The sequence below is a fragment of the Cuculus canorus genome, chromosome 16 (genome assembly GCF_017976375.1).
Source record: "Cuculus canorus isolate bCucCan1 chromosome 16, bCucCan1.pri, whole genome shotgun sequence".
Lineage (NCBI taxonomy): Eukaryota > Metazoa > Chordata > Aves > Cuculiformes > Cuculidae > Cuculus > Cuculus canorus.
In genome coordinates, this window is record NC_071416.1 from 10,429,225 (window position 1) to 10,715,534 (window position 286,310).

General features: G+C 43.8%; 9 protein-coding genes and 1 long non-coding RNA gene across 19 annotated transcripts; 4 read left to right on the plus strand and 6 right to left on the minus strand.

Annotated features, from left to right (window-relative positions):
* Positions 1–10,783: 10,783 nt before the first annotated feature.
* On the minus strand, positions 10,784–31,596 carry SLC17A9 (solute carrier family 17 member 9). Of its 3 annotated transcripts, none has more exons than XM_054081854.1 (13): positions 31,452–31,596; positions 22,134–22,331; positions 20,434–20,573; positions 19,683–19,782; positions 18,763–18,893; positions 17,843–17,939; positions 16,833–16,929; positions 14,656–14,743; positions 14,305–14,339; positions 13,619–13,734; positions 13,066–13,121; positions 12,671–12,700; positions 10,784–12,571 (listed from the first exon to the last, which is right to left on the minus strand). In XM_054081854.1, exons 1-13 carry the CDS (start codon positions 31,508–31,510, stop codon positions 12,408–12,410), a joined length of 1,311 nt encoding a protein of 436 aa, XP_053937829.1. In that variant the 5' UTR covers positions 31,511–31,596; the 3' UTR covers positions 10,784–12,407. The 3 variants fall into 3 exon arrangements, with proteins under 3 accessions (XP_053937829.1, XP_053937830.1, XP_053937831.1); XM_054081855.1 differs by lacking the exon at positions 31,452–31,596 and adding an exon at positions 28,576–29,034; XM_054081856.1 differs by lacking the exon at positions 31,452–31,596 and adding an exon at positions 27,524–27,694.
* A 3,304-nt stretch (positions 31,597–34,900) lies between these two features.
* Positions 34,901–42,946, minus strand: GID8 (GID complex subunit 8 homolog). Its single transcript, XM_054081781.1, has 5 exons — positions 42,819–42,946; positions 41,614–41,743; positions 40,259–40,455; positions 39,561–39,758; positions 34,901–38,739 (listed from the first exon to the last, which is right to left on the minus strand). Exons 2-5 carry the CDS (start codon positions 41,729–41,731, stop codon positions 38,566–38,568), a joined length of 687 nt encoding a protein of 228 aa, XP_053937756.1. The 5' UTR covers positions 41,732–41,743; positions 42,819–42,946; the 3' UTR covers positions 34,901–38,565.
* Positions 42,947–48,127: 5,181 nt separating this feature from the next.
* Positions 48,128–62,569, plus strand: LOC128853855 (uncharacterized). The gene is made up of 3 exons (XM_054081853.1): positions 48,128–48,264; positions 48,473–49,121; positions 62,447–62,569. The coding sequence occupies exons 1-3, from the start codon at positions 48,128–48,130 to the stop codon at positions 62,567–62,569; spliced, it is 909 nt and encodes a 302-aa protein (XP_053937828.1).
* Positions 48,358–100,074, plus strand: DIDO1 (death inducer-obliterator 1). 2 transcript variants are annotated; one of them, XM_054081953.1, is made up of 17 exons: positions 48,358–48,463; positions 62,661–62,868; positions 64,989–65,099; positions 65,406–66,336; positions 66,651–66,969; positions 69,825–70,037; positions 70,799–71,024; positions 83,164–83,626; positions 84,461–84,620; positions 85,322–85,438; positions 85,654–85,761; positions 86,200–86,335; positions 86,456–87,002; positions 87,871–88,024; positions 88,850–88,939; positions 89,618–89,813; positions 95,751–100,074. In XM_054081953.1, exons 2-17 carry the CDS (start codon positions 62,772–62,774, stop codon positions 99,140–99,142), a joined length of 7,260 nt encoding a protein of 2,419 aa, XP_053937928.1. In that variant the 5' UTR covers positions 48,358–48,463; positions 62,661–62,771; the 3' UTR covers positions 99,143–100,074. The 2 variants fall into 2 exon arrangements, with proteins under 2 accessions (XP_053937928.1, XP_053937930.1); XM_054081955.1 differs by lacking the exon at positions 48,358–48,463 and having other exon boundaries at positions 62,852–62,987.
* A 2,304-nt stretch (positions 100,075–102,378) lies between these two features.
* TCFL5 (transcription factor like 5) lies at positions 102,379–108,446 on the plus strand. Of its 6 annotated transcripts, none has more exons than XM_054081259.1 (7): positions 102,379–102,456; positions 103,205–103,986; positions 104,669–104,855; positions 105,363–105,522; positions 106,124–106,367; positions 106,781–106,922; positions 107,648–108,446. In XM_054081259.1, the coding sequence occupies exons 2-7, from the start codon at positions 103,262–103,264 to the stop codon at positions 107,765–107,767; spliced, it is 1,578 nt and encodes a 525-aa protein (XP_053937234.1). In that variant the 5' UTR covers positions 102,379–102,456; positions 103,205–103,261; the 3' UTR covers positions 107,768–108,446. The 6 variants fall into 6 exon arrangements, with proteins under 6 accessions (XP_053937234.1, XP_053937235.1, XP_053937233.1 ...); XM_054081260.1 differs by having other exon boundaries at positions 102,426–102,551; positions 103,260–103,986; XM_054081258.1 differs by having other exon boundaries at positions 102,434–102,551.
* A 266-nt stretch (positions 108,447–108,712) lies between these two features.
* COL9A3 (collagen type IX alpha 3 chain) lies at positions 108,713–146,184 on the minus strand. The gene is made up of 32 exons (XM_054081263.1): positions 145,621–146,184; positions 144,303–144,371; positions 139,863–139,898; positions 139,184–139,255; positions 138,284–138,337; positions 134,806–134,841; positions 134,063–134,086; positions 133,571–133,624; positions 132,854–132,907; positions 132,067–132,108; positions 130,650–130,706; positions 129,465–129,518; positions 128,936–128,989; positions 128,344–128,397; positions 127,942–127,995; positions 126,787–126,840; positions 126,330–126,383; positions 125,980–126,033; positions 125,343–125,396; positions 124,583–124,627; positions 123,594–123,647; positions 123,112–123,165; positions 120,381–120,434; positions 119,609–119,680; positions 116,101–116,136; positions 114,641–114,685; positions 114,054–114,086; positions 113,506–113,652; positions 112,822–112,876; positions 111,807–111,989; positions 111,464–111,541; positions 108,713–109,747 (listed from the first exon to the last, which is right to left on the minus strand). Exons 1-32 carry the CDS (start codon positions 145,684–145,686, stop codon positions 109,572–109,574), a joined length of 2,028 nt encoding a protein of 675 aa, XP_053937238.1. The 5' UTR covers positions 145,687–146,184; the 3' UTR covers positions 108,713–109,571.
* Positions 146,185–147,203: 1,019 nt separating this feature from the next.
* Positions 147,204–160,337, minus strand: OGFR (opioid growth factor receptor). Of its 2 annotated transcripts, XM_054081256.1 has the most exons (9): positions 160,025–160,337; positions 157,783–157,836; positions 155,145–155,189; positions 154,398–154,460; positions 154,015–154,099; positions 153,565–153,643; positions 152,702–152,768; positions 152,249–152,397; positions 147,204–151,236 (listed from the first exon to the last, which is right to left on the minus strand). In XM_054081256.1, exons 1-9 carry the CDS (start codon positions 160,235–160,237, stop codon positions 149,868–149,870), a joined length of 2,124 nt encoding a protein of 707 aa, XP_053937231.1. In that variant the 5' UTR covers positions 160,238–160,337; the 3' UTR covers positions 147,204–149,867. The 2 variants fall into 2 exon arrangements, with proteins under 2 accessions (XP_053937231.1, XP_053937232.1); XM_054081257.1 differs by lacking the exon at positions 157,783–157,836 and having other exon boundaries at positions 147,423–151,236.
* A 1,180-nt stretch (positions 160,338–161,517) lies between these two features.
* MRGBP (MRG domain binding protein) lies at positions 161,518–166,657 on the minus strand. The gene is made up of 5 exons (XM_009563085.2): positions 166,464–166,657; positions 165,105–165,226; positions 164,475–164,556; positions 163,975–164,049; positions 161,518–162,924 (listed from the first exon to the last, which is right to left on the minus strand). Exons 1-5 carry the CDS (start codon positions 166,633–166,635, stop codon positions 162,734–162,736), a joined length of 642 nt encoding a protein of 213 aa, XP_009561380.2. The 5' UTR covers positions 166,636–166,657; the 3' UTR covers positions 161,518–162,733.
* A 7,029-nt stretch (positions 166,658–173,686) lies between these two features.
* Positions 173,687–178,794, plus strand: LOC128853838 (uncharacterized). Its single transcript, XR_008452646.1, has 3 exons — positions 173,687–173,964; positions 174,135–174,242; positions 178,693–178,794. It is a non-coding gene; the product is annotated as an uncharacterized LOC128853838 (long non-coding RNA).
* A 43,491-nt stretch (positions 178,795–222,285) lies between these two features.
* On the minus strand, positions 222,286–282,018 carry NTSR1 (neurotensin receptor 1). The gene is made up of 4 exons (XM_009563066.2): positions 280,556–282,018; positions 239,785–239,986; positions 228,373–228,463; positions 222,286–226,092 (listed from the first exon to the last, which is right to left on the minus strand). The coding sequence occupies exons 1-4, from the start codon at positions 281,213–281,215 to the stop codon at positions 225,843–225,845; spliced, it is 1,203 nt and encodes a 400-aa protein (XP_009561361.1). The 5' UTR covers positions 281,216–282,018; the 3' UTR covers positions 222,286–225,842.
* Between the last annotated feature and the right edge of the window lie 4,292 nt (positions 282,019–286,310).

Genomic DNA, 286,310 nt, shown 5'->3' on the forward strand with positions numbered 1-286,310 from the left:
GGTGAAACTGTTGGCTTTTATGACTAAGTTTTAGCACAATTTCTTCTGTAGCCCATAAATTGAGACAACGTCAGATCTGCTCAAGGGAAACAGCATCTTCACCACGTGATGGACAGAAGAATCAGCCCCTGGTGGGGAAGGCCATCCCCGTGACACACTGGCAATGTCACGGCAAGGTAAAGGATGCTTCAGCCACAACCTTCTGGAAAAAGTCAGGTGGGGAGGCACAACACTTAGTTCATTATTATATGAATTTCTGGGGTTGGTTAAAGACAAGATTACACTGTTGATACTTCAGCAGCAAAGGGCAAAGCAGTGACTTTCCAACACGCATCATAATCCAGGAGCAGCAGATGTGGTCCCCAAAACCTACAATGGCCCAAACGAGACTCCAGCTGCCTTCAGAAAGACACGCAGCTACTTCTTCCCCTTCCCACCTTCTCTCTGGGCACTCCCAGCAGCAGCGACAGCCTCTGCCTTTTCCAATTCTCCAGGCAGGAGCCCTCCTGGGTGGGTACTTCAATATCAGACTGGAGCCACCTTTGATGTGCCATTGTCTCTTTGAAATGCAATATCTCACTCATCTAATCGTCGTCACATCTGGGAAGCTTCTCTTCAGTCTTTCAGATCACGATGTCATGGGAGTAGAGTTTATTTTTGAAAGGGACTGGTTTGAAGTTTTTTGTTTTTAAAACATAAGTGATTTTTGATTAAAAATATAAAGTCACCCTTTTTGTGGTTGTTTCTTGTTGGATTGGGTTGAGATCTCATTGTTTGTGGAGTCTGAGGGTTTTTTGCTTGAGACTGTAAATAGCTCTCAGGCACCTTGGATCTGTTTTCCTAAACTTTCCCTTGATGGTCATTGTATAGTCCATATATTTCAAACCACCAAACTGCCTTTCCAAGCGTATGTGTGGGATCACTCCAGAAAAAGCTGTGTTCCAGCCAACAGAAACCAACACTGTGCCCACTCTGGTCCCAGGGAGGAAATCCTAACCAGCAGAATATACAAAGACCAAAATCTGTTGTAATATATTCTCTTTGGCTCATGGAAATGATCCCCTCCCACTGCCATGCCCATCCCAGGAGTGATGGGAACTTCCTCCCCAAGGAATCGCCACAAAGCATGAGAACTGTGCTCCAGCTGCTCCAAAATCCCCCAAAACTGTATTTTCTCTTGATGAGACACGAATGGGTCCATAGGACAGGGTGGCTTCCAGCAACACCTTGAGTGTAAAGACTTGGTTTGCTTGGACCCGGCTTTACACACCGATCCTACAAACACAGCAGCTGCTCCTCACCCAGCCAGGAGCCGAGAGCCACACTCTGGGCACCGCAGCGGTGGGGGTTTAACTTTGAAATGACTTGTACTCAGCCTGTTTTTCCCCACACTAACCTTTCCTCCTCCCCATCTTGAAAGTTAGAAACATCTTTTGTATTCCAGAGGCCAAAGGGCCAAACTTGCCTTTAATTAAAATGCATATTCTTTAATTAAAGGCCCCATAACACATGAAGGGCATTCATTGAAATACGATGTGTGACATAGTCATTACCCTGCTGTTAATTACTAATTAATGAAGCTATTTCAATTAATAGCTTCCCCACTGTCACTCTGGCTTTGACAGGGCTCCGTGCTGAGAAGCTGTAGTGGAATCACAGGCGATCGTAACTCCTGGAACAGCACCAAAAGGCATCAGCTGAATATTCATGTCGGGCGACATTAACACTTTTCAATTAAACATAATAAAGTAAAAGCTCCGTCAAAAGTGTATATCAAACATGCATCAGCCTTTCCCTCTCGCCCTGTCCTCTTCCAGCTTGTCAAATATAACTAGAAAGAAGTAGAGAAAAAAAAAAAGTGGGGTTTTTTTTTTCTTTCCTTTTGACACCTCAGGCTGGAGCATCATTTATCAAGCAAGTGGTGCTGCTGCACAGGGGGAAGATTTACAACAAGCCCAGGCTGCAGTTTGAGAACACACACTCCCAAGCGGCTCTTTTCTCTCTGAGGGCCGAGCATTGCATCACTCTCCTGTTTTCTCTCCCTTTCCTACACTAATACCACGGAGGGGACACGTTGTTGGGTGCCTTCATGGTCAAGTGCAAGTGTTTGGCAGCTCAGGAGCAACACCTTTTATTTCCCCAGTTAAGGGAATTGCTTCCCAAGTGCAGTTTTTAATTACTGAGCTGTGTCACCAAAGAAGCTGCCTTAAGGGACAGAGTGAAAGATGCGGTTTTGCAGTTGACGATAAGTTATATCAATCCTACAAATGCAAAGCTGCGATGGACTCTCTCGGGTGCCATCTGCTTGAAGTTGTCCATTCGAAATACTTGGAAAACGAAACCCAGAGAAATTCCTGTGGAGTAAATCCATATTGAACCCCAAATGTTTTATTTTAAGAGCTGTTTTTTTCAGGCAGACCTCAGGAAGGAGGGAGGAATCTTTTAGAGAGAAAACATTGTTTACAGAAAATAAGAAATGGAGAGAAAAGGAAGATATTGTCCAACTGTCCTTGTTATTTATGTACAGAGAGGTACACAGAGGTCTCATATTATCTGTCATAGAAAGCATAAAAGATGGTGAGCTGGTGTGGGATGCTTCTGGTACAGGGAGGGGAAATGGAGATTCCTGTGAATCCTTGGGGGAAAAGGAGGAAAGCAAGAGGGATCACAAGGGGAGGTTTCAAACCATGTCTCAACTTGGAGTTTCTATCTGAAGCCAAGGAAGACAATATCATTATGTTGCCTGTTGGTAACACATTGCTGAGGCATGAGCTAACAGCACATTGTGTGATGAGACTAATAAATAAATCATGTGGTTTGTGTTTATTCTTTGTGTCAGGTCATACTTCTGCATTTCAGTGTCTCAAACAGAGCTGTAGTACACGGGGTAGTGTCCTTACTGCCTTGTGCTGAGCATCAGCTGGAAAAATTATTCCTCTAAATTCCTGGTAGCTCTAAGAAAATGCAAATACTTTCATTACATATGTGGTCTGGCAATGGTAATGAAGCAGAAGTGTTTGAGACCAGGTAGTTTATCAGCCATAGTTAGAGGGATCCATGATTTTGCTGATGATATTTCGAAGGGCTGTCCCTCAGCCGTGAATGCCGCCTCTGGGATGCTGCTGCTCAGGAGATGCGCAAACATCAAAAAAAATATTTTGCCCTTGCACTTTAAATTCTCATTTTGCTCTCTCTGGACTATCTAAAGGGCTGGTGTCACCTGTACAAATGTGCCCAAAGGCCCCGGGTAGAAAACTCTGCTTGATAAAGATCATCCTTGAGAGCCAGACGAAAGGAGGGAGGTAAATACATTGCAAGGAGGGGTAAAATATAGTCTCCACTGCGACTCTTCTACACCATTCCAGGGATGGGTAGGCAGCCCTTCTGAATGCCTTCTTTTGCTCCCCTGCTAAAAATCTGACTTTTTTGTTCCTTTCTCTTTTCCTTATGGCCATTACCAGACTGAGTCCTGCTAACGCCAGGTGCAAGGGGAGCCCAGCAGATCCGTGCGAGCACAACTGAGGAGCAATCATGTTTTGTCCAGCTGGTTGACATCTAAAAGCTGGTCTCGGAGGTCTCAATTAGGGTTCAGAGCTAACTCTCCTCCACCTCTCCTGGGAAGAGATTTTTGCCTCTTCTGCTCAATTATACACGGTGTCTCCTCCACGTGCAAGACAGACCAGGAGGCAGGGAGCTTTGACTCTACTTCAGTTGTTAACCTCTGAAGTGTAATTCAGAGCCACGCGTTGCTATAAAGGCTTCACAGATTGCTCTTAGAACCTAATAGGCCCTTGATCTACCATGTTTCTGCAGGGTGCGAGGGCCGAATTAATTAATTGTTCAGGTCCCTATTTTGTTTGAATGCTGCATCTATTTCTCAGACGGTGCTGTTGGTGGCAAGTGATTCTACGCAGGGATTTGTACCGATTTCCCTGGTGCTGGCAATGGCTTCTGTGTCTGTCCCATATGGCATGGAATCATAAAATGGTTTGGGTTGGAAGGGACCTTAAAGATCATCCAGTCCCACCCCTGCCATGGGCAGGGACACCTCCCACTGGATCGGAGGCTCCAAGCCCCATCCAACCTGGCCTTGAACACCTCCAGGATGGGGCAGCCCCCACTGCTCTGGGCAACCTGGGCCAGGGCCTCCCGACCCTCACAGCAAAACATTTCTCCCTAAGATCTCATCTCAATCTCCCCTCTTTCAGCTTAAAACCATTCCCCCTCATCCTATCCCTGCCCTCCCTGATCCAGAGCCCCTCCCCAGCTTTCCTGGAGCCCCTTTCAAAGGTCTCTCTGGAGCCTTCTCCAGGCTGAACAACCCCAACTCTCTGGGTTGGCTCTGTGTGTCTGGGCTTAGTTGTTATTATCAGTACAGTAAATAAAAGGCAGAATTCAGACTAAACACCGTATGCTTACATGGGAACTACTGGTGTTACAAAAGATACTGATCTCAAACTCCAGTGCTGTGAACTTCTGCTCTCTGTCTTTTGCCATTGCAGACGCTCCTCCTTGCCTGCAAATGCAAAAAGTGTTTTAGGATACGTTGAGAGAAGTATTGGCTGAGATCAGGGATACCCTTCCCTAGAAATATTAATCTGCCAAACACGGATGAATCTCCTGGAATAATCCTCTCTAATGCACGTTCAGGAAATCAATTCTGTGCTTTATTCTTTAATCCAGAAATCTCCAAGGAGGAGGAGGGAAAGGACGAACAGACACCATCAGAAGAGGATAAAAATTGGCATTGTACTGAAGGAAAAGAGAGAAAACGGCGTCTTTACTGAGAGCAGTGACACATTCTTACCAGCCTAGTGGTAAGGATTCACCTACACACACCAAAGCCCTAAGTAAAGCTAAAAGTGCCATTTCTTACTCATGATACAGGTTTTGGCTCTGCAAAAAAAAAGGATAGGTGCTAAAGTGAAGCCCCTCTTGGTTTCAAACAATCTGGATCCAGTACATTAAGGGGGTTACAAGAAAGCAGGGGAGGGGATTTTTGTAAAGGCATGGAGTGACAGGACAACAGAAAATGGCTTTAAATTGGAGAGGGGCAGAGTTAGACTAGACATAAGGAGGAAATTCTTGACAATGAGGGTGCTGAGGCCCTGGCCCAGGTTGCCCAGGGAAGCTGTGGCTGCCCCATCCCTGGAGGGGTTCAAGGCCCGGTTGGATGGGGCTTGGAGCAACCTGGTCCAGTGGGAGGTGTCCCTGCCCATGGCAGGGGATTGGAACTAGATGATATTTAAGGTCCCTTCCAACTCAAACCATTCTATGATTCTATGGTTCTATGACCGGGGACACTCCTGGAGGCAGATGCCCTATTTGACCTGCCACCCTCAGCCCCCCCTCAATCCAAACAGCAAAAACTACCAGTGATACCTCAAAAGTGCACTACGTTGGTGCTACATTTGCAAACCAGATTTTCATGTGCCTACTCTGTGTGTGTTTTAACTGCAACAGTGCATGCAGATGCAACCCATGCAGGCAGGTCTCAGCCAGGCTAACTACCATGACAAATTCCGTGTATAATTGCATGTATATTAGCATATCTGGCTTGGAAACCTCAGTGAATTTCGTTCATTTTCCATCCTGAACGTCTTTATCTACAACTTTTAAACCTGTGGGCAACACATCTTAATGATGCTCTTTCAAAAACAGTTTCTATCCTAAACCTTTTAAAATACAGCTGCTTCAGGAGTGTTTATCTTTTAGCTCTCCCAAATAAACATTTCCCATTTTTCAACTCCAAGCTATTATGAAAGATTTCCAGAACTTGCCAGGAAGAGTTCATCCATCTCAAGTCCCTGTCTCTGTGTCTGGATTTCAGTAATTTTATCCTAACTCGAATCGAAATTACACAATGCATTTCTGACAATATTGACATGACGCTGACAGAGCTCTCTTGGTATTTGACAGAGCTCAGAGGACAAAGAGCTGCGTCCAGGGTTTGGTGACGTAAAGGCTAAAGCTTTTCACTTAACTCATCGTAGAGGCAGGAAAAAAAAAATCTGATGTGGAGGTGAATGAAAATTTCCCCATAATTTATAATCCCCCAAAATGCATCGTTTAAGTAAGAAATGAGTTAAATTTGATTTTTTTTGTACTCCTAACTGACTCTGGGTGCAAAATCTCCAGAACATAGGTACCTTCTGAAAGGGTTTGTCGTGGTCCCTGGATCCAAATGCTTTTGTCCAGGTGCAGAACAGTCCGTCTCCTGCCGGCGTTGGCTCTCCCTGAGGACAGCTCAGGGCTGTGCAAACATTTCTTGGGTCACCCACTTTGTTGCACTGCGTGTCCTACTTATGGGTTTCTGTAAGATGAAATTGGAAGGATGGAGTTTTTACACTGAGCTCTTGCTGGTCCAGGTGGCTCCTGTGGTGGGAACTGCAGGCTCCAGAGCTTTTCAAAGGGCGGTTGTGCCCCAGATAGGCTGAAATAAAAAGAAATGAAGCAGATCACGATAAATTACTGATCTGAAGACTGCCTGTCTGATATCTGGTTATGCTTTTGCTGATAACATTATTTGTTTAGAGGAGTTATTTTGCTAAACAACCAGTAAATAACCAGGGCATGGAAGAAGAGGGCACATGGTCCCTCTTGTGAGCCTGGGGATGCTCAGGGACCTTGTCTGCTCCCCCAAACCTGCTAAATGGGCTTGTGGGGAGCGTCTGGGAGAAGGCAGGACCACAGGATGGAGAGGGTGGAGGGAAGAGGCAGAGCAGAGCTGAATGCACTGAGGAGCAGATTGGTTGAAGCAGCAAAACCACACGAAGGAGACTGCCACCAGGAAATTTGTGACACCAGGTTTATGGTCACAAGCCATCACTTGTCTCATTTGGGGCAAAATAAGAAGAAAAGCATAGGAAGGCACCCATGACTAGCTGAGGTTCAGACCAGCTCGGGGCATCTGAAGGGCTGAGGATGAGTCTCATGGAAGTGTTCACCTCCCTCATAACTCAGGAAGGTACAGCGGAGAGGTTGTAAATGAGTGGGTTTGTATGAGATTGAGTTGGAAAGCAGAAAAAAAACCCAACATGAAAGGAATTTAACAGCTGCAATGAGCCTAAATGGTTGCACAGGAAAATCCCCTGTCAACCACAAATGCTTTGCCTTTAATGAGAACACAGGCCATGCGCGAGTAGCTTGCTAATTCTTTGTGTAAAACCCTAGCAATAATTGCTACACGTGTAGCTTTCCATTGTCTTCCATGGAAGTGAGAGCTTTACTTTCTTTTCCTTCGGAGCTGAAATTACAAACAAATAATGCCAAAGTGCCAGGAGTCGCACCCAGATCCACGTTTGGAAGAACACGAGCGAGTCCCCAGTAAACTGGTAGTTGTGCAGAGCAGGGGAAAGGAATTTGGGAAGGGATTCAAGGCATCAGCTGAAGCTTGTCCGCCAGCCACTTCCTCAGTCAAATCATTAATTAATCCTTTTCAAAAATCTGGTGATTTGGGAACAAAATTTTCCAAGTATTTCAGACCTGCTTTAGGAGGCCAAATCCTATTACTGGATAATGGGACTTTGGCATCCCAGGAGCAGAGATGCTTTGGAACGTGTGGGTTTATACAGGTTTTTCTTCTCTTTTCGTTACTGGATTGAAACCTACCCCACTCTTAATCCTGCACCAGGAACCGTGTAAACAGGGAGCTGTAGCAGTCTAGAAACCAACTGGAGCATAAAACCCCCGTTACCGTTCCTGTAGCCAACGGTCACGCTGTCCTTTTTGGGTTATTCCTGTGAATCTTTGCTGATGAAACCCTGCTGTCCTGGTGCACAGCTTGTCTCTGTGCTGCTGTGGGGCTGTTGGGTGGGGCAGCCTGGCTCACGGTGACGCCCCAGGGATCTCCCTGTCCAGAGACACTCCAAAAACTGCAGCTCAAGAGCATCAGTAGAGGGGAAAAATCTCTTTTTTAAACCCAAGTTGTACTTACGGGGGCTAAGATTGGCTTTCATGCGTTTTTCAGGCCAGCTTCCCCGAGGACAGTTACAAAGAAACCCAGGAAAATTATTTCAAAGAAAGAAATAAAACAAAGTAATATTAGGGAAAACACTTAAAACTGCCAGCAGGATTTTGACGCCTTGCATTGCAACTCCCAGACATTGCTCCCCCATGCCCTCCCCCCCCCCATATTTAATTACAAGCAGTCAAACTGTAAAGACCTTAATGGACGTCTTAATTATTGCATTAAAGTTTGAAATGGAAAATTCCTCATTACATGCTATACAGTAGGTCACAGCTGCAATAAATGGTGATATTTTGCTTGTTACGGTGCTGGGTGCCCTTTGCAGAGCGGTGATGTCTTTGGGGCATGTCCCAGCCCCAGGGGAGCTGGCAGGTGGATGTTAGAGCAGGTCTCTGCTGTGAGAGCATCTGCTTCTGTTTTCAAGGCGAAAGTATCAGCGAGAAGTGCTCTTTGCTATTTTTCTCCATCAAATAGTGCTATTTTTCTCCTCTGTTTTGCTTTCCATCTGCTTGAATGTGTTTATTGATTTAGTGTTATGCAAACTGCAATAAAGCAGTATCCTTCCAATGCTGTAGAGCCAGCTACGGAATGTGCCCCAGACAATTTAAATATAAAACAACACAATCCCAGCCCACAGCAACAATTCAATGTACCTGCAATTAATCAGCCTTTAAGCCCCGTCCCAGGCAATCCCTCTCACACTGTACCCATCCCTGCTTGCTCAGGGCAGCCTGGAAAGCTGGGATGCAGCCTGGCAGATGGGGCAACCCTGGGACCTGGGCAGTTTTAAGGACTTGGCAGAGGTCGTTCTTTTCCCTTGGCCTTTACACAGTTGCAGGATGCCATGAAAAAGAACGGGGAACACTCTAAATTGGGTCTGTGGCTTCTTAGAGCTTTTCAGGTCAAAATAATGCTAGTGTTTATGTTGGAGGTTGTCTATACCTTTAGAAGAGGCGCAAAAGGACAGGAAAAGTTGAGGATAAGTGGTATTCTGCTTGACTATCTTCAGCTTCGTTTTCATATCACAAAGGTTCGTGTTGGGTTTTTTCTGAAAACATTGAGGACACGGTCCTCAAAGATTTTTCTTGATTACGTGCCCCTACAGATGAGATTTAAATATCCCTTTTGTGGCTGTTTCTCCTTTTAAAATGCACTCCCAAACTTTTGCTCCCCCCATCCCAACTACACAATTGCCAAAGGAAGAGGAAGAGCCAGTGCTGGGAGAGCAGGTCCTGGGACACTGGACACGGGCTCGAGCAGTGACAGCCACCAGCCAGGGCTGTTCCTCGTTGGGTCAGGCTCTGCTCGCTGCCCAGCTGTGCCAGCTGTGCCAACTCTGCCAGCCAAACCAGCCCTAACAACCGCGCCAGCTGTGCCAGCTGTGCCAACCAGACCAGCCCTGGCAGCCAAACCAGCTGTGCCAGCTGTGCCAGGGCCAGCTCAGCAGCTCTGACAGGAGCTGCCACATCCCAAATCTAACAGCTCCCTCTGTTGGCTCAAACCTAGCAGCCAGGATGCAAAACAGTTCACAATGTACATTTTTTCGCCCAGTTTCCAGGTGGAAGGCGATGTTCCTGCAGGGGTGACCGGGGACGTGTTTCCTTTGTGTAATTACTCAAATTAACTGTTGCTGGATCCCATCTCCTGATGCTGTAGTGACCACAGCTCTGCTGAAAACAGCTTTTCAGTCATTTTTCCAAATTAAGTGGGAAGATGTAGCTGGAAGTACCGCGAGGTCTGATGTACGAGTGCACCCAAGGATGCTGTGAAAATCTGCCAGCTCAGATATTCTCCCAGCACAGACTCCCCATCCTCTTTCACCGGCCCTAAGGAGTTAATCACACCAAATGTACTTGAACTCCGCCTGTCCCTCACTGACCACTCAAATTAGCACCTCTGCGTTCAAAAGAAAACCAGACCGTGTGCAAATGATCACTGCCTTTATTTTTCCAGGTCCTTTTGTAACAAAAACTCTGGGAGAGCAAGCTTTGGCAAGGCTGCTTACACAAATAATAGCTACGTGAAATTGTTTCAATACTTCACCAAATAGGTACAAATATAATGAAACCCAGGCCTCAAATGGACTTTGAATATTTAACTTATTATCCAGTTTACAGAGACAGATAATCCAGACAAGCCACCGAAGCGTTAGCTGGATTTACATCGGGCACAGCCAGCAACGCTGACTTTCCTCGGGGGGTCTCGGTTCCAGATTTCCCAGCTTGCCGAGCCAAGAGGTGGGAATGCTGCGTGGTTCGAATGGGAGTGATTGAAACAGATGAATTCTTCCACAAGAAACGGTGCAACCAGCAGAGAGAACCAGACTTCACTCCCTGTGCTCCTGACGCTGAACGGCCAGGGAAGATGTTAAATAGAACCTCAAACCCACTTCTTTTCCTGTGTCTCTATAGACAAAGCCATGCAAACAATCTGCTTGGACTGGATGAGGGGCAAGGCTGGCAGAGATATCTGCATGGTCTTGGGTCTCTTTGGCAAGTCTGGTTTTGCTGTATGTGCCCTCCTCATTTTACCCACTGATTTTAAGAGGCTTCCCAGCCACGTTGCTATGTCCCAGCTCTGCAGCACCTCAGATACAGTTGTACCTATGGTGGCAATCAGCCTTTTAGGGAAGAGAAAAAACACTTTCTTTTCTCTCTGGCCCCCTTTCAGGCCACCCTGATCCCATAGTCTCTTGCAAAGACATCAGACAGTTACATCTTTATCTCTTAATACCCCCAATAAGCAGCTCAGCTTAGTTTGGTGTCTTCACAATTAAAAAGCTGTCAGAATTTTCACTATTAACCCAAGCATTCAGAAACTTAACAGAGCTCCAACATACCTTCCAAGAAGAAATTTGGCCAAAAAAAAAAAAAAGGAGAAACAGGGAATAATTATTTTTTTTTTAAGGACAACGAATCTGAATCAATAATTCTCCTGCACTGTGTGGTCCCTTGGGAAATCTGCTCCCAAGTCTCAGCTGAAGCTTTCTGGTAAGCACTAGAGAAATCAAAAAGAACCTTTCAGACTGCAAGTAAGGGGTGGGAGGAAAAGCAATAAATTGCTTCAATATGAAATGTCACATTTAAAATAGATTCTACAAAACCAGAAACCCTAGGCTGGTAAATCCTTCCCGTCTAGAAATAGTGTGGGTTCTGGTGGGAGTACCACTCAACATAAGCATGCAGAATCAGGCCTCAAGTACATAAAATATAGAATTTGGTACTTAAATTTAAAGATATTTATAAATAACTTAAGACATTCAGTCTCAGAGGCGTGGACAGCCAAGTGTTTCCCTCTGACATGGGGAACAGCAAAAATCCACATCCAATACTATGGATACCCAATGCAGAAATTAGCTTTATGCTTAAAGTAGAAACAAAACCCAACCTGCCCACTGCAGGCTCTTTGGAAAGTTCTCCCATGCTCCTTTGAGAGCACACGGAGAACATGTCTAATCAAGCAGAAAGCATGTGAGAGTATAGATCCACAGCACAGAACATGACCTGTTCTTCCTATACATTCACAGCACATGGCAAAACAGCTCCCAGGGGATTCCTCGGCTGCACCTGCACGGCGAGGTCAGCCCAGCTAAGCCTGGTGACTGCAAGTTTCCCTCTGCTCTCATGCTAGAGGTGGTCTGTCTTTGCTCAGGGCTGGAGTGAAGTGAGCCCGGAGAGGAGGGAGCCTTGAGCTCGACTCTTGAGCAACAAGGGGCTCTCAGCTGGTTTGAGCAGTCTGCTCTGCAGCCTCCTGGCTCAGCTCCGGCATGGTGAAAGCAGTATTGATGCAACCTCATGCCCTTGGGTTCATAGTTGACATCCATCCAGAAGACTTTCCCTGAAGGGAAGCCTTGAACTCATCTCACAACGCGTCCTCTTGCACACCTGGCTTCTACCTGTAGAGCAGACCGCAAAATGAAGGCACATGAGGGAGGGTTAAGGTCAGAGGTACGTTCATTCAGGTGGTTCCTTTCATGTAGTTCAAAGGAGGTGTGTCGCATGGCAGCCTGAGAGCCGGCTGCCTTCACTGTGGTCACAGGACAGCAGAGCATGGAGGGACCTGCTCCTGGCACGGCGAAGCAGCTCCCGTCAGCAAGTGACTGCTCCAGGGCACAGCACACAAACCGTGGCTCCCTTTGGAGGCAAGCTGGGTGAGACGCTTTAGCCACGTGGATATTTGTCCACTAGACAAACCCATTGTGGACTGTACCCTCACTGGAGATGTTGAGCTGGATGGCTCTACACCATCAGCTACACCCTGAGCAAAAAACAAACTCTAGATATCTTTTCTCCCATGGGTTTCGTTCAGACCCATTATGTACTTAGTCTCAGTACTTTTTTCCCTGTCAAACCTTTAAAAAAACTTCTTTGGCACTTGTGCAACAATGACACGTAGACGTGACACTCTCCTGTCCTTCCGCTGCTCGCTGGCCTTGTCTCTACAGGTCCACATATGCAGAGTCTGTATCCACCCTCTGGGCCGCACCAAACATGAGGAATGCACAGAGGCCAATGCCGTTAACAGCAGCCACCAGGTTGAAAACAGAAATCCAGGAGCCAGTTGTCTCAATCAGGTAGCCAGCCAAGTACACGCAAATGACACCTGCGAAGAGAAAGAGATGCAAAGGCTGTGGGGTCAGATCCTCCCTGCCCACAAAGAGAGGACTCCCAGAAAAGGAAGAGCTGCAGGAGGGTGCCTTACCTAGAAGGGCTCCACCTGTATTCCCAACACCTGTAAAGAAAATAAAGGAATTGTGTATTCAGAACCCACAGACAGGAGTGGCTTCATCTGGGCTCCCACCTCACCCCTGGTCTGCGTGCACAGTGAAATAAATGCCTTGCTGATGGTGGGGACAACCACCGCTCAGCCTCATCCGCACCCCTCGGTGCAGGTAAGCATTTGGCAAACGGAGAGGCAGGTTGGTGCTGTCACCTGCCCCCAGCAACGGCAGGAATGTCACAGAAGGAAGCTGAGGCTGCAGATATGGAGTAGACATTGCACACAGCTACTCCTGCTCAAACCTTAATGCTGATGACCGTGTGTCCCCCATGCACATCGCCTCTCCAGCGCAACCACAACCCCGCAGCAATCCTTACCGAACAGTAAGCCAGCACACGAGGGGGCCAGATCCTGAACGTTTACTGAAATCCCACTGGTGAGAAACAGAGAGAGAGGAAACGGCTGTTTTAATGGAGCGCGACTGCTTTTTCACCGTTTACACAGAGTTTAGTTTGTCAAAAACCAAAAAAATGGAAGGGATCCTAAAGGATAAACGGTGCTGTTGGGAGAAAGGAGGAAAGAGACTGAGAGTGAAGCAGCACAGGAGAGTATCAGGAGGAAAAGGATTCAACTCAAAGCCTTCAGAGGGGCCAAAATGCAATTCCCCTCCTGCTTCATCTCCCTAAGACCTGCCTGCTCCAACGTACCCTCCAGTACACACAGCCCTTCCCCACGCTAGAGGTGTGCTGGATCAATTCCAACCCAGTGGAAAAACTGCCCTGGCCTCACAAGGACCAACACACGATGCTCAGACAGGCGCCAGTTCTTGCTCTGACAGTCGCAACGGAGGCAGCCTCCCCTGAGACCCCGAAATGTTGGCATGGGATAAGAGCTAAGGGCCACAGCTACTGTTGTTATCACTCTCGTTACCTGTGGTTAAAGGTCTGAAGTCCAACAGAGGCAGAGGCAAACACTATTGCTTTGCAAAAACTGGATGTCTGGCCCAGACACAAAGCAAAAATGCTTGAGATGCCGGAGCCAATGACCTGGAAGAGAGGGAAAATTAAACACCACAGGACATCTTCTGTAAGGAAGAATACAACTACTTTCATGGACAAACTGTTCCCTTTTACAATAGCAAGAGCTCATATGCACTAGGTGCTTCTCAAGCCTGTTTCTTCCCCGCTGAACTGCTTTTCTGTGACAGAGGTCTGTCCAGAGGGATGCGATGCTGCAGAGCAGAGAGCATACGCCGTGCTCTCACCCAGCGTTTTTATTTTGCTCATCCTTCTGTTGCTATTTCCTCGGTATCTAAGGGGTCATTTGGATTGGCAGCGTGCGGTTGGCCTTTGCCTGTGAAAGAAAACCTCTTCAGAGCACTCACAAAATCTCTGTGCTCAACGTTACTGCTGAGCTACGCTCTGTTCCTCAGTCAGGGCTTCCCTCAGGATTTCATATCCCATATGCACTGATCACAAATCTATCTGCAAAGCTAGAAAACCTTTTCTCTTTCCACCTATAACCACCAACCCAGCTCCATAAGAGGTCTCATCTGCCGTGCAAGCAGAGCTCAGCAGGCAGCTCAAGTGTCACTCCTGTGGCTTCAGCTCTCTTACCTGCATAAACTTACGAATGGTGATGGTTCTGTACCCTGGAAGAGAAAGGAGAGTTGCAGTTAAACACAGCTCACCAAGTCTCCTTGTTCAGATGGCCAGAAGACCACAGGGTAAGTGGTTTTCAGACGGCCAGATTTCATCTCCAGGAGGATATTGTGGCTGAGATCAAAGAGAGCCTGAAATACATGGATGGGATTTGGACCCTGCAGTATTTATCCTGCTTTCATATCAGAACTTCACATTGTCTGTTTGTTGGGTCTTCTCCCTACCAACAAGCCCACCTCCTTCCACCAAGATCCTCTTTCCCATCACATAAAATAAGAGCTGAAGAAAAGCCAAAAGAGCTCTTACCCTGGTTGATTAAATGATCAGACAGAAATCCGCTGAACAAGCTTGTTGGAATTGCAACCAGCCAGGGGACCACATTAAACACCCATCCCTGAAAGGGAGGAAAAATCAAGAGAGGTTTGCTGTCAGAAATGGGTTTGTTTTCAGGTATATATTGTGATATCTGTAGAAAGGAAAAACCAAAGAAGCAATCAGGACTTCTTGCAGGATCTCTAATTGCGTTGCACAGCAAGCTCTCAGCTACACCCTGCATCACTCCAAAGTCTGCAGGGTGGCAGGCACACCACCGGGCTGTAGCATTTGCGGGTTTGTTGTCTTTTCTTCTGCCCCAGTGACCCTGCATCCATGGGAGAGGCAGAAAGCTCTGTCCGCTTTGGGAAAGAGGGATTAAACGTGGCAAAGTTTACTGTTCAGCAAGGTGATGTGGCAGAGAGCCACAGAGCCCTGGAAAGCAAGCTGTAGATTTTACTCCGCCCTGTGGGTCGTCAGAAAAGCTGTTGGCAAAATTTCTGACATCAGCTTCAACCTCATTAGCAGTGTTACTGCGAAGCCGAGGGAACACAGCTGGATTTTCTAATGCCAGGATTAGGTAACATTATGGGTAGCAACATACTTTGGTCTATTTTCAATTAAGCGAGCTTGCTGCAGTTTTAATCACAGATGATTACTGGTCATCTGGATTACAACTGCTCAGAGGCATTTTAGTGCCCAGATCCCAGGAGGAGCTGAAATCAGTGCAGGCTGGGCTGGGTTTCATCTCAGCTGGGTGAATCTACTCATCCATCCACCGCCCCCACTTCTATCCCTTTGCTCAGAGCCCATCTCCCCATGAAGGCTTCCCTCCCTCCCTCACCATAACAGGACGCCTGCCTTCACGATGCTCAGGAGGGATGAAGAATTTTGGGTTTGAACAATCCTGTTTCAGCTGCTCCTGGAAATTGTACCAGGGCCCATCTGCATCCTTTAGAGCCTTTGAAAGTTTGTGTCTTGGTCACTTTTGAAAATGTTACCCCATAGGGCTAGTGGGACAACATCTCCGGTGTTGCTCCGCAAGTCAATCCCAACACATCGCACCACCTTTGTCACAGCCCTACAGCCCAGTGCCCTGAGCAGCACGAGCCGAACCCCTCCATCACCTCCATCCAGCTGGACTGGAGGCACCGGTGAAGGCAGCTCATCTGCAGAAAGGGACTTTGACCAGTAGGTGACAGGTTTCCTACGTTAAGGATTATCATCCATCCTTTAAAACCAAGCATCTTCCAGCCCTGTTTTATGGAAATGTATGAAGCGATTATCAGATGCAGCAACTCCATACAGAGCATCTTACATAAGGGCACCGTGATATAATGCTGAACAGATGGTGAATTACTGCTGCACAAGCACATTATTGGAGGTGCACAGATCTTGTCACAACAATATGTTTGCTGGTTTAATACATGATTTTAATATAAATATCAAGAATGCCATAAAGCGCCTTACACACATAATATGGAAAAGCGTTTGTAAGCAGCTCTGGAAATTATAAAAAAAAAACAAACAAAGCCATCATGGAAAAGATTGAGTTTCTAAGAACAAGACAATCAAAATCCCAGCTCTCATCCCAGATGAGTATTGCCTAGGTTTCTGAAAGACGGGAACATCACTTGTGCTAAGAGGGAAGCTTTTATAGTATTTTTTAAGTACACATTATTAATGGTAATTATCGGTTTTGCAGCCAGCTCTGAGCCGTGCAATGTGAGTGCAGTTAAAAGCCCCGTGAAAACTCAGGAGTGAATGGGTTGATGGTCATCTGCAACAGCATGACAGCATGAGCCCTGTGCCATTTGAAAACCGTCCTGCCTGCGAAAGAAAAGTGGTTTAAAACCCAAATATAACACTCTCTTCCCTGTCTGGAAGGTGCCTCAGCTCTGCCTCACTTCAGCATCCCTAAACAAGCACCTAAAAAATCGCCTTTGCTTGCCTGGAGGGAGGATGCTTGCTTGCATCTCCGAATATACGTGCAGGGGGTTAGCAGCTCCTAACCCTGCAGGGAAGCCTCCCAGCCTCTACTGCCTCCCAGCCGGCTCTCACCAAGTCCCCCCACCATCGCCTTCCTCCTCACCCTACCCATTTGGGCTGGCTCTCAGCATGACTTCATTTGCACGGAGAGCAGCGATGCCTGTGTCTCAGAGCCAACTTACCTTTGACTCGGGGAAAGTTTCCTTAAAGAAAGTTGGCAGCCAGGAAAGGAGAGTGAAAAACGTGCTGGCCGTAGAAAGCTGAGCGATGATGACAGCCCTGGAAATACACAGCGGGGAGGAAATAATCAGGAGTGACAGGTCACACTGGGTGGGAAACAGGCACTCGAGCAAGCCAGTATTTCACTTCCTGGTCTCTAAATAAATCCCTCAAAGCGCTGCAATTGCTTCCTGAGATTTTTTTCATAGCTAACTACTCCTTTTGGCTCGCCACTCACAGCATCGCTCCTTCCTTCACTGCCCTTCGCTACCCAGGGCGGGTGCCTGACGTCAGCCCCCGGGTTCAGGCAAGGATAGTGGCAGCAGCAATTGTGCAAGTGCAATTCCCACCAGTCCTTTTGAGCACCGCAGGAGCTCTCCTGCTCCAAGAGGTGTTGTTTGGGCTTTCCTAGGGATTTGTTATTAGCAGATGCTCCATGTTTCTCTAAGGCAGGAATGGGCTTGCTGCCCCGCAGCCCCATTGCCCTCCTCCTCTACTTTAAACTGCACTTGGGAACACGATTGGATGAGTTCCAGTGCCAAATGCAGCATCCCAAAGAACAAATGGCTATTCAAATGATGTTTTGCCAGCAATAAGAACACAGCCTGTGCCATCCAGTGTCCCTGAGCAGCACTTCTTAGGAGCACATTACAAGCAGCGTTTCTAACAAGACCGGTAGAAAATATCCCTCCAGAGGAGCACACGACCCACACAGGGAACAGAGAGCAAAGGAGGAAGATTTGCCAGTAATAAAGTCTGACATCCCTCCAGACAGAATATAAACTGCCTTTTGTCAAGCTTACCCTTTGAGTTTATACAGAAGAAATCAGAAAAACTGGTAATATTTCCCAAATACATAAAGTGGACAAAATACAGGTAGGCAGAAGAAATAATCACAGAAAGGAGAAAAAGCCTCCGGAAGCATGATGCTCTCCCAGCCCTGGCAGGGCTTGAATCCACCACAGCTGCTTACCATATCGGTGCCTTCTTAAATAGCTGCTTCCAGGGAACTTTGGTCTGCTTGGATATGGAGAGGCCTCTCATTAAATAATCTATGGGGATGATGAGTTCTGCAGGAAAGAAAACATATAAAGGAAAACTCTGATCAGTAATTTCTATGCAGCTGGAGGGAGCCTTGAGAGGCTGCTATACAACTACCTTTAATATCTTTCTAACTCTTTTTATGGCAATACCCACACTGGATGCTCATGAACACACCTTGTTAGGTTGGCCAAAATTCTTCCCCTTCATCCACACATTTCCCTACCCAGCCACTTTCATTTGTTATATCTCTTGCTATAATTAAACAGAAATCTCTTTAGGCAAGGACCAAGTCTGGATTTTGTGCAGCAGCAGGCAGGCACCAGGCTCCTGATGAGTTGGGCTCTTACACACCACTCTCACACTAACAATGCTGTAGCCAGGTGTAATGGATTGCCCATGTGTGGAATTACTCCCAGGCAGTTATTTGGGAAGAGATACTCTGGATTAACTGGTTTTTAAAAGCTCTATGTGTAGATACTCTTAGTTTGGAATAAGTATCTTGCCCTGCTTTAGCTTAATCCACTTTGAAGATCATGCTTTGTTTGGTGTTTTCACTGGTGCTTAAGAGTACGGAGGAGTCGGATCAGGCTCTCGACAGCAACATAATCCAGTGTGGGACCTAAAACAGGGAATCAGCAATGCAAGAGCTCAAAACTTTGTCTCTGGGTTTAGCATCTTGAGTGAGACACAGCATGTGTTATATTATAGAAGACCTTTGAACAAAAGGTCATTGTGTAAAACCAGGCACGTTCTTGGAAACACAGGGGATTTGCAGACAATAAGCAGGAGGTTGGGTGCTACAGCCTCAGGAGTGCTGGCAGCCCGCGGGGTGCAGGCAGCTGGACTCACCTCTCTCACTCAGGAGGTATTTGCAGGTGCAGTAAACCCAGAGCAACGTGAGCAAACCAGAGAAGTAGAAAACACTCTCCCAGCCGTACCAGTCCAGGAGGAGAGATCCTGCACCACCAATCACCAGCGTCCTGCAAGGGAAACCACACTCGGACTTACACGTTTCGCTAGGAGCATTCAGGATGCACACATCAACGGGAGATGCTTCTTGGGGTGGACACTGCAGGTCACTATGTACACTTGAAACAGTCACCAGTCACTGCATGTGTAGGCACTGCCCGGTCACCCTGTGCCTCTGCAACCTGTCCTGTTCCCCGATGGCATCTCAGGCTGGACCCTCGGCTGGGCAGGAGAAACCACTATGGGACCCCTCGCTCACCTGCCTCACACTGAAACTCACTCTTTGGGGAAAGAAAATGAGGTTGCTGCTGTGCAGAAAGTATCTCAGAGAACACAAATCAGCACAAGAAAATAATGAGTGCACTGGAAAACTAAGTGATTAAATTATCGGTAATATTTCTATTTGGCTTTTAAGAAAGTCTGCCATTTAGAAAGGAAATTCTCATGGAGATTAGCAGAGATGGGGAAGTTATATTATCCCCATCTATCAGTGAGGACAGGTGACCAATCTCAGGCCGACCCTTGCTCTTCCTACTGCATCAGGCTGTTCCCCATGGTAATTAAATGTTGCAAACACTCTTCAAAGTCTGGCTTGAAAGGAAAGAAAACAAACCCCATAAATCCTTGACACACACAACAGCAACTGCCTGAGGCTTCCTCAGCTGCAGCCGCTATCCTCAAGGACCCAGGAATCCACACATACTTTGGGCTGTGAGTTTTGCCTCCAACTATTTAATGGCATTTCATCACATATGATGTCCAGAGACTGTCACTCGCTGCTCAAAGCCTTTTGAACTTACCCAAACTGTGAGCCAGTCCCCACTGTGCTGTAGGTGAAGGCTCGCTCGCTCTCTCGGACCTTCTGGGACAGCAGGCTGGCCAGAGATGGGAAATACACCCCTGTGAGCAAGGGAAGCAAAGCAGGGAGCAGTCAGGCTCCTGTGCCCTTGTGTGCAAATCAAAAGCAAATTTAAAAGATCCAGCAGGAGCTAAACACTGAGACAAAGCAACAAGGCTTTTTGTGAATTCAAAACAGGGATATCAAGTGCAATAAGTGAATCCATCACCATGAAAGGTTTGCGCCTTCTCTGTAATCCCCTGTTTCATCATCACTGCTGCTGCTGTAAATCCATCAATGCCAACACACTTATCCCAGTGGTTCCGCAGTGCCGCAGCTCAGCAAGAGGGAAGGGAAATCATCCCAAATTATCCAAAAGTTTTGGCAAGGGCCAATTTTACCCGAGTGCTTTGAAAGAGTTCTAAAATGTGGAAAATCAAGCAGGAACAGTCATGATTTCAGAAGCCACAAGAGAGATTTCTACAGGGGAATAATTTGTCAGCGACTTTAGAAACATCACTTCTTTTTTGCTATAGAAGTTCAGGATGTGGAGGCAGTTTGGAGGCAGAGGATTGCTCAAACAGGAGAAGGATTCATGCACTGCAAACCACATAACGTGTATCTATCTGAATTTACTGCACATTTAACCTCCATGCAAGGAAGCCACGTGGCAGACAGACACTCGAGACACTCGCTCAGGACAGGCGTCTCACCTTGCAGCAACCCCATGAGGAACCTGGAGGAGGTCATAAAAACAAGATGGGCAGAAGTGATGTGGGTGAGCAGTGGGGTGAGGACCGTGAGGAACCCCCAGGCTGATGCTGAGAGAAGGAGGACTTTCTCACCTCCTATTCTGGAAAACAGAAAACACATTGTCAAAAATGAGGGGAGGGCAAAAGGGTAAAGCTCCCAATCAAGACTCCAGTGTTCTTCACAGTTTAGGCTGTTATTAAGGGCAACCTTTCAGCCAAACCTGTTCTTTTACAAATGTCTTTAGCCCTTGGTGAGCAGATCTGACCTCCTCCCTTCCCACCTCCACCTCTGGAGCAGGCAGCTCGCAGCTGGCTGCCAGCATTGCTCTCACCAAGACACTGTCCATCCAACTCCAGCACACACCAGCCTCAGAGACACCACGCACTGATGCACTCCAGTCTCTGACAGAGGGGAAGCTCAAGCTGCTGCCACCATTCTGCTTTTCTTAACCAGTGACGGTGTTTTCCCTTCTATCTGCTCTGCCTCTTAAAATCTGGGTTTTTTTCAGGCATTTGCTTGCAGACTATTAAGGAATATAATTAAATTATAACACACTGCATGGGTAAGGTAGTTCTTCCAGGCATGTGTTCCACACAGATTATTTCACAGGAAAGTCCTCCTCACTAAGAAAAGGGTGGTTAGGGAAAGGAACTCAAGCAGGTAATTACTTAGCTCTTTCCTTACAGCTAACTGGGGAAGCTGGTTTTCAATTGATACGATAAAATGGAAACGCTTGGTTTTCCCAAACACGATGGAAACTGTGATGGGGCCTCGCTTGTGAGAAGACTGCATGAGAATATAGGGTGGAAAAAATGGAGATGCTGAACTGAAAACAAAGATAGACTATGCAGTTCAAATAGAAAAAAAAAAATAAATCTGTATTCCTTGCAAAAAGGAAATATTTTCTTGTCGCGGTTAGGGATTGCAGCAATAAATCCTTCCAAGTGGCTATCGGGCACCACTGGGATTAAGCTGGTTGTTAATGGACAAGTAACACTCGCGGTGAGCAGCAGCTATGAGCTCTGCAGGAGCATCAGCATTTAGCACTTCTCTAAAACAAAGTCCGCTTTACACCCACCGTTTCTTCCACCAGCTTAACGTCTAAGCTTGTGGGTTTGCTTTTTTTATTGCAATTACTCAACCAGTGCTAAAAGCAACCTCCACCAGAAAAATGCTGCTGGTATAAAAGTGCTCTTCACTGTTTCCAGGTGGAAAAAACCTATGTTGGTCTGGGTGTCCATTAACATGCCTGTAGATCTCTCCTAGGATCTGCTCCGCAGGAATGATTGTGTCAGTGCTTCCCGTGTTTGCAGGGGATTTTGCCTGTGCAAAGTCCTTCAGTGCACGCTGCCCTAGAAGCACAGCAGCAATTTCAAAACCCAGGAATCTAACGGGACAGCCAAAACTACACGTGTCCTTTCTGAATCAGACCTACCCACCCTGAGTGAGGCTGACAGAGAAGACCTCAACTGCTTTCAGAGTGACCTGCAGTGCCCCATAAAGCTTCTCCCTGTGGACACACTCCACCTTCCCGTCCCATCACTGTCCCAGGGGGAAAACCTCACAGCCACTGTCACAACTTGTACTGAGAGGTCAAAACCAAGCCAAGTGTCATCGAAAGAGCCCGAGCGGAGGAAAACCCAAGAATAATTTCCAGTACTGGTCACTGATATGTCCTCCGATAATCTGTGTCAAGCAGTAGCCCCAGAAGAAGCTGCTGAGCACAATGCCAGACTGCTTCTTGTCCCAGTCAAAGTGGGTGCTCAGCGCGACGGCGCAGATGGGCACGGTGACGCGGGCGCAGTACAGCAGACACGTCCCCAGCAGCAACATCACTGTCCAGATGCGGGATTCGGGCCTGCAAGGACAGAGAGGAACATGGAGAAAGGGCAGTTGGAATGGTCTACCTGGTAGGTCCACGCACACCAAGGATTTAGAGGTCAGATTGGTTGGCTTGCAAGCCATAACGAGTATGTCTTCGTAAAATACAGGTCAGTGCAAACCCGCTGTGGCACGGGGTTTCTGACACAGAGCTATCACATCTGGTGACATTCGTGAACGATGCTAACTTCCACCCCAAACATTGTTTGACTCCAGCAGCAACACAACGCTGTGTCCATAGGCTGCAAAGTGGAACAGGCTGCTGGGACACTGTTGACAGCAGGTTAAGGCAAAGGCAGCGGGAAAGCCGGGTTTGCTTGCCCCCTCCCCAATTCCCGGTCTGAATAAAGGCTTTAGAAACTCTTCTTTAAATGATAAGGATAACCAAGGAAAGGTCAGTGCAGGCTGGAACCATCTGCATGAGACACACCGTTCTAGTAGCGAGGTGCTGAGCGGCATGGTTTAGGGATTGTTAGGAATGGTTGGACTCGATGATCCAGTGGGTCCTTTCCAACTTGGTGATTCTATGATTCTATGATTTGTTATTTGTCATTCCTACCCATTTCCCAGGGGAGGCGGCTGCGTGTTACCCTTTCTAAATGCAAGGGAGACAGAGGAATGCTTTAGTGCGAGACAAAACACAGCAGGGCTGCACAGCCCGGAGAGAGGAGCAAGATAATCCAGCCTGGCCTGATAACAACTTCAAGACGAAATTATTAATCATTTGTTAACAGAATGCGTCCAGTTTAGGTACATGAATACTCAGCCCCAAGAAAAGTTCTCCTGCAGAAGATGCAGGCTGGAAATAAGTGAGAAGGCAATTTTCTCTTGCCACAAGTCAGCGATTCTGGAGCCAAGACCCACATTTTGGTGCAAACATCAGGCCCCAGGCGCAAGTGAAATCCTCTGCCTTCCCACAGCCCCACTAATGTCAGTCTGGGTCCCCCCCCTTGCCTTCACAGGGGTTAAAAGCTTAGTGAGGACACCTGCTATTTGTATTAGTGGTATTTGGTTATTTTTATGCCCAGAGGCCAGAGCACAAAGCACCGAGCAAACAGACTTCTCTCTGCTCCAGAGACGACCGGGGAATTCACCGTACCGGGGCATTAACCTCTGTGCTTTCCACCCTACTAAACACGCCTGCCTTCTGCGCGGGAAATAACCTGGGTCACTGTTTATATTGAACTGAGCATTTATTTCTCTGTACTGGAATTATGATAAATGTAGGTTAATCCCACACTGCACAAAACCATTTATAAATGTGTCAAATGGTCCGTCACGGAGGGAGGCAAAGGAACAATGAGAAGTAAAACACGCCAGGCAGTTGGACCCGCTGGAGGTGAATTTATCGCTGTTTTCTGACGAGGCAGATAAGGAGTCCAGTGCCAACCCCTGGCAGGAGAAACTAGAAGCGTTTCAGTTGGGGCTTTGAAGGCTGGAACCATCCTTACTGTGCACACGTACAGGTTGTGGAGAGGAGGGAGCTGGGCTTTTCTCCCAAGTGACAGAGGACAGGACAAGGGGAATGGCCTCAAGCTCCACCAGGGGAGGTTCGGGCTGGACATCAGGAAAAAATTTTTCCTGGAAAGGGTCATTGGACACTGGAACAGGTGCCCAGGGAGGTGGTGGAGTCACCTTCCCTGAAGGTGTTCAAAGGATGGGTGGATGAGGTGCTGAGGGGCATAGTTTAGGGATTGTTAAGAACGGTTGGATTCGATGATCCAGTGGGTCCTTTCCAACCTGGTGATTCTATGAGTCTATGATTCCAAGCAACTGACCCACGCCTGTCCAACCAGTGCTTCTGCACCCACAGAAACGGGCTGTTGCCACTCTGGAGCCACAATCTCTCCTGTTACCTACAGTGACACGGTCCTGATTAATTTGAGCTATTGATCCTGCAACAATTGAGGCAACAAAATAAAAGGCAGCAGCCTGCGATGTGTGTCGGTATTTCCTATTGTTTAGCCACCAAGGTAGTTTGCTAAATTGTGCTTTTTCCCCTGAAGCAAAGGGAGACCTTTAGGAGTTTCCTTGCTGTCTGGAGCAGGGCTGAGCTCTGCTTCTTCTCCCAGCAGTTATTCCAATGAGTTCTGCAGCATTTTAATGGGATTTTAGAGCAATGCTTCTTCCTTGGCCCTAACTCCCTGTATGGCTGCACAAGCTGTAAGTTGGAGAGAAAAAGACCTGTGCAGCTCAACTAGTCTTTACTCTGCTTCTATGGACAATATGACCGAGGCCTGTTCTCTCCAGCGAGTATTTGCAGATAGGAAAAGCAAAACCCACACGCAGCAATGTTGGTGCCTGAAGAAGGTGCAGGTGAGGGGAGCAGAGCTCAGTGCTAACGGATTGAACCCAGGAGCTGGCTGAGAGCAGCCCTGGTTTCAGGGCAGAGGGGCAGAAGGGGATGCTGTGAGCCCCCAGCCTTTTCTCTCGCCCTGAAGAGGCGGGCAGAGTCCCTCCAGCCCCAGCACCAGGGGTTACACGAGGAGGTTGGAGGTGTCAGAGGGGGAGGCAGCCAGGCCAGCAGCTTGAGAGCACCTTGAGAGCAGGGCACAAAGTGCCACGTGGCTCCTTGCAAGAGCAAGACACCGCTCAAAGCGCAGCTCAGACACAGCCGTGGGAAGGGACTGCCAAGCCGAGACGTTCTCCCGACAAGCCTCCTCCCCAGCTGAAGTTTTGGCAAAACTCCAGTGAATTATTTTCTCTTGACTTCTATTCTTTTTCAAAACCACTAAATAGGTCACTGGGTATACGACATGGTCGCAGTGCTCCCTTGGATTACTACTCCACTCGATACATTTATATTCTTTTCCTCTATGTTTAAATGCATCAGTAGAGGATTATGCTCCAAACAAGTGGGGAATATAAAGACAGCTTCAGACAACCACTTGCTCCGTAGGCAGCATATCCAGCTAGGAAAATCCACTCAAACGAGCGTCAAATGTAATCACTAGCTGCCCACACCCACCTGAGAGCATGGCAAGAAGTATTTCTCTGCAAGGACAATGATGTGCTTGCATCAGAGGAAAGAGCTTTGTAAATGCATTTTCTCCTAATTATAGTTATCACAGAGGCTGCCGATGAGTCAATGTTCCGCTCAGCGCAAAACAACAACAGCAAAGCTTACAGGAGAAACCTCGACTAGCACAAAGGGGAAAAACTAAAGCTCTCCTTCAAAAACTAAGGAATAATGACAAATCGAATACTTTTGCAGGTAAGACCTACAGAAGCAGAGCTTTGCCAGTGTTAACAAATTAAATCTAATGGCTTCACTGATGAGGGAAGTAGAGATAATCTGTGCTGGAGATAACCAGACTGAGTCAGAGTCAGAGTAAAGCACATCGAAGCCTAAGGAAGTCACAGCCATTGGTGTCATTGGTGTCACCGTTCCCGTGGACAGACTGAGCACCTCCCCACAACCCTCTGTTGGTCCTGGCCGACCCCTGGCTACATGGGGCAAAAACCTCCATGAAAAAGGACAGCCACCTCCAAACCATCAGCAAGGGAATCACTGAGGCTTGTCAAGAGCCACCTAATTGCCTTAATTGGCTGTCACATGAGGGTGGCAGCTCCTCGCTGCCCAGCCTGTGCTCTCCTGACCTGTCATGCCTTTCTGCTTACAGGAAACAGGCACTGCAGGTGCATCCTCTTCTGCATCTCACCGAGAACCTCCTTACTGAGCAAAGCAGCCATGCAGCTAGAAGACACTTCCTACTTCATAAATATCCAACCACCACCCAGACAGACTATAACTAGTTCAAGCCCTAATGACTCTTCTGGGTGGCTTCCTCTAGGGCAGCAGCCCTGTATTTGAGTGGCCCTGTCTGGTGTCCCTTGGTTCTCCTCCTCCAAACACAGCCCCAAGCGCTGGGTGGTCACAGCTTTGCCATCCAGTGATTCCCTTGTGACCCCACTCCTACCGATAAAACAGGTGCCCTGCCTCGAGCACGGTGGATAAGATTGATTTCCCAGGGGGAACGGGTATAAACTGGAGAGGGGCAGATTTAGACTGGACATTAGGAAGAATTTCTTCACCATGAGAGTGGTGAGGCCCTGGCCCAGGTTGCCCAGGGAAGCTGTGGCTGCCCCATCCCTGGAGGTGTTCAAGGCCAGGTTGGATGGTCCTTGGGCAGCCTGAGCCAGTGGGAGGTGTCCCTGCCCATGGCAGGGGGGTTGGAACTGGATGGGCTTTAAGGTCCCTCAAAACCCTCACTATACTATGATACTCTGATTTTAAAGGATGCCTGAGAGCCCCAAAGAGGCAAAACCAAGCTGAGCTGTCCTGCGGCCGAAAGAGAACCAGCAGCATAGGGTATCTTTATTTGCAGTGTGTTTTCCTGCTAGAGGAATTTCTCCGGTAGATGCCACAGAGCAAATATTTATTCAACTTTATTTCTCTTGACTTGACTCCCTCCTTTCCCCCTCTCCGCAGGTCTGTCTGTGGGCAGACACTGCAGGTCACTGTTAAAATGGCCTTGCTGCAGTTTAGGCTATCAATCGGATCACAGTTTATCACCCCCCTCAAGGCATGAGTCTGGACCATCAGGTATTTTCAGATGAGCTGCCTTAGACAGAATGACTGCAAACAGCCCATTCCAGCAACAGCTCTTGGCCAGAAGCTGTCTCCAAGGTTTGTGGGTGTTCTCCATAACTGGAATTGGAAGTGGGAGCTGCAGCGCCTGAGCTGCGTCAGAGCTGTGCCATGGCCAGTGTGGGTGCAGGTACTGGCAGCGGGGCACGCCGCCGGTGCCCACAGCACCTCTACTTCAGTTCTCTTCTATAAAGAGACCAAAACTAGCTCTGTGGGAGATGCACGGGGGAAGCTCAGCTGGAGCCACCTCCAGTGCCCCCAGCCCACTCGCTTGCCCTGGCTGCCAGCAGCAGACACTGCCCCATCACTGCTCGAGCCCCAGAGCAGGATAGGGACGAGCCCCCGCCGTGGGGCTGAACTCCCAGCGTGCTGGAGAGCCACCAGCTCCGAGCCAAGGGCTACAGCAGCCCAGGCTCAGGGCCACAACCCAGGGGAACGTCCCCAGCACGGCAGCTGGTGCCTGCAGTCCCCACCGTGCCTACCTGCCACACCGCTGCCCGCTGACGTTCTTCTCCCCACGACCCATTCCCAAGCCCATTGGGAGCATCCCCCTTCAAAAAACCTCTTTTCCAGCTTACCTGCCTATGGCTTTAATTTACAGTCATCTCCAACACCACCACGGCCTGACTGACGTGGCATAAACACAGCAGCCGCGCTGCCATTCCCCTGCGAGGAGATGATACCCAGGTAGTTATTTTTAACCAGGTTTGACAGTCCTCTCACTTGCCTCTTTGTTTTTCTCAACAACGATTTCCCTTTCCCTTGAAAATCTAACACGCTCGTCAAGAGAGAGAAGTTTTTCCCCACCTCGAGTTGATTTGGTCTTGCTGCAGACTGGCTCCAAGCTAATGATTTGTCGCTGTCAGAAGTAGCTTTGGGGTTTAGAGGAGGGTTTGGTGGTTTTTTTTTTCCCAATCCACCAGCTAACAGCCAACGAGAGCAGCTCGGAGGACACAGGGCTTTTTTTCCTGGGAAAGCTGCTGGTTTCCTGTCAGCCTCCTGTGCACAAACTCCTTCCACAGAGCCACAGATGGCAACAAAGTGGTGTTCAGCAAGCGTGGCTCTGAGTTTATTCCCTCTCTTCATTTCTTGCTTTCGGCAAAAGCAAAGATGAAATTAGATTTCAGCAGCTCGTATGAGCTGGAAATAGTTATTAAGTCCAGGCAGAGGCAATGGGAAAACATAATAACAAAGCACACGCGTGCTTTGCACACTGATCTAAGGGCACATATGGATCAGCCAGGAATGAAACACGTTTTGCTTACATTTTCCGTGTAAAAAAAAATCTTATCAAGAGCATGATTAAAACAAGGGTAAAGAACTTCTACAGTAAAAAAACTCAACCATCCCCCAAAAAAATAATGCAGCTAAAGCTGTAACATTGTGTTGACAAAGGATCAGGGCACAGAGCTCAGAAAAATAATGTGACCGTTGGCTCAGGGCAAAGAGTGCAGCCAGAGGAGTGGAGACCAACTTGTGGCCAGCAGAGCAACTCCTTTTATCTCTGGAGCTTAAAGAAACTGCTGTAATCACCCCTTGTCTTCAGGCGTAGCCAGAGGCTGGGAGATGCAGCGAGGTTTCAGGGGTCATTCACTTCCCAGGACACACTTTTCCATGTTGTATTTCTCACCTGCAACCATCATCCAAAATGTGATTTCCACGTCTACTGCCGGACCTGCCCGTGGCTTTGCGTACAACTTTTGGCAATGGATTTCTCTTCTCAGGGCTTCAGTCTTCCCCCAGTTAAACCGGAGGTGCTGACACACATCTGCTGCCTGAGGGATGCTGCTTTGGCGTGTGAACATCTCCATTAAAAAGTTCTACCTAAATGTCCAGATGCGCTACATGAACAGGAGGGCTTTTTCAAAGCCCAAACAGAAATCCCCGAGTGTTGTTCTTGGAAAAGCAAGACATGTGTGATAACAGAGCCATTGGAAACCTGCAGAAAAGTTAGGGAAAGGCAGCTGGAGAGGCAAGGGCAAGAACAGTGGAAAAGGAAGGAAAAGCCAGCTGAAAAAAGAGAGGACAAAAGAAGAAGCGGCATGAACAAGGATGGAAAAATAAACCTGCCGAGAAAACTGTTTATCTTTCCTTGCACTGATAGTGCAGACAGATCTTGGAAGCCTGCCTGGCATGTCTTTTGTTGGAGCATGAATGGAGAACCCATGTCACTTCCCTCACCTGATGAAACAAACCTTGCCTCCACGGCAATAACTCATTACTTGGAAATGGCGAGAGCTATTTATTTGCATAAACTGTCCACCCAATTGATTTGAAACCACTCAAGAACATGTTTTATACAACTCTACCAACCTGCTTGCATGATCTGGTGGATCACTCCCCTTCCCTGTTCCCACCCTCCACCACCCAGTTTATTTAGACCATAAAGCTTCCATAAAGTCTCTGCAAACAAGGGCTGTGGCCACGTGTGGGCATCTACACCAAACAGGGAGAGGATCTCTGCTTTTGTGAATTACTGCAATAGAGATAACGATCTGATTGGAGTCATGGTCATCCTGCCTTGGGATTAACCAGATTCCTGCAATTACCAGCAGCACTTAGGATGGTCAGAATCCCTTCAAATATGTCTGTCTTGATAAATAAATGACCTCTTTTGTTTTGGAAAGTGTTATCCATCGTTTGCATTTTATGAAGAGAGCTGGGAAATTCGAAGGTTGCTTCTGGCTAAATGTATTTATCTTTTTTTAGAAGAAAAGCATCTAAACGGAAACTTTGTATAATGAAACTTTGGGGCGGGTTTCTTCCTCTCCCGCCACTGCCATTCCACACAGACTCAGGGAAAAGTCGGAAGGGGGGAGACAGAAAGAAGGAATTTTCCTAACTTGGAGAGAGAATCTTCAAATTTTAAGCAATCCTAAGTGCCAAAGGTCTGCTTTGGAGACCTTCCCCCTCCACTCTTCAGATAAGCATGGGTTTGATTAGACTTCCAGGTCTCTGATGGCAGGAAAAGCCTCTCTTGGGATGGCAGTTTGAAGTCAGCTACCAGCCTGCTGCCACTGCAGGAAGAGACTGACGATAAAGCTCAACTTATCCAGCAGCTAATTGCTAATTGTTCCTGGACAAGGCAATTCTTCCCTCTCGGCTACGTGTCCCTGTGCGTTGGCACCAATGTCACCTGCTCTGTGGCTGCTCCTCCCGGGACAAGCTCGCCCCGGGTCACGCTGGCCCGAAGGCGATAGGACCCATGGGCAGGACACGGTGGAGACAGCCAGACCTCAGCGCCTTTTTGTGGCAACGTTAAACCCAACCAAATTTCAAAAGCATGTGGAAAACACAGCAGAGCCCAAGGGCTCCCAGTGAGGAAAATGCCTCTGCCCGTGGCTGCAGGGTGCCACATGGCACTTGTGATTCACCATGTCACCTTGCCTGGGCTGGGAGAAGAGGCACATCCCAAGGTGCCAGAGGGCTTTCCCAGGGTGGCAGAGAGGAGTAGGGCTGCTCCACGTCCCCCAGCTCAGTCCTGGGTCCGTAGCCTCTGCTCCAAACGCGAGCCCAGCCTGGAGCCAGGCTGTTCCAAGCGCACAGCTTGGGCTTTACAGTGCTGTTAACTATTTTATTACTTAACTTCCATAACAGTTGGTGCCTCCCAGCTGCTGCCCAGCTACTATCTGATACTTTATCTTAATTAATTACTATCACCCATACAAAAGTCCTGCTGGAACACTGTGATAGGAACCACATACTGGTTTTAATGACACGTTTAAATGACTGATTGCAGGCCAGAAATCAGCTCAAGAGGCTATTCCCTCCCTGTGTTTTACAGTAATTCTGTATCTTCCCACTTTTCTCTGTTGGAGCCAGGCGGAGCGGGATGGGGGGCGGTGGGACAGCATCCTCCGGTACCCGGAGAGGTCCCGGACCAGCAGCATCCCGACACCTCCCAAAACCACCTCCTCGGTACCGATTTGGGCTGCCTGACCCCCTCCATCCCGACACTGCACCTCCTCCGGGAAGGGGCCTCCGGCTGAGCTGGCCCGAGGATGCGGGGGATGCCGGAGGGACCGGACCGGGGGTGCAGGGAGTGGGGTATGCGGGGGTACCGGGAGATGCTGGGATACGGGGGATGCAGGGAGAGAGGGTCCCAGGGCATGCGGGATGCAGGATGCGGGGGTACCGGGAGATGCAGGGAGCGAGGGTCCCAGAGGATGCGGAGCTCCCAGGGCCGGGAGAGAGGGAGCGGCCGGGGGATGCGGGGAACGAAGGTCCCGGGGGTGCAGGATGCGGGGGTCCCGGAGCCGGGTGGGAGGGACCGGCCGGGGGATGCGGGAAGCGGGGCCGGGAGATGCAGGAGCGGGGGTCCCGGGTGATGCAGGAGACAAGGTCCTGGGACATGCGAGATGCGGGGCTCCCGGGGCTGGGTGGAAGGGACCGGCGAGGGGATGCGGGATACGGAGGTGCCGGGGGATGCGGGAATCCCGAAGGATGCGGCCGGTCCCCGCCGAGCGCCGCGGGCGGGGAGGAGCGGCTCTCCCGGAGCAGCCCTACCTGGACCAGTAGGGGTCCGCGCTGCCGTCTCTCCGCATGCCGCCGCCCCCCGCGGCCATGCGGGCAGCGCCTTCCGCCTCCGCCACCGCTCACATCGCGGCGGCCGCGCTCCCTCCCCGCCCAGCCACGTGTCAGCGCCGCCCGCCGCTCCCGGGCAGCCTCGAACCCGCGGCCCCCGCGCACGGAGAGCCGCTGCCTCCATCCCTCGGGGGCGGGAGGGTGGGGTGGCACGGGGTGGGTGGGAAGAACCTCAAAGCCCATCCAGTCCCACCCCCTGCCATGGGCAGGGACACCTCCCACTGGATCAGGGGCTCCAAGCCCCATTCAACCTGGCCTGGAACCCTTCCAGGGATGGGGCAGCCACCACTGCTCTGGGCAGCCTGGGCCAGGGCCTCCCCACCCTCAGAGGAAAACATTTCTGCCTAAAATCTCATCTCAATCTCCCCTCTTTCAGCTGAAAACCATCCCCCCTCATCCTCTCCCTGCCATCTTTGATCAAGAGCCCCTCCCCCGCTTTCCTGGAGCCCCTTTCAGCACTGGAAGCTGCTCTAAGGTCTCCCCACAGCCTTCTCTTCTCCAGGCTGAGCAACCCCAACTCTCTCAGCCTGTCCTTCTACAGCCCTTGGATCATCTTCATGGACTTGCTCCAACAGATCCATGTCCTTCCTATGTCAGAATGTTTCTCTATTTCTATGGAAATAGATAATTCAATATGTAGCTAAAATATCATAGAATCATAGAATGGTTTGGGTTGGAAGGGACCTTAAAGAGCATCCCGTTCCAACCCCCCTGCCATGGGCAGGGATCTCCCACTGGATCAAGCTGTCCAAGACCCCATCCAACCTGGCCTTGAACACCACCAGGGATGATGTAGATAAAATAGAATCATACTTATGATATAATTATAGATAAATATATAATTAAATGTGTAGACAACCAAGATTACGGTTATCTCAGTCCAAAACAAGAAGACTTGTGACTCACTCCAGGAACATGAGCAGGCGGAGGAGCTCGGTTCAGGTGATCCTGAGCCCAATAGCAGCTTGGATGCAGGCACAGCACACCATCAGGTCAGCATAGCACAAAGGAGCTGCCGCACAGCCTGACCAAGGTCATAAGTGGCCCTGGGGAAAGGTATCGGAGCTTCTGGGCTCTGCCAGAAAGCACGAGGCGCAGGTGCAGGGCAGGCATCTCCCATCTGCTGCTCCTGCAACCACCGGCCTCTAACTGTTCATTAAAATTAAGCCTGTAGCAGACTAACGTTTAGCTAACACACCGATTCTTCTCCCCCAGGAATACTTTGCAGGTCCCTGAAGAGGGACCAGCTACTTAAATCAAGATGGGTAACTATTATTGTGCTAAACCTTAGAGAGGGAAGTAGCAAAAGGTTCCTCACACACTGCAGAGACAACTCCAGGAGGAGGAGGTCACCAGGGCTGACAAAAGCAAAAAAAAAGAAACATAAAATCATATTTTGTCCTTAGCTTCAGCACCTCTTCCTCAGAGGAAAGAGATGTCCTGCAACAGGCCTGTGCTGTCACAGTCACACACGGGCACACAGACCTGTGCTACGACAGCAAGCTTGGGTATGAGTGGAAACAGAGGGGAACCACATGTAGTAACCACAGGGCTTACCCTCCATCCAGCTGTGGGCTTTCCTCCCTCTATTTGGGCAGGAAACGAGAAACTAGAAAGTTATTTATATTCACTCTGCTACTGTGCCCGTTTCCAGAAGAGGGAGCCAAGTCATGGTAAAATGCAGCCAAAAATCAGAACCACTGTTCAATTGTGCACGGTGTATTTCACATCTTTTTTACTGTTAAGTTTCTTTTAAATGGTGTATATATTTAGAGTTCTGTTACTTCTAGGCAAGAGGAGATGAGCGCTGATGTAACTACAAAAGTGAAATGCATGTAGTAAGCTCAGAAAAGAACCAAAGAAGCTATGGGCATGGTACAGTAATCATAGATGGAGAAAACTTATTAACTGATACCCACGATTGCCTTAATAGCATATTAATTTTCATTGCAAGGGGATGCAAGCACCTTCAACACAGACACTGCAACGCTGGCCACTAACTTGCTAAAATTGTGATTGAAGCATGTCACAGTTTTCTTTATTTATTGTACCCTCCAGGTCCTTTCCTTGTCCTGCTCAGCACCATCTCCTCAATGAAGAGCTGCTTTGACTAATGTACTTCTCAGGTAAGGAGCTGGTTTCACTGTCAAAAATAGCTGCAGTTAAAAACAGTGTTTGAGCAGAACATCCATTACACGCACATAAATAAGTTTAAAATGTAAAAACACAGACATCATTCCATTTACCGCTGGATAATTTTCTAGAAGCAAACTCCCACCAAGCTGATTAAGCAAATGGAATCTGTTCAGAAGATAGGTGCTGACTAAAGAAAACAACCTTATGCAAGAACAGTCTCCTCTTGTTTTTCCTGTGTTCAGCTTAATTTGTCAAAAGATTAGACCAAACAAAAGATTATTGGGTTAGTATTCATGTTGATATTTAGAATCATGGACGTTTACTCAGACAATGGTTGTATTATTTGAGGATTTGATAAAGTTAAACACAGATCAAGACCAAATCCTGAAGAGGTGTGAAAGGAGAAACAGGTGGACACATTCCATAAAGGACAACTGTCTCCTGCAAGGACAGTACAGCTGTAGCTGGAAAGCTCCCTACTAACTACAAGTATTTTCAATGTGACTTGTCCATAGCGTGAAGGAAATGCACATATTTTCTAGTGCTAAATAATGCAACTTTGCAAAACTGCTGTGGACAGCAATATGCTGAAAAATAAGCAAATTATCAGAGAAGTTGTCAAATGGAGATTGCTTTTGAGTGAGCAGCAGCTCCCATGCAGAAATTAATCCACACGGGTATAAGGTAGCAGCATATTAGTGGAATCCCTGTTTAACATGAAGAGGACATCAGAGAATGCATGGGGCTTCCTGCTTCCGAGATGCCTGATCGTACCAACCTGCAGCCCACTGGTACTTTGACCACTCTTGTCCTTGATGTAATCATATGAAGGTAGGAGGGGAGACGAAAACAATAAAACCAGTTTTTAGCACCTAGAGTTGTCCATCGAGAAATACAAATCCTTTTTGAGGATGCTATTCACAAGCTCTGCGTTTTGTCTCTGCACAGCTGAGCACATGAAGCAAACCAGCAGGGCTGGGGGCACTTGCTCACGCAACAGCTATCAACCCTATTCATCCCTTTTCATTAAGAACATTAGAGCAGAAACAATCGCTGACCGGTGACATTGCTTCTGGATGGAAGAGATCGGCAGTGCAGGGCAGAACCCTTCTCTGTAGCCTAAAGGAAGATTTAGGGCAGAACAACTCTATATCCTTTTACATTCTTTGAAGTAACCGTCTCGAGGATGCTTTCCGCTGCTGTTGACAGCAGGAGGCCCCATTACCCGTGAAGATAAGACACACAGGGATCACGCTCCAACTCAATTTAATAAGCTTTGTAACAAACTTGGACAGAAAGTGGTTTGAAATAAGGCGAGCAACACTCATCTACTAGTCAAGGATTTTTTTTTAAGTAATGCTTTTAAGCGTATACTCCAGCATACAAAGCGTAAATCTTACAAATTAAAAACAATAAAATCATCCTAGGATAATGTCATGGCTTCCCCATATGTACAAGGAGTGGAGAGGAGATAGAATTCTTTCCAGGTAACTTCACACACCTTAAATGCTATGTAATTAATTAATTTCAATTTTCCTTTAAATGCAGGTGGAAGGAGCTGAAAGCATTTTGATGAAATAATCTCAGAGAGAGAGAAAGGTACTTCATCTGGATTCAAACTGGATGTTTGCCCCTTCAAAAGTCTCAAGAGGAAAGGCTTTACTTAAAATTCTGCTGCCTGTTTCTGCACAGCAGCCACTGCTTTTCCAGCTACATAAAATTAAAACAGTTGGGTTAAGTATTTCTCAGAAGATTCTACCAGTGCCCCATCTTCATGGAAACCCCGTGATTCCCCACCCTTACCAAACGACTCCGTTGTACAACAGAAGCAACTACTGTTTAGCTTAGACTTGACAGGCAGAAGAGAGACATGGTAACAGTGGAGACAACAGTTATGAGGGAGGTGACAGGTTTTGGAGAAGGGGAGAGATTTGTCGCCTAATCAAAACACACCTGATACACAGCCTTTCTGCAGAGGCATATAAGACAGGATATTTTACAACTCAACTTCTTCGTGTCCATAGTATTAATGAAAAAATGCTTATTTGCTATCAACAAAGGAACAGCTGGGGGAGGAATGAGTGTAGTGTACCATGTTTAATCACCAGATTTGTTTGCCACCGCTGAGTTTGGAACAGATCTTCTTACAAAAGTTATTTTCATATTGTTCTAAATTAAGTAGAACAAAATATGGATTTCTTTTACACTAAAGCAAACTGATCAAAGTGGCATTTAATAATATTTGTTAAAGTGGTTATCTAACAAAAATGGGTTAACAAAATCCCATTCATTAGTAGTCACCAAATAAGACATTTCTCATGCATATGACAAAAGTTCATTCGTATACTAAGAGGTCTGTTTACTGTGCACAATATTTCCATAAATTATGTTTCACAGCCCCTACCATTCAATATTTCAAACAGATTATATATTATATTTGTATATGCAAACTATTTTATATACACTAATATAAAGATCCTTAGAAGTACCATTATCACTACCTTTATGCTTTCTCTAAAATGCATAGCTTTCGAATATTTTCTTGCAGTTACCAAAAACTTTACAGATTAAAGCTGCTTATCAATGTGGCATGTTCATAAAAACAAAGTGAAATAGTTCTATACTAATTTTATATTAAACCCCTTAAAAAACATGTTTATTTTTTAATGGAAAAAAAACCAAACAAGCTAGTGAAAATTCAAGTAATCTATGCTGAATCTCTGCCCAAATACTACAGGAAATTAATGTAGCGTTCTAGAAGTAGAGTGAACTTCTCAACCAGGACTGTAAATACAGCATTTCTCATGGAGAAAAATGCCAGTCGTGCCACAAAACCGCACCACTTTGCACTTCATCTGGGAGAAGCTTTAGATGAGATTTAACAACACAAGTGTAAAACCAGAGGAAAAGCTGAACAGTTACATATGAAGAAATAGAGCTATTCCAGTTTTGTTTCTGCAGTTTGTTATTAAACAAAGTTATATTAACCATACAGTTTCTCACAAACTAAAAGTTATACATGGTTTTCAGACATCAACCGACTGGAAAAAAAAAAAAACAACACAAAACAAAAAAATCAACCAAAAAAATCCCAAACCAAAACTCCCACAACTGTTAAAAGTTTGGTGTTAGAATAACCAGCCTGGTGAAGGAAAGCCGCTGTTGTAGTCGCGGGGATACTGATAGCTTTTGTGATGCATAAACTTTAAAACTTCCATACCACAAATGCCTCAAAGTGGAAAACAGAACAATCAGTAACACATGGGAACAAATCATTTTGTTATATCCATTATTTAGCTTAACCTTGGCGCGCTGCATCCCTAATAGCTGCTTAACAAACAATGGTTTCCCCCACAAAAAATAGCTACACAAGTAAACGGTGTTCACAGTAATGCAATCAGTAACAGGTTTTGTTAGTTCCCGTAAGTCAGGTGTATCTGCAAAGCTTTATACAGTTTAATGCGTAAGTATTCCAGTAAAATTAAGTGAAAACTAAGTTTCATTCTACAGGGTAATATTTACCTTACAAGACTAGATTATGTACAGTATGGGACTGGTGTGACAACTGCCAGTGTCTCATGATGTTAAGCTATTTCACCTATCGGCTCGGTCTTTGATCAGCGGGTCTGTAATAACATGATATACAGACCTAAAAATCTACAGATCAATTTGGCAAGATTAGTGCCCACTACCACTGGATTCACACCAGTGCACAATGCTGCAAAATCAGGTCGACCAGAACATCCCATACCCAGAAGATTACAATTTGTTGACTTGAAAGTCTGGACTTCACATGTAAAACATTAGAACTACAATCCTAACTGGAGTGAGGACAGTCATTAAACAAATACAGGTGAAGATGAACTGCATCTCTTCAGAAAGGTATGGAAGAATTGAGGGAACGGAAGTTTCTGGGGTTAGACAGCCCTGCTCTGCTAAGCTCAAGGCAGAAAAAGAGCCCAAGTAGCTCTAAAACTACGATTCAGCAAGCACAAAGGCAGATCCTGCACAAAGTGATGCATCAGAGGCTTCAACAAGCACCTCTCCCCCACACTTAATTCCCTAACACAAGTATTATCTCCCAGCTTCCAAACATCCAGCAGCCTCCAAAACTTTAGCAGCCCACTGGAATCACTGCAGTGTCTACAGCTGCAAATTAAGCATAGAGGGGAAAGGCCTCTGTTAATAAAAATCCTCAAATGCCTTTGGGGGCCGTTTTGGTCATTCGTGAAAATTAAGGAAAAACAACCTATTTCCAACAATACTCGTCCTGAAAAGATGGGTCACTGATCCATTATGAACATAGCTCTCACCATATAAAGCACCAAAAAGTCAGAAACAAGGAAAAAAAACCAAAGTCCTTAAATTAAGATTTACAAGTTTGTACACTATTTCCTAAGCAAAAGGTTGACCTTACTGCAAAGTTTATAGATGAAAACTTGACCATTTACTTTTAAGGGGAATGTATATCCGGCTATAACTTAAAGGTAGAAAATATTCACTGTTCTATATACACATTTCAAACAGGAGACAGTTAAACTTAACTGAATAGTTGCCAATATAACTCCATGTTAACTCACTGGCCACTAAACTAGGCATCAGTAGCCAATTAGAAAGCTTGAGTTCTGTACTTTTAAAAATGCTATCTTTCCTGTCCTGTTTAATTGATTTTTTTAAAAATGTATTATAGTGCATAGCCTAAGTCAGACTTTCAAAGAGATACAGCGCCTTTCAATGCAGTTTTTGCAGCATTTAAAAGGGACTTTTCTCCCTTCAAATTAGATGTTCATTGAAAAATCTGAATTGAGTGCTGTACTGTAGTAAAAATATTTCAGTCACAGACTGATATAAATGTATACTGTGCAGTACTAAGATTGTTTGATGTCCATCTGCACACATTTTACTTAGGTTCTTCAATCGTCCCCTTGCTGAGGTCTGTCATTTTGGGATATTTCACTTTCTTCTGGTCCAGCTCATTCTGAGCCCACAGTAGTAATTTCAGTAATTTTGCCAACTTGGGTGTTGATTCACGATTTTCATAGTCTAGAACAGCTTGATTAACCTCACTCCATACCTGGAAAAGAAATACTAGAGTTCAGTAATAGTCTTCCTATGATTAACATGGCTAATGTCACACTGACATTGAAAAAAATCACGCCTAGTGTGCCAATTCCTCAGAAAATGGTCAGGACAAAGCTTCACAGACCATGAGCCTGGAGAAAACAATAAACAGAGCCAAGCAGTTGAACATTTAATTCCATTTTTTAGAACCTTGCTTAAGAAATCACAGAATCACAGAATAGCTGGGGTTGGAAGGGATCTTAAAGGCCACTCAGTTCCAATCCCCCTGCCATGGGGAGGGGCACCTCCCACTGGACCAGGTTGCTCAAGGCCCCATCCAACCTGGCCTTGAACACCTCCAGGGATGGGGCAGCCACAGCTTCCCTGGGCAACCTGGGCCAAGGCCTCACCACCCTCATCATGAAGAAATTCTTCCCAAGGTCTAATCTAAATCTTCCCCCTTTCAATTTAAAGCCATTTCCCTTCATCCTATCACTGCAGCCCCTTATAAAAAGTCCCTCCCCAGCTTTCCTAGAGCCCCTTTCAGTACTGGAAGCTGCTCTAAGTTCTCCTCAGAGCCTTCTCTTCTCCAGGCTGAACAACCCCAACTCTCTCAGCCTGTCCTCATATCAGAGGTGCTCCAGCCCTTGGGTCATCTATCATGGCCTCCTCTGGACTCATTCCAACAGCTCCATACCCTTCTTATGTTCGGGATACTTCTGTTCTTTTGGATACCACTGTATACATTTTTTCATGAACATTTAAAAAACATTCAGCCATCATTTTCACCACATACAAACAAAAGACATCAATTTCCTTTTGAGAAAGGACTACCTTCTGTCGCTGCATCATGTTCAGCAAGTCTCCGAACGGTGATTCTTCGGGATTATCAAAGGCAAGCAAAGCCAGCGTACGCTCCATTTCTGTCAGGCATTCCCTGCTCTCCTCGCCTTGTTCTGCTAATTGGGTCTGAGCAAATTCCAGAGCTGCTTCTGTCTCACGCTGCCGAATCAGTTCAATCAAATGCTGCTGCTACAAACGAAAGACAGAGCAATATTAGCTAAACAAATTAACAAATCTTCGGTATTTCAGGACTGTAATCTTCAGGCATTAGTGTGTAATCTGAGACAAACACTAATCCATAATTTGACAGTTTGAGGTCAGTTCTTCTCAATGTGTGAGACAAGGAGCAGCAGACTTGTCTGCAAAACCTACTGGAAAAGGTTTCAAGTAACAAGTTTGGACAAGATCTGTTACTAAAGGATCTACTAGAAATTCGGACTAACAGTTATCGGAAGTTGGTAAGTCACACACACTGCTGCTGTTACAAGTTTTCACATTATTAATTGTACAGGATGGTTCCTGCACCACACCACAAAGTTTCTCGTTGCTGCAAAACAATGCCAAGAACCAACACCTGAAATCGCATCCATGTTCAAACGCAAACCTCCGAACATTCATAAAATCTGCACCACTTTCTGATTCTCTCAGCAACCTCTTAAACAACAATAAAGTTTGCCACCTGTCCTTACCTGCAAATGAAAGTAAAGGTATCTGTTGGTATCTAACAATTCTGGATGGAGGCTGTTTATTAATGCAATGGCTTCTTGAATCTGTCCTTTCAATATCATTTCTCGAATTTTTATTCTTTCATCGAGAGTCTCTAAATCAACACTGGGTTCAATTCCAGACTCCATCCGAAATTTCTCTGCTGCTTCTTTAAAGCCCTCTGAAACAGAAACATTTTACCTATAAAATATACGCCATGAAACACTTCAAAGGAAAAACAGCTTAAATAAAAAGATTTGAGCACTGCTTGACATTTTAGGGGTTTAAAGATTAAGTCTGAACTCCTGAAAAATTTTATCTATTTAAATAGGCATTTATCCAACAAGATTCTAAGAGCACAGGCTTAATTCATTCTTAGCTCAAGCACCTTCATTCTCTAAGGATGCATGCGACTTGTAATCCAATATCTCTTAACCTGAAAGCTTGTTTTATGCTTAAACAGAGCAGTGCACTTATTCCAAAATGGGATTTTCAAAATCACATTTTCAAAATCTTGCTGGGTTTGACTTCTCCCTTCTGCCCCCAAATCTGTTTACACAGACCCAGCAGTTTTACTGAGAAGAAAGAGAAGATTAATTTTGCTTTCTCATACTATTTTTCTTTTAAAGTTGCAACAGCTATGTTAAATCCTAAGTCATGCTTCCATGATTTACGCGACTAACACGCTCTTCCTTCACTCCAGAGGCTTCACCTCCACGCCAGTGTAAACAGGGGTGTAGATCAGATGCAAACGCCTCCACCCCTGCACAGCGTACTGTGATGGCATGCACCATAATTGCTAGGGACAACTTCCAAGGGGTTTTGGTTGTTCTAACTATAAAGTTCAGCTGTCTGCTGAAGGAGTTAATATTTTTGGTTTCAAACCATTCTGACAAGCAATGTTTGAGAGATTATCTTTCCACCCAGTTAAAACTTGCTGCCAATCATTGTAGCTAGCAGCTTTCAGAAAGCTATCTAACAACTGCAACATATCTTGAACTCTGTTTGATCTGCACAAAAAAGGACATCGTAGAGAAGCGGGTCATGCTCATTAACAGCATTTCAGAAAACGCTTTATTTTCTATATCTTTTAACAGAAGAGTTAATAAATATCACTTCCACTGCATGATAACTGCTCAGTTGGTTCCTGAATCTTACTCAGGTTCTGCTGAAACAAGAAAGAGAGCACAAGAGCAGTTGTCCATTGCTAAGGGAAGCCAACAGCAATCACAAACTCCTCAAAGTCCTTCGTTTCACTCCATCTAGCCCAAACCGGCTGTCTTGGCAAAATAAGTGTCACGCATTTAAGATCCTCTTAGCATTACTACTCGTTGTTTACCTGTAACAAGGTAGTTCATGATAAGGCGGTTCATGTCTGCTCTCTGGATATGCAAGTTATTAAGTTTTTCCATCCATTCATCTTTCGTAATTTCATCAGGTTTTTCTGCATAACTCATCCTGGACTCTCACTACAAGAAAAGAAAAGCATCACATTTAACGTGGTTCAAGAAGAAATAAGTTTTAACTTGTATCAGCACCGTGTTGCTACCATCTTTATAGAAAACCTTTTTTATGGGATCTTTTAAATTAACAGTCCAAAAGAAATACTTTTATCTCAAACAAATTTACATTTTCTTCATCTTGTTCCTGCATGTTTCATAGAATCACAGAATCACAGAACAGTTTGGGTTAGAAAGGACCTTAAGGATCATCCAGTTCCAACCCCTGCGATGGGCAGGGACACCTCCCACTGGATCAGGCTGCCCGAGGTCCCATCCAACCTGGTTCGCAACAGTTCTCCGGTCTCAAAGCTACTTTCATTGATCGTCAGAATACAAAAGCTAAATACCACCTTCTCGTTCTCGCTCTTCAATCCACCCCATGTTTACAAGTTACAGAGGTCACATCACAGCGTGAAACAAGCGACTCAAAGAGTTTGACATCTACGCAGAAAAGCTGTAACAAACCTTTAAAGCACGGCCTGGGTAAACAATATTTGCTTTAAAGTTTTCACCGGACAGCAACAAAACCCATACGTTATCCAAACTACCCCTAAAGATCCGCACTACCTCAGCTTCGCTGCCCGCCAAAGTCCTCCTGTCAACTCTAAGATAACTCTTTGTATTTTTCTCGGCAGATCTTTCCAGATCTGGAAGCAAAGCGCGCTAATGTTTAACCCGGTTTTTAACCATTTTCCACCTTCAAGCCGCGATCAAGGCACCGCGGGAGGGGGCCGAAGCGCCGCCAGCACCAGGCACGGCCCCCTCTCTGGCACAGACATGACCAGCCCCGCTCTCGCCATACGTTTTCCCTCCCTCCCTCCAGCCGCCGCCACCGCCCGGGGGAGTAGGATCCGCCGGGGCCGCGAGGCGCCGGGCCTCGCGCTCAGGCCGCTCGCAGCCAGGCGGAGCCGCAGGGCTCGCACCAGGCGGCCGGGCCGTCCCCCCGCGGACACCGAGCCGCCCGGTCGCCGCTCGCCACAGGCCCCGGCGCTGGGGGTAGGGGGGTGGGGGGCAGGGCAGGGCCCCGGCGGCGCCATCTTACCGCGCCGGCTCCACGCACCAACGCGGGCGCCTCCGCCGCCTCCGCCGGCCGCACGCGCGGGTCTCGCGAGAGCTGCGGCAGCGGCCAATCGGCGCGGCGAGAGCGGCGCGATCAGCGCGACCAGCGAGACGGCTCGGTGGGACAGAGAGTACGCGGGCGTGAGCCCTGCGGTGCGGAGGCGCGACCATAGAGACGGGAGGCGGAGGGGGCGCTGCGGGCTGTGGTGGTGTAGGGTCTGGGACAGCGCGGCGGGAGGATGTGCGCGGTTCCACCTGTGTCTAGTCCCAGTCGTGCCTAGTCCTGCCCATGTGCAGTCCCACTGGCGCCCGGTCCCACTCGTGCCCAGTCCCACTGGTGTCCAGTCCCGCCCACCCACAGTCCCAGTCCCACTGGTGCCCAGTCTCAACTATTGCCTGTCCCACTGGTATCCAGTTTCACCTGTGCCCAGTCTCACTGGTGCCCAGTCCCACCCGTGTCCAGTCCCACTCATGCGCAGTCCCACTGGTGTCCAGTCCCGCGTGTGACGTCCTACTGGTGTCTGTTCCCACTGGTGTCCGGTTCCACTGGTGTCCAGTCCTGCATGTGCCCAGTCCCACTGGCGTCCGGTCTCACTGGTGTCCAGTTCCACTGGTGTCCAGTCCCACCCGTGCCTGGTCCCATTAGTTGTTAGCCATTGTGATAATTAATTGATAAGTTTTGCTGCAGCTGGTTTCTATGTCGGATTAGCTTGTAATAGAAATCTGTCTTGTATCGAGATAATATGCAGACAGTCTCCAGACACAGATAAATAACCTGAAAGAATAAACACTTTCTTAGAGTTGCAAGAATTTATTGACGTGCTTAATTGCCTTATAAGATGTAGCTGTCTTGGATCAGGAGATAACCTGAACGAATTCTCCAGACATGGTTGGATAACCTAAAAAAATAAACATTCTTTGAGAACTTACACAGTTCTTTGTCTAAAACTAGTGTATCTATCTACTGCTTTTGTAAGAAGGTATGCCTTTTTTTCAGAAGGGCATCCAATTCAGTGCTGAATTGTAAAATAAAAGTATTATTGCCTTTGCTTTGATGACTTTGTCCTTTTCAATATTTTACCAGTGAATAAGTGTTTCTCACACCATTAGTACCCCTGCTGATTGGATTGCTCTTCCTCAGGCTTTAAAAACTGATCGCAATGAATCTGACCCATTGGAAAATACAAAGTAGAGGCCATTTTTTAACTAAATCTCCCTTTGGTTTAGTTGTCCAGGCCAGCTCCTCCCTAAAAGGTGGGAGTTTTTGGGGAGGCTCCCATAAAAAGGGAGAGAAGAGCGAGCTGCCTTGCTCTGGGAGGGTTTCCCCAACTTCTCTGCAGAGAGAAGAGCATTCTGAGCAGAGAAGAGCCCCCAGAGCATGATTCACACCACGGCTGCTGTTTGCAGGTAATGAGTAGGTGTAACTGCTTTCTCATAATTAGACTAATGTGTTAAATAAGTCAGGTGAAGATGTGTGAGCTGCTGTGTGGCAATGTGCTTGACTGTGGTGGTGACACCTGATTTTTCACAGGTTGGGGTGTTCAACAAACTGCAACAGAAATTCCCCTCTACTGCTTTACTGTCCCTGAGCTAAAAAAATAAACAAGTAAAAATGAGCTAAAACCAGCTCCTGAGTTGCAGTTTTGCTTGTCAGGAAAATAATTTGGGTTGTTTTTATTTTAAGATATTTTGGGGTGGCGGCTATAATGTTAACAAAAAAGACACTTGTAATCTTTCTGTGCAGAATCATAGAAGCATAGAATAGTTAGGGTTGGAAGGGACCCTAAAGATCATCCAGTTCCAACCCCCTGCCAGAGGCAGGGACATCCCACTGAAACAAGGCTGCCTAGCAGAGACGCTATAGCACAACAAGTATTTGCCATAGCTTAGGAAAGAATATACAACTGCAGGTTCAGTTTTAAATAGATGTATCTAAGGGCTAGGAAACTGTTAAGTTTTCCAAATTATATCATGGCCAGCTGCATTCTCCTCTTTTTTTTTTTTTTTTTATTTTTCTTTTCCTCCTCTTCCCAGCTTTTTGATGTTGCTGGGATGGTCAGATTCCCAGAAACCCAGCTTTCATTTGAGAGAAGAGCTTTTGTAACCATCTTAGTTGCAACAAACACACTTTGAGTGTTACTACTGAAGCATTTTCTTACTGAGCTTGAAACCAAAGCAACTTCCTAATACATGAATTGATTTTATTTGGTTAAATAATAGTAAATAGTGACACTTTTTTTTTTGATGGCAGTGTTAGTCCAATGAGATACAATCAAAGTATAAAAATATCTTGTAAAACTATCGTTCCTTTGTCTTGATACAGGCCTTTTTTTCCCCCACAAATGTTCTGTGTGTAATGAAAACTCTGTATATTTCACAGATATGTTGGTGTTGGACTGGATGGTCTTGGATGTCTTTTCCAACCTTAATGATTCTTGATTGAGCTGTCTCTTGAGTAATAAATGACACTTATTTTATACTAATTCTTTCCTGACGAAAAGCTGCTTAGTGACCCTCTGTATTCCCCTCTTTTTAACTTGTATCTCACTTAATAAATGTTTAATCATCCCACATATAATAGAATACTTGCAGCTGCCCTTAGTGAAAAGGAGCACTTATCTTCCCTCTGCTTCATAGCCTGGAATACTCAAGGACTTGGAAATATTAAACTTTTATGACTTTTCTTTGTGAAACCTCACACAAATAAGAAGGGAGTAGGAAGATTAAGGGAAACTAGGCTCTAACAAAAAAATATAGGGAAGGGAACAAGGCAGGGAAAGAACTGAGGTGCTGAGGTTTAAGTGAAGGTGACAGAGGTGTTCAGTTGACAGAGGGAAGTACTAGGATTCCAGCTTTCACACAGAGGCGGGTTTTTGTGGGTTGAAGGTGTCATGTGCTTTACACAGTGTTCACTGGGTGTGCAGAGTGAATCAGTCTCGTGTTGAGATGGTATAAGCCACTTACCAAATGACTGTAAGAGGGATTTAATACCTGTTTCACTGCTAGATCCCTGTTGCAGGCAACCCTTGTTCACTGTTAGTGTGCAACTCCTTGTTTTGCATGTTCCCTTTCCCTTGGTGCATAATTCCTGGGTTTAAGCACTCCCCAGATGCTAAATTTATCCATTAACATGTAATTAATTAGCTCTTCCCAGGGCATAAATCACAGTGCAGCTTGATCTACCAAATAATAAGGTATTTCCTCTCCACGTGCTTTTCATTTATTGTAGCTCTTTAGCTACAAACACAAATTAAACTTCTGCTTGCCTTTAATAATGGTGTCTTGTACTTTTGTACAGGAATCTGTTGGGGTTTTTTACCTCTTGGTGTTCCCCTGTGAAGTAAGTATTTGTACTGCTCAGTTTTTACAGGTTGAGAAGGAGGCTGACTGTGCTATCAGGCAAAAAAATAGTTGCAGCTTTTACCAACATTAACCTGAGCTTTTACTCCCAGAACTCTCGTGTATAGTGTGCTCTGGACTGTAGAGTTCTAAAAGATGTAATCAAATTATGATAGAATCCTGTAATACTATAGAATTAATGTTAATATGTTTGTTTCCTCATGTTTTCATTCCTTAATCTATCTTGGAAAACGCTGCACTGGAATCCAATTGAAATCAATTTTATCAATCCATGAGGAAGAATGTGTGGATCAGGGTGAATCAAAGATACAAACATCACACTTCCAACTGCCAGAAAGGCTTTGCAGGTGTCCAGGAGTGTTTGCATTGCCCCACGGATCCCCCTGTAAACCTGGGGGCCTTCAGTGACTTTGAGATGTAGGTGCACTGGTCGCCAATGCCAAAAAATGCTAGCAGTAGGAACAAAACGTGAAAAAGGAGTTAACTCTATTTATAGCAGCTTGGATCTGGAGTTTTTAGAGTAGCCTAGCCATTTCTAAGGAGTGTTAACAGAGAAGCCTCCATGCAGTAGATGTGCTGATGCAGTGGATGCTTCCACAGTGCTCTGTAACCTGGACCCAGGGGAAAGCATTACAGCAGCAATTAGTGTTTGATTTTTCTAAACCAGATGGAGTAGAACAGAAAAAAAAACAATCCAAAACTACAGTGGAATAAGCACAGGTGGGGAGCATTGCTGAAGTGAAGCAGAGGAGCTCTTCTGCCATGTGAATCCTGTGACACAGCCATACCTCTCCTGTGAGAGAAGCCACTGTAAGCAAAAATGTATTTAGCACTGCTACAGTGCAGTTTGGCTTTGGCACTTGCAGCCTCCTGAATAATGAATAAAACTGCAGTTACTATGAGGTAAGATCATATAATCATACAACGGGTTGGGTTGGAAGGGTTTAGTGTTTGATAGGAATGTTTGGACTCGATGATCCAGGAGGTCTTTTCCAACTTAGTGATTCTGTGACCTTAAAACCCATCCAGTCCCACCCCCTGCCATGGGGAGGGACACCTCCCACTGGATCAGGGGCTCAAAGCCCCATCCAACCTGGCCTTGAACCCCTCCAGGGATGGGGTAGCCACCACGACTCTGGGCAAACTGTCCCAGGCCCGCCCCCCCCCCCCCCCCCCCCCATAGTGAAGAATTTCTTCCTAATATCTAATCTAAATCTTTCCTCCTCCAATTTAAGGCCCTCATCCTGTCACTACATGCCCTTGTAAAAACATTACACCCTATTTTTGGTAAAGAAAACCAGAAGCAGCGTTGTTGATCCCACAGAGCTGTCCTGCAGAGGATGGCCTGAGATGACCAGGGTGGTTTGCCTCCCTTTTTCTGCATCTTGGATACTGTGATCAGTTTTTGTTCTGTGGGTACAAGAAACACATTGAGGGGCTTCAGTGCATGCAGAGAAGGGAACAGAGCTGGTGAAGGGGCCGGAGAACAAGCGTTATGAGAGGCAACTGAGGGACCTGGGGTTGTTTAACCTGGAGAAAAGGAGGCTCAGGACAGACCTCATCACTGTCTGGAAGTGACTGAAACGAGGTTGTGGTGAGGTGGTTGTCGGTCTCTCAAGCGACAGGACGAGAGGGAATGGCCTGAAGTTGCACGAAGGCAGGTTTAGATTGGAAATTAGGAGAAGTTTCTTCACTGAAAGGGTTCTCAGCCCTGGCAGAGGCTCGCGGGGAGGCTTTGGAGTCCCCATCCCTGGAAGGGATTCAAAGATGGGCGGATGAGGCGCTTGGGAATGGGTCAGGAGTGGGCACGGGTACGCTCGAAATCGATCTCAAAGGTCTTTTCCTATCAAGTGTGAGCCTATAGGGAACAGGGACTCCGCAGCAACTGCTTCAGGAACCGCGGGGACGCGACTACAGCGGCCCAGGCCGAGGATGCGGAGAACCCGCGCCCTACCCGCCCGGGGGCGGAGTCAGCGCCACGCGGAGTCCGCCGAGGTGCCGCGCGCAAAGCGCTGTGGGCCCTCTAGGCTGCCATTTGTGCTCTCAGTGGGCGCGCAGAGTCCTCCAAGGTGCCGCGCGCAAAGCGCTGTGGCCCCTCTAGGCAGCCATTTGTGCTCTCAGTGGGCGCTCTAGGCAGCCGCGCGGGCCGTGTCTATGGTCTCGTGGGCGGAGCGTCCCCGCCCCGCGCTCCGGAGCGGTTGCGAGGAGGAAATGGCGGCCGCGCTCGGCTGAGACCCGCAGTGAGATTTCTCCATCCCCCTCCCCGCGGTGAGTGAGGGAGGCGGCCGGAGAAACACCGACCCGGCAGGAGGAAGGGAACGGCGCCGCCGTGGCGGCGGAGGGGTCGCGGGGAAAGGGGCAGGGGCGGGCGGGCGGGCGCCTCGCGCGGCCTGGGCACCTCTGGGCTGGGCTAGAAAATGGAGGCGGGCGGGGAGGGCGCGGCGCGGCCTGTTTGCAGCGGTACCGGCGGCGCGGAGGCCTGGCCCGCGTCCCCCACGAGAACGGAGAAGCCCGGAGGAAACAAAAAAAAACCAAAAAAACCCCAAAAGCGCAGCCCGGTGCGGTTGGAGAGGAGCGGAGCGGGCTGAAGGCGGTTGGGGGGAGAGGAGAGGACGGGTGCGCTCGGAGGCGATCGATGTCATATCCAAGGAAGCTTCTCCGTCACGACGACTGTTCACGGCCGCTCTCGTTCTGTTCGCACCTTTGCCCCGGACGAGGGGATCCCGGTGGGCGGCTGCGCGCGAGGCAGCGCCCGCAGTTGGGGCTCCGCAAAGCCGGCCGTGCTCCCGTCCGGGAGCTTCTCGGAGGGTGGGACTGGTGCTCCCCCTGCTCCCAGGGCACCGTCGCTGTCCCCGGGCGGCCGGGGGCACCTCTCGGCGGAGAGCGACACAGGAAGAGCCGGACCGCGGCGGCGCCTGGAGAGTTGGTAGGGGAAGGTGGAGGGGTTGGGTTTTCAGGCAGCCGTAATTGTTGGCTGGCCTTACATGCTCAATAAATTCCCTGTCAGTAGTTATTCCCCACCCCTTGCGCTAGCGTGCTCACATGCTGCCTCTCTTGGAGGGGTTGGTGCTTTGAAGCTGCCTACTTGGCTCCACAAAGCCGTTCTTTGGTGACCAAATATTTTTTTCATACGGTTTGTAGAATCATACAAGGGTTTGGGTTAGAAAGGGATCTTAAAGATCACTTGGTTCCAGACCCCCTGCCATGAGCAAAGACATCTTCCACTGCATCGCTTTGCTCAAAGCATCATCCATTCTGGCCTTGAACACCTCCAAGGATGGGGCAGCCATGACTTCCCTGGGCAACCTTACCCCCCCCCCCCCTCATTGTAAAGAATTTCTTCCTGATGTCTAATCTAATTCTCCTCATCCTGTCACTCCATGCCCTTGTAAAAAAGTCCCTCCCCAGCTTTCCTGTAGCCCCTTCAGGTATGGGAAAGCTGCTCTAAGGTCTCCATGGAGCCTTCTCTTCTACAGGCTGAACAAATCCAACTTTCTCAGCCTGGCCTCATAGCAGAGGTGCTCCAGCCCTCAGATCATCTTCATGGCCTCCTCTGGACCCGTTCCAACAGTTCCATATCCTTATTTTGTTTGGGGTTCTAGAACTGGACACAGTGATAGCTACATTTTAGTAATAGGTTAAGAAAGTTAAGTTGTAATTTTTAGCTGGGAAGGAACATTGAGATCTTTTTAAGATGTTACAAAATGAATGCTTGTTACACTCTCCCTTCCTGTTTGTATGTTCAGTAATTTGAAATGTAACATGCTGTTTTTCTTGCATGGGCTTTCATGTTTTCTGTCTAGGAAATTCAGGGAGACTGAAAATGCCAGTTTCTTTTATTTAACTCAAAATTATGTATATGGCATTCACAGCATCCCTGGTGTGGTTTTTTTTTTTTTTTTCTCCTGGATAATCAGACATTTTCTTGAATAAGCAGCTCTTTTGAATACTTAATCATCACAGCCTTGTTTAAGTAAATTCTTTGGCAGCTGATGTTCAACTATATTTTGCTTTATTTTATGAGAACTTTTTCACTGTTTGCTTTTTTGTCTTTCTATTTTACACAGTTTTTGTAAGCAGTAATTTGAATTTATTTAGCTTCAACTGTCTGGTTGCTGCTTCTGCAAACAAAATTTACTAGTTTTTAAAGCAATATAATTGCTGGTCAATGAAAAATGATAATGTGTAGTTACTGTATAAGTGTAGCATATATTGTGTTAATTGTAGTCGTTATTTTGGGGTTTGCTCTACTTTTATGTATGCCAGCTGCTTGCTATCATTTTTTGACGTTTGAAACTTTTTATAGGAATAAATATAGAAGTCAGCTCAAAATAGCTGTGCAGTTAGGCCTTTAATTTTTCTCCCTTGATGGCTCCAGAAACGTACTGCACATACAAGATTTTTAATGTACTTTGTGGCAAGAATGAAGGCTCATGTTTCCCTTTAGCATACTTTGAAACCACGTGACTGCAGTGATTTGCAAATCGAGTAGTTGTTGATTTCAAGACTGGCATTTAAATATTTTTTTAAGCAAAGTTTCTGTGTTATTTCAGGGTTTTTTTAAGGAATATTTTAGTTCGTTTCTGTTGGTGTGCACATGAAGCTTTTGCTGTGCTGCAAATTTCTGCACACTACAAAAAAAAATGTAAAACTGTTCACATATAATACATTCACTGGGTCCTTCAGAGGGTACTTTTCATATAACTAAGATGTCTTTTGAATTAAAAAAAAAAAATACCTACCCCCAAGACAATACTAATAGAATTGTATAAGTCCAAAATAGTAAATAAAATTGAATACGTATTTTCAGTGTCCAGTGGACTCATCAGAAGGCAGTGCTTAATCCTGCTTCAGTATTCAGATTTTCTGGCAGTAGATTATTTGCTTCTGCATAAAGTTATTGTCTTTATAGTTGTGACTTACAGGTGTGGGGTTCTGTATAGCCTGGAGCTTCAGCTGGAACTATTAAGTGGAGAGAGGAAGGGCAAGGATTTAGGGGTTAGGCTGAGAGTTTATCAAATCTGACAGATAAAACAGAAGAAGCAGGGACTGCACTTATCATGAGTGAGATTAGGTAGGGCTTAGTTGGCGGAAGTGTTTCTCTGCACTGGTTTTAGTTACTGGTGCAGTTTTTTCTGCCCTGTGTTTCTTAGTGCTGCAACTGGTAGGACAGTGGTAGGAGATTTAAGGAGAGGATTTAAATATAAGTAAGATTTATCTGGGTAACGCAGGAACGGGTTGATCTTTCTTATGTGCTGGCAAGTCGCTCTCCTTACTAGGAGAATCTTTAGTTACCTGTCAGTTAATGCGCTGGGGGTTGTATTACTATTAATTTTTTATCTAATACAGATTCCGAAACAAGTGAGTTCTTCTTGGTTACTAATGGAGGTGGTCTCAAGACCACTGGTAGACTTTGAGGTTAAGAAAAATTGCCTTTCCAGTCAGGGAGCTAATGCACAAAGATTAAATATGCATTATGTGTGTTTTCACAATAAATCCTAATCAAAATTGGGAATGGAACTGTATTTATGCATTTTTAATAACATCATCAGTATGCTGTAATTACTATGTTTCACTAAATTTTGAAGGATTTTTTTTCTGTTTTACTTAATTTAACAAAGTCTTTTTGATGAAATAAGAGTGGAAATTACAACTTGTTTCAGATGTTACATTTTATCTCACTTTTTCTTAATGAAGTAAAGTGTAAGAATGGGATTTTTTTTTTTTTTCTTTTTTAAGGGCTATGCTGATAGGGTCAGAAATTATAATCCTGCAGTTGTTTTGAGTCCATTTCTGTATTTAGAGTTCTATCGACAGTGATAACTAGACATGACATAGGATTCAGATAGTTTAATTATAACAAAAAAGCTATGCGTCCCAAATTCTATGTAAAAGGAGGTTATCTGGTTTATGTACTCTAATAATGCCAGCTTGACAAAAAGGCTGTACAGCTTTACTGGTTTGTATAAGTCTGTTTGTGAAGAGGGAATTTTAAGTACAGTGTAAGTATTCAAGCTGAAATTTGACAGTTGTAGAAATAAACAAGCTGTGAGAAGTTGAAGAGTTAAACTGCGAGGTTCTCGGACTTAGCCCTGTAACTGTTGCTGTTCAGATAACAGCCATGATAAAGAACTGATTTCTCCAATACTTCAGCCGAGGAACACCAGGCTGTGGGGTCACCTTTCCAAAGCACATTGTTTCCTGTGCATTTGCTGAAAATACGTTTTTAGTGCTGCTGGAGAGGTCACATTCAGTAGCAGAAATAGAATGTTAGACAAATTTAAGTAGCATATATTTGTAAAATGTTTTCATTCAAGATGATGGAAAAGGGATGGTAAAGATACTGTATATTGAGAGCTCCCCAATCACAATGCAAGTTTGTGGTGGATATTTCTGTTGCTTAAACGTCAAACCACGTCTGTAAAATTTGTTGTATTGGGGCCTTTCAAAGTTTTCTTGTACAGAGATGGTTATGTTTGGGTCTTTAGTTTAAGTTTTTGACTACAGAAAGCTGCGTTTTTTCTCCTTAACCTATGGAAAAGGGAAAAAGAAAATAGCAGAGCTATCTGTGCTGCTTGTGATTCTGCTCACAGCTTTTTCTAATGAGTAAAATCTATTTGCTCTCTCTTATTTTGCCCATACTGCTCAGACCCTGAGAGCAGAAGTAAACCTCACCAAAAAATGTAGTTTTATTTTGTTGTCTTTGGGTAAATTATCATTGTTAGGACAGATATGGGATTAGCTTACTTAGAAGAACATGGATAAAGGCTTGAAAAGGTACTATAGCAGCTGTGAAAAAGCCCAGTGTTAGTCAGTAAGCTAGCAGAGTGGTTTTGCCCAGTCTTTTCAACAACCATAATGCTCTGGACTAGAAAATATCAGTGGCATGTATATAATGCTTTTCTTTCCTCATTAAATTAGTTAATGTTTCCTCAAATGCAGAAAACACTGATCTGAATATGAGTTTTTGTTTATCCAACACAATTATGGGCCTGTGGGTTGGAAGAAGTGCATCATGCAAGTGCCCTGTGTTAAGGTTTGTCCGTCCCTGAAGTTCCCTTGGTACAGTCGTCAGTCCCGGTTCTCTCCCCTGCTGCTGACACAGAGCTGTGCTGGCCGAAGCTTTTACGCATGCCCAAGTGTTGTAGAATTTGCTTGCTCACGGAAGGAATTTGAGTGAACTTCCCAAGTCTTGCTTCCTCCTGAGATAAACTCATTCCCTACTTGGAAGAGCCTGCGCTATCGTGTTGATTGTGCTTTCTTGTTATGTGTGCAGCCACACTGATAAGACTTGGCTGCACCAGGATGGTGCACACCTGCTGCCCCACCCTGCAAGCAGAGCAAGTCATAAAGGTAAAAATAGATTTGCAGGTATATTTCCACCCACAAGGGGTGCTTACGCCAGCCCAGCTCTGTTGATGAGGGATTGTACCTCTTAACGTTTTTGATTTGTGCAATTGTGACAGTCAATAAATATCTGTAGTGCAGATCTGATCACAGGCTTGTCTTTTATTAAATAAAATATTGTTTGCCAGATTTCTGGCCTGCTGCAAAAGTACCTTGAGTGTTGCTATGAGCAATTGCTATTTAGCTATGAGAGCTGCACCCTGGTTCAAAGAAACACTTTATGCTGTTTACCCAGAATAAAACACGCTTGTAATACCTGATGCTATTCTTATTCTGCTGCACTACTGACTGAGTGGTACATCTGTTTTAATTTACGTTTTTCTGACTGTTCTGATCCTGTTTGATGCAAAGTGAAATAAGTTTTTTTTTTTAAAAAAAAACCAAAAACGTTTACTTGAGGAGGTTTTTTAGCCTGATGGTCGTCAAAATAAACTTCAGTGTGTGTATACTTTGTTTTGTGTAAACCAGAGAGCTGCTGCATGGGTTTTTACTTGGAGTAATTATGTCATGCTGTGGAGTTGCTCAGTGTCTTCTGTCTCGCTGTTGCTGTGCGCTAGAGCCTGCTCTGTGATAGTGTGATTCTGTGCACACACGTTGAATGCCACACTTCCAGGACATCCCATATTCACTGTAAATGGGCAGGTTTGCTGCCCTATATGTGCACAGTTATCCATCGTGTGAGGCAGTGGCCTTCTTATTAGGCTTATGTAAGGTAAGTGAGAAGCCTGACAGAAATCATGAGAAGAATATGGGGGTGCATGTTGTTTCCAGATGTACAGTAGGGAGGGTTTATAATAGTGAGTGAATCGTGACATTTTAATTTAGAAAGGTTCATTTCTTTATTATTCAAGCACAGAGACTAAGTGAATGTAGTGTTGTTTTTAAGAGAGGCTGTTTCTTCTTGGAATGATTAAATGTGCATAATTATTTTAAAAAGTAAGCTGTCAAGTTCGTTTGCTGTAAAATTTATTGTCAACTTAGAATATTTCTTCAATACCTCTCAAGTAGAAAAAAAGATCTTGTGAAACTTGTAAGTGTAGAGTTTCATTTTTCACAAGAGAAAAATCTGGAAGAAAACTTGGCACATGTTTGTGTCTTTGGAAATAAAAACAAGTAGTAGTTAATGTTTACATTTAAAATCTCATCAGTTAATTGGCATCAGCATTGTGTATTGGTAGTTCTCTGTACCACGTAAATGTGCATTTCATGGTCTCTCCTGTACTCATACAGAACAAGTGTTTTGCACTGTGCCCTGGAGAGTTGCAGTAACTTTTCAACACCAAACAAAAGCAGCTGCATTCAAAGTCAGAAAGTCTGCAAACCACAAAACTTCACTATAATGGTCTGTCTGATGGTAGAGATGTGGTAGTGAAGGACGCTACTGAAATGTTTGTGATAACACTTCATTACACCACAAGGTCTTACAGTGTGTTCAAGGACTTCTTGATAAAATGTTGGCGAAGCTGTGGAAGGGGATCTCAACAGAGGGGCAGAAGCCTTGGAATTAATTTTTTTTCCCCTCCTCTATCCTCCCCAGCCCCGTGATATCTGAGAGCGGTGTATGCTAAGGTGTCCCTGGGAAGCTTCTCCCTCACACTGGAGACTCACACACTTCCTGCTGTCTTTATAAAGATTCTCTGTCCCGTGGTCCAGCCATTTCTGTCCTGGGGCAGCCTGATCTCTCCCATGCTAGTCAAGTCAGTTCTTTTCCATTACTTTTGGTAGGGAGCCAGATTGGGGGGACTGCCTGACACTGCAAAATGAGGTTTTACGAGTACTAGAACCTCCTTGTAAAAAAGGATATGGGGAGGAGAGAGGAGAAGCAGCAAGTCTGAGTGGAAAGGTGTGATGCAAGACTGTTGAAGATGTAGGTGGTTCCATCCCTAACAAATTAATACCATGTATTGCATACATGGTATTAGAATACTGTTCTGATACAAGCTACCTTAAAACTAGGTCTTGGCAGTGCTTTGTCCTCATTTAGCTGCATAGCACTGTTCTTATTTGTCTAGAATTATTCCTCCTTCATGCAGTATGTATGGAGAGTACACGTTTCTTAAATTAGGATGGGGTGTTTCTGAGGAACGTGGCTGTATTACTAAATCTACATCATGCAAATTCAAAAGGATGTCAATGTGTTAATTTTTTAAATGGGAATAATGTGTTGGCTCTGGAATAGGAAGGATTTAACTATGCTTTTAAAGTTGTTAGAATTGTGGGTATATGAGGTGGTAGGTTTGTTTCCACTCTTGGAATTAATTTAGTGTGTTTAATGATAGTGAGCAAAGCATTTACAGTTAAGTGTTATGGGTTTTGTAGCATCATTTCTGTTTGGTTTTATTCTTCTAGGTCTAACTATAAGCATTGACATACTTTGATTTTATAAAAATTTTATTTTTAATATGATCTTTCAAGTGTAAACTTCTTCTGGCATAAAATTTTGCATTTACTTAGGATGTCTGAACTTTTGGCCTCGGAACTGTAGCTCGTCCATAGCAGTCAAGTAATGAGATAGTAAATTATTTGCAGGGCAGGGAAGGAGTTGAGGATCACAACAATTTTATGTCTCCCCATATCAAGATTTGAGCCCTAACGACTGCTGTTTCTCACTCTTCAGCTCTCATTGCTTCTCTTGCCACAACATTCCCGTTTCACAGCTCTTTGAAAAGTGTTTTCCTTCTTTCATAAGCAAGATACTTAAATCAGTAAGCAGTGGATATATTCATAGGAAAATAAAAGACCATGTAGTAGTTCTACTTGGTCATCTCATTTTCTCTTGCTTCTCATGTAAGTAGTCTGCTCTTGCATCTTTAGTGGATGAGCAGATAGAAGGAACAGCACCACAGCCCTATGCGTAGGTGGCTTTTGCCAGTGTAGAACTTTTTTCCTGCTGTTCTTGGGGTTCAGTGGATTGTATGCTTTGTCCGTGGCCTGAATGGAGCTGCTCATTTATGTGCAAAGGAGGTTCTGATTTCCTTTGGGCTGCTTTTGTAGTGCTTGTTGATGCAAGGGATTAATTTTGATAGTGCTTAGTAGGAAGAGTGCAGGTTTCCTAGATATCATCTTTGACAAATTTTCAATGGGATCAGTGTTTTGAGTGGGAGCGTCATCAGTAGCAACAGTTCTTTTATTTGTATCAGAAATTGTGTCCTTATGTGAGTTCTCAGAAGATAAGTTTTTTTCTCATGTGATAATATATTTTCTCATTAGGGATTTTTTAACACCTAGAGGAGGCATGGGCCAAGCCCAGTGCTGCTTTTACAGGGAACAGAACGAGCAAACAGTGTGAACTGCATTTGGAATTGCTGCTACGCTATTCTGGAATGCATGCTTTCTGTTCACATAATCCTGCAGTTTTATTAATATATAAGAAACCCATCCTGGATACTTTGGTTCTAGCCAAATACCTTACATGTCAGTCCTTCTAATTCTGAAGAAACTCACATTAAAATACAGCTAAAGGCCAGGTCCAAGCCATTCTAATTGCAGCTATCCTGGCACAGTCTGAATTTGTGCCAGGGTGGAGATGAAACTGGTCACTGATGAATTATGCCTGCTTTTAAAAACTGGAAGGTATAAGACTTAATTTCTTTGCAGATTCAAAGTGTGTTCTGTCTTCTCACTAATCCTGGCTTTCAGGAAGTTGCTGAACTTCATGATGGTTTGAGATTTCTGTCCCGTCCTTGAGCCCTGGCCATTGTATTATGATGCATCTAAAACGTTAACAGGAACTGCAGGGTGAAGACTTGGGCCTCTTTGTTTCTTTGTTGCCATGGATACAAGGATTTGTTAGGTAACGGTCACACTGAAACAGCTCCTGCAAGTACTAAGGTGTGTCACAGGTCTGAAATACGAGGTGAACCTCCACATCCTTCTGTGGAGTTCTCTAGCGAATAAGAGAATTAATCAGATATTAATCAATTGGACTAAAGTATTTTTGCAGGATGCTTGTATAACCTCTAAATAATGAGATGCCAGAACTCGTGCAGATTACAGCAAATTGGCTGAGCATTGAAGAGCGCTGAGATCCAAGAATGTGGAGTAAGGTACAGGCTATTTTGTTATCTAGCTGTTGATGATGAGGATTAAAATTAGTGAGAGGATAAGGATCACTAGTCTTTCATATAGATGACTCAGAAAAGTAAATAAAATAGCTAGTAAGCAAAAACTGAAGAATTTACCATGAACTTTTACATAGAATTTTTTCTTTTTTTAATACAAGTCCTCAGATAAGGGAGAAATAAAATAATTTCTTTTGGTTGTTTTTAGTTCATGTTAAAATTTTTATTACTAAGCTGTCCTTCAAGATCCTTTTTTAGAGAGAAGTTTTCCAGTTAAGTGAGGCAGGGAATTCTTAATACAATTGAAACACTGAGTTCTAGAACAGACAAAGTCTTGATGCAGCCAATGACCCATTGAATGTTTTATTAAGTCTTTGGGAAATGAGAGGAAAAATGAAAACAGATACTGATCTGAATGTATATTTGCTGGTAGTTTCTCAAATTGGCCTCAGTCTAAAAATATAACCACAAAGACGGGAAAATGTTGATGTTCTTTAAAAGCCACGAGATTAAGGTGTTATGTTGGGCCATCTTGAAAAGGACTTAATGAAGTCAGCATCAGCAGGTCCAGGTGTCTCCAAGCTGCCTGTCCTGCACTTAACATCTCTAGGCTCTGTGCTGCTGGTGTAGGTAATCTTATCTGTGCCGGAGGTTTGTGGGTTACAAAGACAGCAGTACGCAGCAGTCTGCTTTTCTTGGGCCTTTGGGGTTTTATCTGAATGCGAGAGTGAGAATGTATTTACAAAAAGTGGAGTGAGATTACAAGTCTTCTCTCTTTTTAATTGTTGCTTAGTAAAGGTGTGATGGAGGATAGGGAGGGGTTTTAGTGTGTTATGTGGTTGTGAACAGGTGGTGTTTCAGTAGCAGGATTTGGAATTTGTGAATATACATATTTTTGCGGTAGTTGGAGAATCCACAGCGTTGCTGAATGTGAGTGAGTGGGCAGTCCTCTGGTTTTGGGTTTTTGCTGCTTGAGAATAGTCAACCAAATTGCAATCAGAAGCTTGTGGCAGTTTTATGATTTTACTTGGAAAGGATACTTTTGTGCTTCAGTTGCTTTTGGAATTTAGGGCCAGAATGAATTCAAGTGCCTAACTTGTTTTAGGGAAACTGGAACACTTTTACCTACAAGCTAGTGGGGGAGGAAGAACCTAAATAAATGTTTTCTTGGCTGAATATTCTTATGATATCGTGTATGAGCTTTATGCTCCACTTTTAGGGAACTGACTGTTCTGTTTCACTGGAACGCTCACGTTGTTGTGGTTTGCAAGCTTAAAGCAGAGCCTTGACTGAGGGGGCAGATAATGAAATCCTGCTGGTGAGATCTGCTGAGTGCTTGCTGCGTGGATGATGGTGCACGTGCAGCAAGGTGCTACGCCGGCTCAGCCTTCTCAAGGGGATGTTGTTCTCCATCTCTGTTCTTCCACATCTTTGCACTAGTTATGATGTTAATTTATTTTATCCTTTTGGATCACTCTGGTAAGTTCATATTCTGCTGGATCCAGAAGCTGAATGTTTCCCAAGGAGTCGGATGACTATTTCTGTGGCAGAGGTGTGTGGATGGATGTGGGTGGACTGTGTAACTGAGCACAGGAGAAGGAAGCAGGGCCATGGCAGCCCAAGTAGTGTTAAAAGTTGTATTTTGTTCTTTGCAGTCCATAAATATAGATTTAATAAGCAGTGGGAATCTTTTGTTTGTGAGGATCTGTTGTGTTGATATGCAATCATTTAAATCAACCTAGGGTTTGTATTGGCAAACTTTGATGTACATGAAAAGAGATTTTCCCTTTAAAAAACTCTTGGTTTGTGTTTCTAACTTCATTTATAGTCTGTCTTAAAAGCTTATGTGTTTTCACAGTGGAGGTTGCTTATCATAGAAGTTGTTAACCTAAGCAAAACCAGAGGGCTTTTGAATAAGCAGTGGTATATATGTTTATTATTATTTCAATAATTAAAATAATTTTAAATAATTATCATAGTTTTGCCTTTCTGTCCCATCGTTTATAGATTCTTGGCTCAGTTTTTTTCAGTGGTGCTTAATACGCTTTCTGAAGGAGAAGAAGCAGAAGAGGGAGGTTGATACTTGTGGGAATTGTCTATTCAGGGAAGTGCAATAATTTTCAGTTTCCAGCTAGGACTTCCACTTCCAGAAATGTAGTTAATGTACTGCGTTAGGAGGGATAAGATTGAGTTGATCATGGGCATTCAGTTCATTTAAAATGAGATAGCCAGGTTGCTGCTTCAGCTTATGTTTCTGTTGGTATCTTGACTGTAATTGAATAGTTGAGAGCAAACAACAAAATGAACAAAGAAACATACTGAATTGGGATGAGAAACAGATATTTGGAGAATTCCACAGTTGCCTTATCTTGTAGAAAATATTATAGCAGGCAGTTAGTAGAGCATTTGCTTAGGAGTGGCAGCGAAGTTGCTAGGTTTAAAAAGTGTAAGGCTTTGTGTTTTTAAGTTTTGGTAATCTTTGGTTGTTCAACTTCTTTTAGGCATTTTAAATTTAATCTGTATTAAGATGCACTTCTGCAAGAGCAGATTCAAGTTTGAAACTTATTCTGTTTTTCATGAAAAATAATTTGGACGAAATGGAGAGAGGGAAAATTGAGATAGTGAATAATAAGAAATCAAGCATTTTATAGCAAATGTAAGGAAGCTGCAATTTTAATGGTTTAAGTGTACTGAAGTATATTGCTCTCAAACTTGAAATTATCTTGAAATTGCAGTTCTGTTAAAGGGTTGGGTTTTTTTATGTAGAGGTAAAAATGCAGGCAGTAATAATGAGATTATATCTGTGAGTGTAAAGAGAAGCATGATTCTTGCATAGAATGTCTTAGTTTTCAATTATTATTTGTGTTAATGATGCTGTTTTACGTTACATCAGGGCTGTGGCCTGTGCACTGCGCAGCCTTGCCACTGGGTGGGGTGTGACGAACACTGAAATATGCTCTGTTCAACGAGTTAGAGCCTCTTCAGAAGAGAGGATACTGATTCCGTTTTTTGAATGCTTGAGTGATATTGACTCTGTGGCTTCAACGTAATTGTGAAGAGCTTATTGCACACGGGACATTGAACATGCAGATCCGTAATTGTGCATTGTTAAGAGAATCTTTTAGACAATTTCTTCTTTAGAGTGTTACTGGATAAATTTTTCAAATGGGATGCACTTTTGGCATGTTCTGGAGGCATGGTTTGTTTTGTAATTTAATATTGAGTTGAACAAGAAATGTTTAGCTGACTCTTCTTCTTCCTTTAGGTGTATCACTTAAAACTTGAATGATGTATAATAAATTGGAGATTCTGATCAAGGAGGTTGAAAGGTTATTTAGAGAACAATGGCGTGGAAGAAGGCACTTTAAACTCAGCCTGGCTTCAGCCATCAAGTGACTGACTCCTTGGGTATATTCACTGACTTCGGCAATAGAGCAAATTACACATTAGAGTCAGGTATTCAATGCCATAAGATATAGCACTAAGGATGCAAAAATTACCTTGCTCTATTGCCCTTTTTGTTTAATTTTTTTTTTCTGCTATTTTTGGAATGGGAATAGTTGGGCAAGGGAAAGATCCCCTAGAGAGAAGGTACTGCGGAGGGAAATACTGATGTGGATCTATCTATATAATCACGGTTTTTTTTCCTAATTCTACTTTGCCACTGCCCTGCAAATGTCAAGATTTATTGTTCATGAAATAATAAATGATGAAAGCTGGATTTGGGGAGGGTATTGTCTTCTCTCCTTTTTGGGGTAGCGGCATGGCATTGGAGAACACGTAGAGATTATTATTGCTTAGGAAGTAAAAAGTGTTTCTAAACAACAAAGGAAAAAAACCGATGTATTCTTTTTAAGATCAGATCGTGTATTGGCATGTTTATGAAAGATTATATAATCTGTTCTTAAATTTGTGTGTCTCCCTACCTAGAGTGTTAGTGATCAGTTCTTAGTTTCTTGGAATAATTATGAATGTTTTAGTTATTTCCTACACCTGCTGTGGCAGTCCTGCATCTCTAATTGCAGAATGTTGACACAATGTCCAGTCATGTTCTTTTGATTTCGCTAGTTTTATTTTATAGGCCAGGTCAAAACTGACGTTTTCTGTCCTGTCCATCTGCTCCTCCTTAACCTCCCAAATCCTTTTCCTGTGTAGTTCTAGTTTGATAGACTACTTTAAGTGCAAACATTTCCTACTGATTTTCAAGCTCACGTGCACTGGGAAGTGAGCAGTCATGGCTGATGTTTAATTGACTTCCTGCATGTGAATTGGGACCCTTGAACTAAACAGTTGTTCAGATATTTTAAATGAATGCCTTGTGGTTTTGGAATATTTTCCAAGGGTCAACTTTAGGGAAAATGTGTTGTAATTGATATAATCTGCTGCCCTTAAAAGAAAGCTTCTGAAATAGTCTGTATTGCAAACCTCATTGGTGAAAGGGGCCGGGTAGTGATAAGGAATGTTCCTTAATTCTGAAGTTCAGCTGTACATTTTTATTATCCTGCCTTGCAAAACCACTGAGTAGCCACTTGGATTTCAGTCCTCCAAGCTGCAGATGTTTTCTGTGAATAAATTTAGTACAAACTGGTAAATGTTCCCTGCTGTAAACTTGGGCAAGCTGATGGCATTTAAAAGCGTTTCTGCATTTTGCTCTCAGAATGCTATTGAATACTATAAATGGAATAGACTTGCTAATTATGGTTTGTTACTGTTCTTGGAAGTTCTAATGGGATCTAAATGAATTGATGACAGTACAATCATACTTTTTGTGTTTGTTTCTAAGGTCTCGGCTGTTGCTGGGTGGTGGAGGTGGCATTGCCTGGCTTTGACTCTCCATTCCCGTTTTGGTGTCTTTCTGAAAGTAGAAAAGTGTCAAAAAAGTGAACTAATGGACTTCACTTTATAATGTAAAAGAGGCAAAAACAATTCAAAAATTATGTTTATAACTGTAAGATAAATTAATAAATATATCATCGCCTTATTTTGTCTCTTTCTAGTTCCTCCGGAAGTCGACAGGAGGAGGAGGATCTTTAGCGTTTGTTCCTGCTGACAACTCGGAGACGTCTGACACTTCGGCATCAGGACATTCAGCATGTGCTGGAAGGATAATGCTGAATGACTCTGATCCTTTGCTGCCCTCTTCTGGCTCTCCGTTCCATTCAGCTCTGCAGGGAGAAAACATTCGAACCTCTAATGCTGTGTCAGGTAAAGCATATAGAGGACATTGAAGAGACTTCTTATTTCATTATATTTTATCTGGAATTTAAGTCTCAGAATTTGGATTACCTCTGCCTGTAGCTTTTAACATTTCTTCATCATTCAAGGTAAACAAAGATGTGAACTATAATTGTTTTGACTTGTTCCATTACTCCCATTGCAGCATTTTCCTCAGGTGAATAGAATTTTAATGTTGCTTTTAAAAAAATTTTCAAAATGTATAATTAGTGATTTCTTTGCCAGGAAGCTGAATGGAATTTCATGCTGGATTTAATGAGTTTCAGGTTTTTACCTGTGTAGTACAGGCTTAAAAGTAACTTTTTATTCTGGCTGTAATGTTAAAAGGTAATCAGTAACTATTTAAATTGATGTTTTGGAGTGTGCTGCTTTACAGCAATGTTTGTAGCATCTCACTGAAATGACTTTTAAGTTACAACTTCAGTGTTAATTTCTTTAACATATCTGCATGGTACAACATTGGCAGTTACATTTCTGTTTTAACGTTGTTAAATATCATATTAGAAAGCGGGGGAGTTTCAGGATCATGTTTAGTATGGCAGAACAATAGAGCAGCCGATGTGACAAAAGGAGGCATTTGTCACCAGTGTACACTGCAAGACTGGGAACAGTTTACTAAAAGATGCCTTGAAAAACTTGTAGCTCTGACACATAAGGCTGTTACAAATATCTCTGATCCTTTCAGTTAGTACTGTTGTTTAGGTATTCTGTTAATGTTCTTGTTCTGCTCAGCTGTGCAATTCCTGAGCCAGGAATTTCTCTCTAAAAACATGCTTGAGAGAGAGTCAGGGGGTTTCTTGTTGTTTTTAACACACTATTTCCATTTATCCAATACGTTGAAGTTACTGCTGTGTATTGTAGTTCCACATGAGTGGTGTAATTTCGGGGACTGCAAAACATAGTTTCTGCATTAATTTAGGAGAGTATCTACGTGGCATGCAACTCATTTAAAACACTGTACTGTGATAACCGTATTAACTTTAATACTTGTTCAAACAAGGTTGTTCTTGAACTGCTTGAAATGTAGTTTCCGGTTTTTAATGTATTTCTCTTACTTCCTTCTGTCCTCTCAAACGAGAGTCCCCCAGTATGCTGGGAAAGACTTTTGAGAATAAAGGCATCCTGGTTTCAGCATGGATAATGTTTTGTTTCCTATGGGTCCAACTGTGATGGTTGGAGGTTCTGTGCTGAATTTTATTTGGTTTTGGCCATTCTGCTAGGTGGTAGAGGCTGAAAGCCCTTTTGTAAGTAACCATGACAGGGAGATACCTTTCTCAAGTTTCATTTAACATACATTTTTTTTCTCCCCATGGAGATGTTTGAAAATATTTTTATTTTATTCTGTATAATTTCCTCTATCCAATAAACCTTGTTAGAGATATGATGAAGGGAAGGTGTGTTGCTTTATCCTGAGTAGCTGGTAGTGTTTCTGAAACAAAAATAGCAGCTGAACTGTTTAATAGAGAAGATAGAGACCCCTTTTATTTTAATAAGGAACACTGGAATATTTCTCTGGGTTTACGTTCTGGTGAAAAACCCAAATCTCATTATTCTTAGGCTAACCCTGCATTATCTAAACAGCAGTAGCTTTGAATTTCTTTAAACTGGCTGTTGGTTTCTTATCCTGCATGTAATGAGCAGTCTTTTCTACTAGAAAGTGTTATTGGTATCAAATACTGTCCTCACCGTGAAAACAATAACAGTCTCTGTGTGTGTTTGGCTCCGTGGGCTTTTGCTCTGCTGCAGGTGTGGTTCCTATGTCCACATACAGAGTGGAGCTGCTATGGGTTTTTTCTACAGACAAACCCCAGGGAATAGATTTGTACAACAAAAGGATTTTTTGAGAAATATCAGCAATCCTAAGGCTATTTAATAAAATATGTCAGTATAGTGTCCTAAACCATATATTTACCTTCACCGTTGAAGGGATTTGGTGAACTTTTTGTTGGTATTCACTAACTATTGGTAGCTTGAAATTCAAATTAAGTGTTTATTACAGTAACATAATGAGGTTACATCAGAATATTTAATAATTACTTAAACTATGAGTATTTTTGAATCTGAGTTTTGAACCTTACGTTTCTCTCCAGCATTTCAGAGTGAGGACAGTGGTGTCCATACTATGGAACAAGCTGTAAGTTCACAGCCAGTGCCATTAAAATCTGAATCTAATACCGACAACATGGAAAATAGTTCACCTGGTAAGATTTACTCTTTTTTAATTGATCAGAAAATATGCTCATTTGTCATGTGTGTGTGTGTGTGTGCATATATGCCTGTAGACATGTATTTTGAAATAACAGAAGAGCTTATAACAGCTGGATTATGTTGGCACAGTGTTCAGTGATGTACAAGTGTTACATTCACAAGGCATTTTATGTTTTCGGGTTATATAAAGTGAGATGGAGATGATATATATTGTCACAGAGGGAATAATGCTATGCTGAAAAACTTTTAAGAAAAAGCTTCTTCCTTCACAAGTTTAATTACTGTTCCCTTGTTTTTAGCATCAGTTATGGATGAGAAAGGTGAGCAAAGCAATGAGGAGGAACAAAAAACTATCAAGCCTACAAGTAAAGAGTTCAGGAAAACCTGGGGGTTTCGAAGAACTACAATTGCTAAGCGAGAAAATGCAGGAGATGCTGATGTGGACTCTGAACAACAGCCACAACAGCAACAAAGTCTAAATCTCAGGCGTAGTGGACGGCAACCAAAACGAACGGAAAGAGTGGAAGAATTTCTTACAACAGTAAGACGCAGAGGCAGGAGGAATGCTCCTACTGCTCTGGAGGATTCAAGTGAACCAGCATCCTGTACAGCTACAGATGCTGAAACTGCTTCAGAAGACAGTGTTGAGAGCGCTCCAGATATAAAACGTGCAACTCGGAGGATGTGCACTAGGAGTAGCAAGGATCAGAAAGGCCCTAAAAGGAAACGCATAAAAGAGGAAGAAGAAGAAGAGGAGGACGAGGAGGAAGAAGAAGAAGAAGAAGAGGAGGAGGAGGAAGATGATACTTCTGATAGTGATAGTGATGGGTTAACACTAAAGGAACTGCAGAATCGACTAAGAAAGAAACGTGTTGAACAGAAGCCTGTGCAGTTGACATTGAGGGATATGCAGAACCGCCTGCGTAAGAGAAATTCGGAACAAGATCCTACAGAAACAGATGAAGTCCAGTCTGAAAAGCAAGTTGAATCTGAGTTGCCTGTCAAACAAGAGCCTGAGACTGTAGACAGCACTGAGATTGCAAGTCAGGTGGTTGTGTCTGAGGAAAACACTGATGATCTTCAGGTTCAGGAGGAGGAGGTAAAGCCTTCCATTGGCACAGAAGGAATCACAGATGAAGAACCTGAAGAACCACCCAAAAGCAAACCTGAGTCTGAGATTTATGACCCAAATGCACTGTATTGTATCTGTCGGCAGCCTCATAACAACAGGTGGGCAAAGGTTCCAACTAAAAATGCAGTGCAAGTGATTGGAGTTTCTGTGATGAAAAATTAAACACAGAGCTAATGCTTACTTTTTGAGTATATGTTAATGAGTTCTTAGGTTAGTTTGATATTTGGAGGGTGTGATAAGAAGTATTTAAAAGGGGATAAGCAAGTATAGAAAGAAACAGCGAGGTAGAACAGTATGCAGGTGCTTTAACAGAGTACTTAAGAGAGAGATATGTATATGCACCTTGAAATATCTGTTCAGCGTTGTCGTAATTTCACAATGTTTTACTGTTCCCTGCTTTTGTTTTTTTCAGGTTTATGATTTGTTGCGATAGATGCGAGGAATGGTTTCATGGTGACTGCGTGGGTATTTCTGAGGCTCGAGGGCGATTGCTGGAGAGGAATGGTGAGGACTACATCTGTCCAAACTGCACCATTCTACAAGGACAAGATGAGCCCATTTCAGACACAGACCAGCAGGAAGCAAAAGTGGGACAAATAAATGTGGATGGAACAGAATGTACAAGCATAGGAACAATTGAACAAAAATCTGTTGAGGACCAAGGAATCAAGGGTAGGATTGAAAAAGCTACCAATCCAAGTGGAAAGAAAAAACTAAAGATATTTCAACCTGTAAGTATTTTTAACTTTATTATTTTTTGTATTTCACTGAGTACATTAAGACAGTGGCTTACTTGTACGGCTGTAAATCTGACTGGATTTTTTAAAGCTAAATATTACTGTTTGGTAGAAGTTTATCTATAGTTCTGTCAGTACAGGAACTAAAACTAGTGTTATTTTAAAGTAGGATAATTTAAGTTTTATGTAGGCGTAAGGAAAAGCCACACTACATGCTTTGCATTATTCTGCCCTCTCTGTTTTGGAAGTCAAATAATAAGTAGTTCTTTTATTAAAGATATTAGAGATATGGGCTAGTTTATACTAGCTTTGAAATAATCTCAATTTTAGACTTTTTTCACGATAGTGAAACTTGTCACTAAACATTGAGAAGTGTCTGTTGGATTTAATTCTAGCTGTGTTTCCTCTTAGTCTTTGAAGTTCTGGGTTTTGTCCTAATGCTTCTGCAAATGATTAGTACATAAAGAATTATTTCATACTACCATTTTTAACGTAAAAATGTGTATTTTGAATTACTGTGAATCTGGCGTAAAGTATAAAGAGTTTAAATTTTAAAATAGCAAGTTCCATGCCCATTTCAAAAGCTTCTTCAATGTATGCAAACTAAGAACTTTGTGCTACAGTGGTTGTCTTTGTACTACCTAAACTACTGTAGTTATTCCAAGATCTTGAACCTGTTCCTTTTGTTCTGTCTTCAAAACCATGTTCAGTTTATTTGCTGTTAGAATCCTACAGCTATTAATATTTTTTCTGTACGAGTATGTGCTTTGATGCCTAATCTTTAAACTTGGAAATTGTCTCTAAAGTAAGTATTACAAGTTTGAATATAAATGTATCTCTGGAGTTCATTTGTGTTGTAGTACATTTTCTACGAAACACGTCTGGAACATCACCTGCTTCCAGTCTATTTAAATAGCAGAGCTTCCCATTGTCAGCACAGCAAGCTTAATGTAGAGATCAGAACAGTTTGAGCTCAATATAGAAATATTGACTTTTGTAAGATAAATGTGTATAAAAACAGTATTGTTTTAAAATGTTTTCAAAGACATTTCTGCTGGTGGTGTTCTGCATTTCACTGGCAGGGTTACTATTAAATTAAGTTCTGTTTCTGAGCATCCCCAGTTAATCTTTGATGTTAGTATGCTAACAAGTACTTGAATGTGTTGGGCATCTCTCATTTAGTGAAAGAAAAACATAATGATAATTAACTCATTGCCTTTTATGGAGGAACTGCTTATATTTTAGGTCTCCTCTTGGCATTTGGAAATGGAATGCAACACTGCTCTGTGTTGCCAGGTGGTACCAGGTTCAGAGAGAAATGAGCGGTCAGGGCTTGCTGTGTTTTATCCCATGGTGTCTCTCAGACCTCAGTTAAGAAGCCTCTGTGGCACCACTCTCGCTGCAGGTTTCACTGTCCGTTCTAGGCAAAAAGATGATTGCTATTTCATACCTTGGTGTGCTGAAAACACTGTTACAGTGACTGAACAGTCTCATTATTCAGTTTATCGATTCTCTTTCACTGGTATTCTAAGCACTTGGAGGAAGACTCCTTTGTGTTGCTCTCCATAAGCAGCTGTAGCTGTGGAGTTTTGGCTCATAGTTAAAACTCCTAGAAGTTATGTAAGTACAGACATCAACACTGAAAGTTTGATCTGAGTAAATGCCCTTAATTAGAAGTGATATCTCATTTAATCTGAAGGTTGATGTACTACTTAGGGAACATGGGTTGACACTTTGTTCCTGTACTTCATGTACATCATGTCCTGTGTACATGATGGAAAAGTATTGTAAAGCATAAACTTAATTATTAGGAGAAAATTACCAAGCCCAGACTGCAGCTGATGGTGCTGTCTTTACTGACTTTTGATAGGGGAAAAATAAGCCATGCTATGCAAATAATAGTTTTTTAAACTGGAAGTATTCCTGAAAAACAGTTTTGATACTTAGAAATTGTGGTTTATTTATAAGGGGAGAGGCTGTGTAGAACTACAGTAGTTCTGAGTGTTAGGGGTATCGTTGAACGTTTTTAGGAGTAATGTTGAAGAGTGAGACTAAGGCGCATCGTACCTACAAGTGATGCGTTAGAGCCTAAAGGGCCTTCAAATATTTCTAGGCTTTCACCTAATATATTGTTTTCAAGAAATGTGCTGTTTTCTACATCTTAACATTTGGAGAGGAAGTGATTAGTAAGTAACCTTTCAGTGTAAATGGAGAGTGATGGTGAGGTAGAGGAGTCTGTGGATTCTATATGCAAACTTCTCAGTATGTGACTGAGCAAAAGGCTGTGGCAAAATTGCCTAGGAGAGTGTTTTTGTTTATGTAAGCTGGAAACTTCTAAAATTAAAACTAGTAAACCTCTAGAGCGGGAATTATCTGCACAGCTGAATAGTTGAGCGCTTCCTTTAGCGTGTGTGCATGGTTGAGGACAGCTGCTGATGGTGATACATAAGTAAAATGTGTTTTAGAAACCTTGCTCTTTAGAAGCCAGTTCTGCATTATTGAAGAGATTTCTCACATGATGTAGAGGATCAGAAAAAAGCATTTGTGTGCTTATGGAATTGGAAAATATAGGAAAACAGCCTCACTTAGTTCACTGCTAGGAGACCAACCACTTGAAAATACAACACATTCTGAAAAGAGTGTTTCAAGAATGAAATTCCTACCGTTTGCATGGGTTGTTTCTGTTATGTCATAAATGAAAGTTGTTTTCATGCTGGCAGTTGTGCAGGTCACTAATAGTCAAAGCTGCAGTCTGCGCATACCATGTGTAAGCATTTCTTCATGTTATAAAGGTGTGTTTCTGTTGTTTCCTATTTTGAAGTTTGAATTTGCTCCATTTCAATCTGTAGGTCATTGAAGCTCCTGGTGCATCCAAGTGCATTGGTCCTGGATGTTCCAATTTGGCTCAGCCTGATTCTGTGTATTGCAGCAATGACTGCATTCTCAAACACGCTGCAGCCACTATGAAGTTTTTAAGTGCTGGCAAAGATGCAAAACCAAAACCAAAAGAGAAGATCAGACCAAAATCTGAAAAACCTGGCATGTCAAAATCCCAGCAGCAGGTAAGCTGGTGTTCAGGATCCAAACAGTTGTCCTGGAGCACAATAACTTATTCCTGTACTCTCTTTTTTGAGACTAATAAAATTAGTCCTGTATTGAAGAGGAACTTTCTGGTTTATTTCACTTGCCTTTTCTCTAGTAAAAGCACTGTTTAATTCTTCTGACAATAAAAAGTTTTCATGTCACTTTCTAAAAATCTTAATAACTGCCTCTATCTAGAGGTGATTTATTGAAAGAAACTTCTGGATGACAGTGCACCATTGTTTTAAATAAAAAATATTTTATTTCAAATTAATTTAGCTTTAAAAAATATAAGCAGTACACCTTTTTAATTTTAATTATATTACTTTTACCTTTATAAATTCCACATTGCTGTGTTTTGGGCCGTAATGTGGAATTACTGTGAATTGTGAACTAATGTGACTGCATTGTATGTGTGCTTTGGGAAGCAAAAAGGTGAAATCAGAGCCTTCCTTCCTTTTTGAAACCACTATAAAATGGGCAGTAGTTCTTCAAACAAAGGAAAAAACCTACAGCTTGATTATAAGTACTGTTTTGAGGTGGTTTCTTTACCATTCTCTTCCTGAAGTTACAGTGCATATTTGCTTTATAGACTTGAATGTGAAATCACAACATTTCAGGTGTATTTACAGGAGCTTACTATAGAGGAAATCTGTGTGCGTGTATGTAACTATCTCTGCTTGTTAGTGAAATAGTATTTATTTTATGATTATTATTAATTAAGCTTCTTTTAATCATGCAGGCAGGTATTAAGCCTCTTTCAGGCCAGAAGAGACAATTTCCTGAGAAAAGAGAGATAAATATGAAGAAGACTGTTTTGACAACTGCCAAGACTGAAGCAAGCGCTCAGCCTACTGCCAAAGAGGCAGTAGCAGAAAACAGCACACCGTCCTGGGCAAGCGATCATAATTACAATGCTGTAAAGCCTGAAAGGACTGCTGCCATTTCATCTTCAGTGTTGTTCAAATGTATGTATTGCATAGGGATATTCCTGAATAATCATTTACATTTTCTTGAATACCCATCCATTCTTGGCTCTACAAGACTAGGGAGTTTAGGATTTGGGTTTCTTTTTTTTTTTTTGTATGGCACCAAACTACTTTTCTTCACCTTCAAAGATTCACACACAGATGCACACAAATGGGAGACACTTGTAGAAGTTTCAGTTGTATCGTATGATAAGAGCCTACCCAACTGATTTCTCTATGAGAACTACATGATTAAGCTTTAATTTTTTCTCATAAAGACAATAACTGTTTCTAATCTAGAAAAGGTAAGTATGAACGTGTTTGTGGTAAGTTTCACAGGAAGGCAGCACGGCGTGTGCACCGTGAATCATCAATTGACTGTACTTGTTGGGGTTGTATTTTTGTAATTTAGGTTTGGCACCTGCCTTAGGTGTTGCATTTTCAGTGCTAGTGCCGAGAATGGAATCTTCCAACGTGGTATCCAACGATACACTTCTGCAAACAGCTTTTACCTGTCAAGTATATCCAAGTTCTTCCTGCTGCTTTCCTTCCTTACATGAAATAATTTAAGGACCATTCTTTACTTTTTACATTTGGGGGAGGCAGTACTCTTTTTTTTTCTTTCTTTGTACGTGTTCATATGTCACACATTATCCACACACACAAGAACACGTCGTAAGGGGATATTAGGCAGAGATATCGCCTTGCATATTTTTTCAGGTTTCGAATAGCATCCTTGTAACTCTCATAAAGGTAAGTAAATACTGCTTTGTAGCCTGAACAAGTCTTTCTGCTAGTGACGTTTCTGAATGACTCCATCTAAGCAGTTTGATAATACAGTGGTGGAACTTCAGATGAAGTCTTACATATCACACCTATAAAACACATGACCTGGTGTTATATGTTTACTCATTTGAAGATTAATGAATTCAGAAATTCAATTCTCACAACTTTCTTAACCACACTTTAGCCTATGGTCAGAAATAAACCTAGTTATTAAACGCTAACTTTAGATGTAAAGTAACTGATAAGTTTATAAATTCTTTATGATGAGATTCTTTTTAGATTTGATTTTTGAACAGAGGAAACACCTGCTACCGCAAATTACTGTTTATTATTATAGCACGTAGTAGACTTACATAATATATTTTAGTTGTGTTTACCCACATCAAATGTTTCGAAGGTTATATTTTTTCCCTGCATCTATTCGTTGCGTATTTTGTTACTTGAGCCCTGTGCCATTTTTATAGTGAGCTCTTAAGATAGATATTTTTATAAACTTGCATTTTTTTAAACTTCTCTTAAAGAAACTGTAGCTTTTTTTGCCAGAAGCAGTAATGATTTAAACATAACTAAAATTAGAAAGATAAAAATGAAACTAAAAGGGCTTATTTTTCACAGCAAATTTTTATGACACTTTATATCTCGTAACCATATATCACTTAAAATGTCCTTATTGCTCTAGGGTTTTTTTCTAGGAGACAGGCGTACAGGTTTTGACGCAGTGGGTGTAGGGGATTTTTTAGGGGGGTTATTCTCAAGGTTTACTGCACTTGCGGTGATAGAGATTTAACTAATTCTAGTAGAAAATTGGATTCTTGTAGCTACATTGTTAAATTGGCTCAAAAATATGTGTATGTATAAGACTTTAGTAATGAACAGAAAACAGCCTAGTTCGTGTGATGAAGAACTCTCATATCAAAAGCAGGGAAGAACTTCAGATTGCTGTTACTAAGGTAAGTTGTACTAATGTGGAGACTCGGTGCCGTTGCTGAATTCCTGGGTGAATTAATTGTGTATTTGTGAAGAAAACTGTTCTACTTTTTGATCGGATGGGTTTGAGCTGTAATCTTCCTGAGAAGCTGCTATTGCATCATCTTTGAGAGTCTCCTGCAAGATTTTGTTTATTTATCAAATCTTTATGTGCTGCTCAAGACATAGAAGTTACAGCGTCATGGAAATTCCTGAGAGTCGCACTTCACTTCGGGTATCTGAAAGTTAGAACTCTTCAAGCCTGAGCTAATCTGTCAAGAAAAACACCTTCTGTGGACAAAGCATAGCTGATTTAGGCACTAATCGTAGAACAAAATGGCTCCTTGTTTAGAAATGCTTATTTCTGAGCATTTGTTTGTGAAAGACATTTAAGATGACTACTTCAGACATCTGAGTGTCGAATGTTGGGGCTTAAGGTCACCTAGAGGAGGCCAAGGATGGGATTCTTCCACATACAGTATTCCAAAATACAGCCTGCATTCCAGAGCTTCGAGCCACATCTGCAAGTCTTTTTTTGTGATTTCAGTGCACGAGGCCCTTTAGGAATTAACAAAACTTAACATGATTAGCAGACTCACTCTTTAATACTCTTTCCATTAGGCAGTTTGTCATTTCGGACGTGGATTTACTTTATACACTTACTCTCTATTTGTCAGGTACAAGAATTTGTTACATATGGCAGTAGTTTTATTAAGTAGAAGCAAGAAGAAAATCAAACCTGTCTTACAGATGCACTTGATGATAGGGACAAATAGTATATTTGCATTTAAACCCTGTCACCGAGCCCCCTTTTCTCTTCCCAACCTGTTTTGCATTTAAAAAAAGGGGGGGGAAAAAAAAAAAAAGGATATTTGGTGCTAGCACACAGTTATATAGAACAGTGGTTTTTTTTTAATCTGTTACCCTATTAGTTTGTGTTTCTTCACTCCCTATTTTTTTTTTTCCTGTAGTTTTTTGGGGGCTGGATTAGATTTGGAAGTGACTTTGTACACCAGAACCTGCAGCCTGATAATAGTGCTAACATCTTGATGTTCACAGTGAAATTAATCCTATTTATTAACTTAATAACTAGAGTAGGAAATACCTTGAGCTTGCTTTGTGAAGTGAGTATCAAGTATAAGTACCTTTAAAGTTGCAAGCAGTGTTTGAACTACACATACAAGAGGAAACCAGGTATGCATCACATTCCCTTTCAGAAGTGATTTTTTAATTTTGTTGGGAAAATTGCTATTAATCTAATATACAGTGCTCAACTTTTATATTGAATTTCAGAAGTTATCCTAGCTTCCAGATTTGTCCATTACATTCACTGCTGCCCTTTAGAAAGGGGGTAAAGAAACACTTCTAACATGAAGTTTGATGCAAAGGTTTATCAGCAGTATCAGCGTGTATTTCTGAAGCACCTGAACTCAGGTTTTCTGCTTGATAGAGGAAGACTGTTTTCTATATTTTTGCTGTTAATTGTCAAGTAGGAGTCAGCAGCAAATATATCAGCAGGTTTTAAATAGAAGCTGAATCCAAAAGGAGGGGAAGAAGGTAGATGTTTCGAAGTATCCCGATTTTGAAACTACGCAGTCAGGTATACGAAGTACTTGTCCGTGCTTCAAGCCTTTGTTGGAGTTCAGCTGATTTATCTTATTAGACTTAAAAGAAATAGATGAACCGGTAATTTACTCAACTCGGATGCTAAAGCTACTTAAACATCTTAATTGCACTTAGCGATAAATGTATACTGCTGTTGCCTTAGCTTAGCTTTTACAAATATTTTACTTAGAGAAGCTATTCTTAAGTCATAAGTATGTTTGTCTGCAAGGACTGATTTAGTTAAACTTGATGCCTTTGTTTTTGTGCGAGTACTTGCCCGTAGGAAAAAACAGCCTATGCCAAGTTCCATACATTTGGAACCAAACTACTTCTGGCATCTGGAATTAACTCCCTGAAAGCTGAGGGAACTTAATGCTGTGTTCTGCAGCGTAGACCCATACTAAGAGGCAATAAGTATTGAGTAGTACCAATAAAAATACTTGCTTTATTACTGGCCATTTTCTGGGGCGTGTGGCTGCTGTGTGTGTAGGTCTAGCCTTAACCCACTGTAACTAGAGGAGTGTTCAGGAAGGCTGCTGACAGACCAAGTAATGATCAGAATGCCTCAGATGAGTCTGCCAGAACTTCTGAGCTAATTCATGTTGGACGTCTTCTGGCCTTGGAAGGATCATAGTAGCGGAGTGGCTGGTGTAACGCAGCCACTGGTGCTGAACTTGCATCATGAGACTGGCAGGGGCTGTGCTGGCATGGGGGCTGGCACAGGACCTGAACCCTGGCTGCAGAGTGAGGCACACCAGTAGTGGCTGCTGAAGCCAATGGCCCCTGGGACCCGGCCAATTAAAAGGAGCAGTGGGATCCATGGGGAGCGGTTATCATCCCCTGCCTGTGAACTACCGGAGCTCCCCTTCTCTGCTCTACAAGGTATGTTACATCTGTCCTGTGGCTGTCAGCCACATGAAGATTTTTGCCGTATCTCTTGAGTTAGGAGGGCTGGTCCTTGCTGCTGGCATGTTTCCTATTTTGCCTTTCAAGCACCTAACACGCCCAAGGCGCTTGGATGACAGAAAGCCAGCACTCTGCCATCGTGGGTGCTTGGCTTCAGTAGAAGGAACTACTACTGAGAGCCAGGGTTGGGGGGGCAGAAACCTGGTACAGCTTACAGATGCACTATGAATATTAGGGTGGTTTATCTCTTGTCACCAACTCTGAAAGTGATGAAAGATTGATTAAAAAAAACTCACCACCCTCTATTGCTGTTTTGCTTTCTTTTACTAATGTTACTTTAGTTCTTTGAACTTGTTCACTTGACTGCATAGTGAAAAAGATCTTCCTCTGCTAGTGCCCAAATAAAAGGGGTGTTTTTTTGAGATGATCTGCACTTGGGTGTCAAGTTTTACTGCTGATGGGTTGCTGTGTCTGATCTGAATTTGGAACCTGAAGATGGCCTGTCCCTGCAAGGAGTGGTGATTCCAACCTATAAAGGGTCTGGAAAATAAGGACCCCTTTTTTTCAGCAGCAGGTGGTGCCTCTCCCTCAGGAGTGGTGTAATTGTAAAGATGTAGGGATCTAATGTAGATCAGATAAATCATTATAATTTCATGCAGATTAAAACAGAGCTTTTCGTGTCTAAGTTGCAGATACGCATCAGCATAGCTACAGCATTGGCTTGAGCGCGAACAAATTGCCACCACAAAAAAGGCCCTTGTCAAAGAGTTTCTTTAAAGATAATTTTGCTTTCTTTTTTGTGTCTGAACGTAAAGGCTTGGCACGCGGGCAGCTTAATTACAAGCTTCTCGTTGTGGTGCACATTAGAAGCAGTAGTGGCTTTTGAAGAAAAACCACAGGGCAGGAGGCACACCTGGAATACTATAGTTATTGATAATAAAGTTTGATTAAGTCTCTAAGTTGTAAGCAGACATGTTCATAGGCAGTTAACAGCAAAAACTATCACCGAAACCTATGTAAGAATAGCTCAGTACTTTAAAATTATTTAGAATGAATGCTAAGTTATCTTTGAGGGAAATGACAAAAAGTCTAGCAACAACAGGTTTCAGGGAAGCAACAGTTGAACACCGTGGAACCAAAGCTGCTGCAGACCACACCTCACCTTCGCAGCCTTGGGCACTGAATGTTCAGTGCCACAAGAGGGTGCTTCAGTGGCACCTAACAGGACTGACATCGCAAGTCTCTGAGATGTCATGCATGCATCCCAGCAGTGAGACTGTGCTAAGGCTGCACTTGAGAAACGCCTTGTAACTGGTAAGTACCTTCCTATTGTAGAGTGCTTTGTAGCTGGCATCAAAAGCACCAGCCCACCCATGTGTTTGTTCAATTTTTTAAGTTAAATAATGTGACGAAGGGTTTCACTTCAGAAGAAGTCATGGATGAAACTCATGGCTATCAGCCACTGCATTGGGGTGGAGGGGTTAGTTAAAGTTCTGCTCTGTGAAATAACTGCTGGCTGGGATCATACCCAGCAGCATCCAACAGGTCTGTTTAGGACATGGTGAAGCTGAGTGGGGAAGGGAAGCTGTTGGAACAACACCGGTTTTAAATTTGACATACCTTGCCCATCATCTGCTTCAACAGTTTTACAAAAGGGTAAATGCAGTTGCTAAATTCTCTGATAGTGGTAAATAGAGGTGAGGTGTTTTGTCTCTGTGAGCTAAGGGACTATCCTTTTCTACCGTGAGATGTGCCAAAATGGGCTGCCCTCGCCTTCTGTAGTGTCAGACCGGACAGCTGCAGCATGCTGGGACAACTGCATCTGAGCAAGAAGGAGCTGCAGGAGCATATGGAACCTCCCAGTGCCACTTCACAGGCCAGTTTTTGAGTGACACTCAAAATGCTGGCTGGATTCTTTTGGGAAATCCCAAACAGATCATTGCTTCCAGTTGGTCTTTTCACACTTGCATTCCTGTTGGAGGCTTAAGCTGTTGTAAAGGCTGGTGCTGTTGCCTCTCTTTCAAGAGAAACTCTTCTCGAAATACAGAATTACTCGGCTCTGGACAGCCTTTACCCAGGCTGCTGGAGATCGCCTTCCACACGGTCATTTTGCTTTTTTAGCAACTGCAAAGCAGCACTGGTACGAATTTTTTTAAAAGGACATAAAAATCCTTTTAAGTGTGGTTAAATGATCCACTTTAAAAGGTTAAATGATCCACTTTTTAAACTAGCTGTACTCCGCTTGTTGAGTTTTATTACTGATATCGTGAAATCTTAGAGATTTTATTTTTTAATGGAAAATTACTGAATGTTAACTTCCAGCTTCCTTACTGTTTTCTGCCACACTATTCTGGAGACAGAGGAGCATGAAAAGTAGCTGTAGAACCCATACAGGCTTAGGCAGCCCCGCGCCCCTCGCTGATGTGCCAGGCAGTCCTGCTCCCCTGCTGCCACTGGGGGAACCTCTGTCCAATCTGGACAAGACAACATGGTCTTCAACACATGCTTCCCACACAATGCCTTGAGGAATTTTATCTTTGGGGGGGGGGTGGGGGGAAGAGTGGATTAATGTGGATGGAGGAGAACACAGGCAATCTTTAAGACAATCTTAAACACCAGTGGCAATAGTTGAGGTGTTTGAACAGCCTTCTGCCAAATTTTTAATTCCATAGGGAAATTTCTTCTAATAATACTACATAACAACCAACCAGTGGGCATGGCTGTGAGACATTTTTCACAAAAGCCTGTTTTGTGTTCTCTAGTCACAGCTGTGATGGGTTTTTTGGTGGTTTTTGTTTTTTTCCCACAAAGCTCCTTTTTAAATCTGAGCCTTACAGACCGATTATGGACCAGGCTCTTAGAGTGTAACTGCCTGCGGTTTATCTACAGCATTGCTTAAAACTTTTAGCATCAACTAGGTAGACGGACTGAAGAAATTTAAAATGGGATTTCAGTAATTCTAGGACTGTTCTAACAAAACTAGCAGTCCATTTCCTCGTGTATTTAAAATCTAGAAAAACTCGTATCTCCAACAAAAATATCCTGTCATAAATGAGATCATTTAAACAGAAACTGGGGGAGTGAGGGTGTTTTTTTAAATGGCTTTCTAAAGCAGCTCTTCCAAAGAAAGATTGATTGGATAGGGCAAGGGAGGAAAAAACCCTTAGCATAGGGTTGGATGCTATAAAGAGATCAGAGAAGGAGCAAAGTTTCCTTTGGATCATTTCTGTGCTGGTAGTGTAGAACACGGCCTCCCAGTGTAGGTGAGGGATAGTGATATGTAGGCATCCCACAAGTCCTTCACGCAGAATTGAGCAGCGCTGCACTGTGGAAATCATTCTTAAATTGGGCTCCAGGAACCGTGCTGCAATGCTGAAACACTAGGGCTGGGATGTACAGAAGTGAAGGACACACAACCATCAGGCTTTCAGCAGGCTCCTCTGTAACATGATGGATAATGTGGCTGTTGCATCCTCCACCGCTCACAGAAGCTTTGTTCTTAGCTGTATGTTGTAATATTTGTCTTGGCGTCACAGGGAATTCCCTTAGCAGAGTTTCTGTATCTGTTGACATCTAGTGGGGGAGATTATAGTTGAGTCTGTAGTGAGCGTACCAACAGTAATGCTATTTCTTAAGCCTTGCAAGGAATGCACTTTTCTCTGCCAGAGGATTCGCTTTGGAAGCGAGCTGACTCGTGAGCTCCATCTGAACCTCTCAGTCTTTTTCATTCATGTCTCTTCACTCAAGAAGGGTCCTGTTGGGATCCTAATAAATGGCTCACAGGACAAAATGGGAAGATGGGAATTAATGTTTGTTTTGTTTTAAATACCATTTCTAATATCAGTCCAAGGAAAGTATGCCTGGGTGTTCAGAAGGACTGACTAGAAAAGCCACTAATTGCCTTCTTCTGACACTAATATTCTGTCTGTGGTGAAACTCCTGATCATTCTGTTGGGCTGCACAGACTAATGGTCAGTAGTTGTCTCTATCCTTTTAGTTTAAATTTGTTTAAGAGCACTTAGGTATGCTGCAGTTGCTGATGAAAAGGACCAGAAACATTGCAGTCTAAATACAGTGGCAAGTGTGTACAGTCAGCACTGACTGTGCCTTATCTTCAAGTTGTTCATGGATTGAAGGCCAAGCAATTTGAAGCTCGTGGTCTGAGAGAATACCTGTTCCTTTGTGTCCTGTCAATTTGCTGGGCAGCCATGGTATCTGTTCAGAAGGCAAATCCTGCATATGCTGGCACACTGCTCTCTGAGAAGAGTACCTGTTGCAGTTAACTCTTCCAAACATACGTTTGCCATAGTTTCACACCTGTCAGAAGACAGCATAAGCTTTGGGGTGTGCTCATGTTGCAGCCAAGTCAACAGCGGAGTGAGCTGCCACCAGAAGAGGCAGTCCTGCTCCTTTTGCACACTCAGCTGGGCGCTCCTGTGTGTTGGATCCAAGACCCACGTAACGACACAGTGAGTTGGTTCAGCTGGACTATGTGGCAGCACATTAATCCTGTCACTCAAAACCAAAGCTCAGTAGGACAACAGTTCTGGTTTCTCATAATCAAAATAGTATAGAAATTTTTTTTTAGATTAGGTTTATCTACAGCCATCACGGTTTATTTGTATATGTAGGATTTAAATAGTCTTGATTCTCTGTCAAAACGTGAATGCGATTACGGTTGTCCTTCAAATACAGTGACAGGTCCTGTAAATTTGAAGAAGCAGTTGGTAGGTGTTCAGAAGCCCTGAATGAGCTACGTGTGGCTGAATTACCACATGCAGCACCTTTGCTGTCTATTTCTCTAATCAACCAGTACTGCAGTTTTAATTAATATAAAGTAGTATTGTAGCTTAAAACTGTTAAACTTTTGTGAAGCTCGTGAAATATTTGCACATTTTCCATTGGCTGAAGAAGCACAGAACTACACGCCTTCTTTTGGAAATGCTTCTAAACAGTCCTGATGGCAACTTGCAGAATAAAGGATGCTTCTGCCTCTTTCTTGGGCACATTGATTCTGCTGCCCTTCAACCCTGGAAACATCAATCTACCTCTGTACTAGAGACTTTCATTTATTTATTTTTTAAGTACATATTCTTACTCTGATAGAGCTGTTTGTAACAGAAAAGTTTGTGGTGGGCGTATAGTTCTCATCTATGCAACATTTGAGTGACACAACATCTTGGCTCTGCTATTTTATTTTTATCAATGTAGTTCTTGTTAATGACTTTGAAGTAATCATTAAAAAGATAGCGTACAGAAGAATAAACACCAGTTTAGAATTTCATATTTTGTACTTCTGCTGTAAACTGAAAGACTGGAATGTCTTAGCACTGAGGACTGAATTTTGCTGTCAGCATTTTGAAACTCGAGCTGTGCCATCCTGCCTTTTCATGATGAGTCACAGGAATGTTCTTCTGTCCTACCTGACTGCAAAGGTACAAATCTGTGCAGAAGATACAATAAACCAGGAAAAAAAAGAGAATGGAAGTAGAGTAATTCCTGCAGCATTATCAGTATGCGTGTTTTGGATATCTGCCTTCTCTCTGTTCAAGGCCATTAACTCAAAACAATTTGGGTTTTTAGCTCTGCGAAGTTCTGGGTGCCTCATGTGATCAACCCAAAACCCATCAGCGATAGCTCCCACTCCTTCTCCTTGGGATTGCCAGAACCCTCCTGACAGCTAGTGTGGTGTTATGGGTAGGGGAGGGTGAGGACAGGAGGGGAGACTTTGTGGGTCGTAGAAGGTCTCCCCAGCTCAGTCTGTGACACTGACCAAGACCAGTCTTGAGGGAAAACTACAGGAATAGTGTAAGACTAAGGAGATTTTACTATAAAATAGATTAAAATACAAATTCTTTGGAATTATTTAATGTAATGTGGCCACTGTTTTGTTTTCCACTTCAAGCAGTTAAATCTCACTCAGAAAAATTCCTGAAGGAGTTCCTTCTTGTAAAATGCTGCTAGGAAAACAAATAAGAGATAAATAGGTAGTGTTTCTGGAACTTCAGGATTCTCCGTGGGTCCCAGCAGACGTTCAGCACACACCCTTGCACGTAGTCTTACAAGTTCACATGCGGTGTTGTTTCATAGCTCACCTTGACCTCCAGTGTCTGTAGCGGTGGTGGAATTGTCATCAGTAGGAGCCCATTTAAAGAGTATGGGATGAGAAGCATCTTTCTGCTGAAAGCCTTCCCTGACATTTAGGGAGTAGCTGAGTGTCAAGTATGAAGAAGGTTTTCAAGGCCATTTCCTCCCAGGATGAGGGAATGTCATGTTATATCTCTCAAGCCTTCCATATCTCCCCTGGTTTGAGGGGTGTTTCTATTGACACTTCGGCTGATTTGTGGGGTTTATTGGATCAGACATGACAGGAATGCTTTGTCCCCGTCAAGGCCATCTTGGAACAAATAGAAAGACTGGACAATTTAGACTCTCCTAGTAATTTCTGCTCTGGTTACAGAAGGCCTGGAAGGTGAAGAGGGATTGTTTGGTCCTTGGTAAAGTTATCACATGTTAAATTCCTGGATCTTTCCCAGAAGTGTCCCTCGTTTTACAACAAGGGCTTCTGGGCTAATTCACCTACATACCTTCACTAGCTAAAAACATCAGATTGAAAATGAGCTTGTTAACTAGTCAGTGATTAACTACAGATTTGTGAGGAAAAAAGGCTTTTGGGGGAGAAAACATGGCTTTTCTAATTGAAACAAGTGTATTTCAGGGGTTGTTTTTTGGTAGTTCCTATCAGAACCCTTTGTTGTTTGAGCTGTCGGGATGAACGTGCTGGTGATAGCGCTCTGTAACTTGGACGTCTTGTGAATGATGTTTGCGGTGGGGCGTGTGGTTTTTAGTTGTGCCTTTTTTGCTGTGATGAATTGTTCCTGTTGGCACCGGAGGGTGGGCAGGTGAAATGCAATTTAAAGAAATGTTTGCGCTTAAATTCCTGTGCAAGTGTAACTTCAGCATGGGTGAAAACTGTAGCCTTGACTTATACATTGTACATTTTCTCATGTAAGATGTATAACTGTTATTTTATTAATGCTAGAAGAGAGTATTTAAATGGAAAATTGTAATATTGTGAATGGGATAGTCTAAGAATGGTGGGAATTAGATTGTCGCAGCCTGAGCAGCAGTATTAATGTTTCATTATTGTATAAAATCTAGAATCTAGCTAGAAACTGAGAGACAGTGCTAATCAGTGTGATAGCAGCATAATCAGTGTGATATTCATTGTGTATAATCAAAGTTATATTTTTTTTAAGCAATTTCTGTGCTACGTAACTTGTCTGTCTTTGCTCTTTAAAATGAAAAATCTGGGTGAACGAGTTTATTAAACTTGAATAATACAAAACTTAAGGTAATATTAATGCAGTTTCTAATTCATGCACTTTATCATCAGGTCAGCCTCTGTCATAAACAGGTTCTGTGAGGTGCCATGAGAGTTTTTGTGTTTAAATATAAGATGCAGATTTTTTTTGTGTGTGTGTTTGGGGTGTTTATGAAGCTTAACCATGAAATCCTGCTTGGGAGTCTTTGAAGGTGGTGCCTTTTTTTTTTTTTTTTTACATTTTTTTAGTTTTCTTGCATAGATTGTAAATAAAAGTTTCAACTTTTAGAGCCAAAGCAGAACTTCTGTCCGCCTCTGAGGTGTAATACTATCTGAATGATCAAAGACAAATTTCTTCAAAAAAACAACTACATCAACTTCTGCATGGTTTTTAAAATGACCTTTAGAAAGACTAGGGGAAGTAAAGAGCATAAATTCTCTACTTATTGTTGGAGATGCCATTTCACCGTCTCTTCGTTATAGATTGCTAACCAGTCCTCTTAGTTAGGAAGTTAAGCCTTTAATATTGTATTTTCTTCTTTGTTTTAACAGCTCAAAGAGAAGAGAAAAAGCATGACAATAGAGCAGAACCCACATCAGCATCAAAGAAAGCTGTTGCATCGATTATGGAGAAACAGATTTCTTCTCTCACTAAAAATCTTCCGTCAAAGAAGCCCTCGTCCTTCTCTAACACATCACTAACTAAACAGCCACTTAAACCTGCTGGAAGTTTCAAAGGTGTAATTCCCAAGAAACCTTGGGCTTCATCAGGCGGTTTTCCTTCATCAGGCGTTCCTTCAAAACAGTCATCTCTCTCTCATGGCTCATCAGTTTCGAAAAAATCAGCTACATCTTCCAGTCTGGGTGGAGGACTCAAAAAGCCTTCACTGTCTTCCATTTCTACTGCATCTGGAAGCGGTCAAGCAAAAGCATCAGCCAGCCCTATCCAGTCACAACCCAACTCTCAGATTCGACAGAATATTCGACGGTCCCTAAAAGAAATTTTGTGGAAGAGGTGGGAATTCAAAGCACCTATTTTATATAGGAAGCTGCAAGTAGAAGTAAATGTATAGCCTGCAGAAATTTGTTTACTTCTTGATAAGGGCTTTTGAGGGATTGAATTTATGCCACAAATTACTACAAGGATAATTGGCATTCCAGGTCTATATTAAAAAATGAATATCAAAATATCCTGATATAAAAATGCTCTGAAGTTTTAAAATCTGATGGTGGCAGCATTTAGAGATTTGAGGTTGAAGGAAACGTAGTATAGGAAGTACCACAGTGAAAGCTTAAAGACTTACTGAAGTAGAGATTCCCTCCCAAAAAAAATCAATGGCAACAAACCCCAGTAAGCAGACAGCTGTATCACCTGGCAAAGAAAAGGGAAAAACCAAAGAGCAGATTTTCTTATAATGTTTATGCAAACTGATGCCAGCCATCAATACTTACAGCCCTCTGTCCGCTGGTGTTGCCTCTGAAATGGAGGTGCTGTTCACAGTGGAGAATCAGAGTAAAACTCTGGTGCCTGGGCTTCCTGTAGCGTTCATGGCAGAGAAACTTCTCACGTCACTGCCATGAGCAGGAGCAGAACAGGCTGACTTGGTTCCCCGAGGGCTTTCTTCCTTAGCTGCCTGAGGACAGACGGGAGGGGAGAGGTGGTCATAATTCACAGTTCGAGGTCCTGAGATAGACTTTGGCTTTGAGATGCTTTTTAAAGGAGTCTTGAGTCCTCAGTGAGTCAGACGGAGCCTCGGTTAGCTCCTTCCTCTGAAAGGTTTGTTTTTATGAATGCTGCCTGCAGATACATGTTTAAGAAGTGCACGTAACCCTTTCTTGTTTTTAACAGAGTCAATGATAGCGATGATCTGGTCATGACAGAGAGTGAAGTAGGGAAAGTAGCACTCAATATTGAAAAGGAGATGTTTAATTTGTTCCAAGTCACGGACAACAGATACAAGAGTAAATACCGTAGCATCATGTTCAATCTCAAGGACCCCAAAAACCAGGTTTGGAATTTCCTTAAACAGTAAACATATACTGAAATATACTGTTGGGTTTTAATCCTATGTCAAACTCAACCTTAAACATTATAAGTTTCAAGATAGAGACTTATAAATTTTGCTATAAAAGATTATTATAAAGCCATTCGAAACTTTGCACTACTACTTGATTAACTTTTTTAAAAAAGTCTCCTTTGGTTGATCACAAGTATTTATTAAGTTTGGGCATTTAGTGTGAAATATTTATTTACAGAATGGCTTTCTCAAAATAAAAACAGGCTTTATTAATGTCTGTTCTTGTGATGTTCTCTAGTGTGTGTACATGGTCAGGTGTGTGCTTTAAAAGAAAAAATTGGGTGCTGGTGCAGATCAAAATATTCACTAGAGAACACTTGAAACTTCTTTTTTTCCTTAATTTCTACGACAGATGGGAAACAGCAGAGTGGCTGTTCAGCCTCTGCCATTCCTATTCAGTTATAGTTATATAGATATATAGATATATAAGATATAGATAATAAGAAAAAAATCATACTTAGTGTTTATTTCATCCTTATTTTCTGGTTGCTGCACATTTCTAAATTTGCCTATAAGTTACTGGTATTTTTAGTAGGGAATCAGAACAGCTTTGCCTGTTCAGCACTGCAAACAATGTCACTTTTCCAAGCAGATTCTCTTCAGCATGACAACAAAGTCTGTTTTGTTTTCAGGGACTTTTTCATCGAGTCCTTCGAGAGGAAATCTCACTGTCAAAACTAGTGAGAATGAAACCAGAAGAACTTTTATCTAAAGAACTGTCTGTATGGAAAGAGAAACCAGCTAAAGCAGTAAGTAACAAAATTTTCCCATGTCCTTAATCAACAACTTAAGAGGGAATTTGCCAGCGCTTAGCACCCATATTATGTTTATATGCCATTTTCTTCCTAATGAAATACTAACAATGTTCAGTTTCAATGAACTTTTTCCCTATCGTGCGAAGTATGGAATAAAATTATAAAATAGATATGTGGGTTTCTTACCAAAATGGTTTTATTTTTTTCAGATGGTTGAGTCTAGAAGCAAATCTCAGGAAATCAAGAAAACAGCTGTAAAACAGGAACATATTTCAGTTGTAAATATGGAAGATTCTCCACCGGTGTCGGATTCTGATGTAAGTATTGGCTGTTGCTTCAGCATGAAAACAGCGAGGGAGATAAATAGTAGTGAGGGCCTCAGATATCTCATCACAAGTGCAGATTGTTCCAGGTGTGCTGTGAGTGTTTTTCCTTTAGTTTGAACATGTGCAACAACCAAACAATAGGCACATTTTCCACGCACTTCTAAAATGCTGTGTTTTTTCAGACCGTGCTCTTTACAGAGAAATCTTCTATTTCTGAGCACTAATGATCTGCTTCAGAAAATTGTGGAATGAAATGAGGACAAATATTATTTGAGAACTCTGTATGACTTGATAGATTTTAACCAAGGCCTTTAATCTTCTTTTTTTTCTTTTTTAAAGAACTGAAGTTAAATAATGGTTTCTAAAGTATTTTTTTATTATTTAAATTATTGATCAAGTGGAATATCATTTTTGTTTATTCACTTTTAGGAGCAGCAAGAGTCAGCACGAACCGCACCAAATTTGAACAGTTCTCCATCTCTAGATGTTTTTAGCAGCATGTTGAAGGATACAACAAGTCAACATCGAGCCCATCTTTTTGACCTGAACTGCAAAATCTGTACAGGTATCTACAGTGCTTATTTTGTGTGAAGTAAAGAATTGTTATGTTGAGTTGTTTGTTTGTTTTTCTCCAAACCATTTCATTGTTAAATAGTAATGAGACACTTTTAAAATCAATTTATAGGTCAGATTTCAGCATCCGAAGATGAAGTACCAGCTAAGAAGATGAAAATAGCACCTGCTGTTAAAAAAGGGGAGTTGAAATCAAAAGCAGAAGTTCAGCCAAAGTATGAAACCTCTGCAGCAGACCCGACAGCAGAGCCTGACAAAGAGACTGTCTCCGACAATGCAGCAGAAACTGAAGCTGGACCGGTGGCGGAAGCAGTTTCTCAGTCAAGTCAAGAAAGAACTTACATTCCTACAACCCAGGGCCATAACAACACGGATTCTTTTGTTCCTGAAGAGGTTTCTGCTTTTCCTGCCTCTTGTGCTGGTACTGTTGTCACAACTGTGACAGTTTCTGGCAGAGACCCCAGGACAGCATTGAGCAGCAGCTCTGGGACTGCGATGCCAGCTGTGCGTCCTGGTCCTGCATTGGACAAAGTTTCAGCAGGGGAAACAAAGCAAGAGACTTCAAAACCGGTTATGACGGTCCCCAAATCAATATTAACAAAACCGTCATCCTCACCAGACCCAAGATTCCTAGCAGTTCATCATTCACCCAATATCAAGTGCGTATACTTAATAGTAAGCCAAGCTACTGCATCTTTAATGCGGTTATCTTCAAAGTCCTGTGTGTCCTATGTACCTTCCCCCCACCCTTGGTCAAAAGGCATCTTTGGCTTCAGTGTTCAGTTAACCTGATGCAGATTCTTTGGTTACCATCACGTCCTTTACCCTCTCTAGTTGGTAAAACTTTGAGAGCATCGGGGCGTGTCGGCAGCAGAGATTCGACAATGTGTTTCAGCAGACAAAGAAAACTTGAAGGTGTTACGCAGCCTTAGAAGGCTGCATGTACATTAATATATAGAAAGCAAGTGTATGTGAGAGATACCGTAAAGGCATTTGCAGACTTTCCTCCTATATTAAAATACTGTTACATCTGAATTTATAAACATGAATTAAAATTAACCAATTAATCAGCTTGAAAGGAAATAGATTTCTTGCATATTCTGGGTATATACAGTAGTTAAATATTGCAAACTATATCGTTGTGAAACTGCAGTTTAAACATTTTAGTTCATATCAGTTTCTTGAGAGTTGCTGTCACATGCATGTTGTTGACTGAGTTAGTGGGAAGTATCTAATTCAGATTAGTTTTTTACAGACTCAGAATCACAACATTTATAGGGCTAATCTAATTTTATAAAAGTCATGTCTTTCGACATATTTTTGCTCGTCTGCAGCTGCAAGTTTATTTTCAATTACTCTGCTTTTTTTCACTCTTACTCAGCTAATGGAAAACATTAGCAAAGCATTAATAAAAATTCTGTTATTTGTTTAAAATAAAGTATTAGATCATTAGGAGGAGTGACAAAGAAAAGAAAAGATCATTCTTGTTTGTATTCTGTAACCTTTCTGTTTGGATTTGTTTTGCAGTGTTGCAGAGCCGCGCTCCCCTCAAGACAGCGACACCTCCCTCTTTCTCTCTCGTCTCAACACCATTTGGAAAGGATTTATTAACATGCAAAGTGTGGCCAAATTTGTCACTAAAGCATATCCTGTCTCCGGGTGTTTTGATTATCTTAGCGAGGTTAGCACCAACGTGTTTGTGTTTAGAGTAAATCTGTACTGCAGTTTCTGTTGCTGGAAAGGCTGGGGGGTCATTATATTTACATTGTTATATTAGAACTATGGTAGAGATAAGCGGCAGCCCTTTAGAAATAGGAAAAGGAGCTCAAGGGCAAAAAAAAAAGCCTTTTAAAAATTCTTCACAGATCTGTGAAGAGTTACTATGTCTTTAAACATGTTTATATAAGGATCAAACATGGAATAGTTGTTTCATTTCAGCTTCCTTCTTTAAGAAGACATTTTAGAGCCAGTATTTTAAAGTAGATGTCGTGTTCTGGTCTCAAATGAGATGGGTCACTACTGTGATCTACTCTTAGATTTTTTTGGCCATTTATAGAAAATAGAATCCTTCCTACTGATTTTTAAATACACACAGTTGGTTGACGATATTTGGGGAGGGTGTACATTGGAGTAATGGAATAATCTGAAGGTTTGCACTATGACATAAACTCTCATCCTTTTTTTCTATGCAGTGTGTTTTATGTGATTTAGGAAGTTTCAAACACAAATGTGTGGTTTAGGACTGTTACTATTAGAGTTGGTGGCTCTTTTTGGTCTTACTTTTGCTCAAATCTGCCCTAATGACAGGATGCTCACTAGAATTTATGTGACTTCACCTTGAAATTTAGAAATAGCCTGTTGAGAATTAGAAGAGTATGTGTGAAAGTTTATTAAAGTATAATGGTGCTTTATCTACTGGGCTGCTGGGATGGGTCAACCTGCACTGCTTTGAATCGTTGGTCTCTTTGTTTTTTTCTCATGCTTCCATCTAATACTTCTTGTCTAGGATTTACCAGATACAATTCATATCGGTGGGAGGATCTCACCGAAGACAGTCTGGGAGTATGTGGGCAAACTCAAATCTTCGCTTTCTAAGGTATTCACTTAAAATCCTTTGCAAAACCTAGAAGAAAATAAAACAACAATGTAAAATGACAACTTTTAATGATATAAATTGGAAAAGACTAAATATTGACATAGATCACACCTGGAAAACTGCCGACACCACTTATTCCTTTCGAATTTGTCATTTATTTGAAGAAGAGTGTTTATTGGGCTCTTGATATCTGTCTCCTGTTAAATCTTAAATTATGAAGTTAAATCTTCATACTGTTTTTTCATTTTTAATGGTTGAACATCAATAACCTATTTATTCAGTAGATGGAAGTTCAAATTTTAAAGAAAAGGAACATTGTTAAATGTATTTAATAGATTTTACTATTGTAAATACTTTGGAAATGAAAATATGATGAACAGTAAATAGATATAATCACAAAATTAAGAATTTTCCATTTAGTTCATATTAATTTGAGCCTCAAGATGTTTAGTTTTAGGTAAGATACACAGTAACTTAGATTTCTGAAAATGAAAAGCCTAATTCAGTGTTAATATTACTAATTGAAAAACAGTACTCTCTTAAAGCTAGACTATTGCCTTGAAACATAGTTAGGGCGATAAATATACAATTTATTTTTACCCCTCGGATTTGCCCTTTACCGTTGTATTTGCTGGTATGTTACAGGTTGAATTTTTCCACTTTGCTTTTGTGTTACAGGAATTGTGTTTGATTCGGTTTCATCCTGCAACAGAAGAAGAAGAAGTTGCCTATATCTCTCTCTACTCCTATTTTAGCAGTCGTGGTCGTTTTGGTGTTGTAGCTAATACCAACAGACATATCAAGGATCTCTACCTGATCCCCCTGAGTTCTAAGGACCCAATTCCTTCCAAACTCTTGCCCTTTGAGGGACCAGGTAAGCACAAAACAGGGGAGGTTAAATGCTAGGTAAAAATCACAAAACAAAAGTCAATCTGAGATAAGTTGTTGTGGAATCTAAGTTTAATGTAATGTTAATGTAAGCATTATTAAATTTTTTATATAAAACCAATTTTAAAGTATGTAGATAGGGAAAAATTGGAAATTGACTCGGTCCAAGGTAAAATTGTCTAAAGTTTACACAGCCTTTCCGATAAGGTGCTTGTATGCCATTAGGAGGATGAGTTTACCTCTAAAGACAAGTAGTGGAACAGCTGCTACATTGAAAAAAAAACCCAGCACCCCTCCCATCTTCAGCAGTCCCTAAAGGCTAGGCCCTTAGAAGCCATTCACCATCATTTAAATCAAGCAGGAAACCTAGCCCACAGATGAGTCAAGAAATCTGTGAAGACAAAGGTAATATTTACGGTGGTTTCACTACGTTGTCATTGTCTCATATTATGCTGTATGTGCAATATGATGCACAAGGTGTTTGAGATGTTCTGACTTCTGAAAACTGGTTTGTTGGGTTAGGAGGATCCACATTCCTTAGGTTTAGAAGGGGCAGAGAGTAGTTGGCATAGGCAGGTGGTATTAAAATCTTCTACTCTTAGATAAAAATCACCAGAAGTAATGGTTGGCTTGAATTTGCCCCATGTTTGTGCGTGGAACATGGTGATGGAAGAACTGAGAATGAATTCAGCCACGGAACACCTATTGCAAAACTTGAAGTTCTCTTCATGGAGGAGGAGGTGCTTGTGCTTAGTTTCCAAATAAGTATTGGGGGGTTTATATAAAATAACAGACTGAGAAGCTGAAGAACTGCAGGTTACACTGATGGTAATAGAATATTTCCTTGTCCTAACAATGGTCTCCAAAACACTAAATGCTAGGTATGAAACAGCAAACATGCAGGGGGCTGACCTTCTCGAGAAACTGACTGTCCTCTGCTTCCCAAATACAAGTTCAGGACTAAAGTCAATAAAGCACTCTTGGAGCTTTTATTCAGGAGCAACAGTATCTGGGCCAGGTTTTCGTGTGTTACTGGCATATGACTTCAACAGCAAATGATACGTCATTAGTAAAATGTACTCCCTTCCTGCATGAGATTGCAAAGGGCACTTGCTCTGCGTCCTCAGACAAGGGTTTTCTCATACGACATATCTATCTTATCCATCCTTGAACGGTGCCTGACCTAGGTCATTATTTTTAGGCTATGGCTGAAATGGGAGGATTGTTTCTATGTAAATTAATCTCATAGTCTCCATTTTTTTTTAATCTGAGCACCTCCATAGTCTTTAACGTACTGAATTCTTGAAAAGCAGGCAAAAACTGTTATTCTCATTTCACGGCCAAGAAATGCAAAAGTCTTTCAAAACTGTAGGGAGTTGCTTAGAAAAGATACGAGGATCATTTGTAGATATCGTTCACGGAGTCAGGTTTTCAAATCTAAAGACATATTTGTAGGCGAAGTGAGTTAAAGGACAGCAATAGAAACAAACTTCCAAGGCAGAGAGGCCATATGATATCACAGTTTCATAGAAGACCCACTTTGCCTTCTGCCATCAATTCACACCTCTTGGAAACTTCTGTCTCAGCCTTTGCCTCATAGTCATGCTAAGTTGTGTCCATATTTTCAAACCAAATCCGCTATGCTGGAGGCAAAGCAATCAGGTAAGCTGTTTTTCGGGGTTTGTGTATGTATTAAAACCATGAAAGACATGTAATCCATACTTTTTAATGAGATCTGATGGAATTTACTGCTTTTTCTTTAACAATCAATAAAAATATTTTATGGAAAGTGGTCATTGTCTCCTTAAGTTTAATCGTGTACCTTCGAACGCAGTTTAGCAAGGACTGGAAAAGCATTAGATAGCTTAGGGTGATTTGGTAATTTTGACTGGAGGGGGGAGGGGGAGAGGACAATAAAACACTGCCACTCCAGAAATCCTAGTTAGAAGATATTCCAGCTGTATCAGCTGGTTCCATCAGGCACGTATGGATTAGGAATTTCTCCCGTTTTTTGATGGACTGGCTTTGGAACACAACTGAGGACTTCTGAACTGCACTAGTACCTAGAAGAGCTACAAAAATCTCTGACATGGGTGATGGAAAAACTGAGGAAAATAGAAGGTCTTCCATATTTATCCATAATTCATCTCAGGCACTTACTACTGGATTTGATGTATGAGCAGGCTGTTCTGCGTTGGCTCTTGCAGTGATTTGCTGTATGTGAATTCACTTCTCTGTTTCACATACACACAGGTTATTTAGCACTTTCATCTAAGATCTCAAAGCACTTGGTAAAAAATAGTATAATCAGCCTTAATTACTAACAGAAAGAGTGGTTTATGGAGGGGTTTAGTGGCAATGTTGGAGGTATAACAAATATCTTACGTATTTAAAATAAGTTAATTTTAATGAACCAGCCATATATTAGCAAAGGATACCACAAATGGTATCTCTCTCCCAGTAGTTTGCAAGAGGAATTGTGCTTTTTCTCAGAGGATGAAGACAGGACCTGTCTTTGTGCTGTTGGGAACGCTCCTAAAAATTGTAACGAATGGTACAAAGCTTAAACTGACCTCAGAAGGGAGTTAGGTGTCTTCATCTCAGCAGATATCACTGCGAACAGTAGCAGTAGAAAGAACATATGCACTATGAACCTTATTTTTGATGCCAGCCAGTTGCAGTCAGCAAACGTACCTTAACATCCAGCAGTGTTTCAGTGCTGGAAGTGATCCATATCCCTGAAATAAGGGTGCACAAGTTTGATCATTGTTAGTTGCTCTCACGATTAATTGGGATGGATATTTAAATGGCATTGATAAAATTTAGATAATATTTTGTATTGGTCTCTGCAGTTAAATGTACACCATGGGTGTACTCAATCCGTTCCTGCGTTTTTCCCTTCCGTGTGTGGAAATCAAGCCTGTAGGTAACGGTGCAGGCAACTTCTTACCAGCTGATGATGCGAGAGAAAGATGTGGCCATTGTATGCATGAATATAGTAACGCTGGTTTAAAAACATATTTAAGGGTAAGAAAACCAAATATTCATCCAATACTTAATACATCCTGGTTTAATGGCTTTAGTTACAGGATGTAACTCAGTAAAACCAGCATGTGGACCTCTAATAGACAATAGGACAATAACTATTTTATAAATAATGTACCTCTAGCTCTGCAGGTGGAGACTGCAGCTCTTCTAAATTGCTTGCTTGTGAAAAGCAGCCATTGAGCAAGAGTTGGAGACTGTAGCCAACGTTTTTATTGCCTGAAATTAGGGATTTAACCTGTTTGTGGACATTGAAGTGGAATGGGACTGACCTTTGAAATGCTGGTGCAGCTGTATGTTTCCGTTCAAAAGAAGCACTTAGGATTTGATAGCTTTGGACTGAGTGGATGGAGAAGACAGGTTAGGCAGAACTCCTAATATTTGTGGAAGAGTACAGAATCAAAATGTAAAATTTTAATGGATTTATTTTATGATGACTAAACTCTAAACATTAAATTATAACTACTATTATTAACTTACTACTGGAATTTATTGTCTTGAAAGGGTATTCAAATTTTACCCTCTTTTAATTAGTGACTTGATCTCTACTTCTTACAGGGATTCAAACCTGATTTTTCAGTAATTGCTGTTTATTAGATATCCAATCTGATGTTCATTTCCGTTACTCAGTGTTTGAGATTCATGTTGTGACTAATTGCATAAATCACTTTCACTCAAATTTCATTATTTCTGTTTCCCAATGTAATTATAATGAGAGCCATTCCTGACGGGAAATATAAAGCAAATATTTTAGATTGCCCTCAAATTATCATTATATTTTTGCCTAGTCGTTTTTTAAAAAGACTTTTTCTTGGGAGCAAGCAGTTTCTTCATTAAGTGAACACAGAATCTTAGTGGGGAGAATCTCAGTCAAAAAATTTTATAGAACTTTGCAGTCAACTTATTTTATTTGAAAAAAAATTACTTTCTTTGTCTTCTTATCTGTAGTTCATTATTTGGAAAATAAGGTTTATATGTGATAAAATTTGATTGTAAGAAGTGGAAAATTGGTGATTTGAGGGGGCATTCTATGTGCAAAAGTTATTTCTTAATGAAATATGTAGCAAGTACTGAAGAGCAATAGTAAGTTTAAAATATAAAGCAGCAGGTTTTAGTGTGTTATTTAGCAAACTGCAAAGAATTCCTGCAGTATAGGCTTTCATTAAAGAAGAAATCTTGACTTCATTTGTTCTAGTGCTTGGGCTTTCCCTTGGCATCAATTAAGCTGTGTTTTTCATCTTATATTTGCACAGATTCTACCTGAATTTAGCTTATGCTGTAAGAGCGATGTATCTTCTCATATATCTCATATCTAAACATAGATTTAGGAAAAGTGCCGATATAATTTTCTCATTAGATGGTAAATTTAAGAGTCCCCTTGAAACTTCTTTAAGTTCAGTTGTTTCAGCAAAGTAATGTATCTGTGAGTGTGGTTTGCTCTTGGAATATATTTGCAGCTATGGGGTTTTGGGTTTTTTGTTGATATCAAAAGGTTTTTAGTACTAATTAGATATTTAGGAAATTGTTCCTTAGTGAGCAATTGGTTTGGTTGAATAAGAACAAGGAACATACATACATACATACATACATATATATATATATGTATATAACTCATAGGATCATTGATAGAAGGTACAGTTCAGATCAGAATCCTCACCTTACAATTTAATCACAGTGCATATTATCTGTTCCTTCACAGACTGTGTTATGTTTCTATATCATTCCTTCCTAGCTGGGTGGAAATAAGAACTAATGGCACATATGAGGACCCATTAAAAGTCATTAAATCCAGAAGTTAAATAGTTTCTCTCCATAGAGATTTTCTGCATTTGCCACCAACCCTATGTTAAAGGATTTATTCCCTGCGCTTCCTTCTCCACGCGTTTCTCTTTCTCAAGTTCCAGTGGGAACTGCGCATGTAAAAGGAAAAAACACAATAACATGAAACAGACCTACAGACCTTCTCATTTTTTTCCCTCTGTATTTGATGTATCCTTCTCCAAGGATTCAAGTCTGAAGCTTTCACAAAGGAAGAATCCTGCTTCCTTGTTTTTTACTTACAGAAAGGCCTACAGCATCAAACTGAACCCAGCAAGAGTGGGTTTAAAGTCACCTTCCTCTGCATTCAGGGTTTATACCCAACCATTTTCCTGCAGTGTGCCTTTCTCCCACCTCTTTGACTGGTGGCTGCTTAGCTCTCCTTTGCCTGTTTAGTGCATTGGCTCTCAAGTTTCCCTGCTTCTATCATGTTTTAAAATACATCAAGCTAGGAAAAAACAAACAGGGAGTGAGTTACAGGCTTTAATAGTGTCTCCAAACCCATTTGTTTGAGTTGCTCTTCTTAGCAATTACTGGTATTGTTTAACTTAGACAAAGTATTTCTAGACTGTCGGTGTAATCTAGCACAGATTATAACAGAAATGTAGTTACAAGGTTTAGCACAGCTTTTCTCGCTTTTCAGTCTCTGTATACAATGTATTTGTGAACTATTTAAACGTAAATCTGAATTTTCAGAGGAAGGTGTAGGGGTGGTTGAACTACAACAGAAACAGTGTAATAATACAAAAGATATTAAAGCTGTCTTTGGTCTTGAACACTCGCAGAGGTATTTTTTAATAATCATGCCTGTTGTAATATTTTATTAAAAATATCGAGGAAGGAATTAACATTTCTTTACTTATTATTTACAAATGTATATGAAGACTAAAGAAATAGAGATGCATATGCTTATGGACTACTGAAAATTGCTGTAGGTAATCTAATGTAAATTAGAAAAACTGTTATCCTATGACTTTTATAGCTTTTATAAAATAGTGTCTCCTGAAAGCATAATTAAAATATAGTTTTTTACATATACAATCTTTGTGCTTCCTTTCAGGTCTTGAGTTATCTCGGCCAAATTTAATTCTCGGATTGGTCATCTGTCAGAAAGGAAAGCGTCCTGCCGCTGGTGGGGAAACAGAAAAGACAGAGGAAAAGCGAAGCAGAATTCAAACCCATGAGGAAACCGAAACATCTCTCTTCTCTAAAGGGCCGCTAGCTGCTTCGCAAGAGAAGAAAACTCCAAAATACACACTTTATTCAGCAGATTCAACTGTAAGTACAACACCACCTGGATCTCCTCCACCTCCCCCGCCACCACCACCACCTCCAATGCCCATTCCTGATACCTCAGCAGTTACACCTTCAGTATTAAAAATACTGTCCTCAATGAAAAGTGGAACCACAACTACTGTAACGCCACCTGTTTCAACCGCTGCTTCTGCAAGCACTACTGCTACGCATTCATCGTCCACAAAAACTGCCACACCTCTCGAGCACATTCTGCAGACGCTTTTTGGAAAAAAGAAAACTTTTGAGCCTCCTGCTAAGGATTCTGAAACTGTCCAGTCTTCAAATCAGGAAGGTCAGGGTGTTGCTGATGGAGGAATGCCAGCTGCTCCTTTGTTAGATCCCATTGTGCAACAGTTTGGACAGATGTCAAAAGACAGAGCTGTAGAGGAGGAGGAGGATGACAGACCATATGATCCTGAAGAAGAATATGGTCCGGAGAAAGCTTTTGAAATGCAGACTGGTGAAAGTGAAAAGCAATATAATGTGGAAAAGCCCTCCAACACAGCAGAAGTAGAGGATGAAGCCTATGATCCAGAAGATGAAACTATCTTGGAAGAAGCAAAAGTTACTGTTGATGATTTACCTAACAAAATGTATACAGACACTAAAAGCAATTCATCAGAAACACCTGCTTCATATGTGCCAGATATATCTGCATCCTCGTCCTTGGTAGAACAGCAAAAAATGTTGGAAGAATTAAATAAGCAAATAGAAGAACAGAAAAGACAATTAGAAGAACAAGAAGAAGCCCTCAGACAACAAAGAGCAGCTGTTGGTGTTTCAATGGCTCATTTTTCAGTGTCTGATGCTTTAATGTCACCACCACCAAAATCTTCCCTACTAAAGACTGAATTATTCCATCAGGACCAGCAAGCTGCACAAAAAGCAGATTTGCCTTCATCTTTAAATCAGCAAGCACAAGTTTTAAACCAGGGCTGTGATCCAAGGCAGAACAGAGATCCTCGACAAGCCAGAAGAATGGTCACAGAGGCTAATGACAGTGTTGACCCTCGAATGAAGCAGCAGGTGGTACAGAATGAGATAGTCACCAGAGAAGTTGCTCCAGCAAGTTTTCCAAATGCTTTGCAGGCTTCACTTGGTAAGGAAGATAAAACTTTAATTTCTGCTTCTCAGCCTGGCTTTAGTGGTGATAACTGGGTTTCAAGTGAAAAGGCTTCTACAGTGTCCCAGAAAGAGGCATCTAACAGCAAATTTGAAAACACTGTTCAAGTTAATTTGGAAAACATTAGTCAAACAGTTACTGGAGAACCTTCTACATCCAAACCTTTACGTAAAGTGCTACTTCCAACACCTCCCAGTACGTCTTTTCAGCCTACTTTCTCCACATCGAATGACAGTCAGTCTTTGCAAGATATGCATAAAGTATCGTGGTCAAATGAGTCAAAGGAATTAATGGGAAGGGATTCTTTTTCAAATACGATGTTTACTTCTCAGGAACAGGCAGCTGGTCACTTTGAACCAGAGAGGGGTCTTCCATCGGTGCAATATGATGAACAAAGAAATCCTCAGTCTCATCAATTTGTAGAACAAACTGAATCTCCATCCATTCAGAGCGATGGTGGACCTACCCCACAGCACTTTGAAGAAAACCGAGCTGGACCTCCATTTTCTTTGTCTGGGCAAAAAGGAGAGCCTCCATCGCTGATGCTGAATGCACCTGGAGGACCTCATGGACCTAATTTTAGAGGACCCGCACCACAGTTCTCTGAAGAGCACGGTTCTCCAAATAATGATGGGCAAAGAGGGCCTCCATCTGGCAGATTTGCAGGCCAGAAGGGCCCCATTCCTTCCTTATTCTCTGCACAGCACGGGCCATCTCTTTTTGTTGATAATAGGTGTCCTGCTCCATCTTACCATGGTGTTCCAAGAGGAATGTCACCATCTCAGTTTGAAGATCATAGAGAACCTCACATGGAACAAAGGGAATTCTCAGATTCTCAGTATAATGAAATGATTAGGCCTCCAGGACAGTTCGAAGGACCAGACCCACCTCAGTTTATGGGAAACAGAGGACCTCCGCCTTTTTCTTTTGGAGGGCAAAGGCGTCCCCCACCAGCTCAGTTTAAAGGACAGAGAGGAGGCCCTCAGTTTGGAGGTCCAAGAGGCCCAGCCCCGAGTCATTTTGGGGGACCAAGGGGGCCTCACCCAAATCAATTTGAAGGGCAGAGAGGTCCAGCTCCAAATCATATACCTGGTCAGAGAGGACTTTTGCCACAGCCATTTGAAGAGCGGAGAGGGAGTCCACCTCCCAGATTTGCCAACCAGAGAGGTCCAGCACCGCTTCAGTTTGGAGGACCAAGAGGAGCCACGCCTGGATTGTTTCCAGAAGAAAATGAACCTCACCCTTCTAGATTTCATTTCCAAGGTCAGTCATTGCAAGGTATGAAGCCAGCCCCAAGGCCACTGCTGGACCTTCCAAGCCATCCACCATCCCACAGAAAAGAGATGTGGGAGGAAGGTGGACCATCTGCATCTCTTTCCAATATTTCTGGACAAGGATCCGAGTCGGAAGGACAGTGGTCATCATCTGACTTCCGAGAAGGCAAAAATCCTGAATATAGAGGCCAGACATTTGAAGGGAGGCAGAGATATGAGGGAGGAAATAAAGACAAGGGTTTAGATCAGCCAGAGCCGCAGCATGGAGACAATCGGCAAGGTCGACCCTTTGAGGAAAGACGAAGGGATCGAGACCACGGCAGACCTTGGGAAAGAGACCGTGGCAGAAACTGGAATAGAGACAGGGACTGGGAGAGACACAGAGACAAGGAATGGGATAAAGGTAGAGACAGAAACCAAAACAAAGATAGAGAGAAGGATTCAGAGCGGTCTAGAGAATGGGAAAGAAGCAGAGACCGAGACAGAAGAAGAGACAGAGACTCCTACAGAAGACGTGACAGAGAGCGATCACGGAGCAGAGACAGAGATCGCGACAGAGAGAGAGACAGAGACCGAGATCGAAGCAGGGAAAAAGATAGAGATCGAGACAGAGATCGAGATCGTGAAAGAGAAAGAGGAAAAGAGCGCAAAGATCGCAGTAAGAGTAGGGAAATTAGTAAAGAGGTGAAGCCAGAAACGCCGAAGGAAACTCAGAAACCACCAGAAACAGAGGCTTCATCTTCCACTAATCAGTCATAGAAATATGATTGATATTCTGTTTCACGTAAATAATTCACTTTTACAATACAGCAAGGACTGAATCAGCATCTTCTGTACATACTGTATATTGCCACCTTCATGAACTGCTATTGTAAAACTAGCCTTACAAACTGTACTGACAAATGAGCAACTTTGGAACAACTGTGAATGAAAATACTGAAATAGATAAAAGGCAAGGACATACTGGACTTCACTTGCTGCATTTTGTGCATAATGTTTTTCTTAACGAAAAATTCACAGCGTTACCTGTACTGAAATTTTGGTTTTTTCTACTCACATCTTTATCTTAAAATTTCCATTTACAGTACAGAAATGGAAAAAGTCTAAGAAGAGCATATTGCTTTTTAAGATTATAAAGTTATGTTTTCCAGTAACTTGAATTGTAATTTTATAAGAGAATTTAATCCAGACTTTAGGAGCCATACCTTTACATCTCATTTACCTGATATTTTAGCACCAACGTTGTTCCTACAGCACACGCTTTCAAAGAAGGAATCCACCTTTGCTGTATCTTCTTTATTTTACATCAGAAAGGTCGTGTGTTTTTAGGAAAAGGCTGCAGAAGAACAGTGTTAATAACTACTTGTGACTGATGGAGGATTTGAGAATGGAATGTTATAAGCTTAAAGTGCACTATCTTCCTTTTTATATCCAGATATTTTGTGTTTTGGAATCCATCTGTTAAGTGTACAGCAAAGAAACAAGTTGTATTTGGGTTTTTTCCCACGAGGCTGAGGGGTTTTAAATGTCGCATTTTTACAAATCTGTGATAAAAGACCATACAAAAATAGCACCCTTAGAACCAGCAAAACTTATACAATAACATTGGGCGTAGATTTGAAAAAGGCCAAGACTACAAATGAATTGGTACCGAAGGAAAGAAGAATAACTTGGTTAAATAAGCCACTAAAGCTGATTGAACTGATTTAGTGGAACATTTATTTTGGATTTGATTTTGCCGAATTTTGCCATAGATATAAGAAATGTCCCCATTTTATTGTACTTCTCATTCTGAAAGGGTTCTCCTGAAAAAAAAAAAAAAAACAAAACAGAAAGTGTCACTGTTTTTTTGTTAGAGCCTCTTTAGGCTGGTGGTGAACATCAAACTCTCCACTGGAAAAGGTGTAACTGCATTAAGCTTGTAAAGAAGAAGACCGGTGGTCCTTCATGTTGTGATTCGAGAGGGAAGCTTTCCACTGTGACATACATTACTACTTTTCCTTGTATTCTTCAAGTATGAAGTTCTTCAAGTATGAAATAAAGCCCCGCTAATTTATTTGACCGTGTAGATTAACAGTTGGGTAAATATTTTGTAATTTTTCTAAAATAGCTTTGGAAATGTCAGATTTGAATCCTATAAACTTTCACATCTTGAAGACTACATCACAAGTAGCATGTATGCCGCGTGCCTCACTACAGTCCACATTGGTGCATCTGTGAAGTTCTTATCCCTCAAGGATTTGCTGGTTGAAATGATTGTCTATTCAGAACCTGTCAACAAAACTGCAGAGAGCCGGTATTAAATGCAAACATCTACCACGGTGTAAGATTTTTTTCTTAATGCAATGTTTCTAATTTAAAGACCTACATAAAAGTATGCAAAAAGCGTGTTTGTTTAGGTTTACTTGATAGAACTTTCTGTAAATTGTATTTTATATGGCAAAATATATCGCTGTACATGAAAATAGGGGACATCACAGCTTTTTGTTACTGTAAGTAGAATAAACATCTACGGAGAACTGTTGTCCATTTCTTAAATCTGTATGTGTGTATTATTTACTACATGTTGGTACTTCTCAGTGAACCCCAAGAGACTCGTGGCACACACAGTTTATTTCCCCATCCTTCAATTAAAGATGGTTTGCAGGACATCACTGCCAATGGATGTTTAATTGTAGGTGTTCTAAAAAGCATATGAAAATCCATACTCCTGATTTTTCTCTCAGTTCTAAAGCATCGTTCTAGTTTATTCCTAGAGGTGTTTATTTATTTATTTATTTGAAAAGGAAGTTTGTAGATTTTACACCAAAAAAATCTACAGAAAAGCAAAAAATGAATTAACACCAATTAATTCAGGTCAGCTTTGAATTTAAGAAAAGCTCATGCAATTTATGAATTCCTTGACTTTAAGTTGTTACGGAATAGTCGTGTGGCTTTTCACCTTCTTTATCACAGAGTGGTTTGGGGAATCTGTTCACGACGCAGGAGCCGTAAATGCTTTGTCCTGCAGATACAGTGGCAAAAAAATCACCAGCGCACAGGCAAGGCAGACACAAAGGACTTATAATGACCACAGCTCATTATAATGACCGGAGTTGGATTTTGCAGCGAGGTTCCTCTGCTCTGCGCTGCAGCAGACCGCGAAAGCTGGGCTGGAAAGGACGGAATGATTTAACTCAATTTACAGAGACTAAAACTGATGCGGAGTTGTTATCGTGCATTGCAGGAAAGGGACAAATAAATAATTCTCTGGTTTTGTTCCAGCTTCTGATGAACATGAAACAACTTCTATTTTAAGCTTTTATCTATGTTTGTACTAAGCTAAATTATCTTTCCAAAGATAATCTTGCTACATTCTTCTCTAAAAGCCTCTGAAAGGTCTAGAACCACAGCTCACACTCTGGGGGGGGGGGGCTGGTGGGGGTGAGGGGCGGGGCTTGCACAACAAAGGGCGGGGCTTGCACATCGAAGGGCGTGGTTTGATGAGCTGTGGGGCGGGGCTTGCAGAGTTGAGGGGCGTGGTTTCTGCAGTCGAGGGGCGGGGCTTGTGGGGGCACGGTGGGGCTGACAGGCTCTGGGCGGGGCTGACAGGCGGGGGCGGAGCTTGAGGAGGCTGTGAACGGGGCTGACAGAGGCTCTGGGCGGGGCTTGTAGAGCTGGGGGCGTGGTTTCTCCAGGCTCTGGGCGGGGCTTGAGGAGGCTCTGGGCGGGGCTGACAGGCAGGGGCGGGTCTTGAGGCTCTGAGCGGGGCTGACAGAAGCGAGGGGCGGGGCTTGTAGAGCTGGGGGCGTGGTTTCTGCAGTCGAGGGGCAGGGCTTGCGGGGGCTCTGGACGGGACTGACAGAGGCTCAGGGCGGGGCTTGCCGGAGGCTCTGGGCAGGGCTGACAGGGTCTCTGGGTGGGGCTGACAGAGGCGGAGGCGGGGCTTGCGGAGGCTCTGGGCGGGGCTTGCGGAGGCTCTGGGCGGGGCTTCCGGAGGCTCTGGGCGGGGCTGTGGCGGACGTGTCTCGCGCTCGGCGGTTGCGCGCGGCCGTTGTGGCGGCGTCGGAGCGTTGAGGCAGGCTGAGGGGCTGGTGGGTCCCCTCGCACCTCCTCCTCTTCCTCCTCCCCGCTGTCCCCCTCCGGGGGTGCGTTCCCGCTCCCCGTCCCGAGGCGAGCGCCGTTTCCCGTGAGCAGCGGTGTTGGAACGGGCGGGGAGGGGGGAGAGGGGACCGGGACCCCTCGGTTCCTCGCGGTGGTATCGAATCAGCACTCAATGCCGTTAATTTTTGCCCTTTTAAAAAAAATTTAAATGGATGATACTGGTAATTCTTGCGGATTTTGCGGTTTGCTGTTGAAAGAGCCCCTGGCAACTGATTAGGTGTTGCTGTGGTTGTGTCAGGATCAGCCCGGGAGGAGCCTCAGCCCTCCCTTCCTCCAAACACAGCTGAAATGCAACTAATTTTTCTTTTATTTAAAAGAAAATAAGTAGATAGTACTGATATTTCTTGCAGGTTTTGTGGTTTTCTGTTGAAAGACACCCTGGTAAATGCTTAGGTTTGCTGTACTCACGTCAGGATCAGCCCCAGAGGAGCCTCAGACCTCTCCCTCTCAGCACAGCTGAAGTGTAATTACGTTTTGCCTCTTTTTTAAAACAATTTAAATGGGTAGTATTGATAATTCTTGCAGGTTTTGTGGTTTTCTGTTGGAAAGAGACCCTGGTAACAGTTTAGGTTTCCTGTAGTCACATCGGGGTCAACCCCGGAGGTGCCTCAGACGTTCCTTCCTTCATTTTTGCCTTTTTAAAAATAATTAAATGGGTAGTATTGATAATTCTTGCAGGTTTTGTGGTTTGCTGTTGGAAAGAGACCCTGGTAACTGATTAGGTTTGCTGTAGTCATGTCAGGATCAGCCCCAGAGGAGCCTCAGACCTCTCTTCCTCCAAGCACAGCTTGTGTTCCTGATCCTGCTCCCGTCGCTGGAGGCCCAAGTGACGTTGCCTTTGGTGAGCAAAACCTTAGCTTCACCGCCAAAGACGTCAGCCTGGTGGAGATGACGGAAATTGAGTATACCCAGCTGCAGCGCATACTTTACTCACATATGGAGGCACAAGCTAGTGAAGGTGAAGTGGAAGCTAGACTCAATCCTCTCCCTTTGCCTGGCAGTTCTGCAGACCCTCCTCTGCACCAGACCTCACAGAACACGGGTCAGGAGGGGTATTCATCAAACAGCTCGGGGAACCAGGCGGTTTACCCAGTTGTCTGTCAGTCAGGGTTACCTCCTGACAGCAATTTGCTGAGTTCAAACCCACATTTGGGCTATGATGACTTCCAGGAGCTCAGAATGATGTTACTTAGCGAGTCTAACCTTCCCTTGAACCAAACAGATAGAACGCCCAATGGTAGCTCTGTAGAAGGCCCAGGACATGGTTTAGTAAAAGTTAAGCATGGTGAAAATTTTGTTCAGATGAATAAAGAAAACATACTTGTTGAAAATTCGGCACTAGCGCCAGAGCCGAGATCTAAATCTACAGTCAGAGTTCGTTTGGAAGACAGATTCAACAGCATCCAGAGAGAAAACCCCAGATGTCAAGAACCCCAAGAATCTGGAGTAACTCGTAACAAGTGTGTTGCAATTAATTTTAGTTTTATGTTGTTAAACTATGTATCATCATGTGGTTCAAAACTGATTTTCTGAATGAAACCTAAAACCAGTAGTTTTTTTAAAGCAGGAGAATGCTAAGTTGGACTTTAAATTGTGTCAGTCAAACACGGCTGCAACTCCACTGACCTTCTATTGGTTTTCTCTGTATGTTGCATAAATAGTACAGCATGTGGTTCCAAAATTAATTGCTTTATAACTTTATGCTTGATAACAACGTCTAATGTAAATAAACGTGAGAGAAAAACTTTATATAGTTTTAATGTGTAACGTTTTAATCATAATAAACATAAAAGCAAATAGTTTTATAGTATGGAGGCCTGGCTATGGGGAAAACTTCCAGTAAAAATACTGCTTTACAATCTGGCCCTATATCTTTATTGTGTTCTGATAAAATGATTTATTGAGGCATAAAGCTGAATTTTTACTGCACAGGTTAAAATACCTTCTCAGCCAATTATTTTTTGTCTCTGAAGTAGGCAATTTGGCAATAATGATTTCTGTGTACACTAAACGAAAGTGGTTTCTTAGTGATGCTAATTGAAAGTATGTGTAACGATAAATTTTTCTGCTCTCATTTTCAAGTAGTCAGTCTGGTATCTTTTCTGTGTTGTGGTTTTTTTTTTTTTCTTATTTTCTTTTAAGTTTAGTAACATTGATTCGACAGCCATCAGAGTTGATAGGAGTTCCTCTCCATCATCAAGAAAACAAGTGTCCTGCATTAGGGAAAAATCAGACTGCACCTACCACACCTTCTTTAGCTCTCACATACCCGTTATTTACTGTGAACACATGTTCTACCACTGGAAGTGCTAATCCTTCACAAGCACAGGTAGAAAATGCATTCACTGCTAATTTCAAATGTTAATGGTGTTAACCTATTAGGTGTAATATAATTCTGAAGGTCTGTGTTAAAGTGTGGCTTAGTTTGAATAAGGATTATCAGTATGATCCGTAATGCAATTTATTTCTTCTTATATTAATCTTTAAGAGTGACAAAAGTAGTTCCACACAGCAGTTTTGTGGCATTATGTCATTTGTAATAATGTGCAACCAGGTAATGCTCATTTGGCTATTAGATTTCTTATAAGAGCGGGACTCTTTCTTGAATATTTCATCTGCTTCATCTACACAAAATAACATGCAGTAACTTCTGAAGCATGGCTGTAATGCCTTTTAGAATCCCGTGGTTGTTGTGTGCAGAAGTCATTGGGATTTGTTCTGATACAACACATTGAATCATGGGGCTGAAACTTAAGAAGTTAATGTTAAGATATCAAAACAGTCTCTTTCTTTATGTATGTAGTCCTCTAAGTGTTTACTTTTTTGGTTTTCACAGACTTCTGGAACGTCTTGCACTAGTTTGGAAGCTGCCAGACACCAAGACCTTGGCGTACCCAAGACATTATCTATCTGCTATCAGGAAATTCAGTCCACAAAACTGACAGTAGGTACGATGAATAAAGCTTTGCCTGAGGAAGTTTGGATTAAAGTTGGAGGTAAACCATTTGTTTTCTTTTCACTGAGCTTTCTCTTGGTCTTCAAATCTACATTATTTTTCTGAATCTGTGCGTTTTATAGAATTACTTTGATCTCGGTGAATCTCCTGAGATGTGGGGTTTATGTCTGAGATGTGCAACATGGGACTAGATTTCTTCAAAAGAATTAAACACCTATGAATTTAGCTGTGCTTTCAAAATTGTTCTAGCTTGAAATGAGAAAACCCAAGGTTGCAAAGCACCTTTGAAACTCCTGGCTAGAGTAAGCAGCTGGTTTCTTTCTATGCATTTTGACCCCAAATTCAATATAGGAGATCCAGTCAGTACCAAACTGAAGAGCATTTAAGTGACTGCCTCAAATGCTAATCAAGGGCAGGCATGACATTTGTGGGTTCTCTGAGAAAACTGAAGATAAGTGGATTTTGAAACAGCAAGCAGTGCCTTAGGGCTTCCAAAGGACATGTTCCTGTAGGAATCAGTCTAGGTAGGCAATAAAGCTTCAAAGATTATTCCAGGTAAATAAAGCAACAAAGTTCTTAATTTTCAGTGATTAGTGGGAGCATTATAAATCGGTTCTTCTTTTCCTCTTTGTTTTTTCAAGAAGACACTTTATCCAAGCAAGTGATCAACAGAAGTTGCAGCCGAAAAAGCCCTTTGGATACAAACATAGATTGCAGAGCTCTTAGTGAAATTAAAAATATGCATGAGGATAGCCAGAGAAGCGCATCTTCCGTGAGTCCGTGGCAGTCAGTGCAGTCAAATTCAAGTGTGCAGATGCAAAGTGTTACACAGGACGGAATCACTCAGCGAAGAGAAAGGCATAACCGCATGGAGAGAGACAGAAGGTAATTCCTGTGGGGGGATGGCAAGGGAAAGTTTTCGAAAGCTAAAATAATGCTGTTGTCCGCAGTAAAATGTAAATTCAACATGTTTTGTTTTACCTATGAGAAAAAGCAATGCAGATGGTGAGGGTCTGGTGTTTGTTAAAAGAAAAAATGTGTATATTTGATTGTGGTCCTCTTTGCTGTTTCTTTTTTACTCTATAAACAAACAAAAAGAGAGATTTCAAAACATTTAACTCATTCTGTAAGGATAACTTGCACAGAACATGACTAATATACAAATACAAGTCTTGTAGCAAACAAAAACAAGCCTCCAAAATCCATGACTTGTCATGTATGTGAGCAGGTTTCCTTTTCTTTATTTTTTTTCCTTCTTTCTGGCCTGTCAAATGATAACCTTTTGCATTGGCCTGTAGGCGCAGAATCCGGGTTTGCTGTGATGAGCTGAACCTTCTGGTTCCCTTTTGTACTGTTGATACTGATAAGGCAACAACGTTACAATGGACAACTGCGTTTCTGAAGTACATCCAGGAAAGGCACGGTGATTCTCTGAAACAGGTTTTAAATCTAATTTCATTTCTGTTCTTGATAAAAATGTGAAATGTTTTGTAGTTATCATAACATAGCCGAAAGTATACAGCATGCTTCTGTTTGATGCTGTTTGTGAAGGACCTCTATATCATTGAAACTTCCTTTTAAAAATGCTTTTTTTTTTCTTCTAGTAGCTGTCTTAACAAGTTTCAGTCATGTACTGTGAAATCATAGGCTGTCCTCAGTCAGGGCTTTCAAATTGGATTTTAAACGCTTCCTTTGTTTGTTCGTAGTTAGCCCAGTTCCTTAGCATGATGCCATCTGGGCAACAACGTCAAACCGAGGTCCTCTTCAATCAATCCTCTCTGCCCTCCTTTATTTTCTGCTCATTTCACAGAGTTGATTTGAGCTTCCTTTCATGAACTGGTAGTTGAGCGATGGGATGCACAGCTATGTGCCCACGCTGTCTGCAAGTGGGTGAGAGCAGAAAAGGCTTGCGTGCCTCATAAGCAGCTCTCCGGCAACCGCATCAGGAGTTGCAGCCCGAGCCATTCTGGCTCTGTGAAATATCATAAGGGAGTAGGTGGAGTGTGTACAGATCCTGTTGAGATACTGAGGAGGCTTCTCAGTATGTCCTCTTAAATGTGTATTATTTTTTTCCCACAAGACACTAGTGAAACAAAAACATAGATCTCAAGTAAATGGCTACATTAAATATAATTGTTATTTATTTTTTGTATTTTGATTTTTAGGAATTTGAGACTGTGTTCTGTGGTAAAACAGGCAGGAGATTAAAAATAGCAAGATCAGACTCATTTGTAACGTGTCCAGTGCAGGGAAACACGCATGGCTATGGAGACGAAGTAGTCTGAACTGCCCGCCTTGAGCTGTATGACAAGCGTGGCTAACGCACCGTGGCCCAAACCGTATTTATACTGAATACGAAAGGTGAACTTTCACTTATAAAAATATCAATAGAACTTTAAAGTAAACATTTCGAAATGGAAATGAAATTTAACGACCAGCAATAGCAATCAGTGCTCTGTTAAAGGGGCTTTGGGACCAGAAGCAACAAGAAAATATTGTGACAGCTAAGTTTCTTCCTCCTAAGTTATTAAAAAATCTGTTATTTTTCTGTTTGTGGTTCTGCTTTGGGGTTTTTTGGTATGTTTGGTGGTTTGGTTTTTTTTTTTTAAAGACAATCCAGTACAGTTAGGAATAATTATAGAGCATCAGTCTGCCCTGTTCTTTTAATGACTAGACACAAATGTACTCAAGTGTAAAAAGAAATTAAAGTTATCTTATTATAATGCTAATTTTTTTTGCCTTAAACATTTAAAGGCTATATTGGTTAATTGAGTAAGTGCAAATTAGCAGCATAGATTAGAAACTACGTAGTTCTTATTTGCCATGCTTATTTTAACATACTTGGCCCTGAAGTGTAATACAGTCATGTTGGCAATTTTTTTTAAATAGAGTACTATTTTTAATGCCCATCACACAACTGTCCGACAGGTTCTTGTATTGTTACTTTTGTCCAAGGGTGGTGTACTGTAAACAGGAGAATATTTAAATGCACAAACTGTTTTCATATTTAAAGATGAATGTGACTCTTGTTCATCAGTTTTTAGCATATAAGGCAGAAATAGAATATTGCGTGAGCTGAGAGTGGTTTTATTATTTTTTTAAAAATAGATGATGATAGCAGGTTTTAAGTACAAAAGTTCTCCCAAAATAAATACCGTTTTAAATCACTGATATGGACAATTTTGCAATAATTTATTTCCAAGCAATCCTTACAAAACTGGTTCTGGAAAGTGGAATTCAGCTGAGTTAATTTGATGCATTTAATGACACAACATCATAAAGAAAAGGTTAAAAAAAATCTCCTTTTATTTTTACAACAGTTCATACAGGTTTTTTTGCTGGACTTTAGAAGAGCATCCTTTCTTATCGGCAGTTTCATTCGCTGTGCAAATAGCTGAAGTAGAGGTCTTGAAAATGCTGTTACTTAATTTCTTTTATTATCATATGGAAATGTAAAAAATTTCTCCCCTGTAAATTAAAATATATACATTACACCTTTTGCAGAATTTCATTGCAAGAGGATTACTCTGCACTGATCTTGGCAGATATTTGAGGTGCAATCTGAAATTTGTAGTGGACAGCATATACATAAGCTATGGTCTTTGCTTAGGCCAGAATCTTAACATATTAAAATATGAGATGTTTAAGTGCCCAATTTCCAACTGATGTAAGTAACAGTTAGGTGCCAGAGTACCTTAACAATGGGTTTGTCCCCTAACTGAGGTCAGTAGGAGCAGCACCAAGCAATCCCACTGACAAGGTTCAAACGTGTATCCAGAGAATTCATGGTCCTTAGTACAGTTGGGGGTGGAAGGGTAAAAAGGAATAATCTCTTGAACAAAGAGAGAAAGAGAAGGTGAGGTTGTTCAGCCCTGAAAATAATGGGGGGAAGGAGAAGATACTCATAAAGCATCTTTAGTTAAAGTTTTCATCTGATGCTTTCTTTTACATAGAACTGTGCCAAGGTCTCCACTTAATACAATGGAGGGAACATCTGTCCGTTTATCACTAGGAGGTTTCTGTCTGTTTTCTTACAATGCACTGTTTATTTAAATATTCAGTCACTTCTGCACTTCTTGTACTGTTGTTTTATGATTTTTTGGAAGTTGCTGCTCCGACAGCTCCCATGCAAGCCGATGTGTCACATATTCCTGGAGTTCCCTGAGCCCCAATAGCACCGGGAGTTCCAGGATCCCCTGGGAGACCAGGTTCACCCTGAGCGCCATCTCGACCATTTTTGCTAATTCCAGGCACACCAGGTAGCCCTAAACAAGAAGGAGAAAAGATTACATTTATTATTACCTTCATTTTTTTTTTAAATTGCTTTAATGTTTTACTTTTAGATTGCTAAAAATACTTTGAATGTCTGTTCATCAGACTTGTTATGGCCTGTTGAGTACAAGGTGTTGAATAAATTTAGCCTGCGTCTGGAGTTATGTGCGTTGGATTTTTTAGACAACCATTGGATTTACTGGAACTCCCTCAGTGTAGTTGAAGGTGGATGGTTCGTATTTCGCTTTTGTCACTGCATGCAGAACTGATTCCATTGCAGCACTGTCTCTGTTAGAGTATGACGCCATGAATAATAAGTCATTTGTTACCAGAATTCTTTTACGTCATCTCTAATTTGTTCAGGGGATGTGCTGGATGTGCACGGGCACAGCGTGCTAGTTGTGACAATGTACCTCTGTCTCTCTTTCCCTGCCACAGCTTCCTCTTCAGTGAGAGGCAGTGGCCTTGAGCTGCCTCAGTTCATTGCACCTCCTTGAGTCTAGTTGTAATCAAGGTTGTGAATAGGGAAGGAGAATACAGACAGTGATGGTACAGAACATCTCCCTGACATCACAGGGAAGGAGTTTCCTTTATCCCTATGTCTAATTTCAAAAATTTGCATATATATTTTGTTTATTGGCAAAAATACTGTTTGCTTTGAGGGGACTCAAAAGTAGGGCAAATGCTCTTAGTATCCTATATGTTAAACACAGCCTCTTTCAAAGTGCTTTGGAAAAGCAAACATTTATGGAGTAATGCAACTGTTTTATGGAAGAATCCCAGACATATGGGTATAAATATTCTGATTTTATGAAATTATATGGATGCACAGTCTGCTTTGGTGCTGCAACTCAATCCTCATGCACATGTAATTACAATTAGAAAAGCTGCTTTAATAGGTGAGCAAAATAAAGAATAGTCTCTGGGTTTCTAATAGGTATTCATTAATTTGCATAAATTACTCTTTGAATCTTTTGATAATGGATTCATGACTTCAGGAGCTGGGATTACAGCCAGTTACAGAGCAATAACACCACTGCACTTTCAAGATCGTTACACTAGGAAGTTATATTTGCTTCTGATAAAACTAAATATTGGCCTGATTTCTCTTGTTGGATCAATGAACATGAACTGAATTTGGAGGACTACAGCTGGAGGCCCAGGCTGCACCCTTCACCGTGAGCATTCTTTAAGCAGAGCCCCAAAAAGACATGAGTCTATCAGGAAATAGGCATCATCCCATTGCCTTGGTCTGGAGCCAGAGCCTCAGAGGTGTTACATACCCTTAAATGAACAGATACAGTGCTTGTTAATTAACTAGTTAGTTACTGCATACAAAGTACCACCGAGAGGAATAACCTGATGCTGGTAGCTACGTGAGGAGTTAAGAAGGGTTCTGACTTCCTGATCTAGAAAAGCTCCTGACCTTTCACAGCCACTAGTGCAAGAAACCAAGAGTGACTGGAGAGTCTGGCTGTTCCAGCAGCCTTCTCGCAAAAATGTTCTCCAGAACATTCAGGACTAGACAGGAGTGGAGTGAGGAGGGGATGTGCCAGTTTCTGGTTAAACTGTCTGTATCAGCTCTGCTGCACCCAGAGGAAAACAGCCCTGCTGTAATGGTTACATGGACAAAGTGATTCTGACACAGAGATGTCCCTCTTAAGCCTTTTCTTTAGTCATGGTTTGTTAAATGATTTGCACAGCCTTACCTTGGGGTCCTTGGTCACCATCAGGTCCATCAATACCTTGACCAACAGGTCCTTTATCTCCCTTTTCGCCGGTGTCACCTTTAATCGTAAACAGACAATTGCAAGAATGAGTAGTGCTGCAGCTGGATCCAAGGACAGAAAGGGGAAAGCAAAAAGAAGTTTGAAATTCTCAGGACACTGCTTGGATCCCTGCTTACACTGCACCCCTGAAGATAACTGCCCTCCAGAACTCCGTCTGCTGCCCAAGGCCTGATCTTTTCTCCTTTGCTGCTGACATTAGTACTCATGCCTAATGAAATAAATTGCAAGTAAGAGAGAAGCAGGTTGGTTTACTCTCACTTACCTCTGGGACCGGGATCACCAAGTTCTCCTGTTGGCCCTCTGTACCCAGGGGGACCACGAGGACCAGGATGCCCAACACTTCCCGTTGCTCCAGGAGGACCTGGGGGACCAGCTGGGCCAGGACGACCCGTCATTCCAGGAGACAGGGGCTTTCTTAGGTTAGCAGCTAACTGGGCGATTTGATCTGAAAAGGAAAATGAAAAAACGCATGTCTGGCATTTTCCCTCTTCACTGTTTGTTTGCAACCAGGTACACATGATTGTGTGAGCAGCCAGACACCGAGGAGCTGGCAGTGAAGCAGAGTCGCACGCTTGGGCAGATTTCCCCCCTGACACTCCTACACACTTAGTGCTGCTGGCAGATGGCCACAAAGCGTGCATCTCTCCTCTCAGCTCACCTGGGGCTCTTTGACTTTAAATCTCCACTAAGGGAGATCTTGGGCAGAAATTGGCAAGCTTTTAAACCATTGATATTTCCCCTTTCCTAAACCACTTTAAAAGATGTTAAGTATTCTACAAAATGATACTTTAAAACAAGTTTTCTGAAACAGTATTTCAGAAGTTAACTTCATCCCAGAGAGTGAACACAACCTCTAAATGCAGAACAGTAATGTCTAAGAAAGGAACGTGACCTGGGAGCCCAGAGCTCTGCTCCAGGGAGATTTTTCTGCTGCCGTGTGCAGGGAGAGGAGGTGAGAGCTGAAGCTCAGGATGGCACAGGTTAGGGCAGACACTCATGTCCTTGCCATTGCGTGTGCACAATACTTGTGTCAAAGCTGCTTTCAGCACACTTCGCATGTTGCCATGATGAGACATTTACAAATATTAACTTAAGAAAAATGAAAGACATCCCCAAGAACAAGGTGACCATCTGAATAATTCCCTTACATTAAAGGTCAATCTATAATTTCTTATTAAGACAGAAAAATAACATCTTGGGAGACATCTTATGTTCGGGATCAACTCATTTCAACTGAATACAGTAATTAAAGTCAGTTTTCTCCCAGTAATACTCACTATTTATCATTTCCCCACAGAGTTCTCTTATATGTTGTTCACTGGCCTCTTTGCCCTGCAATTAACAGAAGAGTGCATCAAGATACAAACCATGTTATCAATAATCATCCCTGTCAGAAGCTTCAAGATATGAAAGACCTTTCCAGCAGCTCAGTAAGAGGCAGAGGATTCTGCATGAAGACAAGTGGGTGTTTCCCCTGTTCGAAAGATGACAGTTTCAATTTAGAAGCTCTGTCATGTTAATGGCAGGGACTATTTTTAATGTTAGGCCAGATATTTTATCTGGGGCTTGGTTGGCCTTTCCAGAATGATGAAACATGAGCTCCAGACCACGACAGAGGTCTAACATTTGGAGTAGTATGTAGGAGTTGTAATGACCAACTTCCATCTCTCTTTTGCAATAAGAACAGTGACTTTGAGCCTGTTCTAATGGATGCAGACAATCACTGTGAGAGACTATTCATTCCCCAAAGCAAGCATTCGGGGGATTTTAATTCTGATGCTGACCAATAGCCCGCTGGGTTTTTTGCACTGGTAAGCTCTTGATGCAAGACTGTCAGCTTGTGTGTGCAGTGACCTGCTCAAATGCAGGACCTTGTTTTTTGAATATCATTCCAAAATCCACGATCCATTTGTTCACTTCAGCGACTCCCTGATTGCGCCCCAGAAGCAGATCGTACTTACAGGAGGCCCAGGTTTTCCGGTGATGCCAGGAACGCCTTGTTCCCCCTGATGGCCCATGGGCCCTGGATGTCCTGGGATGCCTGGTGCTCCAGCTGTCCCATTAGGTCCTTGGACACCTTTTGGACCAAGTTCTCCTCTTTTTCCTGGCTGTAATGAAAAAGGAGGGGAAAAAAGATAAAAACCAACACAATTAAAACAGAAGACACAATCCATTATTTTCTCATAGGGATTAGTTAAGCCTTTCTTTGGGTTTCACTGACTGATCTGGCTGATCATGTATGTTTCTTAAATCGTACTCGTGATTTTAGACATATAAGTCATGATCGTGAGAGTCCATGCTGCAGTAAAATGATCTCTCACGGCTGAATGTTTTGAATGCCAGAGAAAATTGCCATTGTCCTAGATTTTATAGCTTGGCCATGACAAAAATGTGCTTCTAGGAATCCATGCTAGAACATAATTTATGGAGATACGTCAATCGAAAGATGCAATATGTGTGTTTACTCCCAAAACTTTCAGGGCATGAGCCCGCTGTGTCTCACACATACCTCTCCTTTTTGACCGGGGGGACCAAAGGGACCCTGTTAGGAAAAAAAGGGAAATAAGAAAGAATGATCCATTCAGAAAATGCACATCTAAAGTCAAATCTCTTGAGCTCAGAGAAGCCATGATGACCTCTACATGGCATCTCATGGGCTTTTCTAACAAGGGGGCCAGGAAAAATAACAGGATGTTGAAGGTCAGATTTAGCCCTGGCACATCAGGGAGAGGACTCTGATGCTAAGACTTGCCCCAGTTACCAATGCTGAATGCGGGTCCAGGCAACCTGCCTACTTCCTGAGATGGACCAACCCCCTCCCTGGGCAGAGCAGTGTTGACCACTCTGAGGAGCAAAATGACAAATGAGTGCTGCTATGGCACAGTTCTGCAATGGCCACATGGACCATCCAGTGCTTCCTAAGGGCAGAAGGGGAGCTGACACACACCATGAATATGGTGGTGGAAAGACTTGGGTTGTCTCCTCGTTTTCACAGGGTTGGAGCTCTTGAACAGTTAATTCTGATGGACCATATTAGTTTTTGATACATGGTTATGTATCTGAAGAATCAATTCTGCCGAGTTTAAGGTCACCTACCAGTTCTCCTTTGTCACCGGGGAGGCCATCTGCTCCAGCGATGCCCTGAAAATGAGATATCAGAATTAACACTGTATCTGTTGGTGCACAAAAGATTACTGACAATAAGGCTCACTCTGAGACTTGGATAACCTCAGGTCCTAAGGAAAATGGGGGCACTTAGCACCTCATACAGCTGCTCGAGCAAAAGGAAATTCTTTTTTCCCAAAGCTGAGCTCTACAGTAGCTGTTCCTGCTGACAGTGGCACTCCCGGAGCAAGTCGGCTTGTATGAGGACTGGGTATCCTTTGCAACAAGCTGGTACTTGGATGAAAGGCTGAATACACACAGATGAGAACCCTGATGGGGTGGACATGATCCACAGGTTGGCACTGGCATCCCTCATACAGGGAATCTGAATTTCAGGTTTCCCAGTTCTGGGTCTCACAGAAAACATGGGTTTGAAATGACAGCTAAATATTCAGTGTACAGCGTAACTGTGTCCTAGGCTTCCTCAGCAGAATCATCTGCAGAACAGCTTCATCCACCCTTAAAGAGAAGTGATCCATCACTTGGTGAGGACCATCCCCCTCCGCTCTGGGAACTGTACGTAAGAGAGGCTATAGCTCTGGTGACAATTTTACCAGCCATGACAAGGAGCATCAATTTGTTGATCACGTCCCTTAAGCCAACAGCAGCGCGTGCACTTGGAGCATCGCTGGGGGCGACCCAAATCGCTGCCATCTGCCACCACCGGCTGCATGGGCAGCGCTTCCCATACCGAATGCTTTGCAGCAGAGCTGGCTTTTAACACAGCAATTAGAGCAGATAACGAACATTGATATGGTGACTCTAAGGCTTTAGAGAGGAAGTTATTGCAAGACAAAGATTGAGTCGGTCTTTCCCTTGGCAACAAAACAGAGGGCACACAGACACTGACACTGGTCAGCAAAGCATGTAACGCTTGCTGGAAAAGCACTTGTTTTCTGCAAAAACACACTCATGCAGTAATGAAAGTCAGATATTTGAGGAAAACTGCCTCAAAAGTTCATCACTGAGATTAATCCAACTATGGAAGATAAGCAGCAAAAAGTAAAAGAACAAATAAATTAGTGTGCCAAGCTTGGAGGCTAGGACGGATCTTCTTCCTCAGGCATGTGAAGTTCAGTGAAAAACTGCACTTCTAAACTTAACTTGGGAGGAACGTGCTTTGAGGAGCTCATATACAACACGCCTTGTGGTTACAAAGCACACAGGCAAGAGTCTAGTGTTCTATCCCAGCCTTTTTATGCGTCTCCATTAAAACAGACTATATCTTTTTTTGCCAGTGCAGGAAAAAAGGGACCAATGAGGGGTTTCTGTTGGTGCCTGCTCCAGAATATTTCATTTGAGAGAAGAAAAGCAGTTTGCACTGTCAAAGACTGCGCCTAAGATATGGTTTGAATGGCTCTGCTGGCTACAGCGTGAAAGTTACCACTTACCTGATTACCTTTGGGACCAGGAGCACCAGTCGGACCCTGAGAATAAACGAAAGAAAGAAGGCAAATGAGCTCGAATTGTTATTTTCCTGTGAATTCCTGGTGCAATCAGACATTCACTCACTCAGCAGGGGTTTGGGGACTTGCCTCCCAGCTGCCAAGTAGGAGGATCCAAATCTCATTCATACTTCCTACAAACAAGAAGAGATTTTAAAACCCTTGCTGGCTTTGTAGCACTCTCTGCAGTACCGGGTTTGTGTTGTAGGACAGTTCCTGGGGCCTCATGCCATGCCAGTAACAGCATGGAGCTGCTGCCAGACCAGGCAGGACCTCCCAGCTTAGCCTGGTGGTCTTCTGTCCACCAAGTCCTCATCCAACCCAACCAGAGAGACTTCCTTGACATGGCTTAGCCATGCACTGCTCCCCACCTGCCTTGCACATGTTACTTACATTGGCCTTTTTCATACCATCCTCCTCGATTTCTTAAATAAAAGTAAAATTTCTCTATTTTTAACCCAGTCTTTAAAACCTGCTTCACAAAAGTCATTCACATCAGTCCCAGGGACGAGAACTCTGCTTTTCTTCCTTTTCATTATCACTATCTCACTATCATGACCGAAATAGCAATTTTACACATTCTCAAATTAAAGGATGAGGTCCAGGAGGAGACTGGTGGGTGATTGATCTCTGCAGATCACCCGCAGATTTGAGAAGGAGATTGAATTTACTCATGGTATAAAATAGACAAGAACATTTTTGCACCACCAGGGAAGGACATTTTTTCAAGGCTTTTTTAGACTCAGTTCTCCTGGGGATTTAGAGTTAGGTGCTCCTTTGAGATTCACAGAACAACACGGCCACAGGACTAAAATCCCTTTAGATGATGAATTGATTATCATCCTACGAATAATTCAGACAACCTGAAAAGTCCTTCCGACTTTATCTACCTGGCGTTCATAGAGAGCACACAAGACATTTTCAGCTCTGTTCCTGATGTGGGTCCATACAGCACAGCCATCAAGGAGTTCAAGAGAACCCCAGATTGTGGGGGTTGGAACTAAACGATCTTTAAGGTCCCTTCTGACCCAAACTATTCTATGATTCTATGATTTTTTTTCTCCATTGCAAAACCTACATAGGAAATGAAACCATTCCACCGTTCAGACAGGGTTTCTGCAGCACATTCATCAATCTGGCGTCTGCAAACTGAATTTTTTTTAATAATGAGATCTGGAGATGGCTCAGCAGAACAGAATCCTTGAGGAGGAGAGACACACAGAACAAGGACACGTCATTTTGCTCAAGCCAAGCACTGAATATGTTAAAAAAGGAGGGGGATAGCTATTAAAGAAAACTAATTCTCAGCCAAACAGACAACAGAATATGGAAATGCAGGAATGGCTGCAGCTATATATAACTCCTATTTTATGTTTGCCAGTGGCGAAGGCAATAGATTATTTTCTGAACATTATCATCTTGATTTATACCTCCAACTTCACAGAGTCCCAAGGCTTCATGAAAGTTTACGGCAATAAACCACAGCTTAGTCACCAAAGACCGTGTTCTTTGAGGAACACTCCTAAAAATAAGCTTAGCCACAAAGATTTTGCTTCAAAACTGGAATTTACTGCAGTAGTAGTTCCCAGCAGCAGGAACAAGAGAGGGGACTTTAGAACCAGCCACCAGCTGTCCTCGCATTTGTGTCACTCTGTCACCCTAAACACAACCACTGTTTTTGGCCAAGGACCCAGTGATGCCAGAGCTGAGAGAGATGCTGCCCCGGTGGCTGCCAGCATCCAGAACCCTCAGGAATTAGATCATAATAAAAATCCTTAGGAGAAAATACTTGCCTATTGCTACCTCAGTCAGCAATAACAGTCAAATCCCTCCTCCCCGATATCCTGCTCCAAGAAGATGGTTTATATACTATCTTGACTCAATGCTATGTTATATCTCACCATCAAATGCACTAAACCTCTGCTATTTTTCACACCGGCAAATTCACTTACCCGTGTGCTGGTTTATATTTCTGGCCACAGCCAGTCCAAGGACTGTGAAAAAGCCTGTCGGTACCTGTTAACTCAGGTTTGTGGGATATTGGGGTCTTTTTGCAAAGAAAAGCAAGGCCGAATTGATTTGAGGAGAGCGCGATGTGTTAGGCTGCAGCTGGGACCGTGTCACCGCATTGATCCCATCTCTGCGGTTCTATTAATACACGCCAGGACCAGCAGGGCAAACCCAGCGCAGGTGCTGCTCTTTGCCCACCCCCTGGCAGATGCCATCGTCCCCAGCAGCAATAGTTCAGTTGTAAAGACACAGGCTGAGGTTTCAGGGTCTTCCCAGCCCCAGTAAGAAGGGGGGAAAAGGGCAGCGCTGGTGGCTCCAGAGCTCTCATTGCTGCCCACTGGGGCACATGTGGCCGTCACCACCGATGGGGCTGGGGGGACCGAGGGCAGTTGCTCTGAGGTGGGAAGCCTCCAGCGTTCTCCAAACAACCGGCTGGTGTTAAGAAACAATCAACCATTACACCTTAGAGTAACTACTTCAGTAACACTTCACTTCAGAGCCAGAGATAAAATCTAGATATATATATATTTTTTTGCTTTAAGCGTAACATTGTCCCTCTCTCCACTCGGAGCAGCTCTCTGAATACCGCGCTGCTCTGTGCCAGGGCCTCTTCCCTTCTAAATATACATTTTTTTTACCACAGCAAAGCCCTGAATGCAGTCAGGACCCTGCAGGCTCCACAATAACCCTCCTGTTTTACACTTCTCGGCTCGCAGTCCCTCCAAAGAGGCTTTTTCAAACCTGCCTGGAGCCAGCACAGAAGGGCCATTGTGAAACCCATGGTGCCACTGCCATTGCTTACACAGAAACTTCACCTTAAAGCTGGAGTCGAGGGAGCCAGCGAACACACGGCTACTGTTCTCCTGCAAGCCCCAAGCACATGTCATTCATTTTGCCCTGCTGGTTTCTTCTAAATGAGAATGAATTCATTTAAATAAAGAGTTGCATTAATTCTGAGGTGTGGGGCCCAGGTGTTCAGAAAGAAAATCACAAAGCAAAGTTTAATTGAAAAAAAAAAAAATCCAGAAACACTAATCAAGCACTTGGATAACAAAAATGTAAGAATCAGCTCCCCTCTGTTCCAGGGGAGCAAGGCTTTTGTGAAAGCAGCACACTGAGCAGGAAAAACCCAATCAATCATCAATTCTGGCTAGGATGGGATCCCAAAGTCTCTTTTAAACAACACATGCTGTCTAAAATGTTTGAGTTCCTGAGCTGAAATGGAAACGAGGACAGGAACAGAAGAGAGAGGATGCACGAATCCTGCTGCCCACCACAAGGTCCATCGGGGGCAGGCGGCAGCCGCAGGGGCTGGACTGGGCCTTCCAGTGAACCACCTTCCACCAATGCTGGGCTGACATCAGCTGCACTGGGTTTGAGGACCCCATTGCGCTCTAATTTCACATCTCCTAAACATGAATTAGGACAGATGTCTTCTCCTTACCCTGTCACCTAACTCTCCACGGATTCCCGTTGGACCAGGAAGGCCAGGCTCCCCGCTGGCACCTTTGGGACCCTGGTAGGAAAACAAAAAAGAATGAGTTACAACTTAAAGTGCCAAGAAACCCTGTGTATCTTGACAGCCCCGAAGTTCACCGGTTTCCATAACATGTTCAAAAAGGTCATTTGTCTTCTATCTCCTGTCTCCTTTTCCCCCAGGACTGTTTGCTGTCTGCTGGTACCGCTGGTGCTGGTCAGAGCTCACTCTGACTTCTGCCTACCACGTTTCAGCCATCCTGAAAAGCTCTCCAGCCTTTGGCTGGCCCAGGTCTTTCGCTAATAAAATCCCATCTGTGACTCCCGATGGAGGAGTGATGCTCCCAGGGGGCTGCACGCTATACTGGTCTTTCAACCAGTTTCACCGGGGAATGGAGAGCGGTTGTGAACTCTCTCTTGGAAAGAGGAGGAAGAAATAGGAGCATCTCTAGTGCAGAAGAAGGGAAAAGGAGTTGACTGAAGACATAAATACTGGGGGTGTCTAGACTGAGGAGAAATTAAGGTGTCTTAATGTGTCTTAATTTGTCTTTTGCAAATCAATATTAAATATTATTTGATCCAGCAGACAGCTTATCTGCCTTAATAAAGGTGTCAGCCTGGTTCTGGCAAGTTGAAAGACATTTCTTCCTATTGGTTGTTGCCATCATGCACTTATCTGCAGAGAAGAGGCACCTGCCAGACCGTGAGGGACATGAAATCACCCCTTTCAGCACACTGACCTGGAACCCTCTGACACCGGGGGCCCCTATTGGGCCTTGAAGACCAAGCGGTCCCTGAAAAAAAAGGAAAGATAAGCTTTAGTAAGGAGAAAATTTAGGGCCAGGTAAATCACTTGTGGAACCAAATTGGCTCAGTTCTAACAGAGAGCGAGGGTGCAGTTCTGCACCGCTTTGCCCAGTGGTGTTGCTGAACCTGAGGAGCCACTGTGAAGCGGTGCTCAGTGTTTACTGAGCTTTATTAAAATTATGCTTATTTGTGTATATTAGTGGTTAATGACATATCATACTCAGCAGCAGTGAAGATCAGTGGACAGCACAAAAAAGGTGGGGTATATATTAAAGGGGATCTGCTCTCCCAATATTACATATTTAGTTGGTCCAGTTCTGCAAGAAACTGCAGTAAAACGAGCTGCATGCACTTGGATGTGAAAAAAGGCAATTGCATCCACTTGCGTGGACTTTGTACCAGCGATATAGAAAAATGCCGTCTCCTCTGTCGTTAGAGCATTTGCTTTTAAGAGCTCAGCTCCCTAGGCAGAATGTGAACATTGCCATTAGGAGTTTATGTTGCTTTCTACTGAGAAAAACCACATATGCAATAAAGATCTTGGGGAAAAAAAATACCCTCAGTAATTTAGGCATCTAAATCTCATTTTATAAAGTGTCTTCTTGTTATAGATTCTTAGGGAAACTTCTGTCACAAGGTGAGATTTCAGCTTTCTCTCCTGTCAGAGCTCTCTCTGCTGGGTGTAGCGTTAAGGGGAAGATGAAATCTTTGTATGATGTGAGACTCAACATACAATCCAAACCAGTGGCCTTCATCCCTGCCTGGCTCTCAAGACCAGCACGGCCATAACCTTGTGCAGAAACCAGTATCTACCCAGTAGATTGAGCCAATATGCTGGAATAAAGCAGCATTGTCTTCAGAAAGATAGAGAACTGCTCAGATATTTTTGTCATTATTTTCTCTGCTTCTGATTTCTGGTTGTAATTCAATGAGGAACTTGGAGGGTTATAAAGACAGAGCTCCAGGAAAGTTACATCAAATAGCATCAAAAATGACTCTGCTGTGCTGGAGCCTCTAAAGGGTGGTGGGACCTGCTGGAACCTGACAGCCTCTAAACGGGAAGAAACCCTTGGGAGGCTCTAATAAATAAAATCAAATTGTTTTGAGCCATATAGCCTTAACACTAGACAAATCCTGCAACTCTCTTAGAATAGCCTGAGCTTCACGACATCTTGTATAAATTATGACTCTAATAACATAAATCAGACATTAGAAACCCAGGTTAGAAAGAAACACAGGTTCATCTGCTATTGCACCCACGTCAGAAGACTGCACCAATGCAATTAGCTCGACTGCATTTGATTTTTAGCTATAATAACAAGCTACCTTTGTGGGCCAGCTCTTTTGATGAAAAATTGCAGGCATTATTAATTTAATTTATTTCTAAGGCTGATTTCCCTCTCCTTGGAATTTTAAACAGTACCTGCTCGCAAACAATAAATCATCATACTGTTCAATTCCTGCCAAGTGGCGCATGCCAGAAATCACGTTAGACTTTCTGCAAGCTGCAGAACTTCTAAATGAGGTTAAGAAAGGGGAGAAAAAAAAAAGAAAAGAAATAAAAGCCCCAAATCACTGGAAGGTCGAATCGAACCGCAACAGCAGCACTAGCTGAGAAGAGGCAAAACAAAAGGTATCCTAATATTTTTAGTGCTGTGAACAAAATCAGGTTTTTATCATCCTGATATCATTTATTAATATTTCTGCGGTTCAGATATTAATATTCATGCATACAGCTGATATTAATGTTCATGTGTATAGTTTGTATTGCAGCCCCTGCAGCTCTTTATTTCTCAGGCTCTGAGATGACGCAGGAAAGCAGGAAACAAGATGCTCCGCTGAGGATCTCAGCGGTTCCTAGCCCTGAAGTTACAAAAAGCTGTCGCCTCACAGAATAAAAGTGCAAAGTGCCAGAGCTGTGGATGGGTTGTTTTTCCTAGGGCTCAAACCTACAAGCTCCCAGCAAGACAATGCTGCTGCAGTGCTGGGTATGAGATGGAAACGTGTGATCAGATTCCCCACCTGAAAACTGTTCTGGTGTTGCACCCACCAAATGGTTGTGAATTTTAGGGCATTTTCAACCAGTCGGGAAAAGCATGCAACTATGTACGAGGAAGGTAAGAGATTCTCACCAGGTCTACCTACTTTTTAAACACTTTTCAAGCCCCTGTTATTCACCGTGGTGATGTACAGGCTTTCCAGTTTTGTTGCTTGTGTGGCTTCAGGTTTGGCAGTGAAACCACCACTGCTCCGGGGAAAGAGATACAGGAATAGGAAGAATTTCGTATTTCATTTTATCTGCACGTTGCAGTAGCTTAACAGGCTTTGCTTCTTAATGACTCACTTTCAGCACAAGCTGAACTTTATTATTACTGCCTAAGCAGGGGATTGCTGACTGTCCAGTCTCTCCTGTCTGACTGCAGCAGCTCCGCAAACCTCTTGGACAGCCACAGATTTCTTTGCCAAACAAAATGTGAGGAATCATTTTGGATTTGCATGGACCTGCCAGTGAGAGCAGGATCTGACCCGCTTATGGGACAGTAATTCCTCTGCTACCAAAACTCCCCAGAAACAATACCAAGAGAAGAACGTGGCCTTTTATTTTATCCAGAGAGTATTATGAGGTACAGAACTTGATTTCGCTACAGGCAGTGTTGTACTTACAGTTGCTCCTCTGGGTCCCGGCAGACCTCTCTCACCAGGAACACCGACATCGCCCTGGCAATAACACCAAAGTCAGCTGTGCCATTTAGAAGCCACAAATCCACCCTTCCCCATCCACTGCAGAGCTGGAATGTATTCCCGGATCCTAGGCTATTTCAATCCCAAGCTCCCCATCTCCCTGCCCTATCCACTAGATCACACCACGTTGCCTTGGTGGGCTTTGCCCTCACCGTATCTGTGCACAGAGATGCCAACCCCACCACCTCACATCACACTCGCTGGGAAGCGCCAGACAAGCCTGGGACTGCCCGGAACCGCTCATCACCCTGAGCTTGCACACATCGCAAGGCAGCACAGCGATAACGTTCTACTACAGGCTTTATCTGTGCGGGGCAGCAGCACATGAGCAGCAGCTTTGCAGCTTGGTTTAAAACACACTGACAGCAGAGCTTAGGATAAATGTAAATGATGGGGATACATACAGGGATACCTGGCTCTCCAGAAGGACCTGCCTCTCCCATCTCTCCACGACTGCCCTGTAGAGGAGAAAGCAAACACTCAGTGAGGGCATGACTTAGAGAGTCATTTCTGTCCTACCTAGAGCAACAAATGGAGGAGGGAGTTAAAACCTGCATCAGGAAGTAAAAACAGGTTTAAACTTCTACAGTTTTAAGGCCAAGAAGAGGAAACTCTAAACAATGGACATCTGGGACCAGTGACTAGAGAAGGTTGCCAGCCCCAGGGCAGTGCCACCATGTCCTATCTTGAACTGAGACAGGGATGCTTTTTTGGAGGCATGCTTGGGTCACCTCATGTCATTAATTTCTACATCACCTTTACGCAAGAAGAAGAGTCTTCCTGCAGTGCTATCTCATGTGTGAGAATTAGCAAGAATAACGATGCGGGTGCAGAGGGGAAAATCCAGAAAGGAAGGGAAGGGACAGAAAAAAAAAGACACATTTCAAAACAACTTCATGCTGGACTGCTTTAGTCTGTCTTAGATTTTCTTCTCTCTCACAGGTACCAATATAAAGCCCCATGGAAGCTTTTCCACTAAGGTAGGAGAAAAGTCTCCAAAAGGCAAGCTGAGACAATCCTGCTCCTGCTTGCAGATGCTCAGACTTTTTATTCCCAAAGATGAAGCCTGCTCTTGGGGCTTTGACAAAAAGAAGAACGATTCCTTCTGAGGTTTACTCAACCATTGATGATTCTTCTGTGTATCTGCTATGTCTTCGCTGAACCAGGTGCAAGAGCTGTCTCAGCAAGAGCAGGGCCATCACAGTCATTAGACCTACTGCCCGCTCCTCTCCGCCAGGAGAACTCAGCCCTGGCACAAACCCTGACACCATCACTTCTGGGAAAGCCCTCCCAGGGTCTACTTGTGGGCACCAATGCCCAGCGGCTGAAAAGCCTTGCTGTGTCAAGTTAGTAGTTTCCCCATCAGAATTCATCATTAGAGAGACTCACTTACTGGTTCACCCTTTGAGCCTTTGATACCTGCTCTTCCAGGCAGTCCCTGAAAAAAAAAAAAAGCAGCCAACAATATTAAAGCAATGTCAGAAGAAGTAGAGTTATTAGATTCATTATTCTGGTCTCATTTGACATACAAGGAGCAACATTTGCTTGAAGCAATGGAAGAATTACATTTCTGCAACTCTGTCCATGAAAATTATAGCTTCAATTTCTCCCTTGTTCACTGCCCTCGCAGCTCTGTGTACACTAATTCTTGAAAATTAGAGCAAAGAGGAGCAATATGCAAATAGAGCAACGGCAGCATCTTGCACAGCAGAAACCTCTCTCTGGGGGGGGTCAAAATATTCTGTATTCAGGAAGAAAGGAATACTTTACCTTTACTAAAATAGTTGGAAGGCTGGAGAGATGAAATATTTTGCCAATGAGCACTAGTGAAGCAGGGACAGAGCTCAGGAGACTGTTCAGTTACAGTTACATGTATCCCAGATCTTACCTCCCAGCATAAGGGATGCACTTCACTGGGATGTGAAAGAGGAAATCCCTCTCAAATTTAAACAGAGACAGAGTGACTAAAAGTCAGGATATTACTACCATTATTATGGTGCTACTCCTGATGTTTTCTGTTCTGTCTTGTACGCTCTGTCTATATGGTGGGGGAAGTGCATCTTGGTTTAAACACCCCTTTCCTCCCCGAAAAGGATCTCTGTGCGCAGGCCACGCTGCTGTCCCGCCCCGACGGCTCCTGCTGCCATACTCACAGGCAGTCCGTTTGGCCCCTTCTCTCCAGGAACACCCATGCGACCTGCATCACCCTGTGGATATCGAGAGGTTAGGAAAAGCCCTCTGGTACTGGAAGATGGTCTGACATAGATCAAGAACATATTCCCAAACAGGTATTTGTAATCTCCTCCTTCCCTATACGCGCAGCACTAAGAGCCTGTTGTGTCTACAGGAGGTGGACACCCACGTGTCTCCCTTGTCCCCTTGCAGCTCCCAGCCCTCCTCGGCAGCACGCAGCCCATGTTCCTGTGGGATCACCCTTCAAAAACCAGGCAACCAGTCCCTGACAGCACTTGGTCTACAGACAATTAAAATAAGCAGATGTCTCTGTCAACAGCTCTGAATAGGCATCTCCGACTGCCAACAGTCAGCAAAGAAGAACCACTAAGAACAGGGACACAGCTGAGTTTAGATCAAATCTTCTTTCTTTAGGGAATTTCCTTGGGATTAATTAATAGAAGAAATTTCACTCTTCTTCCCTAGTTATGCTATTGGAAAACTCTAGAAGCAAAAGCTTTCCGGCCATGCTCTTTCTTGACAAACATCAGTGGCTTTGTAACACACACGGGACAGATGGAAACCTTCCCTGCAGGGTTTAAGTAGGACTTCACAAACCTTCTCACCATCGAGTCCAGGAGCTCCATCCCGCCCATCCTTGCCAGGCATGCCCTGCAACCATGTGCAACACAGGTTAAGGTTATTAGGAGACTCTGTGGTTTCCAAAATACAGTTACAAAGAACCTTTTGGCAATGGGTCCAGCTGTAGTTGCACTGAGTGGCAGGGAGATTTTTTCATCAACAGCAGTACAACCAGGACTTGGTCCAACCAGGATAACACTGAAGGTTACACAGGCCCACAGGACAGAAGTTTGATAGCAAAGACTGAGATGCAAGATTTCTCCTATCATATTTTATCTCATCATCTGGAAGCAAAACAAGTGAGACGTACATCTTAATTGACTTACAGGTTCTCCTATGAATCCACGAGGCCCTGGGTTTCCTTTTGGTCCAGGTCTACCCTAGAAATCAGCAATAAATCCTCAGTTATTAACCCTTAAGGACACTGAGTCAACAAAGATACTACTCCAACTCTGCTGGACATTTCATTCAGTTTGTTCTGGCTCCCTCCTGTTCACGTAGGCATGGAAGTTCTTTTAGGGCACAGCAGAAAACTGGCCCAGCATCTGAGATGATTGTTTCAAAGGATGGAAATGTGAGATCTTATCCCTTTGCTCGGGGCAGTAAGAACTTGGGCATCTTTAATAAGACTTAAACATCTCATTTTTGAGAGAAATATTTTCATCACTTTTACTTCCCATTCCCATAAACCAAGCAGGGGACAAACCATAATAAATTTGTCAAACAGACTCCTCTGAGCGTCACATCCAATATTCAAGTAGATGTGTGTTGCACTTCACTTACAGTATCGCCTTTGGGCCCCCTGAATCCTTGAGGTCCTTTGCTTCCTTGGTCTCCCTATGACAGAGGAGAAAAAGCCAGTAAGCATCTTCATCACACAGTGACAAAGATTAATGTTTCAAGGGTGTAAATGAAGGGGGTTGTGCTGTTTGCTGGCATTAGCAGAGGCATGAGAATACTCATTCCCCTTGGAGCTCAGCTGTGCTTTCTCAGTAACACTCCAGTTCCTGACACACAGATGAATTGCAGCAGGGACTTTGCCAACAATCCCTCAGGGCAAAGACCATCTTCCCCTTCATTTAATGAAGTATTTCTTTATCCAGAAATGAAGCAGGAAAAAAAATAACTTTTAACATTTATTGTCTAGGTCCTGCTTGACTTAATTAAATGATGGGTGGATGGTAAGAATTCCATTTTATTTTAATTTGGAAGAATTTCTTCTATAATTGCAAAGAGCAGAGAGGAGTGCCCAGAGGATGGTACTGCCTCAAGGGCAATGCAGATTGTGGTGTGTTGGCTGGTGTAGGCAGGTGAAGGTGCCTACTATAAAGTAGATGCCATATTATCCGTACTAAGGAGAGACTGGGTGGCAGGCAGAGGAAAATGCTCTTGGAGAGGCCATAAGGCTGCAGATGCATCTCTGGTCTTATATTTGGGCACAGTAAGGAGGGCCCAGGGGTCTGCCTGCAGGTAAGTGTGCAGTTTCCATGTTCTAAACTTCACCCCAGAGCTCTGTGAAACGATGAGGATTGCATCTTTAACATACGGCTGACTATCTGCTTGGAGCAAAAGTCCTTGTGAGCTGTGGGCGTTTGGGCACAGACCAGGCTCAGAGGATGTAAACCCAGGATAGCACTTATTGCCTCTGCCTCAACACTCTCCTTGCTGACAGCTGCTGCTGCTCAGGGAAGAGCAATAAAGAACAGAGAACCGTGGAAATGTGATGAACTTATTCTGGCACAAGACATGGCTGAAGGAAAGACATCGTGGGATCTCGGTCAGGTGAAATAACATTGCTATAACTGGAGAGAGAAAGATGAAGGGAATAATCAGATAGAGGTGGTCAGCTCATCCCTCCCGTTCACTGCTAGCAGAGAGTTTAGTGCAGGAGGGATAAACTTTAGGCTTTGGCCATGGAGATGCTGAGTAGATACATACAGGTTTCCCTGGAGGTCCTGGGATTCCAGGTGGCCCTCTGAAACCGATGTCACCCTGCAAAGAGTAACACATCATTGTAATGCTGTGGCTGGCAGAGGACAAAGTAACAGTCTCCTGACCTTACACTGCAGTCTATGAAAACACAAAACTCCTGGAAAGATATCCCATATTTCTTGCAACCCAAACCATTCTCTGATTCTGTGATCCTGTCAATCCCTCAGGTAGGCAGACTCCTCTTGCCTTTGGAAGATTGTTCTGCTTGGGGTTGTACAGGAAAGACCCTGCACTTTGCATCTTTACAGGTTTCCCCAGTGGTCTTCAGTAAGGACAAATGCTATCTTTTACATGAGAAAAACTGGTGATGAAAGGGGGAAAAAAACATAATCAGAAGGTTTTTCTTACTCTGTCACCAGCCGGACCCATTGGACCGGGGAGGCCTCTTAGTCCTCTTGGGCCCTAATTAAGAAAACAAATCAGCTACAACGAAATCACTGGTAAACATAAAATGGCAGAACAGCACAACGTAGCAACTTATCAACACAAAAACCATTAAGAAACAGTGATGAGTGGCAGAAAGCTCAGCCTTTTGATGCATAAACAAGACATTTTCCCCTTCAGTGACGACCTCAGAGCAAGTGCCACTGGACATACCCCACGCAGACACGCAGTCAGGGTGCCGGCCCTCCCAGCCCACCTTCCAAGCCGTCAGGCCAGCCCAGAGCTCAGCCTCACATCCACCCAAAAGACGTCCAGGGCTCTACCAGTGTACCAGCAAGACAGTGGTTATCGCTTGGACATCTCATCCAAGGAGAGGTGCCAAAAGCAGGACCTGAATTAAAGCTCAGTGAAACCAGTACGGTTTATTTTTTCACCAGCATTGACTTTTATATCTGTTATTATGCAGAGGCAAGAGCTGTTTGTGTAACAAAAAATGATTGATGGCACCATTTTACAGTAAAACATCACGGGAACTGGTCTGAAGAGCAGTAGTTACCTGCAGGCCAACGCTGCCAGGAATGCCTGGAGGACCGGGAGGGCCAGGGTTACCCTGAGAGAGAAAAAAATAATTAGCCAAGAGGAGGCACATCATGATCCTGCCAACCCAAAGCCAGGGACTTTCCCATCTTATTTGTCCTTGAGCTCCCTCCTACCCAGATTTTTGCTTCAGGATTTGCTTCTACATTAAGACAATTTCTTCTACGTCCAAGAACACTTGATCAGTCAGGAATTTACCTTAGTGATTAATGCAGGGCTTTTTCCTGAGCTGACATCCCTGCATGTGAAACAATAGGAGTTAACTTATCGAACCGATCTTAACATTATGATTATTGGGAAGATGACTTCTCTTGAAGTGTTAGCACAGTCACACATGCAGAGCAATCGAAGTAAATACACTTCAGTCCTAGCAACGTCTTGTTGTTAAGCCAATTGCCTCAATTCTCCCTGTCTTCTTCAAGAAACCATTTATTACGTTGCTTTTAATGAGAAATATTCTCCCCCACTTCCTTTAAATTGAATTTTACCTTCTCTCCGTCTTTTCCTACTTCACCAGGTTCTCCTTTGTGGCCTGTGTGTCCCTAGAAAGAAGAGCTCAAATTACCCACATAAAGCCTGGTTTCAAAGCTTAAATCTTGTTAGTTTGCTGCAAGACCTAAACCCACACAACACAAGCAACTTACTGGCAAAATAATCCATACATGGGCTGTAATTATGTGAGTGGAGGTCACTTCTGGGGTTAATTACCCATGCACCATTCCTGGGCGAGGCATAGTTGTGTCAGAATTGAGGTAGTTTCAGTAAATGCCCAGATTTGGTTTTCAAGAGCAACTTGTGAGCTTAGGCTACAGGATGTGATTCTCAATTAGAGGTCAGGGACCAAAACTCGGTTCCCATCACTTGTGATAATAGGGCCGAGGTGCTTCTGAAAACCCATTCTGCACCTTTAACCTCACTTAACGCCTCATTAATGCTGCATCATCAAGCTTGCAAAGTAATCCATGTCCCACTGAAATCTTTTACATAAACACAGATTCCATTTGCTTCTTGGCTTCCTTCCTATTATTGTGGGAGAGACCCAGCCTAATTTTAGCCTTGGCAGATGTTATTCCTCACCATGCAAAAGGTCCTGTGCACCATTTGCATCATAATTGGAGACCTTCGTAGGTTTTTCCATTTCATAAGCTATGAATTTTGAATAGTTATGCCCTAAACGCTGCGTATTTCTAACGATATTTATGACTTGGCTCAGAGATCAAACAGACCTGCAGAAGGTCGGTTCATGAGGAATTGAGGGCATGTTCTACTCATTGCCGTAGTTAAATTTTCCATCTAACAAAGGATACGATGCTGCCAGGGATAAAGCTACAAAGCAACGCACCTGTAAGTGTAGGCAGGTACTCGGAGGATGTAAATCCTCTTGCTGAACTGGCACACTTAGCGGGTCGGAGCTCAGTGGCAGAGTGGTTATTGCTATGACCATGCAAAGAGGGCAGGATGAGGTCCTTCCCCCTCCTCCTGTCTCATGTTTGGCTGCTTTAAGGGTTTCTGTTCCAACAGCATAAACCCAGGCAAACGCACGGCTGGTTTGGAGAGGTGTGGAGCCCACAGGAAGCTGCGCACTGCGTATAAACCGGTTTAATCCCAGGGGTTCACAGTGGTATTTATTTTGGGAGACAGACCCTTGCATCTGCAGGTGGTGTTCTTCTTACCTTGAACCCTGGCATTCCTGGGGGACCTGGAGGACCTGGTGGGCACAGAGCCGGGCACTGCAAGGAACAGAAACACCCTTTGGTTTATCGATCACACACAGGGCACCCAGGGAAGCTGGTTTCATTACGAGGGAGAGGAGAAAATGTCATGTGGGTTTGGCTCTAAATTCACTAAATCCAATGCATTCACAGCATCATGTACTGACTGGCATTTCCCTACGGTGAGCGGTCCTAAACAGGTCCTCACTAACCCACAAAATAATGATTTATGAATGGTCTGTTTCCCTTTGTGCATGGAGAGCGAGAAATTGTGAAGGTGGGCAGTTACCCACAGTCCAAAATGCTGAAGAATCGCAGTTCCTCAGTGAAGCCGGGTCAGTATCTTGTAAATCATTAGAAGCATGTTTAATCCTGTGCATTAATTGACCCCTATTGATTTCCTTCAGACAGCTCTCCTCACTGAAACAAGGACAGGCATTGGAGTTTATTGGAGGGGGACCTATAAAAAAGTAACCCCGATGGCATCTGCAGATGTCTTGGGGGGGTGAGCCCCCACTGGGAACTCTAGTTTGCCTGGGAACAAATCAGAACATGCATGGAAACTTAATGGGGGCTCAAAAGGCCATACTCTAAAAACTTTATAAACAGGGAATGAGATTTTTCTTCTGCAACTTTTGCTTAATTTGTTTCGGTTTTTTTCCTTTCAATAAAACCTCAGGCAACACCTCTGTAGCAGAATTTAATTTTCTAGTATATTCCACAGGGTAGCTTAAATTAAACTTGTAGAATAGTATCATTTTCGATTAACTTCCACATGACTTGCCATAAGGCAGTCTAAACTGACTCTGAGCTTTTTTTGGGGCATGCCAATTAGAAAACCAGAGATGCTGTCACAACAACAGCTGCGAAATCTGGAGATGTCACTTCCATCGTTCATGGACTTAACACTTCTTTCATTCCCTTGAAAGAAAGGAAGCAAGACTTTCTCATAAGGAAGGAAGTCTAAACAAAGCATATGCCCATAGGAACCCAGTGCCACCATCCATGGAAACAAACAGTGCTACATGCTTGAACTTTTCTCTTTTGGAAACAGATGCGTGAAAAACTGTTGTCATTTACCAACTGCTAAAGTTATTCTGTAAAGGAAGAATGTACGTAAAACCTGCATTTTGAAAAGCAAACTGGAGAGCAAAGATCAAGGCAAAACATCAGCATCAATACGTCTACCTCCTTGAAAGAACATTTCAGCCTCGTAAATACGCACGCAACACGTGGACTCTGCAATAAGGTAGTTTAGACCCACGTCTGCAGGACTGAATGGTGCACGTTCAATGATCTGAGTGTCACCCAAGTACAACAAAAGTCAAAGCAAGCATTAAACCAAAAAATATTTTCATATTACATGAAAAGAACCTACCTGAAGGTCGCCACCACCATCGGGAAGGGTGCCTGGAAGACCCTGCAATTCATGAGATGTGGTCTTTTAAAATACACCAAGACAAACACCAGGAGGAAATACAATTTATAGGAAATAGAGTTTACAGACCCAGCTCAGCTGGAGAAACACAAGAAGATACCCAGCCCCACAGCATCAAATGCAGCCCCTGAACCTGGAGTGTTACGAGCTGCACCAGTCCCCAAGACAGACATGTCAGGGGTGTGACCATCCTCTGGAGATGCACAGATGAGCTTAGGGGAGAGTTTTAGGTGATGAAGGTTGCAATTTGAGAAGAGCAGCTGTGTCTGGCCTCCTCCTGGGAAATCTCCTTAGGAAAGTCCTTTCGATCCCACCATTCAACCCTCCAGAGAGACCATAGCAAACCCAAAACAGAGACTTGCTGGTTTCAAGACCATCTTGCTGGCCCTACAAGAACATATCAAGATCCAAGCAACTATACAACCTTACTTGAGAGAACAGAAAGGCCACCTCGTGATCTTTTCTATGCCATAAAGCCTGTATGTCACTGGGTTCCTCCACCCACAGAGCACAGCTAATAAACAGGAGATGATCAATACACCAAAGTGCAGCCAATGAAAAGTCACTGCTCTCCTTGGGACTCAGTGGTCATGGCCCAGAACTTAGCCCGGAAAGGGAGGGCTCATGGAAACCGCAGCAGATAAAAAGCACACGTTCTGGCAGCAAGAAGAAAAATCTGGACTCCCCATGGGAATTTTCTCATATTTATTTGCAAGTCTCAACTTACGGGAGGTCCAGGTGGTCCAGGAGGTCCTGGGAATCCTGGCAGACCAAAAGGTCCCTAAAAAGAGAAAAACAATAAGAATTCCCCTTCTTAACTATTTCATTGAAAAGGCAATGGGAGATTAAGGGTGGCTATCAAATACCATTGCACATATTTTTGAATGTGGGGCAAAATATCTCTAATGGCACTAAACTACACCTTTCTTTCTGCAGGGGCTTCTGTGACAGCAAAGAGAACAGCAGATGAGTATGGAAGCATAAGGATTAGGACAGAATAACATATCCTTGGCACCTGTGTCCCTGCTTCCACTGCCTCTGTATCTCTCCAGTGGAGCTGTGAGCACCCAAACTTGATGGTATGCTGCTGCTCCTTCAGGTCAGACCCATTCTGTGCAGTAATTTCTTTTGCAGATGCTGAAAGTACAGACTATCTGGTATCTAATCCCTGTTGTTGTGGCATTGCCTGCTCTTTTGTCCTTACTCAGAGCTGGTAAAGAAAGGCATGGCTGCAAGAAGCTGCACATCTTTTGCATTGCACTGGTTGACTGGGGTGACTCTAGGCAAGCTTATACAAGGAATAGTATTGCCCGTGGGCATTTATAGAGCTTTAAGTGTTCAGCATATTCATGTCTCCAGAATGGGGTAGGAGACAAGAAATGAAACTAATTCTGTGATCGTGGCATGATCAGTAAATGAGGATCAAATGGCAGGAGAAACTCACAGGAGGACCCCGAAATCCATTTCCACCGGGGAGCCCACTGGGTCCTGGAGGCCCCTGTTGAACAGAGAGAAGATCCTTACATGCATGGTGATCTCTCGTAGCTGCCAAAGCCCAGGGACAAACAAACAGTCTGGTCCCACTCAGTTATCTACCCCCTCTGAGGAGCTCAACACTGCACCCAGACAATCACTTTACTGATGCACATCTATCTTCGCTCCACCTTCCCACTGAACACACTCTTGTCAGGGCTGTGTGTTGCCACCATCTGCCCCATCTGACACGGGGCAGCTCCGAGATGCTTCAGGAACTCACCAAACAAAAACCACTCCAGAACTGGTCACTTGCAGCAATTTCAAGTCTGCTGTGCCTTGAATTTACATCAGTGCCAGCTTCCATGGATTTAGGGTGAGCATTAAACACTCAAGAGTATTCAAAAAAGCTAGAATTCTAATTTAAACTTCTTTTTTTTTTAAAAAGACTCTCATTACTTACTGGAGGTCCTGGCAGTCCTTTACCCTGGAAACAACATTTAAAACAGTGAAAGATCACTTAGAAATTGAACACACAGGAAAAAAAGCAAACCTCACAGAATGCTGGCTGATTTTTTTCTTTTATTTTAAGTCTCCTCGGCACTCCTCTGTCCCCAATTATTGTAATTTGCAATCAGAGCAGTGCTGGAGGCTTAATGAATTCTTCTATTGCCTCTAATAATTTGTATTCCCTTTACACTGCTGCTACCTGTGAGACATCTCTAAGTAAAGCCACATACAGCGATGTGATAGTGAGACACAGACATCTATGACAAACTTTCTAGTTTATCTACTTTTCCTTTTCCCCTCCTCCCCTTTATTTTTTGTTAGGCATCACCTAATATCTAATAATTTTGATAGCATTTGATGTACTAGTCTTTATTGCAACCCGGCTTGCTTTTAATTTTGATCTAATAATATAATAATAATAATAATTATATCTAATATCTAATAATTTTGATAGCATTTGATGTACTTGTCTTTATTGCAACCCGGCTTGCTTTTAACGTTTCAGATGCTAAGGACAGTCCCTGTGTTACCAGAACAGGTCATACGTACATACACAAACACTGCAAATAATATTTTCACTCATTCTGGCTTTCATCCCTTTGTTTGGGATACAAGGCTTTCCATCTACACTTGATGATGGTTTTGGCATAACAATTACACACCATCTACACATATGTAGTTCTAGGAGTTACTTACAGCTGGTCCAGGTGGCCCAGAAGGTCCTAATGAGCCCTAGAGCAAAAAGAAACAGTGCAAATTAGCAGGGCTAAAACAGGGTAGACACCAGTGTTGGCTCTCCTCGACACCAACCTTTGTTTGAAAACTCCAGCCTTGTTATACAGAAAAAGCACCAACTGGAGATGCTCAGCTGCATTCACAAATCAAAGGATAGAAACTTACTGGCACTGACTCTGTCATTCCTCAATAATTACTAGCCTGAAGAATACTTTAAGACAGTAGGAGTGGATGTTCAGAACTGGCACTCATGTTCAGAACTGGCCTCAGCAACTTTCTTCACCATTTGCTGGGCAAGAGAGAGCAGAGATGAAAACATGGGCTGCTCGTAAAAGACTAAACAGATACAGCGGTAACCCATAGCTGACCTTGGATTAGTCTCTACAAATATCTAAAGGTTCATAAATTGAATTTCATCCATTTTAAATAATCTCATTCATAATGCTTTCATGATATAGATCCAATAACTAAGTCACGTGAAACTATTTACAAGATTTGGGTTTGTTCTAGTTAATTTTGTTAATCCATACAGTTTTCCCTTCAAGCAAAGACAAAGATTTGGCAGCTTCTGCATCTTCATTAGCTTTCCTTAGCAAATCCCCAATCTCCATTTCCCAATTTGCATTCTTGCTCTTAAGCTCGACTACAGCTTGGTGATCTTATGTCTTAGACTAGAATTAAATCATTCTTAAGTTGTTACATTCCTGCTTAACTAAAAGGCAGACAGACAGACGGACCTTCTTAACCTCTTCATTGCACTGCAAAAATGACAACATTGGATGGTAGACTGTAAAATTAATTATACGTAGTAATTCTGAAATAGAAAGTAAATGGAAATATAAAAAAGAACAAACCCCCCAGTACAGTGGGTTGAGCTCAGCCGGCAGCCAGTCAGATCTCTGAGAGATACTGGGTGTGTGTTGCTGACTGTTGGGTCCACGAGCCTAATCAGAAAAAGCTGCTGCTGCAAGGGGGAAAGGAAAAGCAGAGGCAGGCGGATGAGAGCAGGCTGGTTTTGTCACTCTTTTTTGAAAAGAAAAAAGAAGGAAATGAAGAAAAAAGCCTGAAGTGATGGCGGTGTAATCTAGGGCAAATGATAAGTGAAATAATAGTTTGCTCAACAGCACCAACACAGCACAGTGAGTTGCCTAAGCTGTGCTGGAGCTTGGGAGCTGCAGAAGAGCTGTGTTGCTCTCAAAGTCTGACTACAGACAGCTCTTTGTTTGCATTTGTACTGGTCTCAGCTGATCTCTGATATAAAAATCCTAAGTGAGAAGGTGACAGACTTAATCACAAAACAAGTCGTGTTGTTATTTATGGACCGCGTTAAATGAGTGCCAGCAAAAGCCTCACCTGCTTGAGCAGGGGACAAAGAGCAATTGCAGCACAAGGCTTCCTCAGCCTCTTGCCAGCCAGACTGCCCAAACCTGCCTTCCAAACATTCTCAAAATGCTGCACATCTTGAGAATGATGTCCTGAGCTGGAATTAAATAGTATCTAACCCTAGGACCAGGAGAACAAGGCAGATATCCCAATTCATTGTGATCCCAGGGATGATGCCAACCTTTTCCTAATGTTCTACATACCAAATGAGATTAGAAATATTTTCCCTTGTTAGGCTTAAAGAGTAAGATATTGAGGAGCTGAGATCTCATTAAGAGCCGTCTTGTGAGGAGAGGACTGTAATCCAATAAATCAACTGGGTTGCAAATGCCAGCTCATTCACTCTCCCGTTGCAGGTTACTTTGCTTTTTTCCGGTCACTTTTATCTTTAGGCTGAGCTCCTTACAACTACTGACGGTTGTGAGTGCATCGGCACTTTACCCTCCTTAATTTTGATACCTTTGAGGGTGTAAGACATGAACTCCATTAAGTTCAAAGGAGAGACTCTATTTTACCTCTTGAATTTAATAACATCATCTGACTCAACTCATTCTCCAGGTAACAATGTACTTTCTCTTTTGATTAGAAAACAACCTCACCATAATTTTTCACCTTAAAGTAATATACTTTATGAATGTACAACTACGGAGCATAGGAAATACTTGATTAACATGACATTCATAAATAAACATGAGTAAATCTCTCTTCCTCATTTCTTATGGTGCAAAGTACCAAACTTCAAAACAGCCTTTGAAAACTTGCCAGTGAAGGACACCAGTAGCCAGCACTGAGGTTGGAATCCAGCTAAAACCAAAGGACTTTAATTGGAAAAGCAAGTAGGCTTGATCTAATCAATCTGTGAGCAGAACCATGAGAAAAGCCAACGGATGTTGATAGCAAGAGGAATATTTAAGGTAAAAGCCATTTTGGTCTCCTGCCTTCACAGTAATCCATCTCTGATCAGACAGGACTCACTGTTGGACTGATGAAAAGTGACATATAGAGGAAAAGAAATGTTTAGCAAGAATTATTACTAAATAAATAAATTGTTACTAAAAACTGTCTTCCATGAGCACACTTCCACATGCCAAACACCTTCGTTCTCAGACAGCCCAGCTGAGAAAAACGTGCTTGTGCAGAAGTCGTCCTAGGGTTAAGCATGAATTCAATCCCACAACAGTAAGGAGACACCTGCTTATTTCAGTGATTCCTGGGAGAAATACATTCTTGAAGTTGGGTAGAAGAAAGAAATTCGGGATAACAATACTCTCCTTTTAGAGCGCTAAAGCTTTTGGAGTTTTTTTTTCCTTTATTAGATCAATTAAAACAATTTTCCAGATGGACTTCTGACTTCGAAAAGCTCCAATAAATGACAACAGGTCCCAAGTTTGCCCCATGCTGACAGATTGAGTTACGAGAGATGGGAAAGCATGTCAAATCAGAGCATGTAGTTACGGTAACTGTGTTTGTGTGGTTCTGCTGAACAGCTGAAGAGGAAGTTCTTGTGCCCAGAAATCATCTGCTCAATTACCCTGCAAACTAGGAGCTTGTGTACTAAAGCAGGCACTGGCAAATACTAGTACCAAACACAGAACAGGGGCACAAAACTACTCACAGCCCCAGAATTAATGAAAGGCAAAAGTTTAACACAGTAGTAGTGATGATAAACATAACAGAGCTGTGTACTCAGATTGCAAATAAAGGCCAAAATGGCTGCAATTTGATGAATGTCATAATTAAGCCTATCAATCGCTTCAAGGAACTTTTTAGATACTTGAAATATCACCAGAGCTGTTGTGCACTGGTATTTCCACCACTGAGGCTACCATAAGGCTTTGAAGAGGCTTGGAAAGAAAAGTGGATCTCATGCCTTTCCTAATGAAAAGCCATTTGGAGCCTCATTTCAGGGGTTCAAGTACTTTGCAAGGGTTTACTGATAAATAAACTGTCATCATCGACACCCAAACATCACCAATTTACAAAGGAATGAGAAATCATCAATATCAGCAGTGACAATGTTCATTTAAAGGGATTTAGGATCTAATGGGGTACTCACACGGTCTCCTGGAGGCCCATTTGGGCCAGAAGGACCATCAGTTCCTGTTAAACCCTGTAAAACAATAGAGGGAATTAAAACCCAGAGAAATACAGTAATCAGAGGTTTAGGAAGCCCCTGTCACCAACACAAATCATCTAGATGACAAGATCCCAGGAAAGCCTAACGATTTTATTTCTCTCTGTAATTAATCACAAAGGAAAGGACCAGAAGCAGATTCTCAGGACTGTTCTCTGTGCATTGTAAGTCTGGGTGAACACCACCAAGTAGTCTTGTTACTGGTGCTCGTCGAGTTGGAGCTTAGCTGTGGACTAAGGGACAAGCTGGGATCTCCTCCTGTAAAGAAACCATTGAATTTCTGGCACTACTGGCTTTTGGCTATCTGAACACTTCCTCTCACCTGATGCAGAAGAAATGGGTTGGATAAAACCTCACCCACACTCAGCTATTGCGGCAATAAGTTGGTAAGCTGGGAAAACTTGACTGTGTGCCATCACCTGTCCAGAGCTGCAGGGCAAAGCCCAGGCCAGTGATGGGCAAGCCTCAGCTAATTTGTGTGAGTGGATTTCTGAATTGAAGCTCAATGGGTTTGGTCAAGAAATTGGGTCAATGCCTATGTTTCTGCAGACCTGCCCAGCGCACCTCTGAAGGACTGCAAAGTTTCATTGTAAGGGTACTGTCCTATCAGTTATGCATCTTAAAATTGTTCTTATACTCCGTAATTCAATCAAGAGATCCTTTCAACTCTTAAAATTTCTTCTGATACGCAAAGCACACGTAGATCCAGGACTCAATTTGCTTCTCCAGTAGACCCAGAGAAGGTTGATAAGACACTTCAGGAAAACACCAAATCTATGTGAAATATTTAAAAGACTTAAGAAAAGATGATGAAATACTCACATCCACTCCAGGAAGGCCAGGCAATCCAGCTTCACCAGCGGCTCCAGGCTTTCCTGGTGCACCTTTTGGCCCCTAAATCAGACAAATAGGCAAATATTTTTAACACAATAACAACAGAAACATGGCTTGTGTTGACATGGGTTAGAAGATGGAAGTTCATTTGTTGATGTGTTTATCTTACACCATGCAACACGGAAGAACTCCTGCAGAGACATGAAACTTGCCATGAATCTATGTACATACCCTAAATTCACGTCAGTGGTTTGGCTGTTTCACATAGAGTTACCCATGAGCTTTTCCTGGCAGAGGGGTAAAAAGGGATAGAAAGGGATGGGGTAAGTAGCCCAAAGCAAAGAGCTGTGCCACCTGGTACAATTTTCAGCACCCTCTGGCAGAGAGAGGAGCTGAAGCAGACTTAGATTAATGCCAAATAAACACTCTTACGTGGCTTAGTGACAGTTTTTATTGTATTGGTGATGGCCAAGCTTTATTTCAGGCATATCCTCCCCTAGCCATGAGCAGGAGAACGTGTTTCCCAGGAGCATTCCTACCTCTGTGTACCCCTTATGGAAATCCTGCTGCAGATCAAGAGTAAAACCAAGCCAGTAAGTCTTAGCTGTTGTGTACCGTGTTCCTCTCAAAAGGATGTGCAAGTCGGCGTCAAGCAGAAAATACTCACCGGTGGGCCTGGCAAACCAGCAGGGCCTGGCTCTCCCTAAATGAAAGAGAAAAGACATCAGTGTTAGTGCCAAACCTCTCCTTTCTGTTGACTGTTGCAGTGGTGTTCCCAGCTGTCATAGAGCTCAAGACTCCCTTCACGCCCACTCCAAGATTTACCGGTCTCATTCTGATGAAGCTGATGCTCTGGATCAAGGATGAACCTGGATAACCTTTTCCACTTCTAGGGTAGCAGATGGGGTGAATCCTACCTCCTCAGCCTCCCAGGGAGAACCAGTGGTTCTGAAAGGTGCCCAACACCTGCATCTTTTTCCAGATATGCTTAGAAATTATTTGTGCTTAGGCTTGTCTGCAAGTGGGGCAGAGAGGAAACTGGAGGGCTATCAAGGCTTTCCTACATCTTCCAGATAAAACAGAGGGATACACTGATAAGCTCTAGGTAGCCAGGACACAGTATGAAACTGTGGTACTACCAGGAGTTAGGGACCATCAGAAAGCAAAGAATGAACAAACTGTCTACAATGATTTTCTTCATATGACTGAATTTTGACGGGAGAAGCAAATGAACAAAGCCCCCAACTGATTTCTACCTAATCCAATTGCACAGTCTGGATTAAACCCAATTTTTACAAAACATTTCAAAAGCACTCTATTTTTCCTATCCTAACAGAAAGCAGCTTTTAAGAACAGCGTTAAAAGTGTAGGGGATACATTACATAAAAAGCCTTTGAATCATTCCTCCTAGCTCAGTTGGCTGTAACCTCTTTCACGAGCTTGTAGTCAACAAGATATTTGTATTTTATTGTTAGTCCCCAAAAGAAGCAATCATCTGTGAACGGCAGCAATTTGACTGGAGCTTGGTTTCCCATCTCATGCCATGGAAAATCACTCCGTGCCCCAGATCCCGATGCCTGAATGGTGCCCTCCCCTCCTGGCTTGCACGAAATATTTAGAGAGACTCTGGTATTGGGCACATTGATACCCTGGGAAATGAAAATCTATATGGGAAAAGGGTGGTTATTAGCAGAGCGAGGCTAGAAACAACACCATCCCCGCCATGGGCCCTGATAATTAGGAGTTAGAAGGCAGTAGGCAAAGGCGTGGAATTTATAGCATGTTTCTATAATTACCACATCAGTAACTGTGAAGTCTGTGGGCAAATCTCAAGTTTGGATGTCTTGATTTGCTCAGGCAAGGGTTTATGTACTGCACTGGTGACTGATCAATGCACAGACCAAAAAGTCAGGAAACAGAGGATCTTTATGCTCTGCCTTGCTGAAGTAACTCCTTTGCTCACAGATTTTCCATAAATAGTTATCATTATCATAGGTGGGGAAGGTCCCCTGCCAAGGAAATGAAAGGAGCAGTTCTTTTGCAATGAATGGTTTGAAAAGGCAGCTAGAAATGGCAGTAAAGGTGGTTTACTCCCTCCCTCCAGCACTCGAGATCAACAGTCCCTTGCATTTTTCTTGTGTCTGTGATGGCAATCCATACAGCAAAGCTCTGGCAGCAGCAAAGGATGTCTGGGGCAATCATAAACCTTGATCCTGCTGCTGTGCACCCCTGCAGGACTCTGCAGGAGCACCAGGACTTCGGGCAGCTGAGTTCAAAGCCTAATCAGTATTTACAACCCTAATGCCAGATGACTGGGAATTAGAGGCAAAGGCTGTCAGCAAAAGGCAATGGTCTCCTGGTGCTATATGAGAGGAAGAAGGAAGTTCACTCTTTCTTCGCAAGTCAAGGCAGGAGACACAAAGCGGAAAAAAAAAAAAACCACCTTGATTTTTTAAAAGTGACAATTGCTTATTAGCAATTTGGGGAATTACATCCCCAGAAATAATCCACAGGAACTTGTCACTAATTCTTTTGAACACAACATGCTGTTTCTATTCTTGGGAGGGAGAGGTTTTGCTTGTTACCGAGGAGGAAACGTAAAGCATGTTAAAGGCTATAATTATAAAAGGTTTCAGAGGGACTTAATGTTGCAGCTCTCACTGAAAAGCACAAATGAAAGCAGCAGCTTCTAGAAATTGTGCTTATAGGGTTCATCCAAGGTTTGCTCAGAGATATCCTGAATAATTCAGCTGTGTTATGCACTGCTCACTGCACATGGCCGATGATAAGGGACTGCTGAACACCTTGGCAGCACTGATCCAGCTCAAAGACTGCTCAGCACTTCCACACAGCGTTCATCCAAAGCCACCCATGAAGATGACCCAGCTGGAGTGGCTTTCAGAGTTCAGGAAATTTGCACAGATGCAGCTCAGAAAAGTTCAGATTGTGCTTTAAAAATAAAGTCTCGTCACTAAAGCAATGAAATAAACCCATGTTTTCATTTTCGCAGTGGCAGAATTGACACTATCGCTCAGGCTCCACATCTTCCTTTCCATCCAGCGCTATGAAAAAGCAGAGCAGTGCTGGATTTTCTACGCCATTGTATTTTGGAGGGTACTGCCACAAAAATGGTAGCCCTTAAACTGGGAGGCCGCATGACTGTGCTCAACAACAGCCACAGCCCTGAATCTTTCCTGTGCAGCTCCTTAAAGGATTCAACGCTCCATTGAACAGCAGAAACCATCCTGGACCCTGTTCCTGCACAGCTGGACCATCTCACATGAACAAGGACACCTAGAACCTATATCCATAGGAGGGATATAGACCAAGTCTGTTCAAACAAGAGACCTCCTGCATAGCCAAGACTCCAGACTCAAGCTGGGACTGCAAGACTTAGCACCTTAAATACCTTACCCAGACATTTGATTTATTAGGACTAAGTTCTTCATATTAATTAGATGCTTTTCTTTGGTCCTGTCCCACAGGGAGCCTTCCAAAGCTTTTAGCAGTGGATAAAAGGACACAGGTTCACGCGGCCAGCATCTCCCCAGGCTCCTGTTTCCAAGAGTAATCAGAAGTGATGCTGGTGCTGTTCCAGAACTAAGGTGTAAAATATCCAGTAGAAAGCAGGAACTGAATGACACAATCACAGGAATTTATTTCCTTCCGGTTGCCTATATGCAGAAGTTGGTTATGACTTGAAGACCAAAGGGCTTCATCCCTCCCAAATTCTTCTTTTTCACCCTGTACAGAGATGCAGCCAATCTTTCCTGAAGCCCGCTGGCCACACAGAGGTCCTGCTGGGGTGACTCCACAGGCTCAGTGCCGCTAGCGGGAACGCCTACCCTTTCCCTTCAAGCCCTTTTATATCATGAAAAACAGCGGAGAGAAACCATCGAGGTACCAGCTCTGAACATCTCACGCTACAAAACCAGAGAGGGATTTTCAGTGAAACAGTCTCCGTTAGCGGTGAGGACAACTGCAGGGGGACTGGCTGCAGATCAATGAGGTTCTCTCTTCAGCTCACAGAGCTGCTATGAAAGCTCACCACTGCAGACAAAAAAGCTCCTTGTTCACCATATACCAGTGAACTCATAGATCTTTTTTAACCTCCAAAAGAAAATGACCTGCATGGAATGAATAGATTTTTTCAAGGTTGCTTAAACGTCCAATGCCAATAAACTTACTTCAGACGAGCCCTAAGAAACCCTGCCCTATTCCATAAGCAGCTTAGAGAGACAAACGCTACTCAAACTCAGTATCAGAAGGGGAAACTCAGAAGGCTGAGTTTGATATGGTCTTGTTGGAGGCCCATCTGATGCTTTTTCTTATCCACTGCCAATCGCAGGACACAATTCAGTCCTTACCCAAATGATGCACAGAAGCATAATTTTTCGTGGAAACATCAATTAAAAGTAACAAGAGAGGTTTTTCTTCTCCACTAAGTCCTGTGTTACATAGTCTGTGAATGCGTGTAAGGAACTGCTTGCTGAAATAAAGGTTGACCATTTAATTTGATTGTGTGACATTAAATGTAACTCATGTCTGGCAACATATGAGCCAGATTCTGACCTCTCACACGCCAGTGGAAGTTAGGGATAGTCATACTGACAATGTTGAATTAAAACCAATATAAAAGCAGTGCCCAGTGCTGTATATTTGAGTTTCTTGGAGCCTCTCTAGAACCACGGTTCTCCGAAGTGTCACATAAACCTCTCTCTGAATTACAGAACATGCAATGACTTTGACACACATCATACCCGTGCACTCAACTCTATACATTACATTCCCCTCCCTCCTTAGACATCAAAGAGAAACACGCAGCTTTTCAAGCAGGGTCGTGAACCCCTTTGCACACACTAGCTTTGTCCTGTAGTCTCTTGAGGCAGGGGATTTATCCTGCTAAAGGACCCGAGGCCACTCAGCACCTCCACTCCCTGTTCTGACTCTTGCAGAACGAGGTCTCCTGCGAGTGGGCTCGTTCTCTGGGTCCAACCACCTCCCAAGGGCGGCCCAAGGATGGGCTCTGGGGAACAAGAAGCTTCTCTGCTCAGTTGGCTCTCCCTCTGCTCCACCCCTCGCCCTCCCTCGGCCATACGGCACTCACATCTATGCCGTCCTTGCCCGATGGTCCAGGGGGTCCTCGTGGTCCAGGAGGGCCTTGTGGTCCTATTCTCTGAAAGGACGGAGGGAAAAGAGAGGGAGAGGAGTTGATTTTTGCATCGCATGAAACGCATGGGCTAAACCAGAAAGCAATAGCCAAGTCCTAGAGCATAACCCCAAATCTGCACTAACTCTCCGTCCTCCAGCCCCCGTCCTGGGGGAGACTCGGAGGAGCTCAGGACTACAGAAAAGGTCTTTGGAAAACCCTTTTGACTGAGCACATCATCAGGGCTCCCAGCTTGTTTAACTGGTGGTTTATGCTGGGAATCAGAGCTGGTTGCTGGGCAGGGAATGGGTTTGGTTGTATCGGAAATGGTTCTCACTGCCTGCAGGCATATTTCGGTTTTGGGCAGAGGAGGAAATGCAAAGCCCACGGAAAAGAGGTGCCAAATGCTCAGCATTAAAAATTAATTTACAGTCTCAGTCTGATGGGGTGATGGCAGAGCAAGGCGGACACCATTGAAGACGGAAGGAGAAAGGGAAAATCTCCCTTTGATTTCAATCTGCCACTTGAAAATCTGGGATTTTGGAGGAGGCCTGAGGTAAGGGGAAAGAGAGAAGGGTCCAATAAATGAATTCTGTATGGGGAGGGCTCCAGAGAGCAACTTGCTGTAGGTTCAGTGAACAAAGCTTGCATTGTGGAAGCAGCTCTGCTCGCAGCAGATGAGGGCAGCTCTGAATTCCCAAGCCAGACTGCAAAAATTCCTCACTAACACAATGAAAAACCTCACTGAGGAGTTAATTCCCCAGACTATAACATTAACACCTTACAGGGAAATTTAATATAGCTTCAGATCTGAAGGGACCAAGGGTCAAATATGCTATTTACATGTGAAAATTGACTGAGGGAAGAATAAGAAATTCTGATTCAGCTGAGGACCCAGATCAGGAGCTCAGCATCATTGGCAACCGGGTACTTCATTGTAAAAGAAAACTACTTCTCTTACATGAACAGGTCTCCCCTTTCCCAAGGCTTTCTCTCTCATAACTTCAGTCCTGAATGGGAAGACAATACTTGTACTGAAAGCTGAAAGGAGTGCCTTCTACACGTGATGATAGGATCTAAAAGCCTACTGATGCAGGTACAAACCCAGAGGTGTTGGCTAGGCACTCTCTGCATAACATCAAGAGCAACACATACATTTTTAAACAAACTTTAGACTCTAATAATATGCCTGTTGCCACATCTCATGCTGCAGGTATAACATACACAGATCACTATCCTTTTCCCTGGAACATAAGGCATAAATGAGGCTTCTTACCTGAGCTGATGTTGAGGCTAAGAGCTGACATAGGAAGAGAAGCCCAAGAGCGGAGAATCCAGCCATGGTGCCCAGGCTCTGCCTCTCTTCCTCTGGGGCAGCTCAGCCGTTTCTCCTTTGGGGTCCAGCAGATCCCTCCTCCTCCTCCTGGTTCTCAGCTTACAAACCAGACTCCTCGCCTCCAGATAAACCTGTGGCTCCAGCCAGAGGGGCTGAGAGGGGTTGAGCAGGGAGGAGAGAGGAGGTTTGGGAAGGAGGTGGGAGAAGGAGGGGGAGCAGCAGGCAGCCAGGAAGAGAGGCTTTCATTCATACCCTGCTGGGCAGCCCCAGCCTTGAGCAAACAGGGAAGGAGCCTAAGGAAGGGCTAGACTTCATGCAGAAAGAACAAAACTCATCTGCTTCTTTACAGTCTCACCTGGACCATTTCTAAAAGCCCATCAGTGCGGGACAGATAAAAAACAACAGAAAGCAAGAGTTATTCAGTACCTGAGGCTACCTAACTTCACTAAAGGAACTGATAAACCTGTAATGAGTGCAAGATGAGCTATAGAGAAACACGCTTACTGCTTTGTGAGACGTTTATTAGCTCTGGAGGTGAATTCACATCTGTAATTTATTTTTTTTTTTTTAAGGGAGGGAGATCTAAAGAAACGCCAACTGATTTCTTGAGAAAGCAATGAATCCTGACAAGAAAACAGATGATTGCAGATAGACACAAGGAAGAAAAAAAAAACGAGAAACATTCCCTAAGCCACAAAAAAAGAGGAAGAATTGCCTTTGAAATACCTGCAAGGAAATAAAGGATGACAGCTCCCAGCTAGGTGATCCCAAACTGCAATAACTTTCATGAAGATGCATCTCCTACAAATAGCTTTATGCTGCCCTTTATCAATTAAAGGCAACTTCATCCAAAGCAGGGCTGGGAAGTGAAGAGGAACAGTGGAAAGATTCATCAAGACTGAAATGACACAGCTGATTCTGTTAGCAAGAGAGAAGCAGAAGTGGACAAAGCAAAGCTGAAAGAATGAAATACCAGGTTTCAGTTTGGCATCCTTACTCCGGGAGGTTGATGTGAACACACTGGATGTGCCTTTCCAGCTGCCCAGCAGCCAGCATTCCACCAACCTTGACAGAGGGATAAAGGGCTCAGAGATTTACTGATCTACAAGATTTTGTGGAATAGGCAGCTGGGAACAGAAGGGAGCGCATGCATCTGTCTTTGGATGGCTTGAAAGTAACCGAATGCTTTATTTCACAAACCCTGCAGAGGGAGAGCGGTGCAGTTGCAGGAACTTCTTCACACCGAGCTTGTACCTCCTCCTCCACACTGAGGCTGACTGATGGCACAAGAGAAGGCAAAGCAGATCCCAATTCTTTGGCCACACTTTGCTCACGGCACGCCAGGACCTGGAGCGCTGCTGCAAGTGGAGCGTGCTTACGAACAGCAAGGGAAGAGCCGTGGGAGTATTCGGTTTCAAGCCCACCTCACAGAAGAAGAGGACGACTGCTCCTTCTCTCCTTCTATGTCCCCAGGCAGAGAAGCACAGCTGAAGGGACACAGCCACTTACAGAATTCATTACCACAGACACTCTCGTGCTCCTGTCCAGAAGAAAAAGGCCCACGAGTCGGAAGCCCCACACGCAGGCTGGGCAGCATCCCGCCTGTCTGCCAGCCCAGAGAGCTACTCCAAAGCAAAGTCCTTTGTTCCACAGAGCATCACATCACATGTTTGGGAGGACACCAGCAGAAAGCCAGGACAGGACACGCTGAAACATTTCAAAGCACATCATTCAACAAGAAGCATGCGAGGGGGTGTCTTTTGCTCACAGATTCACTGGCCATGTTTACAGCAGTGGAGGAAGACTGAGCATCGTCTCCATACGGATCCAAGGTGAGGCCACCAGATATCTGCTTGGGAATGTGGGACAGCACCAGGCACCCACTCATTGGAGGCACCCAGACAAGGGGTGGCTACAGGGAGGGGTGGTGGGGCAGGTGGACACCTCCTGCCCTCAAAGATGACAAAAAAAAAGGTGGAAACTGGTATGCACTGAAGTCATGCTTTAATAGGTGACATTAACGATACAGCTTCAAGTGCTGGAAAACACCCTGCGAACTCACTGCGAACACCTACAGCCAAAACTCTAACCCTGATCAGGACAGGGAACAGTTTGGTTCCAGCACTCCAGACCAGGACTCACAGTGAAATCCCATTAAACACAAAACCAAACCACACATCACCATAACAAGATATATGGTCTGTGCCCCCACCAAGCACAGACTTACAATGAAAAATTCATTAAATAAGAAAATTATTACAAATCTGTACAAAAGCCATAATTAACAATTTCTATGAATCTTTTATGAAAGAACTCTCACCCAACCTCTTCAAGTATTTGTGTCTGTCACTAAGTGTATTCTTATTGGCTATTTAACTCCATTTGTTCATAAGAAAAACAAAACCAGGAAAAAATAGGATTATTTTAAAACTGTTAAAGCCTTTCTCCAGCACGTGTGTGACCACGAATGTTAGATGCTAAGCTCTCAGACTTTCATTCCCACACAAGTGGCGTGCTGGATCAGGACCTACAGTCTGGGAAGGCAAGTCATGGATCAAATTCCTTGAAGGATGAATCTTCTTAAGAGCAGCAGCAGAGAGGAAAAACATCAGCATTGCACGGGCTACTGCATCAGCTCCCTGGCAAGGTGAGCAAGCCTCCAACTGTCTCCTAAACAAAACAAGCAACACCTAAAAACCCCCAAACTAAACCAAACCATCTGAGCAAACAGCAAGTCCAGACCTTGTGGCAGTTGGAAACACTTTCCTCTGGTTCATGAAACGGTTCCTCTGCTGTAAACCTCTAGGAGCAAAAGTGCTAAATGGTTTAATGCTCCTTCAGATTTGGGTGAATGCTGCGTAAGTCAAGCAGAAGAGCTAACGGGGAGCTTGGGAACATTAAGGCAGGCAAAGAGCTGGCAAGGTCTGAAAGTAAATTCTTGAGGACTGTAAATAAATGAACCAGACAAGCGTACCCCCTCCGATTCCAGTTTGAATTAACTGCCCCACAAAGGCCAGTGGTTTCCAGACATGCTGCGCTCAAACATACCCTCACTACCTGACATGCTGGTCATTAATGGCCAAACAATCCTGCCCTAACGAGGAAGAGGGTTCAATCTGACATGTTGAACTTCACATCACGGGCCTGCAGAAAACAGAGCCCCACAGGAAACTGCAGCACAGCAGAGCTCAAAAAGATGCGACGACAAATATTGGTTCAATTTTAGCAGCTGAGGAAGGAAGGCAGGCTGTTGAACCAGCAGTGGGCATAAATATTTGTGGAAGACTATCCAGGGTCTGAAAAAGGTGGAAAAACCTGGGGAAGAAAAGCTCTAGACAGCTTCACAAAAAGGCTGAAGGTTTTTCTCTTAGAAATCAATAGGCAATTCATATTCTCAATTCTAACAAGCGCTACAAAGCAACTTCTGCAGGGGGTAAACAGAACAAATTAACCATCACTTTGTAGCCCAGAGAACAGGATCTGTACACAAAGGTTAACACAGGTCAGATATACAGTTTGACTATGTGTTTTATCCCAGTCTAAAATCAAACCTACTTTCTTTAATGGAGGAGACAAGTACAGTCTTACATGATGCGAAACACACATACTCATCTCTTTGAGGCAAACGCCACAAAAATAAGGATCTATCCTCTAGGAAGCAGACGCACAGCACCTTTGCTTGCCAGGAATAAATCTCCTGGGAAGGTACAGCCTTTCGAAATAACAAATAGAACTTATATGGTAATAAAAATGATGGTAAATTAGGTCATGCTGTCTTACATTAAAAATCATGTATTTAATAAATACTTGACTGGTTCAAACAGGGAAACAGATTAGTTTTGCTCTTGTCTTTAAGAAGGGACATACCAGAACCAAAGCAAAGTGCAAAATCCCCCCTTACTCCAAGACAGTCCTGAATATTCAGATAAAAAACAGGAACAGGACACAGCCCCTCCAGGAAGATGACTAAATTTGAGTTTTCCTCTTTAGGATGACCAAGGGCTGGGTCTCAGTGGTTGCTACAGATGATTAAAAAAGCATGGAAAAAATGAAAGCCAGAGAGGGGTTAGCCTGGATCAGCCCAAAGTTTATTCTTCCCTGTACCTCGGCGGTGCAAATCACTAATGCTGGCTCCTCGCAGTTAGGGCAGGGTCATCTCCACTTGCTTGAGTGCTTGCACTCCAGTCTCACTCCGCTGCTGCTTGCTCTGCGTCAGGTTCTACTGCAAGCTCAGAACCTTCAGGTTTCTTTGTTGTGACCTCAGCACTGTCTTCCTTAGGACAAGTGGGTGCCATGCTCTGCTCAAGACTCTCTGGAACTTCATTCTTGCTTGTGACTTCTGCTTGTCCTTTTCCAACTGTATTTTCTGCTTTTTTATACTGTTCTACCACATCTACTTCACTTTTGTCTCCCATGAGTCTGCTGTCGCAGTGATCCTGATCGCTCCTTGCTGTGACTTCATCTCCATTCGACTTTAAGCCATCACTCATTGGAGTACAGCCAGCCTTGGGGAGTGTGGAACCAGCTGAGGGTCTCACAGCCCCATCATCTGCATCACCACCTCCCTTCTCACTTGTTGCTTCCACAGCTGCATTTTCCTCACCGACACTTTCTGTTTCCTCAGTGTCTGCAACAGATGGATTTAACTGGGCACTGGAGACAGGTGGCCCCATGCTCAGGTTTATGGCCAAGTTGGATGTTTTGCCTCTTGATGTTCTTGTATCGACTTTCCTCCGTTTTACAGCAGCATCAGTGGTCTCTGGCCCTGTTGAGTCTTTGGTGCTTGCACCGTCTTCTTTCGGTGTCTCCTGGTCCTCTTCTGCTTGGAAGAGTGGATCTGAGGAAGGGAATTCTGCATCAATTGCACATTCTCCCAGATTACGGGAAATGTTCTCAATATCAGTAGGGCTTTTCAAGGGTCCAGTCTTTTTAGTGTCTGCCATATTTCTATCCAGTTTTCTCTTCTTGCTCTCTTTCGTGCAATCATTCTCTGTCGCACCTTGCACTTCCTCAGCCTCACTGTTTATATCCTTCTCCTCCTGTTGGGTAGATGAAGCCTCCTTCTCCTCTTCACCATCCCCTCCCTTTGATACGCGTTCACTTAACTTCTCTTTTACATCTTCATCACTCACTTTTGCCTGCAAGTCTGCAGCATCTCCAGTTTTTTGTTCTTCCTCTAGAGATTGGTTCTGATCACCTTCCTCAGAACCATCACACTTTTCACCAGGAGATTCCTGTTTCTCTTCAGCCTTTTGCTGCGGCTGTGACTTGGTTAAGCGTGATTTGTACTTCAACAGTTTGTCATGCGGTCCCCATACAAAGCTGCTTTGAGGTTTGAAGTGCTGCCAAGCGTAGTGCACCAGTTTTCTTCTCTTCCGTTTGCTCCTGATGGTGAACAGGAAGTAATCCAAGGCACTTCTCTTAACATTTGGTAGCATTTCCTTAACAAGAGTTTCTGTTAGGAAAAACTTTACCAAGTGCACTTGATAGTGTTCATATCCCATCTCCCCCAGGCACTTCAGGATGCGCGTAATCCGCAAGTTGTTGTGGCTAAACCTGAAAGGAACAGGTAAACAAAGCTGTTAATTGAGTCATACACCCCTGAAATCACAACGAACCCCCAAGGTATCTCCAGAGTGTTTTCTGCATTGCTGACTGTCATCTACTAAAGACTCTGAGAGTATAGGTTGGCTTACTTTTAAAGCACCTACTGCTGCTGCTGCCTGCAAAAGCAGGACCTTCCTAACCTTTCTTGGACTGCTTGGATTAAACACCTGGGCTAGTTGGAAAGATTCTGGCTTTCTGCATCACCCACCGGTAGATAAGAATCCCCGTGCTGGGTCAGATACACAAGCCCATGCAGCCCAACATCCTGTCCCTGACAGCGACCCTGTAGAAAAGTCTAAGAATACAGGCACGTAAGGATGCTGCCAGAAATTCATTACTTTGGGACTTAAGCTTTTTTTTTTGATGCTCGACAGTCTTCATGTTGGTTTTTCCTTTGTGAGTAGGCTCAGCCCTTTTAGAGCCCTTGTTAGTCTCATGAGGGGTGCTAGAATATGAAAGGTCATCACTATCTCTATGATAAGACCCGCAATAACACAAAATCATTAACATCAATTTGTAGAACACTTTTCAACCAAGGATTCAATAACTAATCACGGAAGCCTGTGGAAACACTCCTCTTTTGTAGTTTAACAGCAGGCTACAAAGGCAATTTGGCTACCTGCGGAAGCATTCCAGTTTTAAACACAAGCTTTGCTAGAGCAAATATTAACATCTCCAAGTCTGTAGTTTGTACTTGAGGAAGCTGATGTGAAGAATGCCTGCTGTTATCAGCTGCACCGGGTACAAAAGAGAACCGCCCTCAGCTGGTTTACTCGTTATATATGTCACTTATTAAAGTGACAGTGTGATGACCTGCAGTCAGAGGCTTAAAAAATCCTTTAGCTAGCTGACTTTTTAATCAACAACAGCCTCCATTCCTCAAGGACTAAGGATTTTCTTGACTTGGCCTTCTCAGAGAAGTACCTGGCTGTAGCAACCAATCAACAGCACAGTGACTCACCGGTTCAGGTTTTGGAACCGCTCAGCCCAGTTCGCCGCTCTCTTAAGTTCTCCAGTTTTCTCGTTGATCAGAACAATTCCGTAAAATCTCAGCATGAGCTGATAAGCACGGACAAACCTTTGCATAACTTCCTTGGACTTCTTAAAAGCCTGAAAACAGGACAGACCAATGAGTACAAGGGGCAACTCCTTAATTACCCACAATGGTTTAAGTAGCGTCTGAATTATAAACAAGGCTTGATGGAATCACCAAGCATTTCATTTGCTGCTGTAGACATTGGCAGACATAAGATAGACAAACACTTCACGGTGCTTGAGTGAGCTCTGTTCACACTACAGCCCCAAGAAAGCAAGGGAAAAAACACCTAGACTCCGATATAAGGTATTTAGGGAAAATCCCAAGATCCTTCAGATCTTAAAAAAGAAAAAAAAAAAGGACAGAAGCTTTCAATACCTGGATTTCGTGACAGGTGAGTGGTTTGGCACGCCGGTTCATCCCGTGTTCACGTAAAGGGAAGAGCCTGAAGGGAAAGAAATTTTCAGCCCAGATGAGGTGATGACATCCAAGCCAGGGTACTCATTTTGTTAAAACTAAACAAATTCCCTAAATTGTGATATCACAGGCATCTCTTAGGGACCTCAAATCCTTATGGACACAGAAGTAGTTTACTATATGACAAATAAAAGCAGTGTCCACACCAATGATAACAACAGACTTGGCTTATCTGGATCTCTCACGTTGCCCTAAATACTTTGCTCTGCACTGTGCTGTAAGACCAGGCATAGCCAAGATCTATGCCACAGCTGCACTGGAAACCCACGCCTTCAGGATTCTCAGTGCACTGTTTTCAGAAGAATCCAACTCAACTGTAATAAAGTGGACACACGTTTCACTCACGAGTAATTCTGGGCCTTTTGGGAAGCTGAATTTGGGAAAACAGATACAACTGGGGGCCTAAAGGGAAGCTGAGGAAGAGCTCTTTATCAGGAATTGCACGGATAGGATGATGGGGAACGATTTTAAGCTGAAAGAGGGGAGATTGACATGAGATTTTAGGAAGAAATGTTTTCCTGTGAGGGTGGGGAGGCCCTGGCCCAGGTTGCCCAGAGCAGTGGTAGTGTCCCATCCCTGGAGGTGTTCAAGGGCAGGGTGGATGGGGCTTAGAGCAACCAGATCCAGTGGGACGTGTCCCTGCCCATGGCAGGGCATGGAACTGGATGGGCTTTGAGGTCCCTTCCACCCAAAACATTCTGTGATTCTAACTGACTTTTCAAAGAGGCACAACTAAGGAGAATGACTATATTCAGGCAGTTTACCACTGTATGTAAGAATGGTTTTCTTCAAGAATTTCGTAGTTGTCCCACCAAGATTCAAGCAGATCTTCAATATGCAAGCCTGAAAAGAAATGGAAAAAGTACGCAAGAAGAAAAGACATCAAATGAAAATCACAGTTACGCAGTCACCCTCAGTAGCTCATTGTCTGGAGCCAGGTGTTCGCAAACCAGCATTACTTTCTTAACCAGACAACCATCCCGGTAAGCCAGAAAAAAAAAAAATCTGAGTTTTCTACCACCAAACAGATAATTAAGGAACATGCTGCAGGAACAAGGACATTTTAAAATGGAAATTCTTGGTGGTTTTTTGTTTGTTTTGGTGGTGGGTTTTGTTTGGTTGGTTTAATACTCATCCCACATGGATCAAGCTACCCTTTCACTGATTCAACCAGCTGTAGCAGGGTTCCATCAATCATCACACAAGGTACTCACCATGGGGCAAAAAAGAAATCTCATTTTTATAGAAACTTAAGTTCCACATCTCTTCTTCCTCCTCGTTTTCTGATTCTACCAAACCCTGGAGATGAGAACAAGAGATCCACAAGCAGCAATCTTTTAAAAGGCAGTAGTCACTTCAACACTTCTCCCTCCTTTCTCTCAGGTTTCCTAAACATCTCAAGCTAAATCCTTGAAAAGTTTTAGGAAGGAACATCTTGTTTCCAATGCATCCACATGCACATCATCCCTCCCCTCTCACAAATGACTCTTAAAGGTTTTGAGCCTGTCAATGTACCGACAAAAGGATGTCCTCAAATCTAGAGGGCTCCTAAACTTAAGATGCGATGTGGAAGCACCACATTGTCAGTAGTCCATACCGGGTAACAGTGTCTGTATCGCTGTAAGTCTCTTGCAGCATTCCAGTTGCGCCTGCCTGAGACCTAGGAAAGAGAGACAGATCAGAGATCCAAAATAGAACTGTCTTCTGCAAAAAAACCCCTCCACTGCCTGTACTCAGCATCTCTTGACCATGTTCCCCTGCTGTTTGCTCTCCTGTGTCCTCCACTCTGCCCTCCAGCACTCCCAGTCAGGTTGTCACTGCTGTTGTTTCTCTGCATTCTTGAGGACAACCTTGGACTAAGAGAAGTTCACACCATCTCCTTTAACTGAAACATTTCTTTTTCTTTCTAGTTTTATTAATCAAGGTCTTCACATTCTACGCTTATCTTTTATCTCAGTTTTTTTTCCCCTACAGAAATGGTAAAAAATAGCTGGAAATGCCAAGTAGTAGAATACCATTTTCTTCCTTAACTCGAAGGTTTTAAAACAAAACAAGCTTAGTCCTGTCTGTCTGAGTCACTATATACCCTAGTCAAGACAGAGATCAGACTATAAAATCGTAGAATTTAAGATGCAGAAATATCCCTTAAATTCAAAATTATCATTCGCTGTAGACATTATGAAAATAATGTTATATTCACCTTTGCTTTATATTCAGATAGTGAACAACAGAGCCACATGAGCACACTGGATATTTATTTTAACGGATTTCTAGACTTCTGTTCTAATCATCATCTCCATTATTGCTCATCTCTCCAAGTAACCAAACTTCATGTCCAGCCTACCTGAAACTCCCACTGAGACAGCGGTAATGAATTTGATCTTCGCTCCTACAAATAAAAGGCATTTTAGTTGAAACACTTTAAAGCCAAACTTCACTAATAAAATAAATACATACAAAATGAGAATCCCCACAGCAGCAACTCACTTGATCCCTATTAGTTGCCAAGTGACAGATTTACCTAGTTACAGCTGAATTCACTTGATTTTATTCTTAACTCAGATCGCTAGAGAAAACCTGCAGTGCCATGTCCACCTGAGAATTAGGTGTCAGGTTCTCCTCACCGCACAGATGTTCTAGAGTCATTCCCAAAGCAGCACTTAGAAATCAAAGAAAAGCTTCACTTGTCCCTCTGAACTTCATGGAAATAAAAGTTAAAATGCATTTTAAATACAGTCATACTTTCAACTCAATATACCCTTTTTTATATACTCAACTTCAATATACCCTTTTTTCTTTTTACAGTGGATTATTTCAATGTTAAAGAGGTTTTGTTACACTTCACAAGCAACACAGACGAGTTTAGTCTTGCTGAGTGCTGAACCATCTTGTCCCAAAACATAAAAGCGCTTAAAACTGTTTTAGGCAGAACCTCTAAAATGCCCAAGATGGCTCATGAATTAAAAGACCCACCCAAGGCAAAGCACCGAGCAGTTAGAAGGTTCAACACCAGCTCACAGCAAGAGTGGGGTGTTGGGAAAAGGCAATCAGATGTGCAGACACTTGCAAAAGCATTTCAAGAAACTTAGAAGAAAAAAAGTAGCAAATTCTTTCCTAAATTGTTTTTCAGCCTCATTTGCACAGAAAAAAAATAATAAAATCCACAAACCCACTTTCTAGCCAACACGATCACTGGGTCATTAATTATTAAGGCAAGAACTGGGTTAGATTTTTGTACCGTGCTGTTGTACGGATGTTATCCGTTCAGCTGCCCCGTTGATTGTTAATACTTCACATTTATGAAGCATATATGGCATTTAGGGGATCAAACCTTTATCCACTGAGGGAGAATATCGATGCAGGATTGTTAAAATTACATGTAAAAAATACATTTACACACCGTGATTCCCCCGTATTTTGGTGGCAGGAATTAAATAAAGCTCAAGTTGTTTTTTAAAGGTAATAACTTGTGATGACTTAAAATAATGCTTGTCTACATTGCAACACATTTCCAGTTTGTACAGGACAACACAGACCAAAATAGGTGGCAGAACTTCCCACAACCACCTGGCCCATATAGGATTAGGAATTCAAGCATTGGTGTCCATCCCTGGAATCCACCCAGACCGCAGGAATGCACACAACTATAAAAAGCCACACTACACAGCCAACATTCAGAGGAGAAATGGCTGCAAATACAAGACTGAGAAATACATTCAGCCAGAACACATCAATATTATTGGAACTGGCTGCCCAGGGAAGCTGTGGCTGCCCCCATCCCTGGAGGTGTTCAAGGCCAGGTTGGATGGGGCTTGGAGCAACCGGATCCAGTGGGAGGTGCCCCTGCCCATTGCAGGGAGGTGGAACTGGGTGATCTTTAAGATCCCTTCCAAACCAAGCTATTCTATGATTCTACTTTATTCTTCTGCTCAAGATGTAAGCAGGGATGGGGATTAAGCACTTGGAAATTCATTCACGTAACTTTTGAACTGCAAGGATGAAATTGTGATACAGGTGGAATTAATGAAAATTTTGTTCCCAGTTACAGAAGAATCAACTTCCACATATTCTTTACTCTTAAGGTTGTAAATAACATTCTTTAACTCGGTCGGGGGGCAGGTTAACAGCAGTCTGGCTCCAACTTCAGCACAGAACCGGTCTGCTGAAGAGCAAGTGTAGGTGCAGAGAGAGATGCAAGCAACGGTGCAAAGTGCTGGAAGGCTTGTCCAGAAAGAGGCCAGGTCCTGGAGAAAGGCATTGGGGAGCATTCATCAGAGAGAATGAGATGTTCCCAGGAAGCAAAGAGAGCAAAGCTCAGCCTGCAGGGGTTGTTTCTGGATCTCTCTGAGCTTCTATTCAAGACACGTGAAAATATAACCTTCCTCTTCCTTCCAGGTCAGACAGACAAAGGGAAGAGTCAAGCCTTCCTATTTTTAACAAGGCTGATAAGCAATCCAAATGCTTTTTTTTTTTCCTCTCCAAGCGTGCATCGCTGGGCAAAGAGTGGGAGGAAAGCAGGGACCAAAGCCAACAGAGGGGAACACAAACAATATATGGCTGCAAATGGAGAACCAGCAGCAATCAAAAGGGATGAAAGAGTGTGTGGGTTTGGAACGAGATGCAAGAACGAGAAAGACAACAGAGTCCTAAAAGAGGGATAGAACCTTTTGCTGATGGAGAGCTAGGAGAAGGCAGAACTGCAGGGCTTGTTATTAAAACATAGCAACAGGAATGCCAGGTGCTACAGCAGACTGAGAGGTGGCATCTCAAAAGGAGCACAAACCCCATGGTTTTGAATACTTGCTCGTAGAAGCTAAAGGCACTGAAATGCAGAAGAGCTGCAAAGCCACACCTGCAGGAATTTCAGACGATGAGTATGGAGTATTTGCAGAGACAGAAGTGATATGCAAAGATAAAAGCAGAATTTTAGGTTGGTTTTGAAGTGCGTAGTGAAAATAATAATAATAATAAAAATTTCTAACCTCGATACTGAAAAAAAACTTTAGCAGCTTCAACCCAAAAGTATACCATCCAGGCTGAGGGGAGAAGAATGAGAATTAGTGTAATACAAACAGCAGAAGGAACTAGTTTTGGAAACCGATTCCTGCCCTTGGCAGGTAGTAAAGGCATAAATGGATTACAGAAGATTCACCGTTTGTTTGTTTATTCATGCTCACTGCCCTCAAAAGTTTTGCAGGCACTGTCAGACAGAGGTGACTACATTCACCGCTGAGGCAGAGCTCCGTTTTAAAGATGCAGAACAATACTCTAAGGGCTGTAAAGTCTCAGGGACAACAGCCTCCCAAGTTTGAAACCACTCACTGGAGTGAAAAAAAACGGTCCTTGCTTTTACAGTTCTCACAAGAAGTTTCCAGAAGTTGCTCTAAGAAAAAAAACATCTGAAGAACAAGTGCATTCAAAAAGAATAACTGGAATGTCCTACAGGCATTAAAACTGCTGAAGGCAACCAAAACTCCAGCCACGCACACAAGAAAATTGACAGTGTGTCCTTAAACAACGCCAACCAGAGGAAATCCCTGCCTCTTCCTTTAAGTATTGCAACTATTCTGCCTAAAATACTTGTGATCCGTGGGCACGGCTGAGGCCGCAATCCATTCTCTGCAGCAACGCCCAGGAAGGTTCAGAGAGGTGTGCAAGGGCATCTGTCTGCTGGATTTAAACCTTAATGTTGTTTGCAAAGTATAGAGCATGTATTTTTGTAGGAAGCCAGAAGGGTCTGGAATACCATGTTGCATGGAATTTTCTTCATTTTAAAGGGAGATTTTTCTCATAACTTAATGCTTATTAAAAAACTGTAAGTTTAATATTAAGCTCATTTAAACGTATATTAATTAGAAAGCTCTATCTGCCTATTTAAGTCCTAAAAGTAGGTCTGAGTCACTGAAAGGCAACTCCAGTGAAGGATCAGTTTCACTTTCCCTGAAAGGGGAGGAGTTGAAGGACTGGAGAGTGTTTCAACTCACCCAGGAGAGCCTGAAACAGGGTCAACAGTTTGCATTTGCCAAAGCAACGCTGTAGAAGAAATTGCTGACGCTCAATGTCAAACTCAAACCCACTGATTCTAAAGGCAGGAACCCTGCATAAGAGTAACAAATTCCTTTTACTTCAAATCAGCGTTATGTAAAGGCACCTGAGACAAGTGTGCACGTTTTGCACCATTTCATTCTTTCTAACTGCACACATACCTGTGGTTTTTAACACATAGAATCAGAGAATGGACAGGGTTGGAAAGGGGCCTTAAAGCCCACCCAGTTCCAACCTCCCTGCCATGGGCAGGGACAACCAGATCTTTGTTGTTTTCAGAGCTGTTTCATAACATGGACCCTAGAAAAATAATCTGCCTAAAAGAAATAGAAAGTTAGAGCTCATTTTTGAAAGTGAGCAGATGACATATGACAGGTTTTCATAGATGGCACAAAGAAATAAAAAAAGCCATCATACAAAGATAAGGATACAGACAAAACTCTCAAAACCAAGGCACTGCTGACGAACATCAATGCCGTAACCCAAACTCAGTGGCCACCAGCGTGTGGCCAACAGGCAGGTGCCGCGCAGAACTTGTATTTATGGGATGAAGCTCCTAGATTAAAGGGAATGGTAGGGAAAAAGATACTAAACTAAAAAGATACCAATTGCTGTGTCTTTTGAGCCCCTAAATTATGTTATGCTGGAGTTCCAATCCTCTGCCATGGGCAGGGACATCTCCCACTGGATCAAAGCCCCATCCAACCTGGCCTTGAACCCTTCCAGTGTTGGGGCAGCCACCACCGCTCTGGGCAGCCTGGGCCAGGGCCTCCCCGCCCTAATCATGAAGAAGTTCTTCCTAATGTCTAATCTAAATCTTCCCCCTTCCAGTTTAAAGCCATTCCCCCCGGTCCTCTCACTCCATGCCCTACTAAAAAGGCATCCCATCCCTTCGAGAGAAAAACAAGGAGACAAATCTCTGCTCCTTTCCACCCACCCCGGAGCTTCGGGGGTCACAGAAGCACCGCAGCTCTGCCTTCAGCAGGCTCGGCTCTTCTCTTTGAAGACTGGCTTCGAGATGAGGCCACAATCAAACACCGGCGCTCGCTGCCAGGTCAGAAGCGCTGTGACCTCCTGCAATGGCGGGCAGGCGGCTCCAGTTCCGGCACAGAGCGAGGAGCCGACGGGGCGGGCAGGGTCCTCGCCCGGCCCCGCACCCTCCGGAGGGTCAGCACCCACCTGGGTCTGCTGGGAGCCCCGCGCCCGGCTCGGCACCGCCGGCTCGCCCGCAGCCTCCCTCGTTGCCTCCTGCTCGGCGCCATCCTCCTCCTCCTCCTCCTCCTCCTCGTCTTCCTCGTCCTCGTCCTCCTCCCAGGTGGAGTCGTACCTCCAGAAGGAGGCCTCGTCCTCCGCCTCGTCGTCCTCCGCCCTGAAGCTGAGCCAGGCCGCCATGGGGAGCCGGAAGGAGGGGAGGGAGGGAAAGGGAAAGCGAAAGGGGCGGCGGGGCCGCGCGCCCGGCACAAAGCGGAGCACGTGGGGCGGGGAGGAAGTGCGCGCCAAGCCCCTTTTCCGAGCCACGCCCCTCACCGAGGCCACGCCCCTCCCCGCGCTCCGAGCGCCTTCCCGCGGCCACGCCCCCTTCCCCTAGACCACGCCCCCTCCTAGGGCCGCTGCGCTTTCATTCCTCCAGCCACGCCCTCTCCCTGCGCTCGCCGCGCGGTCCTTGCGCCCGCCCGCTGCCCGTCACCCATTCTGTTCTGATACCGAAAATGTACTTCTTGTATCAGTCCCACCCCCTGCCATGGGCAGGGACACCTCCCAATGGATCAGGGGCTCCAAGCCCCATCCAACCTGGCCTTGAACACCTCCAGGGATGGGGCAGCCACAGCTTCCCTGGGAAATGCAGGCCAGGATCTCTCCACCCTCACCGTGGAGAATTTCTTCCCAATGTCTAATCTAAATTTTCCTTCTTCCAGTTTAAGAGAGGCATTCATATTTCAGCATTTTGATGATAATCTGTGCTCACAACTTCTGCAACTTCATAGCACCAACAAATAAATTAATAAGAGCATCTTCAATGCCAAAATTAAAACCTGGAGCTTCTTCACATAAGGTTATAGAAGTTTGATTTCTTCCCACCCAGAAAACCTAAGATACCTAAGATACCTATAGCACCCCTCCTGCAAAGCAGAGCTTTCTAGAGCTGCCAGCTGGCAGATTACCCTTTGGAAGGCTCTCCACCTGGAGCACAGCACTACATTCTTGGCATTTTACACCAGCTGGCTCGGAACCGGTTTACACCCTGCTATTTCAGACCCCGAAGCCGTAAGTTTGCACCATGCTGTCCAAGTGGTTACAGCAGCTATCCTGAAAGAGTTTAGCCTCCTAGAGCTCAGCAATGCGTGCAAGTGCAGACTTCTGACAGACTGCAACAAAACCTACACCTTTAACAACTCAGTGCTTTAAAACTGCATCATGCTAATTAGAACAGAGAGAATCCTCTGGTTTGGAAACTCACAGCAACCCATCACGACTGCAGCAAGCCAGGAGTTCTTATCAAATATCTTAGCAAGGCAGTAGTTCCTAAGCTTTAGACAAAGTTGGTAAAAACAATACCCCAGGTAGGCACTTTTGACCAATTTCATTAAAGGCACATGATACCTAAACAACTTTCAAATTAAGTTGGGACACCATAACCATTTAGTAAAATAAAGACAAGTCAAATTTATTCTTGTTATAAAATAACTGAAGCAGATAACGCAGACAAGAACTTGTCTACATACCTAGAATAAAACCAAACACTAGTACAGTCGTAGTTTCTCACCTTGAAGGCAATACTGACAGATTAAGAAGTAGTTCTTGTTATGAACTGGGAGTTAATACGGTGAAACAAATGCAGGAACAGTTCAGCCTACTTCATTCACCTTTTAACATGTGTTTGTTGGTTGTAGTCCACCTTTTCACAACACAAAACCAGGAACTTCAACAGATCTTAGTATTCTGGCATCGAAAAACTAAGCACTGCGATGTCAGGAAGGTTCTTAAGTTGTAGAACAGAATTAACATTTTCGATTACCAATGACATTAACATCTACTAGAAATGCTTAAAAAAAATAAATAATGATGTACAAACTCCACTGTTACACACTAGCAGAGCACAAATAGATGAATCAACACCTCCAGATCCATGGACAGCTCAGCCAGTCCTTTACAAAACCATGTGACATCACTGGGTATTTTATTTAGGGCCCTCACCGATTATTTTATTTAGGGATCTTACCATTTTCACCTTACTTATGGGATATAAACTTGAAGATTAAAAATGTTATGTCAGTATGGATGAAAGAAGTAAAGGTTCTTTCAGTAAGCAGAGTAAAAAAATACTTCCACTCAGTAGTTATCTCTATTAAACAGAATTTTACTTTTACTGAAACAATTAATTCAGGCATTTGATACAAACGCTATGCTTGTAGTAAGTAAACTGGCCAAAGAACATCACTCACAGAAGGGTCTGTGATATTTGTAGGCAGAAACAAAGCAAAGGCAGAAAAAATAGCCCAAAATTTACAGAAATAACCTATGTTTTTCGTGAACTGAGGCTCTGTGTTTCACAAGCACCTGTTTCATGAACTGTGCTGACAAACAGTGTGTTACTTGTTTGAAATGCAACCAGTGGAACTGTTGCAAACAAACTCTTAACGGTGCCAGCATCTTCCCCCAGCACCCCGAGAAGGCGGCTGTTGCTCAGCTACTCAATGCTGAGCAGAAAACACATCAGGAAAGACAGGCCGAGTCTTGCGTATATGAAGCCAATGTGCAGATTCTTCAAATACCTGGCTCAGATACCTTTTCCTTACTCAAAAAGTTTACGTAGTGACTATCTTGCTACTTGTTTTTCATGTTCCCTCTTCATGCTCAGTTTGTTACTCCTCTGGCTCACAGCTTGCTTTATGTTCTGCGTCGCTTCGCAGCGCTTGGGCTGGAAGGGTTACTGTTTGCATTCAAGACCTTTTCAGTGACTCTGTTGCGCTTCCTCTTATCAGATCCTTCTTTGGACCCAGGATCTGACGAAGTTTTCTCTTTCTCTTTGCCGCTTGGCTTCTCAGTTGTTTTTCCTAAACTTCCAGAGGGTGTAAAAACTGGAACAGGATCAAAGTAATGATTCCAGATCAGACTTACACAAGTAGGCAAACCAGAAGTGATATAAATTTTCTTTATATTACATAAAGCTTTCCAAACCAATCAATTCTCAATATATTTAACCACCATTTCAGCACTACTTACGCTTTTAAAGGAAAAATCTTCTGTAAGAAAGGCACATTTTGCTTTTATTATTTGCTTTGAAGACAGACACGTATTTTGACAAGCTAAAAATGGAATTAATTAAGGGGAATTAAACAGAGCTTAAAATTAAAATACTTAATAGGAAAACTTATAGAACATAGGATCAATCTATGGAACTTATATTCAGCAATAGTAGTTACATTTGGTATTATAGATACCAAATAGTGAACATTCAAATTTAATGTATTTTTAAAACACATTTATAGATCTTTTATTGCACTCAAAAACCCACTTATCCTGTGATATAAATATTAAGAAATTATATAGATAACAGTTGGCTTGTTCTCTTAAGGTAAACGGCAGGATCTCTGCTGTTTGCATTTGACTTTGTTCTACAGCAAAGTGTTAGGAAAATAAGCTTTGTATTTAAAAGAAGCAAGATAATGCAACTAAAGTAAAATAAAACCCACTCTGCCCGCCTCCCCAGTTAAGTATACAATCCTACAATCTTTTTTGATTTATGGGTCCTGTTTTCCCCCGTGGCTGCAAAGATCCTAACACAGAGTATTTATATTCACTAGAAGTGGACTTGACTTTCTTTCAGAGATTCTTAGTCCTCAGACTCCCAGGGTTCTGGCAAGCACATAGGAAAAACAAAAACCCCAAAGCTATACAACTTTGCATGTATGAATTAACAGCAAAGGAGAAATCTTTCCCAGCATCAGATATTGGCAACTGCCTAGTCTGTAATCCTAAAATTATTTGAGTTCTTGGTATGACCATATACTAACTCTGAATACAAATCACAACAGACCATATTTGGTATTCAGACTTTAACATGAATTTCTCAAGAGTTACAGATGTTTTTTCATGTCACATCACACAGTAGAGAGTTACAAATTTACCTTCTTCTGGACCTGCATGCGTTTCCATCTCTTCTTTTATTTCCTCTTTCACTTCTTCTTCTATCATGACTTTTCCTACAGGTAAGATTGTTAGGTAACTGTTAGAGAAGCTGAATCTAAATAGTACGCAGAGAACCTGTTTGTGGTATGCTGACATTCCACCTATGTTACATTTAAGAACATGAGAAATACTGTGTAGAACGTGACCAAAGGCCTGTCTCCTACAGCGGTCAATCACAGAGGCGGATAGTGCACATACAAACAGCACGAGCAGCAATCGTTCCCCCCAACAGTTTCCTTCAGTCAACTGATTAAAAAATTAATGAGATAAAGTTGTTACTGTTTAACACATCCTTTCCTGATACACCTCATGCACCAGTCTGAAAAAACAGCCTTAGAGCGGCACATTATGTTCTTTTTTTGGGGAGAGGTCTGCTTAACTACCTGTTCTGAGACAAGATTAGAGCAACCAAGAATAAGAGACTGCTGTCAGATCTTACCTTCTCTCACTTCTTGAATCATTTCATCAGGAAGAACAAAATTCTTCTCTATATTAGGGAACGGAAGAATCTCAGATTCGTGCTTAGAAAGAAAAGAAAGACGTCTATGAATGACTTTGGTAAAGAACTTTCATTTCAATTTAAAAGTTCATAAGTTTTATTTTACATGTAATTAGTAGCGAAATAATTTCTAACACAGTTCAGACATCAGAGAATCAGGAGGCTCCTGATGTCAAACTGATTACTAAGGTCAAGATACCCAAGATCATGACTCATGATCATTTGAGATCATTTCTGGAACCCAAACATGGAAAATTCTTATATAAACACACTATAATCTCCTAAATTGACAACTAAGTACCTGTGTTAATGCTTTCCGGATCAGCACTTACACCTTCAATAAACAAAGTCAGAATACAGTATGGAAAAAAACAGAACAGATACTATAGGTTTTATTGTCTCCCACCCAATACACTTGTAATACATGGAAAACCCCATCAACTCATTGGAACAACACATAATTGTTGGTAACTTGAAAGGTCTGACAGTCCAGGTGATTTTGGCATATCAAAACTGCTGAAGTGTAAGAAATAAATAAATAAAGTGGCTGCTTCAACCCTGGATACTCACAAGAGCCTGCATATCATACATGGTGCTCAGATGGTCCCAAATCACTTTGGAAGAAATCTGCCGTCCGATGTTCTGACTGAATTTATCTCGGATACAAATCATGTGGAAATGGCGATTCACACCTAGGGCAAGAACTCAGTGAAATTAACACTACAGTTTTATTTATCCCACAAACTTCCCTGTTGTTACAAAGAAATCATGGAACATGGGGCAGTATGGCAGCCCTGCGGGGCAAGTGTTTCACCCTATTATGGGTGCTGTTCAGTGGAGGGTGCCCCACTGGATAACACATCCAGAGCTTTTAGAGAGGCTGCATGGAAAACAACAGAAGGAGGGATAAGGCATCCAGTCAGGAAAGGGGAATCATAGAACCGTTTGGGTTGGAAGGGCCACCAAAGCCCAGCCAGTTCCACTCCCTGCCATGGGCACAGACACCTCCCACTGGATCTGGTTGCTCCACGCCCCATCCAATCTGGTCTGGAACACCTCCAGGGATGGGGCAGGCACCACTGCTCTGGGCAGCCTGGGCCAGGGCCTCCCCACCCGCATCGTGAAGAATTTCTTCCCAATACCTAGTCTAAATCTTCCTCCTTCTGATTTAAAGCCATTCCCCCTTGTCCTACCACTCCAGGCCCTTGTAAAAAGCCCCTCCCCAGCTTTCCTGGAGCCCCTTTCTGTACTGGAAGCTGTTCTAAGGTTCCTTGGAGCCTTCTCTTCTCCAGGCTGAACCACCCCAACTCTCTGCCTGTCACAGAAATCACAGAATGGTTTTGGTTGGAAAACACCTTTTAAGATCAAATCCAACCATCAATCCAGTCCCGCTAAGTGTGTCTCTAGACCATGACCCTCACAGCAGAGGTGCCCCATCCCTTGGATCATCCTTGTAGCCTCCTTTGGACCCATCCCAACGGTTCCATACCCTTACATTGGGGATTCCAGCACTGGACACAGAATTCCATAGGTGAGGGCTGGCTGAGGGGCCGCAGGATGCAGTGCCTCCCTCCTCACAGCCCCACAAGCCTGGAAAAGCTGCAGGGGACTGGGATGAGGACTGGGATTTGGATTGTGACTGTGGCTGCTACTGGGACTGGGGTGGGGATTGGAACAGAGATTGCAACTGGGGCCGGGATTGGGACTGGGCTGGGACACGGACCGAGGCTGCACCTGGGATTTGGATCGTGACTGTCACTATTACTGAGACTGGGATTGCGTCTGGGAAACGCGGGGGACTGGGGAGTTGGGGGACTGGGAAGGGCGCCGGGATTTGCCCTGCGACTGTGCCTGTGCCTCTGCGGCCGGGCCTGTGTCCCCGCTCCCCGCCCGGCCCCGCCGCCACTGGAGCCCGCGGCCCGCGCTCACCCACGGGCTTGTGGCCCAGCATGGCGTGGAACAGGCACACCTCCACCTCGGGACTCCACACCACCGCCGCCTCCTCCGCCACGCCGGGCTCCGGGCCGGGCGCGGCCCCTCCGGCGGGGAGCGGGGCCGCCTTCTCCGCGGCGCCCGGCGCACCGCCCTCCACCTCCCCCATGGCCGCGCGGGCGGGAGGTGGGCGGGGCCTGGGTCTGGGCGTGGCTTTGAAGACAGTTATGGGCGGGGTCTGGGCGAGAGGTGGGCGGAGGTTCGGTCACTGGTGGGCGGGGCTTGGGCCGAGGCCGGGGCGGGGCCTCAGGGCGGGGGAGAGCAGCGGGAGCCGCGTGGCAGTCGTGATCCCAGACCCGATCCCGATATCAGACTCAATTCTGATCACAGTCCCAATCCCAGTGCCAGTCCCTGTACCAGTCCTGGATCAAATCCCAATTCCAATCCATGTCCCAATCCCAATCCCAGTGACAATCCCAATCCCCATCTGAGTCCCAATCCCAGTCTCAGTCCCGATTCCAATCCCAGTGCCAACCCTAATCGCAGCCCCAGTCCCAGTCCCAGTCTCAAACCCTGTACCAGTCTCAGTACCAATCCCAATGACAATCCCGATCCCCATCCCAGTCCCAGACCCAGTCCCACTTTACCATGCCAGTCCCAGTACCAATCCTGATCCCAGTCCCAATCCCAGTGCCAGTCCCTGTGCTAGCCCCAGTCCCTGTCTCAGTCCTGGTTCCAATCTCAGTTCCAATCCACATTCCAGTTACAATCCCAGCCTCAATCCCAGTCCCTGTCCCAATCCTAGACCCAATGCCAGTACCAGTTCCAGTCCAGCCTCAGTCCCAGACCTAGTCCTAATCCTGGTTCCGATCCCACTTCTAATCCACATCGTCCCTGTTACAATCCTAGCCCCAGTACCAATCCCAGCCCCAATCACAATCCCAATAACAATCCCAGTCCTGATCCCAGTCCCAATCCCAGATGCAATCCCAATTCCATTCCCAATCCCGATCTCAATCCTGATCCAAATCCCAATCCCAGCCCCAGTCCCAAACCCTGTCCCATCCCCAATCCCAGTCCTTGTCCCAGGCACAGTCCCAATCCCAATCCCTGTCCCAGTCCATATCCCGTTTTTTCCCAATAAATTATTTTCACTGAGGGTGGTGAAACACTGGCACAGGTTGCCTAAAGAGGTGATCAACGCTCCATCCCTGGAAACGTTCAAGGTCAGGTTGGATGGGGCTCTGAGCAATCTGGTGTGGCTGAAGGTGTCTCTGCTCACTGCAGCGGGGCTGGACAAGATGACCTTCATGGTCCCTTCCAACCCAAACCATTCCATGATTCTATGACTCTTTATGTCAAGCTGACATTGATGCTTCACAAGTAACTTCATCTGGCACGCCTGAAAAATGCAGAACCCACCAGCTTCATCCATCATTTAATGCATAAAATCCCATTTTGTTTCGGAAGAAAGAGAAATCTCATTCCTTTGTTGACAGGGGTTTTTGCCTTGTTAGGTATTATTAGACACAGAGCATGAAACAGGACTTCTGTTGCTTAGGTGATCAGGTTTTCCTCTTGCTCACTCCTCTCTTGAAGTCTTAATCCTTTTTGTGATATCGAAATTATTTCCATAGCAAACAACAATGACATCATGTGCAAAGAATGACTCTTGAGTGAATAATAAAGCTGCGGGGACAAAAAATCACAAGCAGAGAGACATTATTGTCATGCAAATTATCCAAATACTAAAAAGTAAGGAGGGAAAGATGCAATTTCCTGTAATGCTACACTTTCTGTGCTTTTGATATGCAAAGAATTAAGCCGATTTGTGGTGTTGTCTGGGGCTTGATGTAAAGATTACACCCAAAACAAATTAATCAAACATGAAGTAAACATTCAAAATGAATTAAAACCAGAACTTTGGGAAGTTCGGTGGTGTGGATGCTGGGTACGGATGATTGATTACAAATGCTCCTCTCCAGTGGGGTTCAGGCCTCTTGAAATGGAAAAGGAGTCTCTCTTCCTCCACTTTGGTTTAGAGGCTGTTGAAATTTTCTGGGAATAACTGTTTCCATTCAGAGCAAAAGAGATCTTCCTGGAATGACCTTTCCACAAGAAGACTACTTGAATGTCTAGAAATATTTCTTCTGCCTGCTGACCCCTCTGTACCTACGTCTCGGTTGCGCTGAACTTCACACGGCTCAGGCTTCACACTGCGTTCCTCATTTTGAGCCAAGATATATCAACTAGATTTTGTCGATCTTAAATACAAGTCCGCAGGCTTTTCCAGTTAAATCCAGCCCTGGCTCTCAGAGCTGTTTAATCTTCTGCTGTTTATTTGATCTACGCTGCTACCTGGTCTTAAGCTGCTACCGAAAGAGAGGGTTATGATTTCCTGTGATGACTGCACAGCAGGAGTAAATGAGTTCCTGAACAACTAAATTCCTGTTTTCATACACGTTTCTAGGTGTAGAAAAATGAAGGAATAAAGAAAAGCAAATAAATTACAGACTAGAAGAATCGTTCCCCGGTGGAACAGCTTTCAAAGTTTAACAGGAAGATGTTTTTTAATTATTTTTAAGTCTGTGTGAAACCCTGTGCTCTCATCTGTCACGTTATGCTTCTACTGAGACTGTTGTCAAGAGGGAATAACCGTGTCAACTCAGGTAGCAATTTTTATGTCATTAAGTTCTGATAACTAAAAAAAGTAGCATGTGAAACAGAATGTGAAAAAACATATGGCTACCTCTGAAAGCACAATAGCATATGAAAATAATTTAATTCAGTAGCGTAATGCTAATTCAACAGGAAGAGTATATGCATAAATTGGTTGCTCTTTTGTTTCAATCACAAATAATTACATTTCCCTCTGTCTAAATGTCCTCTTTCAATGCCTTTAGGAAACATATGGGAGCCTATAACAATGTCACATCCAGCCTCTACCTAGATTAGGATCAGCGTTAAATTTTTCTCTTTTTAAATTTCAGATGTGTTTTATTCCTCGTCATTGAACACAGTTTTCAGATTGTGAAAAAATTACCCCCCCATCTTATTCAAGTTTAAAACCTCACTTTTGTTTTTAAGCAGATATCAGCGATGTAAGACATGCTCAATTCAATTCCCCTCTATTTTTTTCCCACTCTCAAGGTTACATTCTGCCTTAGAATCCTGGCTGCTTATTATATCAACCAAGGGTGCTCAGTCCTTGGCTGAATCAGGTCACGTCCCTGCGGGAAAGATGGTCTGATATTTCATAAGATGTTGCAGCCTGAACAACTGAGAAATACGCCCAACATTTGGCATTCTTTCTAGAAGCGTTGGTTTTCTGGGATAAGCAATATGGCTACAACTATTTCTGTCATTATTTTAGAACACCATGTGTTAGTGTCCTTAACAAAGCAAAAACTTCCTTCCGAATCCTGCATAATTTTTATTATGAGTGTTTGTACAAGAACATAATCTGCATAATTTTGCATTAAATTCAGCCACAACCTTTTCTAGGGGATTTTAGCCCATCTACCATGTGATGCTGAGTGTGCATCACTAGCCATAGCTAGGTTTATTTTTTGGCAAACTGAGTAATAAGGTACTGTATTGTGCCATTTTCATTGCATACATAGATTTTATATGCAGAAGTACATACATAGTCCTGCACTAAATTGCTCCGAGGTCCATAAATCCTCCTATAAGATAAGTAACCTCAGTGCCTTGAAGTATTTCAGCATTTCCAAATATTCTCCTTTCTGACTGATGAGGACCTCCTGAAAAGAGGGATTCTGATCTGATTAGTGAGCCTTAGCTGTACTTTCAAAGCCCACTCTTTCACTGTGATATCTGTAGGATATATCACTGTAGGAAATTTTGCTTAACAGGGCTGCACAGGGAATTGTCCAAAAGTTGGAGCTTGATCACTTTGCACATCTTTTAATAAATCAATGAAGATAATTCAATATAGATGTGATTTTCTTCGCATTAAACCTGTCAAAGAGGAAGAATCAAAAAGATAAATGCATCACACAGCCCTTTGAAGAGCATTGCCTCTTCCAGAAGTAAGTGAGGAGATACTTCCCAGCTTTCTCCCTGTTACCAAGTTCTTAGCAAACAGTGCCTTTGATTATTTCTGGAGAACATTGAACAGGGATTTCACTCTCAGATCTGGCCTGCATGACTACTTGTAGGGGTAAAAGTACTGAATTTAATGCAAAATGAGGGGGGAGGGAGCAGCAAAGCATTGGGAGGCAGCTGTCAGAGACAGGATACGTTCTGTTTGCTGAGACATATGTTCTTGAACCAAATTTTCCCTTGTGATCAGTTGGCTCATTCTCCCAGCGGAGAGAGGCTACAGACTAGTGGGGCATCAGATGGCAAGCCTTGGAAAAATAGATTGAAAACAGTGCTAATAATTATCTCTAAGCATGCACAGAAGCATTTGTTACTGCTGCTGTTAAGCTTCAAAATATCCCCATGCAGAGTGGGGATTGGAGAAGGAAAAGCTGTCTTACTGATTTTTCAGTTTAATAAAACCATCATATTCCAGGCTTACAGAGAAGCGTAAAGAAGGACCAGTGGATTTAGAAAGAACTACTTCAAGGTGAGCCCAAGAATCAGTTCATGAACGCCTGGCTGCCCCAAGCAAACACAGGAGGACTGTAGCGTCTTTTACTGAAGCTGATCATTATTGATAGGACCTAAAGTGTTTGCTGAGCTAAACGCACACTATCCCAGCTGGTCAGCATAACTCTTACGGGATTCGCTTCCTTCACAGTTTCAGTGTTCTGATTGGGATTATTCAGATCATAATTTTTCTCCTCTGGGTCATTTCTTATAATTTATTTTTCAGAACAAAAGTACTGCTCTCTAAAATGAAAAAGACATAGCACAAACACCAGGGATCCGCAGAAGGAAAGCAGACAAGCACCAAACCCGAATATGTAGCAATGAAACGATAGTCACTCTCAGCCTTTTGTGTGGCGGAGGGCGACAGCAGATTTTCATGAAGTTTGGGTACTCCTTAAGCACATACAAACCTTGACAGGACTGTGCAAGTCGAGAGGTCGGGATGTTATGTTAGGGCCTCTTTTGCATTTCAGCTTTGACTACCTGAGAAGATTCACAAGCGCCCCTCAGCACCATCCATTCGGCTCCATCATCTGGGGGATGTTTAGGATTGCTTCCTAGTAAGGATGCGAAATATTGGCAAACAAGAATGTGTTAGGAACAAACTGGAGCTGCAGCCAGCCCGGCAGCGCTGCTGTTACAGAAAGCTGTGGAAACAACAGGTTAGTATGAAATTTGGCTTGCAACAACAATAAATCAGCAGCACCAGCCGGAACTAAGCCAAGTAACTTGTCAAAGAACACCTGAATTTCTCTGATGTGTAGAAATATGTCTTTAGATTCAGCGTTCTCTGAAACAGGAGAGTCCACAAAAGACCAGTAACAGGATCTTTTTTCCCCGTTTGTCATGGAAAATAGCCCTGTCCTGTCTCCCGTTTTGAGTTAAAACCACTTTGTTTTGATTCCAGAATTCCAAGCCTTTGTTTCATTTACAGAACCAAACCAGAGCTGTGTAATTCTGGGTTTATCCTCACGTGCAAAAAGCATAATTACTCACAGTAGAGTGTGCTTGATAAACCAATATATCTCATGATGGAACTTTATCTGTTGAGTCAGATTCCTCACTGGGTATGGAGTGAAATTTGTCACATGAGGAAGAAATTGGGAATCATCAGTATATTTGCAGTTGTTCTACTGGTAGGAGAAGCTCTTAAAATGGGTCAGAGTTTGCCTGCAACCAGACAGATGCTACTGTCCTGGATCAGGAGCAACTGTGACAGGTGTTGCCTAATGTCTCTGAGTTTTGTTCTTTTCAATGAATTCACCACTATCTTTAATAATCTTAAACCAAATCAAGTGCAAAAAAAAAAAATATCTGTCTTATGCTTAAGTGTTAATTTAAAGGGGAAAAAACCCATTGATTTCAGTGATGGTGATTCTTGTTTTTATTGATTTGTCAGTTTGGGAGACACCTGTAGAATGAGACAGGAGACAGTTGGTTACCATATTTCAGGCCTGTGACTCTTATTTTTTTAGTTCTAATTTACACCATATATTTCAAAGCCAGTTATTCCTTCTAAAACTGTACAAAAATGCCAAAGTTACTATATCAGTAACTTGAAGTATTTGGATTAGATCTGAAGCATGGAAGTGTTTCCATCTTCATAGCCAACGAAGTGTCAGTTTTCACCATGCGCCTGCCTGGGGTGTCTCAGGAGGAAAAAAACCTTCAGATAAATAAACAGGTTTAAAGAAAGGCTGCAAACAGCACTGTCACGACTGACATTACTATATAAAAATATAAGTATATACACATATAAACTCGTTCCTTTAAAAAGAGACAGACAGCTAACAATACCACCAAGGTAATACATGCAACTCTTTTTGTTATGGACTGATACACGCAGTTAGTTTTTCTTTTCTGATTCAGCAGGCAGGGTTTCTACTAGTGCATTGGTGCTTGTATACTGTAATTCAGTGGTTTTATAAACTGTACAGAGATGATATGAGTTGATGTAAATGTCAATGATGCCAATGGGCTATTGCTTAAGAAGTTTGGCATATTATGTGTATTACCGTCATGAGGGATGTAACTGCATAAACTTGCCCACTGGATCAGCAGTTCTCTACTGCACTCCAAAATTCTAATTACCACCTTCTGCAGTGATTCCTACTCAGAACACTACATAGTTGAGTTCTGGTGATTGAGAAATTTATAGTGGATTGATACTTGGCCAATGTGCTCTATTATGCAGCTAAAATCACTGTCCATCTTTAAATTCCTGGTCCTGCTTTGTCCTTTATTTATTTCGCTCAGTAGCCTGTCCCCCAGTGTTGCTATTTCAAGCCAGCAGAAATGGGCATTCACTTCAGACTCCAGCTCGGATTCCTATCGAAATGTAATTTTACATGTATATCATAATTCCCATCTGAACACATATGTTGGAGTGTTCTGAGGCCAGCTGCGATTTACAGATCTGTTACTTAGAATGGCCTCAATCTTTTTCTGGAATAGAAGTAACTACAAACTTGCACATTTAAATCAATTTTATCTCTTTGCATTTTTTGAATAATCTTCCTCCCTTTACTTAACACATAGCAGCCTTAACACCTCCCATTTCCTCAGCTGAATCAGTTGCTTAGAATCAGGGTCTCATTTTCACATGAATCCTATGGCAGGGTAACCTGACAGACCCAAATTCCATGAAAATGATGTAAAATTGAAAGAGAAGAGATGCCATTGTAAGCGATGGCAGGGCAGCGCTATCGCTATCATCTCCTTTGCATAATCACGTTAGCTACAAAGCCAGTTAGCGTGTTTCACAGCTTCTCCCACCATGCTGCAACTGTAAGCTTTTTGGAAGGAGAGAGATCTTTTCCTCCTATTCAGGATTTCTCAATTGCCTCAGCCATTCCTGCTCCTTGACACAGTACCAGAGGTAAAGTATCGAGTTTAAACAATTTTCTAAATAGTAGGAAGGATTCAATTTCTTTCATAATGCATAACTTCACCATTTTACTATGTGAGAAACTTATTAAGAAAATCGCTATTTGATTTTACTATGTGTGGTGAGGGGCATACTTTGAAAATCTCGCTAACTATTTATAGATTGGAGCCAGAAGGTGAAGCATAAGAGGCGGATGCTCAGGTGTACGCAATGCTTTGTCTGGCTTTGGATCCCACCTACACATCCCACTGACTCATCCTCCAGTCCATGTAAGAGTTATCAAGTATCTCCTGCTCTTATTTCATTCTTAAAACCGTCTCTGCTGACGATCCGAATTGCTTTTCTTACTTTCCCATTGGAGAAGGACCCTCTGCTGTCCAAGGGAAATGATGATGCAGAGTGTACCGATGTCTTGGGGGGGGTCTTTCAGAAGACTTTAGACCAGGTCTTAGGAAGCCATCAAGAGCGGGCAGTAGAGAAGCAGATGCTACAGATTGTCCTCTTGGAGTTGGAGAAGTCCTAGGGCAATTCAGATCTCTGTGATTCCTCAACCACTTCATACCTATCTGTGAATCTCAGGTCTTGGAGATCCTGTAGCACACGAGAGATGCTACTGCATGGTCGAAAGAATTAGGAAAGACAAAAATCCTCCTTGTTTCTAATATTCCTTCACTGGGTAGTTTTCAGATTTGCAAGGATGTCTGGACCTGCTTGGATGGGAGAGAGGCAAAGCTGACCCTTTGTTCTCAGAGAATCTGTACATTTGTTAACTACTAATGTCATCCTGGCTGAGATGTGATTAACTCACATGCCTCAAACCAGGTGTCTGCGTGCTTTGTGTCTCAGGGTCTGCAGAGCTGTGAAGGAAAATGTGATGTCTTTATTCTGTATTTGCCAAACTCGCTGTAAATCAGCACTAACTCAAGTATTTCAGAACACAGCTCTTTTCCCAGCTCTCTGGTGCTGGGAGATATCAAAGCCTTAAAAAACCAGAAGATTCTTTTTGCAGCAGCTTCAGAGATGCTAAATTAGGCCCTAGGTTCACTAGCAGTCCTGAGATAAGAATTATTCAATGACATTATATTTCTGATTTTTTAAAGGCTTTCTTTTTTCATTCACTATTAGAAGCAGATGAAAGTTCATTTGGAATCTGCACACATCTTACCATATAATAGAGCACGATGTACTTTGAGAAAATAATAAGAAAAATCCATTTTGTTTTAACAGTAGGAAATTTGGGGCTCAGGTGAACTTTAATGGGTCCTATTAACATTGCACACCAGAATTCTGAATTGCTCATACAATGATAATAAATATTTACAAGATTCAAAGGATGGCTTTGTTCCCAGTATTTTATTTCCCCTTCCTGGAAGCTGTTGCCTGAAGTGCTCTCTACTTTTGGTTAAACATAATCACCACAATTTTTCTTTTGAATGACTATATCTCCGCTAGAAAAATCTTTACAGTTGTGGTAAGTTTAGAATAGAATTCGGATCTACCGATGCTTTGTTTGGTGCTTTTGAAGGAAGAGTCCTGTGACCTTAGAAGAACCACGTGTCTTTGGTCAGAGGACAAAATCAACCTTCCACCAGACCTACTCATTAGATGCGTTTCTCAGCAATGGCTTTCTGTGCTGGCCTTTCTGATGTTTTTTCCCCCCTATATCTGGTTCTGCTGTCCTCCCTGTTATTTCTTAGCCTGAAGACCAAATGCTCAGTAGCCGAAGAAGAAAAAGACTTAAAATGAGAGGTGGAAAAAATAAGGTTTGTGGCAAATTTAAAATGCTGTTTCATTCACTGCCTTTGTTAAATGATTCCCTTTAAACTGGTCTCATAATTGTTTGTGTGGTTTGGTTTTTTTTTCCTTTATGGGAAGGATTTTTCATCAGGGAAAGTAATAGGAACAGATGCAGAGTTAGCCCAGGGTCTAACACAACTCTTGCCCTTACACAGCTGACAAACTTTCATGCTCAGAGGTGACTTTGATGGTGTTCTCATTTCAGGAGCTCTGCTCTTGCGCAGGATGACATTCAATCTGCTGCTGCCTTTCTGACAGTGTCCAGCTGCGACGATCTGTGGTGGCTTTCAAACATGGGCACAACGCGGTGTGTGGCAGCTTCTCCCCATTTGGTGTAAAGCAGTTTCTGAAGCTATTTGAAAGAGTCTTGCTGCTACATGCATTTAATGTCTCTCCATTGAAGGGCAGTCTGATTAATTCTATCTAAATCCATGATCAAATGTGAGATGAAACGACAATCTTTCTGCCCTGAGAAAATAACTTCACGTATAAGGTGTGTAGCTGTTTATGGACCTATGTGCCGAAGCATAATTTATCTTCAGCACAAGTGGGGATGTTAGGAGAGCTGATGAGTTTTCCTCTATATCCACAGTCTGTTCTGGAAGAGGAACCCAAGAACATAATAAGCTGCATTCACCACTTTGAATTTTTGAAGTTATTCTTCTTGGATCAACTTAATCGAATTTTTAAGAAAAATAATCTTTTATCATTTTACACTTTCTCTTTTATTGCTGCAGTTCATATCTGTATATTACCTTACCTCTGTGCCCTGATGGGATTGGTTCTAATTTGTTCAAATTCAGAACAATTCCTATTTGCTTTGGCTATGATAAAGGTGGTCTCATGCAAAAATGTGTTCTTCTAATCAATTTTATTAGATAGGATTGCTGATTAGTGTCTTTATACTTGCCTTTCATACCAATTTATAAAATGAATTCTGACAATGGCCGTTTGAGACTTCTGATTCTAATACAGATAATATTCAAGTTCATAATAGGAAGTTGGTTGACAAATATATTTACGGAAAATGAAAATCATGAACTTACTGGAGCAATGAATACACGATGTATGCTGCTCCCTTAACTCCTTAGGTACAAACAGACGGTACTTTAAATAGCAGAGAATAAAGTGTGGTGATGAACTCTTGTTTTATGAGGATAGACTGGTTGAATTGGGGTTGTTCAGCCTGGAGAAGAGAAGGCTCCAGGGAGACCTTAAAGCAGCTTCCAGTGCTGAAAGGGGCTCCAGGAAAGCTGGGGAGGGGCTCTGGATCAGGGAGAGCAGGGATAGGGTGAGGGGGAATGTTTTTAAGTTGAAAGAGAGGAGATTGAAATGAGATTTTAGGAAGAAATGTGTTCCTGTGAGGGTGGGGAGGTCCTGGCCAAGGTTGCCCAGAGAAGCTGTGGCTGTCCCATCCCTGGAGGGGTTCCAGGCCAGGTTGGATGGGGCTTGGAGCAACCGGATCCAGCGGGAGGTGTCCCTGCCCATGGCAGGGCATGGAACTGGATGGGCTTTGAGGTCCTTTCCAACTCAAACCACTCTGTGATTCAATGATTCTGTGACACCGGACTAAATCTGCTAAATTAAGTGACCACATTTACTCCTGATTCACAATGGTGCAAACAGAAAGAGATGCTGTGTCTGGATGGCAGTACAATTCTTACCATTGAGCTACTTGTTTTACACAAGGCTTTTTTTGGTCTATCCTCTATTCATTACAGGAGGATCGAATTCAAACCCTCAGACATGGATATTTGCTCCTTTGGGCAGTTCTATATCCAAGTCCAGCTCCAGGTAAAGGATTGCGAACAACAATGTGCATAAGAGATGGGAACCTCCCAAAGGCACAGCACTGGGAGCAGTTTCAGTGGATTCACAATAGAGTAAGGGTTGTCCAAGAGGTTTAAATTCCCATATTCCTCAAAGATATAAAAAGACAAGGCAATAAATTTTTTTAAACCCTGTTAAGATGTAATGTTAATATCTATGATATATCCTAATATAAGAAACTACTTCTCCTACCAAACCCTAAATTTTCATTTTCAGTTTGGAACAATTACTATTTACGTTGCAAAAAGTCACTTATAATTGAAGATAATGTAATTTTAAAACTTTGTGACCCTTTATAATGAGAGGGCAGCAAGGGAAAAAGCTTTTCGTTTTGGCTATTACTGCATTGTGAGTCTGATTTTTTTCCTCAATTTACTGTTCAATTGAGTCTTCTGCAAAGAGATACTATACTAAAATTGTTTTTCCTCTTTAAGCGGTTAATGAAAGGTTATAATTAAGATAAGTGGGATCAAGCATCAGATCTCAAATTGATGTTGTTTGATGGAGGCAGCTGTCTTTTTGCTGCTTTATAAGCTCTTTTGGTGTCAGCAACTGGAAACCTGAATGTTCTTCAGAATCCTCATTAGGTTTTTGTGCATTTCCATTCAGCCTCAGGATGAAAACTCTCTGTAATCTCTGTGGCTTGACCCAGAGGCTACGGAGACCTCAGAGCTCGCTTAACTGAAGAATTCAGGTCTTCTTGGGAAACGGGCAACCAAAGATTAATGACTGCTAATTACTTAATCGCTCTCAAAATTCAGTGTAACTTTACAATTAATTTAAACAAAGCCGTGACTTTGTAATACAAAAGTGATTTGGTTTTGAGAATAGTCAAGCAGTTAAGTGCAGCCCTGCTGATGGTTGGATACCTGCCTTACACCACTGAAATTCAGTGCGTTTTAAAGTTCTCAGAGCACTTCTTTCCTTCTGCAACACCATTTCTCCTGCGACTGAGGAATTAGCACTACTAACAGCAATTTTGTAGTTTTGAATTTATTTTGACTTGTCTCTTCTGTGATGTTATTGTACACGATAGAGCAGAGGAATGGTGCTTTCTAGCCTGAATGTTTTAGGTCTCTAATCTTTCCATAGGTCACTACTCACCCATCCTGAGAACATGACCTGCTCGATCAGTTCAGGCTGAAGTTTTTTTTAAGTATACCCTGTTTGACATCTTCACTCTCCACCCAGCGTGAGTACCTTATATTCAGCAAATACGATTGTTCACTGATTTTAAGCAATGAGGCTGAAGTGCAAAAGGTAATCTGGGGTACAAATCCTAGTAAACTGGTTTATAAAATCAAAATAAAATCCTAGCCTAGTTAACTGGTTTATAATTTGGAATTGTACTCTCATTTGTATTCTTGCTGGAATAGATTTTAGTCAGGCAGATTGAGTCTGGATCCAAATCTCTCTAACATCAGGAAAAATCTGATGTTAGTCCTCATGTTTAACTCTAGGAAGAAATATGGCACACAGGTAACACAGAGCTGAAAGTGTGTAGGGTAAAACTGTCATTGGCATTAAATAACACATTTAAAATATCTGATATATAGAATAGAGTAACACAAAAGTGAGCTTGGAGTGGGATTTTCGTCTCTGTACAGAGTTTTCTTAAACTCCTCATAAAGCCAAAGAGCATCTCTGGCAGAAGAGAATCAGTTTTTTCGGAGCTTTGGAAGGAGCAGCAGTGTGAGTTTGTCTGACAGCCCTAAGAGACGTGCTGGGTTGCATCTTGAAAGAGAAGCTGCAAGAGAGGCTTGAAGCTTCCTGGCCCTGACAAAATACAGTAAAAATAATGCTGACATGTTATGCTCCTCCACTCTAATGAAAACAAGTTTTCTGTGATTTTCTTCTCATCCTAATACCCCAGGCCTCTGGCTCCCGAGGTGGAACGTTTCCTCTATGATTAATCCCACACATCCTTATATGTCAGTCCGTGATTAAGTCTGTCAGAACTCTGTCTGAACATTCTTGTGTTTCTCTGAGCTGCAGGCGGAGGGACAAAGTAAGACGAAGAGAAGGGGCCAAGTCACGCTGGACGTGGGCTCCTGCCTAGTTTCTGCAGAAGCAGAACAGGCTCTTCAGGGAATGATTTAGCGTAAATGATTTCCAGCCACACACTGGACATCGGGCTTTCCTGGGACTACCTTAGTGACTTCTAGTCTGTGCCAGCAGCACGGTGATATCCTCTAGGAAATGCCATTATGGACTGTAATCATAAGCAGAAAATATTTGGTTTCACAGCATTTAAGTGGAACTGCCTGTGATTGCTGTTTTACATGCAAAATACTTATTTTTAGTCCCTTTTCTTGCATTAGCAGTCATTTGGAAGCAGCCCCTAGAGATGCCTTTGTTTCTGTAGCAGCAGGTTGTCCAGTTCTCAGCGTTCCCCGCCTCTGATGAACTCCTCTCGCCTTGCCCCAGCTGACGGATACACCTGCGACTCTTGTGAATTTGGAGGTGACTCTTGCTCCCTCCTTTTCCCACTCAATATGCAATGGACAACAGTTGCTGTGTTCCCACCAGAACTATGTGATGCCTCATTAAAAAAGGTCCTAGAGCTTCTTGTAATTGTTTATCTGCGAGCAGCAAGGGTTTTCAAAATGAACAGCCACAAGCAGTGCCAAACCTGCTTGGAGAAGACAATGTTTTACAAGCAAATCTACTGTGAAGAGCGAGACCTGAATGCTGATTTGTCCTTACAAATTATCTCACGGCAATGGCTTGTAGTCCTGGTCCTGCTGGGGTTTTACTGGTAGGAAGCCTGTTCTAAAGCACCTTTTCCAGTTTTTATCACAAAGAAATGAAAGAGAACAAAGTCGCCTTACAGGATTTTAATTTGTTATAATTAAAAATTCATAGTAACAGACCAATAGAAGAGTTTTAAAGGCTTCACAAATAAGAACGCCCCAGTCTTCCACAAATGAACTAATGGAGGAAAACCCATAACTGCCTTCTTTAATCCCACATTAAATATCCAAGCGGGGCAGGATCCTGATATCCCCACAGCTCCATTTTCTTTCTCCCTCCTCCATTCCTCTGCCAAGAACACAGTGTTTCTGTTTTAGTGATAAAGCCCTCTTAAACACTGATTTTGCATTCTGTGTCCTATAACAAACCGCACACCGGTGTTCATCTGAGTCAGACAGACACAGCGCTGAGACGACAGCAGTTTAGTATACAGCGGGAAATGACAAAGCGCTGCGTGTGGCTGTGTTGTGAAAATAACAGGCTTTAATGACAGCAGCTTCGCACTGGAATCAACTCGGGAGACAAATCTGAAGCCCTGGCATGGCAACAGCAGTTCTGCTTCGGCTTTCCCGTGGCTGGGTGGCACGAGCCACAGCACCTCTGGGATGCCTGCGGTGTTTGTGATGCTGGTCAGCAGCAAGAAGGGGAACAGGAAGGAAGTTTCTAGTTCAGGTGCCTGCAGATAAAACCAAGGAAGAGGTTTTACTCAGGCCTGACACCTGAGCTTTGATAGCAACAACAAATTGAAATCATCACATCCAAATCTACTTTATTACTTGGAAGATAAGCACTGCTCATCAGGCTTAATGGGCAGTTAACATCACTTGGCTTTATTGTAATCTGAGGGTGCTGATTGCTCCCTGCACTGACACTGCCATCAGGGCTGGCACAGGAGTGCTGGCGATGCTCTGTTACATCAGATAGCTCCACTGTATGAGGGTAATGTGCCAAATTCCAGAAGAAAGAGTGGCATCGAAGCTTGGGAGTTAGTGACATTGGTGAAGAATTTCCACAGGCAGTTGTGGACTGTTGCTCAGGCTGTTTACAAGGCAGGTGACTGCAGATTAGGTGGTTTCATTTCCAGCCACAGGGCGTTACAAATGTTTTGCCTGTCTTTCTGGAAGCAGACACGGGACGAGCCCTTCTAAGCCATCAACCAGAGACACCACAAACAGGGGCTGTTACTTGTTAAGTGGCAAAGCAAAAGGAGAGGGCGAATGTTAACTTTAGAGGCTCTCACCTGAGCAAAAGGATGGACCCTCTTCTGTCCCACGAATGACTTTGACCCTTCCTTTCAGAAAACCCTGCTGGTTGTGGTCCTAATGGTTCCTGTGATGGGTGGGAGAGGTGGCACTGAGCTGGAGGAACCCAAACCAATCTAGGCAGTGGGCAGGGAAATTTCTTTCTTGGTGATTTCCTTTTTTTCTTTTCCAGGCCATGTAGGGAAAAACAATGTTTTGTAGATATTTTAAGCGCACAGCTCCCTTGAGGCCAGGTGGTTTGAAAATAAGTCAAAGGTTACCTGTTGCCTGGCTGGGACTTCGCTGGGCCAGCCTGAGGGCTGCAGACAGAAAACTTTAGATGGGAAGATACCCTATTTTTAAAAGTAAAATCAAGACCTGTCAACACGGCAAGAGCCTCCATTACGCCTCCTGGGGCTGTACTTAACAATATAACCTTCAAGTCTGGATGCTTTGCAAAGCAAGTGTTTGTTAGGGTGTTAGGGACATAGGTGTGTAATATTTTGGGATAGTAAACCTTGGCAAGAACTTTTAATTTCAAATAAAAAAATCTGAGCAAAGATTGCTGGTCATTGTTCATGTTCTGCTTCTATAGCGAGTCTAATCTTATGTTCCATTGCACATTCAGAAGTGCTCGAATCATTGTATAGAGCACCTGAAGAAAAATTTAATCAAAGTGCCAATTAATTTACCCAGAAACTTATTGAAAATGCTGCTAAACACAGGAAGTTTTGGAAATGTAATATAGAAGCTCACCAGGTGTCCAACTTTTAAATCTGAAGGACCCTAATGTAATCTGATAAATTGATTCTGTAATGAAGTTTGCTGTGCTGAATTTCAAAGCCTTCAGCAATGAAGAAAGCTGTAGCCTTTTGTTTCATCAGACCACTGAGGTAGGATATATTTGCAAAACTGAATTAAACAGACTAAAAACCTCTAGTCAAATGCTCTGGCAGGAACTAGAAAATTGGGTATTAGGATATATATATATATTTATCAATAGCTCTGCTTCTCAACAGCAGCGTGGTGACTCACCTCTTCTGTCTCTGACACACAGGAGACAGAGCTTCTAGGTGGGTTTAACACTTTCCTTATTGTTCTTTGTCCTAGGTCCTTCTAACCGCGCTCGGCTAATTTACAAACCGAGGTTCTGGGATTCTGCTCTGGATTATCTGCATCCTCTTCCCACCTGCACATCATGTCAAGGAAATACCCTTGTTCTGCCTGCTTGTAATCAGATTTGTCCTGCCCTGAGTCCCACCAAATAAGACCAGTTTTAGGAAACAACACTGCTGATCAATAAATCCCTCTTCATCCAGCAATATTAAAGGAAGAAGAAATAGTAACATCTGAAATAAACCCCAAAACCTCCATTTTACTCTAAGATTTTAAGATTTTACTAAGATTTTACTCTAATGTGCAAGAAATACGAAGAATTAACTGAAGCTTTTATTGACACTTGAGTTTTTATTTGGGAAGTGTGCAGATACTGTGCTAAGGGGGGGTGATAGAGAATGGTTGCATAATATCAGAGAGTCTAAAGAAAAGGGCCAGTACAAAGATGCATGAATTCTGAGAATTTTTGAGTTACAACTTATCTAGACAATTGAACCTGGTTTTGAGCTGAAAGAGGGGAGACTTATATTAGATATTAGAAAGAAATGTTTTCCTGTGAGAGAAGTGAGGCTCAGGTTGCCCAGAGAAGTCATGGCTGCCTTTTCCCTGGAGGTGTTCAAGGCCAGGTTGGATGGGGCTTGGAGCGTCCTGATCCAGCAGGAGGTGTCCCTGCCCATGGCAGGGGGTGGGACTGGATGGGCTTTAAGGCCCCATCCAACCTAAACCACTTTATGAGTCTATACTGCTACAGAAAGATCTCATGTAAAGTCCAGTCCCCAGGAACTGAGACCCTCAGCAAAACTTCTCTTTCTCTTGAGAAAGCACCTTTGAGCAGATCATGACCTTAAATACTGTGAGCATCCACACGGTTAATTTTTGCAAGGATGATCACTTAAGAGGAAGAGAATCAGAAGAGGGTTAGAAAAATGTTTTCAGTTCATTTGCTATTCAGCTGCAGTAGTTTATTAGGACAGACACATGAGAACTGCTGTGTTTCTAGGCAGGCAATAAGCATTTGCCTTTGTCCTTTGTGTTGCTGAGATATCTGCTAAACGTATTTTAAAGCAGGAAGTTATGTGAGACAAGAACTGAGATGTATCTGAGTGAGGAGGAGGCCAAAGCAGCGTTTCTGAACCTGCCATTCAGTGGAAAACTCAGGGACCCAAATTTTTGCTGAAGGAGTGAAATAGCTCCTAGAAAAACTTTCTCCCAGTCATGGAAAACTTATGCATTTATAATAAACAGGGCAGAAAACGAGCTGGAAAGAGAGGAAAATGCTGATAATAAGGCAGATGATGCCTTCCCAGATTGAGGGACCCTGCTCAGCTTGCAGTACTCAAGGGATTTATTTCACTTTCTTCCAAAGCTGCCACTGTCAGAGAAGGCGAGTGGAGTAAATGGACCTTGGGGGTGATCCCAACTGGCGATTTCCACCTTTCTGATAGATACAAGTATAAAGTCAGCACTCAGGTGTCAGGGAGAGGGTTGTGTTGCTGTATCTGTCTTTAAAATGTACGTGCACTTGGCAAGGTTTCCCACATCCAGAAGGTCAGACCAGGGTGGGTACCACACATGGCCAAGAAAACAGCAGATTGATGTGTGGTGTGAACTCCATAGAAACACGTCATCCTTGGAAAGAGCGTACAGCTGCATCCTCTGTGTCACTGTCATCTCCAGCTTTTGAGACTTTAGAATATGCCCCTCTACCTCCCCCTCCTCTACAGGAGACAGAAAAGATGCTGCTTCTGCATTTATTGCTCACTATGCCAAGATCCTACAGTGTCTAGTGTGCTAAAAACACTTAATAGCGCAGAGCCGAGCCGGCTGCTTTCCATTCTATCAATGTGCTGACTGCTCACTTCTGGAAGTTTTAACTGTAGGGAGGAAGCAATTTGTCTGCAATTTCTCATTATTATTGTTATTATGCAGCCTTAAACGGGTTTCGAGTTAGTGGCTCAGGAGGAAACAGGTATTTTCGGTGAACTTATAAAAGCATCTATGTCTTTGGTTGTGTTGATATCATTGCTTGGCTGACGCTGGGTGGCTGTTCCCAGGAAACAGGGTGGTGGTATAATAGCAAAATGCTGGTGCTCCTTGCAGGAGGGTCAGCAATGAATTCGCAGTGAGCAGAGAGAGCACAGGGCAAATTGCAAACAGCACACGCCATGGCAGAGAGAAATTGCCCTTTTTGCTGAGGCAATGTGTTTTGAGACACCTGCACCCCGTCTTCGCAGAGTCCCTCCTGTAGAACCTCAAAGACACCTTATTTTACAATTCACTAGGAAAGACTCAGAGATCAGGGCAGAAGGCTTAGGAGTAGGGAATGTGGATCTAGGGAGGATGGGGTAACCTGGGTAGGGTCTTCAGTGAAGTGCCTTATACCCCAATCCCTGCCTGGGGTGAACCATGAACTGGTCTGAGATGATCACGCAGATAAAATTTTCGTTGCCTTCAGACCTGGAGCTCCTATTGATTGCAGAATATTTGAAGATGAGGTCTCCAAGAGCAGACGGGTTGGTGCGGTAGCATCACTGGGGATGTGCAGAGGGAGGTTGCTATTCCAGACCGCAGCACTTCCCACAGCAGCAGCTGCAGTCTGGAGTACAGAAAGATGGATTTTTTTTTGGGTGCTTTGAGCCACCTTCCCCTCCTGCTCCCACCCACCTTCCCACACAATTGTCAAGGGGCTTGTTTGTACAGAAAAAGTTTTTGTTCCTCCAGTTCAATTTGTCATAACAGTCATGTCAGGAAGAGATTTTTTGCTGCTATTTTTTTTTTAAGCCAGGCATTTCAAGGCTAATTTTCAGGGAGGCAACCCAGGGGATGGCATCTGCAAAATGAATCGAGGATGTTCAGAGGCTGTGGTAGCCCCTTTGAGACAGGGCTTTCCTCCTAATTAGAGTCTATGAGCCCCCTGAATGCAAATATGAGGGCTACAAAGTTTGTTTGTGAACTGGCTCATACCCCTGTCTGTCTGTAAATGGATCCATTCTTGGCTTTTATTTTGTTATTTAATGTTATTTGCAACTGAGCCATAATCTGCCCCACTCTGTGCTATGTATCCTCGCAAACCAAGGGAGAGCCCACGTGCAGCAGTAACTCAGAGCAATGCTGAGCTGTGGGGCTGGCGCTTGCCTGGCCAGAGCAGTTCGTTATGAGCAGGGATGGAAGTACTTGGAGGGGCAGCTGTGGCTGCTGCCCCATCCCTGGAGAGCTCAGGTTAAGATAAAATAACCTGGCACACCCCTACGCCATATAGCAGAGCCTGAACAGCCCTGCATGGGGGTGACCCATAGCAACACCCTTTTCTCACAGTAAGAGCCTATAAAGTGTCAGGATTAGCAAAACCCATGACTTTGAACTCAAATTATGGATTTGTGCGCGGGGCTGAGGACTGTGCTGGTGGCTGGTGTTGAATCCTGAGTGAAGCTGTCAGCGCAGTCTTGGTTTCACAGCTCTTTTCTCAGGGGCTGAACCCTCTTTTCTATCCCTCCAACTAGAATAAACAACAGATTTTGTGGTTTTCTTTTTCTTGGGAGTCAAAAGATTCTCCTTTAGTTTAGTGTCTGGTCTCTGGACTTGTGAGAGACCTTTTAGATTGTGTGACAAATGTGATCAATACAATGTTCTTTCCACCTCCTGCACTTCTGTTTCCTATGCCTCTGCTCTAATGACACTGCTATTCGGGGCAGATTTTGCAAAGAGCTGAAAATACCCTCTTTCTCATATATTTTTCATCCCTTTACTTTCACCAGCCCCACAAAATACCCTTGATGATGTTTATGCTTTCTCTTTTGCCATTAACAACTATGTTTTGTGACAAGAGCTATAGCTGCAGTCAGCATGCAAAATTTGCTGTTATTTTAAATAACCATCTGCTCTCCCCACAGTCTGCTACCTCATCTTTAATTTCTTTATTTTTTGGCTGTTTATTTTGATTAGCCTTGTCACATGATGCTGTAAGGAAATCTTGCTTCAGTTCACACGCTACTGCCATGTTGCTACAGAAAACTGGCTTACAACCAAAAAGATGTTATTTTGTTTTCCCATCTCTCCCTCCCCCCTGCCTTTTTATCCAGAAAAAGTTTTATGTAACGAAGTGTTGTGTAAGGATGAGAACAGCAGGGAGTGCATCAGGACTCATGGATTTTCTTTTCATCTCTGTCACAAATCCACTATGACATATCAGGCGAGTCACTACAGTCCAAATCTTCTTATTGGGATCAATGCAAGAGCTGCTAATGTCACTTAAGCAGATCCATAGTCACACCTGTGCCAGGGAGATAAAACTAACCTGGAGGAAAGAAAATCTTGGAAGAGCCATCTATATCACGAAAGAGCTGATGTGCTAAAGTAGGTCACCTTTGTTTATTTACATTAAAATTACCAGTAGAAGCACATCCTGAATTTCAGACTAACATTCATATTTGCATGCCAGGTTTGCAAGTTTAAGATTTGTGATACGTGTGCTGTTTCACCACTATAGGAGCAAAAAGTCTGTGGTAACCAACAGCCTCAATTCTGAGTGGGGAATTTCTATATCTGATAGAAATGTGACATAGCTTAAGAAATCTCTCTTTGAGGAGCAAAAAATCACAAAAAAAAAAAGGGTATTCATTTTGCAAATGCAAATTGAAGCAGTCTGGGTTGAACAAAGATACATAATTTGGCTTCCTGTGAGAAACATTTTTGGAGGAAATATGGTCCCACTGAATGCTCTGCATACATTAAAATTCTTGCATATCCCTGGGGAACAAACTGGAGTGTGGTAATATTAAACCAACTGCTGCGCTACGTTATGCTGCACTTTTCCTTAGGACTCACCTTACTGTTGGCATTGAGGATATAAAGCAAACTCTGCTGATCCTGGCTATGCTGGTGGAGGGGCAGGGAGGTGAGACTGGAACGAGGCTCCTGTGCACAAGCCACAATTAGCTTAATGAGTCTTAGGAGAGTGTTAGCACATAACCTGGGTTTATTTATTCTCATCTCTTTTATCTATATAAACTGTGAGTAATTCTACCAGTAAAAATGAAATGAGAATAAGGTCTTTTGGTTCCATCAGGGATTTCAAAGTTCACTGGAGGTGTAGTTTTTATGTTACAAAAAAACAGAGTTTTCCCCAGAAGCTTTAAAAAGATATTTTCAAATGGTTTAGCACCACACGTGGCTTTCAGTGGTGTGTGACAAGAGCAACTCTTCCGAAATCAAACCAGTTCTGAAGTTTCTCCCTGAATTAACTGTATCCTGATCTCATGATGCAGTGGTTTTAGATTAATTTAAATACATTTGTCATGCTTTTTCTGGGACTAGGCTAGCTCGTACAATTGCTGCAAACTGAGTAACAGCATGGGTAGCTAGCAAGGCTGTGTGTGTCCGAGCCCAGAACTGTTTGTCCTTAGGATGGCTTTTCCTGTACCCTTTCCTTTACTTGTCCTATGCTCCATTCCATGTTGGCTTCTGATGGTGTTTATTCTGTCTAACTACTGTTAGGGTTTCCTGGAAAAAAAAACAAACAAACCAACAAACAAACCCGAATAACACCAAACCTCCAAAAAAGCCAAACCATAAAAATCCCCACCCAAACCAGAGCTGCCAGCAGAAAAGAAAATCTTCATTACTGTGTCCAGTTCTGAATCCTCAACATAAGAAGGAGATGGAGCTGTTGGAATGGGTCCAGAGGAGGCTACAAGGATGGTCAGAGAGCTGGAGCACCTCCCATATGAGGACAGGCTGAGAGAGTTGAGGTTGTTCAGCCTGGAGAAGAGAAGGCTGCAAAGAGACCTTAGAGCAGCTTCCAGTACCTGAAGGGGCTACAAGAAAGCTGAAGAGGGATTGTTTACAAAGGCTTGTGGTGATAGGATGAAGGGCAATGGGTGTAAACTGGAGAGGGGAAGATTTAGACTAGACATAAGGAAGAATTTCTTCACTGGAACAGGTTGCCCAAGCAATCACAGTATCACAGAATCACTAGGTCAGAAAAGGCCTCCAGGATCACTGAGTCCAACCATACCTCTCTGCCACTAAACCATGTCCCTGAGCACCTCATCTACCCGACTACACCTCCAGGGATGGGGACTCCACCACCTTCTGGGAAGCCTGTTCCAGCACCCGATGACCCTTTTGGTGAATATTTTTTCCTGATATGCAGTCTGATCCTCCCCTGGCGCAGCCTGAGGCCATTTTTCCCGTCCCCTGTCGGAAGTCGTGGCTGCCCCATCCCTGGAGGTGTTCAAGGCCAGGTTGGATGGAGCCTTGGGCAGGCAGATCCAGTGGGAGGTGTCCCTGCCCATGGCAGGGGGCTGGAACGGGATGGGCTTTGGTGGCCCTTCCAACCCAGACTATTCTATAATTACTGTTGACACCAAAGTAAGAAATACTTATGTGGTGTACATGGTGCAGTCATGGATTCTATTAAAAAAATGCAGTTTTTCATACCACAGCCCTTTCTCTCGGCTGCTGCTGACTACCCTGGAATCCCAATGGGAATTCCTTGAGTTTATCTGCTGAATTAACACCGTGAAGGACTGGCAAGTTCATTATTTCTTACAGCACAAGGATACTGGCTGCTGTATCCCATTAGTCGGTGAAAAGCAGTGATGGATGAACAAAAGAGGTTTGCCTGTCCAAGACAAATGAAAGCCACACAAATCTTGTGAATGCAGAGCCACAGACAGAGGAGCTGAAAACACCACTCTGCAGAGAGTGGACTGAGAGATGTCCTGGGGAAAGTTTCCTGTGCTCCTTTGCACAATGGTCTGTTGTGATTACTGTTAACCTGAGGCAATACAAGGCAATTCTCAAACAACCAGAAAAAGAGGATCTTTCAAAAATCTTTAAGTGATTTTATTTTTAAAGGGGGAGAGGAACCGCAAAGGAAGTGTTTATTAATTTTAAATATAAAAAGGTCATAAATGCTAATCCTGTTTTGCCCCAGCTACACTCAAAATGACCTTTTGCCTTCTCCAGTGACTGAAAAGACATGGATTTTTGTTTGATGTCCAGGTGTTTTTCTTCTTCATATGACTATGACAGTAGCCAGAAAATCCAGCAAGAATCCCTTGCATCAGGCATCTGTAGAAGTGTCTTACAAAACCAGACTCTGTTCTCAAGTGCTTATGGCTTCTAACAACTGAAACAGAGTGGATAAAGCCAGGTATTACAGCAAGCCACAGCTGCCCTTCTAGACTTGAAATCCTTAGATGCCCCTAAAAGTAAGTAAGAAAGGCTAACTTTCAGCTTAACAAAGAGATTTCACCTCTTTTAGCTTTTAACTTGTTTTCCATAGGTACTCTTGTGTAAACAGGCTCTGAGTTTGTGTCTCTAATGATCAGTTTGGGTTTCATTTCATAGAACAGGAAGAAATAATTGTCCGAAAAAACTCTTAGCAGAAGTTATCCTGGCAAGGCGGATGGACTTCGTTAGTATTCTTGTGGAAGGGGTGATTGGACAGCCCTAAGTAGGCACCGGGGAAGACACACAAGAAACATTCATTATGAATATTCCATTCTTTGGGGCAGACTTCAGACAAAAATATATGCCTTAATAAATACTAGAGAATCCAGCCATGAAACACCAGTTTATAGGCTACCAGACTTCATTGCTTGGAGAACAATGTGCTTACGAGCACCCTGGGAGCATTCAGTTTTCTTCACTCCAGCTGCTTTCCCATGCTTTGTCCTGTACGTTCTTTGATTTTGTAAGTGAGCTCCTCAGGGCAGAGGCATTAGGTGGTGGAAGCAGAAAGCAGGCACAGTTAGACAACTTTTCTGCCTAAGTACAGGCTTCCCAGCTGATCTTGGAAGGCAAACAGTGTCCTTCTGCTTCTGCTATAAAATCCATTTATTTCTTGCTGTGAAAGTCTTTAATGATGAGCAGGGGAACGTGGCACATCTTTGTCATCTGCATCTTGCTGGCTGTGATTATTCTGCCTGGTGAACAGCAACAGAAGCATTCCGTTTCTCTCTGCTCCTTCAGGATCCGCTGCAGGTCGCTCTAACCTGGGAACATATCCCCCCCAAGCTGTAATCAACGGCCCTGGTTTGAAACCTTTTCCCAGAACTGGCATCGTCCAGGCTTGGGGTGGATGGGCAGAACCATACTACCAACCTCGCAGCATCGCTCCTGAGTTAGCCGAGGGGAAGGCTGTTAAATGATGTGAATTAACCCCTTTAGTCAGTGCTGGGTGTGTACATCTGCCCCAGAGAGCACGAGAGCCATCAATCAAGGGAAAGCCACTCGCAGAACAGGGCTGACACCTCTCCAAAGACAGTGCATGGAAATTACAAGAAGGCTACGCCAAATTGCAAAGGTTGGGACAATGCTGTTTAGTCCAGTTCTTCATCTCCTTTTCTGAGTTGGCACCTACAACCAGGATGCATCTCCAGAAGAGGAAGTCATGGGATGGCCTCAAGAAGCCACGGATTTAGTTAGAAACAGCAGAACTGGCAGGACTTGAAAGGTAAACACTGGCTGAACTGGAGTAGGAAATTTCAGAGCACTGCAGAGATGGGTACAAAACAGAGAGCAAACAGCAAGTGTGAAATAGAGATTAAAGAACTGACTGTCATGAACTGCCCTTATATAGGATGGGTTTAACTGATTCCCGTGTTTAAATCATACCTACCAGCTGGCATCTTTTCCTAATTATGCTTAATTATATTTAGACTATGAAAATTGTCAGGTCATACAGTTCTACCCAGATTACCTTTTAACTAGCTATATCAGGAGTAATTGGAGACATTGCCCCAATATATAATTTACTTGACAGCTGCAATACTTACTTAATTTCCACAGGGGGTTTCTCCAGTCCCCATTGATTTCCATAGTGCTCGTGGTGCTTTAGCGGTTTAAAGCCAGCTTGAGCTTATTTACAGCCACAGCCACAAATAGAACCTACCCTCAGTGGTTAAGTACAGCAACTCAGCAGCATCCCTCCATCCATCCCTCCATCCCTCCATCCCTCCATCCACCCATTCGTCTGCAGATGGATCTACCTTTCCTTTGTCTTTTCCATTTAAAGTCAGAATATTGCTTGGAGAACAAGGAATTCTGATCCTGATAGAGAAATCCTGCAATTCTGGTTAATTAGAATACCTGCAGCTGACAGAGTGCTGCCTGGGGCTACAGCTGCAGGGAGATTTTTAGTGATAGAACTCAGCACTTCCACTTACAGTTTAATCAAATTCCTACCAAGCTTACAACATCGAAACGCTTGTCAGAAAGTTGGTGGGACCAATTTTTGCAGGCATAATAGCATGAAATTCTTACTAGTTTCTAATCAGTGAGTATATTTACTTATTCGTGAGATGGCAATGTAGGCACACGTGATACAAAAGAATTTGAGAAGTCTTTTTAGAGGCAGAAAAGGCAGCCCTCTCTTCATTGGAAATGCCCCACTCACTGAAAAGCTAGTAAAAGCTGGGTGGCCAACCCTCCTGTTCCAGTAGTCACACTGCAAAAGGTGCAAGGGGCTGAATCCCAAGACCGATATGATGTGGCTCTGAGAACTGGGAGCAGCAGTCCTGGTTTGCAGTCACAGGGTGACAATATCTCTGAAGGGTCACCATTCCTCTAAGTGACAAGATGGTGAGGTAAGAGAGTTTCTGGATAGAATCGCAATCCACATGGGCAACAGAACATGCTAAAAGCTCTTTGGGAGATCTGCTGGTCTGGCTGAGCTGCCACCAGCGCAGAAGCCAGCGCTGGAGAAGGGTAGGTAGCCTTACTGCTAGCAGAACATGCTTCTGTAGGTTGCTTTGCCCACACCCTTATAGAGGTTTTGGCCCTGGGTGTCACTGGGTGGTGGGTGTCACACAGTCTGCCCTGGCTCTGGGTGCACAGTCTCGCACACAGATGAGTTGCATCCGCTGGTGATTTACTCCGTTCAGAGAGACAGCTTGCTAAGCCCTACCTGGGGATTCAGCCTACTCTTTTTGATTAGCAGCTTCAATTTTGGTTACTGCTCTCCTCTCCTGTTCCGAGATCCTTTAGTTCTGCTAGGAGAATATTCAAAATAAAGGCACATCTGGTTTAGCTGGAACAGCCCCCTTTCTCTAACAGCTTGATAAATTATCTGCTGCCGTCATTTCTGATTACATAATTTTAGCATTTCATAACCTTAATCCTAAACTGGGGCTGGACTTGATCACAACGTAAGAAGTTTATGTGCACTCTGACTTGAGGTCTGCCCCAAATTTGTACTGGTTTCCAGCTTCCCCAGCAGGAAAATATTTCCAAAGCCAGATTCACATTTCTCTGTGCTTGGCTCGTGTTCTTCATGGCAAAGAATGGAATAGTATTTTCTAATAATTAAATGCAAGAGTGAAAATGTGAAACTAAAGACAATCAACACTCGATGCTTCTGAAATATTTTCCTAATAGCATATCATTATATATATAAAAAGTATAAAGTGCATGTGGACATACATGTATTATTATATTATACATTATATTATATATTATACATATAATACATAATGTACATATATAGTTAGAAACTATAAGCACTTGAGAACAGAGCCTGCTTTTATAAGACACATCTACAGATGCCTGATGCAAGGGATTCTTGTTGGATTTTCTGGCTCGTCTCTGTCATGTGAAAAAGAAAAACATCTGGATATTGAACAAAAATTGATATCTCTTGAGTCACTGGAGAAGGCAAAAGATCATTCTGAGTGTAGCTGGCGCAAAACCGAATCAGCATTTATGATATATATATAATATATATCATCTTATATAATAATAGATCATATTATAACATATTGCATATTATATAATATAGAATGTATATATGTATGATATAAGGTATCATTATATTACACCTTATATTATAATACTTTATTATTTCTTCCAATAATAATTTCTCAGTAACATTCAGGAAAACAACAACACATGAATAATTTAACGAGGCAGCACCTCTCTGCTGGTAGCGTGGTGTCTCTTCACCAGTCCCTGATGCTGCTGAAGGAGGTCAGAAACCGTAGCAATGAGATCCGAGCACTGTGTGGATGGGATGACTGTGTTTTGCCCTTTACAGGCTGTGGAAACTCAGGCATACATTCATTTCAGGCATTTGCCAGCAGCTCTTCAGGTAGAAGGCTGAACTTAAGCTCCCGTATACTCAGCTGAGAGAAATGGAGAGGCTTTTTCATAGCATAACTTACGTTAGACTTCTCTGACTTGTCCTCTAGAGAGGCTTAGCTCTTCCCTCATGAGCAGTCAGCCCTACCCCAGCTACACATCTTCAGCAGTGATGACTCTACAGAGCTGTTGTAGTATATTGCACTCAAGGAAGATAAATTACAGCACTTCAGGGATATTATTGAGAGCAAAATTTTAAGCTAATTTTCCTGATGGTCTTTAATTACCTCTTTAAAAAAATGCAACCCAAACAGGCTTCCCTCACTAGAAATTTGAAGGTACACAGCAAAAATGAAAGAAGACTCGGAGCTCTTGCCACGCATTACCTACCAGTGAACTAGTTTATTGTTACCTCATTTGTTTTGTGCTGTTTAGTGGGATGCTGACCAAGCTACACAGGGAAACTGTCATTAATTATTAAGAAATTGTCTAATCCATCAGGACATCAGTACCTCTATAATGTTTCCCCCGAGGAGACAAAAAGAGCCTTGAGTAAGGAGTTGGAGTTGTTCCAGTGAGAACATGCAGCCCCCAAACCCAGTCTTGTTTCTTACGTTTGTTAAATGAAATTTCCAGATGTTTCCTTCCTTCTCAGCATCAAACACCAAAAAGGTAGAGCAGTTGGTTTTTAGGAAATGAAAATTGTTTTTCCAGAAAAGAAAGATGCTGAAGGGACTGAGAGGCAGGATCCTGAGGGGCTCCATCCCTCTGTGAAGATAAATTCCCCACGTTCTTTGGGCACCACCAAGGTATTACATGAAATGGTATAAAAACCCTGACCAAGGACTACTTTATAGTTATCATACTGCAGTACTGCGGAAAGGAGTCCTTCACCAGAGTAGGGAAATCCAGTTTGTAGAAAGCTTTTGTGAGAGATTGGTTCTAGTGTTCTGTAAAATTACATTTCTGGTTGAAATGAAAGAGAATCTAAGTAAACCTCCCTTCTCAGTCTTCAGAACAGCCTGGGATGACATTAGTCTCCCTCAGGCTTTAATTCCTATCTCAGACTTTCAGGAATATACTACTTATTTATCACGGCATCAGGTATTTAAATGTCATCAGGGTGAGACGCTTGAACAGGGCAAACATTATCCTGGTGCAAGAAAACTATTTTCCAAGGAAGAATGATATTTGAAGGAATTTTGACTGCTCTGTGTTTTAGTACCTGCTAAGTTTACCAATAATTATATAAACTGCAATTTAACGAATTGTTTGATTAGGGGCAATTCTCCAGACACCGTAATGTGTCAGATTTTCAGTGTCAGAGCTGACAATTTTTTTCTCATGCTTTTCTTTTGCTGTAAATCACAGAATATGTAAATCACCTGCTTGCAAACCTGCAGTATGGAAATTACATCCAATGAAATGCACAACCAATGTGGTGTTTACATTTTGTTCGAAGCAATAAAGCAAAGGAAAACAGCTAAGGCATGGAGAGTCTTTGTGTGCAGATGGATCCCTTGCAAGCAAAATCAAGCCTTGCACAATTATGTTGAGGTACAATTAGATGGAATAAACATAATTTACATTCTTTATGTACGCTCACTCAAAACACAGTTTGCTTCATAATAAGGCAGTGCTAGCAGGGAGAATTCACTGCTCAGCCGTGTCAGCGTAAAGGTGATCTCTCCCTCACTTGCGGAGATAAAGGATGCAATGAGGTTCCCTATTAGGAGGTGGGAAAGAAGAGGTGCATCTTTCAGTCTCCTTGTTAGGAGATTGCTCTGTTGTAGAGTTTGGGTCTCCTGTTTCAGGCAGATCATTCTTTCTGCTTTAGGGAGCACTGCTACATAATCTGGTTTTAAAAGTGAGGAAGTCTTTGCCAGAAAAAAATCCTCTTTCACAGATGTTTTCTCCAGGAAATCTGATGCTGCCTGTGTCTAAGACACTGGCCTTTTTTAAGTTTCCATCAATTAGCCCTATTTCTCCATGAAAGCCTTCTGTAGCTCCAGATCCATTTCTTTTCATGGACATCTATGCATTTGCCAGTGCCTCGATGGCTTTCAGTACTTGGAAATTCACTGTCTCCTTTGTCATTGTTTGAAGCAGTTTAGAAGCACATCTGCTCTTTAAAGAGAATTGGAGCATCAGTCAAGTGGATTACAGTGAAGCTGACAGGTTCCAAAAGTGTGTTTGGAGGGCAAATTGTCCCTTGAAAAGGGAATTCCATCAAAGCTGAACTTGTCTGGATCTGAGAGTTTCAGATCATTTGTGGAGAACATAGATGCTTTGTTTTGCCCCAAACATGGATATATGTGATGAAAAGAAATTATTTCTCTTACCATTCTTTAATGTCCCATAAATTAGGAAAGAGCACCAGATAAAATTTGTGTCCATTATCACTTATTATTCCATAACCATTCCATTCAGACACAGTGTTTGAAAAGCTAATTAAGGAACTAGCAGTGGCTAATGCATGCACTCAAAATAATGCACATTCATACTCTATTTTCAGCAAGAGCAGCCGAGGTTCATTAACATTATACACTACCAAATGAATTTAGGTTGGGATAATGCCATCCGATTAAACTTTCCACAGCCCACTTAACTGGAGCTTTGGTGTGTTTGACAGACACTTTAAACTCCCTAGAGAGCCTCGCTTTCCCATTTTCATTCCAACCCCTTCGAAAGGCCAGATTCTGTCTGCTCTCAAGGCGATTAGTGACCTGCTCTTTCCATAGAGTTCTTGGGGTTTAAGTGAGATGAATTGCAGGGCTAAATGTTGTCCAGTGTGGGGAAAGGTAGCAGAATGAGATCCAAAATGATGAACTTAACAGAATGGTACTTTTTCAGTTACCCCTTCACAACCACAGCTCAGAAAATGAGTTTCAGGTAAGATTCTGGTATAAGATTCTGGTTTAGGATTCAAGAAATGGGTTAGAATTAAGCTTAATTCTTAAACTTACGGGAGATTGGAGACTCAGTTTCCCTGTTTCAGTTGTCCACTCACAAAATACAGATAAGTACTCTTCCTAGCCCCCTCCTCCCTTTAGCTTGTAACGTGGTTTCAACAGGTCTTGACTCTCAGCAGAACTTTGTGCAGTGACTGTCACGATTGGACTCATATGGGGAACGCAGGAAAGATGCAAAATGACCGAGTAGCACAAATTTGTGCTGTGAGAAGCAGAAGAACGACAACTGAACCTTGCAGCCTCAGACAGATGGTGATGGCAGGATGGGACCATCCTCATCTCACAGGGATGACAAGTTGGAAGAACCCAGTCAAGCGGTCAGCCAAGAGTCCTGCGGATGAAGCTGTTGCAACCACCAGTTTAGCAGTGGAAGTGGCTTTGGCAGCTGCCATGCTCTCCCATTCAGCAGGATGGCTATCCCTCTGCACATCCTATAGGTTTTATTGAAATGAGATTCAAACAAGCACTTTATTTCTTATAGTAGGCAGCTTTATGCAAATCAAAAAGTGAGTGTCAATGAACACACACTTAGGAACTGCTTTTTGATTTTTATCTTAGTGTTTTGCTGTGTTTCCTCAGAAAAGAGAAAAAACAAACACTGTGTTAATAACAAACGGGTTGGCTAATTGAACTGCTGCCTTTTTCACTTCTGTGATTGGCCAATATTCATAGGTATTTACAGTTTTTTCCATTAGGATAAGAGGTGGTTGTTGTCTGACTTGTATCTTCTTGGACATTAATTTATGAAGAATAGACACAAATTCCTATAATCATTGCAGAAACGCAGCAGGCAGTTCTCTTGATGAGAAAATCCTTGTCTGGACCTCCTGTGTGTGCTCTCCCCAGCGAGATCTGCTTTTCTGCCTTCGAGTGAGAAACCACAGAAACCCAAAGAGTCTGAGAGAGCCCTGCTTCATCCAGGGTCCCTGTCCAGTATGGAAACAAGGTGTGAAGTGGCAATAGCAAGACAGTTTTTAAGATATAACTTGCAGAACTGTGCATTATAACAAGTACAAGGTGCTACTTCTGGCAAAATATTATCATGTTTAAAAGCCCAGAAACTTCTTAAACCTCTCAGTTTCTCTGAATTGCTGTGTTCCCTTGGGTAATTGGGTTGTTACCTGTAGCCGTCTGAGCAATCTGAAAGGTCTTGATTGCACCATTTAGGAAGCCCCATGGTTCAGGAGCACAGAGTCCACCTGTAGCATTCATGGTCCCAAATAGTATACAAAAAAGTCTCTTGAGGAAAAAAAAAAGGCATTTGGGGAAGTGGGTCCACTGGGAGAATGCTTCCTATTACTCTACTATTTTTTTTTCTTTCAAATGTACGTACTGTAAAATATTTCCTTATAATCCAATCCAATGTAGTGCTCTTTTCTGCTTAGGTTGTTGCGATGGATGTACTCCAACACCTTTCTCCCCCATACGTGTGTGCGTGTGCAGATTTACACGCATACATATGTACATAAACAAAATTGAATAAAACCCTTTAATTTTTCACCAACCACAACTGAACAGGTCTGGAACCACCTTTTCACTTCGCAGGTGTGTAATAGGGCCATCTGGGTTCTGAGATGTCCTCTTTTATCCATCAGTTAGCACATGCTTCCTCGCACTGAGATAATGTACCCAGTGTCCTCAGCTGGGCATGCATGTATGTGGCAGGGAATTGATTTGGCCTGAGACAGCTCAGATGGCAAAAATCCTTGATTTATCTGCCAAGAAAACTGAAAATGTGCTTCAGCTGAGACCTGTCAACATGAGAGGAGCAGAGGGTTGCCCAGTCAGCCAGAAGATGCACTTGTGCTTGTTCTGTTAACTGCAGGAGATTGGAATGTCAGTATAGAGCTTAATAAACTTATAGTTTCTAAAGAATTAGTTGTTCTGAGATCATGTTTAATAACAATCTAGCTCTACCTGAGGCCGGGCAGCCATCTGCAGCTTTGTCTCTAGGCTGGTGGTATTGCTTATCAGGCTTATCAGGTCTGTTTAGGTGTGTGAGCCACCCAAATTAAATTTTGGCCCCTGGCAGCTTCACTTCTCAAGCCTCCCCTGTGCAAAGAGAAGGAGATAATTGAAAATAAAAGCTAGGGACTGTAGACTGAGAGTTTAATACATTCCATTAGATTTCAGAGAAACTGAAGCAGAGACCAGGTATTGAATGTGGATAAGGAAATATCCTCGTAAGAAGGGTAGGAAACATCAGATTTGATGGAGGTCAGCTCTTATCAAAGGGCTGATAAAATCTTTGTGACTAATCAAGCTCTTAAAAGACTACAACCTAAAAGTCTGAGATGCACAAATACACCTTCTTTGGTACAGGCAACCTTTTCCTATGTCAGCGTGGCTTGCGGGGCAGTTGTGGGCGAAGGGCCGGAGGTGCAGATGCTGCTGAAATGCCCTATTACAGCGCCTTCTCCAAAGTGCATTTTAGTGGGATGCACAATGTGCAAAGAAAATATTGACTGCAGAGATTTCTTTCCTTTGTTTTCATCTTGGCTAGGTTAATTAAAGATGTCATTGATCCTGACAGGACTGCCTTGGGGTAATAGGGCTGCTGCTGTGCTCGCTACAAATAGCTGGTGATGAGGGTAGAGGCAGTGATCTTTTTGTGCTGTATTATTCCATTCGAGTCCACTTGAATTCCTCTCGAACAACATTTCTCTCTAGAATTATTGCATTCTCCATTTACTGATAATGTAAGTTAACTTATTCCATGAGACTGGAAATGAAATTGGTTGTTGGTGACTGCAGGGTTTTCATTTGAATATTCTTTAGATGCAAAGCAATAATGTAGACAGAGTTAAAGAGAGACGGGAGACATTTCCCACTCTGCTACACTTATATTTGAGTGCTGTTGAACTGAAACAGGGCTCGTCTTGCAGCTATCACAAAGCAGTTCCCTAAATATTTCTAATCAAAGCTGAGATTCCGTTGTCAAATGCTGGCAGGTTGAAGCTTGTGAAGATGGGGGACGATGGAATAAACATGTTTGTGGGCAAAGGGCAGGTGATGAGGTCAAAACCACACGGCAGATCAATTTCTCCCACAGCTCTGCAATTTGTCGTTCAACTGTCGCTTTCATTTATAGGGCACGGATTGACTTGGTGACCCATAGGTGAGTGATGGGTGGAAGCATGAAGCATCTGTCTTGGTTCTAATAAGGCTGTGGTCACGGCATTACTTGGGTGACTTAGAGGCATGAATGCATTTATCACTGTAGTAATCTTGGAAGGCAGGGCAACAATATTCAGATTTTTCTTATTTTATTTATTTTGGAGACAGGAGGAGAATAAAGGTCACAAGGACATTTCTTGCAGAGCCAGTAATGAAAGCATATTCTTTGAACCCACAGTCTGATATCTTGACTGCAAGACTCACTTGTCAGGAGGCATCCTAAAAACCTGTTCTATTTTCTCTATTCCTCCAGGGTTTTCTGAATATATACATGTTGAAAACATATCCAAGGAAGATTAACAAGTTTTTCGCTGCTTCTCCAAGAGTGAAAACACTTCAAAATCAGCTGTGTCTTGTTTTTGATATTATCAATTATTATGTCTGACAGAAAAATATCAATTTTACATTGGCTTTTACTGCATGTCCATTTATGCTTGCTGTCTCTCTAAATCAGTGATGGCTAAATTATGGGTGACTTATACACAGTGATCCAGTGCTAAATCAAATTTTATTCCTTTGATGAGAAGCCTGGAAGATAGAAATAAGGTGACTGAAACTTTAGATCTTTCCCACGAAGCATCTTGTTCTTCCTATAAACCACTAAATGCCGGTCGGATTATCAGGGACAGAGTTTCTGATGAGGCTGTTTCCAAAGAGCATCTCCAGGAATAGTTGTGTACTTGGTAGCATATACTTTTGGAAAACAGAAAGTAGGTTCCTTCATAATTTAAAAAGAAGAAGAGTTGCCCATCCGGTCTCAACTTCCGTGGCAATACTTCTTCCCCCCCCGGTCTTTCTGAATTCCCTTAATTGCTCCTTCCTTGCCATGTTCAGGCTGTGCATGCCACTCCCTGAGCCCCAGTAGACCTCTAACAAGAACTAGGAAATGTAATTATTCCCACTCTCTCTGTTTTCATTACGTCTGTATTAATAGTCTTCCTTTTTCAAACAACCTTTGCTGACAGCAAACCATTATCATATGATGCACAAGCGCCGAGTACAAATTCAAGTTAATACACCCTGATGCTATGTTATAGACTGTCCTGTCGCTGAGGTTAATCTAATATAACACGATGTAGGAGGCACCCTGACACAACTCAGTATTTTATTTTATTTTTATCTTGCCAGGTTTTGTAGAAGGCTTATTTAAAAGCTCTCCTTCTCCACCAAAAGCTCCCAAGCCAGCGTTGAAAGCTTGCCTATTGCCTGCAGGTCTGACGCAGGCATCTGCTGGGATTAGGTCGAGGCTGCGTGCTTCTGTGCCACCATGTCCTCTCTTGACCATCTATGAGAAGAGCAGCAAGGGAAGAAGAGCTGTCAGAAGGGAATTCCCCCAAATGCCACCAATCCCCTGTCGGTGAGCTTTACCCTTTACAGCTTTCATGTGAAAATGGGCTGGTTGGCTCAGGGAGAGCAGAGGGCACCAGCACACGACGGGGGAAAGAGTGGTCCTGTGGCCCTAAGCAACCACCCAAAAAAGATTAAATTAGAGATGTGAACACAGTCCTTCCTGGAATCTGCCAATAAGTTTAATTAAAGTCACTTGCTGTAGCCGTGACCCACTTTCACTCCCAGCTATCACATCAGATGTGATGTTTTATGAAATGGCCTGCAACAGCAGAACAGCAGTTCTATTTTTTCTGACTTTTTTGGCTTTTTTCTTTCCTAAGCAGAGGAAATGACAAACTTACATTGCAGGCAAGGAGAGAAAGATGAACTTTTAATGTTGCTGTCATGGTAAAAAACACTGACACATAACACGGCTCTTCTGCATCCCAAGCTGTCAATGGCTCTTTCAATCCCATATTCACTTTTTCTCTAGGGATAAAGTTTAAGTCGGGGGACAACTCTACATGGAAAATTCAGGTGCTACATTGGCCTCGTCTCTGTCTTCCACTCCGATGTGTCCCACTGAATTTACAATTACAGAGCTTGGATTGCTCATCAATGCAGAGACCCCGCAGCACCTCTGTCTGGGACAGACTCTGCGTTACCCCCATCTCCCTGGAGTGCTCCAAGTAGAAGATCCCTAGGTTTTGACAACTTTCTGCTCCCTGTCTTGCAGGGCACTGCAAGTTATTGCTACTGTGGCACCATTACAGTCCTGTGCGATGGGGGATTTCCTCCATCTGCCTTGGATCTGCTGACAGAGAAACCAATGCAAAAGTGATGCATTACATCTGGGAAATGGTTCCAGGCATTCCCCTAGAGCCATGTAGACTGTTGTCTTTCATCCTGTTCTTTCTCCTAACAATAGGGACATATCATGAGCCAGAAGAAACAGCCAGGTGGAAATAAGTTGCCTGGTTATTTTTTGATTCTAACAGAAGACTTGTATCCTCTCACCAATGCAGTTACAGCTGTTTAATTCATTTGACCACAGTGTAACTCCTTTCAGCGCACTGTACTGGGGTCTGAGACCCAGATCTACCATCAGCAAATCAGCAGCAAACTCCACTCTTGTTTCCACAGACAGACAGATTTATGACAGCTGCTGCCATCTCTTCATTTTAATAGCAGGCTGTTAATTTAGACTTTTCATTCAATTCAAATCCAGAGAAAATACGCATCCACAGCAGCACTGACAATCAATCCTTTTCTAGAAACAATAACGCTGACTAAACAATAGAATCTTTATTATGAAGATTCAATAAAAGTTATGCTGGCACTTGAGAAAAAAAAATTGACTTATCTTCAGACCATGGAAAGAGAAAACTCACCTGCCTGTCATAGTGATGAGCCCAAAATGAAACATCTGATGTCCTGCTCCTGGGTCTCTGGATCTTGTCCTCAATGAAACCCAAATGTAGGCAAGGGACAGTCCAAGTAGAGTAACATCAAACCCAGAGGCACTCTAGCTTTGCCATCATCTCTAGGTGCTATAATAAACTGATATTTGTGAGGAATAGCTTCTACCAGTGGGTAGATGTCCATAGCATCAATATTTCTTGTATTAATTAGGTGTCCTTGTATAGAAACATCAGATTTCCACGGCTTACATGCATTTTGTGTCTCTGCTTCCCAGCATTGCTTCCACTTCTGTGGCTGACACTAGTTTTGCACTGAACAGAGCCAATACAAATCCCAGAAAATACCCTTTCCAGCAGCACGGAAGGAGAAAGAGTGACAGCAGACCTCATCATTCAGTGAGAAGATTCGATAAAGAAAGATGCTGAGAAAAGATAAAAAAACTCAGAGAGATTTCATTTCTTCCAAAGAATGCTCTGGCCAGACCACTTTTCCCATTCATATTATTTCTGCCCCTACATTATTATACCCATTTCTGCCCTTGCTGTATGTCGTACACTCTGTCATTGGCAAAAAGAGAGGCTGAAGATAAAGAATAGAAGAAACGCCCCACAAACCTCTCAACTCACCCTTGCCCTCCACTTGCCCTTCCAAAAGGGAGCAATAAGAAGGAGCCTTATCCAAGAAATCACCCTTCCACCTGCATCCATGCAGCTCCTTGAGATTAAATGGTTCCATCCTAGCAGCAGGTCAATTGCTAATTGCTTCCCTGCCCTCCATCCTCCCTCAGGATTGCCCAATGCATCCAATTCATGTCAGAAGGAGCAAATGAACGGTAGAAAGCTCCCAGGTTCAGCAGCTCCTGCTGTGGATGTCACCACAAATCTGGGAGAGGTAAGAACAAGGGGAGACGAGCCTGATAGATGATAGAAATCGCAACGGGCAGCCCATTGCCCTAACACAGTCTGGGCACTATGCGCCGACCTGCATCTTAATAGTTAAGTATAGGATCTTCCTGAGATGAAGGAAGAGCCTTTTACTGTGCTCAGCAAGAGATTAATCCCTTTTGCTTTGTGTCTTTGTTTAATCAATATAATTAAAGCTGAAGTATGTACGGCTGCCTTTGATATAACAATAGTCACATCCAACACTGGTATATAGAATTTGCAGTAAGGCTCTATGTATATTAAAATGAACTTGACATTTTGCTCTCATAGTTGAAGCCCACCCCATAGGACAGATGCAGCAGGAGAATAGCTTTCAAAGGCTCTTGAAACAGGCCTTGGTAAGTTTGAGGGCTCTGCTCCCATGGTTCTGCATGAGAGATTAATAGCACTAAGAGAGGTGTTATCACAGTCAGATTATCAACAAGACATGACAGAAACTATTCGGGTCATTGAGAATGAAGAGGCCACAAAAACCAAAGATGTACATGAAATCGTAAATATTAGGACTGCCTTTTCTAACTAGGATTTAGAGAGTTTAACACATTAAATTCCTTGCACACTATTCTTGGCCAAAACTAGATCCTCTGGGTACTAAGTCCCAGTGCTTTTACGCATACATTTATTCCTACCTATGATTATCCCAGCATGAAAAAGGGTAAGTGGAGATAAGCGATACACCAGCTAAGAGCCTCTTGGCAGTAGAGGGTTTGATCCCTCCTGTACCAAAGCTGGGCCTTTTTATTCCTAACAAAACAGCAGCTGGGGAACTGTTTGAATGTCCAATGTGTAGAAGAACTGAAAAAAATAACCCCTGAAGCTGGCAGAGCATGATGGAAGAGCAGTGTCTGGAGGGCCTTGTCAAGACCCCTCAGCACATAGGAGTCCCGGATTATCAAGTCAGCCAAGACCATGTATATTGTAGCACAGTTGACAACGTTCTCTTACATGGCCAAGACAAACAGCTCATCCGTGTCAATCAGATCGCGCAAATACTTGGTCAGTGTTCCAAAGGCTGAGCAGAAACTAGCTTTCAACTGAGCAAACAAATAACTGATAGGACATTTCTGTGAATGAAACAAGGGCTAATTTCATGCTGAGGTGATCTGTTCCCACCTACCTGAACTTGCTTTGGAACCAGATTTATTTCTTCCTTGACAGGCTAATTATTCTAACATACTACAAGTTATATAGTTTCTGTTATTTCCTGCTTATTTTGTCCTTTTCCTTTATCTTGTCCTTTTCCTTTATCTTGTCCTTTTCCTTTAAACATATGGCTTTTGCTGTATATACATCAATACCTGTAATAGAAAATACGCTTCCTGAAGGAGTATAAAGAAGTAGAAAGACCCATCATGAAACATGCACAGAGCATGTTAATAGAATTATATCACGTGAATTTATTTGAAAATAATTTGTCATCTCAGGAAAAAACTATAGCAAGGAAGGAATAATACCTGAGCTTTCTCTTTGAGCAGCACATTGCTGCTAGCCGGACTGGAAGCCCACAAACTAAGAAACCTTTTAGTTTATTTAAGTGCCAGATGCCTGATTTAAGAGAAATTGGGCCTGATCCCAAAGCCTATCAGAGATGATAGGAAATCATCCTTTGAATTCAGTTGGCTTTGACCCAGAATGACAAGCTGGCCTCTTACAGTAAAGTCTGTACCACATTCGGTGTCACACGTCAAGAGTATTTATGTATTACAAATACTCTCTAGATCTGAGGTCTAGGCTGTGCTTACTGACTCTTACTGGGACTCATAAATAAAGACTCCTTGTGTATTTGGCCTCAGTTTTCAAAACAAACTTGTGGCAGTAGTGCTATTTTGAGGCTTCCACTTCTGAACTAATGTTCTTGGAACGGTTCAGGAAAAGGAGCCCATTTTGAAATTTTGTGTTACAAAATTGTCAGTATCCTTTGGTCCCATCCTGTGATGGGAAATTCAGAAAGTGTGTTATAAGGGCACAGAGAGAGAAAAAGCCCAAAGCAATTAGATAGTGTATGGGCATCCAAGCTAAGGAAATATGTAATGGAGCTGAGTAATAAATAAGCACAGGAAAAGCAGACCCATGGGCAAAACTGGATAAACAAAATAGGTGATCTTTTCCCCAGGCTGACTTTTCAGTAACAGATCCTTTCCTCATGTTTTTAAATTCTTACTGTGCTACACCCTGCTGTTAGGACATGCTTCTCTTCCAGCCACATCACCATTTATTTATTGTGGCTGTAACATGGCAGGTTTTTAACCGGCTAGACATTTTTGTCCAGCTTCATTTAAGCTGCCCTCTGGCATCTCAGGAGCCACTGATGCTGGCCTGAAAACTGGTGCTTCAGTATTTCAGGGACAGCTGAAATAGCAGGGGAAGACTAAAGTGTGTTTTTACGTGTGCATCTGGAGTCTGATGAAGAGAATGAACAGAGCTGATAAAGGATGCTCACAATTAAATCCAGGCCACATAATAAAATCAGGTGAAGAACAGACCTTTGCCCTGAAGCTTTAATTCTCACTGGCGAAGAAAAGAGAGAGCAGTAATGCAATTTCATGTACTGCTCCCCGGACTCACTTCTCTTCTTCACTAACAAATACACTTGTGCACTTGTGCACATCAAAGCTAAGATGCTGGCACAGTAGCTCACAATACCTGTTCCCCTTCTGCTCAAACTCCAGATTTGGAAGCCTGGCTCTACATCTGAGCTCACTAAGGGTTTCTTTGTCTCATTGTTATGGCAGTATCCATGTCTCAAATAAATCCTAGCAGATCTGGAAGAAGGAAGAAATATGCAGGGTCCCATCAAAGTTAATTTTTCAAAGAGTGAGAGCTGGTAAGGGAGCAGACCTCTGTTTCACTGTGTATGCAAACCAAAGCTGCACAGGTTTTTTTTTTTTCCCCATTGGTTCATTAGACAGCATATTATTATCTATCTTCAATGTCCCCATCATCCAATGGTGATGGCTGCAGGTTGGGCTGCTTCTAGGGACATAATAATAGGCATTGGGAGATGCTTGCTAACGGTGCTTGAAGTTAATGTATTATTGTTCTTAACTGCGTAGCACACATCATCCTCTCAGCTGCCTTCCTTGAGCTTGCTCATCCAAACTCTGCGATTAGCAAATACTCGTTGAATTATTCCACCTCTGGTCCTTCTGCTGCCAATAGTTTCTGCATCAGTTTGTGGATGTGATGTATTTCTGTTAATGCTATCACTTCTTCTGTTTGTACTTCTGCTTCTGCCAAGGTATCTCTCTGCCTGGTGAAAGACACCACGTTACAGCTGAAAAATGAGTGTGGAGAATACTAATCACTCCAGCCCAGGAATATAAACTTCTGCTAATCCAAGCAAGGATATGGTGTCCAAATAGTTGGATTAACAGAGCTCTGCTGTGTATGGTATTTAACTGAAAATTAATCAGCCATATTCTCTATCCAGAGATGTAGACTCTGATGTTAATTCTTTTACTTTGATCAAAGGCCATTGGTGTCGGCTGCTCCTGATTTTAAAATGCTGCCAGGGAGGTAGGATTTGTACAGATTGAAGCTAGACTGCTGCCCTGTTTCATCTAGTGCAGCCAGGGGTAATTTCAGCTCTTTGGGGTCTGCTGGGGAGGCAGAAAGAGTCTCTCTCTGGTGAGTGCCACTCATGTTGTAGCACAGAAGGGTTTTTTTTTCCCTGTACAAATTGTCTCATTTCCACTTTCCTAAGTAAACAACCAGCTACAGAATTAGCTCCGGTGCTAAATGAAAAATGGGAGTTGAAAGAGAGTACTGTAGAATAATTGAACAGGAAGAAAGGAAATATGCATGTAGCAGATCTGCAAAAGAGATAGAGAGCTAATTAAATGTAGTACAATTAATTTCACACAACGTTCTTCACACGCTGCTTCATAAAATGTTCTGCTGAATGAGTGCACCTAGGACCAGCTGCGCTTTCAGGGACTTGTTACATCTCTTTTGCTCTGGCTTATTGTTGTCTACCCTGATGCAGAGAGCTGTCTTGAGAGAGAACATAGCTCACCAGTCCTTTCTGGTGATCAAGGTGAAATTTGGCCATCTCAAGCTAAAATGGTAAAGTGGGCAACAAAAGAGACTGAAGCTCTGCCATAGGCAACAAGTCACACAGCTGATATACTGCGTGCATTTGGAAGAATACTTGCGTATTTCATAGAACCATAGAACGTCTTGAGTTGGAAGGGACCCACATCGAGTTCAACTCCTTTCCCTGCACAGGACAACCCCAACATTCACACCACATGTCTGAAAGCAATGCTTCTTGAGTATTGTCAGGCTTCGTGCTGTCACTGCTTCCCTGGTGGAGCTGTTCCAGTGCTCCACCACCCTCTGGGGAAAGAACCTTTTCCTAATGTCCAACCTAATTCTCCCCGGCACATCTTCCTGCTACTCCCTTGGGTCCTACGATTGGTCTCCAGAGAGAAGAGCTCAGTGCCTACTCCTCCTCCTCCCCTTGTGACAAAGCTGCAGACCACGATTAATTCTCCCCTTCTCCAGGCTGAACAGACCAAGTGACTTTAGCCACTCCTCATACTGCTTCCCCTCTAAACCCTTCACCAGCTTCATGGCCCGTTTTCAAAGGATATTTAGAACCCTTACCACGATCTCCTGGCCACCAGGAGATCTCCAGCGTGTGCATGCATGGAAATGTCTGGCGGTCTCCTTGGAGCTTAGCACTGTTACAAATGCCACAGTGGCATTACAAACGTAATCCCTCCATTTTGTGGCATTTTGGCTGCGCTAAGCTAAGGACCAGAGTCTGAGGACTGGCTGTAGGCCTCTTCATCATTTCTTCCTTTCAGATGACAGGAGCTCACTCCCTGCAATGGTTTCCAAGACTGCTATTTAGAACGTGCCCCAAATTGAAGGATAATGAGAATAGCATAAATTTCATTATGGTTGGAGGAAAAATATTACAAACAGAGCAAACTGAGAGTCACTGAAGAGTGATGGGGCTGAAAGGAAGAAACAAAGTATGTGAGTATTCATTTAGGATACCGATAGCTCTGCACTAACGGCTTTGTGCACAAAGCAGAAGTTGGGGATGATATTGCTTCCTGCTCTGGCGCTGCTCTTCACCATACTGCCTGATTTTCTTCTAACAAAATGTGCAGCCATTCTTTTCGGTGCTTGTGGCATGAACTGCAGACATTCCTGGGAGCTTTCGATCAGCACATGCAACTGGACACAACTCAAGATGTGTGGAACCAGGTCCTCTGATCTCAAGCCTTCCTTATTCTGATCTGCTACATCCCCTGTCCTTTTGATACATGCTGAGTGATGCTTTTCTCAGAGAAGAGGATGTTGTAGGCAGAAGTCTTCCCTTTGGCTATGGATAACTTTTCAGCCACTGATTACTTTGAGTCAACGCAGGCAGGCTTTTCTTGGCCATGTAAAGAAGACTTCCTTTTCTGCTTTATCCAATGGCTAGCTGTCCATCTCCAGGAATAAATTAGAATAACAAGGTAGAGCAAGCCATTCTGTTCATACTCCATCTTATCAGCAAGTCCCTCAGAAGGGAGATGCGCTCCAGTGTGTTTCTTCTTCTATTCTAATTTCTCCTTTGTAGTCCATAAGGGCACTAATTGAATCAGAAGATGCTTTGGACTTCAGTGCTAACCTCCTGGGTCATCCTCTTTATGTGGGATATAATGAGGACAAAGAGAGGTCTAGGTACTTACATTGTAGCCTGTGACTTAGGAAGGCATCCCCTTGTTCATCAGTGAGCTTGAGCTTGCTATGTTATGTAGTTTTCATGATGGAAAAAAAAAAAGCAATTATTATAAGGCACTGTTATCTCCTGTCACATTCAATAACATCAGTTTGGCTTTCTGAAAGTCCTGTGAGGAAGGTGTTGGGATGAAAATTCATGAGTGCAGAATAAGAGACAGTGGTGAATAAGACCTTCTGTCAGTCATTACTCTACAGATCCTTTTTTTTTAGGGAGGGAATGAGTAAGCTGGGGTTAAGGGACCTTGCTGTGTGATTTCCAAGCATTTCAAAATGTCGATCCTACATGCAATGACCGGTGATGAAAGCAAGTTGTATTAATGAGCTTTGCACTGCAGCAGCGTGGGGTTATACAACATTACAGCTCTCCCCAGTGATGGATGTTGGCTACCATCACCAGGTCATGCTGGGCTCCTTGCAGAGAAGAACTGGCTGTGATTAAGGGGGAAACCTTCTGGAAGTCTCCATAGCATAAGATCTCTCATGGATTCACATGTGAGCAAGGATGAGTGGGCAGCATCCTCAGAGGCCCTGGTGAGCATCTCTGAACAAACACTGAGTTAAAAACAGCTTTTGACAAGACCGTGGGATAGCCAGAAAGGGCCTCCTTTGCTTGAGTTGAGTCTTCTTCACTGAGGTGAGGTCTCTATTGTGGGCCAAGGAAAGCCACTGGCTTCTTTCTGTTGTTGCTCTTAGCTGGGACTCCACAACTCCTGTTAATACTTTCCTACGGAAGAACAACACACAGTGTCATTGCAGCTGTTGCATCCATTAAGTAATATCACCCGTTGCGTCCTAAAGTTAGGAGAATTTAAAATGGTTCCTTGATTTCTCCTGCCATCAAAGGAAGTGTTTGGCTGGGTAGAGATTTGAGTCCATCATTTTAAGCACTGAGAAACCAAACCCTTTGACACTCGTGGGCCCAGCTGACCATGCCTGCCAATGTTGGCCAACTGTTACCAAGCTTTACCCTGCTTGTGAGAAGAGTCCCTGGGAAAGGGGTGGATGGTTGTTGCTTTTCAGCATGCAGCCGGTCTTGGGAGCAGCTTAGAGGCATAGCACAACCAGAGAGGCAGTGGAGATATGTTTCCCAAAGCTGCATGGCTGAAGAGGAGCTGAAACTCTTGTGTCTGCTCTGCATGTGGAACATTAAACCCAGATTGCTTCTACCTGGGTCTGCAGGGTTCGGATCTCCTGGGCTTTGTTCTGTTTTCAAAGTGCAAGTGACAAAAAGCAACTTGCTTTCCTAGAAAAGCTCTTCTGTCTAAGAAAAAGCTTCATCCTGTGAAGCACTGGCAGCTCTGAGCCCTCACTGACCACAGGGTGCAGGGGGAAACTTGTTTAGTTTAGAAACTTCTCTTGGAGAGCAAAGCTCATCAGAGAATTTTAAAACCTTAAAGTCCCTGTGATTCATAGATGCTGCAGCAGTAATTTAATGCAAGTTTATTTCGCATAGGCATTTGGTAACTGTAACTGAATAATAACATAATTTCTCTGTCTTCCTCTTTCTTTCATGAGCTGTTTAGGATCTTCAATGCAGATTCTCAGAGATATGTGTGTTTAAATCCAAACATGACCCTGGGATGGGCAGAAACCATCTTCTACTCTTGTGTCAAGCCTGTCTGATGATGAATTGGCAGGGCCTGCCTTTCTGACATAGATGTTTTCACTGAGATCATTTTAGTGTGTGACAGAAAATGAAATTTTTAAGCCAAATGACCCATCTAAACAGGCTAGTCTTTGTCTTTGCTTTGCTAAGCATCAGACTGAAATAGCTTATGTCTTTCTGAGACACTTTGTTAGCACCTCATGGGAAAACCATAGAAAAACATTTCTTCCAGAGATCTCATCTCCATCTCCCCTCTTTCAGCTTAAAACCATTCCCCCTCACCCTCTACCTGCACTGCTTGATCAAGAGCCCCCCCCCAGCTTTCTTGGAGCCCCTTTCAGTCCTGGAAGATGCTCCAAGGTCTCCCCAGAGCCTTTTCTTCTCCAAGGTGAACAACCCCCACTCTCCCAGCCTGCCCTGTATGAAAGGTGTTTCAGCCCTCTGATTTTCCAACTGCAGCCAGCCTTTCTGCAGTGTTATTCCAAAGAGTGTGGGCAGCAGAATGGTTGATATGTGGTCCCACAAGAGGGGACTGTGGCCATATTACCCCATTAGCTGATGAAGACCCCAGTACAGTCCCCGTTCAAGACATGACACTGCGGGGGTGAGGTTGTTTGGCTCACTTGCTCTGTGTCAGCACCCAAAATGTACTACAAAGGAGAGGGGAGAAGTGAGCAACTTCTCCAAAGGAGTTGGGCACCTGTGAGTGGGATTTTTTTAATTGGTTTCCACCTGTCAGACTTGTCAGTGGTGAAATTCGATGTTTGCAAAGAGAAAGAAGTCCATCCCCCTCATCCACCTCCACACCTCCTCCCTTCCCACTGGCCTGTCTCCAGGCTCCAATGTGACATCTCAGCAAGTTTATTTCAGCATCCGCTGTCAGCAGGAGTGGAGGAGTTTGTGAGAAGAGGCAACCCACGGCTCTGGTTCCTAACGGATATTTTGTGTCTGATCTGTGTTTGGAAATCATTTCCTTTGGATGCTGTTGAGAATCTGTTGCGATCCATGCCATAGCCTTTAGGCTCAAGGGGCTTTTGAGACGTGCCAGTGCTTAACAACACCCTTGCAGGTCTGCGGAGAGAGGGTGAGACGATCGGGATGATCTGTCCATCTTCAGAAAGTTCCAGGTACCACAATATTGGTCCATGAGGGAGAGTCATTAGCTGGATAAGAGAACCAGCCAAGATGCTTATCACAATAATGAATGTCCACTGCATGTTTATGTATTTTTGGCTTTTTATCCTTTTCATCCAATGACACAATAATGACTTCAGCCAGTGGCAACAACGGGAAACGGAAAATCTGAGGTAACACTTGAATTTTTTCCCAGCAATGAAGCTCATGGGGCAACAGGTGTGGCACATAGGACTTTTGTCCTCTCCTTGGTATTCCAGAAGCAAGTGTATGCTCCTCTCTAGCAGGATTACCAAGCAAAGATTTCAAGACCAAGGTCTGACAGTAAGGAACATTCTCTCTTCCCTGTCTCTTTTCCTTCATTTGAAGGAATATGTGTATAAATCAAGGCTCCTAATGCTCAACAGAGTGATACGGCACAAGAAGAAAAAGCAGATACAGACATGGATCCACAGAGATAAATAAGGCAAAGGAGTTGTTTTCTGAAGATACCCAGGAACGGATAACACCTAGCATTTGTTACCTCCAGCCTTCCCTCGAGACCTATCTTGACAGCTCCAAGTGTTTGAATGTGGTCCCTGCAGCAATGCTGTGTTTCTGGAGGAGGCTAGAAGATGACACCATGTGAATCTCAGTGAGTTCGGCACTGCATCCTGCAGCAGCTGTGTTAGCAGTCATCTCTTTCCCCTGCAGGTCTTTCTCTTGTGGAAGGATCTAGCAGATCGGTGGGAAATTTTTGTGCCATGGTAAAATCAAATAAAATCACAGGAGGACACGGGAAAGGAAGAGCTGAGCCTCGCTCTTCCTGAGGGATCACATCTTAAAGTTAATGCAGGCTTGGATGCTTGCTCAGGCTCCTGGAAAGTTCTTCTTATGCTTTCTGGACCACAAAAGCATGAGGCAGAGGTGGCTGTGGTTGGACTGCAGCTTATACACAAGAGGACCACCAGGCAGGGGCTGTGTGGGAGTATTGGGTGGCTTAACCTGGGACTGCTCGAAGAGGAGGGTCTCTGGCACAAACCCTGCTTCTTCTCATGGGAAGGCACAAATGGAAAACACGTGCGAGTGAGGATTTTCCCACTTGAGTGTCAGGGATAATCGGGGGAGAAAGGGATCAATTCTCTTCTGCTGACAGTAGAAGACAGAGTGGGGGCATTGAACAGCCCAGCCACATGGTGACTACTCTGAAGTCCACCGTACCGACGACCTTCCCCACTCATATCTTACTGCTTTACTGGAGCTATAATACAGGAGAGACTTAGGTGGTAGAACCAAAATGAAAGAGGAGCGCAACTGTAAGTAAAAAGAAAAAATGGAAACAAATTCCCCTTGTACACAGTTGTCACTTGAGAGATCTCTGCTTCCACAAAATTGCCTGAACTAGTGAGACAGAACATATCAGTCCAGCTTTGTGCCAATAGACAACTGAGATGACAACGTTATTAGTGTTCTCAGGTCAAACCTGTCATGTTGAATTAACCGTTCATGAGGCACAAGAAGCACTGTTCCCCCACGTGAATCAGAACTAAGACATCACCTGCACAAATAATTGCATTAGTTTTGAATCAACGATGAAAACAAAGGATAAACAATTATCTATTTAAGTTCTTCATCCTTTTTGGTAACATCATTGTGCAGAGTAATTGAATTACCTTTGTCTTCCCATTTGTAGTGGGGTTTATAAGACACCCTCTCTTCCTTTCCACCCTCCCCACACAATTGTGTGCACTGAGAATCTTTGCAAATAATCTGAGGTGCTTCTGCCTCTGCATCTAAGGTTCAAGATGTCTTGGTGCCCAGCTACTTGCTTCCTGGGGAAGACAAACTGCAAACTCTTGGTGTGGTTTAAAAGGAGTGATGAGTTGCCAGCCAAGGGCATGGGAGCAGAGAGGGGAAAATATAAGGTTCTGCCTGCCTATGATTTGCTTTCTATGTATCTATGCCAATTTCATGCATTCACACTTGTAAATAGCTTTGCTCCCACCACAGTTCATGATTTATTTCAGATGAATTCCACTTTTCTGCATCACAGTTTTTCTGGGCACTTTTGGTTATGATGAGGTCTCAGTGTTTGACTTTTGAAACATTAGGTTTTCTAGCAGCACAGAACAGTTTAAGGGAAAATAAGGACTTTCAGCTATGAATATCTATGGTTAGAGCTGAATTGTATTTTAGATCGCAATTCCTTATTGCTGGTAAAACAGTAGATAGAAGCTCACATTCAATTTAATTGGAATATTTTCTTTTTTTTGTACCTTGACCAGTGAAGAAATTCACCTGAAATCTGTCTGCTGTAATCCTCAGTACTTAAATCTCATTGAAATCTTATTCAAGGAAAACAAATCTAGGAATAAATATGTACACGATGCAAATAAGCCAGAAATAATTGTGCTCACGAACGTTAAAAATGTAGAATTGACCTAAGTCATTTTTTAGAGCAGATGCTTTGATATGAAGAGAAACCCAAGTTATCCTCAATTTAAACAGTCATGGGGTGTAAACACAGCTGCCCAAGTGAAACTTCAGTTTGTTAATCCTAAATAAAAGGAGCTGGTAGGAAAGATGTGAATGTTTGCCACGGAGATGAGATAAATCAAACCACACACACTCATTTTAAGGGTCTAAGGCTGACCATTTTTCCAAATTTAACAAATAGGCATGGGTGTGAAAACATCTGTGATTGAAAAGATGGATGTGGGAAGGAGGGTACTGGTAAAGATGCAGCTTGACGTGCTCTGCAGCTGCGTTTGGCAGTAGATAATCCTGTAAAAGTTCCCCACATCTGAATGTTTGGCTCCTGCTTTGCTATCCCACTTCCCTCTTTCTCCTGTAAGGCAAGTGAGTGTCCCATTCCTCAGCCTCTGCAGCAGCAGATCAAATCCTCCTTTTCCCCTTCTGCTCTTGGACTTGCCAAGTGTCTTAGCAGCTCTCCTCGTAGTAGGGTATGTACAGATTAGAAACTAAGGAAAGGAGGTGCTTATAGGTTGTCCAAGGAACTCCTACCAAACTGAATAGAAGTGAATTTCATCTGAGCAGAAGGGAAAATGTCCTCAGTTGCACTTTGGGATAATTGCTGTAAGAAAGAGTTGAGAACAGTTGAAAAATACAGAACTCTGGCCAAAAAGAGACAGCAATTGTGGGAAGAGGCATTTGCTGGGAGACGTGAACAAGCTTAACTCTTTGCTTCTTTGCTTTACTCTGATGCTTGGTGAGGGGATGTTTTATTGAACAGGTTAACAAGGTTATACCCATGCCCTTCCTTCACCTGAATGCATCAGGTGTATTGTCCAACCAGCCCTCTTTCTCCTCTAGTTTGTTTTGATCACGGTCCTATTCCATGTTTCTCGGTCTGTGCACAATTAAACAGCTTCCTGAGAAAATCCATTTTGTGCCTCACGAGAAGTAAGTTCATTTTCAAATAAATATGCAATGTAGAATCATAGAACCATGGAATGATTAAGGCTGCAAAGGACCTATAAGATTACCCAGTCCAACCATCAGCCCAACACCACTGTGCCTACTAAACCATGTCCCAGATTGCCACATTTCCCTGAGCTTGGGGTGTTACATGGGGTTGTTGTGACTGAAGTGCAAAACCTGGCACTTGGCCTTGTTGAATCTCACAGTTGTCCTCAGCCCACGGATCCAGCCTGTCCAGGTCCCTCTGTAGAGCTTTTCAGCAGATCGACACTCCTGCCCCGTTTGGTGCCACCTACAAACTTACCAAGGGAGCACTCAATAATCAGCTTTTATCAGTTGTCACCTCAACAAAACATCTTTCCCATCCTATTGTCTGATTCAGTATTTCATTTCAGTCCTAGAGCTCCTAATTCTCCAGCACTCTGGTGCCAGCCTCCAAGGAAGTCTGTTGGGCTCATCAAAGTCTTGCTGTGACTCACAGCCCCTTCTTACATGAAACAGCCTTTTCGTGTCGATCAAGACAACCAATCTTCAAACCCTTTGGTACCTCCTGGAGAGAAGGATATAAAAAACGGTAAGACCCTGAGCCCTGGAGGGGATCTGCAGGGAAAATGAATAGCACATGGGGATGAATTGTCGTAAACAAGTGGGAGTGAGATTTTGGTTGAAGTGGAAAGCTTTTGAATGATTTGTGAAGATGTGAAAATCAGACAGGAGCAGAATGCTTCCTTTTGTTTTTTTTTCTTTTCCATTTTCCGATGTTTTTTTGTTACATGCTGATGTTGCTAACACAACCGACTTCTCTCTGGAAAAAGCCTGCAAATCCTTTTGATGACATGATGTATACAGAAACACAGAAAGCAAATAGAATTACCAGCGTGCAGTTATTTCCCCCACGCTTTCTGAAGACGTTTGGAGTCCTTTGTACCTTTTATTCTACATCTGAAGCTGATACGGCACAATCTTCCTCCCAGCTGAGTGCGGAAAAGGCAGTCACTTTAGGGTTTGCATGCATTTCAATGGGGGGCCAAGCAAAGTGAGATCTTGCTCCTGCAGAAAACTTTTCTGCCTCTATCTCCCTGTACAGAGGTTCATTAATTTTGCATTTGCCTTCCAGACTGATGAATGGAGCAGAGATAGCCCTCCACAATTTCTCTTTTAGTGTTTGTGGGTAGCTTTGGCCTTCCTGTTCACCACAGGTATAAAGCTGCCACTTGTGCTTATACCTATTCTTCCTCAAGCTTCCTGACAAAATGTTTTCCCAGCAGAAGACAGCACTTTCCCCCCAGGACTCAGATTATAACAACGTGGCGAGGAAGAGAAGTTTTTCTACCAGTTAGCTATACTAAGCCAAAGACACTGCTCTTTGATGAGGAGCTGGTTTTAATGGCATACAAATGGACTGAGACTGGTAGCCTGCGAGCACCTATTTTTCTCTGTCTCCCAAAGTCTATGAAAACTTATTAAGATATAAAATGAAACCTGCGAGGGTGTTTTGTGAATGCCAGTGAGCTCGATATGATAAACAATGTATTAAAATGCACTGAGGCATGCTGTGATAAACACTCTCCCTCCTTTCCCTTGTAATATATACAATAAGCAAGAGATATCATCCTGTATTCAATCAAAATCAAGACCGGAGTCTTTGTTCCTTCCAGACACAAGCTATGAACTGTGATTTCTGTTTTAATCTGATCAGTGCCTCTGGCATTTAAGATTGACTGTGGAGCTGCTAACATAATGAACTGCTTCATTTTTCCCCTGCTAAATGATATTTAAAAAAAAAAAAAACAACAAAAAAAAGCCTCAGAGAAGAGAAACAAACAAAGTCAGACTGGGTCACTTTAATGCACAAACTGGGTTTCTTTTGTGGCGGCAAACTGATTTATACCAGTTGTGGATGTGGGCCTTCATCTGGGCTCACATATAGAATCATAGAATCAATAGTTTTTGTTGGAAGGGACTTTAAAGCCCATCCAGTTCCACCCCCTGCCATGGGCAGGGACACCTCCCACTGGCTCAGGCTGCCCAAGGCCCATCCAACCCGGCCTTGAACCCCTCCAGGGATGGGGCAGCCACAGCTTCCCTGGGCAACCTGGGCCAGGGCCTCACCACTGTCATGGTGAAGAAATTCCTCATGTCCAATCTAAATCTGCCCCTCTCCAGTTTATACCCGTTGCCTCTAGTCCTATCACTACCAGCTTTTATAAACAGCCCTTCCCCAGGTTTCTTGTAGCCCCTTCAGGTACTGGAAGTTGCTCTAAGGTCTCCCCAGCGCCTTCTCTTCTCCAGACTGAACAACCCCAACTCTCTCCATCAATATGTATTTCTTTTCATTTCAAAAGCCTACAGGCTTGTGTTTACATGTATTACTTGGTTATCCCTCCCTGGGAAGGATGCTCTGGGCAAGAAAATGAACCAGTCTGGCTGCCTTGCTGTGGTGTCATCATTGACCAGGTTTAACATCCCTGTGCCTTTTGCTTGTGCTAATCCAGACCAAACCCAGAGGAAGGAGAGGGGCAAGTCTTAAATTCTGAGTCAGGCAAAACTGTTGGGTAAATAAAGCATTTTTCTGAGATGGTTATGAAAAATCTGATTTTATGCTTGTGAAGATGGTAAAGAGAAATTAATCCTATTCCAATTGCTAGTCTGAAAGAAGAGAAAAAAGATATATTGCAGTAACGTGCATCTTAGTAAGAACGCACACTCTGTGTGGGAGCTGTACTAAAAATGCTGTTGATAGTCATAGCTGCTTTTCAAGTGGACAGAAAAACTAGAAACATTGCAAACGTCAAGTGTCACAGATTTCATTACAGCTCTCCATGACACCACAAAGGTCGTTCCCATTTAATGGAGTTTATTCCTGTTTGGGTGTTTTTTTTACATTCAGAAAACAATGGTTCTCCCTCTCCTGCAATCTGCGTGAAGCAGACACCAAGGGTAGCAGCACCGTCAAGAACACTTTGAAAGCTGCCAAGTGCTATGCCAAGGTTGCTGCTGTTGCTGACAGCCAGTGAGAGCTGGTTTTAAATGATTCAATGTTGGCATGTTTTGCTAATATACGTCTTGGAACAGTGGCTTAGAATAGCTAACAGACTACCTGCTTATGCTGAATGAAGGGAAAGATGAATCAGAGTTGATTGTGCTGGAATCACTGGGGTTTGAATCTCTGGCCCATATGAAGACTTTATTACAGTTCTTGAACGAATCCCTTAAGTACCCTGTGCCTGAAATCCACACCGTAAAACAAGAGCACTCTTGCCGTGATGAAGGTATGGAGTGTGCTGGGCTGTTAGCAGTGTGCTGACACTGTTAAATCTTGATAACATCAAGAATAACTTCTATTAACTATTTAATCTATTAACTTTAACTATTAGCTATTAACATCTCGATTACGATCATGAAATGCTGGGGCGCTGGTGCCAGCGTAGAGGAAGAGGATGGCAGAAGTGGCTGAGTGTCTCCTCTCCAGCTGAGGCCAGGAGGGCTATTCCTCCTGGAATTTGCACAGCAAATGTGATTTCAGAGGAGTGAGTATCATGTTGTGCAACCCACACTCCAGTAATTGAGTACCTACCACATTAAGACCAGCTCAGCTGTGCAGCAGCTTTCCTTTCATGCATATCCTGAAAAAAGAAAAAAGTTTTACAAACCTCCCTTGCAACTCTGTCCCTCTTCCCTGTCGTGTTTGTCTTCGGCAGGGAGCAGAACGGCAGACCAGTGTGACTTAGGTTGCCACTTGCTCAGCCCTGAGACATTTATAAATTAAAAATAGTAGGTGAATATCTTCATTGGAGATTACACAGTTAAGGAGCAGTGATGAGATACAGATCAGTCAGACCACCTGATTAACTATAATGTGTTATAGTAGCGCCTGAGGCTGAAAGCTGCACTGCAGAGGAGTTGGATGTATCTACTGAGCAACTGCCGAAGACAGGAGATGCAGAAGAAAGGAACAAAGAAATCCCAGACTAACAGGTTCAGCCCTTAAAGTAACTGAAGCTAATGCAGTGACAAAATACAGTGTGTCTGTCCTTTCATCTTCAGGCTGCATTTCATCAAGATGAGGGAGGATGAAGTGGTCCATCCAAGATATTAATGTACTCACAAGAGAGGAGCTCTTGATTGCCTTCTGCATCTCTGCAGATCTTAAAGCAGATCTTCCGGGCTATGTGTTCACAATCATTCCTTGATGTAATTTCATTTTATGATAAAGCTGAAGCATCTCCACCACGCACAGTGGAGCAGCAGTGGCGGGAAAGTGGACAGAGTGGGATCTTCCTGCTTTACAAGATGGTTTTACAGTTTTGTGTTAAAAGGGTGAATGGATTTGCTTCCCATTTCTTCAGGATGTCACAGAGAAGCAGCCAAATGTAATTAAATATCATGTCGCTGGTGATATAAACCAGCCAAGCCAGCCTGTACTTTCAAAAAAGAGGAAGAGCTCCCCACTCGAAAGACCAAAAATGTACAATGAGTGTATGGATGGGTAAATGTGTGGCAGTTGTATCCATACCTGGGATGATATTCTGGCCACCTCTGAGATGCTTAAGTTTCATTTAAGCTTTTTTGACTCTTCTGACTTATTTTGCTGTCAGGAAGTCTGTTTTCTAGAATGAAACAACTGTGTTTGCTTTCCCTTTAGTAGCTACTGTCCCTGGTGGGCTCAGTTGACTTGTCCTAAACCTTCTACCCCCATCCTTTCCCCGTGGCATTTGGCTGAGTGAGCCCAGAGCTGGGCTGGCAGCTGGCAGAGGCTGGGCTGGCTGCCGGGTGCTCACCCTGCATGGTTTTTCTCCCCAAAACCAACACCTGCACTTTGGTTTGGCCACCGCACAGCACTCTTGGCCATGTCTATGTTTGCGTATTTCTAGAGGGGTTTTGCACTTGAGTGCCTGAAGTCCCTTCATGCTCTGCTTCATACTTCACAGCCCACAAGAGACCTGTAATAATAACCAGGATGCGCTGCCTTATTGCTTAAATACCCTCATGAATATACTCCAACGTGATCTACAGTTCAAGCAAATTCAATAAGGCAGAGGAGGATTTAAAGACATTTAAAATAAATTAACTTCTAGATGGATGTTTATTAAGTTTTATGAAGCCATTTACTAAAATGTAACATTTGTTTCAAAAGGCGCCTGAAATTTTCCTCTTGTGAACTATAGAAATTACTTTTATAATTGAAATGAGAAATACGGGTCAAACCGAAAGCAAATTCCTCATTGCTTGAAGCACAAATTTTGTGCCTTTATAAAAGAAAAAAAGAAACTCATTGACTCTCCGCAGCCTTTTGTTTTCTTTGCATTGGTGGAGCATGACGTGATGCCCAGTTGCGTGACACGGGGTGGGAAGTTTTTAGGAAAGAAGCAAGAAACTCTGGTTCCTGGGAGTTTTGCTTTCTCAAGGAGTCAGCTCTGAGCTACAGAAATCACAAGCACAGGGCAACATATTTCATTCCAGCTTGAACATGGTCTGAGTTTCTGCATAAGCAAAGGAGGCTCCACTGGGAGCATCCTGAAAACCTCTTGCAGCCAGAAAACAAGGACATTGTCACGTGTTGTGGATTTTCACTGTTGAAGGCACGAACTCCTTAGGCAGTGGACTGAAAAGACACCTTTTAACAGAGCAGGGCTGAATACCAAATAAAAGGATCCACAAAATAAATTATTTGATTCTTTAATAATTGATGGTGTAGGGACAATAGAGGCTCCTGCTCTTCTCATCTGGAAGCAGCACCAAAATGCTTTCAGAGAGGTGATGTGTTTCAGCTAGGTTTTAGAAGATGAATTTTCAAGGCATGAATGATCCCAAATATTTTATTTTGTTGCTGCTTTCCAAGTAACCATTCCCTCCACCAGAAATCAAAACAATAGGGCTGAATGGCTAAAAATGATGAAGATGTTGTGCTTTTTCCCAGTGTTCAGCTGAGTATTTCACAACAGAACTTTAACCCTGAGCTGCAGGGAGGCTGGAGGTGATTGATTTTTGCTCATTAAGTGAAAGGACACTTTAATACAGTAGGCGACAACCAAGTATTCTGTTCCCACAAAATCACATCTGTGTTAGAAAATGAATGCCATGGAGGAAGCGGGTCACACAAAAGAGAGGAAGGTAGGAAGGGAAATCTCACTGCTAAGGCACAGTAAACCTGCTTTGGTTTTTCAGCAACAAATTTTCCGTGGTGAGAAGATAAATGTCCTTCTCTGTGTAGCTACAGCTCCCAGTGCAATAAAGCCCCGACCTGCTCAGTTCTCTGGGCAAAGCTGCAGCAGAAATAATGGCGAAGGTATAACATCTTTCGTCCTACAAGAGGGGAAAGCAAACAGGCAAGACGAGCAAGACAAGAGTTCAGCAAACAGCCGGACTCCTGCAGTGCCATCTGGACCTCAGCACAGTCGCTGCCCTCTGTGCAGGACGGGTCCTTCTTGAAGCCCCAAAGATCTCCACTCCCTTATTGCAGACTTGTGTGTGCCACATGCTCAAAGCCAGAGGCTCAGCCAAAGGGAGCCGGATGCTCTCCGTCGCTGTTCCTAACAGCGCTGCGGGACTGTAAACCAGCACGCGCACCCTTTAGATTTCCGAAGTCTCAGGAGAGATTTCTCAGGGCAAACTTTGCTGATGGGAGTCTTCCTCAAACCTGGCTATTCTTTTCCCTCATTTGTCTGCTGCTTCACAGGCTGTATAATAAAGGCACAGCTGCCATTTCAACCATAGCCATCCCAAGCCTTAAATTTGTATATTTATTTCTTAGGATCAATAAATGACAAAATAAAATAAAATACCATACGGTACAAAGGCTATATCAGGAAGAAACAACTTCATTGCAGTTTGATCGGTAAATACAGTATCAATAATAGCACATTACATTGAAAGAGTGTTTCCCATTGCTACACAAAAGGATTCCACACCCTCTCCCTTCCCTTTGCCACAGAAAATATTACAAAGGAGATGCTGACACACTTTTAACATTCACTTTTTTTCCCATCGCGCAACAGGCCACAGAAAATAAAGCACATCGACATTTTGTACTTCAGAAAATAAAAAAGGTGCACTTAAAAAAAAACTTGCCATAAATACAATATGTGCAGGACTATCAGGTGGCACGGCTGGGGAACGACTCTCAATCACAAAGCCAAGACACAGCATCATGACATTTTGGATCAGCAATTTCTGGTTTTGTATTTAACGAATCCAGACTGAGAACAGAAGAACTTGCTGGGCTGTAATGTTAAGAACCAGACAGAGCTCGATCAGATACAGCTTTGTTTTAAACAGCTACCAAACGACACAACCAGGAAGACTAAAGCTTAAGGCGTTGCATGGGAAAGCTCCAGCGCTCTCATGCTGCGTGTCCATCTGTCTCTTCCCGAGGGCGGGTAGCGATGGCAGCCGCGCAGCTGATGGGTTCCAACCTGCAGCACGAGCTCTCTGCAGCCACAGCACACCTTGGGGTTTATTTCACTAAATGTTTGATGCTATAAATGCAAATGTCCTGCTATTGTCATGTTTACAGCATGTGTCTTGCTACCCCTCCTCACCAATTTTTAGCTTTCTCTGTCACGGGCACAGTCGCTGAAGAGAGGTCTCATGCACTTTACAAGACAGACAAGCTCAGCAGAGAGTTCAAACCCTGATGCGTACTGGACTGCGCCTTTGGTGAGAAAGTCCTGTCTGGGGGAAATTTCCTAACAGCATAATGACTTTGGAAATCAGATTTCACACGCTGCCAAATGGATGGCTTTGATAGAACCACTGTGAAGAGAAACACAAACCTCAAACTAATATTTGAAGAGGTCACTTGATAGATTCTCTTCAGATGGGAGTTTCTCAGAATCCATCTGGTAGCACTTCACATCTGTGGACTCAACAGATTTTAATTTTAGTTGAAATAAACAGATCAAAACACTTATAGGGAATCTGCATAGATTAACAGCATGCGGCACCAACGCTCACCCCTCTGCCTCAGCGGAGAGTTCAGACAAGACAGGAATGCAAAGGATGGCAGTATGTGTTTTGTCTAATGGCAAAAGCCACTTATACTCCATTAGGTTTAAACCTAAACCTTGTTGGATTAGTAGTTCAACCCTTGTGAAAAGGCTTGGAAAGAACTGTTTACTGGTACATTCTGGGCAGTCTGTACCTTTTTCTTCTCTACAATATCATGCTTTCCTTTACAAAACCATGGGCTCTTGCAGTGAGTTATCCTCACTTCTTTAAGCTCCAGAGAACTAAACCTCTATGTTGAATATAGCAAAACTAGGTGAGGAGGGAAGAGAGGATGAATTCAGCTGTCACGTACAGTTCTCAGCTCAAGGTAGTCAGATTTGGCCAGTGGAAGAGGTAGCTTTGAGCTGCAATCTCAGATTAAGGCCATAGGCTCAGATCTGCTCCCGTGTTAAACTGCAGGAGCAGACCTGCAGCAGCCAGCAAACCGCTTGGATAAATCCCTCAAATGTCAACTCTTCAGGACTCAAGTGGCCCAACAAACACTGCAGAAAGAGTTTATGATAAACTGATCTTTACTCCAGCTTGTTCCCATTTTCATGTCAAGACAAAAATAAACATATCAGTTTCTCGGAGCTGCGATCAAATATTCTGTAAGCTGTCAGTGTATCTCAGTAATGAAAATCTAAGCCAAGCATTTTATGTGAAACAACAATTTTTGTACAGTGTTTTCTAGGATAATCGAGCACATTTCAGGAGGTTGGTGTTGAACAAGTATATTAATAGTGTTTAACATTTCAAAAGCAACTGAGACACTCGGGATGTTAAATCCCAAAGAGAGACAAAGCAACACACAGTTACAGTGTCCGGTGTTGGGGGAGTCAGAAACCACCTCCCAACTCTATTTAGAAGTGTAGTTAAAAAGTTTGGGACCTCTTCAGAAACATTTAAAATGTCTTGCCCCGAAGGCCAATGTTAAATGTGTGACATTAGGACTCCTCTTCCTTTCCCCATCATACCTGGATTTTCCCACAAGGCCCTCAACAGATCTTCTAGAGCTGCTTCTTCCAACCTGCCCAAGCCATTTCTAACACACACACAGATTTGCTGATTCCTCACAGATTTCTTTCCAAAGAGACCAGTCTCCATTTTTTTTCTTTTTGTATGTGTGCTATCACCTGGTTTTCTTGCCAAAGAGGAGTCAACTGTGCATATGCAATGAAAGTGCTTTCTCAAATATAATCTCTGCCCTCTGTTCGACCAGCCAGGGCAAGGAATTAAAAGAAGGCATGACAGGACAGAGCTTGCAGTTTGGCTGAATCAGAAGAAACTAAAGTCCCCTGATTTCTACTTTGAGCCCTTTCTTTTGGAGGGTTCTGTACTAGGCATTAAAATAATCTCTCATCCCTGGTAGGTGTGGTTGGAGGTCACGGTCAATGGTAGCCAGGTCTACCATGGTAGCTAGCTCTGTACAACTGCCAGGTTACAGATGCCTTAGAAGTAGACAGCCATCACTCACAACTCACAGCAAATGCCCCACAGGTATAGGATTTGGCTGTATGGCAACGGTAAGATTTTCCATTTCTGCTCATTTTCAGCCCTCCAGTTGGGCACAGCTCCTGCATTTTTGACTTTGACAAAGACTTTGTTATTTATTGGTGTTGCAGCACCAACACCAGCAAGAGAGGGGTTCACTGTGCCAGGCACTGTAAGTGCCCTAAAGGAAAAGATGACCCCCACTTCCCCAGGCCACACCCACCCCGATCTAGGTAAGGCATCATCTGTTGTTATTTAATTTCAAGGAGCCAGAGTGGCTCTCTTGAGCACCTACGTCATACTAATCATCATTTAGATGTATTTCTAAAATAACCACCTGGCTCCCTGAGTTTTCACTCCTTTTTTTCATTGAACATCTCATAGATGAGCATGTCCATTCTTCAAAAACATCCCTTTCTGTTCAAAACTGCTTTCTCCTCATCAGACTCTGCTTGGCGCCACCAAGAGATGTGATCTCAAACCCCTGCATGTGAACATGGCATCTCTGCACTGAGAAAAGGATGAAATGCGGTATGGTTTTGCCGAAGTGTAACATATTTTGGCTTCCCAGTTAACACCACACCTGGAGTTATGCCAGACTGAAGTTACAAAACGTGTAGACATCACTCACAAGAGGCAAGGCCAATGCTTTTAAAATAACCTCAAAGTTACTGGCAGCACAAAGCCTATTTTTCCAACAAAAACAACTTTGCTAAACACATTTGTGTTACGTGAATTTGGAGACCATGCATGAAAGTCACAGAGGCCTCTCTTGAGTTTTGACTCCATGATGAAATACATTTCCCTTCCTCCTTTGGCTTCAGTATGTAGTTTCCCTTGTGACCTGGCTGGAAAATGTGTGGTTGCTGGAGATGCTGTTGGATTTCCTGGTGAAAGCCAGTCGTTTCTTCTTCTTCCTCCATGGCAGGCACAGGATTGTGAGTGTAGAGAGGAAGATCTGTCGGAAGTTTGCAGACACCAGGTTGTAGAGGATGGGGTTGATTGCCGAACTGACGTAGAAGAGGACATTTGTCAGCATGTAGAAGTAGTGGTAGAAGTTGAAAAGGAAACTGCAAGGATAGATGAAAGAGAAAAGTCTAAACAGGGTGTGGAGAATTCAAATGATTCAAAGTCATAAGGTTGAGAAAAACATGAACTAACCTTTCTCAGCAGGGGACATGAGCTTACCAACGGTGAGGCACCAGGAAAATACCTATATTTTCAGCTGGGACCACCCAAACATAGGTCAAATGCCTCCAAAAAGGTCCTACCCCAATGACTAGCAGGAGAAACTTATTGGTGCCTTGGGTCCGGACATGATATTTACCTCATGCATTCATTTTGTCTTCGAAAATAGCATTCTGGAAATTGCGAAGCCAGATGGAAATTTGTTTCTATGCATGCATATACATCAGCTTGACTTTTCTGGCTGCAGTTCTGGTCTACAGAGCTTGTGAAAAAGCCAAAATCCAGTAACAGATGTGTCTCTTTCCTTCCCTCAGCAGTGAGAGTGGCATCAGCTCATTCAATGAGTTCCTGAGCTGGGATTTGTCTGTAATCTGGGGTAGCATTCTCCATTCTGGGGGCAAGCTGATGACAGAATGCATTTGAAAAGCATCCTGACCATCACGATATAATCTTTTCAACTATAATTGGTTGAAAATGTTTGGGTTTTTTTTTTGTCTTGGAAATACCTTTCTTTGGGACAACTGAGATCAACAATTCTGAGCTGATAAAGCGTTGATAAACAACACGGGTCTCATTTTCAGGAAGATGTTCCCCAGGACCATTTATCGCCGTGGATATTACAGACCTTTTTGTTAGTCTGAGCACTGTCTAACAAAACATAAATAGATGTGTGCTGGAGTACATCACCAATGCCTCTACAGCCCCCCAGCACTGCCAAGTACTGCATGGCCCATCCAGCCCTTACAAGCAGAGCTTCTCCATGTAGTCATGCAGAATTAATATAGCAAAATTTTCTATTCTTCAGGGCCAGGCACATGTGTTTATAAATGAACATGCTAAGCTGCTGCAAGCTCTCGATTAGCTATCATCCTGATAGCTCAGCATTCACAACACGCCTGTAAACCCAATATTTTCCTAAAATCACTCACGGCTTTTATAAGAAGGAAAAAAAATATATATGAATGCAACCACAATGCATAAATTCCCACTAACTGCAAATAGACTTCTCTGCCCCCTTGTTCAAAGTAAATGCAGTCATTACCTAATTGATTGCTGCTTTAAGAGCTTTTCATATAGGGAAGCAAACGAGAAACAACAGTTTGTCCCAATGTGTGCCTAGAGCTCCGTTTTCATGATTTCAGATTTTGCTTTTTACTACAGACGGCCGTGCTATTCCATTCAGTAGGTTGGTAGATTATAAATTGCTATTTCTTGTGCTTGGTGTTCGTGAAATTTTAATGTCTCATAGTTACACTCTTTTTGGTATTGTAGATTTTTTCTTCCTTTTACTATTCATTGCAGGAAACAGAACCAGTCCCAGAGAGAAGAGGGACCGAACACGAGGGGAGGAAAGACACATTTTTCACTGAGAGTATCTAGGGGTGTCTCTGGCTACCTGAGTGCACATCCCCAAACAGCATTAGCATTTAATTGCCTGTTTAAAATGAATCATCAGTTTTGTGGCTGCTTGGCCAAGGAAACTGGCCTGATGTGGCAGAAAGGCTGCTCCGAGCTGCTTGTGTGTCCTTGCGTAGGTGTGCAGTTACCCCTAAATTCTCTCAGAATCCGGACGTTTTCTAGCTGGTGGCAACTACTGGTATTTTATTTTGATCCACTCCCTGCAAACCCCAGTAAATAACCTATCCCAGACTTGGTAAGCAGCAGAGTTATTTCCCCACCTGTATAATCTCTCCTGTCACTAAGAAAATGTGGCTTTGTGGAGCTAAATTGTGTGTGGACAGGAGCTGCTCTATCTTAAGGCCAGTGATTGATTTCTCCACCATGGAAACAGCAATCCACTTCAGATATATAACCCCCTCCGTGCCACAACGTCATTTCATCAAGAACTGTCAGAGGTGAGTCTGGTCACAGCCATAGAAGAAGGGTTGATAATGCATTCCAGTTCAAGTTCTTCACCTGTATCTGGGGGATTTGGATGATGTAACTAGGAATCAATGTGGCTGGTAAGCATGGTAAGAACTTCGAAAGAAAGAAACAAAACAACAAAGAGGAGGTTGAGTCTTAAACCCCTTGTGTGGAGAATATCTTTGCTCCCAGACGCCCACCTCCATCCCCAAGTCTGGTGGTGCCCCATCAGCCCCAGCCTGACCCCGCAGCCCGTCCTGGTTTGGGGGGAGCTCGTTCCCCGAGTCGTCACTCACTCTGTCCAGTGACTGGAGGGCACATAGCAAAACATGAGGCGCCGTATGTGGTAAGGGAGCCAACAGACCACGAAGGCAATCACCACAGCACCTGCAAGGGATGAAAACAGATCATTACTTTTCATGAGCAATTCTTCATCAAGGTGAAAAAGAGACCTGTCTGTGCAGCGTTTCTCGCTGTAAACTCTTCTCCTAAAGCCCTGCTTTGTTTTTCTATAGCAATTGTGTAAGGAATTAATAACCCTGAGGGACAACCAGCCTGCAAATGTCTGTAGAAACAAACATAAGAGAAATAACAGAAAACAGCAGTAAGTACAGGGGCCGTGACATTACAAACAAAAGAAGGTACGACGCAGATAAAAGACTGCTGCTGATGCCTAGTTCAGACACTGGTTTAAAAGAAACCGTTTTTACATCTGTTCTTGCGTTTCATGCCCTTGTGGCACTGGGTATTTTGTCCAAAGTACTTGCAGAGCAGTTAGTGTATGTTTTTCATCCAGGTAGACAGGGAGCCAGCGACACTATAATCCCATTAGTTTGTTATGCGGAGCCACTGGCCACAGTCCCCACGGTGCTGGGGATCATTAAACAGCCTCAGGAGCTGCTTTCTGGTGGCAGGGCTCGTCCTTTTGCTCTACATTTGAGCAATACCTGAGACAATGATTACAAGATGTTTGGATCCAGACATTGCCATCATAAAAATGAGTAATTAAAGGGCAAGCAGGGAAACACGATGTGTTTTTATCCTTCCCGGATTCCTGCTGAGGGACATCAAACACTGGAAAATGAAATGCAACAACTCTGAAGGATAAAAGTGCTGTCAGTAGAGCGCGTTTGTCAACCTAGATCAGAAAGTAGATATATCAGGCAATCGAGGGAAAGATTTGTTTCCTTTTGTAAGATGCATTTTAACCTCTGTATGAAAGGACGGGTTTCTGGCAGAATCCTAGCAGGAAATAAAGAAACCTTGGTTAAAACATAACACAATAAAAGACAAGAAGAAAATCAAGGCTAAATAAAATAATTATGTTAATTTTTTATCCCAAATTTGCTCTGAAGAGAATAAGGGCCACATCGCTCTTGTCCTTTGTGTGACCTATAAAGGGCTAGGAAGCAGCAAAGCTCTCTTACAGCACTATGCACCACCAGTGCGATGCAGATTTGGCACGTGGGGACAACGGCTGCTTTTGTTCTGCCTTGAGATCGAAAATATTTATGTAGATATGTCCCAAACTCGGACATTGTCATCCCACAGGGACCATGCCACAGCTCTGGGATCGGCTGACCTTGGCTGGACATCAGGTGACCACCAAAGCCCCTCTATCACTTCCTCCCTAACAAAAGGCTCATGGGTTGAGATAAGGACAGGGAGACATCGCTTATCGATTACCATCATGAGCAAACCAGACTCGACTTGGGGAAAATAACTTATTTATTAACAATCAAATCAGAGAAGGGTAATGAGAAATGAAGCCAAATCTTAAAACACATCCCACCATCCCTCACTTCTTCCTGGGCTAAGGTTCACTCCAGATTTTCTCTACATCCTCCCCACAGCGGTGCAGGGAGATGGGGAATGGGGTTGCAGTCTGTTCATAACACAGTTTCTCTGCCACTCTTTCCTCCTCACACTCTTCCTCTGCTCCAGAGTGGGGTCCCTCCAATGGGAGAGAGTCTCCTGTCCAATGTGAGCCGTTCCCATGGGCTGCAGCTCTTCAGGAACTGCTCCGGTGTGGGTCCTTTCCACAAGGTGCAGTCCTTCAGGAATGGACTACTCCAGCGTGGATGCTCTATGCACACTGCTGTTGTGCAGGTATTTTCCCACTTCTTAAATACATGATCACAGAGGTGCTACCACTGTTGCTGATGGGCTTGGCCAGCGGTGGGTCTGTCTTCGAGCTGGCTAGCATTGGCTCTATTGGACAAAGGGGAAGCTTCTAGCAGCTTCTCGCAGAAGCCACCCTGAAAGCCTCCTTGCTACCCAAACCCTGCATGCAAACCCAATACAAGTTCACAGAGGAGATACATAGATGTGTTTCCCTTGAAAAACACGGTAGAGAAGAAGCAAGTCCAGCTGTGGTGGCATCTCCCTGTCACCACTACTCAGCCAAGAGGCACGGGGGAAGCTTCAGTAATACAGTGGGGAGGGAAATTTTTTTGCCCTGTTTTTGTGTGTGTCATCTTTAACAGAACCACTGCCTAATTTGTACAGAAATCAAATAATTCCTGGTGTGCAGTTCCATAGTCACAGCCTTAACTTCAACCCCCTGTGTTATCTCTTTCATTAAACACATAACCAACAATGGAGACGGTTACATTCTTCTAGCATCAGTCTGCATGTATGACAGCATATTCCACAAATGCTGCCAAAGCCATTTATTCAATAAAGTTTTAGGCAGCTGAAGGGACATGTTTTGGAAAGATGGCTAGAGGGTCTGTTTTTATTCTCTTGTCCAAGCGAATTCATTATTTCAATCTGATACTTTTGGTATTGTTGGTCACTGCAATCGCAGATGTAATTCATCACTAGGTGGCCTGCAGCTTTTCAGACCCCATCAAGTGAATGAATTTGACCCGCATCTGATCCTGCCCCGAGAAGCTGTGCTGGGACTTCGATGGGGACATGTGGCATAGGAGAAGTGTGGAGGTCCACCAAGAGCTCAGAGGGAGCACTGGACGCCTGCCTCGCCCTTTCACACTCTTGGGGGCCTGCTTTCACCTCCAGAAATTATCTTCTCTGTTGGATGGACCTTTGGTTTGTCCTGCATGGAGCAGTCCACCCCTCACTCCCAGCAGATCCCTCCCAGAGCCACAGGAGAAGTGAGACTCTTCAGGCTGTCCCGCTCCATCCATCAGCCTCGGGCCAACAGGAACGAGCCAACACCACAGTTCCAAGTCCATCTACTTTCCCAATGCCTGTACATGATTAGCTGGATTTTCAGGCTCTGAAAGCAGCTTCCCAAACGGCTCCCATACAAGTTCATTTGTGTGCATCAGAATTTTTGCAGAGCCCTCCATGCAATGCCACTTCCCAGCTGCTTTCCTCTCCAGGCAACTCTTTAACGATGTCAGGATCTGGATTCATTCTACAGCCAATTTTAAGAGTCTCACACATCTGCCTGTTAAATTTACCAACACGCTAAACAAAAGCGGTTTTCTCCTGGTAAAAGATCTCTGCTTCTGTCACTCAGACAATGCTGTGCCAAATAAACAAGGATCTACAGGAGCAAAAACACATATTGAGGGAAATATCTGCTTAACCTCAGCAAAAGAGGAGTCAAGTAATCTGTGGTAATTCTGTAATAACACATGCAATCACTCTGCAATTAAAACTCTATTAAACACATAGGTAATAGATGCTTACGGTCTGATTCTGAAATCCCAGCTGGGTAGCATGATGTGCAGCTCTGGGCAGATTAGGAGACCCTGACCTGTATTTGTCACCCTTAATCCATATGTTTCAATTTTATCACACAACGGATCAAGCACATTTAGGGTGGCAATCCTGCCCTGTTGAGTCTCCTCCCCAGGGATGAATTTAAAACACGGGAACACGATAACTTTCACCTAACGCAGTGTGAAAGTGCCCTTTCCTGCCTCATACCTGGTGCCTTTTCCTGCTGGTTTGTGCCTCCCCAGACACACGGTTATTGGAACAGATGAAATGTAAAACAAATCATGGGCAAAGTGGCTGACAAAATGATTTTTTATTCTTGTTACTGGCTCCTAGGGCCTGTTCTCCATCATCTTGAGGCTTCATGCTGGGGTTTCTCTCGTGGATTAAGCTGGAGCAGGTCAGCCCGGGGAGGCTGAGCACTGCCTGGGGAGGATTCAACTATGAGTGGTGGAGGTGACTGCACTGAAAGCTATTTGTGAGGCTGGAGACTGCCTCTGTTTTCTAAACAAAAATAAACCAGACCCATCCCTCACTTCTAATTAATTCAAAATGGTTTTAATATGAGCCGGGCTGCTCCTTGAACTTCTGATATTTCCCACAAATGAGGCGCCAAATCTGCAAGCCCAGAGCTGGGGAGAGGAGACCTGAGAATGCTGACCCTGGTGTGCCAGGGATGCTGGGGAATGATTCTTCCACTGAGCTGCATCTTCATGTCCTTTCTAAACCAAACTCCCACTTCAAAAGTGTGTTAAACCCTTAATTATTGCATCCTGCAGCTTTCTGTTTTGTCTTATAATGGCTCTATTCTCTGCTTGAAGTGCATACCAAGGAAGAAGGGGAGAGAGGAAGGAGAAGCAACGAAGAGATGAGCCCTTGTTTGGTTATGGTACAGGAAGTCCTGCAGAGGGAAACATAAATTTTGAGTGACATCTTTTTCATTGTGCAAAAGAAGATTTAAACTGTGCCAGTCTTGATTTTCAGACTAAACTAGATGTGGAAGAAACCCTGGAAGTTAAATTATATTAGATCGCACTGATTATTTTATTTTAGCTTGTGTGTATCCTGTGGCTGAGGCAGGGAGACAGCCCTTCTCTGGGGCCAATATCTCAAAAAACCCACGGTGGGTTAGCATCAGCCTAAAAAAAGTCTCTGGCGGGTGCTTGTTAGCCACGCTCAGGAGGGATTTTCAGTCCCAGTTCTTCCTCTGGAGCTATCTGAGGGTCAGCATGACACAGAGCACTGGGATGGTGATGGGTAACGTGTCGCCACTGCTGACTCACGCAGGACCCCAGAGATCTGTTGCAGCGCAAAGCAGTTGGATGATGTTTTCCTCCTAGCTTTAGCTCTTCCATGCCCTCCGGCTTTGTGCTGAGTCACAGCTCTGTAGCTTCGGGGTGGCCCTCGGCGAGGGTATCCCTCCGTCCTCTTCTCCTTTCTCTCCTGGAGTGGAAGAAAAGAGATGCTGCTCCCTCTTTCACCTGCCTCTGCTGTTGCTAAAGCCTACAGAGGAGCTTAGATTCATTTTTCTTTCATAGTTTTGTTCAGATTATTTTGGCCTATTTATTTCTTTTCTCCACATTTCAAGGGGAGCTGATAAGCATACACCTGGGGCTGTAATTTTTGAGCAAAGGCAGGAGTTTGGGTCTGTGCTGACCCATCTGAACTCCATCTCTCAGCCTTTTCTGCATTTCAGCTCATCAGCTGTCGTGTGTTTTCAACACTGCCCAAGAAACGCAGGCTCCAGCTGGTACAGAATAATGTGTATGACAGCGTTATGCGGCTCATGCAAGGATTTGCATTAATGCTGATTTCTGGAGAAACAGTCCTTGTATATTCAAAGCTCCTGAGTTTTATATACTTACTCAGTTGATGCCGTTGCAAGAAAACCTCTCACAAAGGGGAGAAAGTATCACTGCCCTGTTTGATATGAGAGATGGTCAAAGCTGGGCCAAGTGTTGATGCAGCTGGCGCTGCCTAGTTAAACCTCGAGGCGCTATTTATATTATCCCGATGCACTACCTGACAGGTCACAGGCAATATTTATACCAGCGGGCCCCAAACTGGGGATTATGGCAGCTGCAAGGATGGGTATGAGACTAGTAAAATTAAAACTGCTTATACTGGTATTTGGGTCACAAGGCTGCAGAAGGATTTCCATAAAAGTCGATATCAGCCAGCGGAGACTGGGGACCATCAGCGAACCAGTGGTACTCAGGAGAGCAAAGAAGGAGAAACTGGGAATAGCAATGAGTCTGGGGAGCCCTCAGTTTCTTTAGACACTATTGAAAACATGCTGCATTTGCTGGATACAATCCCCCTGTGCTCTTGCACATGTTACTGAGCAGTGTAAACATTAGATTTGACTCCTTAATTTCCATTCCCATCAGCCAGAGATCTGCTTTTTATCTTTCTGTATAATTTTCCTTCTTTTTTTTTCCTTCTTGGGGAGGATAGTCTCTTTTTGGGCTTCATATTTGGATTATGAGGTAGAAGATGCTATCTGGCTTGAAAGGAGCCATGCTCCCCCAAATAACTCTTTGTTAATGATGGCGAGACAGCAGAGTGAATAGAAAAACTTTTTGGCACGCAAAACCAACATATCTTGCTCAGACTACGTTCTCCAGTCCTGATTTTCAATGCCTTCGTCTGACAGATTTTTAAATGGATGTGAATTCCTGTCCCTGTTTGTGCTGGTGGTTACATCATCCACTGGTACCAGTTTGGTCCATAAGGAGAGCAAGGCAGCAAATGAAGATTAAAGCTTGCCCAAGAACAAACTCCAACAAGCAGCACATCACTGCTGACCCACTGCAAACTGGGCTCTCTTCTCCAGTTTCCTTCTAAGGTAACTATCTCTTTGGAAATGAAAGAAGCAGTTGCTTGATTCCATTTGAACTTCAGTTGGGCCATTCCCCCCAGGGATGCCTTAGAATTTGGAAAATAAAGAAGAAGAAAGAAAGAAAATTTCCCCTTTGAAGGGCAGATAAGGGCTTCTAAAATCTTTCAAGGTTCTATCTCTTCTGTAGGATAAGGTATAATCTGAACTGGCATCCTCTGCAGCCCCTTTCTTTTTTCCCCTCCAGTTTGGAGTTTCACGCGTCCTTTGTTCCTCCAGGCGGACCCTGGGGCTGAATTTACCGCATACTTCTGCAGTGACTAAGGCCCTGGCCAGACTTTATGTTTAAAACCACATCAGTTACTTTTTTAAACACACATATGGACAGGGTTTAACACCTGGAAAATCTGCTCGCTGGGTTTGACCAGCCCTAGGGTTGTCTTCAGAGACGCAGCCGCAAGAGCCTGAATCCCAGGAGAAACGTCTCACCAGCCTGAGCTGCAGTGCCAGCGAAGGGACACGACTTGGGAGAGGAGAAAAAAAGAGCCTCCCTGTCCCGAGATGCGCAGCCATCGTCCCTTTCTGCTCCTCAGAGGGTGTTTATAGAGCACTCTGATACTGTTCTCTTTATGTCACTCGGCAGCCATAAAGTAAACCTCTGCATGCAAACATCTCCACGAAATATATACAACCGTTATATAGCTAATTTATCCTCCTGAACTTCAATGTGACACTTCAGATGTTAAACTCGGTTTCTACTCATGCTTAATGTCACAAGGGTTTTGCTGAACTCCACTTGGAGTTGCTCAGACTTTTTATTAGGGATGCAGACAGCCATGAATTCAGTTCCTTTCTTGCAAACCAAATAATTCATGGGCAAACCTGATTTCCTTATAATATGAGAATTATGGAACAGAACTGTTTAAGGAGAAGATTTTCAGGCTGTTGCTCTTCTGTGTTTTGCAGCTGGCAAGTATTTGCTATTTGTTATTCCTGTCTGCAGTATGGTTACACTAAATCTCAGAGCAATATTCTCCTCCTGAGATGGGAAAGCTCTGACTTGGAACATCGGCGAGGAGAAATGAATGAACACTTTGAAACATTTGTTGAGAAGGGGAATTATTAACGCACAAATTAATAAAACGCAGGCAAAACAGATGCTTCATTAATACTTGGCTTTGCTGGAAGAAATGCAAATAATGATTTAAAAATCCTTAGAAATTCAGTTAAAAAAATATGGTTTGACTTCATCCCCTGAAAAACATCTTACTGAGGCATCACCCAGCCAGCTCTGGGAGACTGAAGGATATTCTTTTAATTGGTTAAACCTCTCTAAGTACTTTATAATTGCTTTCACTAAGCAGTTTCAGTAATGCCACAAATGCTACCTGGAAGTGATGACATTTTTATAGTCTTAGCCAATGTCCACCCAGGGATGCGCAAAGCCTTCCCTTTATGTCCATCAGTTGTTATCAGAGCTCAGCTGTGCCTTCCAAGAACTCCTTTCTTCGATCCACGGTGGGAATCGATCTGACAGGCAGTCTGGGAGATCTTGGGAGGAGAACGGGCTGCAGGGTGGCAGTACTGATGGGGACAATTACTCCATGTCACTGAACTGCCTCCTTTCAAGAAGACATTTTGGCCAAACAGCTGGAGAGGGGCTCTTTATCAGGCAGTGTAGTGATAGGATATGGGAGAGTAGTTTTAAGCTGAAAGAGGGGAAGATCTACATTAGGAAGAAATGTTTTCCTGTGAGGGTGGTGAGGCCCTGGCCCAGGCTGCCCAGGGAAGTGGTGGCTGCCCCATCCCTGGAGATGTTGGAGACCAGGTTGGATGGGGCTTTGAGCAACCAGATCCAGCAGGAGGTGTCGCTGCCCATGGCAGGGAGTGGAACTGGATGGGTTTTAAAGTCCCTTCCAACCCAAACCATTCTACGAGTCTACGAAACAATGCTTTCACCCTGAACCAAGCTCCAATATTCCTGGATTTTTGAGCAGCTCTTTGGAAAGGTGACGCTGAGACGGGGAAGATGTCTATCCCCTCTCCCTATCTGGATACAGTGGCAGTGGTCTGGGCATTGTGCGTGAGGTTTTCCTGCTGAAAGCTGCTCATTCTGAAGGGGGTGTGTGTACATGTGTGTGTTTAGGACTTGTTTAGCATATTATGAAATGATTGGTGTATCACAGTACACAATTAGAGAATATTCACCCTTCCATGAAGCACCACACAGTGCCCAAGAGATGCGGCTTCACAGCACTACAATAGAGTCAAGGAATAATAAGAAAAAAATAGAGGTGGTTTAGAATTGGAGAAATGGGAGGAATATTGGATGGATGAAGGAGGGTACAAAATCTCTTTCCGGGAGATATTTTTAATAGCAGCACGGGTGCAGACATTACCCTGTTATCCTCATAAAAGAGCTGGGAAGCTGTCAGCGCCTCAAGGTCACTGAATTTGGATCCTCACACCTGGTGAACGGTGACAGCAGAGAGAGAATGACAATCAGAAGTCACACGCTGAATGAATTAACGAGGTGTCACTCAAGCAACAGGACTGACACCTTTCTTGATCTCCCTAATTGTTTTGTACATGATCAAAGTCAGACAGAGCCAAGAAAATACATAAATACTACCAAAGAGGAGGAAAATGATGTTGTGGATGTTTTAAATGAAGCTGACAGCCTGACCACTTTTAGCTCCTATTTCAGTGTAAATAACTACATAATCTCAGAAGATCTAGAGGAAGAAAGAAAGGTGTTTGCTGCTCTGATCTCATCCAACAGCTCTGCACACTATGTACTGTAAAAATTTCTTTACTGAGCACTAGTTTTACAAGTCCTGAAACATTTCACCCTTAAAACAAAACCAACTTCTCTGTACTTCAGCTCAAAGTTCACTTCTAGAAATGGAAAATACTTTGTCACCCATGAATCTCTATGATTTTGTGCCAGCAGTTTTATTAGTATAGACGTATCATTTTTCTTTTCCTGTCCTCTTCCATAAACTAGCCTAGACTGTGTATATGCTTTTGGCTGCTGTGGATTCCAGGATAAATCATGTGCATCCTTGTTTATTTTTTTTGCTACTTTTCAGACAGCTCAGAGACCTGGTTTGTTAAAGAAAAAAGTTGGAGGAACAGGTGACAGAAGCAAATGTGAATCAAGCACTTCCAGTAATCAAGTGCATCTGAAAAATGAAATGAAGCAGGATTGCACTCACACTTGCTAGATAAAAAAAGCCTTTCTGTGTGATATGGTGAATCACAGACAGAAGTGCCGGTGGAGTTCTAATTTGTTGGATCTTTCTCAGTTCAGAAAAGAAGCAAGTGGCTGCTGTCTCATTGCCTCCCCAGAAGGAAAGGGAGCTCAGTCCTGCTGCCGGGGTGGCACCGTGGAGATGCACGTAATCTCTGTGCACCGCTGCCCACGGGCCCCACAGTGCCACGTCTGACCCACTGCTACAGCATTTTCAACCCTCACTTTTGCTCAGTTTTCACCGCTTTTGTGGTACATTAAAGCAAAAATTTGCCTGGAGAAGAAGAAAATTAAGCTTATTGTTTGGAGAAAGAATGGCTGTTTTCCAGTGCCTTGGAAGAAATATGGATCTGTTGGTGAAGGATGCTCTTCCCACCACCATCGAGCTATGCCCAGGTGTAAATTTAGGTCTTTCTCTTATCATTCATTAAGAGCTCTCTCTTCTTGATGTTAGAGGAGTACACAATACTAAAAGGAGAGAGAGAGGTGTGATATGTTGTAAAGCGAGTGAGAAAAGGCAGCTTCTCACTTATTGGCAGTAGGCAGAAGCATTAAGAAACAGAAAAAGATAGTAGGGAACCAAGGGACTCGCATGGGCCCATACCTGCAGGCTCAGAGCTGAAGCTTCTTATCCCTGGGTGGAGGATGGTCAACCAGGATGAAGGGAGAGTAAACAACCACAGCCCAAAAAGATACAAACAGGGAATTTATTGTCTTCTGTGTTTTTCTCTCCTTTTTCTCAGTAGGCATTTCCCAGCACAGTGTTCAATGCCGGGATGGACACAGTGGCTTGGCTATGGCATAAGCATTTGGGGATGCATCCCCACCTTGTGAAAAACACCTGGAAAAACCTCACGGAGGTTCTGAGTACCTTCTCTAGGGATTTCTTTCCTTGTTGAAAATGTGGCCTTGGCCACAACCAAGAGCTTTGCCATGAAAAGCACCAGTCAGAAAGCTTTCTGCTGCAAACTCCCACTATCTAACGTGCTCGAGAACTCTCACAGTTTATAACCAGCACTGGCATACTCCATTAGATTTTTTGAGTACTATTTTCGAAGAGCTTTTGCTTTATCATCTGTCAGTTCAAGTTAACAGATTCTTTGGTCTTTTCCTCAGCTCATTTAAACCATCAGCGTTTCGCTGTACAGCTCAGTTCCTGGGTGCAGGATCTTTTATTTAGCCTTTGTCTGAACCAAAACTCTGCCCAAGAAGAAAAGGAATAAAGTGATATATGCCAGGCCTCAGTTGCTGTTGGCCAAATCATTAAATTACTGGGCTAGTTTTGCTTTTTCAGAGTCTGTGTGTGAGCAGGTCTGTTCTTTAGCTCTACGTATCAATAAGAAAGGCAAAAGGAAAGGATTATTTGTAATCACCCTAAATGTCTTTGTTCGAAGAACAAAGAAAAAAATCATATCTCCTTCTGTCTTTATCCATGGAGATCAAAGTTCAGCCCAGCTTCTCCATGAAGGTAGAAGTACCCACCTGAGCTGTTCATAATTGGCCACTCGTGCCCACAGCTATCAATGTTAGGTCTAAGACATTGCATCTGCCGACGTGAACCTTTTATTGCATGTGAAATATGGATGAAGGTATTTTCCAGAACAGGGCTTGGGAATTTGAGTGAAATATGTTTAGATAGCCAGCCCTTACAGCCACCTAGAAAAGTCTTGGTGACTCAGCATGAAACAGATGAAGGAGGAAAGAAAACAAAGCTTATTTTCCAGAGTTTGGGGCTGAGAGACAAGAGTTGGACAACTTTGGCAAAGATCAAAGCATTTGGGAGCACCATGGATTTCCAAACACAGCTAATTTTCATTTAAAATGTGTTTGGGGTGAAAGCTTTACCAATTTCAACCTATTACGCTTCAAGTCATATTTACATAGACATCTCTAGCCAGTTCCATCCCAAAATATGAGCATACTTACGCAGGACCCTCACGCCATGCTTCAAGGCTTGCACGCGGCTGGGCTCCATGGACATGCTGAGCATCGTCTGCTGCCCGCCGATGGTGCAGACCTGGTTCTCCTGGGCAGCCTGCTTGAACATGACCATGAGCTGATTGGCGATGATGGTGTTAAGCACAGAAATGACGACCATGGGGAAGACGAAGGAGACGAAAGTGTTGACCTGCAGGGCAGAGATGTGGAACAGTCAAAGGATGAGAAGGATCAGGGGAGCAGGAGATTGTATTTTATTTCTCAGAGCAATAGAGAAACACCCTGCAGTGGATATCTTTTCTCTCTCCTTACTCTGCTGGCTTTGGCTTTTGAAGGCTCATTACACAGAGAGAAAACTCAAACAGCACTGACAAACATTCATTCACATGGGCCAACGCTCAAAAAAGGTAAATTAATTCACATCCTATTATGTTGTCTCCCCCATTTCAGTGCAGTTCATTGCCAGAAGTGTCTCAACTGAAACACGCCATTGATCTTCTCATCTTGCAAACAGCAGGATGCTTCTTAGCTTTCATTGTGCATAGTGTGACTTCTAAATAACAGTACGTTATTGCATTTTTCCATTATGAGCACTCCTTGGGATCTTCCTAACTTTCTCTTTTGTGCTACATCTTTTCCTTGTAGAGTTAATGACAGCAGTTTGTTATCTCATAATCCAATTACCCAATAAACCTTGTGCCTTAAAGGATTAAAATTGATCCGAATAAACAAGTGGAAGTTGTAATGTTTTTAGTGCAAATTATTTGGTTACTACAGTTTTGATAAAATTAAATGGAGGATCAAATTAAGCAGTGATTGAATCAAGTGGAAGTCACCGTTTGTGTCAAATAAAAGCAGGAAGGCTTTGTGAAGCCCTCGAGAAATCCCACCGGAGCTGAGCATAACAAATGGCAGCCCAGGGAAACAAAGGCACGTACAGGATTTGCCTGCATGTTTGTGGCAAGGCTGCCACGGTGGGATGGAGAGCGGCTGTGGCAATCCTCCCTGCAGCACAGAGGCTCATGCCTGCAGGGCTTGTCCTCTCCTCTGTACAGCTCAGGACATCAGAGAATCATAGAACGGTTTGGGGTGTAAAGGATCTCAAAGCCCATCCAGTTCCACCCCCTGCCATGGGCAGGGACACCTCCCACTGGATCCAGTTGCTCCAAGCCCCATCCAACCTGGTCTCCAACACCTCCAGGGATGGGGCAGCCACCACTGCTCTGGGCAGCCTGGGCCAGGGCCTCCCCACCCTCACAGGAAAAAGTCTTCTTAAGATCTCACCTAAATTTCACTTCTTTCAGCTTGAAACCATTCCCCCTCATCCTGTCCCTGCACCCCCTGATCCAGAGCCCCTCCCCAGCTTTCCTGGAGGCCCCTTTCAGTCCTGGAAGGCTGCTAAAATTCTCTTGGCACTCTAAAACACAGCAGCAATCCTCCCTCCCAAGCCAACCCTATGTCCCTCGGCAGACTGCAAAACCAAGGAAGCCTCATCTACAAACGGGTGCTCTGTCTGCTCAGCTGGAGGAGACCTCTCCTCTCCACCCACCCACGCAGCACCATCACCTCAGTGCACAAGCATTTGCTGTACACCCACTACACTGCAGATGTGCAGTCTCTTTGCTCAGCAGGGATTCAGAAATAACAGAGACAAACAGAAAGATGAAGAAAGAATCCAACCACGTCCCCAGGATGCTACAAGCGATCCATAAAAGAAAGAAACAAGAAACAGATATGCTTATGGGGAGCAGGTGCACTGGCAATCGGAAGCACTTAAGTTTCTTTGTTCATAAATTTGAGAAAGACGTAACTCCTTTTTCACCCAAGACAGGCAGTGGTGTTGTTGCCAAAAGTCTTCTTTAGATGGATTAACCCTCTACACAGCTTTGGACTCCAGAGCCCAGTGCATACCACAGAATAATACAATAGTTTGGGTTGGAAAGGACCTTAGAGATCATCCAGTTCCAACCCCCCTGCCATGAGCAGGGACATCTCCCGCTGCCCCATCCAACCTGGTCTTGAACACCTCCAGGGATGGGGCATCCACAACCTCCCTGGGCAACCTGTGCCAGTGTCTCACCACTCTCACAGTGAAGAAATTCTTCCTGATGTCCAGTCTAAATCTGCCCTTCTCCTGTTTATACCTGTACCCTTGTCCTATCACCACTGGCCCTTATGAACAGCCCCTCTCCAGCGCTCCTGTAGGTCCCAGCTAGGTTTCATCTCTCACAACCCACATAGTGCACACATCATCTCTCATTTACGTTGGTAATAATAATAGAGCTCCTCCATAGACCGAAGAGATTTCTAGATATACTGCACCATGACAAGCTGCTCACGGGCTCCTTTGTTAAATATATAACTGTTTTCTAAGTGTCCAAGAGATAACACATCTCATAGCTTCCCACATACAAAGAGTTACCTTTTGGAGTCACCTCAAGACTGAAGCAGGATCATTAAGCAGTAGAGACCAAGTGCTCAGCTGGTGCGGAGTGATATGGTTTCACTGAGCGAGGAATTTCTGCTTATAAAGAACCTGCTTCAGTTCTTTAACCACCACAATGCAGCTGGGCCGAGCTGGCACACACACAGGTGAATTGACTTGCTCAGAATTACTTGGCAAGGCTAAGAAACAAGTCCTGGGCTCCCCAACTCCTATTCCTACAGCTTTAGCTGCTGAATGTCCTTCTTTCCTACTGCTGAATGTCCTTTTTTCCTACTGCTGAACAACGTCTGCACACCAGCAAAAGGAAATGCTTGCCTCTGGAAATGCTTCACTCCATCACCTGAGCTTCAGTGTTTACCAGTTTTCATTCAAAACCTTTGCCCTAGCAATAAATTAGTCTTGTCTAATATAATTATGCAGAACTCAAGAAGTCTTTTCTGAGCTCTCTTTAAAGCCTTGATTCATTCCATAATGGTATTGTGAATTCTTTAAAGAGCTTGGGAAATAGCTAGAATAGCATTGACTTTCCCTTTTATGAATTGTTACAGTAAAAGTGTGAAAATTGCATGCTTTCGATGAAAGGCTATATTTAAAGATTTTTTTTCCCATGTCTTGATTTGTATGAAAACTTTCATATAGTTAAAAAAGAAAATCAATATTTTCCCCAGAAGCAGAAGCTTTTAATTTGTGGAAAGAATTATTTGCAAACACAAACTCTCAAGGACCAAAAAGGCTAGAAAAGCTAATCCTCCTCCTGCAAATTCTCTGTATTCAGCATTTTTTCTGGTGAGCTGCTTGCTGGGTTGTGTGAGTCCAGACCCTACTGCACGTCAGTAAGACTTCATTTCCAGGTGACTCTGCACACTGCTGGAGCTGCTGCTGTCTCAAACACTTGCAAAGCCAGTGGGAAGTTTCCCACTTTCTTCAAGAGGAGTTGGTCTAGGATCCCAGGACTACACGTCCAAAGGTCTTCAGGAGGAGGAAGACTTGTAGAGATGTTTAATGGGATTTTTTACAGCACTGGAAACTCCTAACATCAGTGGGACCTGAAAGTCTGAGGCTTTATGTTGGCTCATCGTGGAAAGGACAGCTTATGTGATGCTGGATCTAAGCTCATTCTGTATTCAGGGTTGTTTGGATGCACAAGCAGAGTGGTCTGGCAATCTCTCTGTGCCCATCGTGTGGTTTAGTCTGATTCTCCTCTTCATTAACACTGATGTGCTTGTATCAGTGTAAACCCTCCAGATCTGAGGTTTCTGCTCAGCACCGTGATGTGCAGCATGAGTGCAGTGCAGAAGCACAAACCTGTGTATGGAAAGGCTTAGCACTGGCTGATGTCTAGCACAAAAAACCCCAATACCACAAACCCTGTGACTGTGCACTAAATCCTCATGAAAAAAAAAAAAACCTAGAAAATCCAATACTACAACATCTGCCAGTGGCAGGAGAGAATGAAACACTAACCCACTTGCATGCTGCTATCGCTTCTGTAATCAGTGCGGTCCTAAAAGCCACTCAAACACAAGGCTGGCAGCATCTGTGGGATGGGATTAGTCCTCAGGACCAAATCATGTTTTGCCTCATACAGAACAACAACCCTCCCTTCCAGCGCTGCCTGAGCAGTAACACTCAGAGACCCAAATCACTCTTCTGTGGCTGTGCCGTGCAGGATGGTGATGCCACGGATGCTGTCTGAGGGTGAGCTCTAGCAGAAATCTCTGCCTGGACCATGTCCCCTGAAGGTCTCTTGACGTACGCAGTGACATGGCAGTGACACCTGCTTGGACTCAGCCAGTCCTCAGACAAACACGGTCCCCCAAAGCAGTGATGCTGACCTTCACAACCTCATCTTGGTGGCCATGGAGATCCTGACATGCCCGGGCACCAAGGCTCCATGACTCTCAAACAATGATGCACTTCTTATTCCAGCTTCCTCTTGTCCCTCTATTGCCAAAGGTGACTTTAATTCCAGCCAAAACACGAAACATTAAAATTCTGTTGTACAGGACACAGAAGACAGAACAAATCTGGGGATGGGGCTTCATAAGCTCATGAGAAGACAAATGGAAATTTATGGAAATTAAGTCATGCTTCTAGAAGGTAAAAAATGCAGCTACCAGCTTCTCTCGGTCAGCTTAACAAAAATCAGACTTTGTGTGAGACTAGAGAATTCAGCATGGTGTGAGTTTTCTTCTTTCTTCCAAACAGAAGTGTGGGAGAGACGGGGGGGAAGGGACCAGGAAAATCAAGTGACACGAAAGCAGAAGCCAATTCTTGGGTTTGTAACTCAAATCTTTTATATGAAAAACTGCATCCCTGTTTCATGGGGATGTGATCTGCTTTTGCCTAATCGTCCCTCAAATTTCAGCCTGGTTTCCCTGGGTTACCACTAAACGCAGACATCGGCTCGCTTGCAATGGTGATGGAGAAGATGAGAATGCAACTTCATGCAGGGACCCCTCAGAGGGCTTAAATGAATCCTGTAAACATGAAATTTTGCAAAGGCTTATTCTTTTGTGCTCTAAGGTGACTTCAGGAGGAACACGAACCCAAGGGCTACTTTGGAAGAAGATGTTTTTTCCACCCCTCCTACAAGCGCAAACATTAGTCTCTCTTATAGCTGAAGAGGAAAAGAGGAAATGTTATGTTACAGGCATTTACAGTCACCTTCCCTCCCAGTAAAACTCAATCACCTGAGCTGTGCCTGGGGAAATGGTTAAGAAACCTGAAAGGAGCTGAAAAGTATCTCAGGAGAAGATTTGTCTTTGCTGGTTTCCTGGAAGTGATGATGAAGAGGACTGAGGATGCAGGGTATCTTTTGATTTGTGGTTTTGAGCAAATCAATCAAACCGCATAGCTGGGATTTAACAATCTACCACATTCTGGCTCACCTCATTTCCAATGGAAATGAAAAGTAAATTATCCTCCCCCTGACTGGGGAGGCAGCATTGTTAGCATATGTCAATCAGAAAAGCACATTCTACTACATCAACATTCGGCTGCCAAAAATGTTATTTGACTAAATATACTTTACAAAATTACCAGTTATCTCGTTAGTGGACGGAATTAGCATTTTTTTTAACCACCCAATGGATAATTTCAGCCTTTAATGAGCACTGTGCCGAATTCCTGGCTACAGCAACCTGTGGAAGACAAAGCAAGAAGGGGAAAGGCACATGGTGTTGGCACGCCAAAAGGAGCATTTGGCAACGGCACTCGTGTCTGATGTTCACAGAATGTATCTGATGAAAAATCCAAAGGTAGGGGTGTTTTTTCCCTCCAGTAAATAAATTACCATCTAATTAAACCCCATCTTTGCATAGCTATCCAGATTCTCGTGCCAAGCATCTAGCAGTTATCAGCTAAATGCCATTCCTTAGATACAATAGGGCAGGAGAGGTCTGCGTTTGTGAGTGATGGAAGAAAATAACAACTGTTTTTGGAGCCAGTACCTGGTACAGGGAGGAATGTGGAAGCCAAAAACCTGTAGCCTAGGAAGGAAATTCAGCTCCTCTGGAATTTTGTGAGGAATTCTATTAATTCCATAGTGTATTAGCACTAGATTTTAGTAGAAAATCTTTCAAACAGTTCCTCTTTCTGCTCACTCATTTAGTCAATATCTAAATACATAAATTAAATCTGCAGAGGAAGCTTAAAAGAGTATGGAAGTGAGGGAATGTGCTTGAGTGCGTATTCCACACTAGTGGGGACCTGTACTGCAGGATACAGGCGCCAGTCCTGGTGTGGGAACCCAAATCCTGGATAAACTGGAACAGGACCAAGTGCAGGAAGCCTGTGTAGCGATCTGAAGCTCTAACAGTGTACTTGAGCAGGAGCTCCATCTTTATACATTAACTTAGGCAGATCTCCCTGTCATGTTTTATTTCTGCTGGCTGCTATCTCAAGCAGCCCCGACAGCGTGATACGGTGTGACACAGCTGTCACTCTCATCTGGAGGCTGTCCAGTGACAGGAACAGGGAGCACGAGGTGCCCTGCACAGCCTCACTTGGTGGCTGTATCTGGGTATTGTTGGAGCCTGCATCCCTGCAGGGTCCCGTCGCACCACCAGACAGCCCAGTACAAACCACACTGCCTTGGGACTTCATCAACTGGGGGAAATGACCCTCTCCTTGCCCCACAGCCACAAACAGTGTGTGACTATCTGATGTAGATCCAGGTAATGGGACATTATATCCCATCATTAACTTAATGGATAACCAAAGACAAGATACCAAAATCTAACTAATATTTTCTCTTTACAACATCCTGAGAAATGTTCACAACAGCCTCTGCTGTCACCACACCATAAGCCCTGTACCTCTTCTATCCAGCTATGGGTTCCATACATCTTCTCTGAGGTAACGAAGAGTGATGGTGAGAACTGCTCTAATCTCATCCCATTCAGCTCCCCTGTTCATCACTGGGAGCTGTAAACGTGGACCAAGGAGACAGAGAAGGACCTTCACTCTGCCCCAGCAAGACCTTTTCAAAAGTGCTAAATATCAAACCCAGACATTTCAAATAAAGGTCACGATGATGTAAAATGTTGCTCACAGCCACAGGTATCTGACGTCAAAATGTTACGATCAGCCATAAATTACAGAGGCAAACCATGAAGCTAGGGTACCGCTGCGCAGGGACAGGGGATGGATGGATGCCAGTCATAAGCAGCTCAATCCTTGGGAGTCAGGGCAGTGATGGGAGGTGAGACTGATCTAAACACAGAGACAACCAGGACATCAAATGTGTTACATTCAGGGGAAAAAAAGAAGAGTTTCAAATGCAGGTGCATCCTGCCCAATCCATCTCTGACGAGTCAGCAGGTTTTGGCACCAGCCAGAGGAGCTTGAATTGGCCAAGTCTGTGTATTTTAGACCTCTGCAGGACTCGCTGTTTTCTTCTTGTTTTGGATAGGACCTAGGGAATAGAGGACTGCAGGTATGGTTGCTTAGGTGAAGAAATAGCGCATCCAAGTCTGAAGATAAGCTATCAGATGGATCTGATGGATGCTCCAACTGGTCAGACTAGGTCCTGTCCCTATGATGCTACTGCCTTGCACTCATTAATGTCAATGAGACTGATAAATAATTGCATGGCAAGGACATGTGAGCCTCTATTACTGACACATTCATTTCCTGGCCTTATTCACTAAGGGAAAACTACTCAAAAGACATCTCAGAGGACAACACAAAAGACTTGTACACGAGTTCTGGCTGTTTGCTTCTATGATGGTGTTTCAGGTTTTGTATTGGTAGATATTGATATCAGAAGAAAACACATGCTACTACAAGGTGTATGGTGACAGCATGCATTGTTTGCAGTCTGTGCTGCACTTTGAGATCTGCAATGTGCAAGTAGATGCAACCTGCTGCAGCCAGGACTTACTCAGTACACCATGGTACTCACAGGCTACTGCTGCTCCCCTCTCTCTGTGCTGGCTGAATGCCTCTGATATTGTCTCCAACTGGCTAACATCAGCCATGAACTCTTCCAAAGGGCTTATTTTAGCTCTAGCATTGAGATCCAAAGCAGGATCTGCTTAAACTGTGTATTCATTAGCATTTTGTCTGCTTCAGAGTAGTGATGTTTTCCTGGTAACGTGCCTTCTCTCTTTTGATCCAAGGCCATTGTGAAAGAACAACGAGTCAGTGCAGATCGAGATACTGGGAATAACCAAAGTTTTCCAGCCTGTGTGTGGTCCCACACTGATGAACTAAAATGGGAATGCAGCGTGGCTAATGATCCAGAGAAGTTAAGTTAATCACATACTCCGCAGGAGATAATCAGACACCAAGCAGATGGAAATAAACTGCACACTGACAAAAAAAATCCATCATATCCCTATGGCAAAAACATTCCACCAGCTTCCCCATTCATAAATCTTGCTCCATGGAGAAATCATTTGTTCATAAAAAACAACATCTGATGCAGAACAACTTCAATGGGCTTCTTGCTCATGATGGGTTGGTAAAGTTGTCAGAGCATTGAATAATGGTGGCATTCCTGAGCTTGACTGGATACCTGATGAGATCATTTAACCTCATTTCTATGCGCAGTTACAAACCTGTGGCCTAAATTATTTTCAGATTTATCATAAGTAATAGTAAAAAGGTATGATTCATACATAAGTGTTTGATATGAAGCTTATTATTCCTGATTGTACACAAGGGTAATACCCAAGTATCAAACTCCTTGGGGACCTCAGAACTCTTCATTACCATGCTAAGTGCCAGAAAGCCACCTTCATTATAACTATTCACAAGAGAAAACATCTTCTTCTCCTGATCTCTGAGACACTGGTCTCAAACCTGAATGGTTCTTCTGATTCAAGTTCCCAAAGAGAGAGAAAAGCTATGAAATTGAGGAGATCCTGGAAATAAAGGACTGGATAATGGGCATTTTGGGTTTGCAGTAGCGTGTTCCAGAATGCCTTGTTGTACACTCAGCTTTCTCACTTGATAAAAATGAAGGATAAAAGGATGTTTATTTATAAGCAAAACAAGTTACCAAAAAATCCCAACACAACCCCAAATACAAAAAAAAACCTTACTAGGATTATACTCGATGAAGATCATGAAAAACCAGTGCCACGTCTCCCTGCCCATGGCAGGGGACTTGGAAATAGATGATCTTTAAGGTCCTCTCCAACCCAAACTATTCTGTAATCTATGATGCTAAGATGGGTTTGGGGGACTTCTACAGCTGAACTCACTTAATCTAGGGCCTCCTACCACTGATAGAAGAGCGATATGCAGAAACTAAAATGGGAGGGGTTTTGCCTAGGATTGCTGTTGCCTTCCTGAATCTCATGAAGGAGGGAGGAAGAAAGAAAGAAGTGACACAGCAGCAGTGACAATCCTCCTTCACATCATCATTAACCCAGGAGCTTAAAATATTTACTTCTTCCTCCTTCAGGAAATCTTCATTCTCACTTTCCCGTGATTTGGTACACCGAGCTACAAGCTAAATTAGTTAGATTTACCTAGTTCTGCATGTAGAGAAGAATAAAGTCACTTTGTATGCTGTCTATTTACCGTCCTCAGCTTTGCTCTTCAGGTCTAGCTTGCATAGCACTATTTAGGGCAATACTCTTGATCAAAAACTCTTAATTTTCCCTTTGAACATGCAGGTCTTTCTTACTCTTCCCCCCTCCCTCCCCAGCAGCTATATTCTACTGAAGGGGAAATAATGCTTCAGCTTCAAATGACAGGTTGGAAATATACATTAAATAATTTACTGGTACAGATTTCATTTCTATCTGCTCGTATTTTGGTTCCTACTTGTTTCTGCCAAAGGGATACTGCCTGTTGCCTATCACAATCTATTTCTTTTTCTCCAGTTCTGCTGCTCATCAGCCCTCTAAATAATTTAATAAATGTTCATACAGTGCCTAATGCTCCTGACGTCTGAGCAATCCTAATCCAGATTTTGTAGTTATTTTGTGTCTACCCTCTTGCCTATTTTCTTTTTCATGCTGCATTGCACAAGCTGTGAGGGCTCACGTGGTGGACATTCATCCAAAGAAAGTGCCTCCATGGCTTGGTGCTTCCCCTGGTGCGGGCTGAGCTCTCTGTTAAAGGTACCTAATGATGTCCTTGTCAAAACCAACAAAATCATCGTCTCTCCTACACCGTTAACCACAACTGCAAGCACTCAGCTCCTGCTCCCATCGCATGGATTTTGCAGCCTGGGACGGGTGGAGGAGTGGCAGCGACCGCAGCCTTAACGAGAGGGCAGACTACACATACGTCTTAGGGGTGTACCACCATGCAAATAAATCACAGGAGCTGATTTAACGAGCCAATACCTGCATTGCTGCTTCTCTAAATCTGCTTGTTATTCCATACTTCTTCAGCTCATGCTTGGCATAGTTGTAATGAATAAGACCATTATTCTGTTTAGCCTGGAGAAGAGAAGGCTGTGAGGAGACCTTAGAGCAGCTTCCAGTACTGAAAGGGGCTCCAGGAAAGCTGCGGAGGGACTCTTGATCAGGGAGTGCAGGGATAGGATGAAGGGAAATGTTTTAAGCAGAAAGAGGGGAGATTTAGATTAGACATTAGGAGGAAATGTTTTCCTGTGAGGGTGGAGAGGCCCTGGCCCAGGTTGCCCAGAGCAGTGGTGGCTGCCCCATCCCTGGAGGTGTTCCAGGCCAGGTTGGATGGGGCTTGGAGCAACCGGATCCAGTGGGAGGTGTCCCTGCCCATGGCAGAGGGTGGGACTGGATGGGCTTTGAGGTCCCTTTCAACCCAAACCACTTTATGATTCTATGATTCTACGATATTCTTTCATAGAACATGTCAGAAAAAGAATCAAACCATGGTGACAGTCAGTTATCCTCCAGCTTTTCTTTTTCTGGTAATACTGAGTCATTACATCCCTGACAATAGAAATGGATGGCTTTTGCCTATGTGAGTATGAAGTCACTTAAAGGGTGCAGGCCAGTATGGGGATTTTAGTAAGTGTTTTTAGGAGTAAAATAGAACAAAAGGTATAAGCATGGCAGCATAATAACCAAAGATTTCTAGAAGAGCAGTGAAGAGTTAAATCAAGTGGTGCTTTATTTCTTTCTTCCCACACTCTCTTGGCAACTCATGGTAGATGGATCATGACAGAGAAAAAAAGTGGCTCTGCTCACAGGGTGACTATCAGACTTCAGTTTCACACTCGGCATGTGGCAGCATCGCAGCCAAGCAGGGTGCTGGGCCCCCTCTGCCACTGGTGTCCAAGCTGGGTCCTGGCAGGGACCCCCATGCTGGGGCCAGAGCGTGGGGGTGCAGAGCTGCAGTGACCTCCTCCTCCTTCATGGGGGGAAAAACGGATGGAAACAGCAGCTGGATGACAGGCGAGCACACACTCATTAGAGCGAGAGTGCAGGGTAATTAATAAATCAGCTCCATCCCCCAGGACAACCCTGAAGATTTAGGACAAAGACTTTACCATAAACCAAGCCTTCAGCCCGATGCACGAGGCACGCACACTACAGAAGGATTCAAAGAACCACTGTTCTGTCAGGTGACATGGAGATAATGAGAGTAAGAGGTGCCATAGGTGTCTGAGAGACAACCGAGATCATGGCAAAGAATGCTTTATCTCTTGAAGTATGTTTCAGGATCAAATTTTCTGCAGTTATTTGTACTATTTCACACACACAGTGAAAAGTCACATTAATACAGCTGGTAAAATAACAGCTTGTCTGCTTAAAATAATTAGTAGTTGACAAATGGGATGAATTTTAAATCTATGAGGAGCTTTGGTTAGCACTAATAAATGTTGATTAAGGTAGCAATTAAAATCTAACAATCTCTCTGGGGGTCTGAACTTTAAAGCAGAAGTTTGGAGCATTCCTCACTTTAAAGAGAAAATGCTTCAGTTCCTCCCCAAGTTGTATTATTAAGCTCTGGCAGCGTGGACCTTTTGTCTTTATTTTTTTTTCCAGCTTACACAAATTAACTGCAGCCCAAAGTAGCGCCCCACGGCCAACAACCCGCACTGCTCATCATCTACATCTGACGACCATAAAAGCCTTGGTATGATGGTAACATTTAGCAATGTGAGCTTTTAGTGTCCTCTCAAGTCAGTTAATGCTGGAAGACCCTCTTGAGTCCCTATTTCCATGGTAGTCCTTCCCAGGAGACAGTACCAGTCCCTCTTTTACCAGGCTGTGAAGTAGGCTGGAGAGATCTCCACCTCTCTTTTAAGATGTTTTGCTGCTTCGGAAATGTAGTTGACCTCTCGAAACAAGCAAGGTCAAGTAGCACTGGATGCGTGCTCCTCTCTCCTGAATCTATCTCCTGCTGCTCTTAGAGACCCAACTATGCATCTCTTAATCAGGATGATTGGATGAGCTACCAAGCAGAAGTGGTGACTAGGTAGTGTCTTGAGGAAGACTAAAATTATCTCCTTCTGCTGCACTTCGCAGTAGGATCAAGGCAAATCAAGAAGCACATTTTGTTTATAGAATTGTTTTTCTGATTCATCATCATGGGACGATCTATGAAGGTCTCAGGTTCCTTATGATCTTACTAAACCTGAGAAAACTTCAGTCACTTCCCTGCAGCTTTCTATTTTTGAGGAAAGCGCATTTGTATTTCACAGAGCACCTCTGTTACGCTGGCCAAATCCTTTTGGTTTTTTCACTCTTGCTGTGGGCAACGCATAAATCTAACACGAAACCAGATTTATCTTTCTTCCTTTATCACACGCTAGCTGTGCCCCCTCTATTAATTACATCTCATCCCCCAGTTCGTTAAGCTGAATGCCAGCAGGGCAAAATAGGAATACACTGAGAATTGGGAGTGCCTTGGTCCTCTTGTGTACCCAACGTGAATGGGAATGCATCTGTACGTCTGTCTTTGTCGGGCAGCTTTAATTGCCAGATGTGTCATTATATTGTTATATTAGAGTCCAATTTTTTAGGTCTATTCCTGCTGATTTTGGAAGCAGATGAAATAAGGTCTTTTCATGGAATCATTAAGGTTGAAAAAGACCTCTAAGATCACCAAGTCTAACCATCAACACAACACCGCTATGCCTTCTAAACCATGTCCTGAAGTGCCACATCTACACATTGCTTGAACCCCTCCAGGGACGGAGACTCCACCGCTGACCTGGGCAATCTCTGCCAGTGCTTCATCACTCTTTCAGTAAAGAAATGGTTCATAATACCTAATTGAAACCTCCTGTGGTGCTTCTTGAGGCCATTTCCTCTCATCTGGTCTCATTCCTGTAGGGTACTTTCAGTGACCGCTACTGAATAAACAGACCAGCAGAAAATTTGTGTGTGACCTGTGTGTGTCCGTTGTGGTCACCGTGTTCAAACGCACGGGCTGTTCGTGGAGAAGGCAGGGAGGTCAGAAGGAAGCTGTGCCCCCTTCACCTCCCAGGGCTCCTGCTCAGGATGGTAGCTACTGCTCAGCTCTCCTCCTGGCCCCAGCATCCCCAGCTGCAAAGGAGATCTTGACTGCGTGTGAAACAGCCTCCGTCCTGGACAGCTTCTCGTTCTGAGAAGGTCCTTTCCCAATCTGCATAGTTTTTAGGTGCCCAGACTGCGAGATCTCAGTGTGACTGCTGGTTTCTCCACAGCACATCTGCTGAGTCCTTCCACTGCTGTGGGTATTTACAGCAAGAGAGAGATGGAGACCTGAGGATGTGAAGTGCTGGAGTAGGAAAGGGAGGAAATCTGTCCAGTGGGTGGGAAAAAAAGCCCATTCACTGTCAATGTGTGTATCACTCTTTTTCCTTTTCTGTGTTGTAAGGATGAAATACAAACGGTTCAGATAAACGCAGAAAGGGACACAAATGAAAGCGTGATAGCTGGAGGTGCTTGGAGCTATTTTTTTCAAAGGAGGCTTAGGAATCGAGTGCAATTGTGCACTTACACTTGAGTGAGCAATTTCCATGCCTAAAGCTTTAAGACAGGTCACTCTCTATGCAAGATAGGTGCAACGGCTGAACCAGCTGGGAAGTGGAGCTGCAGTGAGGCACGAGAAACCCTTGGTGAGCATTGACTCAGCTGACTCGATGCTGTAATAGTGGGGCTTTCAGGGAAAACAGCATCTGATGCAAGAGGTTTCCTGGTGGACAGAGTCACACCAGACATCTCCACACACAGGCAATACCACCCCACACGAGTAGGGGTATCAAAGCTGGCTGAGATAGCTCACCTGTGCCACAAGAGGTGCTCAGAGCTGCTGTGGAGACATCATCTTGGGTCTCAAAACATTATTGGATGGGAAACTCTACTTCTTAAGAGAAATCGGGGTGATTATTCACGCACAGACTTCTTAAAAGGGACTATTTAATATTTTTACAGTAATACTATGCACTCTGCTGCTCTCATTGCAGAATTACAGGTGTCAAAGTGAGGAGGTGCGTGTGGGAGGCGTGTTTTTGGAGAAAAGCCATTTTGCCAGGCAGACGAGACAAACAGAGGGGCTACAGAAAGACCTGGCATCTCCAAGATGCTCAGAGGATCAACCGGTTTCATGGTGCTGCCCAGCTGCCACACAAAGCCATGAAGGTAAATCAGCAGGTAAATACACGTGTGGGAGGAAGAGTACGGAACGGCTCAAGCGGTGAGGAAGGAAAGGTGATAGCAGAGGGAAAAATCCTAAGCCCAGCATAGGCAGAGCGAAAGCAGATGTGACAGCCACCTTCCCCTGGTGACAACATCTCTGTTGGCTAATTAAAACCCACTACACTGAACAAGTCACGCCCCAATGAGCTGCAGGTCCGAAGCCTAATTGGACAGCTGGAAGGCCACCACAACCCCAAACCCACATGGTCTTTCAGCAAACGACTCCAAGGCGAAACACATCAAGGTCATGGCTCTCTACTGCAAACCACAGCAGAGACACAAAGACAAGTCCTGGCTGTATTTCCATTTCTCAAAATTGATTTTTTTCCTTTTTTTTTTCCCTTACAGTAAAGCACAAAATGAACATGTGGGACTAAATGCTGTGGGATCAGACTGCAAATGAGACCAAGAGGCCAAATGTCAGATTTGTTTCTGCTGTAGCTGCTGAAGCCTCATTACCGAACACAGTCTTTACATAACCTACTTTGTTTTAAGGCATAATCCAGCCACCAGATGACTGGCACGAGGAAGATGTTTTGTCTGTGGGTTGGCTTCTTTCCTGCTGTAAATGTCTTTGGACCTTACTCCAAAGCATCTGGATGTAGCTGGCATTTGAATCTGGCTATAACCGTGATGGATGAAGCACATCTGAGGTGCTGGGTTAATTAACTCCTTGGATTATGTATGGAGCTGTGGCTGCCTGCAAAGATATAAATCGCTGTGCCTTAAGTGAGGATTCTGATTGCAGGTTTAGAAAAAAAATCTCTATTTCCTCGTGGCAATTCGAACTCCCATATAGCAATTTGTAACCTGTTAGCAGTACGGTTGTTTGTCAGATTTGCCTTTCTCAAAACCACAAGGGTCTGGGGAGGAATGCCTGAAAACACTGACCTAGAAGCTGGAGCAGAGATCAGCTGCCAATGCCCTGACTTCTGCAATCCAAGAATCAGGAGGCAAATCTGCAGGTACCCAGTAACTCATGGTCCTGTTCAAGGATCTGAGTGTGGCTGCTGGTAACATCATTCTCTGCTCAGAGAGACACTGCAGCTGACGTTGCTGATGCTTGCTCAGGCTGGCCTTCGCAATGCATTCACTAAAATAATGTCTTTTTTAAAGCACAATAATTCCAGTGCAATAATTGCTATGTTTACGCCTAAGGCTTCGCAGGCACAAGACTCAGTCTCAGGTAGAAATCATTCCTCCCAATTATGGAGGCAGAGTCCTTGCAGAAGAGGAGGTGATTTAGCAAGATGAAATAATCAGTGTCATGAATGCAGTCAGGATTTCCCTGTTAATTACCTAACTGGTTAATTAAGGGGCTATTTTTTTAATTAAAATTAATCTCATCTTTGTAAAATACATGGCTTAAAAAGAGGATAGTACAGAAGAGTTTATCACTGATGCCCTAAGATGCTAATTTCCCAATGTTATGACTTGTAATCAAGATTAATTTTCTCAGACTTATCCTCCAAAGGAAAGACTTTACACCAGTTTTGACATTTAAATTACCTTAGATTTGCAAGTCCAATATTGTCATAAATATTCATAGCCAAGAACTGACTATTTAGTCTTTAATTTTTTTTAATTTTAAATTCACCACTAAAAACTGGTTTCAGAACGAGCACAGAGAAATTAAACACCTTTTATTTGGAGCCCCAGGAGCATCTGGCTTTGCTACCCCAACAGCGAACTGACACATTACTTTTCCCATTACTTTTCTGCGATGCTGCTGCTGTGAACAACCCATACACCAAAAATACGACATCGAAATCATCCTTTGATTGTTTTCCTTACGTCTATTTGCAAAAAGCTGCTTTAGTAGAAGGTGGATGCTCCCTCCCTGGAGGTGTTCCAGGCTCTGAGCTTGGAACTGGATGGCCTTTAAGCTCCCTTCCAATCCAAACTGTTCTACGACTCTACTGGACATCACTGCCATTGTTTTGGCATATGTCATGTGCAAATAGTGCAAACCACAAAAGCAGATCTCCAGGCGGGTGGCAGCTGCCCACGTGCCATAGTCGGCATCACTGTGTGGTCTCCCCTTTTGGGCAGGGTCTGGGCTTTCGCTGCTACACAAACTGAGGATGCTTGACTTGCCCCGAATGCACAGCCCCAGCTCAGCCCAGGTGAGACGCCTGCTGAGAGAAACGCCTGGGGATTTGTGAATAAGTGCCTTTTCGGTGCTATCCTCGTTGTCCACAAATATCCCAGTTAAACCGAGCAGCCTCTGGGCTAAGGAAGGATTCCCCACATTCTCTACAGTAAAGCCAAGATGTGCTCCTGCTGCTTTTTTCCAGCCACCTCATTCATTCAGTCTATTTGGCATCATTTCAGTGACCAAGTTGCCTCACACCGGGACTGGCAGCCTCGCCGGGGTGATGTGCCAAATTCCATTCATCCTCCCCGTGCAGAGGTTCAGCTGCTGGCAGGAACCCAGGTGAGAAGCAGGAAAGGTGAGCTGCTCCAGTCCCTGCCCTTGCTGGTGGGGGTCTCTCTGGTGGCTAAACGTTTTAAAGATACTCCATTTCGCTGCAGGTTTTCCTGAGAACACGGGTCATTATGGGATGGGAAGAGGGACAGGATAAGCCCAGACGTTGAGGAGGGGACTGGCTCTACTCGCAGACTCACTGGTGGATCCTGCCAAAGTACCTGCACACGTCAGTCTCAATAACGGACAAATTGTCTTTTGAATGAAACATTCTCCTCGTTTCGCTGACTGATGACTTTTCCCATTTTTTTACAGCTGATACCTTTCAAATGCAATTATTTTCTCCAGTCTTTCTTTCTCCCTCCAACAATAAGGCAGGGACAGAGAACCAAATGTATTATTACTCACTTCTCAAAAGCACTTTTTTTTTGCAGAAGGCTAATAAGCCCCGAGATTCACAGTGATCCCTTCTATCCTTAAACGAAGGGATCTATGCTATTTTAAGCATAAGCAGCTACTTCGGAGACAAACCACTATCAGTTCTTTATCTAAGACAAGATGGAATACAACAAAGAGTGCTTTTATGGCACACTAGGATACTCCCAGCTCATCCCCACCCCAAGGACCATATGCACCTCTCGTGCTGCCCAGCACCCACCAATGCCAGTGTCCTTACCTTCCTGTGTCAGCATCTTCGCACCACAAGGGCCAAACTGATTCACACTTTCTAACCTGTTAACAGGCAAGTTACGCTCAGATTGATTTTCTGATATATACCTGAGGTGTCTACTCCTATTTAAGATCAAAGAAGGACATGCTTAGAGAAGGCAACTATGATATCCTGGATTCTGTTCTCCCAAATAACTCATTGCAACATAGGAAGAGATGACAACAATCTGAAGCTTCTCGATTTCTGATTCAGTAAAAATTGAGAGTCTTTTAAGTGACAAGTTCTCATAAATAATTCCATCTAATGGAAGATACTTTGGTAATTGCAATATTTTAATTTCAGCCCTTTAAGTGCAGAGAATTCTCATTAGCATTCAAGTGTTCAGGTATTGCAATGAATTTTCATGGGAAGAGAACAGTGTATGTAGCACTGAAGCCATGAAGTACATTGAATGTATTCAGCATTTTATGGACAAAGACATTAAGTGATTAATTTAGCAAAACTGTCCATTCCTCTCTGGACACAAGAAAGTTTATATTAATCCTGTTTCCCACGTAAATAAACGGAGGCAAAGAAATAGCTAGATCTGATCTAAACCTATTCTTCATGAGCATTTGCACAATTACTTTCTCTGTTTTCTAGCAAGGTTTATTTTTAAATGAAGCCTCCAAGTGACCCTGGGAAGTCTGACTTTGCATACCTCCATCTAACTCCTGCGTAATACTGCTTTGACTAAAGGCAATAAAAACATCCACAGGGGAGCTGAAGTGCCAGGCTGGCAGACTGAGTACACGGATATTATAAAAGAATAAAGTGAAATTTAGATTTCAGGAAGAAAAGCGTGTCATTTCACCAACGCAGAGGGAACTTGGCCTGCTAGTGATGTTCATGGTTGTCGTAAGGAATTTGCGGTGCCTTGGAGAAGCAACTCCTCTAATTGCCTTCTGTTGCCAACTCTGAAATGGAGTCATGGAAATTAAAATACCTACGTTCTCAATTATTCCACTGGCACCGAAAGTGCAGAAGGAGGAAAGGTGCTAAAGTGGGGTGTGCAAGAATAAATGTGAGCACTTGTTTCACATCGAGCTCTGATGTCTCTCACGAAGCAATGGGTCACAACGGCTCAGGCAAGCGGGGCTCAGCAAGGCTGGCATCGTGGGCCAGGCAAGAAGAGGGGTAGCACATTTTCCTTTTGATTGCCTCTCATCTATTTTAAGTGCCTTCAAAAAGAGATGTAAGCAAGGATGTAAATGCATCCTTCATGTCTGATGCAGTTAAAATGTAATCACTGCAGGTACAGCTGAAGGGAAAGGGGAAGCACTGATGTGAGACACTTAGCTTGCTGCACTTAGCTTGTATTGAATTACCAGCTCAGGGAGGCATCACTTCATTTTGTTTAAGATGGAAATTAAATGCTGGGCTGTTGTTTACAATCAACATGTGAGTGATAGAGGACAATCGCCAAAGCCAGATCTCAGCCAAGCTGACGGATTTGCTGTACATCACTTTATCACTGCTCTGAATGTCTTCCTTTGGGATGTTTTAGGCGTGATACTTCTCTTTGCTTACACAGACAAGGTGCCGTGGTTGGGTCACTCAGATCCAGACAGCTCCACACCAAGGTACATGTCTCCTGCTTTCTCTCATTGTCTTCTTGACCATCTGAATCTTACAGGGTTTGCTGCTAGTTACCTTAATTTCTCTCTCAAAAGAACTATTTGATATTATCCTTTTTTTTTGTTTATAGAGCAACTTTCCATCCCCAGCCCCAATCACACTTCAATCCCCCTCTAAGGGTACCCAGCCTGCTTTTGAAAACACTCCTCCTCTTCATTACTCACAGCTCTTATTCACTTTACCTTCTGCCTCCTGCACTGCTCAATTTGGAAAAGCATAGCTACACTGACAGGGTGTAGCTTTATCACTTTGACCACTTTATTAGGTTCACAGTGCATACGAGGGAGCTGAGAAGCGGAGGTCATGCCTCACTCACCCCAAACTCGCGGGCATCCAGGTCCATCCAGGTCTCTGTAACTGCAGTCGCTACAAGCAGCCAAAGGCTGTTGGCTCTGCAAAAGCTCTTTCAGTGTAACTGTGACAACACCTCCTCTGATCTTTTCTCCTTTTGCATCAAGAAAAGGCTTTTTTGTACAAATGTGTGCATGTGATACCGGGACCGGCTTTCATTCTAAAGGTACAGTTCAGACCTAATTCAAGTGCATCAAAATGTTTCACCAATGAGAACCTGCCTGGAGCTTGTCAAAAAGGCATTCAGAAATTCTGCTCTGCTGCACAGCTATTGGTAAAGTAGGGATCATAGAGATGAAAAAAAAATGAGATTTATCTAATCTTAATAATACAGTCAGTCTCATAACCTGAGAACAAAAATAAAGAGCCTGAACTGAACATAAAGAGGGAGAGGCACCAGTCATTTCAGCGCTATTTGGATTATTACACTTAAAGCCTATTAGAGACCTTACTAAATCCTCTTCCTCCAGGATCTCCCTGGCATATTCCTGGCCCGGACAAAGAAAAATAGTTGAACTATAGCAGTGAAGGAACAGGAGCAGACTGAAAAATAAAAAGATGCACTAGAAGACAGATACTTTAAATAAAATGAATCAAGAGAGAATGCCAAGAAGCTTGCGTCTAACTTTCAGGGGACAATTTATGACTATGTTTACTTCTTTATTATGCATTAATTAAAATGCTTAAAAGAAGTGGAACCTGGCTCAGTGTTGATAAAGCCAAATGAAAAACATAACCAGAGAGATCTGTAGCAGAATTTAAAAGCTTTGTGCATTTAAGGGTATATTACACGCTGTCACACAGTAATGAAAAGTACAGGGACTGAGCAGATGCAGGAATAGAAGTGATGAAAACAATGAAAAAATGTCTTTGCCCCGTGAGGGGTTTCTACTAATTGAAGCAGTCCTAACTGCCATGATTAAGGGAAAGAGCAAATCTTGTGCCCCTTGAAGACTGCTATACCTGTTCCGTTACCTGCGAATAGCTGCTATACACACCCTCGCTGCAAAAGTCCCTCTCCTATAGAAAGTGGTAACACGCTGAGCTCTTCTGGAGATCCTTGGTTCAAACTCCAGCAACTCACAGAAGTCACCCAGGTGAAGGCTGATGCAGACGGATGGGGACTTTCAGGCCTGGAGCTACCGGATTCTTCCCTCACTTGAGTACACAGTAGAAAGCTACTATTCAAGAAACAGTATTGACAAAAAAATAGGGGGGAAATGTTGAACCATTTCATTGTTTTGAAACAACCACTTGTCTTCCCTAAGAACACTAAAACATTTCATTTCAAAATAGCAAATAAAAAAGCATGCTGAACTTCCCTGTTTTATTTCAGAATTGTCCTAAGCTAAAAAAAGAAAGAAGATGGATTATAAGACAAAAATCAAGCAAGGTGATTCAGCTCAAACTAGATTTTGCAAACAAACTGCTGTAGGTCCACCCCAAATTAATTGCTCTGTTTATCTCATCCCTGATAAATTTCTTGGTTCTTTCTTCTCAATTTGACCCAAACACATATTTTTCCCCCTTTAATAACGAGTTATTTCACCCTGAAATCACAAACCCCATTGTTCACCCCAGCTGAGGAGGAACGTTTCCAGTAGAAAGGGAGGATGAAGGAGAAATAGCTTCATCCATGAGCACTAGCAGCAGGAATGCAGCTCTTGCAGGTGCATCTCTACGGTCTTCAAACCCAGTTTTCCTGTGAAAAGCACTAAAGATTGAATAAGAACAGTGGGGAGGATCAGCCTCTCCTGCTGCTGCAGCCGGGAGAGACCACACAAGTGTCCGGGGAAAGGCAGGGCAGAGATCTGTCACCCTCCTCTGTGCCCCAAGGCTCGCTCAGCGATGCTCTGCTGGGTAATTTCATTAGAATTAGGCAGAAACATCTCCAGAAGCACATCTATGCAAATGACAGCTGACTCCTTGGTAATGACAACTTTTAGAAACAATTATGACAGGTAATTGTTTAGTAATAACTGGCATTTTTCATGAAAATAATTATATTGATGAAGCACAAGGATATTTTAGCATAGAGCCTCTGAGTCTTCAGCTAAGCCTGTCTTGATGACTGACAGTTTACATTACCCTGATTCACCAGCTCTGGACAGTTCATACTCATGGCAAGCTTTGCTTGATGCACCATCAAAATCTAATCAACGAAATCATTTTGGCATCCCCATAAACAAAAACACAGTGCCCACTTCAGGCAGAAAACCCACCGCCAGACTTAGAACTTCATTGGACACTCTGGCTGGATGGCACATATCTTCATGGCCCATACATTCACTCCCGTTCAGCTTTTCAAGCCTTCTTTCTATGCACGGTGCCACTGAGGTCATCTACCTGCTCTGATTTCCTTCTGTGTCCCAATAGCATCGACACACAATGATATAACACGGTGACACCCATAAGCCAGACAGAGCTGTCATGGCTTGTACTCTCCCTCTTCATGCTGCTTGAGCAACTCTTGCCATTTTGATAGATCCTTCCCTGCAGGAAGCATCAAATGATTTTATTTTCCAGGTATCCTCTGGGCTGAGATTAGTCATTCTCGACACAGGCATTTTTCAGCTAACAGATTAAGCTTCTCCTACTGGGCACAAAATATTTGTCTTGTGAGATTTAATGAATTGCTTGAAGTTTCCTATAGACTCGGGTTCCTTTACTCCTACAAGCTGTCGGTGCAGCTCAGAAGAGAGGGAAGGAAAGCTAAATGGGAATTTCCAGAGTTGGTGAGATGCTGTCCTCCCTCCAGTCCCTCTCCCAAGGTGGAAGATGGAGCTAGATCCAAAATAGGAGAAAACTATCAAATGGCATGGCATTAACACCCAAAGGCTCGTGCAGCCTCTGGGAACTGATGATGCCAAGGGTTTAGCCAGCAGTCTTCATACTTTGGAAAGTAATTCCCACCCTCTCCTTACAGCCAGAGCAGCGACCACTGTTTGTCGGTTTAGACAGCGAAAGAGTGAGGTATTTTGGAAAGACTGAATATAATCATAATAATATCTGGGAACATCTCCATTTCCCTCAAATCTTGCTTAACTCGCTTAAAGGTTTTATTAAGGGTGCAGAATTGTTGACAATAAAATTATTTCTCTGTGCTGGGAGAGGTAAAGCAGATTGTTACACGCAGAGAGAAAAGAGCTGACTGCTCTCATAAATAAGTCAATGTGTTACTCCTGCTAGACTGGAAGTGGAATGACAGCTCTTCCAGATGCTGATGTTCTACTTCCCTGTGACCTTCGGCAAACCTAAATTTGCTAAAAACACCTTACGAAACCACACGTGCTTTAGAGCTACAGAAGCACCTGGAGCAGGGGAAACGTTAAACGGTCAGATTCCAGCTCCCCACCTCAAAACCCAGTTGCGTTGAGTATTGCACCTCTGCTGCCATTTAGCACGTGCAGTTCTCCACCTCAGCCGTGCCTGATGTGCTTTGTGTCCAGGGAGTGGGGAAGGGCGATGGAATCTGAGGCTGCTGAGCCTCCCAAGGGTGCTGTGGGTGTGTGCCTGCTGCACGCTGGCTGCTTTGGGAGCAAATCACAGCCTACGTGGGGAGAGAGGGGCTGCTGGGCTGCAAAAGATTAAAAATTACATTACAATTTACATCATTTAGGGAGAAGATTATTTCAGATTGTTTCTAATAGAGTTGTTTGCTTGCACACACACACAGAGTCTCGCTCTCCTCCCTCCCCTGCCTTGACACACCAAAGAGCGAGGCGCAAGGCACTGATGAAACATGTAAGGAAAATTAAAGGGAACAGGAGACGGACGTACATTAAATTCCACAGCAGAGCTTCGTTTTGGGATGAAAGTTCCCTTGTTCCTCCAAATGGAGCACATGTGCAGGTGACAACTACCCCAGCAGCCAGCAAGGGCATGTCATTGTCCCTTCCTGAGACCCAATGGACGAAACAAATCAAGCATCACGAGCTGGGCTTTTTCTTCCCTCTATTTGCAATTTATTGTCTGAGATGCACGAGGAAAGAGAAAGCATGAGCTTGACAGGGTGATTAATGCTTATCTTTTCCCACGCAGAGAATAAGTTACCAATCACCCACTCCGTCCCCATCTCCCTATTTAAAATGCAAACTAACATGAATGAAACAATAACATTTTAATTAGATAGAAACAGAAAAGCTACAGGAGAACGATATTGTTGCAGCAGTCTGAGGTGCCCAAGCCACATGTAATTACTTTGACAGATAACACGCTAAAAGGAGAGTTAAACAGCAGTTTCACAATGCTTTTTGCACCACTCCATGTCTCTTCTCACTTGCAGCATTAGAAACTAGGGACAAGGTTGAGAAATTACTTTCCTTCCAGCGTAGCAAGGTCAGCCTTTTGGGGAGTGAACCCAGCCCACACTCCAATCCTTCCTGCCATGTTACTCATCTTGCATTAAAGAAGAATAAAAATAAACCTCAAAGCTCCAAACCAGATGAGTCCGCTAAGTGTTGCAGGACATAAACCGTGCTGCAAATCTGGATGTGCAGGAATACAGCCTGGCATGGAGCTGTGATGATGAAAAGAAGAGCTGGGTCACGTTGCCAAGGTGGCTCACGTCCCTGGCGAGAGAATGGGGAGGAGAAGAGAGAGCAGCAGTGGGTACCCACAGCTCAGAGACTGTCACTTTCCTCACTGCCCGGGGCTTAACAATGACGTTACTGCACGTATAATGCCAATGAACAAAAAAAATGGGGAAAAAAGAAAGGATGAAATGGAAGTAAAGTAACTTAGAGAACTTTTCACAAAAGTAAGGATGTACTCAACCCAAAAAGGGTAATGAAATCCTGCTCTACTCAGCTCTGACGCTAACTTGCACTCTGGTGTGGTAAAGGAATCAAGCTTTGTAGCTGGTTCCCCCAGGGTCAGTGCAGCTGTGAGCCCCAGTTTTGGAGAGGACCACGCGGCGCAGCAAAGCGACTGAGACGGGGTCTGGTGCCAACACAGAATGTGTCACCGTGAATCATCCGCGCACCGGTTCAAAAGTACAAAACAGTTCCCTGAATCATGGTAGAAAAGCACAAATGTTCTGCTCTGCAAAAAGAAATTCACTGACTCCTTTGAGACAAAAATAACGGAAAAGGTTATGCAATTCCTTTATTTTGAATAATAAGCATTTCAGAGTTATCTAAACAGCACTAATAGCAGGGAAATCTCTGTTTATTTAATCGCTCTGGTTTTGCTGCAGGACTGATGCTGGTGCTCGAGGCAAGCTTGTCTCATTCACCTTAAAGTAATTTAACCACAAAACTTCACCCACAGCTGTGAGAGGCTGGCAGTGCAGCAGCCTCACTTCGTATCTGTGTTACTGCCTTACATGCTCCTAAAACCCATCACATTTTTGTTGAACGCTACTTTGTGAGTAGAAAGCAAAGCTGGAAGCATTTTGTGGAACAAGCTGGGTTTTTTTTTGGGTGACCAATGCACGTTTCACTGCTGCTTTGCCCCGCTTCCAGCCCAACCAGCTTGGCTGGAGCCAGATATCTAACAAGTTGCAGCTAGATCTATAAATGAAAAAACGTGCTCATTTTCAGCTGATTTTTTTTGTCTCCCTGGATAATAACTCAGCTTTCCCCAGCAGTCTTTGTAATTCATTTTTTGTGATTGGACGCAAAAGCCCTGCTATCTACGAGATCACTTATTTCCAGCAAAGCTTCAATAAAATAGCGAATGAAGATACAAAAACTCTCTGAAAACAACCGCTGTCCCAGGCTGGAAGGTAATTTTTTATAGCTTTTTCCTTGATGTTTGCTGGTAATAATTTTCATCAGGTTCATTCCCAGAAAAGGTGGGGGATTTTCTCCCCATCAGCCTCCCGGGATACATGGCACAGCCCTTCACCACCAGTGATGAGGGCTTTGATTGCCTATCCCGTTCCTGGAGGATTCTCAGGAATCTCTCTGTCAATTCACCCTGGGTCCATGATTTATGCCAACAAATACATTACTGTAACACTCATGCACAATAAAAGCACCCTTGGCAAGCCACTATAGGGTTGATGGTGGAAACATCAGCTCTGAGGAAGGAAACCAGCTCCATCCTGCTGCAACACCAACCCTGTGTTTGGGACCGGTATCTGTTTATAAGTGAAAGCAGCCAGGCAGAAAGACCCATTCTCCACCTGAGTGGTTTCCCCGCTGCTGAGATACTGACCTCAAACGCCCCAGACTCTGGCTGGCTCTTGGCAGGAGAGCATCACCTAAGGTCAGTGGATGCAATGGCTCCATACAAACCATCTGCATGAGTTTGGAGGAGAGAAACACAGGGAAATCTGCTAACTATTAAATTTTTCCTTTAGCGTTAGGCACTCCTAACAGCCTCCTAGAGAGGAATGAAGCCCATTGCTGAAAAGGGATTATGTCCCAGAAGATTTTCAGCTTCAGTTTTGTATCAACAGTACCCACGGGCCACAAGCTAAAATAAGTCCTTACAGCTGGATCGATACGCATGGCCTGAAAACAAGCTGCTCTCCCTTGTCATGGGGGTGGCTCAGGACACGCATTCCTGCAAATCCACATGGAAAATCGGGGATTGCACCCTGCCACACAGCCTTAGCAAACGCCACCCATCAGAGCCACACCAATCCAGCCCCAGAAAACCGGGAAATAGGAAAAGTCATGCAAATCATCCAAACCATGCTCCTTCTCCTGAAAAATCACCTGAAACGGGATTTTTGTTTTGCTAAATTTGAAGGCACGGCTCTCATTTACAGCACCAAGGGAGAGCGTTCCCCGTGTCTTCTGAAAAGGGCTGAATTCAGCTGGGAGGCAGCGGCTGAGCGGGGGCGAGCAGATGCCGGGAAGTTGGTCTGCACACGGCTTCTGTGCAAAGCTACAGCTGCACTTCTACAGTTGGAGTCAATAGTTGCTTTAACAGAAAATCAGGTTTTTTTTGCAGGCACAAAGGCCTCTTCTATCACCACCCAGCAGGAGGTACATAAAACTGTCATTTCTTGCCCTGTTTCTGCCCTTGTCTTTGCTTCTACTTTTTTTTTCATAGCCTGCCAGTGGGGTTTTTACTGCTCTACGATTTTTGTTTTAATTGAAACTGAGTACATTACATTTTTTGCCTAAGCAGCTGATGAGTTTAATAAAGTTTTCCATTATTTCATGGGGAAGAAACCAGCAACCTTCAGAGCAGAAACAGAATCATAATTTGAACTTGTTTTGTGCACAGCAAGGAGACTTAACCTTGCAATGAGGGGGGCAGCTCCTGAGGGCCTTTAAAAGCAACTTTTATCTGGGCAATATCAAGGGATGGAATTTAGCACAGCACCTCACAACAAACGAGAAACTCTAGAGAGCTCTGCAATTTTCCCTATCTCAGACCTACTTATTTCAAAAGAATGAAGACACAAGCCAGGGCCTACCTGGATGACCTAAAGTAACCCCAGGGCCTGCCCAGATGACATCAAGTAACCCCTGGGGCCTGCCCGGATGACCTTAAGTGACCCCAGGGCCTGCCTGGATGACCTCAAGTAACCCCTGGGGCATGCCCGGATGACCTCAAGTAACCCCTAGGGCATACCTGGATGACCTCAAGTAACCCCTAGGGCCTACCCGGATGACCTCAAGTAACCCCAGGGCCTGCCTGGATGACCTCAAGTAACCCCAGAGCCTGCCTGGATGACCTCAAGTAACCCCAGGGCCTCCTTGGATGACCTCAAGTAACCCCTAGGGCCTACCCAGATGACCTCAAGTAACCCCTAGGGCATACCTGGATGACCTCAAGTAACCCCTAGGGCCTACCCGGATGACCTCAAGTAACCCCTAGGGCATACCTGGATGACCTCAAGTAACCCCAGGGCCTACCCGGATGACCCCAAGTAACCCCAGGGCCTGCCTGGATGACCTCAAGTAACCCCTAGGGCCTACCCGGATGACCTCAAGTAACCCCAGGGCCTGCCTGGATGACATCAAGTGACCCCTGGGCCTGCCTGGATGACCTCAAGTGACCCCAGGACCTGCCTGGATGACCTCAAGTGACCCCAGGGCCTGCCCCGATGACCTCAAATGACCCCTGGGCCTGGCCAGATGACCTCAAGTGACCCCAGGGCCTGACTGGATGACCTCAAGTGACCCCAGGGCCTGACTGGATGACCTCAAGTGACCCCAGGGCCTGCCCGGATGACCTCAAGTGACCCCTGGGGCTGCCTGGATGACCTCAAGTGACCCCTGGGCCTGCCCAGATGACCTCAAGTGACCCCTGGGGCTGCCCGGATGACCTCAAGTGACCCTTGGGCCTGCCCAGATGGCCTCAAGTGACCCCTGGGGCTGCCCGGATGACCTCAAGTGACCCTTGGGCCTGCCTGGATGACCTCAAGTGACCCCTGGGGCTGCCCGGATGACCTCAAGTGACCCCAGGTCTTAATTGGATGACTTGGGGTTGTTTTGCGTATAGAAGAGGTGGCTGAGTGGATGCCTTATTGCTCTCTACGACTACCTGTAAGGAGATTGCTGAGGGGAGGGACTTGGTCTCTTCTCCCAAGTGACAGGGGACAGGACAAGGAGGAATGGTTTCAAGCTTTACCAGGGGAGCTTCAGGCTGGACATCAGGAAAAAATTTTTTACAGGAAGGGTTTTTGGGCTCTGGCAGATGCTGTCTAGGGAGGGGGTGGTGTCACCATCCCTGGAGGTGTTTAAGGACAGGTGGATGAGGTACTGTGGGGCATGGTTTAGGGATTGTTAGGAATTGTTGGACCTGATGATCCAGTGGGTCCTTTCCAACCTAGTGATTCTATGATTCTATGATTCTATTCTATGATTCTATTTCTGGCTGTAACAATACTATATATGTGATAGCCTTTCCTGAAACATCTCCGTTGATAAAAGCAGGGCGGGGAGGGAGGGGCAGAGAGGGAAAAGGGGAGCATTCACAGAAGTGGAAGACCTGCATCACCTCCTTGTGATCCAGTCATTTTCTGCAGACCACATCTCTCTAGCCCTTGTTAGAAGAACTCAGGCTAAGCAGGGGGTGACAAGGGTGGGAAACCTCATTTGCTGGGAGATACAGAGCTGGGAAGCAGTGATGCACCTGGCATCTCATTCTGGAAATAAATAGCTCCTGCCATGCTTTATCATCCTTCTCTTTTCCTAGAGGACCCCTAGCATTAATACCACTAGTGAAGGAGATGACTGTGCCTCCTCATAAAGGAGCAGAGCAGCTCCCTCTGGCTCTGCTCAGCGACTCTATCCTAAAGCCCTATCAATGTTTGCAACCCAAAATATTCTTCCTGCTTCCAGAATCAGCTTTAGCCCCCACCCTCCCTAACGCAGTGGGGAGCCACCCTTGAGAGGGTGAATTTAAAGAGTGGGTTGCTAAGGGATTGCACCAAGCTGAAACCTTGATGAAACAGGGCAAGACTGAGCGAAACAGAGATGGACCCGACGGGATTTGGGAGGAGCGGGAAGGGTGCAGGGAGATGGGGTGGGTTAGTGGTTGAGAGCTGAGCTTGGACACCTGGGTGCTGGGAGCTGTGGGTTTTAGTGTTTTATTATTACCACCTCTCTGCCCTCGCCCCTTCAAAAAGTCCCATTTCTTTGGATTAACAGTAGTTTTGTTTTCCTGGAAGCACTGCCCTGTTGTCAGCGAGACTCTTGTACTCTGGCTTCGTGATGAAGGAAAATGCCTCCATAACGGAGCTCTTGCTGGAAATTCTCTGAGCTTTTGGTCCTCCTAAGCACAGCGTGTTTAGTCATGACCTACAAGGTCTAATAGATTTCTGCCATTTCCTTTGACTCTCAGAAAAATGGCTGTTGTAGCCGCTGGTGCTCTATCTTCAAACGAAACCCTTTTCTCAGTAGACACTCAAGAATAAATGATATTTGCTTGGCTCCAGGATGCTCTTGGAAAGCAAGAGCAGATCAGGCAGTGCTTCTGGCCATGCTTCCATTGCACTGACCTGTCTCCAGTTAAACTGGGCTGCTTATTCCTTCCTCATACCCTAACACTGCCCTCAAGCAATAGCTGCCGAGCAACAGGTCTCACCATTGCATGACTCCTCTTAGAGAAAAGGAGGGGGAAAGGTTTCTTTTCCCCTCTGCAACAAAAGGAAACCTTCTGGTGAGCAACGAGTACAGCAGTGACAGAGCTGGTCTCCATACAAAGCCACAGGGGGTGAATATTTAGGTTGTGAGCTCTCTGGTAAATGCACCATATTTTAACGTTGCTTGTGCAAGACCACGCGTACCCGGCTGGAGCCTCGGGGTCCCAATACACACAGCCACGGCTGTTTAGCTGCACGGCAGTCTGCTCTTCTCTAACACCCCTGCCTTCAATTGTCAAGGAGAAGGTTAAATCCCAAGTTTTGTGTCTTTCCTTTATGCATCTCGGAACTGCATCTCGAAGGCAACCTGCAGACCAGATGCCAAAGCAAGTCTCAACACAAGCCACAGAGCCAACATCCTGCAAAAGCCCCTTTGCATTATTCAGTGTGGTGGAGCCCAAAGTAGCTTCTCTGCAGGGGCAGAGTGTGAGCCTGATCCATGGTGAAAAGGAAAACATGACTTATTCCTGTCCTGGCAATCACTAACGGGTTTGGCCACACTTCACAATGTTGGTCACTGTTCTCCTCCATGAAAAGCGGACTTGAGCTTTTGACCTGGGCAGGGCATTCAGTTCTCCAGAGGATGGGAGGGACAGAGAAGGACCCAGACAGAAGATCAGACCCAAACCTATTAATAAAGTCCATAATAAGGTGGCGAGCCCACAGCATCCCACCTGACAAATTCATGACATGAAGATACAAAGGAATAAAACAGGTCCAGATAATTGCAGGGCATGAGAAAGCGTTCAGTGTCATCTTAAACTCGGTGAGATTAATTTTACTGACAGCTTGTTTAAAAGGAAAGTGGGCTATATAATTGGAAGAACCAAACCCCTCATAGACAGCCTATTACATGACCGGTGGATGTTACCTTTCAAGGTTCTCGCCTACCTGGATGTCAGCATTTCCCAGAGGTTTTTATGCCTCCAGCCCCTTCCTTTGGCCACGGAGCCAGAAGCAGGCTTTCAAGCACTGATTTTTGCAAAATGGCAGGCTTAAAGGTAGATTTCTTGATTCACATATCCTTAAAATTCATCTATAAAGCACCGAGCACAAATCAGCACCATATAAACCAGAGCAATAGAAAAGCCAGGCTGTTAATCTTCATAATGTGCCTCTCAGTGGGGATTTCACTTGAATGTTATTTGCAGTAAATATGACAGCGAGTGCTGGATACGCAGTTATAAATAAATTAAAGGCCATATTTAAGTCAAACACTGTCCCACTGTTGACTGCAACTCCAGTGTGAGAGCTGTGAACAGTGGACTGCACAGATCTGGTTGGCTGCCTGACTTGCGAAAGGAAATAGTAGTAGCAACTTCCATCATTGCTGCCCCAAGAAACCCATTTTCGAGGTGCAATTAACCCACTTGACAGGGTCTGCAGGGTCAGCCCGAACTCTAGTAGTGCTGGCTGTATTGTGGACATTTTGGCTTGGGCAGAATAGGGTACGGGTTTGCTGGAGCTGATGTTCAGCCAAGAAACTCACGCGCATCAGTCTCTTCATTTGAAATACAAACATCTTAATTATAGCAATGTAGTCAGACTTGCTCTTCTGGCAACAGGACTAAAAAGCTTGTGCTAAACTGCACTGAGATGAATTCATCACGTATTTTAGGCAAATAACTGAAGAAAACTGCTGCTGGCGTCAGAGTGAATGAAGTGATAGATGGGCTTAACTGCATAGAAGTCAAAGAGCTACAGTACCCATGGCTATTTTTTATGATGAAAATTAAAATCCCTGGAGCAAACACAGCAGGACCACAACTCCTATGGCACAAGCCCCTTGGGAAAGAGCTTTGGGGCCGACCTTGCCTCCCTCACTCTGCTACCTCTTGCCTGCAACCGAGCTCAGAGGAGCAGCAAGGGCATGAGCACGGCTGGTGGCACGAGCACAGGGGCTTGGCTCGTGCAACACAAACTACACCTGCTTTCCTCCTGACCCTCCAGCAGTCAGTGGCTCAAATCCAGGAGGAGATTTTAGGCAGTGGGATCTCAAACTTTGGTCCTGGGGAATACACACCCATCACCTTGAGAAATGTCGTACTTCCTGCAAACCTTGCCACAGCAGCACGGCTGCCAGCACTGTCATTTTTGTACTCAGGCTGTTTGCAAACTATTAAGAAACGGAAGTTCTGCTGACCCCCCTGATCCATGGTGCGGGAGGATGTCACCTCATTTGGACCCTGGGCTGGAGGAGGGTGAGGTGAGAACAACCGTCTTGAGCAAAGTGCAGGAGAGAAGGGTTTGAGATTGTTCTGGTTTGCTTCAAACTTGGCAATAGCCTCTGGGAATAGCTGTGGTACCTGTGTCACAGAATGGTGTGGCAGCATGGACATGAAAAGTCCCTCCACTCCTGGACACGAATTAGACCACAAATATTTGGAGGAAGGCATACATCGATACAATGTCACACTATATTTTTGTGCCCTCCTGACTGTCACACTACATCCCTGCCCAATAATCCATCACTAACCCCCAGAGGAGGTTTCAGAGCCTTATTTCTAACATCCCCCCCATCCCTTTGCTTTGCTCTTCCCCTCCCCACTCTACTCATGGGTTTTCTATCACAATGATCGTGCAGGCATGAGGCTGTACCTGTACCTCCTCTTGGACTGCTGAGGGTGGGAGCAAAGAAAATGCAATTAGACTTCCAGATGAGAAAAAAAATGCATATCCCAAAGCGGTAGTAAACTTATCGGTTATTTTATTGCTGCTTTTCCCCCGTGTCTTTCTCTGGCACAGCTCCCCTTTCAGTCCTGCAGGTATTACAGGATTTGTTTCCCAGCACAGTTTGGTCTCCAGGCTGGAGCAGGACTGCCAGCCTGGCCATATGCCCTGCTCCTCTGTGCTGTTGCACTGTGATACGATTTCTGACCAAATTGCTGCATATTTTTTTGCCCTTTCAAAATATTTTCTATCCTGTAGCTCTCCTGTGCTGTCTGGGACGCACCTGTGAGCTGCCAAAGTGCTGCAAAGGAGACTGAGCTCTGGATAGAGTTTATCCCTTGGGTTAGTGACTGCAGTCTATTACGTGCTTGGGGCATACCCATCACCCCACCATCGTATCTTCAAGGCAAACACCTAGCTATTAGTCTGAATCCATATTTTCCCTTTCTTCTACAGTGCTTTATCACATTGGAGTTAAGAAACAAGCATGACAAAGTCATAAGCTCATGACTGACAGTGAAATAAAATGAAACATGGGCTTTGAGGAGGGAAACTCATTCCTGTGAATTACTCTTTTGAATGAAATGAGTATATTAAAATGTATAAATTGTTCCCGTGAGGATAAAATGTAAGGTCTTTGCAGCAGGAATCAATAGTGATGCGAGAAATGAGCTAAACTTTCCCAGTGGCTGCGTGAGATGCATTTTTATAAGCTGGTTTCGACAACATCATACAGTAGGAGGGAAAAGCAGGTTAATTTGGTATTGAACATACTCAAACAGTTATGGACTTATTAAACAAGTTCTCCAAGGATACTGAAGTCCTTGTAAAAGTTTACATTTTTCCCCTTTTTTTTTCCATTTCCACTCAGAAAATCTCATCTCTTTGATTTCTATCTTCGATCACAATTGCCTTTAGTCCCTGAGAACTTAAAAGCTTCAAAGAAACCTCATTGAACTTTCTCTCTCAAAAATAAAAGTCCAGTTAGAAAGGTCTTGTTCATTCTGTTGTATTTTTTCCCTTGAAGAAAAAGGGCCCCCATGAAGCTGTGCCCAGTAGTGCACTCTCTACACTGAGAATTATTGATGTGAACAAGCCACAGGCTGAGAATCAGCCAGGAAGAGAAGCAAATCTCACATGCTTGAACCACCTGTGGCTGACTGGTTCCTCCAGCCTCTCAGTTGTACCTTTTCCGAAGTCTAAGGATGAGAGCAGTGCTTCCCAGCGAGGCGCAGTCCTGGCCCACAGCACACTCTGTCCCAGCGGGAGAAGGGCGGGAGATAGGTTTATCGTACCCCAAGGAGGGAGGGGGATGGACTTCGACCCACAGATCCACCAGGAGGGCACTTGGTAAAGGGATATGAAATTGTCTCACTGCTATTTCCCTCCTACCCATGGAAAACTTAACAACGGGTACTTTGGAGACAGGGAAACACTGAGAATGAACAAGCAGCTCAGCTGTTTCTGCTACCCAGACCAGGTTAGTACTCCATCCTCACCACCTTTTCCAAACCAACCACAAGCACTTGTTTCCTGAACAACTCATCAGCTCAACTGATTTATCATCACCCCTTTTTTTTTTTTTTCAATCTCACACCCAAGATGCTTTGAAATTCAACAGAAGAAATGGCATCCATGGGAGGCAAAAACGTGGGGGCTGATGTTATTGGAGCACGATGAGTTAGCTGGTCCTCTCCCCCAGGAGCTTCATTTAAAGGGAAAAAAACAAAACCTCTCCAAGTGATCACACCCTCATGCTAAATTACAGAACAGAACTATTCAGCCCAGCCTGGGCAAGGGATGGCAGGAGTGCTCGGTGCCTGTAGCCAGGCAGGGGAGCAGCACGTAGCCTTGAGCTCCTGCCTCGCTCAGGTCTCCTGCGGTTGCAGGGCTCATACAAGCGTGGTTGTTCTGTCCCTCATCCTCTAAAGCACATCCTGCCACCTTACAGGCTGCAGCCCTGCAGGAGTCACTTGTCATTCCCTGACAAGCAGCAACCCTTGCACTTGGTGCCATCCGCACCCTGGAAAGCTCAGTGAAAGTGATGCCCAGCCGCGCTCGAGAAGCTTCATGCTCCATCCATCATGGGGAAAGGAGCTACTGGGACACTGGCCAGCATGACGCCAAACAGACATTAATTCTGATGCAAAGCACTCTTGGCTAGCGTTTCAAAGAGGTCTAGGACTAGCGAGGATGCCATTTCGTACGGGGATTTTAAAAATATCAACTCAAATTCCATAATAAAGGCAGAAAAATTTGTCACCTGGGAAGAGTAGATCTTCATTGAACAAGAACAGCTCAAACACCGGTCTCCTGCTTGGACATGTTCTTGCAAAGGGTGCAAGAACAGGAGCTGAGACTGAACTGGCCTCAGATGGTGACACCAGACAAGCAACCACATGGTGCTCGTGTGTGTATAAAAGCAGGGAAAAAGGCTAGGAAAGCTCAGAATTTATAATCTGTTTTACTCTACCATGCCAGATTGAGGATGCTGATAGCCCTGTGAAAGAGATGCAGGGTATGGAGGTTGGGAAGGAATGGGTGCTGGAAGCTTCACCAGCTTCACATGACACAAGTAGCTTATATCAGAGAGCAACCTAACAGACTGGGAATATAATACCTCGGCTTCATCTGCTTCACATGAAGGAAAGAGGGATGTCAGCACTGGGGCTGTTGGGTTGGGCATCTAACGTTACCTGCTTTAGGGCGATAGAGCTACAAGACTGACCTTCCCACCGTGTCAGCTCTGGACCCCACCACACCCCCCAGCCTCTCCAGATATCTGCTCACCCACTGTCCCGTGCCCCTTGGCAAAGGGTGATTTCACAGCAGGGAAAACATGACAGTGACACCATCACAGCCCAAAGCCCCTTCTGTCCCCTGTTCATCCCGTGGTGGGATGTTGCCCATCATGTGTGCCTTGGGCAGGACACAGAAGCATTTTGAAACGTCAGGAAGCAAAAGTGCCATCTGTGAGTCTTGAGCAGATGCTGCACAGAGACGATAGTAAAAGCCTTTAAGGGGAAGGAAGGGGGAGGCAGGGAGAATACCATTAAATAGCTGTTTTAAATGATCTGGAAGAAGATTGAAGGCAGCTGCAGGTTTTGGGTTGGTTTTTTTTTCTCTCTGGGAAAAGGAACCACCGCATTACCTTTGTCTCTCCTGCCTTGACAAACTGCTGTTGAGAGGAAAACCCAAGAGCTAAATTGATCAGCCACATTTCCACGTTCTTTTATTATCCCTCCAGCTGACATTTCAGAAGGGGGAAGGGAAAAAGAAATCAAGTGAATTAAAATCAATTGGGGGGGGGGAAAGAAGAAATTACATAAGAACTGGCAAAACACAGCAGGCCAAGCAGTTATATAAAGCAATGAACACAAGAGCTTATTTAATTTAGATCTAGCTGCAAGACGAACCACAGTGTAAACGGGCTGGGATTAGGCAAACTGGGCTGTCATCACACATACACTGAATTAAAGCCCTGCGTTCTCTGCACAGTCTGTGGGGAAAAAAAAGCAGCTTTTCAGGGATGCTCACACCACCATAGATGAGCATCCTCACTGGGGAGGGTGTTTGTCACTGTAGGGATGGATCCAAACATACTTCACTATCATTTTCTTGTCTGCTGTGAGCTCACCAGACACCTTCTGTGGGACACAATCCTGCCACAAAGACACCGATTTGTTGTGCTGCCGGAGGGGTTGGTGGCACCCAGACATTGACTTCTCCGGTGGGCAGAGATCCTATGTTTGAAGCCAAAGTAGTTCTATCAGCCAGTGGGTGAAATTATCACTGTATGGAACCGTAGTGAGTGATTTATAACAGTACCGTTACCAACAGCTATAGTAAGAATTTGGCTGTGACCTAAGGGAAAGAAACCAACTTCAGTTCCTCTAGTCAACATCACTACAAAGTAGAATTCCTGAAGGAATTAACATGAAGGAAAGAGGGATGTCAGGCCGCTGAGGCCACTGACTGGCAAACCTGGAGAGAATTCATCCATTTGCTTTTACGGGTCACTATTTTTGTACACTATGGGGAGATGCTTGCCATCCACGGCACCGACCATCGCAGCAGAAAGCTCTTTGTACCACCCCGCTGAGGTTCTCCTCAGCAGAGGAAAGCGTAAGGGAGCGTTTGCAGCACTGTGCATAGAATTAATAATTTTCTGGGCCCTTCAGACAAATGGGAATTGAAGAGATGTCCCTGGAAGAGCGTGTAGAGAGTCAGTGAGGCATCTGGGCCAGGCAGCAGATCTTGCTAACAGAAAGGAGAACTCAGGTAACAAAGAAATGGACTACGTGGCAATAAACACCAAGAGGCCAAGTTGCACCTTGCACCTCTCAGCAGCAACAGCTGGTTCTTCATCCCCACCCCTCCCAACTTGAGGTTCTTTGGCACACACTGTCACACGCATTGCAAGAAGAAATGTAGGAAGAAATGAAGCAGAGTACCTCCTTGGGCATGTGGTTGTTTTGTATGTGGAATTATTTACTCTGAACTATGAGCAGACTTCATCAAACATAATAAACAAGGGATCTGGAGGGATAGGTGAGCTGAAGCCATGCAAGGGAGAGCTGACACGGAGCAGAAGCGCGGCAGAACAGCTGTCCACCTAAAACCTGTGAGGAGGTCCAGTGAAGTTCCCAGTGTGCTTCCCAAGAAGCTGCCAAATGAGCAACTTGGAGCTGTGATGGTTTACTGAGGCTCAGGGCCGGCTGCCATGTGTTTTAATAAATGGGTTCACACCAGCTGTCCGTGCAAATAAAACATTAGCATGTGTCAGACACAATCTACCCAGGAGATTGCCATAACTTAGGGGACATTTTGCAGCAGGGCCCTCCAAAACGTGCCATGACACTGGGACAAAACATTCTTCTCACTCCTGTGAATTACAGGGTGGGAGAGCTGCCCACACTCAGCATGCTCTCACATGTGTGCCCAATCCAGGCTTATATAATCCTTATTATAACCCTGAGAGTCCAGGGTGAGGAGTTGCTTGGCTCTATGTGCTGCGACTGATGGTGCACCAGGACTGCAAGTATTTCTTTCAACCTCCCCTCTTTCCCCAGGTCCACTAAAGACCTCTCCAAAGAAAGAGATAAAGGTTAGAAAGAAGAAAAAAAAGGAAAAAATATTTGCACAGGCATCTGGCCATTAAAATTAAGATCTTTTTGAAAGACAGAGCTGAGAGTGTATGAAGCCAAAGGCACACAGGGCAGCACCTGGTGGGATGGGACACTCATTGGGATCCTGTTTTGGGGGAGTTGGACCCAGAGCCAACAGCAACGCTGTGAAGTAGCTAAAGCCACGAGTGAACAGAGGAAACATTTCATTCTGCCTCTGAGCTCTCTTATCCATTGCTGCCACAATGAGTAGCTTTTAAAACCTTCTGCAGCTGAAGTGGCATGAAAACATGAATTTACTCATACTGGGAGGGCTTTAAGAGGAGTTTAATTTACGTGGAAAAAAACCCTAAAATTGGCTGCAGTGTGTTTTAGAGGGTTTCTGCCAGATAAAGTGCTAACTAGACCTAAGTGCTGTGGTTATAATGGACTTATCCTGCTACCAGATCCCATGCTGATGCCAATATTCAAACCAGACATCCCTGACGGACAGGAGTAACAGGCAAGCTTGGCAAGGAAGAATATATGATAAACCAGATTCACAAGCTGATCTATGCAGCTGCAAGGATAGTGATAAACAAATAGTACAGTTCTAAAGAATTGAGAGTGTACGTCTCAATGTGCACATCCCATCCGTACCGATCGTGGTGGCACATGGTGACACCCTGCAGAACACCTCACTTACTGCTCTTCCAGCTTATCATTATGTGCTGCGCTGAGCTAATTATTAGAAGATCAGTAATTACTTCTTACAGTTGTTGTGGCGCTTAGGGGGTACAAGTTAAGCGATATGAGCAAGAATCAAATACGCCAAGTGTTGTTTGAATAGTTAATTTTTTCCCTTTTTATACGGAAACCTGACTGTTCAGAGTCTACTTTCACTCAGGAATGTCCATTAAAACTTAAATATTCAAAGCGTATACTGAGGGATTTTTGCAAAAAGAGAGATTTTAAAGTAATATGTTCAAATATTCATCTGGGGAAGCTTGTTCCAGTTCAGGCAGGAATGTTTTCCTGCATTGATCCAAGCAGAATCGCAGCTCACACTGGGCTGTCAGTCTATAAATGGTTAGAATTGCTCTGTTCTGGGACTGGCTTTCAATCAGTCAACAAATAAAACCTCCTGGAGAATTAATAGCTTCCAAAAAAAAAATAAAACCCCAATTTGCTTTAGACAGTTTGCCAAACAGGAAGAGGAGTGGAATACGTTGAGTGATTTATTGCAAGTGATTTGCCAGCTCGAGCAAGTGCATCATTGCCCTGCTTAATTTAAAGACAGAAAATGAATGCCAAGAGACGCAAAGACCTGCTCTAAAGCAGCCTAAAGCCACTGCGAAAGACCAGGGCTCCAGATTTCCAACCAGCAAGACCATTTTTTCACGTCACTCTCCACATTACCTCCCTTTCTTTCACAGTTCTGCCATTATTTGCCTTTTTATTAAACCTCTGCATAGCTTAAGATGTGAGAATGCCCGCTCACACGCTGTGCAATGGTTTCCATTAATGCACTTCAAGCCTGACTTGCAGCTGCTTTGCTTATGGACTCTGGAGCCTTCCCGGTCCAGGGCTCTGCATCACGGTTGCGTGCCACTTCCCTGTGCTCAGAAGAATGGAGCAAAGCCATCAAACAACCTTCCTGCCTTAGCAAATCTACTTTTAGAATCAGATCCCCTGAGAAGGAACAGTATAGTGGGTTTTAGTTTGGGCTCCTTTTCCCCCCCCCAAACAGCTCCTTTTTACTTTTAAATTAATTCACATGTGAAATTAAAACAAGCAAACAAGCAATGAGGAGAAGCTCGCAGGTGAACTTCCCATACTGGGCATTCGTGTCTGCCTACATCTTATTTGGGTAACAGCGTAAGGTATAGTCTGAATAAAAGTAAGACTGTAAAATATGTTGAGAATTGTTTGAACTGTAATCTCCAAAGACATGGCTAGGAAATGATCCATTCTTTTTGGCTATCATGGTAATAATGAGCATCGGTTTAATCCTAAAAGGAAGAAAACTGGAAAGAATGCATTTCAGCCACCCTGTTTTCAAATCAGATGGCTCACATCTCCTTAGAAAGAATTTAAGCACACTGGGCTGCCGCTGAGAAAATCTACAAGCACCTACAGCAGGAATACAGCTCAGCATCAAAGTTAAGCATCAAGACAACATGCAGAGAGAATCCAGCGCTTCTCTGCAAGGTGGATTTTCCTTTACTGGAGCAGTTTCAGGGGGAAACTTGGAGAGACAGGTCTAAACATCCACAGGCTCTGGGCTTCAATCTAACTGCACATACCCTCACCCACTTTTAGTGGGAGAAATGATTCTGATTTGTTTCCATTGAAGTTCCACCTGTACACAGACATTCTGAAGTTCTAATTGGCTGGTGATTAAACCCACCTGAAATTCATGTTCAAAGTAAAAGACTGACGAGCTATCACACCAACACCTGGCAGCAAAGGGACTGTGTAGATTGGTGTCTCACTTTTTCTGTCTCTCCTTTCGCGTCTCTTACATTTTTCAAGCCTAATGCTCCAGTAAACAAACGGCTCAACCCCTCAGAGCACTGGAGCGCAGCAAGTGGTGATGCTGAAACCCTTTCCATGCACGGGCGTGTTAGATCAAGCCGCGTGTGCAGACCAGCAAAGCCTTTCTGAAATCAGGAGGGGTTCTGCTAGTTAAACCAGCTATAGATTTCCCCAGAACAGCAAAAAATCCCAGCCCTTGGTTTAGAAGATGCTGTTCTTTTACAGATGCCTATGCCACACCTCGTTCCCCAAACTTTCTGGAATGAGAATTCTGTCACCGCACAGAAGAAACAGGCTCAGGAGCAGCCCAAGAAACTGGGAGAGGAGGAGAGATGGATTTATTTCCCTCTGGCCGCTTTCCAGCAGAGGGAAAGAAGATGCAGAGAAAGGGTGGGAGGTTTGTAGGCTTTTCTGGTGATGAACTGGCATGTTTGGGGAGGACCCGAGCATCCCCCTGGGGTCTGCAGGACAGCGTGGGCTCCGGGGGCTGTGCAGGGTCTCAGCCCGGCTCTGTGGGGCACAGAATCATAGACTCACTAGGCTGGAAAAGACCTCTTGGATCATCCAGTCCAAGCATTCCTATCAACCTCTAAACCATGTCCCTGAACAGACTCACAGAATCATTAGGAGAGTCACAGAACCTGCACAGCAAGTGGAGCAGAGCCCCAGACCCCCAAATCCCTCCTGCCCAGGATCCCCCCCCCCCCAGCCTCCCCATCTCCACAAAGTTTGGCCATTCTCACCTGGATGACCGTCTTCAGCGTAGGGGTGTCCACGATGGCGGTGCAGATGAGGGAGTCGGGATCTTGGTCCTTGGCGTAGATCTCCCCCATGGTGAAGATCATGGGGATGGCGAGGAGGAAGGAGGCGATCCAGATGCAGCTGATGAACTTCTTGGTGCGGCTGCGGGACATGATGCTCTTGGCTTTGAAGGGGTGGCAGATGGCCATGTAGCGCTCCACACTGAGGCTGGCGATGTTGAGAGCCGTGGCGTAAGTGCAGGCGTCCCGGAGAAAGTAGTAGCCCTTACAGACGGTCCCCCCAAACGCCCAGGGGTGATGGACCCAGATGAAGTTGTAGAGCTCGATGGGCATGCAGAGGAGGAAGATGAGGAGGTCGGAGAAGGCGAGGCTGGCCAGGTGGTAATGCACGGTGCTCTGCAGGTTCTGCAGCGACTTCTTCCTCACCAGCGTGTACGCCGTGATGGAATTACCCACCGTGCCCACCAAGAAAAGAACCAAGTAGATCACGGTCACCATCACTTTGGAGTAGATATCGGTGTTGACGTCCAGGTCCTCCTCATCGGGCCCTTTGGGGAGCAGGTCGGAGCGGTTGGAGGCGTTGGCGGGGCCGGGGTGGAAGGGGCTGCCCGGCCCGGCCGGGGCGGTGGCGTTCGGGTGCATCCCGGGGGCTGCGGCCCCGCTGCCCCCCGCCGCGCGGCTCCGCTCGGTTTAATGCGGCGGGAGGAGGCGCTGCCGGGCGTGTGCGTGTAAGATACACACACACCCAAACCCCCCTCCCACCACCGGGGCAGCCCGCAGCTCCGGCTCTCTCCTCCCTGCAGATTCCTTGGCGTCCCGATGCGCTCGGGCAGGGCAGGAGCCCCCCTGCAGGCTCACACCCCCTCCCACCACCCCAGCGGCTTCAGCTGGGAGCAGCCCGCAGCTCCAGCTCGCTCCTCCTTGCAGATTCCTTGGCGTCCAGATGTGCTCGGGCAGGGCAGGAGCTTCCCTGCAAGACTCACACACACCCACACACCGGAGCAGCTTCAGCTGGGAGCAGCCTGCAGCTCTCCAGCCCTCTCCTCCCTGCAGATTCCCGGCGTCCCGATGTGCTCGGGCAGAGCAGGAGCCTCCCTGCACTCAGACAGGCAGACAGACACGCACTCACACACCCCCTCCCACCAGCGGAGCGGCTTCAGCTGGGAGCAGCTGCCCGTAGCTCCAACTCTCTCCTCCCTGCAGCTTCTCGGCGTCCCGATGTGCCCGGGCAGAGCAGGAGCCTCTCTGCAGACTCACACCCCATGCACACCCATGCACACTCATGCACACCCATGCACACCCCCCTCAGCCACCGGAGCAGCAGCCTGCAGCTCCGACTCTCTCCTCCCTGCGGATCCCCGGGCAGGGCAGGAGCCTCCCTGCACGCGCTCACTCACACACACACTCACATAGCAGAGCCTCCCGTCCCCTTCCCGCCGCCGAGGTGGGTTTTGCAGCCTTAGCTCGGTCCCCCCTGGGTCTCCGGGAGGGAGCTGGGCTGCAGACCCCTTCCCATTAGGAGTCCTTAGTTCTCCATCCCTCGCAAAGTCAGACACAGAGGCATGGCTGAGGGCTGGTAGGGGGTCCAAGCACTGCCCTCCCCGTCTCCGATCCCCGTTCCGGGGGAGAGGAGAGGCACCAGGGGTGCTCCAGCACCTTTGGACATCCGTATGTCCTTCTAGCCCCCAACTACTCACCCATCTGCTGCTGCTAGGAAAAATGCGTTTAAAGCAGAGGAAAAAAACACCTAAAAATATCTCTTTCTGCCCTGGTCTGCCTGGGGCACCCTCAGTACCACAGGGATAGCAGCAAGCTTCTTAGCTTTGGGCCCCATTCATGATTTTTCCTTTGTTCACATATCCTGACATTTGGGGGTGCGGGGTCCTCTCTGAGCTGCCCTGCTGCAGGGGCTGGGGTGCCACCGCGATGCCAAGAGGGATGCAGGGATCCTCAGATGGAAAGGGATTCAGGCTCAGGGTGCTGAGCCAGCCAGCTGCCCTGGAAAACTCCCGTGATCTGCTTGTCTGCTTAATTGTCTTCAAGATAAACCTTTTTACAAATGGGTAGAGGAGATGTAGCAAAATCGCATTCAGGGCATCACTGATTTATCCAAAGGTAACCATAATTTCTCCCATGTATTTATTAGCCGGTGTTGGGTGCCTGGTTCCCAACAGCCAGCAGACTCTGTGTGTACCGAGATCCTGCAGACTGCTTTTCTGTTCGATGCAAGATGTCTAAGCCTGTAGTCAATCGAATAATCTCTGCATGCAAATAGTGAACTTTCTGCAGCCATCCACCAAGAGTCAACAGTTCCCCAAACTTTCATCTTCTTAAACCCATCTGAGAGGATCACCATGGAACACTAACCAAAATCAGATTTATTTAGGCACATTATTCATACAAATTTGGAGAGAAATGTTTTCTGGCACTCATCCCACACTAGTTTAAAGAATGACTAATAATCTCTTAACACCAATGTTCCTTTCATTTAAAAGCTGCTTTTATGAGATTTCTATCAGCTGAGAGGAGTTTGTCAAGGTTGATGTTCCCAGCTGGTGTCACCTGTTATTCCTGGTTCTTGGACAGGTTCTTGTGATGGATGAAGAATATCCTGAAGAAGGGAAGCGGAACATGCGATGTGTTGTACGTACCTATTGGTGTCTGAAGAAGAGCGGCAGCTGGGATGCAAGCATTCTCCTGGGTGCTTTGTGTCCCTATTCGTCAACCCCTAAGCTGGAGAGTTTATGGCCCCGTGATCCTGGACTAAAGCACTTGACCCACAGAGGCAGCAAGGGAGTTCCTTTGGGACCCATGTCTGTAGTGTCTATAATGTCAATAATGTCTATAATGAAGAGTTATTGTCTCTTGCTGGTCCTGTATCTTCTTTTTTACCTCTTGGAAAGCAGTTGCTATCCCCAGAAGCAACTGGTTTAATTTTACAGTGTGGATGTGCATGTTTATATCAACAGCTCTCTCTGTCTCTGAAATGCTCTGTTTTGGATTCCGTTGCCTCATCTTTCTGCACACGTGATGCACAAGCACAGCTGCCAATAAGAAAAGTGTTGCATCTCCCTGCTTTGACCCAGCAGCTGTTTCTGAGGCCTCCATGTGCTGCCTCCTCCACTTTCCTTCCACACCAAGTATTTGCAGGGAATGTCACGAGATGTAGTTAAAAAATAATTCTAATCACGCACCGAAGTATCGGCTACCTGGAATCAATGTGGCCATTGATTTACAATCAACACTTTTAGCAGACTGGTGCAGTTTGTATCAGCCAAATCTCTGCTTGCGTGGAAGTGCATTAGGAGAGCACTGACCACCAAACGAACTGGCTGGGTGCTCCCATCATTAAAGGCTTCAGCAGCATATTTCTACGAGGTAATTAATTTAATAAATTCAATTGATTTCTTGGCAAGTGTGTCTCAGCCACATGTGAGGCGTTCTCAATAGCATGGGTAGAGAGCTCTGCCCTGTTGTTTTTCTCATAGATCTGGGTTTGAGCAAAGAGTTTCTCTTCTGGGATGCAGCCTTGCCATTCCCCATGCAGAAGTGTAGGTTACATCTTGTAAAGGAGAAAGCAGCAGAAAGTCTTGTCTCTCTCCATAAAAAAAAAGCGGTCAATGTCTCCCTTCTCTTTTTAGAAAGCTCTTTGTCCTACCTTCAGTTCTCACATTGGTTTTGCAGAGCTGAACATCAGCTGCTGGTCCATGCTTGCCCCCCTGCAAGCCCTGGCCTCGGAGCATGGGGAGGCTGAGCCCTGCCAAAGGCAGACATCGACCTCATTCCATGTAGCACATCTATCCAGCATCCCTGTACTCTCCTCATTGCTAGTGTGTGGCTTGGAGGCTGTTAAGTCCCTTTCCTGGTGTGGGATAATGCAATGAATGACAAGTGTCTCTTCCTGCCTTCATTTCTGCGCCGTGCAAGTTTTTAATCCGTATTTCCCTTCAAGAAAAGCAGAGCCAGAGATGCACCACTTTTGTCTTACATGCCAAAGCTGCCAACCTAAATCCCTGCTGTTTGTTTCGGAACTCACCGACCTTTTAGCTAAGCTGAGCTTGTTTTAATATATTGTGTATGTGTGTGTCTGTGGCTTAAAAAGGAAAAGAATCATGGAAACCAAGAGACGCTTGATCTCAAATGTTACAGCAAGGCATTTACTTAAAATCTTGCAGGAAAATATCACCCAAAGACCTCATCTATTAAAACTGCCTGGACTTTGAGCTGAGGTCCCACAGTGCCCAAGATGAGAGATGCACAGGTTACCTCACTCCCTTTTATGTTGACCTAAGTGTTTTTCATCTTTGCTTTTTCCAGTTCCAACATTCATATTAATCCTATTCCCACCTGATTTCACTGGGTGGATTTTTTTTCTGCAGGGTGCAAGAGGCAGAGCTTTTCCCCGTTGAGGTCCAAGCACCCAGCCCCAAATATCTGTTGGAGCAGGTCCCCAAGTCGAGCGATGCTGATCTGAATCACGCTGTTAAAATCAGTTGCCAATGGACTCAGTGTAGACAAGCTCTCCCTAAAAGCCAGAAGTGTCTAGAGTGGGTAAGGAAGATAAAACCCATAGGTGTACAGGGCTTTTTTGAGGATGCTGTGCTTGAAAAACAAGGAAGTGAGGAGAAAGGGGTGATAGGAAAAGGGAGATATGATAGCTTTGTTGATGGTAGTATTGCCTGTATCAGTACTTACAGGCATGGAAGTGCATCTCTTCCTACACTCAACATATTGCAAAATAAAGTTTGGATGAGCAATAAAAATGTTCCCAATGACTGCATGTTATTTTCTGCCTTTGGCTGAACTGGTTTTAGGAGAGCATTTTAAACCCAAATAGTTGACACATGGGTTATTTTTTACCTCTGATTTTCATGGCAGAGGAACCTACTGAGACTCCAGAGTGTGAGCACATTGGCGTGTGGCTTGGCAAAGTGGACAGACCATACCCAAAGCACAGCGATGCTCACACAGCCCAGCATTTGTTTCCTTGGGCAGGTTCGAGAAAAAGAGAAGCCAACCCAAAACGCAGAACACACCAGGATGCATATAATGATGTCGGTAGGAGAAGTAAATCAGTCTCTGGGAAGGGACAGCTGGGAAATGAGGTGTCCGGACAACCTTTTACAGGTCCTGTCTTTGGTGTGCTGTGTGTTTAAATTCAGTCCTTTACTTTGGCAGAAGTCCTTTAAAGTTAATGGATGTACTGGCTGATAGACCCTGTAATATTTATCTCAAACAGACAAAGACCGATGCATTAACCGAACACACACAGGAGAAACCAGCTGCTTTGGTTTGGAGATGAAAGTAGGGTTTGAGTCCCTCGAGTTGTTACTGCAACAAGCCCAAATCAGACACCTCATGACAATAAAGGCACTTTTATCTTCATATGTGCAATATAAGCGTTGAAAACATAGGCATTCATGCTCACACTGCACACAGGCTTTCCCTTTGAAAATCCTGTTTTATTCCAGGAACAAATAGGAAGAGAAGGGACAGAAGAGTCCGAAGGGAGAGTTTGCTCTTGCTGCAGTGGGGAGCCTCCGTCGCAGCCCCAAGCACGGTGCTGGCACCCTCCCTGCACACGTAGATGGGCAGTTACTCTATTTTTAAAGGATTTCATCCGCTTTTGCATCCCTGGCTCTCCGGCTCTGCCAGCAGTGCTTCCAACAGCTCCGCTCTGCGGCGCGGGCTCAGAGCACAGCCCTCACTGCCAGGGAACACTCCAGCTCCAGCTCCC

Bases quoted from the DNA above. Each gene is read 5' to 3' on its own strand.
- SLC17A9 (XM_054081854.1), bottom strand. From the start codon at position 31,510: ATGGCCGCGGGGGGCGGCGGCATGCGGAGAGACGGCAGCGCGGACCCC. The intron at 22,332-31,451 runs GTAGGGCTGCTC...CTGTCCTTGCAG, and splicing joins GCGGACCCCTACTGGTCCAG to GCCCGAATCCCGCATCTGGA. The intron at 12,701-13,065 runs GTAAGGATTGCT...TTTTCTTTACAG, and splicing joins GTGTGCTGGCTTACTGTTCG to GTGTTGGGAATACAGGTGGA.
- GID8 (XM_054081781.1), bottom strand. From the start codon at position 41,731: ATGAGTTATGCAGAAAAACCTGATGAAATTACGAAAGATGAATGGATG. The intron at 40,456-41,613 runs GTAAACAACGAG...TTTCTGTTTCAG, and splicing joins CATGAACTACCTTGTTACAG to AGGGCTTTAAAGAAGCAGCA. The intron at 38,740-39,560 runs GTAGTCCTTTCT...TTTCTTTTCCAG, and splicing joins ACATGATGCAGCGACAGAAG to GTATGGAGTGAGGTTAATCA.
- LOC128853855 (XM_054081853.1), top strand. From the start codon at position 48,128: ATGCGGAGAACCCGCGCCCTACCCGCCCGGGGGCGGAGTCAGCGCCAC. The intron at 48,265-48,472 runs GTGCCGCGCGCA...GCGGTGAGTGAG, and splicing joins GGCGCGCAGAGTCCTCCAAG to GGAGGCGGCCGGAGAAACAC. The intron at 49,122-62,446 runs GTAGGGGAAGGT...TTTGTTTCTAAG, and splicing joins CGGCGGCGCCTGGAGAGTTG to GTCTCGGCTGTTGCTGGGTG.
- DIDO1 (XM_054081953.1), top strand. From the start codon at position 62,772: ATGCTGAATGACTCTGATCCTTTGCTGCCCTCTTCTGGCTCTCCGTTC. The intron at 83,627-84,460 runs GTGGGAATTCAA...TGTTTTTAACAG, and splicing joins AAAGAAATTTTGTGGAAGAG to AGTCAATGATAGCGATGATC. The intron at 88,940-89,617 runs GTATTCACTTAA...TTTGTGTTACAG, and splicing joins TCAAATCTTCGCTTTCTAAG to GAATTGTGTTTGATTCGGTT.
- TCFL5 (XM_054081259.1), top strand. From the start codon at position 103,262: ATGTCAGGATCAGCCCCAGAGGAGCCTCAGACCTCTCTTCCTCCAAGC. The intron at 105,523-106,123 runs GTAAACCATTTG...TGTTTTTTCAAG, and splicing joins AGTTTGGATTAAAGTTGGAG to AAGACACTTTATCCAAGCAA. The intron at 106,923-107,647 runs GTTTTAAATCTA...TTTGATTTTTAG, and splicing joins ACGGTGATTCTCTGAAACAG to GAATTTGAGACTGTGTTCTG.
- COL9A3 (XM_054081263.1), bottom strand. From the start codon at position 145,686: ATGGCTGGATTCTCCGCTCTTGGGCTTCTCTTCCTATGTCAGCTCTTA. The intron at 123,648-124,582 runs GTAAGTGAGTCT...TCTCCTCTACAG, and splicing joins AAGGCTCAAAGGGTGAACCA to GGCAGTCGTGGAGAGATGGG. The intron at 119,681-120,380 runs GTCAGTGTGCTG...TTTTCCTACCAG, and splicing joins CCGGTGTCAGAGGGTTCCAG to GGTCCCAAAGGTGCCAGCGG.
- OGFR (XM_054081256.1), bottom strand. From the start codon at position 160,237: ATGGCGGCCTGGCTCAGCTTCAGGGCGGAGGACGACGAGGCGGAGGAC. The intron at 153,644-154,014 runs GTGAGTACCTTG...ATTTCTTTTCAG, and splicing joins GATTTCTTTTTTGCCCCATG to GCTTGCATATTGAAGATCTG. The intron at 152,769-153,564 runs GTAAACTGCCTG...CTTTCCCTTCAG, and splicing joins AACCATTCTTACATACAGTG to GCTCTTCCCTTTACGTGAAC.
- MRGBP (XM_009563085.2), bottom strand. From the start codon at position 166,635: ATGGGGGAGGTGGAGGGCGGTGCGCCGGGCGCCGCGGAGAAGGCGGCC. The intron at 164,557-165,104 runs GTGAGTATCCAG...TTTCTTTCTAAG, and splicing joins TGTATGATATGCAGGCTCTT to CACGAATCTGAGATTCTTCC. The intron at 164,050-164,474 runs GTAAGATCTGAC...TCTTACCTGTAG, and splicing joins GATTCAAGAAGTGAGAGAAG to GAAAAGTCATGATAGAAGAA.
- NTSR1 (XM_009563066.2), bottom strand. From the start codon at position 281,215: ATGCACCCGAACGCCACCGCCCCGGCCGGGCCGGGCAGCCCCTTCCAC. The intron at 228,464-239,784 runs GTAAGTATGCTC...CATCCCTTGCAG, and splicing joins GCATGGCGTGAGGGTCCTGC to GTGCTGTGGTGATTGCCTTC. The intron at 226,093-228,372 runs GTGAGTGACGAC...CTATCCTTGCAG, and splicing joins CCCTCCAGTCACTGGACAGA to TTTCCTTTTCAACTTCTACC.